The following is a 288,358-nucleotide window of genomic DNA, read 5'->3' as shown; positions in this document are numbered from 1 at the left end:
TCCCCGGGGTGGACCTGGCACCAGACCTGCCCTCACCATCATCCTAACCAGCAAAAGGCTCATTCGAGGCTCATTTAAACTGAAGAGATAAAGCCCTCTCACTCTGGACCTCCTGAGCAAAGAAGCTAACTGCATTGTAGTCCACTTTCAAATTTATATCCTCTTGAAATGCAAAGTAACCTAGTGATTAAGAGAAAAGGCCCCTAGACCTGCTCTGCACTTAACAGCTGTGCCTAAATTTTCTCTCTGCAAAAATGTGGGTACTGATAATGCCTATCTTTGAATATTGCTATGAGGATTAATGAGTTAATGCATGTATTTTTTATTTACTCTTTATTGTATTTTTCCATGACAATTTAGTCCCCTTATACTACCTTCACCCCCCACCCCGCAATCACCACATTGTTGTCCATGCTCATGAGTCCTTTTTCCTTTTTTGCTCAACCCCCCCACTGAAACCTTCCCCACCCCACTAGCTGTCATTCTGCTCTGCTTCTATGCGTCTGTCCCCATTTTCCTTGTTAGTTCATTTTGTTCATTAGATTCCACATACAAGTGAAATCACGTGGTATTTGTCTTCCTCTGACTGGCTTCTTTCACTTAGCATAATGTTCTCCAGGTCCACCAGTGCTGTCACAAAGGGTAAACTTTTCTTCTTTTTTACAGCAGAGTAGTATTATGTAAATGTCACATAGCTGTTTTATCCACTCATCTACTGATGGACACTTGGGTTGGTTCCATATCTTGGAGTTTGTAAACAGTGCTGCAGTGAACATAGGGGTGCTTATGTTCTTTCAAATTAGTGTTTTGGGTTCATTTGAATATATTCCCAGAAGTGAGATCACTGGGTCGAAAGGGAGATCCATTTTTAATTTGTTGAGGTATTTCCATACTGCTTTCCACAATGGCTGCACCAATCTGCAAAAGGGTCCCCCTTTCTCCACATCCTCACCAGCACTTGTTGTTTGTTGATATATTGATGACCGCCATTCTGACAGGTATGTGATGATATCTCATTGTGGTGTTAATTTGCTTTTCTCTGATGATTAGTGACATTGAGCATCTTTTTATATGTCTATTGGCCATCTGTATGACCTTTTAGAAGTGTCTATTCAGGTCCTTTGCCTAGTTCTTAATTTAATTTTATAAATTTTGGATATGAACTCTTTATCAGAAGTATCAATGAATATGTTCTCCCATTCCATGGGTTGTCTTTTTATTTTGTTGATGATTTCCTTTGCTGTGTAAATACTTTTTAGTTTGATGTAGTCACATTTGTTTATTTTTCTTTGGTTTCCCTTGTCTGGGGAGATATGTCCAATAAAATACTGCTACACACAATGCCTGAGATTTTGCTGCCTATGTTTTCTTCTAGGATTTTTATGCTTTTGGGTCTAACATTTAAGTCTGATCCATTTTCAATTTATTCTTATGTGTGGTGTAGGAAGGTGGTCTAGTTTCATTTTTCTGCACCTATCTGTTCAATTTTCCCACACCATTTATTGAACAAACTATCTTTAGCCCATTGTAAGTTTTTGCTTCTTCTGCCAAATATTAATTAACTATAAAGTATGGGTTTATTTCTGGACTCTATTCTGTTCCATTGAATAGGAATGTGACTTTTTTTATGCCAGCGCCGTGATGTTTTGATAACTATGGCCTTTTAGTATAGTTCGACATTAGGTATTGCAATACCTCCAACTTCGTTCTTCTTGGGATCATTGTTGCTATGCAGGGCCTTTTGTGGTTCCATATAAATTTTTGAAATATTTGTTCCAGTTCTGTGAAACATGTCATTGGAATGTTGTTAGGAATACTGTTGAATCTATAGATTGCTTTGGGTAGTATGGACATTTTAGTGTGAAAATTCTCCCTATCCATGAACCCGGTATGTGCTTCCACTTATTTGCATCGTCTTCAATTTTCTTCTTCAGTGTCTCATGATTTCTCAAGTACAGGTCTTTTACATCCTTGTTTAAGTTTATTCCTAGGTATTTTATTCTTACTGTAGCAATTGTAAATGGGATTGTTTTCTTAATTTCCCTTTCTGTTAGTTCATTATTGGCATATAAAAATGCAACTGATTTCTGGATATTTATTTTATATCCTGCTACTTTGCTGAATTTATTTATCAGGTCTAGTAGTTTCTTGGTGGAATCTTTGGGTTTCTCTATGTACAGTATCATGTCATCTGCAAGTAATGACAGTTTCACTTCTTCCTTTCCAATGTGTGTGTCATTTATTTATTATTCTTGTCTGAGTGCTGGGGCTACTATGTTGAATAAGAGAGGTGAAAGCAGACATCTCTGTCTTGTTCCCAATCTTAAGGAGAACACTTGCAGCTTTTGCCTATTGAGTATGGTGCTGGCAGTGGGATGCCATATATGTATGGACTTTATTATGTTGAGGTATGTTCCCTCTAATCCCACTTTGCTGAGAGTTTTACCACAAAAGGTAAATAAAAGGCTGATATCACTATCATTATTATAAAATCACTGAGCTGGAAGATTCAAACCTCTGATTTCCCAGGCAAACCTAGTCCTGAACCTTTAAACACTAAGTTAATGCATTTATAGTTTAGAACAATGCCTGGTTCTCAGGAAGGGCTCAGTAAATGTTAGCTGTTATTGCTGCTGCTGCTGCTGCTGCTGCTGCTGCTGCTGCTGCTGCTGCTGCTGCTGCTGCTGCTGCTAGAAATCATATTCCCTGGCTCAGGGTTTGGATAGAAAGAAAGAAAAGAATGATTAACGTCAGGAGGATCAAACACTGTGCACTGTGGCTTGGCTTACCCCAAAGTTGGTCTATGATCAAAAGCTACACTGGCTTCCAAAGATCAGTTTAGAAGATATATATATATATATATCCTGGGTCTTTATCCCAAAGGTCTGATTTGGTGAGCATAGGATGGAGCCCCAAGGTCTATATGTTCAGGAAGCACTCAAGGAGTTCCTGATGGTTTGTGAGGTTTAGGAACCACTGTTCTGGGAGACAGCACCTTAAGACACAGCTGCCCATGGCTTCAAGAAAGACCTTTCCCAAATGACTTATTCTTCCATTCAATCAATTGCTTCCTTCTACTTCAAGTAAATCCTTGAAAAGTCAATTGGTAGAAAGTGTTAAATGGTTTATTCTGAGACTCTCAGTTCTGCTGGCATCTAGAAAGGCTATTTCACCATGGTGATGTATGAGAAATAATAGTAGCTGCTATATGTTAAGTGTTTACAACATGCCAGGTGTCATACTAGGTGGTTCTTATCCATAATACCTATCTTTTCCAGGAAAATGGTATTATTCTCATTTTTCAGAAGAGGTAACTGAAACAGAAAAAAGTTAAACATTTGCTCAAGGTCATAGTGCTTCAAAATGACAGAGTCAAGATTCAAGTCTATCAGTCAGTGAAGCTTAGGCCCTTTTCTCTACTCCAGTAACTCTAAAACCTTAGCATGGAGGGGAAAGAAAAAAATATAGAATTCCTGAGCCACCAAAAAAAAAAGAAAAGAAAAAAACCACCTCCACAAAGATTCTGCTTCAATAGCCCTAGCTGTGGCCTAGAAACCTGCATTAACCTGCATGCAAGTGGTCCTAGCCCACATTTAGGGAAACATTACTCAGTACAATCTGTCTCAACTTATTTTTCTTCGGTTTTTAAAATACATTAATTTTTTAGAGCAGATTTAGGTTCTCAGCAAAATTAAGAGGAAGGTACAGAAATTCCCCATATACTCCTGACCCCACACATGCACAGCCTTTCAGGCTAGGAAAACCCTGCCCCAGAGTGGCGCATTTGTTACCACTAATGCACCCACGTAGACACGTCATGGTCATCCAGAGTCTGTGGGCCCATAGTTTCCATGAGGGATCACTCTCAGTGCTGTATGTTCTATGCGTTTGGACAAATATACAATAACATGTATCCATCACTACAGTATCATATAGAGTAGTTTCACTGCCCTAAAATCTCCCTGCACTCCATCACCTTGATTTTAAATCTCTTCAACCCCAGTGAATACAAAGAGGTTTAAAGAGGTCCCAAATATTTTCTAAAATGATAGTTTCGTGTTGATTTTGAAATGTTTGAATAAAAGTTGTGCGATTAGCACTCACTCCAAGGAAATCTTAACTCTAGTTATTGCCTCCAATGGCAACAGATAAATAGCCAAGGCTCCTTTTGGATTATGTCTTCATCAGACACACTACTCTGAAGAAGATTAATTGGCTTTAAAAGGCTGCTGTTGTTGCCTTTTGTTTTCTAGCCATGTTGCCTAGATGAAATATACTTCCTTTTACATTATCTTGAAAGTGGAAATTATATTCAGGTTCCTGAATGGAACACACAGACTTTCCCATTTTTCTTTATCTAAAGTAACTACAAAAATCCTTTAAACATCTGCAGTGCAGACAAATAAGAAATTACTAACATTTATGCCTCGGCATACAATAATATCAATAAAAAATATATTCATGGAAACAGAAAAACGGTGACTTCATTTAAACTCAAAATTCAAATCTGAACTTGATGTCATTGTCCTGCAATAGTGGCAATTGTGGACATTTGCTCCAGGGCACAAACTTCAGCTCTTTTTTTAGAAAGCTCAGACCACATGTGTGACCCATCGCCTCAGGGAGGCAGAGGAGGTCCTAGTCGCAAATCAGCTGAGTGTGACATTCAGAAAGAATTTGCGGTGTGACATTCAAAATTGGAAGAAGGTCAAAATAACCCCATCCTCAGGTAAGCACCAAAAGATAGCTTGTTGCCCCCAAAATAACTTCAAAAACATCAAAATGGACAGTCAGTCCAGACGGACGGGAAGAAGCAAGACTTTACTCAAATCCATTCATCTTTCAAAATTTCTGTTGCCTCCTATATAAAGTTGGGGGAGAAATCTCCTTCCACATGGAATTATTCAAAGAATTAGAGACTTTTTGTCAAGACGGAGACATAGGTAAATGCAGCTGAACTCCTCACACAACTACAGAAAAATTACAGCTAAGCTACAGAACAAATATCACTCTGCACTGTCAGAAAATCAAGCTGTATGAAGTCCAACAACTAAGGAATTAAAAAAAAAAAAACACCTTCATCCAGACAGGTAAAAGGGATGAAGGGGTAACAATGCCAAGATGTGGAACTGACTCCTCCCAAACGCACGTGTAGTGGATATAAAATGGAGGGATATCCCAGGATCAAGAGATACCAGCCCCACACAGACCACCCTGCCCAGGGTTTCAGTGCCAGGAAGACAAGTCCCCATAACTCCTGTCTATAAAAACCAGTGGGGATTGGTAGGCAGAAGAAACTGTGGAATTCTCAGTCCTTTCCTCTTAAAAGGCCTCTCATCACACACAGACTTACTCAGACTCTCTCCCTCTGAGCTCCATCACTGTGGTAGCACCCAGAAGGGCATCAGTGGCATATGGGGAGGAAGTGAAGTGTCTGGCATCAGGGCAAGAGCTGGGGGACAGCTTCCTCCCAGACAGAACTTCAGACAGTGGACATTGTACCTTTTGGAGCCCTACCCCACACAGAGCCACAGTGCAGTGGCATCATATCTGAATCTCTATCAACCTGTTTCACACAGTAAGCTTCACCCTTCCTTCATGATTACCTAATAATAGTCAGCCCCATCCAACTTACAAGCCCACCAAGCTCATAACAGAGGCTTTTCCATTCGAAGGGCTGGGCTAGCCACAGGCTTCAGACCTTCCTAAATCTGCTCAAACAAGCAACAGCTGAGCCCAGCCCTCATGCATCTCACTGAGTGGACCCAGGCCCAGCACTAGTAGCAGACATATGCAGGTTGCCTTATAGCTTAAGCAAAGGAGCCCCAGACAAAACATTAAGTGGAGGTTGACCTTAGTCTGCACCATCTGGGAAACTCCAGAGCCTGTGCACCCAGAGGACAATCACAGACCATACTGGACGCCACCTAACCACCTCCACACACCATGGAAGGAGGAGGTTGCTGGCCAGGAGTCATAGCCAGTCCTACAAGCTGTCTGGACTAGGTAAATCCCTCCCATTGGCCTGCTGACAGCATTCAAGACTCATCTACAAAAGGGAGGAGTACTCAGCCCACACAGAGGGTACACCTCCAGTATACAGCTTAAGAGCTAGAGGGGGCTGTGCTACTGGACTCTACAGGATACCTACTATATTAGGCCATGCTACCAAAACACAGAGTCAAAGCAGCTCCACCTAATACATAGAAACAAACACAGGGAGCCTACCAGCATGAGTAGACATAGGAATATGGCCCAAACAAAAGAACAGAACAAAACTCCAGAAAAAGAAGTAAACAAAATGGAAATAAGCAATCTATCAGATGCAGAGTTCAAAACACTGGTTATTAGGATGCTCAAGGAACTCATTTCATAATTCAACAGCATAAAAAAGACCCAGGCAGAAATAAATTTTACACTAAGTGAAATGAACAATTTACAGGTAATCAACAATAGAGTGGATGAAACTGAGAGTCAAATCAATGATTTGGAACGTAAGGGGGAACAAAATTCAATCAGAAAAGGAAGAAGAAAAAAAGGAGGAAAAAAAAAGGAGGATAGGGTAAGGAGCCTCTGGGACAACCTTAAACACACCAACATTTGAATCATAGGGGTGCTGGAAGGAGAAAAGAGCAATACATTGAAAACTTCTTTGAAAAAATAATGAAAGAAAACTTCCCTAATTTGGAGAAGGAAATAGATAAAGAAGTCCAGAAAGCACAGAGAGTCCCAAACAAGTTGGACCCAAAGAGGACCATGCCAAAACACATCCTAATTAAAATGCCAATGGTTAAAGATAAAGAGAAAACTTTAAAAGCAGCAAGAAAAAAGTGAATAGTTATCTTCGAAGAAGTTCCCATAAGACTGTCAGCTGATTCCTCTAAAGAAACTTTGCAGGCTAGAACAGACTGGCAAGAAGTATTCAAAGTGATGAAAAGCAAGGACTTACAACCTAGATTATTTTATCCAGCAAAGCTATCATTTAAAATCAAAAGGCAGATAAGGTGCTTCCCAGACAAGGTAAAGCTGAAGGAGTTCATCACCACCAGGCCATTATTACATGAAATGTTAAAGGGATGTATTTAAGAACAAGAAGATCAAAATTATGAATATTAAAAAGGCAACAAATTCACAAATATCAAAATTGAATCTAAAAAACAAACTGAGCATATAAGCAGAATGGAAATAGAATCATAGATATGGAGATCATTTGGATGTTTTCCAGTTGGTAGGGGGAAGGGAGAGAAGGGAAAAAAGGTGCAGGCATTGAGAAGTACAAATTGGTAGGGACAGAATAGGCAGAGGGATGTTCAGAACAGTATAAGAGTCCTGGCTGGCATAGCTCAGTGGATTGAGAGCAGGCTACAAACCAAAGCATTGCAGGTTCGATTCCCAGTCAGGGCACATGCCTGGGTTGCAGGCCACAACCACACATTGATGTTTCTCTCTCTCTCTCTTTCTCCCTCCCTTCCCTCTTTAAAAATAAATAAATAAAATCTAAAAAAAGAAAAAGAAAGAAATGCCAAATTTAATTTAATAAAATTCTTATTAAAAACAAACAAAAAAAAACAGTATAAATCAGGGAGCAGCCGAAGAACTTATATGCATGACCCATGGACATTGCCAGAGGGAACAGGGGGTACTAGGTGGAGGGGCACAAAAGAGGAAAAATTGCGACAACTATAGTAACATAATCAATAAAAACTCATTTTTAAAATGAATAAATTTTAAAAGAATTAAATGAGGTCATTTTTGGGGAGCACTTAACACACTGCCTGGCACAATGACATGGAGAAAATACTAAAAATACATATATATAATTTTCCTTTATTATCCTTCAACAATAAATGAATTAGAAAAACACTGAAAAAGGCTACAGGGCACAGTAAGAAGGGAAGTTGGTAAATAGTGTTCTCTGGGAGCCTTTTAATGGTCACTACCTCACCCACATTATTAAAGTGCCCGGGTTTAAAGTAAATGGATGCACAGTCTGATCACATAGAAGTGTTCAGGTCATTTGTGGGGGAGGTGACCTGGTGAGTACACCTTGCATTAATGTTTTCAAGGAACAAATTTTACCTAAATACAAATGTGCTCACATCAGGCTCTCCCGAGGTGTCAATGTTCTCTGCTGCAGGAAAGCTAAAGAACTCTGTTTATGTTCTTTTTGTAACAAACACCCACTAATCGAAAGTAAAAGGCTCTCTCTGGCCCTGCTTCCCAGGTACAAAGCAATGTTTCTCTGATTAATGACCTAGATATCGACAATAACCGCAAAGCCAACATCCTCCGGTTCTAGCAGAATCAGCTACCTCTGCCCAGGTGTGAAGCCAGCCAATGCCCTCGTCCTGGGGGGTGTTTGGTAATTAGCGGTACCAGCAGGTGTTTGTACTAGCTGCTGTTCCTCGTAGTTGAGCATATGTGTCAGGTCCCCGTTTGGGGAAGGAAAGGGGGTGAAATAAATGTCAGCCCAGCTCCAGCAAGGTCAGCTCCTTAAAGAAAGAAAAAGCAAACTTTCTGCCTCTGCCTTATACACCACCTTGGGGTTTCTGCCGCAACCCCCAGCCAACTGTGAAGATGGCTTTGCCACTGTCTCCTGCCCCCATGTAGCAATACCTCCTCATGGGGGCACTCTCCAAATAGCTGCCTTGGCATTTGCTGTGCTCTGGGCTTTTGTGACAAGATTTGCAACACTTGAAACCTTCCTGTCTTGAGGCTTAACCATGTTTTCTCAGACCCTCCTCCCTGCCTTTCAAGGGACTGCTTAGTTAGGCTGATAATGTAACTCTGCTGAGGTTTAATGAGTGCCCAAGTGCTACTGGAAATGGGTTGCATCTCATACTAAGCCCCTTCCCACAGAGTATGTCCGGAGGGCTGCTGGTAAGCTGACTCACCAGCTGGGGTGGGAGGGGTGCAAAAGAAAGAACACAGATTTACGGCATTTGCTGTTTCCATGGTGCAAATACTCCCACCACCACCACCAGTTTCAAGATACCAACACGACAGAGTTGTGCACGGATGTCCAGATTGGCTGAGTGAGTTCCAGCAGACCCCTGAATACTCCACAATCCACTGGTTTCTAAAGAAAATGTCATTACTCCCAGGGAGTGAGAACAACATAGCTGGACTGAGTTGCTTTAAGAAATATGTTAGGGCAAAAGGTCATCTCACAGAATTCTTCAGATTACTTTGAGGACTTCTGCAACTTGGGAAAATGAACTTGTATGTGTAATGCCTCTCCCTCCAGGGGGCTCCTTAAAAAAAACTATAAAAGATTTTTTTAAATATACAAATGTACAGCAAGATACCAGATGATAGCTTTGAACAAATTTCCATGAGACAGACAGGAAACATGGCGTTGACTGGTAGATAGCACAGAGTGGAGGCAGCCGCTCCAGGAACACTTGCAGAAGGGACAGGATGGACACCTGATGTGGCCTGGCCGGCAGGGCCCTCAAAAGACTCAGCATTCTGGGAAGACTAGAACTGCAGGAGAGAGTGGAGAAAGGGGCTGAAAGTTGTAAGGAAGAGTGGGAACGTCAAATGGTTCATGCTATTGGAAATACTGCTGGCTGACAAACAGCTGAGTGAAGACAGTGCCCAGGGAATCCAGGGAAGTTGGGACTCAGTGACCCTTGAAGAACTCTCTAATTCCAACCAGATCAGATTCCTCCAATATCCTCCTCGGGGGATTCAGATCAATCGTAGAGTGTCAGGGTATCTATTTATATCAAGCCTTGGAAGTCCTGCCAAATAGATATATCTTCATAGGTGTCAGTGAACAGCTATGTTAATGTGCACTTTGGGCAACAGCCTGAACACTGTGTACTAAGCAAGTGTAACTCATACTCCAACAGAAGAGAGCACTGGAGCAGATGACTGTCACACTTAAGAGACTACTGACTACTCTGGGGAACACAAACTTTAGGTGGCAGATAATTTCGCCTTCACATAAAAGACTATGGTCCTGAACAACTTGCTGATGTAGCAAATGCCCTCATTTTGGTCTACAGAAACACCTGTGCATCCATTAAACAAATACACATCCATCTACTAAGTGCCAGTTCTCTGCTACATGTTGTGCAGATAAGGAGATGGATCAGGGAAGGTTTGACTTCAATTTGCTTAGAGGAGAAAATCAGTCTCCATGTAAGTGTGATGCCACAGGGGACACTGGTGTCTTAAGAGCACAAGGAAGTGACAGGGCACTCCATAAGAGAGAATGAAGCTTTCCAGTATGGAGGAAGCATTGTAGTGCTAAGGTTGTCAGATAAAACACAGTACACCTAGTAACATTTGAATTTCAAATAAGTAACACATCCATTTTTAGTATAAGTATAAGCAGGCTACCGTTGAGGCTGGGTTTTGTAGAGCAGGAAGAGTATGAATTGCCAGAGAGATTGGGGGCAATGCATTCCAGGCAGAATGGGAAATAGAGTTTGTTATTCAATTTTTTAACTTAAATACACCTTCCCAGAAAAGCCTTTCTGACCGCCTTCTTTAAAATTGTAACTTCCCGTCATGCAGGATTTTTCTCCAGAGCATTTAATGTCACATGACATATTGTGTGCTTATTTATTTATTGTGTGTCTCCTCCTCCTAAATGCTGCAACAGGAAATGTGGTCTGTTTTATTCACTGCTGTATCCCCATGCCTACAAAAAAAAAAAAAAACTGACAGCATAAAGTAGGTGTTCAATACATATTTGTCGACTGAATGAATGACAAGTGAACAACTAAATAAATGAAGAAAACAGGTGGAACAGTCTCATTTTCTTCCTCCTGTGACTGACACTTGGTAATGCTCCATTTGTATCTGTTGAAATGTGAAAACACTGAGGCAGTCCCACCCCTGAGGGGCATCTGAACTAAAAGAAGACAGAAAGACAGTAACAAAAGGAACCTATGATCATAAAGAAATACAAACTTAACCAAGAATCACAAACAGTGTATGCAAAACTCACGCCACTTCTGCCAAGCCACTGCCAAACCAGTGGCTGAAGGACCCAAGTCAGCCGCGCTAACACCCTGGGAGGGGCGGAGCTTGCAGGGAGAGTAGGATGCAGAGGCTCTGGTCCCTCTGGGACTCCAGAGCGGTTGAATTCCTTACCTTCAGACCTCTTTCCTCTACAGGCCACATGCCCCCAGGAGGCAAACAGGCAGCCCAGCCTCCTGCTGCTCATCTTCCTCCAAAGCGATTGCCAGCCTTGCAGATGGTCTTCAAAGGCGATAGAGGGACCAAGTGAAAGGAGAGCATGCATCCTGCTTAGAGGGGGATGATGTGTTGGAACTAGAAATCAGGAAAATAAACTTTTGCCTACCACCTCTGGTAGACAGGGGTTGCTTGGCAGTTTCTCAGAATCAATCAATCGATGCTATAAATTGTGGCAATGCCCCTTCCCCCCACCCCTGGAGAGGCTGATACAAAAGCAACATCTCCTACAATTAAAGTCAGGCCTGGTCCCTGTCACTGCATGTCCCCATATAACATGTTCTCTGCCAAGAAAGATGCATGTGTCTGTAGATATTAATTGACGGGTAGATTGAAGATAGGAGACTCTCAGAAAGGAAGAATCAGATGGCCTTGCCACTTAACAGCTACTGCATCACTAAGACCATTTATCACTTAGCTAATACAGTAAGTGTATCCCTAGTGCTTTCTGCATGCACAGGTCACCAAACTGCTAAAGAGAAAAAAAAATTAACAAGTGCAGGCAGAACTCTGGGTTTTAGATGGTTGTGCATTTGTGCCTCTAGCTTCCCATTTTCCTACTTCCCAGTGACATCTCAAGGCCTTAATTCTGTGTTATTAAATTGTCAGTCACTGTCTTTTATGTGCTTGTGTCACTTAGACTAGTATTCCCAGAAAGAGAAAACAAAAAAGGAAAACTGAGGAAAGGAAGAAGGAAAGGAGGAAAGAGAAAAATAAAAGAAAGGAAAGGAAAAACATAAAATATAATTGAGTCTGTGTTTCTGGAACATTAAACAATAAGAAAACAAAGCCAAAGACCCCATTACAATATAAAACTCTGCTATCTTAGAAATTATACACCTTTAAAACAGTAGCAACTTAAATTTACTGGATTAAACCTGAATTTAAGAGCTCTGAACTATTTAAAGATTTGCTCACTGGCATATCTCCAGAGGCTAGAAGAGGATCTAGCACATAGTAGGCACTCAATAAAAACATATCAAATGCATAAATAAATTGGATTAATTTAGATATCTTGGCCAAGAAATGTATTACATGACAGTATTCTTACTTGAATGTTTTATATGAAGAAAACTAAAAATGGAACAAGGAGCTTTCCATTTTATTCAACCCATTCCCTATGACACTGAGGATAAGAAAAAAGTCAATCTTTGTCCAAGCCTTGGCTCAGAGCAGAGCATGTACACCCATAACCCGGGATGGCACGGCCACCTGGATACTCAGTTACTGGGAAGAAAATAAAACCAGCTCCTACCCATTGCTGAGTCCCATTCAACGTCTAATGTGGTGTCCTTTCTGGGAAGACCGCCCATGTGCGCTCCATTATCATGGCGCATCCAGCCCAGATGGTCCTTCCCATTGACTGACCGTGTTGGCAACATAACACCGTGACATGCTGGCAGGAGATGGATACATTGCTTATTCTGAGACTATAGGCTTAGCTAGACCAGTGAAACCTAAGAAATTTTGCATGGTTATTTCAGCCTTTATTCCTTCCAGCACTTATTATCATAATTCCAGCAGGACACCAAAGCATCTATTAGAGTCAGGCAATCTGTGAAGTCTCAACACTTTGCATTTCCCAGAAGAGAATCAAGTGAGTAGAAAACGTATGCTTGAATGATTGTAAGAAAGGGAGATGAAATTGAATGCAATGGTTAGGTGTCAACTCAGCCTCCTAGCTAGAAATTTCTTTTCATTTTTTTAAATTTTTATTGAATGTAATGAGGTGACATTGGTTAATGAAGTTATGTAGGTTTCAGGTGTACAATTTTATAACACATCATCTGTATATTGTATTGTGTGTTCACCACCCCAGGTCAAATCTCCTTCCATCACCATTTATCTCCATTTTACCCTCTTCTACCTCCCCCATCCCCCTTCCCCTCTGGTAATCCCCATACTGTCTGTGTCTATGAGTTTTGCTTCTATTTTAGTTGTTGTGCTTAATCCCTTCACTTTTTCACCCAGCCCCGTAACCCTCCTCCATTCTGACACCTGTCAACCTGTTCTCTACCTGTGAGTCTGTTTCTGTTTTGTTTGTTAGTTTATTTTGTTTATTACATTCCACCTATGAGTGAAATTACATGGTACTTGTCTTTCTATGACTGGTTTATTTTACTTAGCATAGTGTTCTCCAGATACTTCCATGCTGTCACAAATAAATTTCCTTCTCTTTTTATAGCTGAGAAATATTCCATTGTGTAAATGTACCACAGCCTTTTTATCCACTCCTCTACTGATGGACACGGGCTGCTCCCAAATCTTAGCTACTATAAATAATGCCGCAATGAACACTGGGGTGCTTATGTTCTTTCGAATTAGTGTTTCAAGTTTCTTCAGATATATTCCCAGAAGTGGAATCACTGGGTCATAAGGCAGTTTCATTTTTAATTTTTTTAGGTAACTTCATATTTTTTTCTGTAGTGGCTGCACCAATCCCACCAAGAGTGCATGAAGTTTCCCCTTTCCCCACATCCTCACCAGCACTTCTTGTTTGCTGATTTATCGGTGATAGCCATTCTGAGAGGTGTAAGGTGATATCTGACTGTGAGTTTTAATTTGCATTTCTCCGATGATTAATGATGTGGAGCATTTTTCACATACCTACTGGACATCTGTATGTCCTCTTTGGCGTGAGCTTCTCCTACACAATTCAATTTCTTACTACGAGAAATAGCACTTAGAGGAGAAGGACATGGAACACATTTCAGAATGTGCCCTGCACTGCCTGCTGACACGAACCCAGCTGACAGGCAGTAGGATGTCTTTTGGGCCACAGGGGAGAGAAGATCAGAACAGCAGCTGCTCGAGTGGAGGGCAGAGAAGTAGGAAATGAATTAAGAAAAAATAGATTCAGAAACTTCGCATGGTGGAATCCATTGAGTCCCACATTCACTTTCCTTTCTCTTTTTTTTGAAGAAAATAATTATTTTCTTTGCACAGTCAACTTGGATGTACTCTGCCCTATCAGGGTTATAAAGTTAAATAAAACATTGTTCAGCAAGAATTTCCTGAGTGTCTCCTCCGTGCCCTCATGAAGCTTTGAAGTGAGGATACAAGTTCTCACCCAGAACCTATAGCCTCCTTGAATATGAATCCAAGGTATTGATTCTCTTTTTAAAACATCCACATGACTAATTACAAATAGGTGTGTCCATGATTCATGGAATTTTCAAACCAGAACTTCATTTGGACCAGAAACATGTTAGACAATGAGATACACCTAAACATGTCAGTTGGCCACATTAACTAAAGGTTGCCAACCAGCAACCTAGAGAAGCATAAAACATTTCCTGATCAAAATGTAACTTAAGCTTCCCTAGGCCTCCTGAACCAATGAGTACAGATGGCAGCACAGAAGCGGAAATAATGTACATCTCATTGACTCTTACCCCATCTACTTAAAAAGAGTCAAACCCCACCCCCTCCTTGTATCTGGTAATGCCTGAAGTTGTCTCTTGGGACCGGGAACTAGTCTGTGAAGTACACATTCTGCCACATGTTTCTCCTGCTCTGCACTCCTCTCCTCTGCTTGACGTCCACTTCATTGAATGTGTGTCTTCTGACATCGGTACTGCTGCTCTCATGAGAATAGGCATGTCTTTGACACCCCTACCCTCCCAAAGGTGCCAAACCTTAAGGTGCCAAAATGGCCCTGGGAGCAATGGGGCAATCGTCTCTCATCCACTCACGTCAGACACCAGGTGTGTCACATGCCTCACAGCACCCTCATGGACCCTTCAGCTCACACCCCCCCTTTCATCATAATGCTCCACATAGAAATCTTTGCAGCCACATTTCTATTTTCTTCCTCCCACATATGTGACCTTAATAAAATAGGTACAGTTTCCTGTGCCTATTCCTGTGCCTACCCTCCAAAAGTACAGGCCTTGATGCGCCTGAACCCAGTGGCTGGCGTAATTCAGATCCAAACTGGAGCCCTTAATGAAGATAAATCCTGGATTTCTATGGCAGAGTCAGCAAAAATAAATGTGGTTCATTTATTCCCCAAAAACTACAGCATCCATATTGTGTTGGATATTGGAAATATATTGAGATTTTATAAAAAGATGATCACTGTTTTTATAGAATTAGTAAATTCAACAAATTATAATTAGATTTATGATTAATAATTAAGGCAAAGTGTTATGAATAAAATAAATAGGATGGAGTGATTTTGACAGGCCTACTGACACATAGCCAGCATCCTGGAGCCAGCCGGAGAGCTCTCGACAATGCTTTGTTGTCCATGTTGTGTTGGCTACCACAAAGCTGTTGAGATGGAACAAAAATGTCATCCAGGTAATTCTTACAATTCAATGAGTTCTACAGAAAGAAGCACACTGTGCTTTCTCATTTTACTGATAAGCCAGACTACCGTCAGGTCAGTGAAGAGGATTTGGAACTGCTCTCAAACTTCATGACTCAAAAGATTATGCTGTGTTCTTTGTGCATGAGCTGTGAGGTATTAAGCCCCTCTGTTTTGGTAATGTCTGTGACTTGATAAGGTTCATAATGCATTATCCAGTTTACTGATTAAAAAAGTAAACTATCAATTCAATGTCATCCATTGACAATGTCAACCTGGGTGGATACACATTAAGTCAGTACTACCACAAAAAACACTTCTTGTTGATCTTAATGCCATGAGAAATGAAATAAAACCCATTAAGATCTAAATATGTTGTCTGTATTGCTTTCCCCCTGAGCAAACTGCCTGAAAGAGACCAAAACTTCTGATACAATCAGCTCTTCACAGAATGACTGGAGTGGCCATGAAGTATTCTCAGGTCTTAACCATACTCAACCAATTAAGTGTTTATTCATTTATAATCCCACATCACAGGCTACCCCACAGTTTTACCGATGGCTATTTTGAGTCAAACTCTGTATGAACTGAGTTACCAGAGGCTGTTCACATTTAGCATGTGTCTTTGGTTTTGTATTAGGCATTCAATATTTTACTGATACATCATGTAAATCAATTACTTTAAAAACTATTGAATATGCCCTGGCTGGCATAGCTTAGTGGATTGAGTGTGGGCTGCAAACCAAAGTGTCGCAGGTTCGATTCCCAGTCAGGGCACATGCCTGGGTTACAGGCCATGGCCCTCAGCAACTGCACATTGCTCTCTCTCTCTCTCTCTCTCTCTCTCTCTCTCTCTCTCTCTCTCTCTCTCTTTCTCCCTCCCTTCCCTCTCTAAAAATAAATAAATAAAGTCTTTAAAAAAAAACTATTGAATATGAACTTCCAGTCAAGATGGAGGGGTAGGTAGAAATACTTTCCCTCCTTGCAAAACCAAAAGAAGGACACCAACACATTTAAAAATAAAAAATAACAAGAACTGCCAGAATATTGAACTGTATGGAAGTCCAACAACCAAAGAGTTGAAGAAACATTCATGCATACCGGTAAGAGGGGCAGAGATAGACAGCCAGGGTAGAGAGAACTTGACAGCAAGGTGGAAGCTAGAGGACCAGGCAAGCAAGGCAGTAGCTGGAGGACCGGGTAGCCACACATTTGCATGCAGATAAACTGAGAGGAACAACTGGAGAGCAAGACAGACCATGCCAGGGTTCTGGCATGGAGAAATAAAGCATCAAAACCTATAACTGAAAAGTCCTGTGGGGGTTCAGGCATCAGGAGAAACTCTCAGCCTCACAGGAGATTTCATTGGAGAGACCCATAGGGTCCTGACCCTACAAGGTCCAAACCCACCCACCCAGGAATCAGCACCAGAAGGGCCCAATTTGCTTGTGGGTAGCAGAGGAAGTGACTAAAAGCCGGCTGACAGCTGAGCAAGCAGCATTGTTCCCTCTCTGACTCCTCCCCCACATACAGCACCACAACACAGCAAGGGTGGATGGGTTGCCCATCCACCCTTGCAAATACTTAAGGCTCCACTCCCACTACGTAACAGGCACTGTTACAAAAAATATATGGCCTAAATGAATGAACAGATCAAAGCTCCAGAAAATATACAACTAAATGATGAAGAGATAGCCAACCTATCAGATGCACAGTTCAAAACACTGGTAATTAGGATGCTCACAGAAAGGGTTGAGTATGGTCACAAAATAGAGGAAAAAGTGAAGGCTAGGAAAAAGTGAAGGCTATGAAAGATGAAATAAAGGAAAATGTACAAGGAACCAACAGTGAAGGGAAGGAAACCGAGAATCAGGCCAACAGTTTGGAGCAGAAGGAAGAAATAAACATTCAACCAGGACAGAATAAAGAAACAAGAATTCATAAAGATGAGGAAAAGCCTAGAAACCTCTGGGACAACTTTAAACATTCCAACATCTGAATCATGGGGGTGTCAGAGGGAGAACAGGGAGGGCAATAAATTGAAAGCTTATTCAAAACAATAATGAAAGAGAACTTCCCTAATCTGGCAAAGAAAATAGACTTCCAGGAAGTCCAGGAATCTCAGAGAGTCCCAAAGAAGTTGGACCCAAGGAAGCACACACCAAGACACATCATAATTACATTATCCAAGATTAAAGATAAGGAGAGAATCTTAAAAGCACAAGAGATAAGGAGACAATTACCTACAATGGAGTTCCCATAAGACTATCAGATGATTTCTCAAAAGAACCCTTGCAGGCAAGAAGGGGATGAAAAGAACTACTTGAAGTCATGAAAGGTAAGGACCTACATCCAAGATTACTCTATCCAGCAAAGCTATCATTTAGAATTGAAGGGCAGATAAAGTGCTTCCGAGACAGGTAAAGCTAAAGGAATTCATCACCACCAAGCCATTATTACAGGAAATCTGAAGGGGACTTGTTTTTAAAAAAGAAGATCAAAACCATGAACATTAAAAAGGCAACAAATTCACAACTATCAACAACTGAATCTTTTAAAAAAAGCAAACAAAATAAGCAAACAACCAGAACAGAAACAGAATCATAAATATGGAGATCATTTGGAGGGTTATCAACTGGGAGAGTGAAGGAAGAGAATGGGGAAATGATGCAGGCATTAAGGAGCATATTTTGTAGGAACAAAATAGACACAGGGAAGTTAAGAATAGCATAGGAAATGGAGAAGCCAAAGAACTTCCACACACAAACTATGGACATGAATTTAACTAAGGGGAGGAATTAATGGAAGGAAGAGGGTACAGGGCAGACAGGAGTAAAGGGGGAAAATTGGGACAACTGTAATAGGGTAATCAATAAAATATAATTTGAGAAACTAATGAATAAAAACATATCTTGATGACTTCAATTATAATTTCAGAGAATGGTTCCCCCTGGAGCTATGTTGGCGACAATGCTTATAATCTTCACATTTGGAAAGCACACTGTCTTTGCTGATGAATGAACTATATGCATGTAGTAGTCTACCCTATAATGTATGGAACAAATGGACCAATCAATTCACATGCTTTTTAGTTACCAGTTGTTAATGCATTTCTCTAAATACACCACATTCAATCAGTATTACATTGAATGTTCCCACTGATCTGGAAAATCTTAGGGTTTAAGAATTTGCAAAGTTCACACTATTGTTCTAGATTTTTATACCACCCAACAACTTTTTGTGTTCTTTTAATTGTTCTTTTAAGCAATGTTCAGAGTATACAACAAGATATTATGGAGCATTTGTGTGCAATTATACAATTATTTTTAGTTGTTAAATGTAAATGACTACTTATTTACTGATGGCTGAACCCCACAATCAAATTAAAATTTCTAATAAAATGTATTGATGGTATATGTTTCCATCTGTAAACAACCGTTTAATAATAGTTAAGCAAAAAATAAATAATGTATTTTTAATTATACTTTATTGATTGTGCTATTACACCTGCCCCAATTTTGCCCCCTTTTCCTCCACGCAGCACTCCCTACTCCCTCAGGCAATCACCACACCATTGCTCATGTCCATGGGTCATGCATATAAGTTCTTTGGTTACTCCATTTCCTATACTGTACTTTACATCCCCATGGCTATCCTGTTAACTGCGAATTTCTACTTCTTAATCCCTTCACCTCTTCACCCATTCCCCCACATCCCCCTCCCACTTGGAAACCATCAAAACACTCTTCATATCTATGATTCTGTCTCTGTTCTTCTTCACTTGGTTTGTTTTTTAGATTCATTTGATGAAAGATATGTATTTATTGCCATTTCATTATTCATAGTTTTGGTCTTCTTTTTCTTAAATGAATTCCATTAGCATTTCACATAATAATGGTTTGGTGATGATGAACTACTTTAGTTTTTTTTTTTATCTGGGAAGCTCTTTGTGTGCCCTTCAATTCTACATGATATCTTTGCTGGGTAGAGAAATCTTGGCTGTAGGTCCTTGCTTTCCATGACTTGGAATATTTCTTGGCAATGTTCTCTAGCCTGCAAAGTTTCTTTTGAGAAATCAGCTGACGATCTTATGGGAATTCCCTGGCAGGTAACTAACTTCTTCTCTCTTGCTGCTTTTAAAATACTCTCTTTATTTTTAACCTTTGGCATTTTAATTATGATGTGTCTTGGTGAGGGCCTCTTTGTACTCATCTTGTTTGGGACTCTGCTTCCTGGATGTGCATGTCTATTGCCTTCACCAAATCAGGGAAAGTTTCTTTTGTTATTTTTTCAAATAGATTTCCAATTTCTTGCTCTTTCCCTTCTCCTTCTGGCACCCCTATGATGCAAACATTGGAATGCTTGACATAACCCCAGAGAGTACTAACACTATCCTCATTTTTGGGGGGATTCTTTTTTCTTCTTATTATTGTGATTGATTGTTTTTTGGTTCCTTATGTTCCAAATCATTGATTTATTCTCAGCTTCATTCACTCTACTGTTGTTTTCCTATAAATTGTTCTTTGTTTCAATCAGTGTATCCTTCATTTCTGACTAGATCTTTTTTATGCTGCTGAGGTCCTCATTAAGCTCCTTGAGCATCCTTATAACCAGTGGTTTGAACTCTGCACTTGATAGATTACTTAACTCCATTTTGTTTAGTTCTTTTTCTGGAGTCTTCTTTCTGGATGTATTCTTTCATTTGAGCCATGTTTTTTCGTCTCCTCATTTTGGAGGACTCCCTGTGTTTGTTCCTATGTTGTAGGTAGAGCTGCTATAACTACCTGTCTTGGTAGCATGACCTTAAATAGTAGGTGTCCTGTAGGATCCAGTGGCACAGCATCTGTCATAACCCAACTGGGTATTCGAGGTTTGCCCTTTGTGTGTGCTAAGTACTCCTTCCTCCCGTAGTTGAGTCCTTGATTGTTGTTGGGAGGTCAATGGATGAGATTCATCCAGACCAGTCAGCTGCAAGGACTGGCTATGACCCCTGACCACCAACTTCTGACCTCAGTGGAGGATCAGCTGTGCAGGAGCAGGATGGTGGTGTTTCAGTGTGGTCTGTAGCTGTCCACTGGGTGCCCAGGCTCTAGGGTTTCCTGGGTGGTTTAGGTCAAGATCAGCCCACACCTGTGTTAGGCCTGAGGCCATCCTGCCTGAGCTATAAAGCAATCTGAGATGGCTGCTACTTGTGCTGGGCTTGGAGATTCCCATGCAAAGCCATGCTATGAATCTAGGCTGGCTGCTGCTAGTACCATGCATGCCTGGGCCCACTTAGCAAGAGGTATGAGGGCTGGCAGCTGGCGTAGGCCAGCTTATTTGAGACAATTTAAGAAGTTGTGAAGCCTGAGCCAAGACCAGTCATTCATATGAAAAAGTCACTGTTAACAGCTCGGGTGTGCCTGTAAGTTAGGTGGAAGAGAGTCTCAGGGGATTCCCAGGGCAGGACAAAAAGTGTTAGCCAAGTTGATGGAGTCTCAGATATAGTACCTACATGCTGTCTCTGTTGTTCTGTCAGGGGGAGGGTACAGAAAAGGGACACTGGCCCCTGCCCACCTTTCTGTCTGGACAAAAGCTGTCCCTCAGCTTGAGCCTTGAAGTCAGACACTTCAGTTCCTTCCTGTATGCCACTGGAGCCTTCCAAGCTGCTACCTTAATGCTGGAGCTGAGAGGAAGTGAGTCTGAGTAAGTCTCTGTGTGGGTTCTTTAAAAAGAACTCCTTGGGACTCCAGAAGTTTCTTCCACCAACTCAATCCACATTGATGTTTGCAGCCAGAAGTATGGGGACTTACCTTTCTGGCACAGGAACCCTGGGCTGGGGGGGCTGGGACTCCTCACTCCTGAGATATCCCTCCTGAATTTTTATCCACCACACATGGATAAAAAATTGTACATCTCTGGTCTTCCTGCCAGTCTGAATGGATGTGGTTTCTTTAATTCCATAGTTGCCAAACTTCCACCCAACTCAATTTCTGATGGTTCTGAGTGGTGGTTGTTCTATATTTTAGTTGTAATTTTGATGTGGCTTTGCAAGAAGGCAAACTGTGTTTACCTATGCTGCCATTTTGACCAGAAGTCTAACAATGCACTTTCAAGGAGCACATAACTGATATGTAAGTTAAACATGTAAACAAAAATACTTAGTATCACACATGAGTGCTTTATATTAAGGAAATACTGATTAATTGAAGTAATAAAATAAGAAATATCATCAGAAATATAGTTGGAGTTTTATGATATTATGTATTGCCACAGTGGCTGCTATACTCCTTCTTCCAATAGCGCATAACTAAAAAATTCCAAAGAAATGAATACACACACACATGCATGTAGAAGAGCCACATATGACAAGTTCAGGACAGAAAATTCTATAGTAGCAGAGGTAGAACTCAACACCTTCCAACTCCCTCTCCCTGTTCAACTCCTTCTAGTCCATTTCATTCCAAGAAAAATGAATTCACATACTGGCAGAGGAACCAGCTCTGAAAATTCCAATATCATTCCCTTTACGCAGAATCTTGAAGCAAATAAATAGGCAGTGATCTTTTTCATGCTAACAATATCCCCTTGCCCACTCAATGAATTCATACTCATCCATAACATCCCAGCCCAATCACTACTTCTGTGTTACATTCAGTGTCCCTAAACCTCACCCTCAGCAAATACAAACATTTTATTCACACTTGACTTAAATACTTTCTGCACCCTGTAAGTATCCTACCTCCCTCAATGTCCTTATGAGACTACATTGGGATTGTTTATAAATCTATCTCCCCACTAGTTCAAGAGCCCATTAAGATTATGCATTATAGCCGTGTATTTCCAACTTTTTCTCCAGTGTCTAGCACAATACCTGGCACAGAAAAACAAAACATTCGATATTTGCTAAATCACTACATTAAGTTAAACTTGATAAGAGTATCATTTCTCACCTCTACCAGAGAGAATTGAATGGGAATTGATCTGATATTTTTACTCTTGACTTCATCAAATTGTTCTGTACTTTTATTATACAGTTCTCAATTATGTTAGAATACTTCCCTTGCTTTACCTAATTACTTTGACCTACTCATGCATAGTTCTATGAAAGTATATTTCCTTCCATTTGTATGGATGAGTTGAGCAAAATGAAGAAAGGAGGAAAGTATAACTTTATGGCAAAAGGAATGCAAACTGCAGCCTAAAAGCTTGGTTCAAATCCTGGTGCCTGAATATTCAAAGATGGGTCATTTAGGTTCTGTGAGCCTCAGTTTCCTGCTTTGTAAATTGAGGATGATAATGCCTCCCACTGGGTGTGGTTGTGGAAATCAGAGAAATTATATGCAAAGCCTTGACCCAGCACCTAGTTACACAGTAGGTGCTCCACAAATTACAACACTAGAATGTATGTGAAAGCACTTTGTAAACTGTAGAGCACAATGCAGCTGTTAGTCACAGAGTTAACCCCCCATCCTGGCATTTCATTGTTATCTAGACTTCTCATAATTGTAACATTTAGAAAAGTGTCCAGAAAGAAGCCAAGGCAAAGTAACCAAAGGAGGGAGAAAAACAAAAGGAGTACAATACACACCTGATTGCTTTTTGTTATACTCATATGTTTTGTGAATGATCAAAATCCTTCCCCCTTTCCTGGCTAAATGAGTCTCAGATGATTTAACCAGTATTTGTATCCCTAGCAGTCCCAAGTAATTGCTTTATTCTGTTTACACAATGGCCATCACTCCAAGTGAGGCACTTCAATTGTGGCCTCCTCACAGCTCCTCTGGGGGTGTGATAACCTTGGCATTGGCCCACTCTTTACCGCCCTCAGTCCTCTAACACCAAAAACGAAGATTCACTTAGGACACCCTGGGATGCAAATAGCCAAACCCAACTCCAGCAAGTTCTTCAGGAAATCAGTCAGGAGGCCCCCAGACCAAAGTGGAGCTGGAAACTGGAAATACCTTTGGAATATGGAAGAGATGTCGTCTTTCGTTTGTCATCTCTGCTTCCCTCTTCTCCAGTGATTCACTCATGCTTTATTCTCCACGATCTGCTTCTCTGTTTCCCAATTCACACTCACCAGCCTCACCTCTTACCTTTCATTTCTTTGTCACCCACCAGTGCTCATTTTACACATGTCCCTCAGTTCTGGCCACACGTAGAACTTAAGTGGCTTCTCTGGATCGGAAGTGCACCCTGTTCTCATCAACACTGGTGGGAAGGGGATGGGTAGTTGAAGTATGGGAGCTGCAGAGGGCAAGGGAAAGTGATGCAGGGACAATAACCAAGACAGGAAATACACTTCAAATTCTGACACAGGAGAGTTATAAAAACTACAAGTGGTTTTTCCTTATAAAGGAAACGCTATCACTAGAAAGAAGCAGTAACTTTTTTTCCCCTGTCTTATTTAAAAGGTCAGAAACAGGGCTAAGAGGAAGATACCAAATGAGTGCATATATCTGCCTAAATAGGGCAAAAGTTAGATCTGTCTATTGATTGCTGACATAGTGAATAGGCTATCTTGGGAAGAAGTAATGCAGGGTGAAGCTGGAAGGATTATGCCGACCATGCAGGAACTTGTAAGAACACTGGTCATTCACCCAAGAAAAATGGGCAGCCATTGAAGGAATTTAAGTAAAGGAGGGATAAAGCTCACTCTGATCACTGGGTGGAAAATGAATGAAGGGGCACCAGAATAAAAACAAGGAGGCTACCGCAGATATTCGATCAAGAGATCATAGGCAGAGATCAATGGGTTTCTTCTATTTTTCCCAACTTGTTTCTGGTCCTTCAAATGACCTCAGGTGTCAAAAAGCCATTGCATTATGCTAAGCGAAACAAGCCGGGCAGTGAAAGACAAATGCCATATGATCGCACCTTTAACAGGAACCTAAACAACAAAACAAAGAAACAAGCAAAATAGAACCAAAGACACTGAAATAGAGGACAGGCTGACAGTGACCACAGGGGAGAGTAGAGGGAATTTCAGGGGACATTGGGAAGGGTTCACGGGAACAAACTTAAAGGACGCATGGACAAAAACTAGGGGGAGGGTGGTAATGGGAGGGAAGTGGGGAGGGGTGGGAGGGGGGGCTGGACTGAGAGTAAAAAGGAGAAAACTGTATTTGAACAATGATTAAAATAAAATTTAATAAAAAAGCCATTGCCCTTGTGAATGACTTCATTCCCACTTTCTATTGGTGGTTTCATTATTGTTGTATTGTTCACTAACGTTTTAGGACCTTCATGTTTAATTCCGCCCAATACCATTTTCCCTTTTAAAAAAATCTCAGAATCTCCCGGTTGGTGGGCATGAGGTGTTCTGGGAGGGTGGTGAGCCTGGGGAGGGCACAGGGGCTCCCTGCCCCTTGCCCCACACCTTGCCTTATGCATCTTTTCCATTTGGCTGTTCCTCATTTGTATCCTTTTATAGTCACCGGTAATCCCGTTTCAGAGTGAAGTTCAATGCTTTGCGCATTAAAATAGCAAAGCCATTTTCAGGGGAAAAAAGAGTTTGAAGTTGAATTGTGGATTTCCTCATTGTCCATCCTGGGGGCTCCTGCTATTTCACACACAGCAGGCACTGACTTGGAGGAGCCAGCACCCACCCAGGGAACCACGGAGGGGCAGTTTAATTAATCATCCTTCTCAAATTTGTCATTGATGAAAGGCAACCAGTCCAGAATCAGCTAACAGTCAGTGGCCTCTGCCCACCCCTTGGCACTGAGCTGCCCCTCATGCCTACCACAGGAATTCAGTTCTTCCCCAGCATCCAGTCACTCGGGCCCACAAACCTGTTCACATCGCCTACAGCCCTCTGCATCCACCTCTCTCACTATGAATGCCAATTCCCTATCATGCAGGTAAACAAGGTTATTAATAAGAAAAATCTCATTCTGCCTGTTTATTTACAACAACCATCTCGGATTTTAAGATACACACGAAAAGAATTTTACACCAAAGACCTATACTTACTCACATGTCTGATCTCATTTTATTCCATATTTTTCCTTCTTCTCTGTCTCTTATTCTTTGAGTATTAGCCTTGGTTCTGAGTGCTAAGCTTCAGTGATCACTAGCCAACAAGGTGTCCAGAGGACAATGGCCAAGATAGGAAATCCACTTCAAACTAGGACACAGGAGAGTTACAAAAACTAGAAGTGGTTTTTTTCCTTATATAGGAAATGCTATCACTAGAAAACAGCAGTAAGTTTTTTCTGTGTTACTTAAAGGGTCAGAAACAGAGCTAAGAGGAAGATTCCAAATGAGTGCAAGTATCTGCTTAAATAAAGCAAAAGTTAGATCTAGTTATTGCTGACATATTAAATAGGCTACCTTGGAAGGAAGGAAACTTTTAATCCTTGGGAATATTTAAACAGAATTTGGACAGCCACGTGACACGGAATTGAGGAGAATCAAGCACCAGATGGAGGCTGCAACTGGATGATCCTCAAGGTCCCTCTGGAACCTTTCCCTCCACTACACCTAATGCCCCATCAGCAGCACTCACACGGGGGCGGGTGGAGCTGGGCCTTATTTTCAGGTCCCAGGTGACAGAGAGGAGACCACACCCCTGAGAGTCAGGCTAGTGTTTGCAAGATGTGAGTATATGTTTAGGTGATTTCATTTAAAAAATATGTCCATTCATTTTAACCACTGATTTCAGTTATTAAAACTTCAGTCCCTCCAATAATTCCTACTCTGCTGCTGATTTGCATAAGATGGTTACATGTAAAGCAGTCACCAAATTTATAAAAGAGAAAATGCTATTTTTCAATACATTCTCCAAAATAATTGTCAGGAAAACCTATATAGACCTTAATTTCTTTTAAAAGCCTGAGTTTCATGTGCTTTCAACAACAGATTTAGTGATGTCTATTAGAACCTGGCATGCCTAGCAATTAAAACATAATATTTGGTGATGAGGAAATTCTGGTTACAAGGTTCTTTTCCAGCACCGGACAATTTAGCTCTAAAGGAAAGAAAGCAAGAAGAAATTGGTCATGCCGACATGACCGTAATGCTTAATTCCATCATTTTATTCTCCTCAAACAGACGACAGCACTAATTATTGCCCTTCAGAGGCACTGAAACTCCAATGCTCAGCTCCATATATGGAGATGATTTAAGCAACCTGATGGAGCAGAAGTTGGCCAGGGGACCTGCCTCCCCTCTCGATCCAGCCATACGCACAAGCTCACATTAAAATTCCCCCGTGTTGTCTCCTACCCTTACCGAATTCACTCCCAATCAATGCTTTAAAGAGAAAGCATGTTTCTTTGTTCATATATGTCACTCTTGTTTTCCTTCTACTTTCATCTCTTACCCTCTCTTTCTTTCTCTCCCGTTGGGTGCGCGCGCACACACACGGCCATTCCCATGACATCTCAATAGACATTCTAAACTCCTCCGTTCCTACACCCCTTTTCTCCCCTCATAATCAGTTAAGTGGAGGTCAATGGAGAACACAAAGAGCAATGAACCAATGAATTTGCATCATGAACTGTTTTTTAATTACAGTAATGTAAAGTCTGGAACTTTCGAGTATGTGTATTTTTCAACTTTAACAACGTCCTTTCAATGTCTTCAAAACTTGGGTGATGAGACTATGGTTCAAATTTAATAATAACATGAACATTGGAGAGAGAAAAATTTGGGTTTTAATATGATAATTATATAGCCTGATTTTTTTTCACACTGCTGTGGGCAGGCAATGTGGTACAGCCAGTCCAAAAACAACCTGGACGTACCTAACGAAATTAAGTAACATATTACATATGGTCTGTCAGTCCTACTCCCAGGCATATACTCCCTATGCCCACATTCTGTAGTGCGATGTTCACAAAGATATACACCAAGACATTGTTCATGATAGCAGGGAATCCAAAGCAACTTGCTCGTCCATCACTGGTAAATGGTATAGTAAATATAGTGGACTCATATCCTAGAAGTGAATTGAAATTATGTGCAACAATGTGAATAGATATTATAAATCTTACCATATGGGCTTCCTTAACATGACCACCTACTTCATTAAGAGTGCAAGGAGAATCTCTAACTCCTGTCTGCTAACAGAGCCATATATGATCAATGTAACTCAACCAAACCTAGTCATGAGAATGACCTCCCATCACCTTTGCCATAGTCTATTGATTAGAAGGAACTCACAGGTCCCATTCACACTCACAGGGAAGAAATGACACAAAGATGTGAGTTATTCCCACCTTTTGGGAATAACTATGGGGTCACCTTAGGGTCTGTTACCACACCAGGCAATGTTCTAGATCTTGACAATGAGATTATATTAGTGAGCAAAGAGGAAAAAGAAGTCTGCCTTCATAGACAATACAATCTAATACACATTAGACTGAATATATATTCCTCTTTTTAAAACCAATAAGGTGATACTGTACATAATCTATTGTATCTTGCCATTTCAACTTATAACCTAGCTTGGAAATTTTTCCTTTCAAGGACTTCCAGAATTTAGGTTATTCTTTAAAACAGGTACAACATAAAATGACAACTCACAGTTATTAACAACCACACCTAAAACAAAAACAAACTAAGCAAACAACTAGAACAGAAACAGAACCACAGAAATGGAGATCACATGGAGAGTTATCAGCAGAGGAGTGGGACGGGGAGAGAGGGGTAAAAGGTACAGAGAATAACTAGCATAGATGGTAGGTAGAAAATAGACAAGGGGAGGTTAAGAATAGTATGGGAAATGTAGAAGCCAAAGAACTTATATGTATGACCCATGGACATGAACTAAAGTGGGGATGGGGTGGGGGATGTGGGTGGGAGGGGCTGTGCAGGGCAGAGGGGAATAAAGGGGGGGAATGGGACAACTATAATAGCATAATCAATCAAATATATTATTAAAAGAACAGGTGCCACATGCCCCACATATCTTGGGCAGGCTTATCCAAATTTTATCTCCAGAAGGTCATTTATAAAGACGTTCTATTCTGCTCTAGCCTTGGCTTTGCTTCATTCCAGCTATAAGAACTTGGAAAAATTACTTAAGACTTTGCATTTCGTTTTGCTACTCTATTACAGAATGGTAATTTAAGTGGATTCATGTTCAAAAAGCACAGGATATAGTGCCTAGAACATGGGACACACTTCACATATTACCTTTCTTTTCTTGTGTACTTTATCAACTACTTCATGAAATGCAGCCCGCATTTTCTGTATTTTCCAAATTAGATAGGAGAAAAGATGCATTCTTAGAAAGGCAATAGAGAGAGAGAGATAGGTAACTTTGCAACAAGGATAGATAAGGAATGTCCCTGCTCAGATGATGAACTTCACCTCTCTACATTTCCTGTGACTTAATCCTGCCCAGTTTGATTGTCTTGATCAAGACCTGTCCCTGCTCCTTTTTTTCTTTATTACTTAAAACATATTCCCTCAAATCTATGCTCTCCGCATTTTTTCAAGGGGATATATAGGTATTATAACTTTAACTGAATATACTTGCATAATCTAATTTAAAGTTAATGTGCTCATGATGTAACATATACATCTAAGTAACAATGTTCTTAGTTACATAATGTGCCTGACTCAGGGGTAAGATTTCACTGGTGCAAACTTCACTGCAGGTAGGAGGGGACTCACTAATGAAGTGAATATTTAAGGTGGGGAAATGCTTGTAGTCATAGCTTCAAATAACACCATAAAGGTGCCTCCCCCACCCCAACCCCCGTCAAAGCTTGCCTGCCCCCAGAGGATCAGGAGTCTGAGGAATTGCTAGACTTGGCTATGTAACCTCCAAAGGAACATGTTTCTTCAACCAAAAACAGCTTTTCCTTAGCTTTAAACTCAAGAGAATGGAAGATTGACCTGAGGGGGGGAACTCGAGGAAATTTTCTTTCAGATCTAAATAAAAGGCAAATTAAAGACTTTCACTGATGGGAAAGTGGAAACTAAACTCATTGTGTGCAGAATCTTTTCTCTGTCTTTCATGGAGAACAGGTTTACCAAGGAATCAGGTTTTCTTGCCTTTGCATCTCTAAGTATAGGCATCTGTGCAGAGCGACACCTAGTGGTCACCAGAATGTCTTGAATAGCAAGTCCAACGAATACTGTGCATGTGTGCATGTGTGTGTTTGAGCATTTGTAAAGGTCTGTTTTCTTTCTCCATATTAATAAGCTGTGAACAAACTGAGCTGTTCATTGGTTTGGATTCCAATACAACTCTCTGGCCACATATCCACTTATTGTTAAATCATAGAGAAAATTAATATTTGAATAGTGGGTAGAAGTTGCCAAGTAGGAAGGAACAGTGATTCAGATGTGTGAGAAAAATGATTATCCAAATCTGGAATCTGAAAGGCAGAAGCAAAGCACAGTACCCAACCTAATAGATTTAAAAGGACCACTGGCTTTTGTGGTTGGACTCTTTTGGGTTCATGCCAGAGTTTGTTGCTATGTGGTTCCCACTTTGCCTTTAAAACCACGTCTGGGTGGACCTGTCCAGTTGCCCACCTCTATTCCTAATTGGACAGGGGAAGTTAGAAAGATAAGAAGTTTATAATGGAGGAAGGACATGTCATCTTCTCCTGGTGGTCTGTCTTACCCAGGAGCCATTCAGAACTCCCTGGTGCCTTAAGAAAGGAATTTCTATTTCCTCCACTTATCAATAGATTCTCTCTGGAATGAGATCCAGAAAATTTTGGATTTGGCTTCCTATGGCTTGAGGTGACAAAGACTTCTTCTTAGGTAACGTGCAAAATGAAAATTGGGAAAGCCACCAAGAATTTATCAAATCTAATTCTCATAAACTTCATTTTGAGGATTAAAAAAGACAGGCATAATAAATATGACTGAATTTGGCCACTAAAACAGATAATGAAAAAAAAAGAGCCTGGAAAATAATAATGGGAAGAATTTTATGGGAGAATTTATAGTAGTTCAGATTCTAGTGGAAACATAAGAAATTGGTTTTCCCAACTTTATAAACTGAAGGTTAATGGCCCCAAATTTTGCCCATTATTTTACCTGGGACCTGGTATTATTTCATTACATTTTATAGTTGACTTTTAAAAGCTTATACCAAAGGAGATTCAGAGAATACTTCTTATCACAAAATTGAATGATGGTCCCTGATGATTTGTACAGTTTCTCTTTGTCATCTCTACAGGTATAACTCTACCTAACTGGACTTGGAATGCACCCATCCCAACCCATTACCTTACAAATTGTTCAACTCCAGATACACTGGCTTTCTTCTTGATGAATTTCAAACCTGTTCAACTCAAAGAGCAAGCAAGAGTTGCACACATTTCTTTTTTCCTCTACTGTCTACACTTTTATGTTTTGTCACCTTAAAATATCTGTTGAAAACAACATGCAATGTTATCCTCTAAAACAATTTTGCCTCTATGACCAGTCAATGATGACCTTTGCTACATTAGTTCAATGAAGATTTCCCAGTTTTTTTTAAATGAGTACAGGACCTGCATATCACCATATGGTTAGGAATATGGTCACTAACAAAATCTTGAATAAGTAACAATTTCAAATGGGATAAAGCACAGACATTTCTGACCTTCCTTATTTTTAACCAGTATCTTAATATGCTCAAAAAATAAATACATAAAATAATAATGATAAGCATTTCCACCTATGCAGATGGCTTCATATTATTGCCATGCATTTACTAGTTTTAATAGAAAATTGGCCCTACTTTCTATACCAAACAACCACAGTCAGACAGTTTGAAGCCTGGGCGTCACTTTTGAAAGAAGTCCACAGCATCAGCATTCACTGGCTTCAGGTTAAAATCCTGTGGAACAACATGATGTATTCAGGTTCTTAGTTGTACATTTTGAAGGGAATTCTTAGATTGCTCAAGGTAATATTTTCTCTTGGTATTCTACTGAGTTACTCTATGTCCCATGTAGGCATTTGTTTACACATCTTATGAAATATTTCTAGACTGATAGTACTGTGGTCATGATTAGGGACTAAAGTTTTAAGATCATGAACAGCCTTCTTCATAGAAATGGAGTGAACCCAAAACTACTCCATAAGGAGAGTTTTGGTCCAGCCCAGGGTATTGCCTCTCCTTTTCTTAATGTGCAGGGTACCAGGAAGGGTACCAGTGGTTTTTTGTTCTGGACACATATCTTTCTCAGTTTCCTCGGCCTTCCTCAGAGGGTACAAACCCCATGTCCAGCTCTGCTGAGTGGAAGAATTCACAGCGCTCCTCCTAAACAATATATAGAAGCCTCTACCTGGTGCCTCTCACATCACAGATGACTAATTTTAACTCAAAGTCACTTAATATTTATCAAAGGTTGAGTTGGAGATAACATTATTTGTATAAAATCCTTGGTAAACTTATGGGCCACTTTTCAAATCAAGAAGGTAATTAGAAAAATGAAACTAAATACATTTTGGAAATATAACATCCCAAGAAGAGGTATTAATTAAAATACAAATCAATACAAGAGATGTTTCAATATATTCTTTTTTACCAGAAAGTTCTGGGATACATCTCTCATCTTTTTAGGTAATATCATGAAAGATAAATATATGTGTAAGTAGATATCTATGAATGCCATTTTTAATTAAATTTATTGGGGTGACATTGGTTAATAGGATCACACAGGTTTCAAGTATACATTTCTGTGATATATGATCTGTACATGGCAATGTGTGCCCACCACCCTAAGTCAAACCATCTCCCATTACCATATATTTGACACTCTTTGCCCCACCCACTTCCCTCTGGCAATATATTCTATGAATATATTTCTAATATATTCATCTACCATTGGCAGGTAAAGAATCCTTGTGTGCCTGGGAAATGTCAGATCCTAGAAGACAAGTGCTTTTAACTTCATTTATTGACATACCCTAATCTCTCAATTGAACTTTGAAAACACTGAAGTTCAAACAGCCTTTTAGCTTTGTGGACCTTTGAGGTAATACTTCCCTCCTTTATCCATGGATATGCAATACAGTTTTCTATGTAATAGAAAGAGAGTATAATCTTCCTCCACTCCACCCACCTCCCTCAATCTTTGCTTCAACATGTCTAATGGAAACAGAGAATTGCTTGGCGCTTTGCTGGCAACCTGTTTAACCGATGCCTAACAGTTGCCTAAGTGTTTCTTGAGGAAACACAGAAGGTGGAACAAGCTGTTTAAAGGAAAATATGGGTGCGTGTATGTGCATCTGTGTAGGAGAATATATAATATATTTCCTGATGTTTTTTTTTCCCTCTTCAAAATTCCCAAATCATAGGGTCCTAAAGCACATGAAACAAAATCTGACAGGATTGAACACAAAATAATTTAACAATAGTAGTTGGAGACATAATACCTTACTTCCAGCAACAGAAAGGCCAAGACTGAAGATCAACAAAGAAAGAGAAGACTTGAATAAGAACACAAACCCCCTCCACCTCGCAGAACCTGGAGAAGGCTCCGTCCAACTACGGCAGATTATGCTTTCTTCTCCAGTGAGCATGAAACGTTCTCCAGGAGAGACCATGTGTCAGGTCATAATACAAACTTCAATAAAGTCAAAAAGAGAGGAACACTATGAAGTACATTCTTCAACCATGGTGGAATAAATCAGAAATCAATTAACAGAAGGAAATTTAGGAAATTCACAACTGCGTAAAAATTAAACAACATGCTACTACTAAATAACCAATGAGCCAAATAAAAAAAATCACAAGAAAAATTAGAAAATATGCTGAGATTAATAAGAATGAAAATACAACATACTAAAGTCATGGAAAGCAGTAAAAGTAATGCTTAGAGTGTTATTTACAGCTGTAAATGTTTATATTTTAGGAAAAAGATCCCAAATCAATAACTTAACCTTCCATTTTAAGAAACTAGAGAAAGAAGGGCAAACTAAAGCAAGCAGGAGGAAGGAAGTAATAAAGATTGAATTGGAAGTCAATTAAATAAATAACAGACAAACAATAGAGAAAATAAAATTAAAATGTGATTTCTTGAGGAGATCAACACAACTGACAAACATTTATCTAAACTGGGCCATGAGAAAAGTGAAAATACTCAAATTACTAAAATCAGAAAGGAAAATAGGAATATTGCTACCAAGCTTAGAGAAATAAAAAGGATTATAACACAAAATATAATTGTATGCCAATAAGTTAGATAATCTAGATAAAATGAATAAATTTCTAGAAAGATACAAACCACCAAAACTAATGTAAGAAGTAGAATGTCTAAATAGACCTGTAACAAACTTTCCTACAAAGACATCCCAGGATGAGATGGCTTCATTGGTGAACTCTGCTAAATATTCAAAGAAGGATGAACACCAATCCTCCACAAACTCTTCCACAAAAAAGGAAAAGAAGGGAATACTTCCTAACATTTTAATATTACTGATTTCAAAAGACATCACAGGAAAGGAAACTACAGGCCAATAGCTCTTACAAGTATAAAAGCAAAACTCTTCAATAAAATACTAGACAAATTGAACCCAGCAACATACACAAAGTACACCATGACCAAGTGATTGGATATTTATCCCAGAAATATAAGATTGATTCAATATTTAGTAATCAACCGTGTAATATACCAGATTAATAGAATATAGGATAAAACCCACATGATGATCTCAATAGACATAAAAAGCATTTGACAAAATCTATTACTCTTTCATGAATAGAAATAACAAGTTAAGAATAACAAGAAACTTCCTCAACCTGATCAAGAGCATCTATGAAAATCCACAGCTAACATTATATTCAATGGGAAAAAAACTGAAGGTTTTCACCTAAATCAAGAATAAGATGAAGACATCCATTAATAGGCATCCATTTGGAAAGAATTAAAATTATTTCTATTTTAAGATGTCATAATTTTGTACATAGAAAATCCTAAGGAATCTACATAAAAACTATTATAACTAATAAACAACTTCAGCAAGGTTGCGGGACATAAAAACAACACACAAAAGTCTAGTGTAAAGTCTAAGTTTATACACTAGCAATGAATAATCAGGAAATGAAATTTTAAAAAACAATTCCATTTACAATAGGATAAAAAATAAAATACCTAGGAATAAATTTAAGAAAATAAGTATAAGACCTGAACTTTAAAAACTACAAAGTATTGTTGAAAAAAAATTAAAGAATATCTAAATAAATGGTAATAAAATGGTCATGGATTGCAAAGCCTAATATTGTTAAATAACAATACTACCTAAACTGATCTAGAGTTTAAATGGAATCCCTATCAAAGTACCAGCTGACTTTCTTACAGAAAATGATGAGCTGATCCTCAAATTTATATGGAAATGCAAGAGATTGAGAATAGCCAAAACAATCTGAAAAAAAAAAGAACATAACTGAAGGATTCAAATCAAATTTCCTGATTTTAAAACTTCCTATAAAGCTCCAGTAATCCAGACAGTGTGGTACCAGCAGAAGGGTAGAGATAAAGATCATTGGAATAGATATCAAAGTGCAGAAATCTCACATTTATGGTCACTCGTGTTTGGGAATCAGTTGACAATATGGAAACCTACAGAGACAGAAAACAGATTAGTGTTGTCAGAAGCTAGAGGGAGTGGAAAATGAGGAGCAACTGCTAAAGGTTCCTAGGTTTCTTTTGGGTGATGAAATATTCTGGAATTATACCATGATACTAGGTGTACAGTTTTATAAATATATGAAAATCCACAATTGCACATTTTCTAAAAAATGAATGAATGACTTTTCTAAATCATCTTCATACTTCTGGGCATTTATCTAAGTTTATCCTGCTATATAATTATTTCAGAATATACATAATCTCCCCATACAGACTGTGTGATGCTTGAAGACAGGAATTCCGTGTTACTCACTTTTGTACCATGCCAAATATTTCTACATAATATAAAAATCAATCAATAAACACTTTTCAATAAACACCAAAAATTCAGTATCCTCAACACTTCGAGCTTCCCAACATTTGTTTCCTTAAGAGCCTTCCAAATGGCTTGAGTAGACTCCAAAACCATTGATCTAGTTAATCCAGCCTCTCCCGCTCACCTTGGAGATTTGCAGCAAGCAGTTGCTGCCAAACAGTTAGAACCAAGAGCTTGTTTGTGTCAATGCTGATTTTGTGCCATTTCTTGTCTGAAGAGTTACTTTGTTAGAGTGTTTTTCATCACTTCAGTCATTCAAGTCTCTGTTATGTTGATCCTCCAGGTCTCTTGTAAACCCAGGCCTCCCTGTGCTCCCACCGTCCCTGCTACCTCTACCTGTCCTTCCGCATCTCCTGCTGTCTACACCTGGAGTTCTGTAGCCAAACAATGAGCACTTTCTCCAGTTTTGTAGTCCCAGCCTAGTGCCAGGCTGCCGATTACCTCCACCTCCTTCCTGGGCATTTATTCATTCATTCACTCATTTGTTAAGTAAATATGTATTGAGTACCTACTATATACCCACCCTGTTCTAGCTGGCTATTGCTCTGATTACCTTTTATGTTTATTCACTGCTGTGGAAATGGAGTGTTTACTTATACAACTAAAGGAATTTATGTCCCATAGGTAAGAATGTTAAAGGAATTTTTGTTTCACCATGTGAAACACTAGCTGACTCACTGACTAACAATTTTCATATTTGAAGGACCTTGGAAAATGAGGCAACTTCTTTTCATCTACTACAGGCACTAGTATTTTTAATCAACTTTAATTTCAAATCTATCTTGCAATGTAAGCAAATTACCATCAGTTGCTTGGGTTGTACTGGTTATGACTTCAGCGTTAGGGTTACCCTCCCCGCTTAAAACAGAAAAGAAACATTATTGCGTGTTATCAAGTCTTGCTTATATGTGTATTCATGCCGTATGATTACTGCCAGCTCTTCAGAAAATCTGGCCTAATTTCTGGAAGCCTCTTCAGTCTGTCATATTAAAAGATGCACCATAATTGAATCAACCCGAGAATTTGATTATCTTCACCTATTATTTTAATAGTGCAACAAAATCCTTCATTCTCATTTTAAGAGGGCCCGAGGAAAGCTGAGCGGGGGGGGCTTGATAATGAAACTGAGTTCAGTCAGCCCGGAAAAGCACGGATGTGAGCCCTGAAGGATTAGTGGGGCCGAACCCCCCAGCTCCCAGCCTGACAGATGCAATTTCCAAAGAGTGTCTGTGTGCGAGCATAGTGCTTGCTCAGGCGTGCCTCCTTCTCAAACAACCATTAGTCCCGTTTTGTAGCAACTACCTACAGAGAAGAGGAACCAATATATTTTTTTGATCGAGTCTCCTCTGGTCCTCGTGTACAGCTGCCCACTTTGTACATACAGATGGAATGTTTGATTGGGCAGGAACTGGCCTTCCTCCGCCCACCCAGACCTCTCCGCAGTCTGGTAACTAAATGTCTCTACCTGAAAGGTCGGGTGTGTTTAAATCCTGACACTAATCCGTAGTATCAGAGCTGGAAATCTCCTTAAAGCCTTGTTACTCAAAATCTAGGCTACAGACCAATAGTATCAGCATCTCATGGGTACTTGTAGAAATGCCCATTATTAGACACCACTGAAGATCTTAAATAAGTCAGAATCTCCAGAACAGGGCCTGAGAATCCATATGGCAACAAGGCCTCTGGGTGATGCTGATGCTCACTACCTTTTCAGAATCACTGGCATGTTTCTTGTCCTGTGTCATTCTAAATATTCAGACCTCTTGCCTAAAGCTTGTTCACTTCTTTCCCAGCCCCTCTGGCCTGCTTTCCTGGCCTGTTGTTTCCTGTCCCTGTTACTTTTTTTTTCTCCTAGGTGAGGTTCCTGACTCCAGCCTCCACTGACGTCTCTGGACAGGTCTCCTTATCTGCATATTTTTTCCTGCATTTGCTCACTTTGCTGAGCTCAGCCTCTGACTTGTTTGCTTACAGTAGCCACCTTCTGACTTCCTTTCCAACCTCCCTCCCTGCCCAGGGCTCCTCCTGACCTGGCTGCACTGGTGACATCTACACATGAGAGCCTCCAGGCATGGTCCCCATTAGCACAGGTCTCCCCACTGTCCTCTCTGCCATCTGTCTTCCCCTAGCAGCCCATCTTCCTCACAGCTGCCAGATATTTTTCTAAGGAACAAAATTGATATTATCTTCTGCTTAAAAACTCCTATAGACTCCTAGTTTTCTGCACCATGAAGTCCTAGCTCCTTAGCATGACACCTGAAGACCTCCACGGGCCCCTTTCTCATACATCTGACTCTCCATCTTTCCCTCCATTCCTCTACCCACCCCACCACAATAGCCTCGTGTGCCCAAGCTTGTTCTCAGTCTATGGACTATCACTAGCTGTTTCCTCTGCCAGGAATAGTCTTGTGTCTCATACTTGAATGACTCACTTGTCGTCCTTCGTATTTTAGCTTAAAAATTACCGATTCAAAGAACTCATCTCCAATAAATCATCTCCACCTAAAGTAGCCACTTGGTCCATCTGATATGACCATCATGTCTGCTTTAAGTCACTATAAAGCACTTACTACCACTACATTTTTTTCTTGCTTATTCCTGGTCTGTTTCCATTCATTTTAGCCTAAGCTCCATAAAAGCAGAGACCTTTTCTTTCTCGTTCATTTAGAAACTGTGCCTAGACAACAGAGTAGGTTCTCAATAGATTATTTGAAAAAGATAAAATGCAAGGAAGGGGAAAAAAAGAAGGTAAGAAACATATATAATAAATGTGAATGAGAAAGCATTTTCCCATATTATAAAAGTAAATGCATGAGGAAGACATGAAAAAAACAACAAGAAAATAATGCTGATGAAGGTGTGGCAAGCTGGGACTTCCCAGCTCCCCCTTGGCAAAAGTTAATCTTTTCAACTTTACCAGCACAGTGATTTCTGAAAGTCCATGTAATAGCATTTCTCACCTTGTGTTGTAATTACTTACTCACACCGTTGTCTCTCCCTACAAGCTATGATCTCCTGTGGGCAGCAAATGTGTATTTATAGCCCTGGTATCTGGCACAGAGCCTGGAAAATAGTAGAAGCTTAATAAATGCTGAAAGAACAAATGAGTAAAAGAAAGAGAAAGAAGGAAGCACTAGAATGATAATGTGAGGAGCAGAAGATGTGATGAAATTCCTCACCTTTTTTGTTGCTGTTTCCTGGTCCAAGTCATTGCAAATGAATGCAGTAAGGCTTCCACTTACAAGATAGGCACTAAATAAGATAGCGTAGCATGGAGGTTAACAGCATGACTCTGAAGCCAGTCCATCCAGGTTTACATCCTGGAGCAACCATTTACTGGCTAAGTGACTTTGGACAAATTAGTTAACCTTTTTGTACCTCGGTTTCCTCGTCTGTAAAATGGAAATGATGAGGAAATTCACCTCATAGTGCTGTGTGAGAACTAAGAGTGAATTCATGTGTTAGTTAGCTTTTGATGCATAAAAAAAACTATGCCCAAATTTAATAGTTTAAAACAATTATGAAGTCATGATTCTTTGAGTTGACAGTTTGAACTAGGCTCAGCTAAGGAGTTCTAAGTGGTTCTGCTGGTCTCGCCTGGGCCCATTCTGTGCTGACAGTCCCCTGGAGGGTCAGCAGGGGCTGGCTGGCCCCAGGTGGCCTCACTCACATGTCTTGTCCCTGGCTTGGGTGACTGAGCCGTGCATCTTCAGCATTTATCAGCGTAGCCTGGACTTCACGCAGTGGCTGAGTTCTAAAGGCTGAAATGTGAGGTCAGGCATGAGTACCAGAGCACTTGCAAACCTTTTCTTTTGTCACCTCTGCTGAGTTCTTATTGGCCAAAGCAAGTCATATGGCCAAGTCCAGTGTCAAGACATAAAGAAATTGACTTTACTTCTTGATGAGAGGAGTATTGTGGCCATTTTTTTAAGTATACGAAAACACAGGGAAAAAAAAAAACACTTGGGATAGTGGCTAATACATAATACACAGTGTGTAAGTACTAGTTATCAGTCCAAGTGGCAATACCCATACAGACCCATACAGACGCTTCCCAACCCAGCCCCTATTGTACTGCTCTGAGTGACAATTAAAGTGAATTATTACAAAATTAGAAGTAGAAACAGGAAACAGAACGAGAATGAAATAGCCTCACACAGTTTTATTTTGTGGGGAAAAAATAGTGATTCTACAAAGCTAATTCCATTTACAACAGGCTCTTCAGGTTTCTGTATTTCAGTGTGGCTTAGGAGGCAGGATGCTGGATTCTGGGATCAAATTGCCTGTGTTAGAATTGTGAGAATTCTAGCTCACGACTAACTTGCCAGGTAACTTCAGACAAATTGCTGAAGAACCTTAAGCCTTGCTTTCTCCATCTGGGTAAATGGTAAATTTTAATTCCTGAGGTTTTTAAAAGAGGCTTAATATGTACAGAGCGTCTGGCATATAGCAAGCATCCAATAATATTAGCTATTATTTTTCTTATTTTTTAAGAATCAAAAATCATCTAATATAGTTCAGAGATCTCCAAACTTGGTGGCACATTGTAATTATCTGGGGAGCATTAAAATACTGACACCTGCCCAATTCCAGAGACTCTGATACATATGGTCTGGAAGGAGACCCTTTGCCCAGTGGGTTTGTTTTTTTTTTAAACAAACTTTTGACATTCTTTTTTAAAAGATTTTATTTTTAATGTATTTTTAAAGATTATATTTATTTATTTATTTTTAGAAAGGGAAGGGAGGGAGATAGAGAGAGAGAAACATCAATGTGCAGTTGCTGGGGATCATGGCCTGCAACCCAGGCATGTACCCTGACTGGGAATCGAACCTGCAATGCTTTGGTTTGTAGCCTGCGCTCAATCCACTGAGCTACACCAACCAAGGCTACCCAGTGGATTTTGAAAGCTCCCAAAGTAGTTCTAAGGTTCAGTGGAGATTTAGAACCATGGGTCTACTGAAGAGGATGTTAGAGATGATCCAGAGTAAACGCTTCATTTCATAAATGAGAAATCTGATACCCAAAGAGGTGATAAGCATTACTTAATGGCAGCCAGCTGATGGGTAAGAAACCTGGAAACTGTTACCCAGGGTCTGCTACCCACAGCTCTTCCCCTTCTATCTCACCACTGCCAGAACAGGTGACCCCAGGCCAGCCCGTGTGATCCTTCTTACCAAGAACCAGGAGCTGAGAAAGGGGAAGTCTACCTGATGCCAAACTCAATGTTCCCACATTAACTCCAGGAATGATTTGGGTTGTCCTTGGTTGTACAAACTTCTCACTGCACTTTTCAGGTTTGAGTCATAATAGGGCTTGGATTCTGCCTATGTTTGTTTGAATTAGACTTTTATTTCATTTATTCATTTTTTCCTTTGCAATGAAATTTCATCTTATAGTCACATTCATGCAAGCTCTGAGCTGTATTTCAATTCAGGAAGAAAAACAGACTTTTCTCTTTTTTTAATTTAATTTTTTATTGCTTTTCCATTACAATTGTCCCCATTTTCCCCCATCACTCTCCCCTGCCCTACCCACCCCTACCTCCCACATTCAATCATCTTCCCCCACCCCCCCTCCACCCCATGGCCTTTGTTCATGGGTCTTTTTTTTTCTTCTTTCCTTCTTCCTTTGCATCCCTCCCCTGACTCCACCCCATGAAGGACATTCACCTGAGATTACTACCTTCCTTGTGAATAATCTTTAGTGTAGGGAATTTCCTGCTCCTTTTAAACTGTTTTATGGCAATAGAAGTGTTCCTCGATTCATAATAGTGATTCCGTTGAAATGCCAATAATTCTCAGGATCAGGGGGCGGGGCTCCCCCTGAGGCCAGGAAAGAGGGGCCAGGCCAGGGTGGGGGAGGGAGGCGGGACTGTGAGGCCCGTCTCTCTGTGAAAGGCTGACCCAGGAGGGCTAAGGGAAAAGGAAAGTGGGTGGTGTCAGGCATTTCTGAGGAGCAGGCAGAGTACTCAGAGAACATTCCTTTATGTCTTTTCTTTCCAGCTTTAGCCTTTACAAATATTAGCCCTTTGTCATTTTCTCAGAACTTCTAATTACTAAGATTGACGGGAACAAATTTAATGAGCAAGAAAAAGGTGGGTACGGAGCAAGGTTCTCAGGAACCTGGCCTTTTAAAGAGAAAGTATTCTTATATGAATCAAGTTGAATACCAAATTGAAAATGCAACATAATCTCATTTTGTGTGTGTGTACACACATGTGTGTATATATATTTGATTATGTCACTGAATGATGGAATCATAGAGAATATTTTTTATTTCTGATTTTTTATGATGAATATGTATTATTTGTGTACCTGAAAACGATAAAGTCATTATTTTAATAACAAAACAAATGCTATTGATATTCAGATACAGCCCTGCAGTCATTCTCTTTTAATAATCATTATACCCAAACTGTTTTCGCACGATATTTGGGATCATTCAAGTTATCAAATTAATCGATTGCTTTAACTACACACTGATTCATGTGTGTACATGTGTGCATGCATGCTCAGGTCTGTTGTATTTCTGGCCTTTATTCCAACACCTACTTATCACTTTAAGCCAATTTGTATCATTTCCCTGGCCTTCTCAGCATTTGTGACATTTCCAATTCCATCTGCAGATTTAATTAACGTGTTGCTTATTCACTCTTCCACATCACTGATAGCAAGAGACATAAAACTGGACTCCACAGTGACTGCCACGCCACTCCAATACCTCCCACAACTGGACACGTCCTCCTGCTTTACCCCTTTCCTAAGCCAAGCTGATTGAAACTGATTTTGCAAGTAAAATTCACTTAGACATTGCATCAAATGATTTATGAAGTCCACGCAGCCGTGTGGTGTCCCATTAATCACAGACACTACAATAATCTATTTGTGTGCAGCAGGCCTCATAAATCGGAATAAAATAAATTCCACAAGCGCATCCCCAGGTTCTGCGGCAGGGCACACGGTTTTATTCAGGGCACCATCCGCATAATGCAATGTTAGCAGACTTGCAGATTCCTGAGCTTGGTCAAGCAAGTAGAAATACGCATTCATTTGAAGATGCATGCCAAAGCTAAAGAAATTGCGGTGGGTTGTTAATCCACCGGCGAGAGAATTTCTGTAGGGTTCAGTTCTCTCACGTTTTTTATGAAAGCTGAAGTAAATAAACAGACTATATGAGGCACAAGTGGTGAGACGATTTTGTTAACAAACAGTCCAGAGTCACATTATCAAATAAATATTGAGCACTTAAATGTCATCACCATTTGGAGAATCTCATTTCAATGATATTATTAAATAGCTGCATAAATTCTCTTTTGTGATTGTTCTGTTTCACATAACAAAAGAATGTTTTTAGTTATGGCAAGCTCACTTCCTTTGTGAATGTATTTCTTATCTTAAATACACTGAAACATTATTGCAAACCGTGACTAGTAAAGACTGTGAATGATCTAGCTAGGAAGTAGCCTATTTTTTCTTCCAAAATGTAAATAAGTTTATTTTTTAATTATAAAAAGAATATTTTAAAGTAAAAATTTAACAATATAAGAATACATTGCATGAAATAATAATAGCACGAAAATATATAAAAGAATTGCATGAACCCTAACACACAAAGATGATGGCTCTTAATGTATTAGGTGAATAGCTTTTCCAGAATATTATCTACACGTGTATGTTTGTGTGTACAGAGATAGATATAGAGGTACAGATATAAATAGAATGAGATAAGATTCTACTGCAATTGTTCTATTATTACCTGCATTTTCAACACTATATGGTGAATATGTCTCCAATATAATAAATATAGAGCCATGTTTATTTAATAACTATAATTTTCCATTACACAGGTTTACTTAATCAAAACTCCATTAATGGACATTTAGTTTATTTTTTAATTTTTTAACTATAAGCAAAACTATGGTGTACATTCTGGTTATTAAATATTTGTATATGTAACCTTATTTTCTTCTTTTTAGAATAAAAAGCTTTCTTATAAAAATAAGAATTCTTTTCTTTTTTAAAAAGACTTTATTTATTTATTTATTTTTAGAGAGAGGGGAAGGGAAGGAGAAAGAGAGGGGAGAAAAACATCAATGCCTGGTTGCCTTTCATGTGCCCCCAAATGGGGACCTGGCCCGCAACTCAGGCATGTGCCCTGACTGAGGAACGAACTGACAACCCTTGGGTTCACAGACCCCCCTCAGTCCACTGAGCTACACCAGCCAGGGCAGGAATTCTTTTCTTAAGATAATTTCTTAAAATTGTGATATCTGGTCAGGGGTTTATCCAGCTAATATTTTGACATTTATTGCTAAACTGCCTTCTAGAAAAAAAAATGTACTAAGTTATACCATCACCAATAATTCATAAAAGTATTTATTGCCCTCATCATTGCTAACCCTGGATATTGCTATTCTTCAAAAATGTTTGTCAATCTGATAGATGAAAAGTGTTTTCTCATTATCTTAATTTGCATGTCTTTGGCTACATTGAATTGAACATCTTTTTATATGTTTATTGGTCATTTATGTTTCTTCTTTTGGGAGTTACCTGTCCTTGTATATTTCCACTTGGAGGAGGCAATGTTAATCATTTTTATTGATTTATAGAAGTGCTTTTATACTATGTTAATGCTGCTTTTAATCAAAACCATGGTACAGCCTAATGAGTCTAATTTCCTTGCAGATTTGCAACTGAATCAGGGGTCAGTTCCAAAAATACAGTGAGAAATGGCAACATTCTTAGAAAATAGATTTATCCTCCAAACTGACAATGTTAGTGCTTTGAAAACAATACTTATTTGTATGTCTGATTCTTAGATATTTATTTAAATAGAACATTATAATCCTAAGGCGTAAGAGCCTGTGCTTTGAAATCAGATTGTCTATCTTCAAATCCCGCTTCTTTCGTTTAGGACTTGGATGATGACCTAAGACAAGTTATTTAACTATTATGTGCCTCGCTTTCCTCCTCTATAAGATGTAGATGATAACAGTCCCTACTGCACAAAGTTGTTGGGTATTCAGTGAGAGTAAGCACGTAAAGTATTTATAATAGAACTGAGCACATTTAGGGCTGAGCTATTTAATAGCTATTATTAAGTGTAATATTATATGATTTCACAAAATGCTCCAACCTAAGCCACCAGGTGTACTTTAAGGCATTTCTTAAATGTATGTTTATTGCTCTATGTGTAGGTAAGCTGTCCTGATGATATGTTCAGACTCCTCGCATTTCATTTTAAGAACTTAAAACTAAAAGAGAAAGTTCTAGAGTGAGATACCAATCAGAAACCAAAGGGCACTCTCTCCATTGTCCCTTTGGTAGTTTTTTGAATATAACAAGAGAATAATAATGATGATGATGATAATGTTCTGATTCTCACACAGGTCTAAAGACTTTATGCATCACCTAAGCAGGCTTGAGAGAGTTGAGAAACAGGACAAGGGTGAGTTGAATGGTGAATGGGTGGGAAAGACCTGGAAGCTCAGTCGGTCAGGACGGCTGGGTAAACTCATTGTACTGAACACGTAAACAGCCACTGCCCTCATCGGCAAGGGGAAGGCCCTGGAAGCACAAGCAGCCCAGCCGAGGTGTTCTAATCCTGCAACCACATAGCTGGACCAGACCCGGTGTTCGCTGAGCTGAGGGTGCTACGGTGCCACACTGAGGAAAGGAGTCCCCAAACCTGGACCTCGGTCTTCTTTTCTTCCCTTCTTTCTTTTTGTTGGGTTCTTCCTTTGCATTTAAATTGATTCTTTTTTGATGCGTAGTTTCTTTATTTATTTACTTACTTGCTTATGTAGGATCTCAGTCTTAACTCAGGCAGATGGCCCATGACCTTGGGATATTTATGTAATGTCTCTGAGCCTCCGTTCCTCTTCTGTAAAAATATGTCTGATCATACTTTACAATCAGATTGCTCTAAAGATTGAAGGGGTTAAGATATGGAAAGCCTTTAGCGTATACCCAGTTCCGTGTGTTCAATTAATGCTTACTAGGAAGCAGAGGAGACACGAAAATTATTTAAGACCTAAACTCCATGGGCACCAATTAATCAGAACAAATGCCTGACCAGTGAGGCCAATTAGAAAAGAACTCCAATGAATAGAAGTTGTCCCAGCCAATAAGAAGGGATACAGCCCTGCACAGCCCACTGATGTGTTCTGTTTCTTAGGATAAACAGGAGTTTTCATGTTGGAAAGTGATCCAGAGTTTGGGGCTTGGAGAAACAAATAAATACTCAACACAACTCCATCCATCATGCCATATAAACAGTCTGGAATCAGATCGGGGCAGGGGACGGTAATATGTGGAAGCTCAGTGGAGTTCTGTTTTTCCCTAGAGCGGGCTACTCTGGAACCAGGCAAAGTGCCTCAGGCTGATGTGGCAGCAGCTGGCGCTCAGAGAGACAAGGGCCGCCCATCGGAAACCCAGCAACCAAGGCCCAGGCATCTGAGCACTGCCCCGACGCTGTCCCCCTCGGCTGAGGGTAGGATAATGCACACCACCAGGCATCTAGCCACAAGGAGTAAGATTCCAGCTATAGAGTCCAAAAGAGGGAGAGAGAGAGACAGAGAGAGACAGAGAGAGAGGAGCTAATAACAAATTTATTAATTCTGAATTGTGGTGATTAGAGGCAGAGGATTCTCTTGTACTGTCTGCTCAGCAGCTGGAGCCTGCCACATCCTGGGGGCAGGAAAACAAGGAACCTGCTAATCCAGAGAAGCAAGGAGGAGGGTTCCATGCTACAGCCTCCAAGTATGAGGCTGCTAACAGCAAATTTACGGTCATCAGTATCCCAGGACCTCATTTTCCACATCTATACAAGGAGGATATCTGAAGCCTCTTCCAGTACTTTAACTCTATTTCTTTAAGAAATGTCAGAGCAAAGAGCAGACACCCTGGGTAGGGCACTAACGGGGCCTCCAGCTCAGTGGGCTTGTACTCCCCTCACAAAATGTCGATGCCTAATAGACGGTAAATAATACCCTTTATAGTTAAGTTATTCATCTGAGAAAATATGGTTTTAATGAAAAGCTAGAGGCATTTTTTTAAGGTTCTAACCATGCGGCAAAGGACAAAATGAGAAACCAAAAGATGTTTAACTTGTTAGACTTAGGAACTCCTAATCCATTTCGGAATTTCAAAACATGTTGTGGCAACGAGGGTCTTGCATCACAGTTCATCGTCTCCCAGCGATGCCATTTCGTCTCCCGACTAGTTTTCGGGCTTCCAGCCATTGTTCCTCTGTTACTTTGTTGCCATCATTTCAACTTTGTTATTAATAAGATACCATCATTTGCAAGCAACGACATTATTTTATAAACCACCGAGAAAGTAAACAACTGTCAATTAAACCATGACACGCCATCGAATGTGGGATGCATCTCACTTCAAAGTTCTTAAAATGTTGTAAAAGTGTCTCCAAATCAACAAGAGACAGCACCTTTATGAAATAGGAATCTGAGGAGGTCACTTGTCTCTAAAAGCTGCACAGAGGGTCCCCTGTAGAATGAAGTCCAAACTCTTTGCTGTAGATTGTGGGCCTTTGCCAGCCAGCCCCACCTCACTGGCTTTGTCTCCTAATGGTTGCCTCCAGGCAACCAGTCACCTCCAACTTTATTTTTTTTCCATTGCAAAAGCACATGTTTTTTCTTACAAAAACATACAGGGTGAAGCAAATTGGGTTTATAGTTATGAGTACACAAAACAGAGAGTTTATTCTTGTATAATTATTTATTATTGCATTATTTTCCATAAGAACAACTGTAAACCTACTTTTTCCCCACCTTGTATATTAAGCACCTACTATGTACCAAGTCCTGTTCTAGGCACTTTTCTGTTTCCTTTGCTTGCAGTCTCTTCTCTTCTCTCCCTCACCCTTAAACCTGGCATCTGTTCTTCCTTCAAGACCTGATCTTACTCAACTATCTCCTCCTTCATGAAAAGGTTTTGTGAAACTCTCTCTCCAATTTCCTCATGTAAATTTCCACTGTACTACGTTAAAACTGCTGACTTACTAGTTGCCCATGTGAGACGGCTGATACCTCAAGCACAAGGAAAGTGACATTTGTGTCTATAACCAGAGTAATGATTAGGAATGTGGGATCTAGCTATGCCTGGTTTCAAAGTCCCTATCCTGCCTATTAGGAAATCGTGCACCTTAAGTGGGGAGACAGACTTGAAGAGTAACACCTTAGGGGAAATGCAGACTCTGGGGGAGTGTGATCACTAGGAGGCGAAGTTCTTGGGTTCGATCCCGACACAGGCCAGCAGTACTACTGTGTTCTAGAACCAGAGACTAGGCCACCCCTAACAAGCTTTACAAGTTTAGTGAAAATATCTGACCCTATTACAGGTTTTTAAGAAACCTCAGCATTAGCCCTGGCTGGCATAGCTCAGTGGATTGAGTGCAGGCTGGGAACCAAAGTGTCCCAGGTTCGATTCCCAGCCAGGGTACATGCCTGGGTTGCAGGCCAGAACCCCCAGCAACCGCACATTGATGTTTCTCTCTCTCTCTCTCTCTCTCTCTCTCTCTCTCTCTATCTCCCTCCCTTCCCTCTCTAAAAATAAATAAATAAAATCTTAAAAAAAGAAACCTCAGCATTAAAAATATTAGAAAACTTATTAAGTATTATAAACTTAGAATCCTGTAGGTGCCAATTCTCTAAGTGACTGAGGAGAAAAATGAAACACATAAAATAACACACAAAGTCACGTGACAGCAATGAACACAGAATTTGACTCTGTCAACCTGATCCCTAAGATCATGTTCTTTCCATTAGAGCACTTTTTGGCAGAATGTCTTACCATCATTGATGACATTCCTAATTTAGGTAATAATCTGTCAGAGAAAAAATAAAATAGCCCTCTTCTTCAAACACCTGTAGCTGGCATGGTTGGCTAGCTCTTCTCCCTGGCAAATCGAAACGGAAAACAAGCCATGGGCTTTGGCACCAATCAGCTAATGAGAAAGACACTCTTGGAGTCTCTTTCCTGTATCCTCTTCCTACATGGTTTCATGTCTTACACGCACAGTCTTCCAGTTTTCTTGTTAATGTCAGAGCAGTCGTCATTTCTACACAGTCACAGCCTACTGGACACTAGCATTTGGTCAGTGAACTTGATTTGTTGTACAAACTTGTTTATCTTGAAAAAGCTGGTGAAAAACAAGTAATGTAGCCAATAAAATGACCAAGGCACAGAAAGCTATCAAAGAAAATTAATACCTGGCTGGAGTAGCTCAGTGGATTGAGCGCAGGCTGCGAACCAAAGCATCGCAGGTTCGATTCCCAGTCAGGGCACATGCCTGGGTTGCAGGCCACGGCCCCCAGCAACCACACATTGATGTTTCCCTCTCTCTCTCTTTCTCCCTCCCTTCCCTCTCTAAAGATAAATAAATAAAATCTTAAAAAAAGAAAATTAATAATAAGATGGATATGATGACCTTAGAATCCAATGTCAAAATATTAAAATATTCTTTAAATTCAAATGACAAATAGTCTTGGTAGGTGTAGCTCAGTGGACTGAGCACCAGCCTGGGACCCAAAATGTCACTGGTTCCACTCCCAGTCAGGGCCTGTGCCTGGGTTGGGGGCCAGGTGACTGGTTCGGGGTGTGTGAGAAGCAACTGATCTCACACAACTTTGTTTCTCTCCCTGTCTGTCTGCTTCCCTTCCCCTCTCTCTAAAGAAAGAGTAAATACATAAACTCTTTTAAAAATGACAGCTATAAGGAGGTACTGATTTGAAGACCATAATAAACCTATGGATTTAGTGCAATGAGGGTGATACTAGTGAGGAAGATCTCCAAGTGGGGCAAGTTTTACAAAAGAGGCTTGAAGAGGAAGTAATACATTCTGAACGACCTGGGAAAAGGGAGAAAAATGAGGACTTGAAGAGCCTCATTCTCCTGTGAGTGCACACAGCCTTGGTAACTCACCACAGAGTCACGGGCAGAGGTGGTCTGAGCGTGTGGAGGCTCTGAAATAAAACTCACTGGTTAGTAAAAGGAGATGTCCACCCTCTCATCTGAGTGAGTGGAAAGTTTTATGTCACTTATTTTAATTGCTTTTCATCAGTACGAACAAGTGCTAAGGTCTTCTCGGAACATTATAATATTGAAAATATTTTAAATGCCAGGATTCATAATCTAATCATTATGCATTCATTACATAGTCAACAAACAAATGCAAGTTAATTATAAGTATATGTTGAATTTCATTTTGTCCGAGAACATAAAATAATAATTGGGGCCTGAATAAATAGTAAATGTTATTTCTATCCGAACTAAAATAGTGTGTTAGGACAGGCTAACTGCTGTAACAAACAACCCCCAAATCTCAGTGGCTTATCCTAGTAAAGATTCGTTTCTCATTGAAATCTCACTGAGATTCAGCAAGGTGTGTATGTGAATGTGTCGTCCATGGAAGGTCTGCTTCATGCAGTTTTACAGGGATCTAGATCTATCCATTGAGTGTTTCCAAATTCTCCTAGGGCCTCAGAGTCCTCTGAGATATGCTATGTAGTCTACCAGCACAGGGAATAAAAAAAATATGCAGAATTGTGCAGATGTTTCAAAGGCCAGCCTAGATAAGATCCCCGTTCTTTCCACCCCCATTCCATGGCCCCACCCCGCTATAATGAAGATGGTTAAGTGTGTCCATGATGAAAAGCGGGAATATAGGTATAGGTAACCTAGGCAGTGAATTTTCCTTTCAACAACAAGACAGCTGTACGGAATATGAAGTAGAAATAGAAAAGCACCAGAATTCTAATTAGCGTGTCCATATTGGAATTTACATTCAAATGAGTGATGTCTCCTTGTCACCAGCCACTGGAAAACCTGTACCCTTGTTCCATGGAAACAACCAATGCTTAAAACACTTAAAAAGTGTTTTTTAAAAATGTATTTTCTCAGGAGCATGGGTTGGTTCTTTTAAATATTCCCAACAAATCTCCATCTTTTGAGGATCACTTTGAAAGGGGTTATAAAAAGTAAGTTGGAGCCAAGTCTGATGAATGAAGAATACATTAGATGCGACAATTAAACAATGAGGCTGTTTCTTCATGGGACCATACCAGGCAATTCCAAAATAGACGTCATAAGAATGTTTTGAGTCATACCATCATGTCTTATGTAAATGTAATTTTATTTCTTAGCATAGATGCCATGTGAATTTGGCAGAAAGCATCTGCAATTTGAATCTCTGACTTTTCAGACTATTAAAACCAAGTAGTGGAACAGGCAGCTGGGCAGACAGGAAATGCAGAGATGGGGAGTTAGAGCGAGTGGGAACTCCTCTTCCTCGTTGTGACACAGGGCTGGGTCCTCTTTCCTCGGTCTGCTTACACTTGCTCTCTCCAGCTCTCCAGAAGAACACCTGCGAGCACAGAAAATCAGCTAAAGTAGCCTCACCTTTTGAAGAGACAATCATTTATTCCCTTTTATTAGTTCAGTGTTATAAAAGCACTCCTTCCTTGGGGGAAATTTTTAATTGAGGACATAACACTTTCCCTTAAAATCGCACTGCATACAGTTTGCCAAGTTACATGATTTGGTAATTTGTAAGGTTAAAAATATTTCATGATTCATAGCTAAAACTTCCAAATGTTGAACATTTTGGGGCATCTAATGAAATAATGAACTCGAACACAATTTCTAAATGTTACCAAAAAGAAAAAGGAAAAAGGCTTACAATATAAGGCGCTTTTCAAGCCCAAGGAAAATGTCTTTAGCCTGAAGGTCCTCCTCAGCCGGGGGGTGAGCCCTTCCTCTTGGTGTTCGAGGGAATCTGTGCAGATTAAACTTTCTGGTGGGCAAGCTGGCAATGTGTATAAAAAATGGGCAGACTTTTTGACCCAAAATAAACAATTCCACTTTAGAAATTGACCAAAGAAAATCATTGGACAAGTGCTGAAAACGTTGGCTAAATGGAAATAGATTATAGCTTTGTGACAGTGAAAGTATAAAACAAATAAACAAAAATCCTAAAGGCATATTTATACAGCATTATTAAATGTAATGTAGTAAACCCACTCAATGGAATGATACTCAGTGGCACAAAAGGATGCAGTTATTGATCCTGAAGATCAATATACCATGTATAGCTATAAGTGAAAAAGCAGTAATACACTAGGATGCAGATCCCATTTTATATTTTATTGGGGAAAATAAGTCTTCAAGAACGTGTACCAAATATTAGTGATTAATATCTCAATGGTGGGATTTGAGGTGATTTTTATTTCTTCGTTTTTAAAAGCTTGCTTGTATTTTTCTCACATTTCCTCCAATGAGCATGTATTTGTAAAAAATATATATATATTAGGGGCAGTATTGCATAATGTGCATTCTTGAGCCACAGTGTGTGGGTTTAAACCAATTTTTCCTTTTAAATAGTGTGGCATTGAATATATTATTTAACTTTTCTGTGTTTCTGGTTCTCCACCCGTAAAATGCTGGTACAGTAATTATGAACCTATCTCATCAGGTTATAGTGAGGATTAGATGTGTTAATACACCCAAGTAATTAGTATACACATACAATAAACTCTACATATGTATTTGTTTTTCAGTAATTAGGAAAACAATGGAGATATTTCCATTTTGAGAAAAGCGCTAATTACTATTTTAACTTTTCATACACAAATTAGCAAAGAAGGCAAGATATCGTCATAGCTGTTAGTTTTAAATTAGGTCCACAGAAAGTGATAAAACTGGATAGAAAAGCAACTCGCCATTTTTCAACTTCCTGTAAGAGGCAGTTAAATATACACAGGTTCTCCAGGCAGAATAGGGGTTTCAAACATCATAGTCATCCTCACAAGTCACACAACCTTCTGTGCCTCAGACCTCTCGCCCCTACAATGGAGACAATAGAAGACATTGGAGGCGATCTAAGGCATTGCCTTTATCAGGCTATTCTGCAGATTAATTAAAATAGCCCATGTGAAGTGCTTATTAGCAAGCACTCTGCAAAGCTTAGATACTACTATTATTATCATCATTATTTTTAATTACTACCCTTTAAAGTAAGTCTTACACTGGAATGAGTTCCAAAAACAATATCAAAAAGGCTACACTTCCAACACTAGAAAAGACTACAACGTAGGACCAACATGAAAAGTGCCAAAAAGGGGTTTGGGGGAGCAACTATCCGGTCAGACAGACGTTGTGCGGTAAGAGGGGCTGAGACATCACAGAGCAGGAAATCAGCTCAGGTGTAAAACTTGAGGGGACATTCAATGGAAAGGACTCTAACAAGAGCAATAGGGAAAGAGAACAACCATTTCAATCACACAACCAGTGCCCTGTGTGGTTGGTATTGTTGTCCCCATTTCACAAAGCAGGAAACAGACGCAGAAGGGATAAACGCCTTGTTCAAACTTGTGAAGGAATTGGGGAGCGGAATCCTAGGCCCAACTTGAAAGACAGCCTGTGCTCCGTGACATGCCTCTTCTAGTAGCTCTGAAGCACCCGCCGTGCCCAGGCAGGGGAGGTAAGGCAGGAAGTCCCTTAGTAAAATGAGGTCCTGAGTGGTGATAACACACCCCAAGTACCAGATCCAGTGTCCAAGGCAAGATGGCTGAGTTCCCAAACTAGGCGTCCCCCAACATCCCTGAAGTGGCCCAAGCCAAGATTAAGTGAGAACCCATGTAGAGGGGATTCCAGCTGAGGGGAACCAGCGATGGGGTCGTGGGGAGTGAAAGGAGCCAGACCTGTTGCCTGGATTTTTTCACAGATCTTTCTGCTATCATTACAAAACCAGGCTTCTTACTCTTGTGCGACTCAGTTTGAAGTGTGTGTGTGTGTATCAGATTCAAAAGGCAACTTCTACATTTTTCTTCTTGTTTCCGGAAAACATCCTGGACTAGACACTATGGGGAGAAGGGTTCTAACACTAGAGTTCTGGGCCCCCAACTGGGCACTTTGGTTTTCAGACATTTGCAACAATGTAGCAAACCCCTCCCATCCAAACCCCACAATGGCCAATAGAGGGCAGACTGTCTCTTCTTCAGACCTCCATCACAAGTATATTCCAGTTCCCTTTCCTTTCTCACCTGTGGGATTCTTTTGTTTTCTGGGGTGTTTTTGTTTGTTTTGTTTTTTTCCAATTTAAAAGACTCCCTCTTGCCCAACCGTCATTTCAAGTGCTTATTTTAGAGGTATTTACTGAAACCAAGAGACAAGGGCCACAGACAAGAATATTCAAATATTTTTTTGGTCTGTAATTCTTCCCTCTCTCCCTTTGTCAACTCACCCATGCATGTATTCTTATAAATCATACCCCCTTCAATGAGCTGTCAATCTAATGGAGTTCAGAGCTATTTAGATAAATATTTATAATATAACATAAATGCTACAAGCAGAGGTCCTTACAAAATGCTACAGGATTCAGGGGGAAAGCTCAAGACACTTCCCAGAGGCAGAAGCATTAAACCATGTTCCATGTACAATACCAACTCTTACATTTGTATTCAATACATGCCTTGCAGGGTCTATGGAATCTCCCTCAGTCCACTTTCTCCCTTGACTGCCAATTGTCTGTCACCACGCTGGGCCCACCAACTTCTCTTCCGTATCTTTAGTCTGGTCTCTAAAGATGAGGGAATCCTTCTGTGTTTGAGCATCAATCTCACTGCCTTGGCTTCCGGAAGAAACAGCTACTTTGTAACGGAGATCCTAGTTCACACTCTGGTTTCCAAAAGCTGCCAGGCGTTTGCGGGTTTCTTACTTGGCACTAGTTACTAGGCTTCAAGTCACTATTCCTGTTTTCTCCTTTGTTTCTCTGACTTACCAATTCTATGGCAAAGGACTCCCTGTAACTTGGATTTTTTGAGCTGATACATCCATCTTAAGACTCTCTCCAGTTCTAAGTCTGGCTTGAATGTCCATAAGAAGTCAACCGTTATCTTCCTTCCAGGTGGTTCTACCTCTGGAATCCCAGGAAAGATGGTGACCTCCATATTGTCCCTTGCCTGTGTCCAATCTCTAGCTTCCCCTAACCTGAACACACTGCCTTAAAAAAAGAAAGTAAGAAACACAAATAAAAAAGCAAGACCCAGTAATGGTTATTTCTTTTTTTCAAAGAAACGTGGCTTTCTCACTTCTGCATTTTCCCCATCACCTGACCGTGGCTTTTCCTGTTGAGTCCTACAGTGTTATCTGCTGTGTTTTAAAAATGTCTTTATGCTTGCGTTTGAACAGAAATATAGATAACCTCCTCTGCAAAGAGTGGAGAGGGCCTTTTAACACCGAACAATGATGACAGTTTGTTGGCAAACCCCACAGGGAAGTGTTGCCGCATAGTTGGGGTACAAGAAACAACCACGTTTAACGGTGCTGTGCGGCTTATTTCTCTTGAATTTTGCTACTATCAAATCTAGCATGTTTTATTTTAGTTTTATTGATTTTGAGGGAGAGAGAGCACTAGGGAAACACGCCCTCGTTGTGCACTTGTTTACACGTTCACTGGTTGATCCCATCCCCTGTTGGAACCTGCAACCTCGGCGTATGGGGTTAATGCTCTACCCCACTGAGCTACCCGGCCAGGGCTAGCATATTTTAAATGGTTTATCACTTAACACGTACAGTCATAGACCTTAAGGTATGAAGTCATTCTGGGGTCATTTAACCTGACCTCTCCACAATTGCAGGCATTGTGTCTACAACATCCTTGGAAATGAGTCATCCCAGCACCTCCAGAAAGGTTTACCTTCTAGGAAATAGGATGTTCATCCCCCCTCTCCACTGCTGAACATCTTTTCTACTCCCCTCTGATAATCAGTGACGGTTAAGGAGCCTCTTCCCTTCTGAGGGACAAAGGCAGATGACTGTAGAAACGTTTGGTTTTCTGATGCCAGAGACTGGGGAATATTCCACTGGTTTCTTTGGCTTTTCTGTTCAGGATTAGAGTGGCTAAACCAAAATATTTATAATAAGTATAAATTTGTTCCACAAACAGAGGATTTCAAAGGCATCTTTGTTTCCTTTCTCCTCACACTGCCATGCTATTAACTTTGGTTCATTAGTCATGATTTTCAGGATCCATTTGGCTGCCACCTTCCTGCAGCCAGATCACTGTTGGGTCAGAAGGTCCACTGGCCAGGCCCACCTCACACCTGCCACAGGACCCGATTGTTTTTTTTTTTCCACACGCATCCAAGTCATTTTTGTTAAATCACTAATTTTACCGACTCCGGTACTCATCCTGTGAAGGCATGGTGGGCCACGACAGTCCCTCATCTGGAGACGCTTTTCTGGCAGCTCCAGAAGACAAACGATGCCACCGGAAGCATTTTGCGTCACTTCTGTTGCTTTTCTTTCCTTTTTTTTTTTAAACTGGCTTATCATAAAGAATATTAAGCAAATGTCGTCTTTATTGATAAATTCACAATAAGTGAACAAAAACAAAACCCACCATTTTTGTCCGTGATTTTAGGGAAGAAAAGGACGCTGTCAGATGACATTAACAACGCCAGAGATACACGGGTCTAGTCACGTCAAGACGTGTGATAATCCAGTCTTTGGCCTTACTCAGGGGAGAAAAATTCAGCTCTGTTACTTTCCATTCACCCCCTCCCATAATACAGCACCTCGGCGCAGAGCACGGCGACAAAACATGCCGAACGTGGACAGTTAAGATTCAACTCAAGCCACAGCAGCCCCCAAGAGTCCTCCCCACCCCCGGTGGTATATTTATCGAGACCGTTTAAAGCACTTAATTAATTCACCAGCAGCTTCGCTGGAGGCGCCTCGAGCTTCCCGAGACTCCATTACATAATATCTTTTACAAAGTCTATTCCCAGCTCGAGTGGAAGATGGATTCTCCTCCAGTTAGCGAATGTTCCATGCGTTTGCTTCCCTTTCCCGGGGTTCGGTCCGGAGGGTGCCCCAGCCCAGGCTGCAGCAGTACCCGCGGCCCCGAGCTTCTGGGGACCCTGTCGCTGTCCGAACTCAGAACTGGCTCCGGAGGTCTCGCCCTCGGGGCTCGCAGGCAGGCCACGGTGGGCAGGGTGCCGGCGGGCGCTCGGGACGCCCGCGACTCTCGCTGCTCGCCGCGAGCGCCCCAAAGCCTGAGCCGCAGCGCGCCCGCGGGAAGAGGCGCGCAACGGCTCGGCCGCAGGGCCGGCTAGGAGCTCCGGGCTCCGGGAGGAGGAGGGGGAGGAGGAGGAGGTTTGCTAGGGAGGAAGGGCCGGGCCGCCGGGGAAGGGGGCGGGAGGAGGAGGAGGAGGGGGCCGGCCGGGCCGGGAGGGGTGGGGGGGCAGCCAATGAGCGGCGCGCGGCGCGGGGGGGCGAGGGCTGGGGGATGAGGTAGGAATGGGGGAGGGCGCAGCCCGGGCGGCGGAGGCTCCAGCCATAAACAAGCGCCGGGAGGAGCAGCGCAGGAGTCGAGCGGGGCGCGCGGCGCTCACACAGCGGACCTTCTCTGCTCCACCGCGCCCACTCGGCGGCTCGGGAGGCGGGGACCGGCCCGGAGGCTGCGCCGCGGCCGCGGAGCAGCAGAGGGAGGCGGCGCGGCGAACCCGGGCTGGAGCGGAGCGCAGCCGCCGCCGCCGCCAGAAGTTTGGGTTGAACCGGAGCTGCCGGGAGGAAACTTTTTTTCTTTTTTCCCCTCCCTCCCGGGAGGAGGAGGGGGGGAAGCTACCGCTGGCGCCAACGCTAGTGGGCTCGGGGTCCGCGCGGCCCGCGCGGGGGACGGGGGCCTCGCCCCGCTAGGGGAGGCGCGCCCCGGGGGCCCCGAAGGGGGCGGCGAAGACCGCGGGCTGCGGGTGCTGCGGCGGCGCGTGTGCCCCACTCAGGGGAGGGCGCCCGCCCCGCTCCCGGCCCGGCTGCGAGGAGGAGGCGGCGGCGGCGCAAGAGGATGTACTTGGTGACGGGGGGCAGGGGGCTGGCCGGCTGCGGGCACCTCCTGGTCGGGCTGCTGGGGGTGCTGCCGCCGCTGCTGCTGCTGCTGGCTGGCTCGGGCACCTGGGCGCTGGTCTGCCTGCCCTGCGACGAGTCCAAGTGCGAGGAGCCCAGGAACTGCCCCGGGAGCATCGTGCAGGGCGTCTGCGGCTGCTGCTACATGTGCGCCCGCCAGAGGAACGAGAGCTGCGGCGGCGCCTACGGGCTCCACGGAGCCTGCGACCGGGGGCTGCGCTGTGTCATCCGCCCTCCCCTCAATGGCGACTCCATCACCGAGTACGAAGTGGGCGTCTGCGAAGGTACGGCCTCCCGTGGCGGACCCCCTCCTACCTGGCCCGCGCCATCCTCTAGCGCTGAACAAAGTTTGGCCGAGACTTTCCCGAGAAGAGAGGATTCCGCAGGGGAAGGGGAGGCCCCCGACCCCGGGAGGGGGCCCCCAGCGTCCCTCCTTTCCCGCTCACTGCCTCCCCCCACGCCTGGCCCGCCGCGGGCGAGGTTGGATTTCGTGGGTGGAGGCAGGCAAGTTGGGGGATCGCCCCCGGCTGCATACAGACTCGCACGCGTGTGGCCATTCGGCCTTGAGCTGGGTAGGGTGGCCCGGCCCTACGCCCCGAGGTGGGGGCGCCACGGGCGGGGGGCGCCGCGGTGCCATCTCGAGCCCCCGGGGGAATCCGACCCCTGCCGCCCTCCCCACACTGGCGCAGCGAGGAACCGAGTGCCGCACACCGACCGCGGAATCCTCTGTCGGCGGCGGAGACGTGTCTCCAGCTTACTCCCTGTGACTCTTTTATTATTTTCTCCTTGCTTTCTTCCTTCACCCCCTTCCTCCTCGGCTTGTAAATCAATTGCGGCTCCAGCATATGTCAGCCCAGGAGAAGTTACATACGGTGGTTACTCATTTATTTCCCTATTGAAAACGGTCAAAGGCTTTCTCTCCTGAATGAAGGGGGGAGGGGTTTGCACCTGGGAGTGAAAAGTTGTTTCTACTAGTGGCTGCTTTTGGGGATCAGATATCCGCGTGTTTCCAGTCGCGTTGCTGCTGCTGCTTTTGGTTTGTTTGACAGCGAGGGTGGTTCTGCTGGGTCCTTCCCTAAACTGCACGCACCGCGGTGCCGAGACGGATGGGAGGAGGAAGGGATTAGATGAGGGGAGCCTCCCGGCTCTGGAAGAACCCCTGTGAAAGGGTGGTGTTGGCCTCGCACCCGGCCCGCTGCCTCGGCCCCGGGGTGCCTGGTCTGATTGGGGGTCTGGACAGAGGCCGTGAGTTATTTTTATTTGGCGAATGGGCAGGACTCGCGGGCACCAGTTAGACGCGGGATCGCGGCTGGGGCTGACGTTGGGAGGATGCTGTTCCGGGGCATCCTAGTGCCTGAGCCGAGGAGCAGCAGCAGCCTCACCTCGCGGGTAGCGGCGAGGAAAACGGACAGGCGCCCTCGGCACCTTGTCCCCTCCTTACTACTCACAGCCAGCGCCTCGTAAAAGGAGGGCTCATTCCGGAGCATCCTTAAGTGTGTGCAGTGTATTGTGCTGGCATCGTGGAAAGAGGGCAGCAACCTTAGGGATGTGACGGGTCTGTTAAAAGCCTTGAATTCTGCAGTTTTCTTTAAATACACAACATATGCATATGTATTCATACCTGCGGGTTTTTGAGCTCGGACAGGAAAACCCCCGGAGGGCCTCCTGGTGGGCAGTAAGGAACAGAGGGAACCCTCCTCAGAAGGGACGCGCACGGCACCCCGGGACACTGGGTTGGAAGAGTTCACGTGCCTGAAGTACAAATGCCTCTCACCTGGTGTTAAGTCCCATTTTTATAACGTTTTGATGTATCACATCAGGAGAACCGTCCAGGAGATTAACTTTTGATACAATGTAGGATTTAGGCTAAAAGATGCGTCTTTGGACCCTGCCACTTGTGACAAGTTACTGAAGCCGACCTCCCATAAATCTGCAAAGAACAAGCAACGCGAAACAGGGTTAAATGTAGTGGAAACTGCTGTGCTGGGAGGAGGTTCTCAAGATTGTAACCCTGGTTTTGTTTCTTCGTGATACATTTCTGGTGAAGGAAACGTGGAGCCCAGGAAGCAGTCCCAGGAATCAAGTGTTTTAGCAGCAACAGACCCGTGCCAGGGTCTGCAGTGATTTTGGCAGTGTGTTGGTGAGCCTCTCATTCCTCCGAAGTGATGCGATTCCTCACAGCTTCCTTTCTTCTGGTAACACCCCATGCACTTGGTATTAGCCTTGAAAACGCCAGGAAATGTTTGTTGCCGTGATTGTATCTGAATTCGTGTTCTCTAGCAGCACTTTTCATTTAGCAGGCCTGTCTTCCGCTACCGAAATTGAATGCCCAGGGCATTTTTATTTTATTCTTATTTTTTTCATTCTAAAAGCAGCAGTAAGTTACATTCTGAACCCATGAAGCCAAAGTTAGAAGGACCTTGTTACCTGGGATGATATAATGGTTGGGTTTAGATATTTTCAAAAGTGTGCCTAAAATTTCCATATTTCCACGTTACTACAAGATATATGAAAGACATAGCTTAAGCGAGTCACCTTTTTCCTTCTTTTTAAGGATTAGGGGATTCCGTACGTGTCAGTAATTATCTAGGAGGTGCTGACTTTCTATTTTGTTTTCCTGTTACTTTGGAAGAAATTTCTCAATGGCCAGTGTTTCCCTCAGTTTCAGTTTTTTTTCATGAGAGTCATGCACTGAAACATGACCATCACAACAAACATGAATAGGAATTGATACATTTTGTTCATGTTGAAGTCTCTTTTGCTGCAATTTTTGCACTAAAATGACCCCTACTGGTTGTATCTGTTAATGAAAACTCTTTTGAAACGCTTTAATTGGCTCCACTGAGAAAACATAGTGCATGGTATGGAAATAATATCATGACTAACCTACCTGCTTTCGATGACATAATTTAAATACAAATCACATTGCTCTGTTTGCCAACTTGCATTGATTTTTATTTGTGTTGCTTCCCATGCTGGGGTTTGTGGGGGGTGGTGGATGGAGGGAAATCATGTGTTTTAAATCTAGTTCACAAAGTGAGTTAGATCAATTAGGGCAGAAATGTACCCCTTCCAACTTGGGGTTCACTCACTGCTTCAGGTTGTTAGGGCATGCCGGCCCGTAGTAGGCTCTCAATAAATGTGCATTGGGTACATGGCTGAACAGGCCTCTCCACAGAAAGAATACTGAAGAAAAAAATATGTTCTGAAAGGTTAAATAGTGTGAAGAGCTGGGTCCTGTGAATCCCGAGATACGTACACTGGAACTTCTTTTAGGCACCACTCAGATTGTCATTAAGTACATTCTGATTATTCTTTTTTTTTTTTAAGATTTAGTCAAATGCACTTTAAAACATGAGTTGCAGTCTAAAAAGTGTGTGCCGGCCCTTGGGAGGACACAGGTCCCTGCCCCATTTCAGGTCACCTGGTGAGTCTTCCTGTGCCTTTGGCAATATCCCACGTGGCCTGTTCCTCGGCTTGGCTGCCTGCCTCCAGGTAAATCGCCTAAAAGCCAGAGAAACAAGTTTGGATTCTGAACTCTGGAGGAGGACGCAGGATGGGAGACCTCTTCAGGAGATCAAAGACAGAGCGTTGAAAAATGACTGAAGCGGGATTTTCCAGGAGGAACGTTTTGATTGGACGGTGGGGGTTTTATTTTGAGATAAGGGGGTGAGGACTTTTTTTTTTCCCTCCTAAAGTGGCCTAGTGCTTGCGCTTCAGTGAGGGGTGGGGCCAGGTGCAAGGCAGTGTGATCAGTCTTTTCTCTTTAAGTACCAAAGGGCAGGTGATGGCTGGAGGTCGACTGCGTGAGCACAGAGTGACTTGGAAGCTGGTGGACACACTACTGAGTGGCTCAGCCCTGAGGACTTGGTTGTATTCAATCCAGGTGATCCCTGCTGCAGACAAGCACCAACTTTCTTCCCGGGGATTATTTCCTCAGTGGCTTCATTCATGGAGCATCTGTGTTGGCACTACTGCCCTCTAAAAACTGCCCCTTTCAAGACACAAGTCCCCCTTTATTTCCCCGGGTATTTTAAACTTTCCTTCTCCCCACTTTTGTTTTTTTCATAGAGCAGTAAGTAAAATCAAGGAAATGTTCTGGGTACTCGCACAGAACAGAATGTGGTTTTCTGATACTGTTGCCATTGGAAGATTATAGCTTGTCTTCTAATCACTGCAAGACAGTTATTGAGTAATAGGTTTCATTTTCTACCTCAAAGTCTTTAGGTTGAGTGAGCTTTTCCATGCCAGAGAGAGAAGCATGCAGAGGGCCTATAAAAATATATGAATAGGGTATGGGAAGAGAAACCAATGCAAATAAACAAGGAAATAATTAGTTCCTCCTGAAAGTAAATATTGACAAAACTCGGAGAGACTATTCACTGCACATATACAAATGACAGGACTTTCTGACCTTCACTTTGACTGTCGAGCTCACAGAATCCTCACTGGTATTGAGGAGTCCAGTCACATAAAACACTTGGCAAAGGAATTGCATAAGCCCAGAAAGGCAAAAATAGCAAGTCTGGAAACATTTGCAGCCATTAACATATCTTTATCAGTGACCAGGGCAGTCTACAGGCAGTATGTTGGCAGTGCAGTTGTGAACAGATAGGTTAATTTATGAAGAAAATGATTCAGAGCTCTGCTTAACGATGGGCATTATATCCACCTGTAGGAGGGGCTTAATGATTTGGTGCAGGTGTCTGTGTTTTGTGGGGCTTGATTAACGTGAAATGTATCTGGACGAACACAGGACCAGCTTGGGGATGCAGGAGGCAGGCATTATGAAGTTGGGGAAAATGGCTAAAACAGATGACCCTAAAAAGGTAATGGAGTAGGAGGACTAAAGAATGACAAATGGGAGAAGGGGAAAATATTGAATTCGTCTTAGGGCAACTATGTCATCCTTTGAAGAATAATCCAAAACACATTCCAGACATTAATTGTGAAATTCCTGAAAAAGGTGGGTGTGTTTAACATCTTTCAGGCTATAGCGCTAACATGAGAGACGGCGTAACTCCTTAGCGTGTAAATGCCATCAGATGGGAGGTGGTGAAGTGAGTGGAAGGTAAATAGGTTTGGTGAAGCAGGTTCCTGTAACTGCGTTCCGTACGGCCCGTGCAGTATCAGGACTGTGGAGACGCCCTAGTAAAGCTCAATTAATTATTTGAGGAAGAAACAGCGGACTAGCCAAGCGTGCATGAATAACAAACTAAAAGCTTTTCTTCTCAGAGACTGAATTCTCCACAGCTGAATTTTCAGAGATCTGACTTGTCTTCGCATAGAAATCAGTCACTCATTCATCGATCTTCCGCTCTGTACAGGGCCTTCCGCTGGGGCTGGGGAGCAGTGGGGGCAGAGCCTGGGGACCTCTAGGGTGAGTTCTGCACCCTTTACACTCTTTTAATCGAGATAAAGAATAAGGCAGTAAAGACTTAAGAAGTCCACACAATAATGTACGTTCAAGCCAAGCAGAAGGGATTCTGCCAGTCTGCATGTGATTAGTTGGTGAGTGAAATATGTGGTTAAAATTTGTTCTAGGAATCACAGGATCTGAGATGATGATCTTCTCAGCCTCTGGTGGCAAAGCTGAAAGGGAGAATTCAGATTCGCACTGCGTGTGAGAGAGAGTATGAGTATGCTCTTTTGCGTGGGGGAGGGGTCCCTACCCACCCTCCTTAGAGCCTATGCAATACAAAACAGTGTTTCCCAACATCTGAGAATGAGGCTGCATTCTTAACACTTTACTAGCTGTGGTTCAAAGTGGCAAGCTGCCTTTTGAGAGTGATTTTCTCTTTGTTCTGGCTTGTCCCACCAGGCAGATGAGCGTGGGCAGTGAACTGGGAGGTGTCCCTTTATTGGCATCTCCTTACTTCACCCACTCCCTGCCTCTGGTCCCAGCCAATTCGCCTGGTCAAATCACAGAAAACCTCTGTGCTTAGACAGGGCCTCCTCTGCCTTATGGACGGAGGAAGGGTTGAATATTCTTTTAAAGTTAAGAAAGCCCTCAAGGTGAACACTAGCAAGTGTTCATTTGGGGCCCACATTAGAAAAACATCCAAAAAGATCCCTTTTTCATCTGTTACAAAATGAACAGGTTTCACTCCCTTAACTCCCTTCTCCTGATTAATTGCCAGTGTGAAACACGGGGCTCAAATCGGCACTCTGCTTTTCTGTGCATCTCGGTTTTCTCATCTGTGGAGTGGGCTAATAATGGATGGCTGTAAGGCTCAGTGAATGAATCCCTATGAGGCACTTAGAAGAATGACTGGAGTAGACAGTAACAGCAAAGCTACTAATCATATAAGTGACACAACTGATACAGGCTCATGATCTTGTTCTGCTTCATCCTCATCGACTTGAGTAACTGATCATCAGTAGTGAAGGAGTTTGGATTCTCAGGAAGGATTCTCAGCGAATTATTACTGAGTTCGCATCCCTCCTCCCAACACCGTAAGTGCATCGAGTTAAAAGGCTTGTTTAAAAGCCTCTGAAGTTATCTGTTCCTTTTCCTCCTGAAGCCCATTTGTTAGACTTGGTCTAAATAGTTTCTACCAAGTTGGTGTATTTTGGGTGAAAGTAAAGAAAGAGGGATCTGAAATTTTCTTTGTTAACTTGTAGACATTCTAAACATATAACCATTTATCTGTGGGCTAATATTTTATTTGAGAAAGAGGGGACACCGAAACTTGCCATAACCAGTGACGTATGTTTTCCTGCACATGACATGCCGGAGAACTTGGCTGCTAGCTCTTGGAGCGCTCACGTTGACGGCGACCACAGGATTCGGCCTGGCTCGAGCTGTGGAAACAGTTTGTCTCGCCTGGGGCCCCACTCCCACCTGTCGCCGCAGTTGGTACAAGCTAGGCAAAACCAGAGGTCAGACACCTAACCAGTCCATAGCTCGGTTTACTTTCTAGCCCTCCCCGTTCCCCTGCCATCCTTCCACTCACGCGTATTTACTGAGCAGCTACTACGGGGTCTGGTTTTGGGTGCAACATGGTGGCGATACCACTTCTCTGAGCCCGAGTTTCCCTATCTGTTCATAGTGATAGCTACCACCTATGTTTGCAGGAAGGATAAAACGAGAAACAGACTGTGCTCCTGAAATTTTAATGTGCATACAGATCACCTGGGGATCTTATTAAACAGGCGGGTTCTGATTCAGGAGGGCCGAGGCAGGTCTGAGCTTCAGCATTTTTACTAAACCCCCAGGTGAGGTCAGTGCTGCTGATCCAGGGGCCACACTTCTCCTTGGCAAGAAGCTGGCTGGTACCAGTAGAGCATGTGGCACCAAGTGTGGCCTATACTAACACCTATTATTATGATAATTATTTCTCAACCAAAATGAATAAGATAGGGGCCCTGCTTTCACAGAGGCCTTGGAGTGATGGTAGTCAGCGAAGACAGTTAATTACAGGCCAAGGCAGCTACAGCTGAGCCTGGAGATAAGAAGTGCTGGGCCTCTCAGGAGAGCTGAGGGGGTCCTAACCCTGACTCTGACCATGAGGAAGAATCGGTGGGGGGTGTAGCACCAAGCAAGCCCCAAGGATGCTTCCTTTTCTCCCTCTGTCTGAGGATGATGTATTAGAAAATAGGAGCTAGGCCTTGGGGGGCCAGATAAACCTCTGTCCAGATCTCAGCCCTGTTGCTGCTTCAACCGTGAATGTCCAGCCTGCTTAGTTGTTGGGGCTTCAGGCTCCTCATCGGTGAAAAGGGAATTTTGATGGCTTTCTATCCAGTAAGTACTGTGGTGAGGATAGGAGGGAATTAATACATGTATGTGTTACATATATTATATACGTGTGTATAACGGCCAGTATTCTTGCTACCAAATAGATTTTGAAAAGATTAATATTTTAATTTCCATTCTGTTTTCCATTCTTTCTCCTTTTCTTCTGTGTTAGCTTTTTCTTTATATAAGTTTGGTTTTTTCTTAATTTAACTTATGGACCTAGAGAATATTATGTTAAGTGAAATAAGCCAGTCAGAGAGACAGATACCACATGATCTCACTCATATGTGGAATGTAGTGGACAAACTGAACCAACAAGGACAGTGGGGACAGACTTACAGATAGAGTGCAGGATGACAGCTGGTCGGGGGTGAGGGGGAGGTTGGGGGGGAGGGATTGAGCAAAATGGAAAAAGGACTCATGGACATGGACAACAGTGTGGTGATTGCTGGGGGGAGGGGGGCAAAGGGGACTAAATGTAATGAAAAAATACAATAAAAATTAAAAATAAATAAGAAAAATATCTGCTTTGTGGACACACACACTTCCTCCACAGAGGACTCAGCCGCAGAAATGTGGCCTCAGGTGCTTGCCTGAGAAAGCGGGCCTGCGAAGTGCTTAGAACAAGGGGCCGTGCGCCCAGGTTTCTGGACCAAGAGAACATTCGGTGGTCTGGCCTGGGATGACTGTGCCTCCCAGCCCCGCTGGGGTTCCAGTGCAGTGTGGACATTTGCTTGATTTTGCAGTTTGACTCCTTTACTTCCAAAGAGCTATTGCAAATTAGTATTTTTTAAAAAGTGACATATCTTAATGTTGATGGCATACGGTTTCATGAAAGTGAATGAAATTTCCTTTTGTTAAAAGTTTGCTGTGAGTTTCCAGACATCACTGGAGATACTGGAGATCCCAGGGGTATCACCCAGGCCAGGTTGGGATGGCTGGGGTTACGGAAGGAAACGGCACAGGCCCGGCTGGCTCAAAGGCAAGGTCAGACTTGGGAGTGAGCAGGAGGTGGGGACTGGCCCAGAGTCCATGCATTACTTACCTTGGTCCCACGAGTTCCATCCGTCTTTCCTATAGACTAATACTGCAGCCGAACTATGGATTTGCATTGTGGTTCCCCTGAAAAGTCTTTGCACAGCAATGGAAGGCTAGAAAAGAGCACCTACAATGAAAATATCTGATGTTCTTGTCTCCTTATTTCCTAATGTAGTTTTGGTCCCACTTTAGGAAGACAAAACTGTAACTCTGTGTCCTCATGCCTAGAAGTAAGCATTGCTTTTTTATCCAGCAAATAGGGTCGGAGTACTCATAAGGCAGATGCTTTGTATTAGCTGTTACAGAACAAGGAGAAAGGACTTGCTGAAGATACAATCCTGAGAGAGTCAATAGTTGACAACTTTGTTATTTTCTTCTTGACAACCAAATCTTATTATAACAGAAGTTGATGAGTGTCTCTACTAATTGATTGGTATTTAGTAACATGAAACCTACAAGCAAGATGAGATAAACTTCCAAATTTCAGGGCTTCATTTAAGTATATGGTTATCAAACTGAAAAATAACACCCTAGTTTGAAGTATGCTGGAAGCATTTATCTTACAAACACTTAAAGAAAATTAAGTGTTAATTATATTTTAAGGTGTTGTCCTTTTACATTTCAGTTTCCTGAGGAGGTTATTTGAAGAGTTTCTCCGGAAATTTTAGCTAAGCCTTTAGCAACCAGCCACTCTGGCTACAGCAGGTTAAAAAAAAAAAAAGATATACTGTAGTCTGTAACTAGAGACCATGCCTGTCTTGTTTAGCATTTCAAAACAAAAACCATAAACAAACATCTCAGATTCAAAACAGAAAGGAATTTCTGGCAGGGCAGAAGGAAACCTGAGCCCGTGAAGTCCTGGTCTACCAGAGGTAACTTATTTAGCTTCTTATCCAAAGCCACGAGCAAAACAGTTCACAGCTGTGATAAAGCAAAAAGGCATGTCAGTATAGGAGACTTGTGATACCTCTTTTTTAAGACTCCAGAAGACCTGCCAGAATGAGGCAAAGCCACCTTGAGGAAGTTTGACCTGACCCAGACTTACAGTGTTGAGAGAACGTACGTACAAAACCACGTCAGCCCTGGGCAGAGCGAGGAGTCACCCACCATCCATACAGGGGGTGTGGGCCTCACAGAGGGCGCGAGGGACATTCCATCATCTTGTCAAAGACAAAGCTTGAAAACCTTCCTATTGTTTTGCACTTTCCATAGTTTGGAGCTTTGCTTTAGGAAAAAAACAACAACAACTGTAAATGACATTTACATTCTGAGTGAGGAAAAGAGATAGATTGTAGACAGTTTTATCTCTGAAAGCCAAAGTAGAGGGATTATTGAATGGTTAGAGACTGGGTGTGCTGTTTCTTTTTCAGAACCATGGAGTTGTCATATTGCAGACAAATTTTAGGAACGTTTATTACCACTACCTATGACAACATGAAGGGTCAAATAAATTCTGTCTTTTAATCAAAAGAATAAATGGATTTGTGTATATCCTAGCTTGTTGCAGGAAGCATTTTAGGCTGCTCAGAAAGGTGAATATCACAAAAATTCTTCTACATGAGGATGGCTTGATAAAGGAAAAACAATAGCCATGGCTTCCAGGTCCCCCCTCATCCCTTAGGGACTGGAATGAAACCTCCTCAATTTTCTTTGCCTTGACTTTGCCTTACTGTGTCAAAAGGGCATTAAATAGTTACCTACCAGAAGGTAGGGGAACCAAACCAGATCTCGTAAGGCCCTTCTGGTCATGAGATCTATGTTTCTATTACAAAAGAGTGCTGGGCAAGAGACAAATATTACCTTGTGTTTGCAGAGCTAGAGAAGGAGAGGGTGGTGAGTGTCTTCTGGATCCTTTGCCAAATGCTGTTGACAGAAGAGCTTGGAACAGGTCAAGAGTTCTCCCATAGTTACCTTCAGTGGAGGGGGTGGGGACAGCAAAACATCGTTTTCTGTCGGGAAGTTAGTGACATCTTTTAAGTGCTGGCAATCTTTAAGCTTTATTAACTGGCCTAACCTGGATTCAAGGTAAAATGTATGCCTCTTTTATGTCGGTGCTGGCCCGCTGCTTTTGCTCTCTCTCCATTTTCTCATTTACTTTATTAATTATTACGGCTCTGAGGTAGGTGGGTGACAGATAAGGAAAGGGAGAAGCTTGAGCAAAGACAGGCCAAAACTTGCCGAAATTCACATGCTCCTTTCTGCCTCTGACACTAGGAGGGTTGAGTAATTGCTGTTCCTCCTAATACTGCAGGCAGCAGCCAAATTCTCAGCATTCTTTTACCTTTGCTGCTGTTTTCACTTGCCAGGGAGTCTCCTGCAGGAGCAGACTGAATTTAAAGAAACATAACAGGAACAGTGCATGAAAGCAGAGGCATTGGCCCAATGGGACACCTGGGTGCCTCGTATTGGGAGAATGAGATGATGAGTCTCTGCAGAAGGACCTGCTGCCAGCCTGGCCAGCTCCCCTACCCTCCCTGCCTCACACCCTCCCGGCATTACCAAGCCAGCGAGGCTCTTTGGATTGCCTGTGAGACCGCAGATCTTCACTGTGTTTCAAGTTCAGGCCAAGAGTGAAGCTTAGAAAGTGGTCTCTTGGAGTCTAGAAAGTTCACCCTTCCTGTGCACGTTGCCCAGTGGCAGGGCATTGAGCGAAGTGGGGTGCTGCGGACCTGTGGCTCTGGAATTTGATGTAATACGGGTTATTCTAAAGAATGTGACGCTCAGCACAGCCCACAGCGCACACCAGCAATCAAATTGCTTTGCCTTGTGGATATTACATTTTTGCCAAGAGCAGCCTTCCAGAATGAGGTGCTAGTTAATTCCAGTTGGGCATTTATTCGCTAACAAGTCTGCTGAATGCTAAATACTCCATTTGGGAGTGTGTGACATGAGAAAACTCAGCAGCTAATTATTATGTAGATCTCTTCCATGATTCTTGCTTGCAGTTCAATTACCTAAGCTGTCGGCCCCTAGAAACGTGAATTTCTTGGTTTTCTGTAATATTTTACATTTTGCTCTCTAAGATTTCTTTTTTGATTGTTTTTGCTCCAATTTGGAAAACTGCTATAAGTTTACTAATGGGGTGGGCATTTCATGTTGTTTAATAGAAAACACTTCTAGTGGAGTCCTGTGGCCACTCTCTTCTTTTCTTTTCTAAGATAATATCAAAAGTTATATCCCGTTCCGGACCTTATCCTCTCTCTTCCTGGGTAGATTTCTGGACAGCTAATAGGAGTGGCGACTGAAATAACCATTGAAGGGATGGGTGTTCATTTACTAACCGGAGCTTTTGCCTAAATAGATTTACTTTACTTTCTTTTGGTATATCAATAGGTCTTTATTTGGTTTTCTTCCTGCTTGGTTGGTGCATATTAGCTTGAGAACTTAAGCTGTGGGGGCATTAATGAGAGTCTGCCTGCCTGGAGCCAAACACTTCTCTCTTGGAAGCAGCAGTGGGTGCCGTGTGTGTTCGCTGCCTTCAGAGTCAGTGCTAGAAGGTCCATTGGGTACCTCCCGTGCCCACGTCTTTGCCTGTGGTTTGGTGCTCCTTTCCTGGGGACTCCCTGCCACGACCCAGTACGGGCTGGGGCACAGGTGCCCTGTGAGCCATTGGAAAGGCTTGCTTTTATAGCAGTCTTTTCATGTACCTCTACATTCTCCCCAGCACAGCTGCACGCAGTTCTCCAGCTGTCGGTAACCCAGATGTTAAGCGTTGGCATCAAGCGTCAAATCCTCTTTGAGGACCCCTTGCAAAAATGGTGTCTGCGCTAACAGGCAAGCAGAAGGGTTCTGTAGAAATGCTTGGAGGGGAGTGTTTGCCCGTATATAAAATCCATTTGACACTGTGGGATATGACACTCTGGATCAGAAAGTGCTAAGACTTCATAAAACAAGGATCTCTGCAAGGTGTGGTAGACTTGCTGGCCTACAAAGATGTGCCCAGGGTGGTAAAATATACCTGTAGCATCAGCAGGTAGGCCCCTGGTATAGCTACTGTGTAAGTGATAGAAAGCTGTGCTCATTCCTTCTTTCAAGATGTAGATAGTTTGTGCCTTTGGACCTAGAGTTCATGCACGCCTACATGCATGTGTTCCGTCGCTGCTGAGGGCTCAGCACAAAGAATACTTTGCACTGTATTATGGATGTGCCGAAAAACAAATTAAGTGTACTCTTTACTCTGTATATCAGCAAACTGAAAATGACTTAAAGTGCTCTGGCTTTTAAACTCTCTTGTTAACTGGGAGATCTGTATGTAGGCAAGTAGAGTTCAGTAAAATTACTAACTTCATGTTTTTGGTGATTGGGACAAAAGTTTGATTATCCTGAAGGCAGCATGGGATGATTTTTATAGTAGGTTATCACTAAATGTAGTTTTTGGCCTTGTAGAGGAATTTCAGATGTGATAACAAAAAGGAAAAGGAGAAATTTCGGGTGAGAAATGGAATACCTCTGTAGGAGATAAGCAAAATAAAAGAAGCAAAACAAAAAACAACATGTCTTTTGTTGTTGATGTTATTGAAAGGTGATTAAATGATTTTCAAAGACTATGTTGGGAAAAGGTGAGCCCTCAGCAACCATGTTTATTGGCTGTTTATTCAGGAAATTGTATTCAGTGCTCTGGAAGGAAAAAGGAAAAAGACTCGCTGCCAACAGAGTTCTGGAAAACTTCAGGGAGATAAAGTACTTACATGCTTTAATAGCATTAAGCATGTCTAAAAAGAAATAATATAATTACATCTACATTTGGCACTGAACATAGTCCATGTATTATATTTTTTAAATTGTGTGTGAATATGTATGCGTATGCCCTTGCATCGGAAATACTCGGGCAATACCGTTTCTGGAGGGAATGGAAAAGTGGAAGGTATCGGGAGCTACACACACAGAGAAAACGGGGATGACCTCCAGTAAAGAGGAAGAGTGGACTTTTCTTTAGCAGGGAGTTATTTCATATGCATAATGATTCCAACTTTACTTTCTTAAAAAATTATCCTAGTTTCATATGTATTTCACTGCCCTTAGTGCCTCAGTCATTTGCATGTTGTTACAAAAAGCCCCACAGGTGAGGGGAGCTTAGAGTCCTAAATTCAGCACCCGACTGTTCTCCCGAGGTTTCGGCTTTCCAACTTCATTTCAAGTGTGTCTTCAACAGAGACCCCTTTGAGAACTCCGAAAATCAGGAGGTACGTTGGACACACACTGTAATATCTGTTGCAGCCAAAGATGTGGGGGCAGAGCCCGCAATTGGAAAATAGGTGTGGTGTTGGCTTTCAAAAGTCCAGAGTTATCTTGACATCCTTCTAAATGTGCTCTCCTCCGTCAACCCTTCCCGTTTTCTGCTGGTTCCTTTGTGAAGCCTTCCTGCCCTGCCCAGGAAAAAATGCCCCCCCCCACCCCCCAGTGCCCACAAATAGCACTTTCTCCTTCCCCTGCTGTAACACTTTTCACACTGTGTAGAGTTCGCATTTCTGAACGCCGGCCTCCCTGTGATCCACTCCAGTGCCAGGATTGTGTGTTATTCTAGCGCTTGGCACACAGGAAGATCTCAACGAGCATTTGTTGACTAAATCTAGACTCAAGGTCATCCAAGATGTTACACAAAAACTTTTCCATCTGCACCGTGGGGTTTGCACTGTGGAGACGGAAACAAACGACGGTACCAGTGGAGAGAGTCCCAGTGAAAAGTCACGTTGCTGCAGAAGGAAGCTGGAAACCCGTTAACCAGGCCCCGTCCTCTTCCTCTCCCCTGCCCAAAATTCTCCTTAGAATTTAGTTTTCCAATTTTACCGTGATGGGTTCGTTTCAGCTGTGTTTATTTTGGCAACTATTTAAAGGTATTTTATTTTTACTCGTGAAGCCTTTCCTTGCCAGTTTGTCATAAAGGTGTCATCTTTCATTCACCAGCCCTTCATCAGCTGTAAGAATTTGCCTCGTGGGTGGCGGCTTATAACCTTCTTACCACCAGGGGTCTGGTGCACTGACCGGCTGAGATACAGTGGTGATCAGCTGCTTGTAAACAACTGATAAACAATTATGAATTACTTTATAGATGCCCTTCAGGTGGCCATTGACTAATTGATTGTAATAAAAGAGACTTTTATATTTTCAGGAAATCCAGGATTTGGGTCTTAAACATGTACGTTGACTGATCAGGAGGGAGTGTAATTTAACGAACATGGATTGAAGTTTTCGTGCCAGGCCAGTGCATGCAGCGGCTTATTTACTGCTCCAGGTGATCTCCACATGTCCTGTGGAATTTCTCTGGGGAAGGAAATCCTGAACCCCCAGCAGAAGGCTGGAAGCCTGTGACTGTGAATAATAAAAGTGCCTCACAATGGTTTGAACAGGAAGTCCACAGGAATGCAGTATAAGGAATTTAAAAAGCAAAATCCCATTTGGATTTACTCCAAACCCTATGACTTCAGGGACTGAGGAATTCTTGATGACTCACGGACGGAGCCTCAACTTGCTGTTTAGCAGCGCGGGGTTGTTCCTCCTTTCGTGCCAGTCACGAACTCTTAGTCTGTTTGCTTACTTTCTAAAGGCCTTCAGGTGGTTTACCAATTAAGACAGCAAGACATTAGACACTTAAGGGTACAACAGCAAATGACAACCTTTGGGTGGTACATTTGGCACTAAGCCAAATGACCTGTGTAGCTTGGTTGGGTGTTGTCCCACAAAGCGAAAGGTTGTTGGTTCAATTCCCAGTCAGGCATCAGTGTTTCTCCCACTCTCTTTCTCCCTCTGTTGCCCTCTCCCTAAAATAATAAATACAGTCTTTCAAAAGAAGAAGAAGGAGAAAGGTTTGGCTATGATGAAATAGACAGGGTCATAGACACGTAGACACAGGTATGAGCTCAGGCACCTATACCCTTTTATCACTGGCGAGTGTGCCCACAGGGCCCTGTTTTCTTGGGGCAACTTTAGTTTTGATGTCTGCTGAAAGCAGCTTCATCTTCTCCACATTTAAGATGCTCATCTCCCACTTGATGATAGTTCATAATGTTGTTGTCTTGGTTGGTGTCTCTGTAGTCACCTACTTTAGAACCTTTTATCAATTGCAACTGTCGTTAATGAAAGTGTCAGGAAGGGGGGAGAAGGGCCAAGAGTTCTCTTTCTTTATAATGCCATGAAACATGAGGATTCTAAGCAAGGTAGTTTTTTGAAGGGTCCACTATTGATTGTCTTGTGACTCTAAAACTTTCATGTGCCTTCATTAGTGTTGAAAATTTGAAAGCCAGCACCCAGACCTGGGAGCAAGACTGTTCCACTTGATGGTGGATACTGCCCAAGTCAGAACTATGTGTATCTTAGAACCTGTGATTCTCAGTTAATTTAAGGTGGTAGTCGAAGGACCCAGAGCTCTTCTTGCTGCTGGACTAAAGCACAGCTACCCTCAGTCTTCAATAGAATAAATGAATGGAGGCAGAGCACTGGGAAGCACACTGGAGGGAGGGAGTGGCCCTCAGGTTGAAGGTCAAAGTAAATAGTGCTGGTAACTGAAAAGTAGACTTCCTGGCAGGCGAGAACTGGAGGAGTGGGTGCGAAGTGCAATCACCAAGAACCATTTTAGCTGGAGAGATTGCTGTGTGTCCCCGAGTCCCCAAAAGAAACCTCTCAGAGCTATTTGGGGGAAATTGGTTTCTGGAATTGGCCTTTGACTAGCCTGTCATGCCTACATCTGGACCCGGAGGCAGTGTGTGGGGAGGAAAGGTCACCTTTGTGCTAGAGGAAGCAAGCAGAGGGGGCTCTCAGAGGGGTGGAAATGAAGCCGCCTGCGACCTAGGGAAAGCTTTGCAGGGGAGCCAGCGGACTGGCAGAATGCAGGGGGAAGGCGTCCCCGAGTCTGTGTGTGATTTAGAGTGAATGGACGTCTGTCTTTCATTACAGTGGAACACTGCATCGTTACAGCGGACAGCTGCGCACACTTTGCAAATCACGTGGTGTGTGCAGATGTACACATCCATATATGCAACATGCACACACGTAAAAAATACCCTCAGGGTCCACGTTCCTGTCCTGACAGCCTCCTTCTGTCCATTCTTCCTTGGTGATAAGACGGCATTTTCTTCTCATTGAAGCCGTTAGGTCCTGCGAATGCCAACGAAAATAAAAGATTTCTGTCTCTGGCCATCATTAACTTATTTGTATGAAGAAGTATAGGTAGATTCTCTCGTATGCGTCTTGCATTGAAGCTGTGGGCATCTTCCTCCTGTGTCTTCTCTTCTGTAATTACATCAGGTTCATGGTTGCGGGTGTTCTGCCCATGCCTTGCGTCGAGAAAGGTGGCCCATCAAAAGTAGAGAAATTCTTTAGAACTTTTCAGACTCAGAGATTTCTGGAGCTCGGTTGCAGGTGGGAAAGGGCCCTGCCTTGTACAAAGAGACCCACCCAGAGCCCCTTAACAGTCCCTCAGAAAGGCGTTACCTCATTTCCCTCTCTGAGGTTTTATTTCTTGAACATTTTATTTCCCATAAGTAGCTATGTATGTCCTGGGAAATTTTTAGGTCCTCTACCTAAAATTAAAAAAAAATTGTAAAGAAAACTGTTGTAAAGACGAGAACTCTACTAGACAGTTTGGGACATAGAGAAACAGTGATCCGGATGCTCGTGTTCCAGTCACAACTGGCTTTGTGTTTTCATATTACGTACATACTCTGCCGAGTCTTCCTCTCTCCACATACTTTACCACACATCTTGTGTCTTGCTTTTTTGCCCTTAAAATGATACCCAATGCATCTTTCTTTGTGACTATATAGCCTTCATTATTATAACTTAAACTTCAGTCCAGCAGCAAGAAGAGCTCTGATTAGTGCAGGTGTAGTGACTGCACATTTCAACTTTATTTTCTTTCCCCCTTTCCTTTTGGGACTATATGAAAGGCAAGAAGCGGGGAGGGGGTTATTCCAGGTGAATTCAAGAGAAAAATCTGTGTTGTGTACTTTGTTTTTGTGAGCGCCTCGGCGCTGGAAGCCAAGGACCACTGTGGTCTCCCTCCCCTCACTGAGGATCCGACCTCTCTCCACCAGTGTGTCTGGCCCTTGTGTCTAGGGCTGGGGCGTGAGGATGGTGGCCCTTCATTGTTTCATCTGGTCTCTTTGCTGCCACCAAGACTGTTTTGACTCTAAGGACATTGAACTTTTTTTTTTTTTTTAACCTTTTCCTCTGTTAAGTCACGAGCAGTAGACTTTGGGCAAATAGCCAGCCCTCTGGGGTAGGCACATTTTAATTCTGTTGCTTTTTTTTTAATAGTTCATTATTGGAGTACAAATGTTTATTTAGTATGAAAAATGGATATAATTAACTGTATCCTAACTAGGGACTGGCTATTAACTTCAAGATTAATTTTCAACCTTTATGCTTTGCATGCATGTGGCATATGCTCTTATTACCAAGGATTTTATCTGAGGATTTAAAATAGTTTTCCACTTCTACTGTTTTATAAATGAAAACCAGAGGCCTCGAAGTTATCCAGCCAGTTATACATAAAATTTGGAAAAACTTGGATCATTTTCAGGGTTAAGTTTGTTGAAATTCTATGAGGAAAAAGAAAAAAAGACATTTTTTCCTTGTATTTTTATTGGCTGATATATTAATAAGTAGTTTTACAACTCAGATACTGCCTCCATGTTCAGAAGGTTTATATAGCATCCATTGTAATATTTCAGATTCATTTCTCTAATCTTTATTTACAAATAAAAATTCTCACTCAAGACCAATTATGCCAACAGTAAGCAAAAGGAAATCACCAGGCTTCAGATATACTTTATATAAATTTGAAGCACTCTTTGGTTTATGAAAAAGAAGGCAATTTTGATGACCTCTTCAATACTCAATTACTGTCTCTGAATTATATGTTTTTGAAAGCGTATAAATCATGAGTGACACCTACCAGTTAAGATATTCAATTGAGGACACACTGGCCCTTTCCCGGCTGCTCGTGTGCTGGAGGCGGGGCCCGTCGAGACCCCTTCAGCAGCAGCATGTAGCAAAGTGACTGTGTGTGCACAACTGGACTGTAACAAGCACTTTCTGGACCAACATATTGATGTAAAATAAAGAAGCAGACTTTGAACTGAAAAATTCGAAGGTGAAATCACCTCAAATTTAATAGTTTAACCATGGATGTTTGTGGAATTTTAGTTACATCATGGGACATTAACATAATTAAACAAATGTGTAATGTTTCTGGAAAAGCACAATGTTAAATAGATATTTGTATTCAATAATACCAAGCAAATCGTTGGCACCCGCTGCCACCACCAAAATATGTGAGCTGCAATTGTGTGTCTGCCGACCACTCTGGGGGGGGGGGGGGGGGCGGAGTTTGTGGAGTGGGAGGGAGCCTGGGACGCTCCTAAGCTTTGGCCCAGCGTTTGGCTTATTGCTCTTGTTGTAACCATTCATAAAACTTTGTTTAAAGGTGGGAATCGATACCTTGTCTCCAACACTAAACAGTTAATCATTAATCAGTTGATCTATATTATCAGCCAAAATGGCTGGTGGTTTCTCTTCAAAAGCTTCTTAGCAATGTGGTTCTAAGTGTTTCAATCAATGGACACTGAATTCAGTTGATGTGCATGTTCCTGAGAGTAAAACCTCTGGGTCTGGGGCTGCGTTCCCGCCGGTGAGGGCTGATGGAGTGTCGCTGGGCCGCATTTCCTTGCTTACAGAGCCTGGAGCTTGGCCAACTTGGATGAGGGGCGGAGGGTTGGGAGGAAAGGTTCGGGTTTGAGAGCCCTGGGTTTATTTCTGGCTGTTGAGATGTGAGACTGTGGGAGAAGGCATAAATATAGTTTCAGGGAGGTCGCACGCTCAGAGGTTCTCGCCAGGGGTAAATGCTGGATGGATTTGTTTATGGATGGATTTGTTTATAGCAGCTTCACGCTTTTACCCCTGGGAGTTGGTGCTTCCAAGGGGCGCCGCTCAGCGTCTGGATCTCATTTGGTGGGTGTCTCCAGGGTCTCCCCAGTGCACCCACCACGGCCCCTTTAGCCCCTTTGGCCCCTTTCTTTCAGAATTTGTAGTCCAATAACTTTCTGGCCTGCCAGGAGAGTTGATTTTAAAGAGAGAGAGAGAAGAGAAGAGAGAACAATGAATGGCTTGGGGAAAGATGCTTTTGTAAATACTGGAAACATATAGCTTTTAGGGCTGGAGTCGTGGGACGTGGGGGTTTGTGGCTCTGTCTGTGCATCACCACCTCCAGGGCACCAAGAGAGCAAGGGCAGCTGCTTCCGACGCCCCAGTCCCAAGTCTTGTCTGTCTGTGGGTTGGTCACTGATTTCCCCTGGACACGGGCTGTACCCCTTTCCCTGCATCCACCCAAGTGGGTTCATGAGGGCCCACATCCAGCCACTGCCCTGGTCAACCCCATCCCTGCACACCGGTGCTGTCTGCTGTTAGCAACTCGGGGACACTTCCCAGGGAGCCCCACCACAGCTCTCTCATCTAGGGGCACTGGCTTGCCTTCACCCCTGGCGCTGGTTGCTCCCAGTGCTGGCCCTGCTCCCCAGCCCCCTAGCTTGCTCCCTGGACCTTCAGCCACCGTAGTCGTGGGGCTTCGTACCCACCTGTGTGGCTAGAACGTGTCGGGACTTCTTGCCCTGCCTGTGTGGCCAGCGCACATTGCTTCCATTTGTCAGGGAGTATTAGGGATGCAGTCTCAAGAAAAACTTCTCAGAGGATATGACTTCCTCAGAAGGAGTGTAGATGATGATAAGTTCCTTAAGGAGAAACAACGTTTTATTTAGGAAACGCAGCGTTGTGCACCAGTGAGAGTTGTGGCTCTGAAGTCTGTTCATAGTCCCACCCAACAGCTTGCCTGGTGCGGTCTCCTGGCCAAGCTCCTTGACCTCTGTGCGCAGTTTCCATCTGTAAAGTGGGAATAACAACAGCATCTGCCTCATCGGGGTGGCTCTAAGGAATATAACTGAGTTGACTCGTTTATGTAAAGTACTTAAACAGTGCCTTGTGCATAGTAAGCACACGGTAAATGTTAGTGGTCGTTGTATCTTTGCTCCTCAACATTGAACACTATGGTTTATACTTAATAGGTCCTCATTAAATGTTTTGTGGAACAAGAGTCATATTCAAAAGGTGGGAAATGATTTTCTCATCTCTTGCCATGTTTGGTTGCCAGAATCTTTGTAGGCACGAGGGCACTCACTCCTTGGCTGAGGGGCAGGGTAGTAAGATGTTCCGTATTCAACATTGGTAACCATGTGCCTACAGTTTGTTCATCAGACTTAACACACCCAGTGTGTCAGAAGTTTGATGCCTGCTGACTGACCCCCAAGGTAACTTTGAAAGGGCAAAACAGCTTAATTGGGTGATTTATTTCTAGTAAGCATTGTTATTGGAACATTTCAAACTCCAGCGTATTTGATGGCCATATTAACCAGAATCTGCCCTTTCTGGATGGGTAGATCAAGTCTTTCTAACTTCTACTTTCTAACTTGTGTTTGCTTTTAAGGTGGGAGATGAGTAGAAAGATGCTTTTTAATTTACGTGTATTCTTGCCCACTCAGTGCCTAGCATTGGGTCATGCAAGTAGTAGTTGCTCAGTAAATAATGCTTTTAAGTTAATGAGTAAAAAAACAGGACTCCCCCTCCCCCCGCCCTGCATTATATTACATTGACGGCTGGAAGGTGCTTAGGAGGAAGTTTTTGTTCGTGACTGTCCCCCAGGCAGATTGTTTCTCCCTTGCTGTGGGGCACTGAGTGTGAGGGCTGCTCTCAGAGTTGTCATTGCCCATCTACCGTGAGAGGAACACATGGTCCTCAGACTGCCCAGATGAGGTGGCGGGGAAGGGGTGCCGTGATTCACCTTTGTTGAGCTGTCTGGACCGCACTCAGGAGGGGGACCACAGCTCTGTCAGAGGGAGGTGAGCCGTTGTTGTTGTTGTTGTTTTTTAAGGAAGTTTAAAAATTTTATGCTGATCATAGTTTGTGTGACAAGGACTGAAGAATGGATATCCTTCTGCTGTTTTGATAGGGACTCTGTCTCTCAGGACATGAGTTTTTGACCTAGTTCCTGGAGATTACAGTTTGGAAAAGATGGTTTTTACAAAAGTGACAAGCGCATGAATCCGAAGTCCCTTGTATGTGCTGCTTTTCATTCTAAAAAATACTCACTGATTCAAAAAACGAGCTATGTGACAGAATCACAACAGCACTAACCATCCTTTTTCTGTGGAGGAGTCCAAGAGCTTGAAACAGACACACACACATACTTTCTCATTCAAACACAAGTTACCCTGGCATTTTAAATGCCATGTCTGTTGCCATTTTAATAACTTTTTCCCTTTTTTTTTTAAAGATCTCAATGATGTAGCCTACAATGAAATAAATAAATAAATAATCTGATTTCAGTGCAAATAAGTGCAGTATGGTTCTTGTGTAGCAAGATGATTTCACAGGAGGTTTGAAGGATTCCTCGTTTTGTAGAAAGAACAGAGAAAAACAGTCGCCATCCATCTTCCTTACATCTCTCTCACCCCAATGGAAGCGGCCCATTGAAAACTCAATCTTTGTCAAGGAGCTGTTGCAGGGCACACTTCAGGGGCATCTGACGGCTTCTGCTGGAGCGCCACCCTGGGCTCCCAGGCAGGAGTCCACAGGCTGGACGCAGCAGTCTGAGACAGCCCCCGGGAGCAGCCCGGGGCAGTGGTGTGCAGGTCCCACTCCACAGGACCCTGAGCCACTTTCTTATGAAAGGTGATATGGACTGGGGCGGCGGGGGAAGTCCCCGTCCTGGTTAGTTCCAGATGATTTGCCACACAGAAAGCACATGCCCTCACTAGTGTTTGGGTCTTAGTAAATAAAAGGAAGTGTTTTTGTGTTGAATCCTGGCTTGACACGAAAGTGGTGAAAATTGATCAGAGTCTTTGTTTTGTTTCGTTTTGTTTTCAGTAAAAGCAATTGCTTCAAATGAGCTGACGCCACATCAGGGTACCTTTTTGTGGGGTCATTTTTATCATCTCATCCACAGACTTTACTCATGGGGTTTTAGTGAAAGCAGTGGTTGGCTTTAAAAAAGGAAAAAGACATTTAGTGGGTTTTGACCACTCTGGGTGTTTTCTCCACAGCATCGTGTGGATGCAGAACCCGGCCAGCACGCTTTGTGTGACTTTGTCTGACATGTGAATGGCAGCCCTGAGTGGCTTCGTCGTCCTTTATTCCTGCTCCCCAGTCTCCCTGGCACCATCTCTCTTTTCCTTTCCTCCCATGTTCTGTTCCCATCAATCAGGTAGCTGATGGGCAGGCTGACTCCTGTCCCAAGGCGGCCTGGTGCCAGCCCAGCCAGGCTCTCCCACTCCCCCATCCTCCCGGGGAGGACAGTCACCTTGAATATCTGGGGAAGGGGAGGGAGGGGCGCCGGGCAGCGGGGCGGGAGGCAGAGGGTGCCGCGCCCAGACTGAAGTCAGCTTTCTCACCTGTTCACACAGTGACCAGCTTGGGCTCCAGGTCCTCATTCCTCCCATTTCTGGCTCCAATGGAGTGGAACTTCCCTAAGCACCTCCCCTGGGTCCCCGTGGGGCCTGAGTTGTCAAGCCCCATCATGTTGTCGCCCTTGTGTCCAGAGGGCAATCTTGATGGAATGTACTTTCTGGAGCCTGATTTTATGAGCCTTGGGCCCTTACAAGCAGGAGTTGGTGAGAGGCCCGTGAGAGACCCGGGCTTGAGGGCTGGGGCCCAGACTCTGCAGAGCTAAAGCCCGAGGGACGCGGAGATCACCAGAGAGACAAGACAGTGCGTCGGAGGCGAGGCGGTGGAATCCACTGTTGCAAGGGGAGAATTTGGTTTGGGAGGTGAAGGAAGTTTGGTGGCCTTCTGAGGCAAAGTGGCATTCTGTTCCAGCCAAAAATACATCAGACCTTGGAACTGGGTGAGGTCAGAGAACTGTTGCTATACCCGGCATCAGAGAACCGTGGACTTGAAAGGGCCCGCAGACCAGTACCTCTAGGCCAGCCCCTCACTTTATTGGTTGTGGAACCAAGGCCCGCAGCACTGTGTCGTGTCTCTCAGGCTTTTTATGGTTTCTGCTGTGTGTGCAGTGATGGGTGGCCTCTTTCCGAGCCCAGAGTGGGTCAGGGACTTTCTCTTGCCCACCCTGGAGGGAGCCCTTGGGCCCCTTTGCCCTCCCCACCCCGTGACCTTGTTTCCAGAGCAGTGGGCATAAGCCAGCTGAATGAACTGGCCTCCGCTAAACTTTTCCCTCCCTACCTCCCAGCCTGCCTCCTTGCCCCACCTCACCCCCCACGCAGGAATCCGGAGCGCTCTCCATGGGGGGTGTGAAGCCACAGGAATGTGGCACTCTGACCCCTGGCAGTTGAGTGTCCTGGATGGACCTGGCCTGGGAAACAGGAAGGACTCAAGGGAGGGGGGAAGAGTGCCCCATGGCCTCCGGGTGGGATGGAGGGAAAGGAAGTGCCAGGCAGGACAGTGTGACCTCCTGTCAGCCAATGCCACGGGAGGCCAGGTGGGGAAGTGGTGGGTGCCTCTGGCAGAGCAGGGGATTTTAGAAGGAAGGGAGGAGCAGACCAGAATGCAGGAGAAACTGTTGTAGGGGATAGTGAAGGCGAAGGTGGAACGAGGGATGTCCAGCCACTGTGCAGAGGACACACACTTGTCCCTTTAGAAACTGGGCATGTTAAAAGGTGGGAAAGACCCTCCTAAGGAATCTTCCACCCCAGTTTGAGACCCCACTGTGTTTAAACATGCTAACCCTTGGCAAGACACAGTCACCCGAGACAGGGTTAGTCAAGGAGGTGGCTGCCCATTAAGGCTGCCCAGTGGACACTTGCCTGTCACTTTCTGCTTCTGTCAGTGATGGGACCCCTGGACCGTGCTCAGTCAGGTCAGGGACCTCCCTCAGAGAGGTTTTCCAAAGCTGTGAGGTCAAGCTTCAGGGGGATGTTGTCCCACCAGCTCCTTGCCCCTCTGCGGGAAAAGGGAACCTTATGTCCTCAACTTCCTCCCAGCTAAAGCCTGCGGCAGAACCAGGGTGCAGAGCGAAGGCTTGAACCCTCCTCACACAAACTCGTGTGGAACCAGCCACGAGCCAGCTGTGCTGTGGCCAAACTACACATGAGGTTTGCCAGGAGGGCAAGCCAGCTTTTCATGGGGGATGTTTAAAATTACATTTTGTGCTCACTGGGAAGGAATAGAAACTAGTCGGCAGAGTGTTTCCGAAACACCTGTTGAAGAGGAGTGATACCCTAACTGCCACCCTACCTGAAGGGATTGGGTTCCCTGTGCAGCGGGAATCTCTCCATGCTGAGTCAGTTCACTCTTCCCATGCCCAGGTTGTCGTGAAGGATTATTAGGTGTCATGCCACATCCTCCCTGAACAGAGGGTGCTAATCGCCCTTCCTTCTTTCTCGCATAACATTTTACAGAGCCCTAGGAATAGAGGACCTGGTATTAAGCAGAAATGTCTTCGTTACTAGACTCATTCACTGGCCCTGCAAACCTGGGTATAGGGCACACTTTCCTCCCCTTAACTGACACCAAAGCCACCAGAGGTTTGTTCCCTGCAGTCAGTGTAGCAGGGAAGCAGGCCCGTGTCTCACTGTTCAAGGTGTTTGTCTTATGGTCTGCCCTGAGACTGGACTGCACTTCTATAAATTTGGATGTTTAAAACAACTGAATTATTAAAGAACACATTTAGTGCCTGCGTGTAAGTTTAAAGCTACGCATTTCTCTATAGCCTAATCCTTTGAAAATTGGTGATTCTTATTGTTGGTTAAATAGGATATGGATTTGATTAGAGGATCCTTCGGGCATTGTCTACACTTGATACTTGCTTTTGTATCCTAAAAACCATTAGTTCCTGAAACATACTGAATCTAATAGACAATTTTTAACCTTTCAGGTAGGAGTTAAGGTGGATCTCTTTCCACAGATTGTAAGTTTCACTACTTGAACAGTTTTCCGGTGACTTCTTTTACACTCTAAAGACTACATAGAATAATATTGCAGAATCCTAACTTAGAAAATCCACCTACCTAATTGCATATGGGAACACATACTACTCTAGCATGTGGAAAAGGAGTGGGTGTCTCGTGTGGGTCTTATTTGTGTTTCCTTTTGGATGCGAATAGTTATTCCCTGTATATGCATGCATGCATTCTAATTTGAAATATAGACATATATCAATTTTAACTTTGACACTGAATTGTTTTAAAATACCCAAAGGTACCTACTTCCTACATCTCCAGAGACATGAATTACTATACAGTTTATTCTTTTGCACATCAAATATTCCAGAAAGATATTAACTGTAAATGCATAAGCATTGAAACAGTTAAGCAAGCCTGACTCTTAGACACTCACAGAATATCTTTAAAGCTTCTGCTTTTCTTTTCACATGTTATTATTAATCGACGATGTTATCTCACAGAGAGGTCACCTACTCTACCTCACCATTTATTTTTTTCCATTTAGTCAGTGGGGATCGGGGTCTGCCGTGTGCCACTACTGGGCTCAGCCTGGAGTGGCTAAAGAAACAAGGAAGTCACTGTTTCTGCCCCAAAGAAGCTCAGAATTCAGCTGCTGACAAATAGCACAGTGCGTTCGAATGAGTGAAATGTCGTGTGGGGCAGAAAAGCAATAAATAGATGTCTTTGAGGAGAAGACGTTTGAGCTGAGCATGGCGAGGTGGTGGCAGATTTCCAGGTGAAAAGGGAACCAAAGATCCTTCCTCTGAGGAGGAAGTGGGATCAGCAAAGTCCTGTCAAAGTGGAAACGCACACTATGTACTCAGGGACTTGACGGAGTCAGTATTTATGGAGGACCTACTGTGTTCAAAGCCCTGTTCCAGGTGCAGAAGATGTAGCGATGAACAACAGAGATGCAAATCCCTACTAGCCTGCAGGGACCAGTGGTGCTGGGTTTGCATTTTAAAATAGAGTGGTCGTGGGAAGTCTTGCTGAGAAGTTGACATTGATCAAACATCTGAAGGAGTGAGGGAGTCAATGGGTCACATACCTGGGGGAGGGTGTTCCAGGTGGAGGGACCACTATGGACAAGACCCTGAGGCTGCATGGCCTAGAAAGGAAGAGCTGTTGGCTGTGCAGTGGGCGTTACAGGGAAGGTGAGCTGGGCCACCCCATTTGTCAGTTGAGGAGTTGGACTTGACCTTTGAGGCAGGCGGGAGCCATTAAAGACCTTTAGATGTTGATAGTGTTAGCATGGTCATCACTGAGACCCCCCAGACTGAGTGCTCAGTGAATCAGAGCTGTGTGTCTGTTAGGTGTGGAGGTTCCATTACTGCTCAGAGGAAAGTCCAGAGTTGTGAGGAATGTGCAAATGTATGTATCAGACGTGTTCTTTAGATTTCTTAGTCTTCCTGTGGGCTTGTTACCTTTACTGCGTATGATCTGTTTCACATGAACCTTAAGGATTAAATGATTGCTGTGTAAATCAAGTCCTCCCAGATACTAATATTCATTTGTTGACCTACCCTGATGCAAGAGACCTGCTTTCATTGTCCCCTGATTTACATTGCTCCTAGGCGGAGAGTTCTAGGATGCCTTCCAAGGGCTTGATGCCTGTAAGTGACCGTATCAGACAGGCCCTGCGCAGCGTGCCGTTTCCTGATAGGACACACTTGTCTCTCATTTTCATTTCTAAATTACAATACCACTTCCTACATAAACAAACAGCAGTGTGGATTTTAATGATGTTTTAGGAGGAAAAAATCTGGACGTCTACTGTACATCAAACTTTCACTTATGATGAAACAGGAGGGCAGTAGGAAATGGTAAATTGTGCACACACAAAAAAAACGTTCGTCGAATATTGCTGGCATAGTGTGCTTTGTGCCGGGACCAGGTAGCAGGACCTTCAAGGAGAGTGTGGAATTAAATGAAGTCAGACACAGCGATGCCCATACTTCACGGAAGAGTGTAAAGGTTTGGGTTCTGAGGCCTGGTATTTAAGGATGGCATTTCTTCATAGAACGGGCCTGGAGTTAGTGGTGGGGATCAGCTATAGGGATATAATTGTTGGAATGTAAACTTGATCATTCTTTCGCTGCTTATCATCTTCCACTTGGTTTGCTTCAGAGAATTTAGATACATTATTAAGGTAAAGTTCACAGCGTGGTCAAGTTGGTTTGTAAAAACATTTCTTACAAAACAACAGCTAACCGATTTCACAAAATTATCATCCGGAAAAGATCCCTTAAATCTACTTACAGAGAAGTTTACATTTTAAAACACCATTATCTGCACCTCAGGAGTATTGCTGTATACTGTATATGAAGGCATTGCTGCCCTAACAAAGAAACCCGTGTCCTGGATGATAGACTAGCTGAGACTGTATTTATATTGTTGGATTTAGTGTTCTGTTGTTTCCTATGCGACTCCACTTGCTTGGCTCAGCAGGTGGCAGAGAGAGCCCTCTGCCTGCCCCTGTGGTAATGACCGTCGGCAGTGAGCTCCTGGGCCATTTTCACCCCCCATGGGCTTCACCGCAGTGAGATGGGGAAAGAGCAGTGCGCCTTCCTCCTGCACCAGTTTTCCTTCCTTCTTTTCCCTGATGCTCGTGTCCTCTGGACTCGCTTCAACTTGAACTTTTGCCCACCCCTTTGATTATATCACTTCCCTGTTTGTTCAGGTCCCCCTGTCCTGTGCTTGATGATAAGTCTCTTTGGAATTCAGACCCGCATTCCTCAGCTTCTCTCCTCAGCCAAACGTGTGCATCCATAGAAAGCGCCTAGCGTAATTTCTGGCACATAAAAACGTGGCTCACTAAATGTGAACTGTTACCAGAAGATTTATCTTGGTGGGGGGGGGGGGGGTGTGCCTCATTATCCGTGCTAACTGTTCAGCTGGTATAATGAAAAATTTACATCCTTCAAATGCTTATTTTCAGAGCACCACATTTATTTTGTTGTTCTTATTTGAAATGTTGGTCACGTTTATGCTTCTCACTGTAGTGGCTTACACTTTTGGATGAATGCAATCTAGAAAAAAAGGCGTTCTCGTATCTGGCCTTGTGTTTTGCTCCTGGCCATATGACTAGCTGATTTTAGGTTAGAGCATACATTAATGTTATAAGATGGTGCTGAACATAATTCACACCCACAAGTCCCTGTCTGGCAAGACACATTAACTTGTGTCACATTAATTATGCTCATGATATGTGAAAGTAGTAGGAGGGGAGATAACAGAGTTCATTATTTAAGTTATTATTTATCTAATATGGTTGAAGAATATTTATTCAATTATTGGGCATACAATAAATATTTATTGACATGTGGCAGCATCGGTCAATACAATGCTGAGGTTGAAAGGAAACTTGAGTTAGTATTAAAGTGTCACAGGTAGGAAGACTGAAATACAAAGATGCTTCTGTTACTTCTGAATAATTGACTTGCTTTTCCTCACCACCAAACTTACTTTCCAGAAAAGTCGGGCACTTAAAGATTCAGATTCCTTCGGATAAATTCAAGTCCTCTTGTCCTCTAACCCTGTTTCTGTTCATTCCTTCTGCAGAAATTTATTTTGCCAAGCTACTCTTTGCTAAGCCTTATGACAGCCCAATAACAAACGGAAGAGTCGAACTAGATCTTTAGCATCAAGGAAGCCACTTTCTGCTGGCAGAGATTGGAGGAGCCATTCCATTATGCTGCTATAAGTGAAGTAATTTTAATAGACGGTAGAACTCGGGGGGGAAGAGATAAAACTTACATTAGTTCCCATAGGGTGAATGAAAACTGGAGAAAGTATTAAAGGCTGAGTAGGAGTTTTCAAAGCAGGTAATGAGAAGAAGCTTCCTGCTATCAAATAGAAAATTATCCATCTCTTAACAGTTTCCTCTGTTTCAGGATTTGTAGGAACACAAATTCATTTTATTCACGTACTTGCTCCAATTTTGGTTAGAATGGAGGAAAACTACTTAGAGCATTAAATCCTTAGCACTGTGCTTGGTTCTTGATGTGCTGTCGAGAGTCAAATATTTGTTCGAGGAATGAATGATTATAAGAAAGAATGAGTTAATGAATTGACAGCCTATGGTTCACCTCTGGTCCTCCTCCGTTAATTGTATTGCTAAAGTATCTGACAAAAATAACAGCGAAGGAACATTTGCTTATTATTTTACTGTAAATTGATTTAGTAAATTGGATCAGTACTATTTTTTGAAGAGTTCCCCACTTGGACATAATATAAATCAGCGGTCATATTTGTTTGCTATAATTTAGAGGTTTGTATTGGTTGAAGAGTTAGTCTTCAAACTACATTTGAATGCATATTTTAATATTTCCATTGTTTAGATTCAAGTTTTAGCCATTCCAGTGTAGAGAGTCACATATGCCTAACATAGCACTTTGTGGAAAGGTCTGTAAAACAAATTTTTGTAACATGAACCATTTCTGATAACTGTAATTCTGTGTTTCCTGCTTTGCACTGATTACAGCACAAGGAAGAGAGGGAGAGGGAAGCACCAGCCTTTGGAACGTCTGTGCACCTTGAGCTTGAGGCAGAGAGAATGAAAGCTCACTGCATTCGATTCCTCCTTGAGCAGAACCGAATGCCTGGTAACAGCCGGCCAGGAACTGGGGGAGTTAGAGCAACAATTGTACATTACACTGGAGTTTCTCTGCCGGTGTGGAAAGAGATGCCAGTATTAGCTATTTGCATCTAACTGTAGCTACAGGGATATGTGAACAGCTGGAGAATTAATTTGATATATATTCCCAGAAGCCTTTTCTCTGCCAACAGAATTCCATTACTGTGAGCTTTAGAGTGTGTACTGTGAATTTGTTCCTTGCCTTTTAATATTTGCTATAGCATATTTCTGGTGAGTGGATTGCCACATAATGGGGTGTGGCTGTATCTTGGTTTGGAGTAAACTCCATTAACCTAAGCCAGCAATTTCCAACCGGTGCACCACAAGAATTTTTAAAACATGCAATACCTGACTGTTTAGTCAGGGGCACTGACCTCTTTTCCCTTAGATTGCCACCAAAAAAATAAAAATTAAAAAAAATAAAAACCAGCCAAAACAATAGCTGTGAGATGGTGAGAATAAAGCAAAATTATCCCTATTTTTTTGTCATATCAGCAAAACTTTTTTTTGGCATGCTGCTGAATTTTAGTGATTAGTATATGTGTGCCATGGGATAAAAAAGGGGGAAAATCACCGACCTGAGCACAGACAAGGTAGGAAAGGTGAGGCTGTGGGTATACAAGTGCCTTTGACCTTTGGGAAGTCATATTTCAGATGCATACACAGCACTTTGTCCAGCAAGTGCAGTCCTACTGTGTGCTTCGTTCTGTGTTAGTGGGATCTCAGACACCAGCAAGCAGACAGAAGATGTTTTGAAGGACAGAGAGGTGGAACCTAGGACCAGTCAGGCAGGGTGACCACAGCTGGCTGATAGAGCTCCTGGCATAGGAGGGTTTGTCCCCTGGAGCTGAGGCTGCCCAGGTCTGAGATTGGATGTGTTTTCATCTGCGTTCCGAGATGCCTCTTCCTTCACATCCTTTTCCTCCTCACTCTCATTCCTACTCTCAGGACTGAAGCGGTTCTCTTACTAGGCTTTTAAAACCTTTTATGTCAGATATAGGAGGAAGGCATCATCGTGAATGTTGGAAGATACCCCAGAAAGACCAAGCCCAGCATATGACTGAAGAAGGCTATGGGAAGGGCAGGTGTTCTTGCTTCTGCTCCACATGTGCGCTCTTAAAGCAAAAAGATGTTCTGCAAAGTCACTGTGCTGAAAACGAGCTGTTAAGCAAAGTAGGGTTCGGGGCTGGTCATTCAAAACCCATGGAACTCTGTACACAGAGGATAAATATAAATAACAATCCAGATGAGAATGCTGACACAGGTGAGCCAGACCTTGCATCCGCACCTTCCGCCCGGGCAGCCCCTCCTTGGCAGCCTCATCTGCTCCAGAGCTCACACTGCTCCCTTCAGCGCACAAAGCCTTGACATTCACTTTTTTTTTAGTCTTTTCCCTTTTATTGTTGTTGGAGTACAATTGTCTCCATTATCACTCCACCATGCACTCTCCCAAGACCAGTTAATGGTCTTTAATGGAGACCAGTTTCATCTGAAGTACAAATAAGATCCAAGGGTAGTTTCTTCATCAGAATTTTTAAAAACAGAGGAAAATGTCTCTCAGTTTATTTATTTCTACTTGCAGTCGTCTTGGACAGTTTAATGTTGTGAAAAGAAGCCATTTCTTGCATTAAAGGAAGGGATTTACACAGGCTTATCAGCCTTTTCTTAAGGTGATCCCTTATTGCTAGGCTTTTCCTTTAATTATGAGAAAACTTGCTTCTGATCTTCTCATACCATCAACGTGCTGGAAAAAAGGTCATGTCTGAACTAACACCAACTACTGCATTGTTCTGACTCCGTTTTCCTATGTACCATTTACCCATCAGCTGAATCACATTAAAAGAACCTGCGTTCTTACGGTTCAGGGGTAACTGTTCAGGGGAGAGGCGCCAGAGTGCCCTTTGCTGTTTGCATTGGCCCAGGTGCTCCAGCAAGACATGCTCCTGCCCTAGAACAGCAGCTCTCAGAGTGTGGGCCACGGACCCAGGGGACTCCAAGGACACGAGCTCAGAACTATTTCATAGTCACATTACATGTTACTTTTATTCTGTGCGTCAGTGTTTGCACGGGCGGTGCCCAAGCAATGGTGGCAGAAAGGCTGGCATCTTAGTGTGTACAGAAGCCATCGGCACTGCACTCTGCCATTCGACCCTTGCGTTCATCACTGCCGCGTACTTGCAGTCAATCCTGATGACAAGATAGTAAACAGCATAAAAATTAATGTCCCTTAACAGTTCCCTTGATTGAAGCAGTGCAAGTGATTACATTTCAGCCCTCCCTGACACACACACACCTTATGAACGTTCCTGGGACCAGATGGGACACACACAAGATGCACCTGGGCTGCAGCATAGCGTAGCACGGTGGCTGTCTCAGGTTAAAGCACCGCGTTTGCAGACGTCCCCCAGACGTCCAAGTGGAGATTGCAGGTTATCGGTCAGATATCGCCACTTCTTTCCTGCAGTGCTCGTATTGGCACATGTTGGGACTTGCGGATGTTGATCTGTACGTGAAATTACTAGATTTCTCTCACTTTATATTTAGAAAAAATCACATCCTGGTTTGGTATCTTGTGCATTTTACGTAGTTAAAAATACATTTGCAGAGTTATTTCAGTTGTCTTGACCTTTCAGGCTGGGAGAATTCTTATCACATGGAGGGTACCAAGAAGAAACTACTGGCTATAAAGTGAAACAGGACAGCACTCCTGTTTTTAACTCCTTCCGTATCTCCCTGCCCCCACCAGTCCAAGGAGAAGCCAGGAGCTATGTCAGAGAATCAGAACCTTCATCCTTATACTATATAATATGGATTTACTTTGAGGGGGAAAAGATTTTAAAACATCAAATTTCCCAAGTGCTATCAGCAGCACCATTGGGCTCAGATTTGATTTCCGTAATCACACCTGGCCACATTTTTGCTTTCAATCCCTGTTAGTTGGCTGTTAAAGGATTTAAAAGTATAATGTCCTGTAATAGAAAAACATAAGAGCATTTGTCTCAGAAGCATGTCGTATTTGACCCTGTAAAGTGGTGGTTGCCAAGGGAACTCTTTTCCAGGAAGAAAAACAAAGTATTGACTAGGGTGGGGACATAGAATGGGAGGGATCCCTGTCAAAAAGGAAAATAAGAGCATATAAGACAGTTTTGGCTTCAGAGTCCAGTGCCTTCTGACGGGGCATGGTGGCCATGACGTTTCCTGAGGGGACCGGCAGACTTCCCTGAGCATCTTCAGGACAGCCTGTCACTCCTGTGGAGAGGCGTCGGCTGAGAACGAAGCAGGAAACAGTGAGGAGCCCGGGAGAGCATTAAGGGCAGTTGCCCTCTGATCCTGATTCCACAGTCAGGGAAAAGTGCCTTCCTATGGGGAGGCGGAGAGAGCATCTGGCGGTGCAAACAAATTGGCTCGGAGACGGGCTCCTTGGGAGGCCTGCTGCTGCCAGCCAGGTGATAAGGGGTTGGAGTCCTGGAGCCGCGGGGAAGCAGACTGATGATGGGTGATTCCTCGTGAGGACAGGGCCAGGACGCATCCGAGCATTTTTGGCAAATGTGTGCCTCAACGCTTTACTCGTAAGCTTTTTAAAAAAGCTTTTTTACTGGGCAAACATATTCTTTACATTGAAACATTTCCTTGTAATGTTACTTACGGACATATTTTTAAACAGAACGCTTTCTGTTCAGAAAAGCATGGGCAACAGCATTGACCATACCAGTGACAGGAAAAGACAGATGATAGATTGTACATAGATACTGAACACTGTACAAAATCCTGGGGTTAAGGGAGTTCAAATTTGAATAAGACCCGGCTCTGTTTGTGAGAACTCTTTGTCTAGTGGGGAAGTTTGACTGAACACAAAAATCAGTACCATAGGGGCCAAGAGGGCCATGTGGGTGTTTGCGGGAGCTCAGAGGATGGAGCAGTTCATAGTTGGGGAAGACTCCTCAAAGGAGGCATCGTTTGAACTGGGTCTTGAAGGATGAATAGGAGTCACCGGAGAACCAGGAAAAGGGGTGTCTAAGCAGATCATACTCCATGAGCAGAGGCAGCATAGGCACAAGACGCATCATGAAGAACCTTATATTTTTATTCTCACTCTTGCATTCCATAAGAAGTGTGGACTTTTTTTGTTACTGGCAAGAGACGGCCACTGGACTGAGCAGGTTTGTTTTTTGAGGAGGATGATTGTGGTGACAGGCAGTGGGGGTGGTGGGGTGGCGTGGGGACGAGAGAACCGTGCTGGAGTCCGGGTGGAGGGCGTCGGTTCAGGAGAGTTCCAGTTACAATGGAGGGAAGGGATGTTTACTGTAGGAAAAAGTCTGCATCAGGATCCACTCAGTTTGGTTATGTGTTGATTGTACATATTTATAAAATGTAATAAAGATTTTTTAAAAGATTTTTTAATTTTATTTTTAGAGAGGGAAGGGAGGGAGATAGAGAAACATCAATGAGATAGATAGATAGATAAAGAGAGAGAGAAAGAGAGAGAGAAAGAGAGAGAGAAACATCAATGTGCGGTTGCTGGGGGTCATGGCCTGCAACCCAGGCATGTACCCTGACTGGGAATCAAACCTGCGATGCTTTGGTTCGCAGCCCGAGCTCAATCCACTGAGCTATGCCAGCCAGGGCAAATGTAATAAAGATATTTTTGTCAGAATATGGGAAGGAGGAGAAATAGTTACTTGAATTTCTTACAAGTTTTTAAGTTTCTAGGGTTGAACTGTATTTGAGTTGCAGATTTAGATGTACAATCACAAAAATTCCTTCATGGCAAATTTCATTGGATTGGATGAGGCTGGTGGTGCTAAATAGCATGTCAACAATTAAATATAGAGATAAGAAATCATTTACATGTGTAGTTTTGTTACTTATTAGGACTGAAGACTACATTATCGCCTACTTTTCCGTGTCGAATTATTTCAATATATTCTTGTCTGGTTTTCCTTTCAGAGTAACTTAGTAATTTCATTGTTGTCTTGATGATAGGAATGTGTATGTATGTTTTCTGTCATTTCTAAAGACAAAATACATAGGAAAACATTTTAAAACAGATAAATTGTGGTTTTGTTTAAAGTTCTCAGATGATTGTACTGAGAGCTACAACTTTGATCTATGTGAGCTTGATCTCCTGAAGTTAAAACACAGGAGATTTTCTATTCTCCCTTTTCAAAGAATCACCCTGCAGCTCTTTATGTCGTAAATGACATCCTTCCCAAGACCCCCTTGACAAGGAAATTATTTATGTCAGTGAGGAAAAACAGTCTTTTGCCTAACTTGTGCAGTAAATCAACACTGTCACCAAAAGTAAAAGTTAGCCCCGTAAAAATCATAGCCATTCATTTATGCCGTCTTGGAGAAAACACATTCTTAAGATGGCTTTCTCCCTGCCTTTGTTTGAGCAACAGGTTTAAGGTATCTTTAATTCAAGCACTTTAAAAATTCTCTTCAGATATGGTATCAGAAACATGTTATTTAACAGTCAGTACCCAATTAAGGTGCGATAAGGTAACTGCTAAAGATAACCTTAAGAGGGGGAAAAACCCACATCACGTCCCAGAGATCCATAGAGAAATAATCTGGTTTTCTGCAGAAGGTGTTTCAACTCTGAGGACCATCTTTAAGGTTGAGTCTGTCTAGGGCCTGTTGTTTTTGTTTCCTTTGCGTGAGCTGGGTCCCATGAAAGCTGGCTGTAATAGTCTACTTCTTGTAGTGTACTTACTCCATTCCATGACCTGGACACTGATTTTGGTCCCGGGTTCAGAATTTGATGATCTTAGCCTCTCACCAGGCCGTAGTCCTTAGCTTTGTTGTCGTTTCTGGCTTTGGTTGTGTATAGTGATGGATGTTAACTGAAGCACACTGGAGGGCATCTCCACCATTGTATCCTGTTCTTTTTTTCTTTTTTTTTTCCAAAGAGTTTTATTTATTTATTTTTAGAGAGAAGGGAAGGGAGGGAGAAAGGGAGAGAAACATCGATGTGAGAGAAAAACATCGATTGGTTGCCTCTCATAAGCACCCTGATGGGACCCAACCTGCAGCTGAGGCATGTGCTCTGACCAGGAATCGAACCAGCAGCCTTTCGCTTTGTGGGATGACGCTCAGTCAGCTGAGCCACACTGGTCAGGCTGTATCCCCTTCTTAATTGTTGCTGGTATCTGACTTTTTATATTAGCTGTCTTGGTGTATTAAGTTTCAGAGCCATTTTAAACCTGAAGTTGGTTTCTACCAGATGGAGTAAAAGATTGCGTGCTTTGGCGGGGATAATCTGCAGATGGACTAACGTGAACCCTGTAATTGGATTGAACATGGAAAAATCCAGGAATCTGTGTTTAACATTAAAAATGGTAATTGCAATTGTTCTTGTAATAATACATAAGAGAAGACAGGAGAAGTAGTGGGTTTTGAGCACAAATGTTTGTTTACATGTGTGGCTATATTTCAGTCTCCTCAATTATTAGGAGACTGAATTTCATTCATTTGTAAAATTGCAGCCAAACTGCTTTTCGTACGTTGAGGTGTCAAAATTGGATGTTAATCTTGACATCCTTGTACATCTTTGCTTTCCAGGAGGCCTTTCTTTGAGCGACGCTGACATTATGTGATCCTCACCTGTTTTACAGATGAGAACTGGAATGACGACCAACTGCTTGGTTTTGAACCGTGTAAAGAAAACCTTGTCTCCGGCTGCAACATAATCAATGGGAAATGCGAATGTGTCACCATCCGTTCCTGCAACAATCCCTTTGAGTTTTCAAGGAAGGATACGTGCCTTTCAGCTTTGAAGAGGATTGAAGGTAAGCACTGATTTTCACAACTGTAAGCTGAGCATTGTGCAACCCTGAGCACTGACAGTACTTGAGCTTGAAAAGGCAAAGACAAGCTTATAGAGACCGACAGTTGATATAATCCCAAACAAGATGCATCCAGTTGGCCAGGGGCTGACGTGATGGGGTGTGTGCCCACACGCGTGTGTGTTTCCGGGAAGCCATGGGATGGTCATGCCGTGGTGGTGTGAGCAGGGTACTTGGCGAGAACTTGCCTAGGTCACCTCTGTGTAACGGAGCTTCCACGAGTGGTGTGCTCGAGACCAGCATCTGTTGTCACCAGGTCCATTCTGCTTGATTTACCATAGGAAGATGCTCCATGGGGAGAGTGCTAATTAGAAGCGCATATCATCTGGCAAGAACGTCTGTCTCTTTAGATGAGGTGGGAGCGCGGTGGGGTGGCGACTGAAGGCCCAGGTTGGTTTTGCCATGGGGCAGAATTACACAGGTGTGGGTGGATCACGGGGCACTTCGCCTCTAGACTGAAGTCAGGAATCACATTAAAATAACAAGAAGAGTATATTCATGTAGCTCATAACTTTTGCACATTCATGCATAAAACCTAGGAAAAAGGATTAAGGACTTGAAAATACAATTTGTAAGAGCAGTATTCACAAGTAGTATACCCAGAGTTTGGTGCTGTGGTTCACCACCAGAATTAACAAAGGGTAAGGCCTTGGCTTGGGTCTCAGCCCTGTAATTGAACTCTCTCAGCTTCAGGTTTCACTTGGGGTGGGGGATGGGGGGGGGACTGAACCACATGCTCTTAAATGTACCTTTGTCTCTAAAATAATGCCATTCTGGGATTTTCAAAGTCTGAAATCAAACTCATGAGGGCACAGTAGCGCAGGACCCAGGTTTTTGAATTGCATCCGGTTTCCAAGTCATGTTAGATAGTAATAAAAAATAAGACATTTAGAAGAGCCTCTAAAATAGCATCTCTTTGTATTTACCAGTGCTGCCGGATCCTTAAAAGAAAATATGGTGTTGCAGAAAAGAGCAGACATACAATTGTAGAACCACAGAGAGTCTTAGGTAACATTTGGTCCGATGCTTGCATTTGGAAGTTGGAAAACTGAGCCCCACACCTCAGGCCGCTTGCAAACCTAGGACTAACCATGCAAGTCTTTTTCAATCACACGACTCGACAACACAGTCAGTGAACTCATTTCTACCGTCTTGTGGTGTCTTGCTCACTTCCCACCAAAAAAAGGATTTTGCCAACCTCAGTATATAGCTTTCAGGGATGTAGATGCAGTAGTCAAATGTCTGTTTAAACAGTTAATTTAGTTACTCATATGTATTTTAAATGGCATTATATAAAATAGGACAACAATTTAGAGGACTGCCTTTTTGCCATTCTTACAAGTCATGAAAGTGTGTCATTCAGATGTGTCAAATGCGTCACCGCCATTGTCTTCAAGTAGGTGACCTCCCCAGTCATTTGACCCCCGTTCCCGAGCACACCCCCATCCTACCACCTCAGTTGTTGAGATGCGTCAGATTTTGCATCCGCGTTATTACAAGAAGTTTTGTTCTGAAACACAGTATGTTTTCACATAAAGCTGGGACTGTTTGCATTTTTAATTAGCTAGGTGTATATTTATGATCTTTACAATGTGGGGATTAACTTCATCGATTTTTAAAGTGATTCTAAAAAGGCTGTTTACAAGATACAGCACTTCCAATTTTGAGATCCTTCTCTCAGGAGTAATTACTATAGCTGATTAAATTTCTGTACCTCTTTTTTGTTTGTTAACAGATTCTGTCAGGCAGACTGCTATATAATCCAGAAATAGGATTGGCTGAGGTCACTTAAGGTTAATTTATCTTCTACAAATAGTACTTTGTTTTTCAAAATAAAGCACCCTGTAGTATTTGAGGTCATGTAAGAAGTCAGCATTAGGGGATTTTCCATTTCTGAGAAACAGTTTTGGAGAAAAAGCTTTACATACAGTCAAGTATGTATTGCATGTGAAAGAATTAATGAAGATAGTTGGGGCCCAAAAGTAGGGCCCAGAATTATATAATAAAGTATGATGGAGGAGATGGAATCTGAACAATTTAGAATTTGGGTGGCGATGGATTCCAGAAACGGGAACGACGTGGACAAAAGAATAGAATGTAGAAGTGAGGTTTGTGTGACTCACATGAAAGACACTTGGGAAACTAGTCTAAGACAGCAAGGTTTTATGTTGCTACTTAATAGGAAATAAAGATGGGAGGCAGGATGGGCCCAGATTATGAAATATCCTCTACATCATGTAGGGAGCTTGTGCCTGGTAATAGGAGCTATCAGAAATCATTGTAGGTTGTGAGCGGAGAGAAGCAGAGCCCGGTGAAATCAGTGTTTGGCAGGCTGGGGTTGGGGGATGCAGAGTGGATTAGCAAGTGAGAGGCTGCAGTCGAGAGCGCATTGGAGAGCTGCTTCAGTTATGTTGACGTGGCGCCACACGAGACTGGGCTGGGGGTGGCAGGAAACCGCAGGGAGGAGGTGGAGACGCACCGTTTTGGCAGGAGAACCTGCACTATCTATCATCTGTCTAACAGATAAGGGGAGGATGAAAATGCACAAAGATGATTCTAGGGTTCCTAACCTGAAATCGCAGAAGAATAATAGAGCAGGTAGCAGAGACGGGAAAACTCTTTTGAGATGTCTGTGATAGGGTGGGACTGAAAAACGGGGTGACCATTTGAGGGGGATATGAGGACAAGAGGGACTTTGAAACTACAGATGTTACAGCATGTTTGAATGGTGATAAGAATGATCTAGAAGGAGAGACGACTAAGGTAAGAAAGGTGATGGTGATTGCAGGAGCAGAGTCTTTGAGGAAGGAGAGGAACAGAATCGTTCCCACGCCTGAGAGATGGATAAAGCAAGGTCAGCTGACATGGAGGTGGAAGGAGAGGTGTGAAAAATTGAGGGGGGAGAGAAAATGTAAAGCAGACATCTCAAAGAGGGATGAGTGAATTAACCAGAGAAATGTGTTACGGTCGCCTGATGGTGCCCACAGCTTACTTCAGGTTAGGGGTGATAAATGTGCAGGGATTCCAGCCAGCACGGTTGCATACTTTTTCTCCAGCCTCAGAGCAGATGCATTGTAGGTAAGAGGTAGTTTTAACTGGTGTCGGATTTTTCTGGGTGATTCTGATAGAAGGAGGGAGGGCATGGAGATTGAGACTATGCCAGAGAGTACTCATGGGGGCGGGGAAGGGGACAGGAGCAGTGAATAGGGAAAAAACCCTGAGCTGGAGGTTCAGTAGATAAATGCCACAGCATGTAGTTGGCGCATAATTAGATTGCACGTGTTTCACGTGAACGAGGCTTTCTTCTTTAAAGGGGAGCAGGAAGAGGGATCTGAGAGTGATGCAGAGAACAAAGAAGACACCTACCCCACCCCCAGGAGTTATGGAGTGTGGGAGATGACACTGTCCCCACTTGAGAGGACTTCCAGGGACAAAGAGCTGCTGAGAGTACCCAGGTGTTAATTAGAGCACAAAGGTGAAGGGAACATCTGGAGAAGAGAATGACAGCAAAGGGGAACTTGGTGACAATGACCGTGAGTTTAGGAGGCACGGTAGAAGGATTGTGCGGAGCAGGGGTGTTTTTGCAGAGCCAAGCAAAGATGCGTCCAGTGTTGATGGATGACCTACTAATTCAGACTTGATTCTCATCGTCTCTTATGGGACAGTGAATAGTTCGTTCCAGTTAACACCTTTAGAGGGCTTTTGCGGGGGCAGTTTAGAGTGTGAAGGTGTATGGTTGGGGGTGGAGCAAAGGGACTAGTGTTCTTGGCAGAGTATGAGAAAACAGGAGTCCCCATGTCTGTGAGGTGAGAGTGAGACCCGAACATGAACTCTAAACATCACTACAACAACATGGGAAAGTGCATGAAGTCATTACAGGGCATTTCAACCTCATACTCGTAGCTTATGGAGAATAATGGCAACTCCTGGGTCCTAAAACGTTCCTCTGTGCTCCTTGTATTTGTTTAAAGGGAAGGAGTTGGTCCTGGATTTTACTAGATGTTTTCTTTCCAAAAATCTATGAACATAACTACCCTCAAGTCAGGCTGTCACAGACTGAGAGGACGTAAGGTGCTGGGTAACAGCCAGCCATGGTTGTATGCAGAGTGGTTTGTCAGATTGGTCTGGATCTCTCTGAGGAAGAAGAGGAAGGCTAAGAAAGGGAGTGACCCTCACGTGACCCATCCCACTTTGATCCTAACAAAGCTGATGAATTTGTGCCCCGTCATTGGTTTGGTTTTTGTTGTGCTGAGCTCTGCCGAAGTCAAGTCGATGCCCCTTCAGAAGAGGGAACCAGACTAGCAGAAACAATAGGAGGCTCTGCAGCTGCCGAAGGGTTTTCTGGAGAGCCCGCTCTGGGGTTAGTCATCATAGTTACAGTCAACACCGGAGACCTCCATGATATACAGTGAGTAAGTTAGACTTTTAAGTGTGTATGTGGTTCCAGGTAGGGGTAACTGGCTTTTACTTTCTATTGGAATAAAATATTACCATAACTCAGAGCGATTGTAATAAATTCAAGAAGTAATCAGAAATATGAAACCTTGCCAAGTTCAAGAAATGATGTAAAACACCCTGGAAACCATTCATCCATTTATCTATTCAGAAAATATTTACTGAGTGCCAAATATGTATGAGGCACAGTGCTAGTTGTTGAGGACACAGCTTCCAAGAGCTCATATTCAGAAGGGGGGGATGACAATAAATGCAGAAATGAACAAGGAGATACAGTATAATCAGACCTATGAAAAACAATAATCAGGATGATATGGGAGAGAACTACTGGGATTACTGGGGGAGTTGATGTAGACACGGGTGTCGGGGAACTTTTCTGCAAAGGGAGGGGATCTGAACCAAAATCTGGATGGAAGAAGGAGTCAGACTTATGACCGGAGGGGTGAGAATTCCACGCACAGGGAGCTGGAAGTACGAAAGCTCTAAGGTGAGAATGAGCTGGGTGTGTTCAAGGAACAGCAAGAAAAACCAAGAATGTGTGTGATTGGAATGTAGTGAGGGAGGGAGGGAGAGAAGGGTAAGGGCCAGATCACATGATGCCTCATAGAGTACCCTGAGGTGCATGCATTTTTGATGAGCATGTAGGAAAGTTATTTAAAGAATTGTGAACAAGGGTGTGATGTAATTTGATTTGTGTTCTTAAAAATGAATATGGCCAGAAGAGACTCGTGGCAAGGCTGGGAAAATGCAAGAATGGGGATAGAGTCCTTAGAGTCCTCAGGCAGGGGCTCTTTCAGTAGTTTAGGGAGGAGGTAAGAACCTGGGAGCTGGAGATGGAGAGGTGACTGGATCTGAAATGTGGTTTGGAACTGGAATGAACAGGACGCTCTGATGCATATGTGGAGGGGGCGGTGTGAGGGAAAGCGGAACCGAGGAGTTCTCAGATTTGGGGTTTAAGCAAGTTGTAGGGCCTCTACTAGGAGTTGGAGCCAACTTGAGGGAAGACTAAGAGTTTTGTTTTTGCCAATTAAATTTGACACCCAAGTAGAGCCATTTGTTACTTAGGTAATTTTTGATGTAGTTAACTCGTTAATAAGTGTTCAACGTGCATAGCTCTGCAGTAAGTGCACTGAGGACCACAAAAGTCCACAAGGAGGGTGGGGGAGATCATAGGGAAAAATAAAAACAACCCAATTCACACTGATGTACCACCAGACAGAGACCAGCCGGAGGGATATCTGCATGGGATCCATGAAATGTGTTCCCAAATACACTTTTTAGCCACTGCTGCATCGAACAGCACTTGGGTTACAGGAAAAATAATAGGTTTATGTGGAACCTGTTCCCACTGGGAGCTGCACATGAACATTTTGCAAAAGGAGGAAGATGCATGGGACTTATGCATCCTCCTTTGTTTCAGCTAAACACTCTTAGAGATAATGTTAAATGGTTTTGGGGCTGCATTTAAATTTTCTTTTCTTTGCAAGATACTTTAAAGATAGCTAATTAAAGATTGGCATGTGATACTGACATATCCATGTCCTATATTGAGTGGACAAATAACAGCTGCTGTACATTCATAAGACAGAAAATCAAGGAAGGCTTTGGGGAGGAGTTGGGAACTGAGCCCAACTCTGGGAAATGTGTTGGGGGGAGGTCAGCAGGAGGGCAAGGATTAAAGAGTATCCTTTGGAAAAGACAGGATGGGGGCGTTCAGATAGGAGGTAGTTAGGGTGGCCGAGTCAGTGGGCTTTAGCGGCTGATGGACTTTGGAGGATGAGGAAGGGGAAGACTCCCACATTTGGGAAGGAGGGGGTGATTGTCAAGGTAGAGGCTTTGGGGGGCATGATGGTCAGGATAGATAGTGGTGTCGTTTACTAGAACAGGGAATACCAGGAGAGCAGCTCTGTGGGATGTAGGGTGAGGTGGAGGTTGAGTCTATGTTTGAGGCATCTGTGGATAATCAAGGGGAAGATGAGAGGGTTCAGGATCTGGAGCTCAGAGATCTGCGCTGGAGACAAGGACTTGTGAGTCATCCCGCCAGGGAGAATGCGGTGCTGTTGTCAGCGTGGCAGTAGTGGGCACGAGGAGGTGAAAAGTGACTGCCAGTGTTAGGACGTCACAGGTGAGCCGAAAGATCCTGCACAGTGGCCACGGCGCACTGAGCCCTCTGGTGGCTTCGTGGAAGGGAGCGGAGGACTCCCACCGTCAGCCAGCTGCACGCTAGCCTCAGACGCAGCTGTGGCGCCATGACCTTGGGGTATATAAGACGGAACATATCATTTAATTATTAATTAATTAATTGATTAATTTGTACTCCTTTATTCAAAAAAGACTTTATAGGGGTTTGCATATACGAGAGCTGGTCAGATTTGTACCTGAGGTTAGAGCCGTTCCAAGTGGGAGCACGAAGATGATTAAGTTATTCCACAGGCAGGTAAATAGTGTTATAATCGTAGACGCGGTCCAGAGGAGCACGCTCCTCAGCGCGCTCCACACGTGCCTTCGGAGGCCGCTCCTTCCGTTTCAGAGCTGCTTTCGCTGTTCACTGATGTCTCCGTTTGAAAAGTATGTATTGAGCACTTGTGTGCCACTGCCCCTCCGAGTCCACCAGTTCGACTTTGCTTTGCCTTGAACTCTGGGGGACCAGTTTCCAAACAACCTGTAAGGTGCGGGCACATAACATCGAAACGTGTTTCAGGTGCACTGGGGGAACTTGCTTTTGATTTTTTACAGATATTTTGTAAATGTCTTAAATGATGCTTTTAAGAATTTATCTATTCAAGAAGCTTACATTGCATAACATAATCTACATATATACACACACTCAGGCTGAAATTAAAGATTAGAAAGAAGATAAAGACTTGTTTACACAAAGTTTCATTTCTGTATTTTTCTGCTGTTGAAAACCAAAGGAGGTTTGATTTTACATAACCTCCGAAAATGAACTAGTTTTGACACAGAGACAAATGGCTTTTGTTTTGTAGACTTTTCTTCCCTCAGTTTTTTAAAATCCAAATAACGGGCTTAATTTTTAATTAATTCTTCTGCACTCTAAATTTACTGTTTCAACCCTACCTAAGGACATATTAATATTCTGTGAACTTGTCATTCCATTTTTAGCTTCTTACACTTCACTTATTTCTTTCACACAAGTAAAGTGTAGGTGCCACATTTATTCTTGGTGGTTCTCTTTTCCTTCATCTGCAGCCTTCAGTAACCTGTGCTCTGCATGGCCTGATCACATAACAAACCCTTGCTGCCACTTGTAATGTTCGCCCATAGACAAACGTTTAGTTAGTATTTACAACTATCTTTCTTTTCTGTTTCATGGTGCTGTTTGCTTTCATTGATAGAACTTTTTTCCTCAAATCATTTTTGGCTGCTTTGTGTGTGTGTGTGTGTGTGTGTGTGTGTGTGTGTAGGAGGTTAGAGGTCGGGGCGGTCACAGAGATCGCCCAAGAAAATGTGATTAAATGGATGTGGCACATTATTTAACAGTCATTCCATCTCTGAGATGGTGCAACAGAATTCCCTCTTGACCTGTAGCAAGAAATCTGCTGCCACCTCCTAATACAAGTCCAGGGATGACAAGGGCACTGGCTCTGCCTGACCCGTGTTCCCACAGGCAGCCGGCGGTCCCTGGTGAGGCCTGGGTGGCATGCGCACACGGAATCCCTGAGGCTTCTTAAATGAGAGAGAGCTTCATGGTCACACAAATTTCAGTTCGCCAGGACTGGACCAGGACTGGACCAGGACTGGGCAGCGTACATCACCAGCGAGCCCCCAGGAGGAGCCGCCACTGCCAGGTTCCCCCCAGACCCTCAGCAGTAGAGCCAGGGAGGGTTTGGGTGACCCTGCCTCTGTGGATTTGTCACGCTAGTGTGAGAGCACAGCTTGTCCTCACGCAGTCGTTGGGCTGACTTTTGAGTTCTGCTTTTGTTTTCAAAAGCCTGAATCACTTGTTATAAATTGCTGTACTTCAGATATTAATACCCGGTCATGGTCTCATTTTTACAATTTTTAAAACTTTTTTTCCCAAGTAAATACAAGAAGAAATAAACTCATTCAAGGCATTTCATAATGCGTGCACAGGGTCACATGGCGAGGGAGCAAACCAGGTCCTAAGGTTGGACGCTGGGGAAACTGTTGGTTGCTTATGCAGAAGAGCTTTCACATAAGTTTACCTATTAGCTCTTTGCTAAGCCTTAGAAATATGTTAACACCTTTTGTCTATGTGGCTTTTTTTACAATTATGTCACTATCCCCAAATCTTTCCTAATATAGTTTTGACTGTAGGGAAAAGGATTCAGTGTAATCGTTATCAGTCCAGGTTCAGACACACTGAGAGCCAGACTGTGTGTTCCCCCAGCATGGACCTGCCATAGTCTGGGAGACGATGACCCAGGAGAGTGGGATGGACAAGGTCCTTACAACTTATCAGCACTGGGATTTGCAGAAGGGAGGGCAGACATGGGGTAGATTTTATACATTTATGAGGTTTATGAAATTCAGGGGGAAAAAGGTCTTTGGGAAGCGCTTGGCCTTTCAAAATTGCTGTCACATAATCCTTGATAATAGAATAATATATGAACATAACTACCAAAAAAAAAAAACGATGTCACCTCTCAAAGTCTGATTCTTATTTATTCTGAAGGCAGACGTTCAGTGTTACGGGGATGGTGCCTTGTCTCCTTCAGGGCTTAGACGTGCACCGGTTCACAAGTTGTGAGTTAGTCACGTGCTTCATCAACCATGCTCCTTGCAGATGGACACCCCCGGCTCTGGCCAGGGGCCTCCGAGTCAGGGTCAGCCAGGCTTGTGAATGTGTTGCGGTAGCTCCTGTACACTGTTTATAAAATTATTTTCGAGGAATTCAGTTAACATGGCTTATCAAGTTGGGAAACACTAGCCCTTCCCTTGACCAAATTAAAAAAACAAAAAGATTTAACCTTGCCTTCCAAGTGGATAAGGGACCTTATTACCATGCAGGTCCCAGCTGATGCTGATTTTTTTCCTTAGCTATCCAACTGCCATTAAAGATACTTGTTTAAGGAAGGCAGCAAGGCTGTTGTTATGTAACTTTAAATCTGTATTGCTGTCGCCCTCTCTTTGTGAAAACAATCACAAAATGATAATACGACCTATCTTCCCTTTTTTGGGAATATATATATATAAAAAGTGACTTGGAAATATAAATATATGTATTCCATTTTAAATTCCAGCAATGTCAAGGGGAAAGAAAGTGTAAACCGAGTTACTTATTTTCCTAAGCAGGAGACTTTTTATTGTGGTTGACAACTGAATCAGTATTTTAGAATTTTATGTTATAGGTGCAAATTGTTGTTTTGATAACTGGTCCAGGGGAAAACAAGGGCTCCCAAAAGGCGGAAACCAGTTTTGACTCTCTGGGAAATCAAAACAGGAAACCCAGGGAACTTGGCATAGGGCCAGCTGGAGAGGAGCAGTTGCTAGAGTAATTATACCTGCATTTTAATTGTTGGAAGTCGTACCATGACCTTCTGGTCTCTGTGATTTTGTGTGCCCAGCAGTAGTTTATATCCTCATGCTAAGAGGGGTGTGTATATATATACAGGAGCATTTTATGTAGCCACATTGGGGTTACAGTAAATGGTGAGTCCTGGGCAGCTAGTCCATTGGTTAGAGCATTGTCCCAATATGCCAAGGTTGCAGGTTCGATCCCAGGTAGTGCATTTACAAGAAACAACCAGTGAATGCATAAATAAGTGGAAGAGCAAAGCAATGTTTCTCTCCCTCTCTCCCTCCCTCTCTAACCAAGAAATAAAATTTTTTAAAAATAAAAATAAGTGGTGTGAAAAACAGATTTTCAGCCCGACCCTTAGAATGATGCTTTCTATACAGTTATATGTAAATAGCTGGTAACATTCTATACCATGTGTTGATTTTCTTTACTTTAACCCTTTTCTGTGCTTTCAAGCCATCTCTTCTGTCCCCACTGTGTGTAGGCCAAACACATGCTGTCCTCTGCCCGTCCCTACTCCCAAGTTGGTTTCAGAAGGCGTAGTTGACCAGATTTTGCTCCAAGTGTGTGCTTATTTCAAGATTAAATACTTAGTATGTATTTTTAAAAGCATACTTAATGTGATTGTTACAAGGACAAAAAGCACCCTGGCACTTTAAGCCAGAGAAACGGTGTTCCTTAGGGACCCCGCTTAAAGCCTTAGGTTTCTGTCTGAGGACAGCCTCCAGGAGGTTAACGTTTTCACTTCTTGGTAGCCCCAAGGGGTCCCTTGCGAGTTTGTGGTTTCTGACTTGGCTGTGGGCAGCCTCTCAGGGATTCCCAGGGCTTGGCGTGTGCTCTCTCACACAGAGCTATCGAGTTGCTGCGCTTCGCCCAACTGTGTCCAGCTAAACCCTGGCCCCCACAGACACTCTTCCTGACGTGAGCAAAACATCTGGACTCCCCTTCTCGGAGGCCTTCTCAGCTGCTGCAGAGGGAGCTGAGTAGCGACCACTCCCCACTGCAGAGCCCCTTCCTGAGAGGAGTGGGGCCTGCCCCTTTCCCGTCCTTCCACCCCAGGCCAGCTCTCTCTGTCCGCTCTGCTCTCCAGAGCGCGGGCACCATCAGCCTGTCATTCCCAAACTCAGGCCCTGAAAACCTCAGTAGTTAGTGTAATTAGTGTTCCAAAACCATGATCTGGGATTTGGGACAACTCGGGCTAGCTTGGTAGTTGATATTATTTCTTCTGCATCTAGAAAAAAAGAAAAAGTCCGATAAAAGGGAAGTTGAAGAAACAGTTTGGGAACAGAATCACTTTAGCAGGAATGTACATTCTGTTGGAAAGTGATCATATCAAGTGTTTATATAAATCTGTCGATATAAGTCAGGATTCTGTGGTAGGTTCAGTTGTTTGCATTTCCCACCCCTGCCTGCATTTCATACTTACTTGATCAAGAGGTCCTTCAAGGGAGGAAAAAAACTTTTTAAATAAAGTGTTTTCATTTTTTAATAAAGCAAGAAAACCTTTACGAATGGGAGACCAGGCACACACAAAGGATACACCTCAAGACAGAGCTGGAACTTCTCCCGCTTCCTGAAGGGTGGTAGAGCCGACCTCGGGTCGTAATGGTGAGGATTGCCAAGTCTGTCTGTCTGCTCTCTGGCCACCCCATTCTGTTTTCTCGTTTCTTTTTACTCCAGAAGCCCAACTAGAGAAGCCAGTTAGTAGAAACCTACTTTTTACTAATCAGCACCTAGAGTCCAAGGAAAAACAATAAAATTCATTAGTCTTATTGATTACACTGTATAGAATGTTACTTCAGCCATCATTTGCATTTGAATCCTTTCTAACTGTGAAATTCCTATGAAAGGAACCCAGCCCAGAAGCTGGAGAGATCTTCAGGATGGAGCCCCTTCCTGATGGAGCCCCTTCCTGACGATGCCCCGATGCCCCGCACCTGTGGGGCGCCCTGTGCGGAGCCTGGACCTGGGGCTGCCCCGGCTGCCCAGGGGCTTTCGAGAGGATGTGGACTGGACTTGGTCACAGGGGTCTAGTGGGGAGAGGGGACGGGCACACAGGCAGTCGTAATAAGAGCAGGGCAGCCATTCCCAGTCTGAGCAGCGCTGTGCGCGATAGGCGCTCCAGGAGATAAATCCAAATGTATTTTAATCAGTTTACAAGGTATTTTACCATTCATAGGCGTATTTTATGTATACTCCTAGAACTGGTGCCTCTATCTTTGTGAATGTATAATTTTCTCAAGAAAGATATTAAAGAACCCTAAAATTCAGTACTTGGATTTTTAAAAGTAATGTTCCAGTGAAAATAAAATGTGACTCATTCCCTAGTTCATACTGACCTTCACAAAGCCTGCTGTTCTGGGCACTGGAATAATGTATTTTGAAACCTATGACAGGATTCTTTCAGTGCTGCATGGTCTCTGAGATGAGAGTAATGGACTCATGTGGGTTGTTGATTCATCTAAACTTGGGGTACACTCTTTGATAGGGTGCCTTCCTGCTTTTGATCTGAGGTCTCTGTATGTGTGTTTTGCATCAGGAGGAAGCAACAGCTGTAAGTGATACCTGTAAAGTTGGAAGAGGGAAGGAATTAACACACGATGAATTAATATTTGTGTGACTTTTTAAGAGAGTGGAATGTTCCTTTAAATTGTGGATGTGTTCTTTTGGTTTTTTTTGGGGGGGTTTTTTTTTTTTTGTTTCTGGCTAACAACTTCCTAGTTTTCCTATCCTTTATTATTCTTTTCTCTGTCACTGGGATTTTTTGTTTTTTTTTAATTTCCCGAAAAGCAAGTAAAGTGCTTCCTCCTTATCAGTAGGATTTCTTTTCCTGTTCTAACAACAAAGAACAATACAGGAATTTAATAATGGTTAAAAAAATTGATACTTCTTTCTTAATATATTCATATATTTGTCAGTAGATAAAAACCCAAGTTTTATAGATCTAGAGAAAAACTCTGCATGTCAGTAAAATGAGCTCATATTTTACTGTGTACTTCTTAGGACTTTTTTGTCTTCCTTTTACGCAGTTTGGATAGTTAAATATAGAATAATTTTTCCCTCTTTAAAATCTGTTCCCATGTCCTGTTGTTAGGAGTAAAAGTCTGGAAATTTAGAAAGCTAGGTGAGGCCACCGGTTGTTGACCGACGTAACAGAAGGGCATCTTAAAGGTGTCTAGAATACATTCTGATCTTGTTTGTGTATTTACATTGTACAAAAAATTGTTATTTACTGTTCTGCTTTGGCAAAAAAAAAAGTCTAGTCTGCCTCCCGCAGCGTTTATAAATATCAGGAGCATATTTTGGCAACAGTGGATGTGAAAGGACGCTTGTTTTGGTGTTTTGATGCAGTTTGACTTCACGACGGAAGAGCGTGTAAAGCGGCTGCTGAAGGGTCCCTAAAACCACATCGAGCACGGGCCCTGGCGACCTGCCCCCTGGTGGTCCTGCTGTAACCTCAGAGGACTTGTTTGCTTCCTTTCCAAGGCATGAAACAAAGTCTGGTAGTCTTAGGTGTGCCTGGCCCCGGTCTGGGCAATGAGCGAAGTTTTTAAACTTCACCTAGAACATTTGAAGTTGCTATGTAATCTCTGCAGTAGCACAAAGAAAATGCAGTGTTCTTCTATTTATATGTTCTTCGTTCCCTTCAGCGTTCTGACCACCGCGGCCCACAGGGGAACCTTCTGATTGTTTTCTCATTGGGAGCCACCCGGTTTCTGTTCTGTCAGGAATCTTTCACGTGAAATCGGGCTTCGGTGTCGCACCTCAGTGCAATGTGGAACTCCCAGAAATGTTACCAGTGTGTTCTTTCATGCCTCGTGGCCTGGGCTGTGTTGACCTGAATTCAAGCCTTATTATAATGTTTTCCTTCGGGGGCCTTGGGATATGTCCATAACTAAGCAAACATCTTTAATCCAGAGAAGGCATCCCATATGACGGTGTGTGTTCGTGTGCATAGGAAACATGATTTTTCCCCTCTAAAAAACATCGCATGTGTCACATGTATATTTGTGTATTTCCTGTGCCATGAAGTGCATTATATACACATATGTCCCATGTCCTTGTATGACTCTATAGAGCTAGATGCATGTAAGCATATACACATTCATGGTACATAACAGTTTATCCATGGAAATAAATGCAACCATATGATTACTTTTATTTGATATGTATATATCTGCAGGGACCTATTTGTTATTAAGTAGTATGACAGCGCTGCTAATGGCATTCCATTCTCTGATTAAGAGTGTCCTGCAAGTTTTTTCCTTCTCTGTTGGGAGAAATTAGTCATAGAATCTGAACACCAACTCTGTGGCCCAAACAGGTCCTTTTTAAGAATCGGTGTGATGTTATGCACGTTGAGAGTAGCTTATGGAAGAAAAAGCAAGACTCTTCAAATAAATATTATTCCAACTCCTTCCACTTTCATTTCCCTTATCACTTTAACAACCACACCCAGCTTTGCTATTGAGCTGTTTTGTGTCTCTGTTTCCCACATGCCGGGAAGCTGCCCCTATTGAGTAGCAAAGGAAATATGAGAGATAAAGTTGAAAACTGTCTTCCTTGTGTTGACATTGCTACAGCAACAAGTCAAAGCTTGTCTCCCTGTGGGTGGATGAGAGCCGCCACGGGTTCATGATTAGATGGTGCACCCATTAGTAACCATGCTGACTCCCAACACAATTATGTAAAACATTCCAGCAAATAACCTGGAATTCCGGTACACAAAAAAACAAAACTTACCCACTGTTTTCAGTTCTATATATGGAAAGGAGACTGCTAAGTATCAGCACAGCAGGAAGTTCTCCAAATTTCTGAGATTAATTCATTCTGGACGACCCTAAGGAAAATTGCATTTTTCAGGAGCCTCTCTGTGTCTGGCCCGTCAGGGCTTTGCAGTGGGAATTCTCTGCTGTATTTTACTGCTCTCTCGATGGGTGTGAGCTCTTCATTACATCTTTGCCACATCTTAGAGTTGGATCGCTGTTCAGTCCACAGGGATTTTTAATTAAATCACACACAAACTTGATGCTTCATCGTTTTGTGTTGTCTATTCCTCAATCATATTATTAACCTTTCCATCAAGAGTTTTGCTATTTCTTAAGAGCATTTCTTTGTGTAAATGGGTTTTGAAAACTTTGACTGATATGAGTCATACCACCAAATGGGGCGGCCCATTTGACACACAGTTTTTAACATAATGTAACATGATGGATTGTGTTGCATTGCCCATGGGCTGAGGTACTGTTTCCTATTACCAGAAAACACATTTGGTCCTTGTAAATCTCATGTCAGGTACTTCCTACGGAGTGAAATAGAATGATTCATCTCGCATTACTCATTATTATCTGTAGCATCAAAAATAATGAAATGTCCCCAGAAAAACAGGTTATAAAATGATGGCACATAGCGGTACTGAAGAAGGCAGTGAATGTGAAACAGACTTAAGAACTTGATTCACCTCCTGGCATTTTGGAAGGACTTGGGCTGTCAGGGCAATGAACTCATCTGTATTAATACAAAGCACTGGAAATTTAAATAAATTGTGTCTGAAAGCGATACCAGGATTTTTCTGGACTGCTGCTGAATAAATTCTGCTTGTTAAATGTCAGCCTAATATGTGTCACTGGCATGCACATGCTGAGAGGGCCACCAAAATATCCATTTCAGGCTTTCAAATATTTAAGCTCTTTAATGTTCTTTTGACCTTCAGTTAAAGGACAGAGTCACATAGCAGAGGAAATGCCTCAAATTCTAGCATCTGGGCTTGTTTCCTTATACTTCTCTGGCATGGTTACAACAGTAGGACTTTTCTTTCCTTTAATTTTTTTTCACAGTACAGCCAACACAGGCTTTTTTGCACAAGCAGGAAAGGACAGTCGTGAGGCCAGAAGCAATACTGTGTTTCTGCTCTGTGCTTGGGGGCAAGACCTCCTTGAATGGCCTTTTGTTTCAGAGGGAGCCTAGGATCAAAAAGCAAACAAACAAAATCCCACAGGAATACAAACTTTGTATAAAATCAGATACCTGCGAATGTACACGTGAATGTGTGTGTGTAAACTCAAACCTTCATGCAGTCAGTGCCCTGGGCTTGACCTTGTGGAATCTTGACCAGTGTGTTCAAGTCATTTCTTCTGTATGAGGCTATAGTTTGGGGATCTTCGTCTGGATTTTCAGCTGCTCAAAGATGCTTCTTCAAGAGTTTCTTTGGTAGCTGAGCAAAGGTCCTAGCTTAATTAAAGGGCTTGTAAAGGGCATTTATTTTGACATAGGTGCTTTGTTTCTGCTCTGTTAGTATCTCAGCCATTTTCTCATTTATCACTAGTGAAGGGTCTCTTAAAACTTGAGGCAATGAAGCAGTGGCATCTGATTTCCAACTAATTTATTAATTAATTTTTAATCTTCACCCAAGGGTATGTTTAAAGAGGAGGGGTGAGGAGAGAGAGATGTGAGACAGAAACATTGATTGGTTGCCTCCCATGTGCACCCTGACCGGGGGTCGAACCTGCAGCCCTAACCAGGAATTGAAACTGTTGGTGCACGGGACAGTGCTCTAACCAACTTAGCCACCTGGCCAGGGCTGATTTCCTATTAATTTAAATGCCCCTATCAAAACAGTGAACTGGGACATCTTCCTGTTTTGTTTTCTCAGCACTCCTTCCAGTGTGTTTCTGAGTGTGTAAGCTTTTCTGGAGATTTTGAATCCTATGAAACAACATTCTTAGATGCTCTTTTTCCATAGGAGCTGTCTGGTGGCCTGGGCCTTCCTCTCCATGGGTCACATTGGCCGAGTGGTGCTGGAAACCCTCAGGCTTTTGCGTCACCAGTGCTCGGGGGTTATCTGTGTAGTTCTGACCTGAAAACGTCTGGAGGCAATAATATTATGCATTGATGTTAACAGACTTAAAATTAAAAATGCCCTTAAAAGTTGTTTTCAGAAGACATCTGACGTACAAAAGCTTGCTTTTATCCTGAAAATTATGTATTGGAAATATCCTATAAAGCCATGTTGAAAGGGATAATGACCTGCCCTTAACAAATGCCTATATAGTTTTCCCTAATTCATTCATTCACTCATTCATTCATAACAAGTGTTTATTGAGCACCTGCCCTGGGGCAGACACTGCCAGATGGAAGGAGAACAAGACAGGCCAGGTCCCAGTCCCTTGAGCTTCCAGTCTTATGGGGAAAATAAATCAAAGCCATACATAAAACTCTGTGAGTACAGTTGGATGACAGAATGCTGAGACCAAGGTGGGGTGACTTGAGAAAATCTCTCTGACAAGATGATGTTTAAGTTGGACTAAACATTAAGGAGGAGCTAGCTGTGCAAGAAACCTAGGGAAGAACATTCTAGGCAGAGTGAACCACCTGGGCAGCGACACAGTATGAGAAAGAACTTTTGTGCTGGGGGACCAACAGGCTTCCTGTGACTGTAGTGCAGTGAGTGAGGGGTGCGGAATGCAGCAGGACAGGGAGTTAGAGAGGTAGGGAGGGACTAATCATACAGACTATGAGGTAAGGAGTTGGGATATTATTCTAAGTGCAATCAGAATCCATTCCAAGTTGTAAGCTTCAGATGGAGAGGATAGGACACCCTCTTTAGGGTCAACTTTGGCAGCTCTGTAAAAGCTGCCCTGTAGCAGGAGACTGGAGCAGAACTCAAAGGGTGGGGGGCCATTGAATGACAGCCACAACATGACACGTGGCCCGACAACGGTGTTGGCAGAGGAGTTGGAGAAAAGGGAGTGGGTTCTCTGGGTCATAGGAGGTACAGTTAAAAAATTTCAAACTGATTGAATTGGGGGTCAGGTTAGGAGGTGGACTCCAGAGTGACCTCAGACTCCTGGCTTGAGCACTGGGTGCTGTTTCCTGAGATGGGGAGGACTGGACGGAAAGGGGAGTCCAAATCACCCTTTGAAATGCATTGAAGTGTATCAAGGAAAGGGTCATTTTGAGTCCTTCTCTTCATATAGGAATGGAATTTTGAAATTAAGTCATGAAAGTGTTTCACTGTCTGGAACACACGAGCAGAATTCTGAAGCTTCCAGCCTGGTGCCTTCTGGTTGCATTATCTCGGTGTGGTCTTCTGCTGACCCTGATCCTCTACCTCTTTCCTCGGCAGTGTTTCTCTCTCCAGCTTTTATTGTTGTGTGTCAGCAAATCCTCTCCCCATCCCAGTTTGCTTAGCCTCCCTTTAAAATTGATTTTTGAAGTTTTTGACAACATGCATCCACTGTCTTAGGCATGACTGTCCTCACACTAGGGTCCCAGGGGACCAAGGCCACCAGAGGGAAATGTTTATTTGTTACTTCTCATGTACACTCCTGAGCTTTCCAGAAAGCCCCACACTGTTTAAATCCTTCTCCCCCACCTCCTACCCGAGGGTCTGTGCTTCATGGTGGTTGGTCCTCGTCATACTTGCTGTGGCTGTGAACTTGTACCATGTTTCGCTCTCCTGTGTGCCTGCCTACATTCCCTAAAGCAGAGAAAGTACTTGGTACCTAGAGGGTAATGGATGAATGTCCGATGATGAAACAATGACAGACTAAAGCTTAATTATAAAAGGTCACTCATGACATACTAAAAAAAAGAACAAAACCAGACTTTATATGACATTCATGTGGACCCATTGTAGAGTTTTAAACAGAAGCATTATGATATTGTGTTTCCTTGATTGAAAACAATTAATAAAGAGATACCATAAACAGATTGGTTTTCAGAAAGTAGCCTTAAGTATAAAACACTCAGAATTTGGAAATGCTTCATGGTCACGATTACGAATATTAACGACCATTGGCCTGACCAGGAGAGGGGTATGTAATTATTGGAGGTTTCCAGCTGGTAGAAAACAGGACACGAACTCAGACTGTAATGCTCTGTGGTCCTCTGAAGGGAGACACATAATAAGGTTAGTACTTTGTGACCTGTCATTTGATTTCACTTATGCCTAATTTCATTTATCTGACTCTTTTGGCCCCGGTCACATTTCTTTTCGGTAGTATTGCTGCCAATTTCTCAAATACAAAGACAAATTCATACTTGCTGTGTGCACTTGGAAGAAACCCTGGCAGAGATCCTCCCGAAACCAAAGAGAAATTATTAGCGATATCCAGACCAGTAGCCGACTGGCTCCGATTCTTCCTCCCGTGGCCATTCCTGATTAATGGGAGAATCTGTTCTGTAGTTGAAAAGCCTCTTTCCTGAGCCCAGTCTCTTCTGGCTTCGGAGCGTGACCAGCTGCGCAGCTGAAGCCACTGCCAGGGCTCTGTTTCTGATTCCATCCTCCACACGTCCGACGAGGGGGACGGGGAGCGCAGAGGTGGTCAAGCATCCAAATCGATTTAGGCATTTCAGCGGATAACAAAAGACCCAGCTCCCTCTGATCAGAAGCCCTTCACTCACATCGGACACCGTGCCCCCTTCAGAAGCACATTGTTCATCTCTGGAGAAGTTGCAGTTCTTCCTTAGGCTTTTGTTCTTGACTTCTCTGCAGCCCACTTAGCTCCCGTGTCTGCAGTGATTAATATGCTCCGTATCTTTTCCTGACATCCCTTTCTTCCGCCGGCTTCCCCCTTTCCTTACCATCTCTTCCTCCCTCCGTCTTGTAATTTCTGTTTGCCTCCTGTCTCCCTCTACCATAGCATTTCCCCTTCACACTGTAAGAGCCTTAAGTCAGCCTATTTCCAGCAATATTAATGCACCTTAGTTTTTTACCAACCTGAAGTACTGGTAGCTAGAAAAAATAAAATACTTTTGTAGCAGATCATATAGTTAACTTTCTTGTTTTTTCCTTATTCTGGACTCCAGTAATTTTATATCAGGGACCTATTATTTGGGTGGTTGGAGTTTGGGATCCTTGTAGCGTCTTCGGAGGTTAAAAAAAAAATCCCCTGCACAGTATCTTAAAAGCAGTAATAGGAAGATCCAGAAAAACTCATGACAGTTAAACTCTACATATACAAGAAGAGGTAAGATGTAGCCCTAGCTCACAATGCTTCCAGTTCTTGTGGGGTGACCGGCATGAAAACAATCGAGTAGGTAGAAAGTAGGATGAAATAATAAGTGATTTCCTCATTTACAGGTACAAGAAAAAGTCTCCGACAGCGCTGAGAAAGGAGTGATGTTCTGACAGGGAAGATCGGGGATGATTTTTCTTTCCTGGGAAGGTGGCATTTTATCGGAAGCTTGAAGGATGGACAGGATTTCCGTAGCTGGAGAAGGACAAAGGGAGGCAGTGGCGGGGGGAGTGCCCACGCGTGAGGGGTGGGGGTGCACATCTGGCCGCTTGGAGTGGCGGGCGTGTTGCACACATGTGAGCACAGACTCTGCTTTCTAAAAGGTTGTGGCAGCAGGACCAGGAGTGGGTTGGGATTGGAGCCCGAGGGTAATGTGAAGTCTCACAGAAGAGTGTTTCTTACTTTCTACATTTGAGAAATGTGAGCATGTTTATAAACAGAAGGGAAAGAGCCAGCAGAGAGGGAGAAATTCAAGGCCCAGAACAAGAGTGGATGGCCCCAGATGGGGCAACAGTCTTTCCTTTGAATCCTCATTTCCAGACTTTTCTTGTGTTGGCTCTCGTTCTGCCATGTCCCGAAGTCTCCGTGGATTTGGGACCTTGAACAAGTCGTTTAACCCCTTGAAGCCTTCCTGGCCTTATCTGCTAAAACAAGACAGTGATCCTAGACTGACCAGGGGCCACTGTGTGACTGCTGTTCAAAGCTGGGTTCAAAGCCAGGCTGCATCCCTCCCATATTGGCTCCTCTTCTCCTTGCCTCCTGCCCTCATTATTCACCTCATTTATCCCGACACTGTCCCTGTCGTAAAGACAAGTGGGGGCCGCGAATTCAACACTAACATATTTAAAATCATTTGCTAACAATTCAGTAAAGAATCTGAATGGTTTAAACGCTTCATGTCCAAGAGGAAGGTATCCTAAAGTTTAAAACTCAAGCCCTCATCATACACACAGCTCTTTACAATTAGGACAGCAGAGGAATTTTGTTGAGAGAAGACTTACTAATTTTCTGCAACATTAAAACCTACCTATACAGTATTCTGTTTCATCAATAGCTTCATCCTTTTGATTTCCATCTACTACCTCTCTGGAAAGTTGAGGTTCATGCCGGGATGAGCACGTGGTTCAGTAAAAACTGCAGCCCCTTGAAGGACTTGTTCATAGTCTCCTATTTGCATAATCAACAAGAGTACATTTTCTTGCCCCATGAGACAGATTCATTGGCATCCCAGAACAGATAGTTTTGATATCGGCGACATGTTAAGGCTGCACCCAGGCCACTCACCTTCCATGTTCTTTGTGATGTTCCAAGTTCCTGGTACACGTCCCTTATTTACCGTGTTGAAGAGAGCGAGTGCACTGATTTCACTAAGGAGGCGTCGTGCCAGGGCAGCTAGCTCTTGTAGTAGTGCTTTTCTCAGCCCTGAAGCTTACGTTAGAATCTGAGCAGCAAGTTTCATTTTATTTTCTCTGGAGCCAGTTGTTATTTGAAGATGAGAAATTCATGAGTGAATAAAACAAAGGACTTTGGGAAATATTCCAGCACGGCTGTTCTGGGCAACCCATCTAAACTACCTGAAATGCAGTTCTGTTATGGTGGTCCTATTCAGCAGTGAGATGAAGCCATGATGGCAGCTCATAAATATTTTTAATCTGTACCCAGTTGAAGGCATTGGAGCCCAGTGAGGTGACCGATTTCTTTGGTCTACTGACCCTGCAACTTTCAAACCCCATTCCATTCTCTGCTCATTTTATACATTCACCACTCACTCCTGACTCTTATTTCTTCGTAGTCTTATTGTTTCCTGTCTGTTTGAGCCCTTCGCTCACATACTCTCTCTCCACCTTCCTGTTCTCTTCTGTCCATATCTTATCTGTCAGATTTTCCATGGCTAAAATGTTCTCTTGCCCACCAGCACACTGTTTTAGTCTGATTTGTTTAAAAGCAAGTCTCTGATTTCTGAGCATGGGACTATGATGTAATGTAACTAGCATTTCTAGCGTGTTTATTACGTACCAGATGTCACCAGGCACTTTATATGAATGATTTTATTTAATACTCACAAAACCCCATGAATTAAATTGAAGGGATTAAATAACTTGCCAGGGCCCCATAGCCAGGTACAGGTAGAGCCAAGATTGGAACTAAATAGTCTCATTCTGGATCCCGTGTTCTTTTTATTTTTTTTAATCCTCACCCAAGGCTATGTTTATTGATTTTAGAGAGAGAGGAGAAGAGAGAGAAATATCAGTGTAAGGGAGAAACATCAATCAGTTGCCTCCCATACACACCCCAACTGGGATCAAACCCACAACCTAGGTATGTGCCCTGACCGGGAATCGAACCTGCAACCTTTTGGTGTACAGTATGACACTTCAACCAACAGAGCCACCCGGCCAGGCCTCTGAATCCCACGTTCTTAATCAGTTCTGTTACTTGTCTCATCTGTTCAGCCCATCAAGACTCAATGATCACCAGTGATGGCTAGACACAGACCGTGCTAGACACAGAGACCAGAACTGGGGCAAAGGTCCCTTTCTCCTGCAGTGCTGGGTTCTAAGAGTCATTTGAGAGGCAGGTGCAGGCACTTCCATTAATACCTATGCATGCCAGACGACTCTTTAAACATCAGGGAAGTCATTGCCTGTATGGAGCCAGAGTTTGAAGGGTAATTAAGAGTTTGGACCTGGAAAACATTATGCGAAGTAAAATAAGCCAGTCAGAGAAAGGCGAATACCATCTGATTTCACTCTTACGTGGAATCTAATGAACATACTGAACTAACAGGGGAAACAGAGATAGACTCGCAGGTAGAGAGCAGGCTGACAGCTCTGGGGGTGGGGGAGGGGGTGGAGATAGGGAGAGGGACCAAGCAAAAAGGAGAAAGGACTCGTGGACGTGGACAGCAGTGTGGTGATTGTGGGGGTAGGGAGAGGGCATAAGGGGGCTAAATGGTAATGGGAAAACTACATTAAAAATAAAATGAAATGAAAAAAGTTTGCCAACGAGCAAGAAAGAGCAGGCATAAAGACACGAAATACGAGAGAACGTGGGGCAGCTGAGCGGGCGGTGACACGGTAACTGGGGCATGTGCACAGGTGCTGCATTCATGAAGAAAAGGAGGCAGATGGTGGCCACGTGTCGTGGGACTTGGGGGCCCAGATGCCAGGAACTTGCCACGGTTCAGGTTTGGACTTTTTTCCTCCAGTCATTAGGAAGCTGGTGTGACCATACCCCGTTTACCTTTTTGAATCCCTCCCTCCTGTTCTTCATTCCATGGAAGCCACTGGTGATCCTGGGAGGGTCGCCTGGTGGAGTGTCAGTAGCTGAGAGCTGCGTGATTGGCTTAGAGGAAATTTTATTGCCGTGGCATTGTAAAAACAAGTGTGTTCATACAATCTTTTGATCCATGGTCCTATGCAACGACATTAAATTAAATCCAGAGCTATAAACAGAAATTTAATTTCAGTGCTTATATCCTTAACTTGTAAGATTAATACGGAGATATTTTTCCCAAGAAGTTTTTTGTGTAAGCTCAAACGTATGGCTTGTATGTAATTACGGTTTGTTTTTCCTAATTAAATTTCCTTTCTTCCTGAGAAATTGTGCATTTAAGTGATGCTATGAAAAAGCACTTGGGCATTGTGGGAGAGCTGTAATCAACGCTGTCTGACATGCCTGTTTACTGCTGTTAATCACTGTTTAAAATTAACCTTCGTAAAGCAAACATCTTGCTTGATGGCATATTTATTTTCCAAAAATATGATATTAGTCATCTTTCTGGTCTTGCAAGATGACCAGATATGAACCCAGTTGCTTTTTTTTTTTCCTTTTTCATTTTAAACTTATTTCTTTCCCAACTTTCAGTCAGAAAAATAATCAGAAGGTATTAACATTTCAATCAGGTTGCAAATACAACTAGAAAAAAGGATCATAAAGTGTAGTAAGGTATACCTCACATTGAGATTCTTAGGTGGGCATTATTTAAAACAAATTCCAGACAAACTTGAAAGTCTAGGAGATGGTCTTTTGCCGCCTTTGCCTTGGAAGCCCATGTGCTTGTCCTGGTGAGGCTGCCCTTGTGTGAAGGATGAATGTCTCTATTCCCTTCCTTGCTCTCCTTCCTTCCTTGCCCTTCCTTCCTTCCTTCGTCTTTTTTGTTTTTAGCTGCCTTCCGTGTTTGCTGCATTTTCTTTTGAATGCCTTTGGTAATGGCAAACTTTCATTCTTTGAAGCTGAATTTTATTTAGGGAAATAGCCAAAAGGCATTTGGAGTCATATCTGATTAATAAAATAGGTGAGCACTTTGGGGAATTCCGTTTTGCTAAAACATAACCTGGAACTATTAGACACTGAGGCTGATTTTATGGTATATCTCATGACCTGCCTTTAAAGAAAATGTCAAAAAGAACATTACAGAAAAGTGTTGAGAAATGGCAGAACTGGAATGACTATATAACTTTCTAAGGTGACTTTGAAGAACAACATGATCTAAATGTATGTGTTAAGTTGAATCATTTCTTGGGTTTTGACCTTTTATTTACTGTCATAGCTTACACTTTATAGTCAAGATTTTTTAATTCAAAAGGAATTTAAGTATACTTTAACAGCTCCAAATTTTTTATTTGAGCCTCAGTTAGTGTGTTACTGTACGTGCAGGGGTATGCCTGTACCAGGTACTAAAGTTTCCAGTGAATAGAAAGTAGCCAGGTAAACCTTTTTCCTTTGTGTGATTGAGTGGTTGTAGATGCCATTTGAAATGCTGACTATCCGAGACATCGTTGCCTTCTGATAACCATACAGGCTGAGAGGCTTTGCTCACGATAACTGCCCGAGTTTATTCTGTGTGAGTTATTTCACTATTTACCCCTCCTCCAATCCACCCTTACTTGAAGTAGTACTTACGTGGAAAGGAGTAGGCTCCGTTTCTGAGACTATTATGTTACTAAAGGTTTGTTTAGTCAGTGATATTACCTATGATGTGATACCTGTGGGGGAAAAAATTTAAGTAATGTGATATAAGTCAGCGTCATGAAGGAAATATTCTCCTGCCCCTTCCTTACTTTCTCACCCCAGAGTTCACGAAGCCTGTTTTATTCTGTGATTTTTCTCGATGCAGCTCCCTACATCCTCCATTTAAGACTTCGGAAAAGGCTGTTTCACCAGGATCTGCCCTCTTCCTGCTCAGTCAGTGATGAGCCTGGGGCTAAGATTTGTTCTGATTCTTGTCTGTTGCCCCTCCTTGTCATATGTTCTCAGTGGCCTTAAATATGTCAGACTCAGACTGGTTACGGAAGTACTGCGATGTGTTATCACATCTCAGCCTTTTTTTTCTTTTTTTACTTTCTTTCAGATGAGCTTTTAAGCATATAAATAGTACACATAATGGAAACAATATTTAGAGCACTGGGTAAGAAAGAACAACTGTGGCACTAGAGTATTCTGCAGTTCCGACTGTGGGATCCCTTAACTTTGTAAACCAGAGATTGTCGAGTACTTCAGAATTCATTTCAGTGCATTATGGCCCTTTAAAGATTAAAAATAAGTATAGGTGGTTTGTTTTCAGAACAGATTTTGAAAATTTCATCGCTCTTCTTAAAGTAATTAGTGTCTTCCTGGGGAGCTCCGAGCCAGAGTCAGCCAGGACTCATGGGACCGCGCGCCCACTTAAGGCTTTGGATGGTGCAGGCTTCTGACTCTTTAAAATCATTACCCTGCTGCACCTGGAGACCTTTGAAAAGTCCGTAAAGCTTATTACACCTTGAGACTCACCACACCCTCCGCTCAGCTCCTGAAGCACTGTATCAATTGTACAGGGTACCTTTGTTAACAAAATCAATGTGGTCAAAGTACAGTATTTTACTAATACACAGCTCGTTGTCACAGTGTTAGAGTAACATAAGAATCACACACTTTTATTAGAGTCCTGGCCTTTTGCTTTTGTTGTATAGGTAAGAGGGGCTCATGAGCGTGATGAATTTTTCTTAGTTTGCATTGGGGCTACCTGAGTATTGTCATTTCTGAGTCCTTTACCCTCACGTCATTTGATTTTTTTTCTGACTTTACATTGTTGATTTGGTTCCATGACTTACAAAAAGATCCCAGACCCCTTTGTAACTATTTTCAGGTCAGCAGCTAATGATAATCAGTGCCAACAAGAGCTGCTTACTCCTGTACCTGGCATTAATGTAAGCTTTTAGTGTAGTATTTGAACTTCTTAACAAACCCAAGAGGTAGAGATTTTTATTATCTTAATTGCACGGATGAGGCTAGGAGAGGTTACCCAGGGTCATACACTACTAGTAAGTACCTGAACTGGGTAGGTAGAGAGGTGGGCCAGTAGGTAGAGACAGGAAGAAGCAGAGACACTCAGAGTGGTAAGGGGGTGTAAGAGTTAGTCGCCTGCCTGCTGTGGTCTTGGTGTTATGCTGGGCAGTGAACAGAGAAATATAAGGTTCAAGTGCAATCCCCATGGAAATCACATTTGGTCATAGAATGCCAAGATACAAATATAAGTATAATTAATGACACAATGCGAACATTTTATACAATTGAGATGTGTACAGAGTCTGTGAAAATAGACTAGCGGAAGGAATGAGACTCGTGCGGGCAGACAGGTGTGAGGGCACAGGGCACAGAGGAGATGACTTTTGCTTGAAAAGGACCAGAATGCTGTTTGAAATTAGGGACTGTGTATTTTCAACTTCATACCCGCGAATCCCTAGCAAAGTGCCCAGAGTGTTACAAGTGCTCCGTAAGTGTTGGGTGGGTGGATGGTGGCAGCCTGGCTGGCTGTGCGAATGTGGGGAAGGAGCACTGGAGGAGATGGCCACCCCAATGGAAAGCACAGGGGCAGAGGGCATGACTGTGTCATTGGAAGTGGAGGGTACTGGGAGGGTGACTGGTGTGCTGCATCGCATATCCCCCTCCTGTTACCTGGACCACATTTCCTACTGGCAGTAGTCTCTGCTCCCAGCTTCCTCGCAGCACCTGCTTTAAATCGCATCCCTATTCCAAGGCTTTGGTGTAGACTCGACGCTTCTTCCATGAAGCCACACACAGTGTTCCCATCTCTAAGGTTACCATCTTGCCTGGCTGATGTGGCTCAGTGGATTGAGTGCCGGCCTATGAACCAAAGGATCGCTGGTTTGATTCCCAGTCAGGACACATGCCTGGGTTGCAGGCCAGGTCCCCAGTAGGGGGCACACGAGAGGCAACCACACATTGCTGTTTCTCTCCCTCTGTTTCTCCTTCTCTTCCCCTCTCTTTGAAAACAAATATATAAAATCTTAAAGTTGCTATTGTTTTTCTCTCTACTGCTCACTTGCTAGTTAACGTAGTACATTGGGTCACCTCTTTAATTACTGTTTTGTGTTGCCGTTTACCTTTCCCTGTACTATTCTCTGTTTCTTGGAGTGGAAAGAACCTTAGGAATTGTCATATTCTAACCTTCCATTGGCAGAAGAGGAAACGGAAGCCCAAAGAGATGAGAGGGATCACACAAGGTCTCATAGCAGTTGGTGGCAAGCCCGGGACACAGTTCGGGGCAGTGCCCAGTCGTGCTGGCTGGTGCTCTGTTCTCTGCCCCAAACTCAGCACTAATGTTTACTTCATGGTGACATGAGGAAAGGTGGAAATTAGATCCTGCAGTGCCCTTGGAATCACTAAGTCAGAAATCCTCCTCTGACTCCAGTGGAGGCTTCCTGGTGACAAACTGTATTTCCCCAACATTCCCATCAAAGGCTCAGAGCTGGAGCCTTCTGAGTGTGTTGTTAAGTGAGCGGGGCGGGTGGGGGTGGGGTGGTGGAGGGCGAAAGAGTCAGGTACGGAGGTTATTTCTAAATAAGAGCAGCCGTGACTTAAGCAACATCCATTTCTCAAATCAACATAGTTGACCCTTGTGATTTATTGATTTAACATTCATAAACTCAATTATTCATGAAACAGTGATCCAGAAGATCTGTGGCATGCAGTGATTTGTAATTTGAATCAGGTATGCTGTGAAGTACCTTTGAAGGAGCAAATCACTTAGCTGGTGACAGTCCAACCGCCCAATTGTTTTTAGCTCATTATCACATATGTAGGAATCCATGAACCGGTCAAAACTCTTTGCTTTCTAAAAGAAAGCCAGCTGCTAGGGCTGGTGATAAGAGTGAAGAGGAGTAAAGAGGTCCTGGAAATAATGGTTCTTTACCAGAAAACAGAAATCTGGGACAAATTAAAAAGCTGGTATGCTGCACTTGGCAGTATGTCGAATCTCTGAAATGCATAGTATAAAAATGAGGAAGAGCGATTCCTAGAAATACCTCCGCGAGTGCACTGGCCAACGTGGAAAATCACATTCTGGGCAGCCATAATACATGGCATGATGCACCAGTTAGAGTGTTTGCAAAGGCTTGGGGAATTCTCCCGTGGAAATGCTTAATCTACTGTATTACCATCTCTTTTTATAGGAGGCCCAGTAATGCTATGGTGACTGAATAGACTTTTAAAATTACACCATTAATCTTGCAGGTCAGTTGAGATGTCTCAAATTTCATCTTGCTTAAAGCTTTAAGCTCAAGTAAAGTCTAACATATATCAGTAGCCACTTGCATCCAATACTGCCTATGCTTTTTAGAAGAATATCTGGCTGATCCGATCCGTCAGCCTCCTGGGAAGAAAATTTTGAACAGGGTGCGCAGTAGAGCAGTGGGATCTCCAAGAACTTGAAGCTGGGATGATAGTCAGCCCAGAGCTTGAGGTTTTGAGATAACACAGTAACTCAGAGAGAAAGGATGGCTTCTTAATCTGTTTTTTTTAAAAAAAAAAATACTTAAACTAGAAATTTACAGCCAGCTAGCCATAAGTTCCCTGTATCACTAAAGAAAACCCGTGGGATTACCTTTCTGAGCTTGTTTATATCTGACCCGCTAATAGGCAGCCTCCCTTTCCCCCTTCGAAGGCACATTTTTATACTCTCTATTATAACGTGGACAAGAGCTAGTGCGACCATCAACCCTGACTTTAAAAAAAAAGTGGCTTTTCCAGGAATGAGGATAGCTGTGACTTTACAACAGGAAGTACTTGAGGAAGAGGAATAAGTGGAGAATGAATAGGGAAGGCTGGCCATCTGGTTTGCTAGACAAAGGCTCCCCAGGGTCCTGACAAGATGGGGCAGGCAAAAGCTTCCTCAGTGTCTGCACAGAGTCTAAACATTGGCGGTTGCACCTGTCAGTAGGATTTCCGCCATCACCGGGTGCAGATGCCCACAGAAGTCAAGTCCACCCTAAGAAGAGCCCATAAGCACTGTTTAAAATGTGAGGAAACTGTGGTAGCATGAAGGGCTTTTTCAGAAGCCCTTCTGAAGACCACACCAGGCCAAGGCCCTGGAAGCCAATATTTAGCTTTCACAGGAGGTTCCCCCATCGCTAAAGCTGACAGACCCTGTCCAGTGTTGCCAGCTCCTCTGGCCTTAGGGTTCCACTTTTCTCTGGCTGGGCTCCATCTTCTGAGTTGACTGGTTGGAATTGCCAGATGTCCAATTCCTGGGGGTTAGGTATGAGGCCCTAGGGCACTCCCACAGGAGCTGTCTTTTTCCAGGTCCCCAGTCCCAAGGCTCCTCTGCGGGCACAGGTTGCCCTTGCAGTCCATCCTGGCAGGCCTGCCGTCCATCCTTCCCAGCGTATTTGTTGGGCCCTGTGTGGGTCGGAGCCTGTCAGCACCTGAGTGGTGGACAGCACCACAGCTGCCCTATGACCAGAGGTTGCTCTTCTGACCTTTCTTCGTCACTTCATTTAGAATGGGTTACTTTTGGTTTGGTTTGGTTTAGTTTAGTTTAGTTTGTATATTTAGCAGACTTCATGATAAAGGGGCTTTGTAATCAGATTTTTAAGCTAGCGTCTAAGCAATTTTAAGTGTGATGAAAGAGCTGAGTCACTACCAGGGAGAGGTACAGGCTGCAGACCAACGACTGAGAAAGTCAGGGCGATGAGCGTGTGTCCTGGTGGAACCAGGGTAGGGTTCCCCAGGAGATCTGGCTTCTGGCCCCGACTCAACATTAATTAGGGAGTGACCCTTGGGCAGGACATGTGCCTTCTCTAAGCCACCGTTTTCTCCCCTTGTGTCTCAGAATTTCTGACGAAGAAAACTCCTCCTTGGACAAGTCTTGTAGATAGAACCATTCCCACATTTTTATGCGCGAACAAGCATATTGATTACTCTGCTTTCTTGTAGGAAAGATTAGACTGATTTGTTGAAAGCTGTAAGTTATAGCACATTTCAAAAGAAGCCCAGGCTTTCTGTTTAAAGTTTGTAAATATGGAAAATGGAGGTCACTGATGGCTAAGGCTTATCTGTCTGTGTGTGTATATGAGTATGTATAGAGAGAGATACCTTGTTTTTATTAAAATATACAACTTACTACAATGTCTCATACACAGTAGTTGATGATTAAGTGTTTGTGCAACTGCAAAATGGTTAAGACTCTCCCTAGTGCTTTTAACGTATTGATGTAGAGGTTCGGTAAGAAACACATGTATTGCTGCTTACCTGAGTTTTTCAAGTGATTCTTCAGAATGCTTCTTTAACTTTCATTCTTCAAAGGGCAATATATTTCCCTTATTTATATGGTTTATTTTCCTAAGAAACTGATTTGGAGCTTTCTTGTTGTCCCCATGTCCATGTGTCCATTCCCTTCTTCTCCCATACATAGAAATTTTAATTGGAGATATGACCACTCAGAATAAAAACTACATTTCCCAGAATTCCTTGCTGGTAAGCATGGCCATGTGACTAAGTAAGTCCCAGACGTAGGAAGGGAGCAGAATCAATAGTGTAACTTTTCACATTATGCCATTTCATAGTTGTGCCCTTTCCTTCCACTTTTCTCCCTTCCCACTCGTTGGGTGGGATACGGCACGGACAAGGGCAACACAGTAGGTATTAAGGAGCAAAACAATAAAAGGAACTTAAGTCTAGCAACTTTATGGAGCCCAGTCCCCATAAAGTCAGAATTTATGGCACTCTCATTCCAAATTACCACAAATTCCCAATTACTGGAGTAGGAATGTGTGAGAATCAGTTTGTCGGAAACTACTTTGTCCCCTTTCATTCATGCTTGTTAGACTTCTTTATGGAGTCATTATGTCCTTGTTGCGTTGGAACTATTTGGACATCAGCTGTATCCGTGAAGTACGGGAGCAGCCCCAGTACTAAGCAGGTGTTTGCCTCGGGAGCAGCCCTCACCTGTCCTTGCTGCCTAGCATGTGAGTCTGACAGTCGGCCACTCTCTCCGTGGGCTACTCTCGGAATTCCATCTCAGGCCCGAGGTGGGAGCTCCACGCAGGCACTGTTCCATGCAGAAGAGGATGAGATTAGCAGGGACTGCTGCTGTTCAGACCCGTCAGGCTCATCGAGCATGTCACTGTCCTCTCATACCTAGAGTTAGCTCCAGCGCACACGTGTAGGAAGAGAGGCAGAGACAGGCAAAGGCAGAGGCAGATAGAAGCAGCTCTGCCTAGAGGGAGAGAGATGGCGGTGGAGCTTAAAATGAGATTAAAATGTTCAAACAGCTGTGGTCAAAAGCATGGTACCTGGACAGCAGCATCGGTGACCTGCGAGGTTGTCAGAAATGCACAGATGCAGGCCCCAATGCAGACCAACTGAGTCAGCAGCTCTGGAGGCGAGATTCAGCATCCTGTGCCTTAACAAGTCCTCGAGCACGCTCCGGTGAGAACCAGTGATCTAAAGAGTGTTGGAAAGCTTGAGAACAGAATGGAGATCAGAGTGCTGGATCCAGGCAGACTTCGGCAGGAAGAAGAGGACCGGGTGGAGAAGGAGGTGAGGAAGCATTTTGTTCAGGAGCAGGAGTGAAAACGAGCTGCAATTTGCGTGATGCCCCTGAAAGGAGCCCAGACACTGCAGATACTCTCCCTCCTGTGTTCGGTACCAGGAGGCATCTGGCCTCCTGCTTCTGGCTCAGGCCTGTCATCAGCCAGGTGTGCAGAAGTGCCTTTATGTCATCCCTCAGATACCCTAGGATTCTTACCTCACTGTATTTTTGAAGTGGAAAAGGGAGCTAAAACCCTTGATGACGGTGAGGATGGGGAAGGGCTCTTTATTTAGTCGTCTACCTCTCAGCTCTGTGGGCCGAACCCCACCTCATCCTGGAAGAGTGTTTGGAGCCAGGAGCCAAGCCCTTTAATGGCTAAGAAGGGGGGAAGAAAGGTAGAATTTCCATGTAAGGGCTACCAAGAATATAAATGCCTATTTAATAAATTATTTTCTGAAATGCTTTTTCCATTTTGGTAGCTGAAGTTTGAAACATGTTTGGAGTACTATAATTATCATTGCTGGGAAAAAAATACACATTGCAGTATTTTTGTTTTTGCCGTAGGTCAAGTTGTAGTTCAGGGTGGAAAATAAACACGTCCCTTTGCTCAGCTGCAGCTTGCATATTTGTAGTCTCCAGGTGCCCTCTCGTTGGTCCGCAGAGGATGAAGGTTCATGCCGTGGGTACACAAAGAATACAAAGAAGGCATAGAAACCCAGGGCCCTTTCAGGGGCTTGGCCCTGGGCGAGGCTGATTAGGCAGTTGGTGCTGGAGCTGAAGGACGGGTCAGAGGGTTAAGGAGGCCTTCAGGGAAAGAGTCCCAAGGAGAGAATGAGGCAGTTCTGCAAGGAGCTCAGCAGTGAAGTAGTCCTTTCCCCCAGGGAAGACCTGCACTGGGTAGGTCTGAACATCAGGATGCCTTTGTTTTGTTTTGGGAGTCACTCCTTACTGTCAGGTGCCATCTGGTCAGTGTGATAACTTTGTCAGCCGGGCCCATTACCACATCTTGAATGCAGAAATAGCTGCGGAAGAATCTCCGGGGAGAACTACCTGTATAAGGCGGCTTTCTTCCTTGTGTCTGGACAGAGCGAAGACTGCTCTCTCAGTATCTAGCCTTTAAAACAAGGAACGAAGAAAGTAATGGAGGCTGACAGAGAAACAGCACTTGAAAACTTTGGCAGGCTAAGATGACTCGGGGGGGGGGGGGTGTATATCATATGTGTGTGTGTTTCATAATCAACTCCACCTTTATCAGCAACAGCAAACATGTAATGAGCTCATCTGTGCATTATGTTGGGTATTGGGTTTAAAATGAACTGAGAGGGAGAAGTGAGTGAATCTGAAGGTCTAGAGTGCCCTCCATGTGTGCAGGTGTGTGTTGTCTGTGCATACATGCACACACGCGGGTAGGCAAATGTAGGTTTACAGTTGAAAATAATACAATGAAAAATAATAATACAAAAATAAACTGTCTTTGCATACTCATAACTGTAAACCTATGTTTGCCCACCCTATATAGGCATATAAAATATATGAAATATTCTATTTTTCTAATGTAATATTTTATGTGCTACATAAATACCACATGTTGTAATATCAAAGAATATGTGTTTTCTCTTAACCTCCAAAACAATCCTGTAGAATAAGTACTTTTATGCCCTGCTTAATGCAAAGATATGAGTATTCTGAGGTCTGACTCCAAGCCTAGACTTCTAATAACTAATGATGGTGGTGGTGGTGATGATGATGATGAAGAATCTCTTGGGCACTTAGATATGCCAGGCACAGTACTACCTTCAGTATCTACTTATTTCACTTAATTCTCATTAACAACCCTGAGGAAACTGACACAGAGAAGTTACGAATCTTGCCCAAGATCACCCAGCTAGCTGTAAAAAGCTAAGATTTGACCATAGTTCTTTCTGGCTCTCAAACCTTTGCATTCAACCAGTAGCTATACTGACTCTCATTTAAAAGGTAAAGTTAGCTGAAAGGTGACCTTTGTTAAATGACAAATAAATGGTACAAAAAAGTAGTGGTTTATCTTCAGTAAAACAAATTTGAAAAGAAGGAAGAGAAAGAAAAAGTAAATGGGCAAAATAGTCTCTCAAAAGTCTTCTACTTTCTATCCATATATGGTCCATCCCTCCCCCCGCAGAGTGTACAAACCCTGGTGAGAACTACCGGCTGATCAGTGCAACAGCCTGTTGTTCTTTATTCGTGGGTGCTGTTGTCTACAGTATTTTCTGCCTGTCCTACATTCATGCTGTGCAGCACTCGCTCTCTCTTCTTGGTGTATCATCTTCAAAGCATAAGTGTAGTCACTTTCAGGAACCTCTGAAGACCTCAGGTCAGCGTGTAACATTCTTTGGAGTCCTTCTAAAGACTGGAAATTCCTGTACTGCCTTAGGGACTCGGGAATATTTTGACAATGTTACTGACAATTAATAGCCTTGGTTTAACTGTCCCTTGTTTTTCAAAATCATAGAAGATCACATTTTCTTCTGTGCTACTGTAACTCTACAGCATTAGCAAGTATTGGAGTTTTAAAAGAGAAGGACTAGCTTCTCCTTTAATTAAACAATCGTTGGCCCGTCTTCCTAAGGGCTCGGGAATCCCTGCAGCCTGACTGCACACAGAGAGAGAGGGCTTGAGCTTCTGGCTGGAGGAAGGAGTTTGTAGAAACTCTCCACCAGTTCCAGCCCCTCAACGTGCAGGTGAAGAAGCCCAGGCCCTCCATCCTCACCTCTTTAAAATCTGGCATTGTGTAATGTTTGTTCTAATCAATGTCATCATCCCACAATGGCAGAAGCAAGTTAGAGCATCCCTTCCTCAGGGGCGGAAAAGGGACCCACCCAGAGTCTGAGAATCACTCAACAAAATAGAGGCTTTGTTTGTGTTCTTCGGTGGATGCTGCCTTCCGTTTCGACACCACCCTGGGGAGTGCCTCGTTCCCAGTGTTTATGCCTTTATGACATTTTCAAGCTGTTCTGAAGATTCCTCTTAAAGATGTTGCTGAACTGACTACACACATTTCGTTCATTGAAGTTTTTCCTCATTAGTCATCTGTCCCATTCCCTCATACTTTTCGTTCCTCTTTTTGTGGACTTGTGTTTTTTTTTGTGGCAAAAAAAAAGTGGGGAGGAGGGGACAGGTATTCAGAGAAGGCTGTAGTTTGTTAGGTAAAAATCATCTTTTTGAAGTCAGTCTTCACTTCTTTGTGCATTTATCCAAACCATCCCTTGGCCTGATTTCGTTGCCAGATTTCTGAACATGGTTGGATTTTGAAAATTGGTTGCTCTCTGTGAATGCAGAAATGTCATTATTAGAATGGAAAATCCCTCTGGGAGTAAATTGAACACATGTTCCTGGTGTGAATTAGCAGGTAATGAAATAAAATGTCTCTGGCTCAAAATCCTAATGAATTTTCATAAAGTGTGATTTGAGATTCAGTAGGATGCATACACACACATTTGGAGTCTGACACTCCTTACTCCCCACCACCTACCGCCAAGGTGTGCCTTTAACCTCTCTCAGCTCTTTTTACTCCTCCCAGGAAGCTCTGACCTTGTCCAAGAAGGTTCCAGAGAGCCTGCTGATTCAAATTTGCTAAGAATTAAAGCAGTCCCCTGGGACTGCTTCAGTCCCCTGGGAGTGTGGAGGGTTGGGGGAACGGGTGCCTGGAACGGTGAAATCAGCCTGATCTGCATGCACTTTGGTGTCCTTGGAGGGCCTTTTAAGAATACTGACACCAGGGTCCCACTTCCAGCAATTCTGATCGCACTGGCATGAGGTGTACTCTGAGTTTCCACATTGTTCGAGTTCCCCAGGGAGTTCGAATATGCTGCCAGGTTTGAGAATCATTATTCTAGCACTGTGGTTCTCTAACTGTGGCATACATACCAATTACATGGGGGGTTGTTCAGATCGTTGGACATCGCCCCAGAGTTGCTAATTCTGCAGGGCTGATGTGGGGGCTTAGCACTTGCATTTCTAGCAAGTGCCCAGGAAATGCTCAAGCACTGGTCCATAGCCCACTGTTTGAGAAACACCATTCTAGAGGCAGTTCCTCTCAAACTTGACAATACAGCTCAATCACGTGGGAGTCTTGCTAAACTAAACTGCAGGTTCTGATTTGGTAGATCTGGCGCAGGGGTCTAAGTCTGCAGCTCTAGCCAGCTCTCAGGTGGTGCCGATGCTGTTGGTCCAGAGGCCATCCTTGGGTAGAAAAGCAGTAATCTAAAGCATCATTTCCAACCCAGTCCAGGAACATCCTACATAGAAAAGATTGTGGCCTGGGGCATTCCTAGAGGTACTGTGGGACTCAGCGCACAGCATGGACCCCTGGGTGGCAGGCAGAGAGCTGGAGGGCTCAGTGCTGCTTTGGCATTTGGCCAGTAGCCCTTTGAGCTTGGCAAAGCTCTGTTGACAGGGAACTTCATTGTACAGATTCCCAGTTTGCTTGGAGGAGTAACGCAGGGATTCTCAGCCCTGATCACACAGTAGAATCACCCAGGAAGCTAGGGCACCAAATACTAATCCCCAGGCTCCTCCCCTAAGTACTCTGATTTGAATGAAGGTGGGATCCAGGCAGTAGTATTCTTAAAAGCTCTGTAAGTGATTCTGATGCCCAGCCAGCACTGAGAACCATTAAAGTATCACATGCTGCAGTTTTATAGATCATTTCATTTTTTTCTCTCTGTTTGGCTAATTTATATTCTAGGATGCAAACTGACTTTGTTAGGCATTGAAAACAATTTCCTATGGCATCTTTAACAAACCACCAAGGAAAGGCTCTGTGTAGATTCCATCCCGGTTAAAGCCTAAAATCAGAGAAAAAGAAAATGCTGGGAAAGTACAGCTGGTGTTTCTGAACGAGCTGAAATTATGAAATATTTCTGGGACTGTATCAACAAGCCTAATTTTTCCCCTCGGGGTTATGATTGTGTGGAACAAGTCTTCACTGCGAAGCTTGCCAAAAAAGGTTATGATAAAATCATGGAATGTGAATGAAAGGAATTCACAGTGTAACTTTAAAGGAGTCAGCCTCTAAATTTAAAAATGCAGGGATGACATAGGCCTTGCATTCATAACAGAGGTTTTGGGAACAAAATAATCCCGGGTACAAGAAAACGTCTCTGTTTGTCATGTGATGTCTGTAAGGCCAAGCAGAAATGAGATTGGCCAACCAGAAAGAGGGGGGACACACCGTCGACCCTGAACCTCTTTTTTTTCTGTGTGAATTAATTTTGCATTCTGTTGATATATGTGAGCCAAACTGTAGCCACTGACTGACTAACGCTAGAAATTCCAGGAAAGCTGACTGGGAAGGTTGAAGTTCCTTTTGCATTCAGCGTTGCGGACGTGGTGGGAAACGTGTGGGCTGCGGAGGCTCTGCCACTTGCATTGTGACCTGGCCAAGTTTCTTAGCTCCTCTGTGACTGTCTCCTGATCTGCCAAGTAGATGTCATCTCTGCACATGGGAGTGCAGAGGGGTGTGACAACGAGTAGAGGCATGAAGCCTCAGACAGAGAAGGTGCCCAATTAGTAGAGATGGCTTTCATTTCTTTCTCTGGCATGATTGTGAGAATTGTATCCTTAATAAGAGACATCCATCAAAATATTTTTCTTGTGTTGGGTGGGTGGGCTGGGATGGGAGTCAAGGACAGAAAACTGTACTTGAACAATAATTAAAATAAAATTTAAAGAAAATATTTATCTTGTGTACATCAGTATTTTTTACTGGTGAATTATACTAGTTTAGATGTCTCCTTCATAGTCACAAGGTGTATTTTTGCACTTGGAAAGTAGGCTCATTCTTGCCATAACACCTTTTTTTTTTAAATCCTCACCTGAGGGTATTTTTTTTTCATTACTTTTAGAAAGGGAGAAAGGAAGGGAGTGAGAGAAACATCAATGCAATAGAGAAGCATTGGTTGGTTGCCTCTTGAATGTGCTCAGACTGGGGATTGATCATATGCGCCCAGACCAGGAAACAAACCCACAACCCAAGCATGTGCCCTGACCAGGAGTTGAACCCACAACCCTTTGGTTAATGGAATGACACTCCCACTAACTGAGCCACATTGGCTGGAGTTGCCTTAACAGCTTTATTCTTGCTGCTCTCTGCATCTAGGACACTCCTGCCTTGTTATTTGCATACCTTATCCTTTTATTCAGGACTCTGCTCAGGTGTAATATCATCAGAGAGACCTGCCCTCACCCACCTGGCTAATGTAGTCCAACCCCATCGCTGGTTCTGCTCCACAACGTTTACCGCCACCTGGCATTGTACTGTGTGGCTCTTTGTTTAGTCTAACTCCCCTGGAATTGTGAATCCAGGAAAGCCAGGACTTTGTTTCATTTCCTGTCCTAAGCCCTGCAACCCCGGCACATGGAAGCCATTCAGCAAATATTTGTTGAATGAATAAGTGATAGGATTGGAGAGTACTTCACAGATTGCACCTCAGCTGGTACCACGAGGAGATTTGTCTCCCAGGACCACCGAGTGGTCCCTGTGCCACCCAGAGCTGATGCCATAGCGACTTGGGGACTTCAGATTATAAAGAAATGAGATTGTAAAGGAGGGAGATTACCAGAGTGAGGTTCAGGGAACATGGTGATTGCAGACTTGTCCCCTCTTTAGTCTTGTTCTACCTGCTGAATTCTGTGATACTGGGTTTCATCAAATTGGGGTCCCTTGAAATACCTATTGTCTCAGTGATCCTGGCTTCCTGGGGGGAGGGGGGCGGGGGGGGGGGCGAAGGACTGAGTACCGGCAGCACCGCTGTTGTAGTTGTCTGTCTGAATTGTACCAGTCCATTTATGCTGCCTGTTTCCCAGGAATAAGTATGCAGTGTATCAGTTGTCATTTTTAGAGATTTTGAAACAGGAAGGCTTAGTGGCAGATATGTGGGATTCTTTAAACACTAAGATATAATAAGAATCTAGCAATATAATTTTTCTCTTCTCCTCCCATCTAATAATTTTTCATTTGATTTCGGTTGTATTTAAACCTGTGTTTAAACAGAATACTCTGGAATGCATTTGTTACGTAAACCGTGATGTACTTTGCCTGTTGACATATGGGCCTGGAGGTCTACAACTGGCCAACATGTAGTCACACTGGTTAAGGTGGCAAGGATTGTTACAAACTCTCCATTATCACTGTAGTTAATACTGGATGACCCTGTCAATATTTTAAGGGCTAACCTCTTACAGGAAGATTATTCAAATGATAAAACCAGCTTATTTTCCCCTAATTACCTCTGTTGTAAATGATATTGTCACTTTAGTCTTGGTATATCAGGGGCAGATTTTGTTGATTTTTTTTTTATTATTATTATTAAAGATTCCAGTTGCAAAGTGTTGTTGCCAGGGCAACCAGACTAAAAAGCTTGTTAATTAACTTAAGTGTTATACATAGATCTGTTAGGCACCATAGGAAAAGAGTCAGGAGAGGCTGCTTTTCACATGGATAAAATTAAAACTTCAGAGGTAGTGTCAGGAAAGTCTTCTGAGTGGTGAGAGAGGCATGGTGTAGCTGTAGTACTCTCAATTTCTCATGGAAGAGGGATGAAATAGAGACATAGATGGCTAAATGAAATCTACTGCAGGACTTATTTAGAAACAAGCTGAGAAGGAAGGTAACAGAAAAACAATTCCTGGTGCTATGGTAACCACAGTTGAGCTTGAGTGACAGGCTGGCTGACTGGTGAGAGGAAGGGAAGGATGCTGGGTGAGTAAGTGTTCTGGATAATCTACTGAACGGTGAACAGAGGGTTGAAAGAAGAGAAGAATAAAGCTAAGAAAGTTAACACAAAATGAAAAGAAAGACAGAGATCTTAGAAATCTAAATTCCTTTAAAGCATTATTTTATAGTTGGCCAAGTCATTATTAACAGGCTTGAATCTTAGGCCTGACTGTCATGAAATCAGCAACACAGTCTTGAAAATTTAAAGTAAAAACTTAGAAATATGAGGAGAAGTTATGGATTCATTTGTGGGAGATTCCTGTAGATCCTTCTTGGAAATTAGATTAAAAATGAAAGATACAGATGATCTGGATGTCATAAAAAGCTTGATTTGATAAGTGTCTATAAGTTTGTATCCAAAAAACAGGGAACATGTTTTTTTCAGATATCTGTGTATTTTAAAGTTGGCCATAGGCCACACATTCCAAAAAACCAAAAACATTGAAAAAACTCAACAAATTCACAGAAGTAGAAAATTGTATAACCTACATTCTCTGGCAACAAGACAATAAAACTATAAGTTAAAAATCAAAAGGAAAGCCAACAAAAATCTACCTGTGCAGAAATTCAATAACATTCTTCTAGAAAGTCTTTATTAAAGAGGAAACCAAAATTATAGATTATTTAGAAGTGAATTATACTGAGAGTAATGTATTTCAAACATTAGAATGTAACCAAAGCAATAATTGGCTAAAGTATTAAAACCATAATTAAAATTGTAGCATTTCTAAGAAAATAGAAGCAAACTTAGCATTAATCTTAAGACACTAGAGAAAAAATCAATAAAATAATTAGAAAGACAAAGAAGGAAGAAAATTCAAATGCTCAAAAGAATCCATGAACTGCAAAAAAAGAAAGCTTGGTCAATATAGCCCTAAATGAATTTGAAAATCTAGATGAATTCCATAGAACTTCATACTAAAATATGTTAGTACAGATGATTCTAAAAGAGGTAGAGCACCAGGATAATCTAATAACCAAAGAAGAAATCTGTCCCTTCTTCCTTAAAAAAAAAAGAAAGAAAGAAAGAACCACTGAGTTGAGATTCAAAGAAGAGCTAATTCCTGCCCTGGTTGGTGTAGCTCACTGGATTGAGCTTGGGCCTGTGAACCAAAGAGTTGCTGGTTCAATTCCCAGGCAGGGCACATGCCTGGGTTCTGGGCCAAGTTCCCAGCAGCGAGTGCTTAAGAGGTAACCACACATTGATGTTTCTCTCCTCTTTCTCCTTCCCTCCCCTTCCCCTCTCCTAAAAGTAAATAAATAAATTCTTTTTTAAAAAAGGAAAATATACATTCATCAAAAAAGCAAATTAAAAAAGAGATCATTCCTGTATTTAAACTGTTTATACAGCAGAGAAGGAGGTAGAGAGTGAAACAGCTCATTGACAAAGTTAGCGTAACTCTGAAAATAAGACTGGGTGAGGTCACTGCACGCAAAAAGGGGAGAGTTACAGGTTAATATTACTCAAGCTTATAAATTTAAAGTTGTTTTAACTTTCAAAAGTCAGGTCCAGCTGGATCTTTCGAAACAGGTTTATTTTAAGAAGACAGGATGGTTTAAAACCTACTAGTTGAGCACATTAGGTAATTAAAGGGAAGGCCAATATGATCATCCTGACAAAAGTTGCAAAAGCATTTAAGACTTAATTTTCATTTTTAACATTCTTAAGCCTTTTTCCAGTGTGGTTTTGCAACAGCGTATTACAAAGGCAGTTCTTAAGAAGTAAACAAACCTCTTAAGGCCCTGCCTGTAAAACACGCGTCAACAGGTGACAATGCTGGGATCGTTCGAGCAAACACAAGCAGCAAGGGAACCGGGGAGGACAAATACGCTGGGTATTAATGAAAACATGTTTTATTGATGCACATGTTTGAAAAGTGATTATACTTGCCAAATACTTCGCATAATGAGAACGTAATAAAATGTGATACAGAATAAGTTAATTACAGCCCATTAGCAGGAGTAGGAATTAATGCTATTTGCAGTTAAAAATCACAGAGCTCTTATTAATTATGAGACCATGTGTTTGTGTTAGGCAGATACCTGTCTACTGAGTGTAGTTTACAGACTCCGTCTCCGTCAGTCCCCGCACAGGCCAGATTCACTCTCTCCTTCTCAGCTTTTTGCTGTGTCTTGCCCACACTGACCGTGTATCCACAGGTAGAATTTTCTCTTTACTGTTCTTCTCAGAGCACTTGCCACACTGGCCCCCTTGCCGGCCCTGGGACACACAGGGGTATGCTGTCCCTCTGCAGGATGCTCTCTTCTCCCTGCCATCTCCACGGCCCACCCCTCACTCCTTCAAGTCCTTGTTCAGATTCAGCTTTCCAGTGATGCCTGTTCTCGCCAAATTGCGACTGCCCCCTCTTTTGTGCCTTCCCATTCCCCCTTGCTCTGTTCTATTGCACTTATCACCCTCTGCTCTCTACATAGTGTGCTTATTTCTAATGTGTATTGTTTACTTCCTATCACCCTCCACTGCATTGTCAACTTTTTAAAAAATTGCCTTTATTTATTTTCAGAGAGAGGGGAAGGGAGGGAGGAAGAGAGGAAAACATCGATGTGTAGAGAAATATCAGTTGGTTGCCTCCCGTGCACCCCCAACCAGGGATGTGGCCCACAACCCAGTCATGTGCTCTGACTGGGAATCAAACCAACGACCTTTCAGTTCACAGGCCGGCACTCAGTCCACTGAGCCACACCAGCCAGGGCAGCACTGTCAACTCCTTGAGGTCAGGGATCTATGTTTCTCCTCTTTATGCTGTATCCCAAGCTGCTGGCACAGCAGAGCAGGCACTCGTTAAGTCTTTTTCAGTGAGTTTACCAGAACTGTGAGTATGAAGAGTTCCCTATACTATGTTTTGATTAGATGAGAAGTAGTTAGACAACGAAGATGGGCAGGAAAATGAAAGACACAACACTTAAGGTAGAAAACAACCCGAGGAACACTTGGTTTTGGAAATAGATCTACTTTTGTAACAAAAAGCTCTAAGTGAACTGGAAATGAGGAGGCCTGGATTCTTGCTTTAGTTTTACCACTGACCTTAGGCGTATCACTTGAACTCCTGGGCTTCAGGTTCTTTATTTATAAAATCAATGAAAATTTTTCATTGAGAAAACTGTACACTAAGTCTGACCCTGCTTTGTGATTCTGTGTGGGCTTTGCAATAGGAAAGACAACGCGTATGGTAACGTACCCCAGTACTCCACGGCCCTGTTTTCACCCGGGCGGGGCAGGGGGGTGTTTCTCTTGAGGTGTGGATGAGGGCTCCAGAAGCTAGGGCTTGGCTTGGTTTATTTTCATTTCTAAAATTGAGGTGCAACCGTCGATCAATTACATCACACTAGAGAAAAGAGAAGGAGGTACATTTGATGGATCTCTGCTAGAGACAGAAACATACCAGCTGTCATTCAGACAGATTACAGGGGAATGTGGCTCATCATCCGCCTCATTGTTGAGACCCCACATCACAGAATTACAGAATCTTACTAAGTTCCTCTCCTCACAGTTCAGAGCTGGGAAAGTCGAGCTCTTCCATGCTGATTATTATCATGTACCTTGTCTCCAGTCCCTGAGGCAGCCATGACTTATTTGTGGGTCTATTTTGGTGTTTAAGAGTGCACTCTTTTCAAAGAACATCCCTCAAAATTCCTTTTAAATTCAGAAATCTCTCAGTCAGTGGTTGAGTCCGGTTTTCAGCTTCTCCAGATCATGTGGGCATCTTCTCTTGGCTGTTCTTCATTCTGGTCGATGCATTTGACATTGATTATTCAACAGAAGTGAGAAGCGGAGACAAAGCCCACTTCAGCTTCCCATGTTGGTGTCGTGAGAAGATCTCAGAAGAGACTTCCATGGTCAGCTAAGCTGAGTGTCAGGGCTTTCGCCAGATTTCCTTCTCCCTCGTCCTCCTTGGGTTAGTAAATAGACCATTAGGACTGCCTGTGCTTCTGTGGAAAGCGCCCCACAGCTTCCCGCATGCGCTAAATTTTCTCTCTCCCATTTAGAAGAGAAGCCAGATTGCTCCAAGGCCCGCTGTGAAGTCCAGTTCTCTCCACGCTGCCCTGAAGACTCCGTCCTCATCGAGGGCTACGCTCCTCCCGGGGAGTGCTGCCCCTTGCCCAGCCGCTGCGTGTGCGACCCTGCGGGCTGTCTGCGCAAAGTCTGCCAGCCAGGATACCTGAACATCCTCGTGTCGAAGGCCTCAGGGAAGCCGGGAGAGTGTTGTGACCTCTATGAGTGCAAACCAGGTATGCATTAGCCTCGTCTCAGCAGTCTCGTCCCTCCGCACCAGAGGGTCGCAGGCCCTCTGCCCAGCCGGGGTCTCCCCTTCCACATGAAGATGGGCATCCTCATCAGCGCACAGCCTGCCTGCCACTTTGGGCTAAAGGCAGCCTGACTTCTGGCCTTCCAGCCAGACAACCGGAGAAATAATTCACTGGCACAGAAGCACCTTCAGAGAGGGACCGTGTCTCTTTTTCTCTTTTCCTCTTCTTTTTTTCCCCTCAAAGTACGCTTGATGGGGGAGGTGGGGCTAACATTTATGGTACCTGCTGCTTCATTCCCCCAGAAAAGGTCAAGAGTCCTCATTTGCAGGTGTAACTGGTACTTTCAATTACTGCATTTGAAACAACCATTATACATAAAGCAGAAAGTTAATTTTAGGTACATACATGCATCCAAATGTCTGGCGTTTTGTAACGAAATACTCAGCCCCACCCAGTCTTTCCTCTTGCCTGCTCCCTGTCATCCGTCTGCTGGCTTCAGTAGAACGCGCTAGGTCGTCTTTGGCCCTTCACGCACCTTCTTCGCCACAGACGATTCACCGTCATGTCCCAGCTGCTTCCTGCTTTAACTTCGTTCGCGCATCCTCGTTCTTCTGGCAGCGTATGTAGTGTGTTCTACGGACAGGCCTAGACTAGAGTGCTTTCCTCTTCACAAGTTTCTAACCATTGGTCAGATTTTCTTTTCTGCCAGATAAATGCTTCAAGCAAAACCATCCCTTTTCCATCTTTTGAACAGTCTTACTAGAAACGTCCCCAGCCAATGGTCACCCCCATCCACCCCCATTACCACCACTGGTTTAACACTCTGTCTGTCTGCATCTTAACTCTTAAATACCTCGTCCCCTGCTTTCCTGGCACAGAAGACCTGGGACGTACGTAGTACAGTTCTCTAATGTTGAGTGAAGTAGAAAATAAGAAATTGCCAGTATAAGGACAGGGGTCAGGGAAGCAAGGACACTGCAGAAATTTGTCAAGAGCCAGTGTTTCATTTGGGGACTCGAAGTGCTAGTAAATGTGGTAGTAAACGGTGCCTCTGTCTGCCCCTTGCAGTGTTCAGCGTGGACTGCAGCACGGTGGAGTGCCCGTCCGTCCAGCAGGCCGTGTGCCCCCTGGACAGCCACGAAACTCAAGTCAGACTCACAGCGGATGGCTGCTGCACTCTGCCCACAAGGTCGGTTTATCCTCAGTTTCCCGAGCTTCCTCCTCTGCCTTGGGTGTCAGCATCCTGGAAGGCACAGTTTCAGCCATGCAGTTTGTTTTCCCCAGCAGTTAAAAGAAACCTGGTCTTCCCCTGCTTCTGTGGAGAAACCACTGAACCGTTACTATGACTTGGTATTTCCATGTACGGTCCCAGGTGCTGCCAGGTGAAGTCACTAATCCTTACAGATCCTTCATGCTGGGGTGCTCTGCAGCTTTGCAGGCTGGGAACTGTGCAGGCCAAAATGCCCCTCAGGTTGTAGCCAGGGAGGCAGCGAGGTGTCCACCCATAGTGGGCATGTCATTTGATCCTCTGCAGTGAATCTTCCAGGAGCTTAATCATCATGTCCAATAGGATGAAACCCTACCTGCATCATAGGATCGCTCCCCAGGGATCCTTCACGTTTGCAGCCACACATCTACTCAGACCTGTCACTTGTTGAGGCAAAGAGGAATCCAAGTTTTCACAGTGCTTTCTGGGGGTAACAAACACATCTCTCTTTGGCTTGATGGGGAAAAACAGTTGCTGGCCTTCTAGCAGTAGCCGCAGGACATCCACTGAGCCCACGGGACCAGACTCACTCCCCAGCGTGCAAGGCTGCATGCAGGTCCTGTCCTTGAGAAGCTTCCTAGCCCCAACGTAGGGCTGGCCCTCGCGCTTGGCTTTGGGAAGACACTGCCTGGAAACATGGGGCCTACACCCGTTTCTCCTTCTCAGATGTCCTCTCTCCCTCTTTCTTGCCATGACCTCTCCTCCATCTTCCCCAGGCCACTAAGGCGTCATTTTGACTGAGTCATCTCTCTCTGTCTTTCAACATTTGCTCTACATTTAATGTCCAGAGTTAAAACAGGGCCTTATTTCACTGTGTGCACATCAGCCCCTGAGCCAGGCACTGAGCTGCTGTGCCTGTTGCGTGAGTAGTCGTGATTATGCAGGTGGGCCTCTCAGTGGTCTTTAGTTAAGGTGAGTGTCAGTTATTTGTCCCTAGTTGGTGTACACTTCCAAAGAGTGTTCTGATCATTTTTTTTCTTCTTTCTCTTCTTAAAATACATTGGTTCTTTAACACCTTCTAACCTTTGTCCTGCCTGAAACCCTAACATTCGCTCAGTTACATTTTACGTGACTTGCCCTATTTTTTGTCCTGTATCCTAAAACGTACGAAGATTTCTGTGAAGGTACCATAGTCACAGTGGTGCTGCAGCACCTTCTTAGGATACTATGATACAAGAATTTCCGTGGAAGATGCTTGGGAAGGCGTGAATTGTTGTGCAAACATAAGGCATTCCTAATCAGTGAAGGAAGACAAGGAATCATCACTAAAAGCAGCAGATAGCCCTTCAAGGTCTTTATGAAAAGGAAGGCGGAACATTATATTACAGAACCTAATTAATCAAAACGAAGGCAGTTGATAATTAGTAAGTCCTTTAGTGAGGAGGAGGGACAGTTCTCAGTGCTCTGTTGTAACTAACAGAGCACCATCTGCATGTAGGAGGCACACCAGGGGGGCGCAATGGGCAGGAGCTGCAGGAAGACACATTTAATGTCAGCGGAGGAAAAAAACTTTCTCACCAGCAGTGATGTGCTGTAATGAATTGGGCTGCTTCCTGAGATAGACCGAGCTCCCTGGAGCTGGAGCGATTTCTTTCCGTCTGGATGGCCACCTGCCAGGAATGCTTAGAAGAAACATTATGTTGGAAGGGAGGTTCAACTAGATGCCTTCCAGGCTTCTGTGAGTCTTGTAAACATAAACCTTGGGGTGGTTATTATTGTATTGACGTAACTTTGACTTTGCATGCAGAACTAAGGAATGGTCAGTTAAAACAGGGAGGAGGAGGAAGTCATTCAAAATCCTACTGTAAATTATTTGCGGGGAAGGGATAAGTTCTCACAGCTCTTCAGTTTCCTGTATTTGAGATAGTCGGTGACCCCTGCTCCCCCCCGCCCGCTTCCCACGCGCCTCCTGTGTTGCCACCTGGCAGGGCCCTCCCCACACTGTCTCACGCTCCATGAGGCAGCTTCTCCTGCTCCTCCAGGACCGCGTTTCCTTCTCTGGGACGTGTTTTTAGTCTTCGGCCGCTAAGGATGACTTCCGTGTCCCTCCTCCGCTCCCTTTTAACTTAATTCCCGTGCATCTCTTTCTCATCGCACTTCTGATCATACATAAAGTCGTTAATTTTTCTTGTCAGCTTTTTCCTGCTCTGTGTGGCTCTCAAGGGAGGAGAGCATCTTGTAGCCTCCAGTACCTAGAACAGGATCTGATGCAGTATGTGAGCCTTCATTTATCGGTGAATGAACGAAGGACCGCACACACGAGCCCACTCTTAGCCGCAAGGACTCCTATGTTGAAGCAGACAAAAATTATCTTCCTGCGTTGTCTCACTTTAAAACCTTGCAGTTTTTCCCCAACCCCCCCTTTTTTATGGCCCAGTTTCTGTGCTTCGTAAACCCTCCATTCCAAACACCAAGCTCACCTCTCAAAGGGCGGGATGCCTTTATCTCTTCCTTCCACCTTTTCTAAGGCTGTTCATCCTGCAGGACTTCAATTAAATTCCACTTCATTCACAAAGGTCTCCATGCTTCAGCCAGCCCCCATCCCACTCCCCAGGAACTCCCAAAATAGACCTTTTCATGTTGCTGGTTAATCATATACTCCCTTGCATTGTTCTTTGTGTTACCTGCATTAAGTCTTGTCTCACCAATGAAAGCATGTTTCTGGAGGTCAAAAACTGTGTCTTCTTTCTTCTTCTCTGTGTATGCAATAAATAATGAATTGGTAAGTACAGAATATGTTCCAACCGTGGCTTAACCTACTTTAGCATATTACGTAGGTCCCCAGTTACTAAAGAGGAAGACAGAGAAGTCATACTCTGACAACAGAATAAGGACCCAGTCATGTGAAAGTGGAAATAAAAAGAAGAGATCCTAATATGGATTAATAGTGGTAGTATTGTAAGAGAAAAAAAAGGACATTAACTTTGTTCCTACGTGTGAGCCAGTTCAAGGTTTGCTCTTAAAAAGTGTGATATTTAGGTATAAAGAAAAGGATTTTAGAACATGTAAAATCCTGTTACGATTATTTGACCTTTACCAGCATAATTGGAGCATGGGGAAGAACTGAAGAACCGTCTGAGATCAAAATTTATTATGTGGCGCATTTGGGGGGACTGCAGAGTTAGGACAAAGAAAGGTTGAAATAACGGGAACGTTCAGCAGTAGACATTCACCTTCCTTGTGAGGATTTATTGCACCTTCTGTAGACTACAAAAGGGGTCCATGCAGCTCTCCCTCTCATTTTGAAGAAGAAGCTTCTTCCTCCTTCATCCCCATCCGAAGGAATTCCATTCCCCGTGAGCCCGTCTCAGCCCCTCGGGCCTCTGATTGCCGTGTGTCTGGGTGAGCGCAGGCTCAGTTCATGGGTTTTCTTCGGAGTTGTCTGTGTTCGGTTCAGTCATTCCCTCGGTGATTCATTCCTTCATCAGACGTGAATTACGAGGGACAGACACGGGCCTCCAGATGTTCTTTACACGCATGGGGGTCTCCTTCCTTCCTGCCCCTGGCAAGTGCTGCTTTACCCACCGCCTTCTGCCCTTTTAGGGACCGGTCACAGCTCCTCTCCCTGCCGCACCTCTGCTCTTCCTCAGTGCCCATCCTGCGTTTTCTCTCTTTTTCTCTGTTTCCTCCTGAACTTCATCTTGTGTGGACATCATCCTGGTGTGTGATAGAATTAACTTTCACTCATTTTTCATTCTCCCTTCCCCCGGCCTGCTTTAGGTTTCCAGGCACCCTGCCAATTCTTTTCCCCCTTTCCTCTGCCCTTGACACTGGACTGTGATGGGAGCTCTGCGGCACTTCACCCCCCCCCCCCCCCGCCTGCACCTTCCAGGAGATGGCAAAAGGGAACGAGCAGGCTGGGCCTCACCCTGGGCCTGAGCACTGCCTGATGAGAGAAAGGACAAGGGGGACTGTCCTTGGGGCTCAGGACATGTGATATCTTTGGAAGGCCTTCTGTGCTGTGTGTGCATGCTCACAAGTGCCTGTAGGCAAAAGGAAACATGCAGTGCAGTCAGTTAGGGTCGATACCTTGACCCAAGTGTTGTCTTTGCCGAGAAGGAAAAACAAAAATGTCTCTAAGTAACCTGTGGGTAGCAGCACCAGTGACAGCTTAACTGTGGAACGTGCCTTGCTGTTTACAAAACCTTCACTCTCATTGTTCTTGTTATCAGCTGACCCCGTGAGGAATTTATGGGTGTGAAAACTGAGGTTGACAGAGTAAGTGGCTTGTGCAAAATCATAGATGTTTTCTGGTACGAGGGGCAGAGCAGGGACATCTTGAGTCCAGGTTTTTTTGTTCAAAGGCCTGTGCTGTCCACTGCAGTTTTTCTGATAGTCATGTTTTGCTGTTTTGAAGCCCAGAAAATATGCCAATGAATATGAATTTAGATCTCATCAACATATTTTTATATATATATCAGCATAATACATATTAGCAAAATACACGTATGTTTCAGTTACTCATTGCTATGTGACAAGCCACCCCCAAATGTAATGGCTTAAAACAGCAATGATTTATTATTTCTCATGACTGCGTGTTAAGTGGATTTTGTATCTGTAGTCAGCTGGCAGGTTGTCCGGGGCTGGGTTAAGGTGGTGTCACTCACGTGTCTAGGAGCTCAACAGGGATGGCTGGAAGGGCCGCACCCTGGGCTTCTTTACCTGATGGCAGAATTGAGAGAAGGAGTAGCAAAGCCTTAAGAGACCAAGACTTGGAATTCATCCATCACTTCTACCACATTCTGTTGGTCACAGCAAGTCACCAGAAGAAAGCCCTTATTGAATGAGCAGGACAGTAGATTCCCCCACTGGGTGGGAAAACCTGCAGAGAATTTGTGGCCGTTTTTAAATTCACCAGAACATACATTAATTCATGTAGGCATTTGTTAGACTTTGTTTTCTGATTGTGGAAAGTTGGGGGAGGGCTACAGCCGTGTGGCCCCTTCCAGAGATGAGTGTCACGCCCCCAGGGGTTCTGGTCCCCCGGTATAGCCCAGGCAACCTGGTGGTTAAGCGCCTTTCCCTTCAGCAGCTGCCGTTCACCTGGGAGCAGACTCGCGGTCTTGGAGCCGTGGAGCACCACCTTGGCCTGCACCAACCACTGTTTTTAACTCCTCTCCCTAACTGAATGCTGTGACCACCTAGTTCAAGTGGCTGTTCCCTCAACACCCAGCAGGGAATGCCACGAGATCTGCCTGATGAAACTGGGTCCATTTTAGAAACAAACCCACAGAAAAACCTTTTAAAGGTGTTGCATAGAAATTCTCCTCAATAATGGTTGGTCCAGTAACGGTTGTCCGGGAGAAATGGACCCACCAGATGTGGTAGAGGGCCAGTCCAGCCCCTGCTGCCGGTCTGGGCATCCATGGCCCCTACGTCGGCCGGCCCAGGCCTCAGCCCAGTTGGGCTCTTTCTCAAGAAGACAGCTCTGAGGTCCCAGTTTTCCCCAGTACACTCCTCACTCTTTGCTTTCTCCAGTGTGTGTGCCCAATCTTACAGAATCTTACCTCTAGGTTTTTACCCATCTTTTTAGGTGCAGGCTTCCAGGGCAGACATTAACTAGTTAAAAATCTAGATAGCACTACTTCTCTACATGACTCACTTTCACTCTTTAAGCCAAATGAGTTTTTCTATACCCAGTGCATTTTGATTTGTTATTTAACTATTTTTATTAAGATGAAGGAATATATTACTGACAGTCACCCTTTCTAAATTTATTTTAATGAAATTTGTCCCCAAGTTTTTGTTCTGAAACTGGGGTTACCAATTTCTGCCTATAAATACACATTTCCTAAAAGTTATTCAGAAAAATCCAATGTGATTGTTTTGTGGTGGAAAGAAGTCTCTGTTTACAGTGTTCAGAACTTAAAATAGGGCCTCTCCTGGGTTGTGCACAGTCAGCACACCAGGTTCCCAAGCTCCCTCCTGGCTCCAGCTCTCGGACTAAAGGGTCTGATTCTCTCTGAGAACCTGTATCTGGAGCGTTTATATCTCTTGCTTTCTGAAACGCTGTGTGGAAACACTATTTTAAGTCAAGATATAGAAACATTTTAAACTTTTTGAACCTATATCTGGAACATTTATATCTCATGCTTTCTGAGACACTATGCAGAAATACTGTTTTATTTTTAAATCTAGATACAGAAACATTTTAAAACCTTTCTCATCCTCCAAAATATTTAAGCATTTTATATTATACGCTAGCTCAAATGTTGACTGATGTGTGACTTTGCACTGGAAGTATAGTCGAGCTAAAATCATAGTGCTTCCCCTGTGTGTGTGTGCACACACACCCTGCCACCCCTCCCCCAGGAGGTGAGGCCGTGCAGCTCTCCCATTTCAGAGATGGAGCCTCATGAGCTGGAAGGGTCCTCCCTGGTGAGTGGCAGAGCCAGGCTTGCTGTTCGTGAAGACCACACCAGGCCGCCCTGTCCCCTGTCATCCTGAGCCCCTGCCCAGCCCTACCACACAGAAGGCCTGACATTCCGTGTCCTACACTCGCTTTTGTTATTGTAGTATGTGAGCGAAGTACACGTCAGTGAACCGTTCAGCAGCTAAAGAACACTCTTGCCCACGTCACCTGGTACCGTGCAGAGAGAGTGCGCATGAAGCCAGGCCTATTTCTGGGTAAATTTGGACAAGTCTCTCACCTCTTCCAGGTCTGCTTTCTCACCTGGGAGAGGAGGGGGGGAGGGGTTTGATCATTGCAAAAGTACGGTAGCTCCTACCTTTAAATTCTTTGATTTTCCCAAACCTGTTAGAGGGGAAGGAACCCAAGCTGCTAGTGACAGGAGAGTCCTGGGAAAGAAAGGTGAAGGACATTTTTAGAAAATTCACTCAGAAGATAATGGGGGAAATACAGGGTTTGCATAATGAGAGGAAGGGCAGAAAGTCCAAAGAGTGTCATAAAAAAATTATGTTTACTTTTTTTCATTTCCAAACAAAAAATCTTAGGAAAGGCAAATTGAAATACAGAAACTATTAGACTAATGATTTGAACCAGGGTCATCAGCACTGGTTGAACTTTGAAATCTGGGTGATAATCCAGTAAAATAGACTGCCCTTTAGTCAATGGCTAATTTAGTATTGCTAGTTACTTTTTTTAACACATCTGTAAATAGGTAGTCCCTTACATAGCAGGTACAGAAAATACCTGGCCAAAGGCTAAATCGACAAGGTAAAGCTCTGCTCTTAGAAACTGCTTTCTAATAGGACATGGCTCTCCTGCCCACTCAGCCTGCCTCGGTGGGTGTGTTCAGGGAGGGTAACGTGTGGTGTTCTCGTAGCTTGCACTTGCCCTTGCACTGGCACGGACTCCACACTGTGCTTGGGTCTCCTGGACCCACAGCTGGACTGGTTTCTTCCAGCTGTTGGTGCTGTACTTCCCCTGAGCTTCTGCCTTTGTTGCTCTTCCCTGTGACTTCTCTGTCTCCAGCTCCTCCGTGTTCCGACTGCAGTTTTCTGTATGCTACACTAACCTACATACAAACACACGGACACAGAGAACATGTATTCATGGGAGAGGTCTCGATTCTTTGTTCCTAACTTTGATCAGATCATCTCTTTCTGCGCCTCTTAAAATAAAAAGCAGTCTGCTGAATTAAGTTCCATGTTTTTGTTTGAGCCTCAGTTTGCCTTCTCTTACATAAGACCTTGTCCTTGGAAGACAGTTTCCGCCTCATACCCAGGAAGTGAAGTAAGATAACAGGAAGGATGCCACCCCCATTGTATCTGAGATATGTCAGTTGTACAGGCCACAACGAGAGGGAAGGTCAGGAATTTACTTTCGCTCTAACATCTAGACATTTATACTCCGTTGCTTCAGGTTGAAAATCTCGGATGCTGAGTTTCCATTCCTCAGTCCTGGCTTCCTTGCATCCTCAAGAAAATGCATCTTGTTAGTATGATATTGTATTATAAGAACAGAATCTTAGCTGAGTGCTAGCACACTGTTGCTTGTGATTAGATGTAGATATTTAGCAAAGGAGCTTTCAGGAGTTCCAGAATTCACAGCCTGAAACTGACTCAATGCTGGATGAGGCCAGCAGAATGGAATCTCTGGCAGGTTGTAGCTTTTCTCCAGAAGCTCCAGTTAAATCAGAACCAATCTAACCTCAAAGCCACAGTGAGTGGAAACAAGGCCCAGCCCTGACAGTGCTCAGGTGAGTGGCACGTACGCATGGCAGACAGACCGCCGGGCCCGGGGTGGGGCGTGGTGATGAATGAGTGGGCCGGGCGCAAAGGAACTCGACACCTCACGGACATCACCTCGGCCGGTGCAAAAACGTTGCCGACTTCGGAAGGTGATAAGAAGAGAACACGCAAACAGGGTGATCTGCCAAGAAAATCATTGACTGGCTTTGTGCCAAATAATAAAAACTGAATTTAAGAAAAAGCTTTAACGTAATAATGGCAGCTTTATGTCCAAAGTAAGATATCGAGGACCTTTAAAAAAAAGCGCACATGCACACAGAGAGTAACTGATGATAATTGTTCATGCCCCTCCCTGTTTGCCTGTGTTCTCCAGTCTTAGAATCATATGGTTTCCATCTTCCTGAGAACTCGGTGGATTTTTCTTATTCCTCTTCTCTAATAACATCTGAGTAATCCGTTTGCTTCTGAGTAATAGTCTTGGAGGGGCAGTGTCAAGAGTCCTTTAACTTTCTGTTTGCTAACGCACTCGCACTTGGGTGGCTGAGTTTTCCAGAGCTCCTCAGTCAACTCTTATCTCCAGAGCCTCACTCAGCCCGTCATTCTGCGGACTGAAGCCTTTAGGGGGTGTTGAGGGGCGGGGGGGTAGGAGATTACTCAGGGGTCAGGGACACAGGCACGCTGGCCCAGCCAGACACGTATGTCAAAGCTTGAACTTCCAGAGGGTAGCTTGAAACTGACAGGATTTTTTTTTGTTTTATCTTGTTTTTCTCATAGCACAGAGAGCAATCCTTAGTTCTTTGAGACAGCGTTAAGCAATTTAAATCACTAGGTGGTATTTATTATAGACCTTTATGCTTTTAACAGTGTGCTAGGTAATTAAATTGCTTGTTTACTACCTATTCAAATAGCCAGTGGAGATCGTCCCTAAATGTGCATTTTGAAAAGGACATTATCGTATTAAGAGCCTTGTAATTAAGTATCATGTCCATTTGTTCCCAAGACATGGTCTCACAGAAGATGGCACTCAGTAATAGTTCTTGTTTTCTTTTTTTTTAAAAAGCTTAGTCTGTTAATACACAAATTTCTCTAATTCCATTCACTTTTTGGTGGTCTCCTTTAATTTGGGTAACTTAGCCAGCTGCCTTTAAGGGAATAAGTAAAATTAAATTATACAATATGTAAAGTATGCATTAGCATAGCACAGATTGAAAGCAGTTCTGACTCTTGACATGCTATCATGGTAGCATTCTCTTTGTTTTTAAACACAGGCAGGAAAAAAATTGGAAATGTATCCGAAGCCCTTCTTTCTCAACTAAGAAAAGAACATCTATTCTGTTGCCCTCTGTCACAGTAATTTTTGGCCCAAAAGAGCAAGTCAACTCATAACTAAAAAAGCCAGAGTCTATATTAAACTCTGATGTTTTTAAAACAAAATAGTTGTAGGAATTCCATGTTATTATTGGACATATCCCCAGATTGAAGAAAATATGCTTTCCTAGAAGTAGAGCCCTTGCCCACTGGAGACGAACTATCTCCCTGATAGAGACGTTAATTTGTCGATAATTCACATCGTATGTGGAAGCCCCGCATGTCCTGTACACGTGCCTCATGCCTTTTGTGTTTCTCCATGAACTTAACCAGTGTCTGGTCTTACTTTATATGATTCAGTCCTGAAACACAAAACTCAGGGCTCTCACTGTGGTGTTCAGTGGCTTACAGTTTGGTCTGAATGGGCCTGGCCATCCCCAGATACTAAATACATGACCCTCTGACTCTCCCTGCAAGGCAGTGACTCAACCAAATTCCGTTAAACTTGCCCTTCGTTAGAAAAGCAGAACCCACCGCGTGGAGAGTGTGAACCTCTGGGAGCTTTCCCTCCCCACCCTCGTTGATGTTGTTCCCTCATCACGACACAGGCAGCCAGAACAGCACCAGACAGTTCTGCAGACATGGATTGTGAAGTTATTTACATCACTAATAAGCAAATCTAAAGTGTTAAAATGTGGCATCTTCTGGAAATGCCAAAAGCAACCCGAAATGTCATAGAATGTGTTTTACTCTTCAGTTGAACCTTTGCGTTGCATGGAAGTGACAGGGCTCCTCACTATTGTGTAGACACACTGTGCAGAGGGCTTGGGGTTATAAGTAGACATCAGATTGCTTAACTGAGACCCTAGAGGTAGAGAGACAGCTAGTTTCTCTTGGACTTCATGCTCAGTCTGTTGTGCACATGTCATACAGACAACTGCATTTTAAATGGCCTGTTTCTGGCTTTGCCTTTGTTTCTCATGTTGTAGATGTTGTATCTCATGGCTCTGTGATAATATGATCAAGTGCTTCCATTTCCATAGCGAGGTCATGAGGTCTTGAAGGCTATTGTGATACCTCCCAAGACATTAGATTATGGACTTTTTGAGGGCAAGGATGCACCTTACATGTCTCTTCCTCATCAGTGACTAGCATAAGTAAATACTCAATAAATGTTTTAATTACATGTATAATAGTTCATCTGTGGCTAGTGCTAACATCAGTATCCCATAGTGTCGGGGGTCTGTTCAGGGAACGAATGGGTGTTCTCCATGTGCCAGGCAGTGTGCTCCCTGGTAGGAATAAGACGCAGTCACTGGTGTCAGGAGCTCATAGTCCAAAGAGAAGGCAAGCATGCATAAATCTCCATTTAAACTGCTACACACCTGAGAAGTAGAGGTGTGCAAGAAAGAAAAGTTCACAGAGCAAAGAGATACTCATTCTGACTTGGAAAACTGTCGGTTTTGACTTTTGAGCTGAATCTTTAAGAATGAGTCAGAGTTCAGCAGATAGAGAAAGAGGGAAAGGGCGTTCTGGGCCATTGCGGTCATTGCTTTTTAAACTTTTAATATGTTTTGCAGCTGAAAACATCGGCACTAATCCCACCTAGCTTTATGATTCAAGAAGAATAGAATTCATGACAGTTCTTGTTTTCTCCTTAGAGAACCTCCCCCTTGCAAGACTGCATTCCTTGTTTAAATGTTTTACCACTTTCCCATCGCTTTCAATTAAAGATGCTTCTTAGTGTGGCACGCAAGACCCCTTAGTCCCTAGCCCTGGCCTAGCTCTCTAGCCACATCTCCTGTAAGTCCCCCTACAATGTCCCCCAGACCCCACCCCAGTGCATAATGTCCTCCTGGTGGGCTGAACCATTTGTTCCAACCTAAACACTCTCTTCTTTCTTGCCTCTGTACATTTGAATAGGCTTTTCCCTCTTCCTAGGGTGTCCTGCCCTCCACTCCTCCACATGGATGGAGAATCACACAGTCTGTTCCCCTCACACTGCCCTGCACGCATGTACCCACAGCCTCAGCTTATGCCTTATGCCTCTGGTCAGGAAAAGCATCCTGGAAGCAGCGGTCCTGGGGGATGAGCGGAGGTTTGTCGGCCACAGGAGGGCTGTCAGTGTGGAAGAGGTGGGACAGCTGCTGCTGGGCGTGGGCTCCTCCCAGCAGCCCTCAGCAGCGCAGAGGAGGTAATTGGTTTGAATCACAGTTTGCACTTGGCAGCCTCGGGGCTGAATTTGACCCCCGAGACATGTTTTCTTTTTGCGGCCGGAGGCGGGGGCATCTTTAAATTAGTCATCACCATTTAAAAACTGGGAGGCTTCACATAAAAATCTGGCTTCTCCTGAGCAGTTTGGGAGGTTTGGGGACAATGCCCACCTGTTTCCAACCCTGGAGGAGCCTCAAAACCCCTTCAGAGGGCAGGGACCCTCTTGAGTTGTCTCTGGGATCCCGTCCTCTGTCAGGATTCCTGCCCAGTCCTGAAGACATTCAGGTTTGCATCTCTGGGTTTAACACACTTGGGGTTGAGGGACCAAGTAAGAACGGAGGTTAAAAGGGCAGGATGTTTAACGGCATCATGAAGATGGCGGCTCAGGTACCCCGCAGGGTCTGGGACTGAGGCCTTGAGGGGGCGCAGTCGGGCAAGGCCCAGGCTGAGGAGAAAGGGGGGGTCTGGGCAGTGGGTGTCCCAGAGAGTGTGAAGAGGCAGTGTGGGGGCAGCGTGGGCCTGGGATGAACCATTGTGATCAGCGAGTAGGGTGCTTGACTTGAGAGATGGCAGAGAGCTGTGGCCATAGGGGTAAGTGGCTGAAGCGGCGGGGTTGGGGGGCAGCCAGGATCACTGGATTCCAAGAGGTCAGGGTGATGAAAATGCTCTGTCCACATAGCCACCAAAGCCTTCCAACTTCTAATTACATAAAATAGCTAACAGGTGTGGAATGCTTGTGTGTTCCAGCCCCTACCCTAGGTGCTTTTCACATCTCGGTTTAATCTACATAGCAGTCCTATGACATATGGGTGCTCTAATGATCCCATTTTACATAGGGTACAGTGGCCAGAACTCAAGCCGAAGACTGAAATCACAGTGCATTCTCTGAAAACCTTCCCCCCACCCCGTAGGAAATGGGTAGGAGATGCAGCCCCAGCGAGGGAGGGCTTGGACGAGAGAGGAAAGCAGTGACGTGGGGCTAGCCACAGGGCGACTTGGAGGACACTGAGCTCCCTTCCAGCGAATAAGTGAGTGTGGGGCAATCCGCTGTCTCCCTGGAGGCGGCTGCAAGGAAACAGCGTTTTCAGGCAAACCAGGTAGACAAGGCAGTAGGTGAGAGGTGAGCGGCCCCCTTTGTGATGATGTTCAGGGGTTGAGGGAGTGTGTCGGTGAAGGGAAGGTTGGGAGGGCAGGGAAGGTGGTGTGGAACAGGAGTCTCTGGAAGTTCGAGCAGGATCTGGGGCTGCCCGTTCCCTTGAGGACGGGAGACCAGAGGATCTTGCGCTTTGCACTGGGAACGAGGGTGAGAGGCCTGGGGACTGACAGCCCTCGTGGATCCAAGTGGGCGCGTGCTTGACGGCAGCTGGGGCAGCCCCCCCGCTCAGCCCTGGCGGTGACACTTTACTCAGGTTTTAATAGAAGTTAGTCCTGATATCATGGGTGTTTCTTCTTCCCTGGTCCCTGGGAAGGGACACAACCATCCACATCCCACTGTGCTCTCATTTGTGATTATATATTCGACACCTCCCTGAACTGACGGCCAGGACCCTGTGTGTCCTCAGTCACCACCCAGCGTGATGCCCCGCTGCATGTACATGGTGAGCACATAGGAAGGAAATAATCACCTGTTCACAAACAAGCTGATTGCAAGTTCCAGAGCATGAACTTCTCATGCAGTTGATAATTCTGGCTCTGAAGTGAGAATACCTTATGTTGCTGTACAAAAACGTACATATCCAAACCCACTCCTCCTTTTTCCCAGAGTGCACCTTGCCACTTCCTCCTCCTCCTCACTTTCCCGGACTGGTTTCCTGCACCTCTCACTCCTGCCCCCTCTTCGCTCTCTGAGGCCAGCTGGCCCACCAGGACCTCGGGAAGTAAAGGCTCAGAGCCCTTCATGGCTGGGACTTGGTTGTTAGCAGATTGTTGGGCCGAATCAAGGGCAGGTCCGGAAGCCTGCCAGATCCTGGATGTCACGTTTTCAGCTGGGCCCCAGGCCCCAAGGATTCTCCGCGGCGGCATCTCTGGGCCTCTGGTTTTCCTGCCGCCAGGACTGCCGAGTCCCATTGGAGCTTCTCCAGCTCTCTCCCCTAGCTGGCCGCAGCGGGTCAGTGACGTGTGTGCGGTGCCAGCGCTTTCTTGTCACCCCACCTACGTAACTGTGGGGCATGGTTCTAGAAGATAATTTATGGTATAAAGTGCAGAGAAACCATGTGGGCCTACAGTTTCCATTTTCCTGTACTTTATACCACTTTTTCTTTTAACTTGACACCTTAGTGTAGGTTTCCTGAGCCACATACCAGCCTGGAGGAGGGAGCCGTAATCATCAGCTAAGAAGAAAAGAACTGTAATGTCCACTTTCTTAAGGGCTTGCCATGGACTTCATTGTTATTACTGGGGAATACGAAAGAATACTTGACCTAATAGCCCTCAGTTTTTACCTTCCCTGTATTGGAGCACATCCCTCAGTCCTCCCCACCCCCAGGAAAAGTGTGAGAACGACCACCCAAAAAGCACGGCGTGTCTCGGAAGGGAAAATGAAGACTGTGTCATTTCTGGTGGAACAGGTGACAGCTCCCGAACAGGGGAGGGCTGGCTGCTGGGAGGGAGGGGCGTCCTCAGAGCGGGCCATGTGCGTGCTGGGCTGACCCACACGTTCCCCTGCCTGGGTGGGCGAAATGCAAGGAGAGCATACAAGAATGTTCCCCAGCCTGGGTGGGCGAAACGCAAGGAGATCATACAGGAATTAGCTTAAGAAAATAGGAGGGAGGGTTTGTGCCTTAGAGCGCAGTCAGTCTCTCCCGAGGAGACATAAGGAAACTCACAAAGTTCCTTGGGGAGGAGTGCGGTTTTCCGTAAGGAAAGCTTGACTCTTGGGTGGGAAACCCGTTTCTTTCTGGATGTTTTATTGGCAGCCTCTTTTTAAAACTTACACATTTCTGGAAAGAGTTAAGCAATTTAATGTGCAGAAAGATAGTACATCAGATTTAATTAAAGTTGAAGCTACTTTTTATGGAATAGGAATGTCTTATGTGTCATTGTAATTTTCATTCCTGACAGTTGTTTCATCACTATGCTGTGGAATCCCGGTAGGACAAGTACTTTGCCCTCTTAACTCCTCGCTCGTCCTTGCTTCCTGGCTAAAAGGAGACCTCCCTCCCACCTGCGAAGAGTGGTTTTGATTTACAGACAGTGGTTCTCGCCTTTTGGAGGGTTCAAGCCCTCACTCCGACTGTGGCGTGAATCCAGTGGTCGTTTGCGGAGGGCCCCACGGAGCCGTTTGTCCTGCAGGATATGGACAGGGATGAGGATCAGCTCGGGGAACAGGAGGAGCCTGCTGCTTCCAAATTCCCTCCTCTGCAGAAGCAGTTTATTGTAGGGCAGCGTGTTTGACTAACATTTACCTTCAGCTCTGCGTGGCACCCACCACGAGGGCACATTCCAGGGGCACTTCCGTGCTTTGCTGAATGGCACGGGAGTGGCAGACAGGGCTCCTCTGTCCCACGGCCTGTTCTAGCAACTCCCTGTAGTTCAACATCCTCTACCGTTTCTCTGGTCATTCCAGTGAAACAAATACTGGTTCTTCTTCTTAGTAACGAAGCCACAATTTGCCTATGAAGACAAGTCTAGCGAAAGGAAACACCAGTGCTGGGCTTCTTGTTTCTTCTCCTGCATGGCCTGGTCTTCATGAGTAGGAAAGGGTAAAAGAGGAGTAGATGTGTAAGTGTGCCCTCCTTCCAAAAAATAAAGACCAGGCAAGCATCAGAGAGAAGGCCCAGCTTGAGCTGGGTCTGAAGGTTGAGGTGCTCGGCGAGGGGGGGGGAGAGAGGGAGAGAAGGGGCCAGCATGCAGTGTGAGGCTGTGATGTGCCCCAGGCAAGAGTGCAGGCAGTCAGTAGGGAGGCATGAGCCAGAATCAGACCGAGGCAGCGATGGGAATAGGGTTGGCACTAATAGAATCGTGGGATTTTACAGTTAGAAGCAAGCTCATTATGGTCCAACCATCTCATTTTATGGCTGAGAAAACTTGAGCGTCCCAGAGTTTAAGTGGCGTGCTGGTGGTCACACATTTTCTGGTGGATGATTGTAAATAAAGTGGTTCTGTTCTTCACTGCACATGTTTCACAGGAAAGAGTCTTTGTAAATGATCGAGAGCAAGTGCTATTAATCCTCATTCTCATTATAATGTTAAAACTAGTTGACCTTGGCTTTTTCCAATGGAAAGTGCAAATGAAGCGATGGTGACCGAGAGAGCCTGCACCTCAAGGAATGAGTTTCTTGGAGAGTGGGTCCCAGGTTCCATTCAGGGGAATCTCCCGGAGAGCTTATTAGTTTGCACAGGCACATGCTGGAACCCTGATTCCCCACTTGCAGAAAAACAGCCTTTATGCTTAGCACCCTGGAATCTGCATTCCAGGCATATTGCATAGTCTTTTTCTCCGCACACTAATTTTGAAAAGCACTGCACCTGTTAGCTCCCAGTCTAAAATTTATAAAAATAAAAACTGTGAGAACAGTGCATGGTCTAACCTCTGGTGTATTAGCCATGAAAAAAATACTTATTTCAGATTATTGTTCAGATGCCTTTATCATTCAGTATTTTCATTTGCAAGACAAACAAGGCACGTCTCCTGCACAAGGGGAATTCACGGGAGGAAAAATAGGATTTTGATTTTGTAGGATGAGCAGGTACTCTCGCAGAGTGTGGTGCCCCTGGGTGCTATTGAAGGTCAGAGGAAGGAAAATGAAGCCTGGTTGCTTTTTGAGCAGAGAAGGCCTTGTCGAGTGGGTGGTCTAAAGCTGTGTGGAATTCACCGGGGGCGAGAGAGAGGCAGGGATTCAAAGCGGGTGGACATCTGAGCCATGGCACAGAGTGATAAGGGGCAGGGGTGGGTAGAAGGAGTGAATGGCAGGTTGCCGTTGTTGCTCAACTGCGGGGCATAGGAGGGACCAGTGGAATCTGGAAGCTGGGAGATAAGGAGAGGCCAGACTTGAAGCACCTTGTGAGCCTTGCCAGAGCCTCCAGGCTGCCTGGGACTGCCTGTGTAGTCCCAGATTGCACAGCTTTTCCACAGGCGGAGCGAGCCAGCGTGGGCTGCTAAGGAAGGGAGTGCCCTCTAGGGGCCTAGATGATTTCTGAGTGCTGTTCATCATTGTTCTCGGGCACTCAGATGCCCACTGAGCCGCATCCATTGCCTATTCTGGAGAAGAAAAGACAGCTTAACCAACCCACCTGGCTGCAGCTGTGATTGGTGATTACATTATGTAAACATTTATTAATATGGTACCTTAATTGGTCACTATTTTAATACTGAGGTTGAAATTGAAGGCTTGATTTTTCTGCACATTGCAAATATAGGTTGTTTCTGGTTTCAGGTTAAAAAGCCCTTAGCCCATCCACTGTGTGATTCTACTTATATGAACTGTCCAGAAGAAGCACACCCATAGGGATAGAACACAGATTCCTGGTTGCCTAGGGCTGGCAGGGAGGGTGGCGAGAGTACAGGGTTTCTTTTTGAGGTGATGAAAATCTTCTAAAACTAGGTAGCAATGATGGTTGCACAAGCCTGTGAATATAAAAACACTGAATTATACACTTAAAAGGGTGAATTTTGTGCTATGTGAGTTTCATCTCACTAAAGCTGTTACTTTTTAAAAAAATTTCAAAGCCCTCAGTGTCACAGGTTCAATTCCCAACCAGGGTACATGCCTGGGTTTCAGACCATAACCCCCAGCAATGGCACATTGATGTTTCTCTCTCTCTCTCTCTATCTCCCTCCCTTCCCTCTCTAAAAATAAATAAATAAATAAAATCTTTTAAAAAAATCTGCAGCATACCAAAAAAATATACTCTAAAAAAATTTTTTTTTCAAAGCCCTCAACACTTCTGTTTCAAGGTATCATGCAAATATAATAGCTTTGCCTTAAGGACTTTTTTTTTGAGTTCACAATATAGAGCTCTCACTGCTTTCCTTCTCACTTTCTTTTGTTTGTTCAGTTAATATTGTCCCTCTTCTGTTCATCTCTAGTTCTGTTTCACTTAAACAGTATTTATTTCATGAATATACATGAGAGATCCAAAGGGAGCTTGTGGAAAGATGAGTGCTCAAGTCCCACGAAACAGTGAGAGAGTCGTGCCTTAAAAAACCAGAGTATTATTTGAGGCTGGCCCAGAAAGACAGATGGGACCTAGACAGACAGCTGGAGGTGAGGGCTGGAGGGGGAATGGTCAGGGGGGAACAGGGTGAGCAGTGTGGGGACGGCGCAGCCAGGACTTGTCTGGAGAACAGGAGGCCGACAGGGAAAATGAAGAAAAATACTGCGAGAGATGATACGCGGACCTGAGAGGGTTGAATGCGAGGCTGAGATACGTGTGATCAGTCCATTGAGGAGTACCTAAAGGTTTTTGATGACAAAGTAGAGGAACCGAGCCAGGGGATGGGTATGGTGGCATAGTCAGGGAGCAGAGACTCGGGTGAGTGGGGACCAGGTTAGAGTCAAGGCACTGAGGGAGGGAGGGTTTCAGACGTGTGCGGTCAGGGGTGGTGTCAGGTCAGACAGCATCTCTCTCTCCCTCAGGCTGGCCTGCTTCCCCTGCCCCCGATCCATGCCTTCTGCATTCCCTTGCTTGCTCTTCATTCAGGCATTGGGGTAAAAGGTAGGAGGAGGATGGGGGAGGGGGAGACAATGACGCAAAAGAGTGAAAACAGGAGAAAAGGTGGAGAGGACAAGGTACAGTTTGCACGCGGCAGTTCTGTAATTCAGCGCTTCCTCTTCCTGCCTCGACAGAAGAACATCTCCTTTAGCGGAAAATACAGGACAGGAAGTCCTGTTTAATTTCAGGTCAGTTGATGAAGCTCTGTGCCTCCCCATTCTCATCTGTAGAAGGGAAGCATAATTTTATTAAAGACTGGTAAAAAACTACATTGGACTCACCTAATTTGTGGACATAATAAATTTCCTTGGCAAATAAGGGTCTTGATGGTGTCCCCCATTGTTACATGACAGAAGGTAGACATACCTGTCAAAAGGCAACTCACATCAGCTAGATTATGTTGAACTACGTGAAACTGCTGTTTGACTGTTTTCAAACTACAAAAAAAATGGCTGTTTCATAGTTTCAACCCCATGAGTAGTTGCTTGATGTTTATCTGCCATGAATCCACATTTTCACTTTTCCTGGGTCCTTCATAAATTTTTTCTGTCTGAGGGTGCTGGTGGTCTTCATCATCTGCTAACCTCAAGTTCAGGGGAAGCTGTGAGAAGTCAGAAGACGGCCCCAGGGAGGGAGGCTTTGCCAAGGGAGATGCAGAGAAGGGGAGAGGTTCTGGGAGGAGGCCAGCCAGCCAACACCAGGGCGTCCGAGTCCCTGGATCTTGAGTGTTCAGTCATTCTGGTGCAGAAGCAAAACTTGAGCAAGAAGGGTTTTCTTTCTCTAAGTGTGTCCATAGGCGGCTGTGTACAGCATCAGGGCTTCTGAACAAGCTGGAGACAATGTGCGTGGGTCTGTAGGGAAACATGACATACAGACGCTGGGACGTGGGTCAGACGTTCAAGGGGAACAAAAAGACTTAGAGCAACTGAGGCGTGGTTTTCAGGCTGGCGTGGTTTCTGAGAGCCTAGCCCAGCGCCAGGCACAGAAGGGCATGTACGTATTTGGGAAAGGGCACTGCAGGGTTGAAGGACAACATCTGAAGACATATTTTTTGGTCGGTCGTATGCTCTTTGGTGTTTAAATTAGAATGATTGGAACACATCAGTAGGCAAGAATGTGAATCCCAGATATCCTGTAGGAGTCTTTCATTGTAATCGCATCCAGATACTAGGATCAGGGTGTGGCCTCTCAGTACTTAGAGTGTCAGTTGCAATAAGTGTGAAGAGCATATTGCTACTGTAATATCACAGTTTATGGTTATGTGCTTAATACTGCAATGGCTGGCTACGTGAAAATGAAAGACTACAGAATAACCTTACTAGGAACTAAAAGCCCAGCTCATATTTACTCAGTCCTAGAAGATGATTGTCCAATAAGAATACAGATGATAAATCAAGAGCTCCCAGCCCTACTCACAGAAAGCAGGAAGACGTTTATTTTAAACCGTAGGCAGAAATACCATTGCAGCAAAACCTTAATTATCTCTAACACCTGCTTCTCCCAGGAATCCAATATAAGGGTCACCCCACGTGGAAGAGGCCTGAGAGGGCTGGCCCTGAGGGAGACCATTCACACCTTTCCGGTGGCTTTGATGATCTTTGGTGCAAATTGTAACTTCCACTTGTGTTTCCTTTAGTTCTGCCGGTAACTGGAAATGTAATTAAACCTCTGGGCCTGATTACTGAGGTTCTCAGGGGCTACAGGAATATTTTACTTTATTAAAGATCCGAAGAACGATAGAGGAACAAAACAATCACATAAGAAGGGGGAATAAAACAGAATTAATGAACATGTTAATAGTTCTTCCCTGCTGGGAATGTTCTCTTCTCCCGCCCTTGAGCCCTCCTACTGTGCATGAACACCTACATACTTCCTGCAAGGACGTCTCCTTTTGGGGTATCTTCCTTTCACTTCTGTCTACCCGGGAACTCCCATAGTCCTCCTCTCCACCCTCCGCCCACCCCTCCGTGCCCAGGGGAGTCCCAGGGGAGCAGCTCACTGCTCCCCCCCACGTGACGTTCCCACCCTGACACTCTGCTGCCCCGCGCTGCTCCCGTCCTGCCTGCTGTTTCATCCCAGCAGATCAGCATCAGACAGGTGACCGCATTTTTTTTCCTCCTCTGATTTTTACCTGCCTCTATTTTTCTATATTCAGGCAAATGTCACAGCAGAGTTGAAGTTCACGGAACACCTCGTTCGTGCCTGTAGCGAGAAATGCACACATGCAGTTTAGAAGATCCCAGAATAAAGACTTTCATCCTCCAAATAGCTGTCACAAAGTCCACTTAGAAAAGTGCAGGCCCTTTTCTTTATGAGGAGCTACCCAGTCTTCAATCAGAGCCTGTTTCTTCCGTTAGACACAATTATGAATTAATTAGTGTGGGTCAACATGAAGGCACTACTAGACACAATCACACACGAAAAGAAAAGACTGAAAAGCTAACAACTTAATAGTTGAAAGAAGAGCCAGAACAATCTCTGCAGAATACATAAAGGTCAGGAGCAAAGCAGCAATGTGGGGCCATGGCACACAGCAGCCCTCAGTCCGCGGCGGCCTCTGCAGGCCTCCCTGATTTATGGCATAACATAATGTATGCATGTAAAAATGGCCCCGAGTCATCAAGAAAATGTTATGCTCAATACTGGTCTAGTTAAGTAAGAAATGAAGTGATGCATTTTGGAAATACTTCTGTCAAAATGGTAAAAACTAAAAACCTGGGTGTACATTAGGTAGATGAGCCTTAGTTATGTGGAATGCAGATGGTGTTAGGGCCCCCTCCCCATCCCCCAGGGACACCAGATAAACCAGACAGTGCCATAGAGTGGAGTTAGTTGGCCACAGCCACTTTGTGGTCTCCCGACTTCTGTGTTGTTGTTTATTCACGGGGTTCTCCCTCCCTTTTCTTTGGTTTCAGATGCGAGTGTCGCACTGGCTTATGTGGTCCCCCCGTGTGTGAGGCGGGATCCATTCCCCGCATAGTCTCTCGTGGAGATGGGACACCTGGAAAGTGCTGTGATGTCTTTGAATGTGTTAATGGTACGTGGGGTTTCTCTTGTTCTCAGAGAGTGCACATTTGTGCAGGAGGAGGAGGGAGGGTTCAATTTAGCTGTTTCTGCCATTTATACAGCAGGAAATATACTCAGGGACTCGATGAAACTTCACGCAGAAAGGAGGTTTGGTTAAGAGTCCAGTGGGCGGTAAAGAACGTGAGGGAATCATCATTCCATCATCCATCAGAAAGAGAATTTTGGACGCATACTAGCAGATTGCATGTAGCTGTCGTAGTCTGCTGTGTTTCAGTAGTTAACCAGTTTTAGGATTTCAGAAACAAAGGTCATGGAGCCTGTAATCGTAGTCCTCCTGTCATCCTCCCCTCAGCCCATTGCTCTCAGGAGGTGATGGAGGTAATGAACACCACATTGGAGCTACTGCCGTTTGAACCAGAAAAGACATCGTTCCTCTAGGTTGACATTTTCCCGCTTAGAGAGAACATCTCTGTCCAGGGCTTGGTCACTAGCCTTGGCCTGCTTTCCATTTGAGCCGTGTGGCCCCGAGATAGGATTCTCCGGTCACAAGATTCCTTCAAATAGAATCCACCTCTCCCTTTCACCTTTCGGGAGAGGGCGTGGTGTTTGGGGGCAGGGCGTGCATTGGATTTGCACGCTAGAAGGAAGGAGAACCTCAAACATGCCCCTCCATCAGAATTTCCAGAAGAAAAACAAAGCATGAAACACAAGTGAGATGTCAGTAATTATAGAGCATTGCTTAGTCAATACCTAGATTCACAAGGAAAATGAGGATGGATTTGGACAAATGCAACAAAATTGCACATGTAGAAACATCTGTACCAACTAGTGCCTATAAGGAATTAGTTCAGAAAATCATCTACCCTCCCCCCAGACCCCCCCTCCCCCAGAAGAAAGGTTTTATGAAAGCTGAATTCTGTTTCATTGTGTCCTGTAGTGTTCAGTCCAGTGCACACATGGTTTTGCTTTGTTTTGTTTTGCTTTGTTTTGTTTTGTTTTATAGAAACGCTTGCAGGACGGCTTTGTGGTTAAGAGAGAACATTGGCAGGAACCAAATAGCCTCCGTTTGAAAAGGGGTTCCTCCACTCCCTAGTTGTATAATTTGGGCATCTCTTATCCTCCCTGGGCCTCAGTTTCCAAATCCGTAAGATGGAGTGAATTCCAGTAAATTAGGTGAGGCTTTATATGTGAAGCCCTTGGACTTGTGCCTCAAGAGCAAACAGTCTCACTGTCTTGTATGCCCATCTCCTGTCCACGTGCAAAGACACTGTTCTGCACGTTCCGGGGAAGAGAGAGAGTGAGGCACGCCTCCTGACTTACAGACCTGGTCGATACGAGCACACGAGCGGGAAGGGCTCCACGTGCACCCATGAGTCTCTCCTGAGTGCCTCCCTGCAGCTGTGTAGTCGTCCAGGCGGTAGTAATGTCTGGTCAACACCAGCCAGCGGCCACGCAGACCTTGCTCTGGGACCACTGCAGTTTAATTGATTCTAGATGAGTCCCTGTGAGATGGAGCTTGTTGCTCCTTACCTCGGGCCCCAGCCTCTCAGACACTCTCCCTTCCAGTGCTCATCTCCCGGCAGGCACACAGTCTGTCTCTCACTCTCAAACCTCCCTCTGGAGGTGGCTGTTTTCATACCAGCCCGCAGAGGGCTTACTTCGACTGCTCCACGCTTTAAGCCTAAGTCTTTGTCCCCTGGAAATACCACCTGGGGTAATGCAATGCGCTGTTGTGTCCTCCAAGTGATGAAGAAGAGTGGGCCTTCCTTCTGTCTTTGCTTTGTGGTTGTAGAAACCCAAGTGTCAGGCCTTTCTTCTCAGGATGGGAGCTTTACCTCGTGGTCCAGTGTGACACCCCCACCTCAGTGGCTCGGATTCACCTTCAGGGCCCGCCCCTCCCTGTGGAGCTCTGACTCCAGGAAGAGCACTGGCCATCTGCCATGAGGAAATGTTGAGATGACAAAGCGCAGGCACAGTGTTGCTCGCGGTGCCCCTTTCTTGCCACCATAAACGTGTTGAGTGATCCTTGTCTTATTTCTCGTCCCACTGTTAGTGTCTCTGTTAAAGTGTTAGTCATTTAGTTGTAGGTGAGACTAGGAACTCCCACACTGTGAAGCTTCATAATCCTGCATAACAATGTTTAAGGACGTTGTCTCAGTCTGTATTTGACTTCTTTTGATACGTGCATGCACACATACACACATCTGCCCTATACACGCACACATTTCTGTGCATGTGGGTGTCTATGTTCCTCCTAGTGCCCTGGGAAAGTCTCACTATTGTCATAAGGTTGCCATCAAAGGATATTACATATCAAAGATTCATTTTCATCACCTAGAAAAGCAGAGGTTTATTGTGTGTGTCTGTGTGTGTGTGTAAAGCCTTGCTTATCCACAAAGGATTGGAGGCAACTTTTCAGTGAGAACGGGTACAATTTCATAGTGGAAGATTATTAATGAAAAAGGAGAATCAGAACCATAGAGTAGTCCATAAAGGCTGAAAGAGAAAAGCGAAAGGAAAGTGCCCACAGGTATGCAGGCCGTAGCATCTGTCTGCCTAATGCTGGCAGGCTGTTGGCTGCCTGGCCACCAAAGGACAGGGAGGCAGGGTGAGATCCACTGTCCTGATTTTTAGAGAACAGAAGCCCACTCACTGGACAGGGCAACACTCATCTTTTACGGAAACTTGAGAAGATGCAGTAGATAATGTCCTCTCTTGTTCTAATACCACCAGTGCAGAAACCTGTTTCCTGTGGCTACACTTCTCCATACAAAGCAAAAGCGAATATGAAAATGCAGCTCAGTGAAAGCAGGTCTCAGAAATCTTTTTGACACACGGCTGGAACCTAGATGCCTGTAGCATCCATAGTCTCTCGATTTCGAGGCTCCCACCACATGGAGGAATAGATAGAGAAAACCCAGTTCAGAGGGCAGTGGGTGCGTGGTAACACAACAGACCCCACGTGCAGAAACGGAGATTGCACGGTGGCACTCAGTTCCTGAGCTGCCATCCAGATAACCCATCTGCTTACATTGTTTTGCTTTGTTTTTTTTAAACAATACACATTGAAGGAAAACACAAGATTACAAAATGTTCAGAGAATTCAGGAACTCCTGAGTTTTGAAAACATTCGCTTGGGTGAATAGGTGGAGAGAACATTCTCTATAAACATTACCTCCCTTTGCGGTTTGGTTTGTTTTGGTTGTGTTTTGGTGGAAGGCTGGGCGGGTTGCCAACCAGATTGTGATGGTTTGTGACCACATTCTCTGAGGAAGGCCGGACTCGGGAGGTGTTGGCTGAACAAGGGCCCTGTTGTTTAGAAACCAAAGGGACAGATGGCATGCTGGGGCTCCTTTTATGTAAACCTAGAAGTCATCAAAATCCTCACCTAGAAGGGTGATCTTCATAGCCATTGTGGAACAATCCCAGACATCCCTCAAAAAACAGCCCTGTATCTGCTCCAGCCCACAAACAAAACTTTTATCATCTGTCCGCCAGAGCCGAGTGACTGCCCTTCCTTTTACATGGGCATGTGCTCTCGGTCTGGGGCCAGGACACCCTATTGTCTTACCCTGGCCCACCTCTGCCCTGCCCACAGACATCAGTGTTTGAAATCTCAGGCGTAGAATGTGAAATATTTGGTTTCTTAGATACGATCAGTTGTTCAGTGCATATGACAAAAGTCTAAATAAAAGAGAACATTTTGTTTTGCGACTCTTAGCTAATAACTGACTCTTCCGGCCTCAGAAACTGACCTGTAGAACGGATCAGTTACAGGAGAGCCATACCCAAAGTCAGCTTGATCCTTACGTAAAATTTCGGTCTCGAAAACACAGACCTAAAGTCTGTTAATAAGAAAATTAGTATAAAAACATCTATTGAGAATCCACTGTCTGTACAGCAGTACTGCTCAGGAATGTTCCTAGGGACAGACTGTCTATTTCTGCAGTGACAGAGTGAATGTGGCACTTGGAAAGAAATACTCCACTTAATATGCATTTACTGAGCATCCATCCTGTTCCTGGAAACTTATCAAGTGAATTTTGCTCAGAGTGATATAATCTTTTGTAGTCCTTTATAAGTATTGTTCTGTTTTTCTTATCCCTAAATAGTATCTGCTTGGCATACTATAGCATGCCAACTCCCTTCCTCCATAGGAGAAATAAAGGTTTTTATCCATGATCCTGTCTTTGTGTTTATATCAGCTTGCTGTTGACTGATGGAGAAATTTTCAGACCATTCTCCCCTGGTATACAGTTGTGTCTCTTTGGGCTTATGATGTCTACCTTCTCGGCTTCTTGTACAGCTCACCACTCGCTGTGAAATGAGGCCAGAGGCAAAATATTAGCTGTTTTCTACTAGGAGATTGAAGAGAAAAGGCAGCAACTGTAACTGTTTACATTTCTTCCCCACTGATGTGAAGTTCTATATTCTAGTCTTTTCCTCCATTGACACTGTATACCTATCACCATCTTCCAATCAGTGTAGTGTGGCAGGCAGTCAAGGTCATTAACAGTCAGTACTACCAGGCTTTTTTTCCCCCCCAGGAAGTCTGGAATATACAGGGTCCAGTACAAATAACCCCCCTATTTTATTTATTACATAAAAATCTTTTATTACAAAATCATAAGCATGTAATTCTGTGCCATAACAATACCACACTTAAGCACACCATATGACATTTTAGGGGAAATGTTCAAATTAAGACTATAAATTACTACACCTATGTTATTACCCTACCAACCACACTCAGTGGTATTACTTCTGCTGGACCCTATATTAAGGGGGAAGAGAAGATTTCAGAACTTAGAAGGATAAAATTTAATTGGGCCAACACAAAACACAAAGAAAGCACTAAAGAGATACTTTCTTAGTATGCATCTCATCTTTTTCAATGCATCTCTGCATTGAAAAATACAAATTATGTAGCAAGTTACTTCTTTGTAGTATTTTTTTTTTCTTTCCTCGGCCATTTAAATTGCCCTCTTGCAGAGGTTGTGGTAATCCCCACGCTGTTCTGCGATTCGCATCTATCCCCAACAGGTAAAGAAGTACTTGGTTGTTGATCCTCAGAGACCACTGCCAGCCTTTGTATAATGCACTTTTCTGAAGAGCCTCTATAAATTCTGCAGCAGTGTCAGATTGGAATTCCATTGTGTTATATGTGTGTGTGTGTGTGTGTGTGTGTGTTTTTAATTGTTGTTCTATTGCAGTTGTCCCAATTTTCCCTCATTTCTCTTCCCTGCCCTGTCCCCCAGTCAGTCCCCACCCTGATGTCCATGTCCATGGTTCATTTATAACTATTCCTTGACTAGTCCCTTCCCCTTCTTTCCCTTTTTATCCCCCTCCTCCTCCTCTTTGGTCACTGTCAGTCTGTTCCTTGTTTCCATGCCTCTGGTTCTATTTTGCTTGTTTGTTTTGTATATTAGGTTCCTCTTATAACTGAGATCATATGGTATTTGTCTTCTGCCACCTGGCTTATTTCACTTGGCATAAAGCTCTCTAGTTCCATCCATGCTATTGTGAAAGGTAGGACTTTCTTCTTTTTTTCTGCTGTGTAGTATTCCATTCTATAAATGTAGCACAGTGTTTGATCCACTCATTTGCTGATGGGCACTTAGGCTGTATCCAGCATTCAGCTATTGTAAATAGCACAGCTATGAACACAGGGGTACACAGGTTCTTTTGAATTTGTGTTTCAGGATTCTTAGGGTATAATCCCAGCAGTAGAATCACTGGATCGAAAGGCAGTTCCATTTTTAATTTTTTGAGGAAATTCCACACTGTTTTCCACAGTGGCTGTGCCAGTCTGCACTCCCACCAACAGTGCACTCTAAATCCCACTCCCTGGCTCTCTGGGCATTAGCTAGTGAAACCTAACCGGCCCAGGCCGCACATCAATCCTGTGCCCTGCTGCTTACGCTTCTGTGCACCTCCCCATAAACACAAGTTCGTCTGGAACCACTTTATTCATAACCAGAATCTTCCCTCCTAACTTCTTCAAGTCTTGCACCAAAATTTGTGGCTTCACCCAGATGGTAGATGTGGCTGATAAATGCAGCCAAGTAATTAATATTGATTGGTGTGTGAAAATTTTTTCTTCAGTTTGAGTGGGTGCTCAGCATGGTATGAGTATACTGTTTTGCATCACCCCCAGTGTGCAGGTCTGATTTGTAAAAGCACCCCACCTTCTGTATTTTGGAACTTGAGGTCTCACTGCTCAGGTCCTTCTGATCTCTGCCTAGATTAGTATGGCTAAATGTATATAGGTGAATGACTCTTTTCAACATACCATTAATTTTCTGAAAAAAGAAATACTACGCCCAGCAAGCACGGGGAAACAGGTGCAGATACATGTACCACCTGTGTCAACATATACACACAGCTTGTCTCTGACTGGTTATGAGACTTTAAGCAAGTCTTCTGACCACTTTAAATTCCGTTATCCTCATTGAAGAAATAGATATCAATACTTGTTCCATCTTCTCTAGAGAGATTGTTATAAAATCGAGTGAGAAAGTCATCATCATTCAATACAATACAAATGTAGATGCAGGGTCTGACAGAAGTAACGCATGCTTAAGTGTGGTTGGTCGGGTAATAGTATGTGTGTAATAATTTATAGCTTTAATTTGAACATTTTACCTAGAATATGGTGTGTTTGAGTGTGATAATGTTATGTTACAGAATTACATGCTTATGCTTTTGTAAAAAAATTTGTAGTAAAAGCATTTGTAATTAAAAAAGGGCATTATGTGTGCTGGACACTGTGCACTCCAAATGCAGGGAGAGTCTATTTCGAACACGCAAGGTGACATACTAAGAAATGATGTTGGACAGAGGAGTCCATACAAGACATGTGTATCATAACTCAGTTTTCCTCACCTTCTTAAACAGGGTGTCTTAGCTCAGGAGAACATTCTTCCACCTGGGAATATTTTGATTGTACCAGATTTATTGAAACACGTACCATGCAATCCATTAAATGAGATCGTATGATTCAGTGTTTTGACGTGTTCCCAGAGTTGTGTAATCATCATCATGACCAATTTTAAACCACTTTCATCAGCCCCTCCCCCCAGCACTCTGGAACTCATTAGCACTCCCTCCCCATGTTCCCACAAAGCCCCCAGACCTAAGCAACCAGTAATCTACCTTCTGTCTCCATAGATGTGCTTATTGTGGGCATTTCATATAAGTAGAATTATACAATAGGTCTTTCACGACTGGCTTCTTTCATTTAATGTTTTCAAGGTTCATTCATGTTAATTGTATATAGCAGAACTGCATTTTTTCCCTTATGGCCAAGTAATATTTTGATTGTATGGATATACAAGGTCTATCTGGAAAAAGTCCAGCCATTTTTAATATAACGAGAAGGGTTTGTACAGCATCGGTGTAACCTGGCAGCCAGGGAGAGTGGACTGGAATGAGCATGTGTGAACAATGATGATTTCACTCTGCTACTCAGTGGGGCAGTAGACACTGTTGAGTGAGCATGTGTACTATGTGGCCATCACACTCAAAATGACTAAGTGGAGCAATGAATCTGCATCATATTTTCATTACGCTTGAACATTCCTCTGTGGAAACTGTTCAGATGATTCCAAAGGCTGCAGCTATGGGTAACAGGTGATTGGCATCTTCATCATGACAACACGCCTGCCTACTCAGGCATCACATTCATGCACAGTTTTTTGGCTAAACATGAAATCACCCACATGACTCAGCCCCTCTACAGCAGGGGTATCAAACTCATTTTCACTGGGGGCCACATCTACCTTGCGGTTGCCTTCAAAAGCCGAATGTAATTTTAGGACTGTATAAATGTAACTCCTCCTTAACAGTTAAGCGAGAGCTTGGCACTGCCGCCAGGTAGAAACAAGGTGCTGGGCAGGATAAAACAAGGTGGAGGGCTGCCCATGGGCTTTGTGTTCACCACCTGTGCTCTACAGCCTTTATTTGGACTCCTGCAACTTCTGGCTTTTCCCCAAACTAAAATCAGCTTTGAAAGGGAAAAGATCTCAGTCCATCCATGAGATTCAGGAAAATACAATGGGGTAGCCAGTGGCAGTTGGCAGAACTGTGTGAGGTCCCAAGGTACCTACTTTGAAGGGGACTGAGGCGTCATTGTCCTGTGTACAGTGTTTCTTGTATCTTGTATGTTCTTCAGTAAACGTCTCTGTTTTTCATATTACATGGCTGGACAGACCTCATATACCCAAGAGAAATAAAAATAGAGACCAACACAAAAACTTGTATACAAATGTTCATAGCAGCATTATTTACAAGAGCCAAAAAAAAAGTCTCAATCTCCACCATCGGATGCATAGGTAAACAAAATGGTATACTCGTATACCTAGGATTGGAGGTGCTGGATTATATGGTAACTCTACAGTTAATGTTTTGAGGAACTGCCAGCTGTTCTCCAGAGCAGCTGCACCTCTACGTGCTCACCAGCAGTGTGTGAGCATTCTAATTTTTCCACATCCTCATCCATATGCATCTATAGCTTTCTCATTATAGCCTTCTAAGCATATGAAGTAGTGTTTCACTGTGATTTTGATTTGTATTCCCTAATAGCTAATAATATTAAGCATATTTTCTTGTGTTTATTGGCCATTTCTGTATCTTATTTGGAATAACATCTATTCAAAAGTTTGCTCCTTTTTCAGTTTGGGGTTTTTTTTATTGTTATAAGAGTACTTCATATATTCACAGTCATAAGAGGATAGAACTCATTTTCAGGTATATCATTTGCAAATATATTCTCCTTTTCTGTGGGTTACCTTTGTGCTTTCTCGGTGGTGTTCTTTGAAGGGCAGACATTGATGATATCCAATTTAACTCTTTTTCTTTTGTTGCTTCTGTTTTTGGTGTCATATCTAAGAAACCTTTGCCGAATCCAAAATTACAAAGATTTACTCATGTTTTCTTCTAAGAGGTATATAGTTGTAGCTATGAGAGTGAAATCATAGCTCTGTGATTCATCTGGAGTTCATTGTTTTGTATGAGGTGATACATAGTGGTTCATTCTCATTTTTTTCCCACGTGGATATCAGTGGCCCCAGCCCTCTTTGTTGATAAACCAGTTTTTTCCCTCAATGGATTATCTTTGCACCCATGTCAAAAGTCAATAAATGTAAGAGTATATTTCTTAACTCTGAATTCTTGATCAATTGAACTGTATATCTGTTCTTATGCCAGTGTCACACTGCCTTGACTACGGTGGCATTGTAGCAGGTCTTGATATCGGGAAAGTCCAAGTCCTCCAACTCTGTTTTCCCTTTTCAAGATTGTTTTGTCAGTTCTGGGTCCCGTGCATTTCCATGTGAGTTTTAGGACTGGTCTGTAATTTCTACAAAAGGATTGCCTGGTGTTTGATAGGACTTGCATTGAATATGTAGATCAATTTTGAGAATATTTTCATCTTACCCGTATTATCTTCCAGTTCATGAACATGGGATGTCTTTCCACTTATTAAGGCCTTCTTTTATTTCTTTAAACAATGTTTCATAGTTTTCACAGTGCAGGTTTTGCACTTCATTTATTAAATATACTACTTTTATTCTTTTTGATGCTATTGTGAATGGCATTGTTTCAACATCATTTTCAGATTGTCCATTGCTAGTGTGTAGATACAGTTTATTAGAGCTTACAATTTTACCTGAAATTCTGTAAACTTGATCAATTGGTTTTGATGTTTTAGTAGATTCCTTAGAATGTTTTTAATATACAAGATCATGTCATTTGCAACTAGCAATAGTTTTACTCTTCCCTTTCCAGTCTGAATACCTTTTCTTTCTTTTCTTCCCCAGTCGCCTTAGCTAGAACCTCCAGTACTACAGTACTGATCTGTAGTGGTGAGAGTGGCCATCGTTGCCTTATTCCCGACCTTATGGGGAAAGCACTCGGTCTTTCACTGCGAGGTGTGGTGTTAGCAGTGAATTTTCCATAGACACCGTTTACCAAGTTGAGGATGGCCCCTTCTATTCCTGCTTTATTGGATGTTTTGTATAATGAAAGGGTAGATGACTCTGTCAAATGATTTTTCGTCATTGAGTTGATGGTGCTATTTTTGTTCTTTATTCTGTTGACCTGCCATATTACATAATTGGTTTTTGGATATTAAACCAACTTTGCATTCTTGGAATAAATTCCACTTGGTCATGGTATTTAATCTTTTTTGTATGTTGCCAGAGCCAGTCTCTTAGTATTTTTTTTTAGGATGTTTATATCTACATTCACAAGAAATATTGTCCTGTAGTTTTCCTTTTCTTGTGTTATCTTTGGTGAGAGTTCTCTTAAGTCAACCAAAATTAAAGATAAGAAATGAATTTAGGGAGAGTTTTTCAGGGCAGAGAGAAAAATTTAAAATCATTGGGTGTCATGGTGAGAAGACATTCTAAAGGCAGGACATTGAGCCTTTTAAAGAGCACCACCTTGAAACACAGTGGAAAGTTCACAAGGTTTCCATTGAAGAGCTGTTTTTGCTTCTGTCATTTGCTCAATCTATGACTTTAGCAAATTACATAGGATCCACTCACTTCTAAACTTGGGATAAGAATATCTACATCGGGCTTGTGTTACAGGGATGACGTAAGTAATGCACATAGAAATAGTGTTGTTAAAGGCCAAAGTACTATTAAAATTACAAATTATTAAACCACATGGAGAGAAAAAAAGCATGTAGGTGGTACCCAAGGAGAAACAGAAGAGTATCACCTCCAAAAGAGCCTAGCTAAATTTTTGAGGTAGAACAAAACCTAATGTGAAGACGGGATCATTTCTTTGAGGTAGAGGCTGGTTTATCTACACAAATGTAATCTCTTTAAAGCACTCATTAGTGATGTCACAGGCAGATGGTTCCCTTTCTTTGGAGTAGGGGAAGTCAGCATAGATTTTGCTAAGGGGAATTTCTATTACTTGGGGCAAAGAGTATAACAATATGTTTTGTTCACTTTACATTGCTTTATTGCTTATTACAAGAAATTATATTGAGTTTAGTAAGTTTCCATTGAATTATAACCCCCTGCCAAAAGACAGAATTTTCTAGAGACTATTTGAAAAAAAACCTAAGAGGAAACAGCTCAGAAATGACTTTAAATATGCCTTGTTTGTTTGAACTCCTTCCAGAAACAAAGCCATTCTGCGTGATCAACAATGTGGAGTATAATGATGGAGACCTGTTTCGAATGGACAACTGTCGGTACTGCAAATGCCAAGGGGGCGTTTCCATCTGCTTCACGGCCCAGTGCGGCGAGCTGAGCTGCGAGAGGTACTATGTGCCCGAAGGGGAGTGCTGCCCCGTGTGTGAAGGTGAGGATTGCTCTAATTAAAAATTAATGTGAATATTCATGGCTCAGAGTTTTAGTGTCAAAACTGACCTAGTTCAGACTCACCCCAAAAGAGAGGATTGTTGAAGGAGTTCCTGTTTTATGACATCGTGGTCTCTCTTTGAGGACTGATAACGCCACATAGACTGTGAAAATTCTGCCCCAAGGGAAGTTACGTCCTGGATGTAGACAACTGATCACCTGTCCCCACGGGTCAACATGAGATTTCCTGCAAGTGCTTACTGTTCTGCCCCTGCGGTTCCAATAGTTGTCAGCGAGTCCTGGGGATGTTCTCTTTACCGTGACCCTGGAATTCACCTCCTGCTCTCCTCGGATTGCTCAGCTAGGGCAGGACAGCCCTCGTCACTCACAGTCTCAGCCAGTCAGCTCAGAGAGGAACTCACCCTGTGTCCTTCCCATTACCCAAGCCCCTCCGAGTGGGATCAGGACCCTGCTGCTCCCCCTCCTTTGAGAATGTGTGGTGGAGATATTGGGGTCATCTTGTGGCATGGTGGGGCCACCAGCTGGAGACCCAACCAAGGCTCTCAGACCCCGTTCCATTTTCCCTTCTTCCCTCCAAGAAGTAATAGTTCCGTGTTTTTTCAACAGGCTCTGCCCTCCCATGTTTGGTATTCAGAAATAATACGCATTTCAGAATGACAACTCTGAACCTCATTTACTGCAACTCATACATACCTTTTAGGGATTAAGATACTCAAGTTCAGAAACGCAGTCACTTGTCTGAGTGCATGGTGAAGTTAGGAACAGTGCACCCTGCCTGTGTCTTTAGTCTCACACGCTGCGCCATTCCCCGGGGGAGCGCCCTGGGAGCCTGCTTGTGCCAACTGGGCCACAGGCCTGCAGTGTGGAGGCAGGTGTGTCCATCGTGCCTGATACACGGAGCGGGAGGACAGAATGCCGTGTCATGTGCCATACTTGTCTCTGATTTCCTAAAGTCCCTTTCCATGTTTGAGCTGTATGTAGTACATCGTATGGAAGATCAGAACGTGTTTAAAGTATACCGGCTATATTCTGACATTGAGCGATAATTCATAGCGGTGAAGTCTTTTCCCCTATTAGAAATGATTTTAGCCAAAATAGGAGAAAGGTGGTTCACTCTTTAGATGTCTTTGGGATTTTTAAAAACCACACCAAGCTTTGAACCTTCCCCATGGATTTGTTCCCAGCCTTCCCGCAGTCAGCAGTTGTCTCTGAAACTGCATAGCAGGTGGTGGTGTGAAAACGTGGCTGTGAACCTCTGTGCAGTAATCAGGACAGTTGTTTGGGCACAGACCTGGTTATGTCTCGCTTCCTAGCATTCAGGCCCAGGCTCAAAGTAGAAATGAAGTATGCCACGTCATCTTTATAAAGGAATTTGTAAAGTCTTATCTCACTCAGGGCTCTCGGCCACTTCCATCTCTGGAAGATTGGCTTTCTAAAGAGATGGCTGCGTGATTCTGAATGTTGGCTTCTTTCTTAGAATGCCTTGTGACCTCTTTAGAATACAGAGGACCAAACTCAGAATTGTGTGGACTTCCCTCCCATCACAGCAGCACTTGCTTGTTGAGACCAGATTTTATGTGTTTCTGGAAAAAAAAAAAAGGAAATTGAGTGATTTATCTAGTCATTCCCATTACCATGGTATTTGGGGACCTTGTATGCAGCATTTATGTCCGACAACCTCAGAAAACATTTTATTTTATAGTTGCCTTGGCTGCTTGTGTCGTTCATCCTCACTTGGCTGCCCAGCTCACGGGGAGAAACACAGTGTGGGTTTAGTTTTCCCTGCAGGGCATAAGCAGTGACCCCCACAGTATGTCTCAACCAGCCTTGTTGTGAGCAAGGCCACAGGGAGAGCTTGTGCTCTCCTCACTGTTGTCCACACGGACCCCCAGGCGCCATGAGATAGAGTTCCGTTTGTCCTGGAAGTAACATTATCACTTCGAAGTTAGACGGGGGCATTATCCTTTCCACTTCACAGGGAGTGAAATTGAGGTGTGATAAACATGTAAATGGACAACTTGGAAGGCGTTGTCAGAGCCTAAGGTGGATCTGAGTTTTCTAATTACCAACCCCCAGCTCCGTGCCCAAAGTTGTGCAACTTTATGAAGTGATAACACCAACAGTTGGTTTTTATGCTGCGGATTCCCGGTCCTGTGTGCTTGGGGGTGGACATAAATTCAGTGTGACAGCGGCTTTTGCATGTCCCCGGAGAGACAGATACCTTGTGCAACCCTGAGTTTCTGCTGCTCACAGCTGGAAAAGAACTGCTGATAACTGGAACCTGGGAGAAATGTGCCTACATTTAGGCAGAGATAAGACATATAGAATGCCCTCGATTTTACCGTGAACTTATGCTTTAATTCAGATCCAGTGTATCCTTTTAACAACCCCGCCGGCTGCTATGCCAGTGGGCAGATCCGTGCCCACGGAGACCGGTGGCGGGAAGACGACTGCACGTTCTGCCAGTGCATCAACGGAGAGCCCCACTGCGTCGCCACGGTGTGTGGACAGAACTGCATGAACCCCGTCAAAGTGCCTGGGGAGTGCTGCCCCGTGTGCGAAGGTAAGCCTTGTCGATCCTCCCGGGTGCCTGGCGAGCGTCTCGTGTGGGATGAGCTTCCACCATTATGTTCTCGTTGGTTGGTTACTTCCTCAGGCATAAGGTTCTCCTCATGCCCTTACCAATTGCAGATGAATTTATCATTTGGGGGAAATGCTGCAAATTTACAGAGGAGAATCGTGGGGTCTGTTTTACCACTGCAGATACAGTTTTCTGAATACTTCACAAGAATGCATACATTTTCATTCAGTTCACTTCAAGTCCAATTAACATCCAAAGGTCAGTGAAATAAAATTGGAAATAAGACCTGTGACTCCAGCATAGCATGTTCGACTTGTGATGCTCCCATAAGCCCAGGAGTCTGAGCCGCTGGAAAAAGAGCCTGGAGCCATCAGAAGCAGTTTTCACTGCCTTCTGTCCTCACTCTGAGCACCTGTCCTACTTCCAGTTTTGAGGTGGCACTGGCTTTGCGGTCCCTCTCAGGCTTGTACTTACGTCTTGCTTCCTACATTCCCTACCTGTCGCCCTGTTTAATGGAGAGGAGCCTGAGGCATCCTGAACCAGTCTCATGTCTCAACCTCTATTTCAGTCCGTTTCCCACATCCTGGGAAGATTCTTTACACACTCATGCACGCCGGTCTTAATCCTCTGTCCATTTCTGCTAGTACAGAAAAGAGGTTGAATGTTTATACTGACCAACCCAATACAGAATATTCGTAATTAAGCATATTTGCATAGTAAAGTGAACTGAAGTGTGTCAGAAATTAATCTGTATTGAAGATGAATCCTTCTAGAATTTTAGGGGGGGGGGGGGAACAGCTACTAAGGAACTCACGGCTCTTTTCAGAAATTCGTTCAGTAAACCCCGTCCTCTATCAAGAAGTCTTCTGCTTCTACCAAAATGTTTGTGAACTCGCATCTCAGAGTCTGCCTGGCTTGCTTCATTAACCTCTGAGGGGTTAGCATTATTAATGACCTTAAAAATCGTATAAAAATGTAAGCCCGAGGACTCCAGTTCCGTTGACATCACCAACTCCCTCACCATCACCCTACTCAGAGCACAGCTGCCACACTTCACAACTTTACAGCTTCCAGATGACCGGCCAGTCTTGTGGAAATCACCCACTTCCTCACATGTGTGCCCCTCCCATCCCCTAAAGGCAGCGAGTGGCTCGGTCCTGGCAAAAGGAGTGTACCGAAATATGTGTGCCTGGTGTACACTTGGCTTTGCAAGAAAGGGTGCCTTGTCAAAACAGATGAAGGTGGGACTGTGTATCCCTGAGAATTAGAGGCGATCTGTTGTCAACTTGAAATATTTAAGTATATATGTGTGCATGATAACGTAAGAAAAATTAAAAGCAGAAATATGTAATCCAGTAAGCACTAACGCTTTAACTTCAGGAATCTTGAATCGTAAGTGGAAAGTAAGACTATGAAAACGTGTAAAAAAAAATGTAGGGCCTTTCTGAAAGGAAATGGAGGGAACACAGCCCTTCTGCTGCATTCATCCTCACCACTAGCACAGGTATTGTGAAGAGAGGAGAGCAGTTGGTAAGCAGAACTGAATATACGTGAAACTAACTGATTCATTCCTACGTCTGTAGCTGTTTGCATGGGCGGTGAATGCTACTTTGATCACTTCGAGTTGGGCGTCTGCAACACATGCAGAGCTATAATCTAATCTCGCACCGTTTGAGAAAAGAATGGCAGCTTTGGTTGGCCATTGATTCCAAAACATTATTAAGAACTTCCCGTAATTCACAAATGCCATTGGACTCAAAGATGAATGAGGGACAGCTCCCGGTTTACTTCACAGAAAATGTTTAGGCTGTTTTAATTTAACCCAGGAAACAAAGAATGTCCGTGTTCAGATTACGTGGGGTGAGTGGTTTGTATGTGTGCCTGATTTCACTGAATCCTTACAACACCACTGTGCAGAAGACCTGATTAGTCCATTTTGGAGATGCAGCAATTAAAGTTTAGCGAGGTTTAGATCACTTCCTCCAAGATCAGTTGCCAGTATGGAGCCTGAGCTGGGATACAGCAATCTGTTGGATTCAGCTACATTTTTGTCTGCTCACGCTGCTCCCGGATGTCATCTCAGTTTACTCACGCCCCGGTTTTTAGTTCCCTTGCTGATGCTGGGAGAGATAGGAGTGTGGTTAAGGGGAGGAAATCATTTGCAGTTTGACAGCGATCCCAGGTGTTTCTGACGTGACCTCCCACCTGCCCTCTCCTCCCACGTGGGGACCTCAGGGAAGGGGAACTTCGGGACACATCCTGGATTTGCTGCTTCAGCCTTGTGCCGGGGCCAGGCCCCCGCCTCACAGAACTTAGCGTCTTTATCCCAAGATCGCAGGTTCTTCTGGTCCTGGTTCCTTTGTGTCTCCTTCACACTCTTCATCAAATCCTTTCAAAGGTTCCCTATCTGGTTCTCAGGGAACTAATTTATTTTGTATGTCTTATTTTTGTTTTCAACTTAGGTAAGTAGTGAGCTTCATGTAAGATTTTGTTTGCTTTTCGGTGACCCCCGCCCCCATTTTAAGATGTAATAGGAGCCCAGAAAGATTCTTTTGGTGTGGAATCAAACAATAGTGCACAGCTTCAGATAATGGTGCTACTATACAAGGTCATTTATTATTAATAAGAAGAAGAAACTTAAAAATAATATAAGGTGAATGATACTCCAAGGTTGTTTTTTATTAAGAAGAAGAAGAAACTTACAAAATAATACAAGGTGAATGAGTTGCATTATTTAGTTTGTAGGATCCAAGAGAGTCTGTCGAACTATTTGAAAATATTTTTCTCAGCAGCATATTTAAAAGGGATTTCCGGTGACATCAGAATGTAGCAAAAGGATTGGATAAAATAAGATAAAAGCAAGGTTAATGTGTAAAACACAATCATCCAGCATTATTTAGAGAAAAACAGAAACACCAGTGTTTATGCAGGTTATCCACACAATAAATTCCTCTGCACACAGTTACATAACAAATTTTGGCCCTCGCCCTATTAGCTGCAGTCCCAAGGTACATAGTCAGAGCCTGCAATTCTATGAAAGGACTCCACACAAAGATTGCAGGTTTAGATTTTTTTCTAAATGACTGCATTACCAAACATGGTGTGTAGGACTCGCAGGGAGGAGGGACTGTGTAGTGGCTGTGGTTCTTATTAAAGGTACATACCTTCCAAGTGACAACATGATGTGCTTGGTTACTCCTGGAGCACTGGAGACATGATCCTGGGGGCCTGCAAAGACCAGGCGGTCACTTGACAGCTCACTCGATTCACAAGTACCTAAGTGCTTTTTAAATGGGCACTTAAGGGCTCTCATGGTTAAGTCTTACCAAGTTATTGTCAACACCCAGTTCAGGTGTACAGATAAGCCATCCCTGTTGGTGAGTCTGTAACTGATTGTGTCCTCATGATTGTGAGTCTGCTACTTTTCCTCTCCTCCTTCTCTTGTTCATCAACCACATCGTTTTTATTTTCTGGCTCTTGTAAAGAGCTAAGATGGAAATGCATGGAATAGCATATGAAGTTTGCAATTTAAGTGTACATCTGGAAGCTATATCCTTATCTCCTTCAAAACTAAAAAGAAGGGAGCACAATTAGGTCTTCCTCAGCATCCAGCACTGTTCGCATCACCTATTTATAACCCTTAAGAACAGTAGCTGACATGTCTTGCACACTGACCATGAGCCAGGCCTAAGTGCTGCGGGAGCATCAGCACATTTGTTCCTTACAAGTTCCCTCTCTTGCAGATACTGAATCCCAAATTAGCATCCCAGAAACCAAAGTACAGAAGTCATGTAACTTCCCCAAGGTCATGGAGCTCCAAAGTAGCAGAGCAGTGTGTCCCCGAAGCCCAGGCTCTGGGCTCTGCAAGGCCCACTGCCCGTGATATGCACAGGGCACTACCACACCCCCAGCTGGCCAGTGGTCCAAGAGAGGCTGCATCACCTGTCAGCTAGGAATGTCCCATATTCGTTTGGATCTCTAAAACAGCACGTGCCAGGTCAGGAGGTGCTCAGAATTGTCAGCAAATAAATGATGAGTGAGTGAGTTAGGAAGACCAGGCTAGCCAATCACAAGCAGACTCCTCTTACTGAGTCAGGCTGCAGACCCAGGCACAGGATCTCCTAACCAGAGCCTCGGACGCTGATAGCCATTGGGACCTCTGATCAGTTGAAGAGAGAATAACGATAGAATGCTTATATGTGAAAACGTGCTTTGAGACCAGAACGCAGAGTGGACTGAGATGTCTAGCGGCAAGTTAGACCATTTAGCGTCACACTGACCACTCACCTCCTGATAAGCACTGAGCTTTCATCCCTCCTCCAGGAGCAGCCACGCAGCCTTCCAAGCCTGGGTGTGAGGCGTGGCTTGTTCTCTCCCAGTTCAGCCCCCGAAGTCTGGAATCAGAGTTCTCATGGGGCCTCTCCAGGCCCTCCGAGGCTAATGCCCACTGTCATGTTCAATATACTGCTTCTGAGACACGCCTTGCGAGTGTGTAGGTGCCGCTGCATTGTTAGTTCAGCTACATCCACAGGCGAGAATTTTTATTTTAACATCACACTTAGCTGTGGAGAATAATTTGCTATTTTTTTCCCGGTTACATCAGATACACATGCAGCCTAAGCTGATTCTTAATGTCAGAGAGACCCTAAGGGCAGAGTACCATGTTCCATGAAACATTTTGTTTGTTTTATAAAGGTAAGATAAGGTGTTAGGGAGGGAATTTTTGGTTGCGAGATGTATGTGGCCTGCCCATGATGACTAAATAAAGAAATGCAAGAAATGTGGGCAGGTGTGAGGCCAGCTTGGCTGCGACACCTGATGCGAGAGAGAAGTCTTAATGTCAGGCTTGATCTGCCGCCGCCTCTTGAGCTGTGGCTGGATCCCACCCAGCTGGCTGCTCTTCAGGCCCAGTGCGTGTGATCTCCTACCGGGAGGAGCTGATGGCTGTGACGACCATGGGGATTTCAGAGCCGATACCAAGAGTATCACTCTTCAGAAACTTACAGCAACATAGGTAGTACTTTACAGGGTAACATTCAGTGATTTGGGTTGCCAGTAAGCAAACTGCAAACTCTGGTGGGGTGAATGGGTAATTTCCTTTCTACTCCTTCTCTTTCTCTGAGACAAAAGCAAAATCCATATCCCATTTCAGAGGTAAATCGAAGAGTTATTTGTAGATCATCAAAGCTGGGTAGTGGGTGTATGAGTGTCCCATTATTCTACATATTAATACTTCAGTACTTTTTAAAAGTTTTCTACAATGAACACTGAAATGAGTGTTGTTGGCAGAGCTGTTGTCCAAAGCCGAGCTGAGTTTCAGGCAGGCCTAGTAATTCTGCTAGACTTAGCCAAGCCTTGAAGTGGAGGGCTGAGACGTTTCCTGTGCCCGGATTACTTCTAATTCTCTGGATTTAGAATGAAATATGATTGAACCAGACAGTCAGCTGTCTTTCCTCCTGCCACCTCACTCTCCTGGCCCCCTCACCTGGGGAGTCCTGGACCTACTTAGGAAGGGGTTGAGGAGAGGGTGTCGGGCATTTCCTGACCCCTGTGGACTTCGTAAGCCACTTCAGTGCCAGCCCCCCCGACACAGTGCGTGCTGCATTCTCAGCTCTGAAGGGCTGGAGTCCGCGAGCTGTCAAACGTACTGCCCTTCTTTCTCCTCATCCGTCCGAGTTTCATAGGAGCACTGTACTCTTTCCCGTAAATGCTGATGATAGAGTTTGAACCAAGCTGTCCTTCAAACGCAACGTTTACCAGGCCGCCAGAAAAGTCTGTACCAGGCACATATCTGGGCAGGAATTCCTTGAAACCAGAAAAAATGTTTTCGGCCCTGCCCATCATACTTTCTCACTGAACAGTATCTCCGATGATTAAGCTACTGCTTCTGTGGCAAAGAGTCAAACACAGTTTGGCTGACCTGAGAGGCAGTGAAGTCAAAGATGCCACAGGGCCTCATGATATTACCATCCCGGTGCATACACCACGGGGATCAAAGCTCAGTTTATAGGTGGCGTGGCTTCAATCCCATATCCCATGCCACCATTAGTGGGCCAAAAATAACCAAATATTCGTAATATCTCAAAGAATCCTAGGCATGTTGTTTCATCCTTTAACTCTAAGTATCCTGGAAACTAGCTCCATAAATGGAAGTTAAAATATAGCACAGTCTGTTTTTTTGTTTTGGGGTTGTTTTTTTTTTTTTTTTGCTTGTCCAAACAAGGTCATATGGTGAGTAGCAAATGCAAAGCAGTGACCATGTGTTAGCCTGTGTCTTGAACCCGAGCATCAGAAATGGCTTATGGATGAATTTCCTAGTGCTTTGATTTTCCCTGGTCATTTTAAAATGCCTTTAGATATTCCAAATAACATGAGAACGTCATTGTTCAGGGCTGATTCTGAAACACACGCTCAGACAAACCTCTGCCTCCGATGGTCCAGCATTCAGAGTCACAGCTGTCAGGTATTTCCTGCTCAAGTGGCCTGCAAGGGGGCAGGTGCCTCTTTATTTCCCCACCCTCTCTCTCTTTCCCATACCTAAAAGGGCATTACTGCTGGGAGCCTCATAATTTTCCTACTGAGATAATAATTGAAGCTAATGGTTCAGACCCAGGCCTGCTAATTTTCATCTAATCAACAGAGGCAGGAAAACAGAGTCTGGAATGCCAACTATGTGAATGAAAAATATTTAGTCATTCTTGAAATGATAGGAATGTTTTTCCAGCAAACTTAAATAAACACAGTCTCTACTGAGACTGTGTTAAGCTCTTTTGGACAGGAGACAACTCTTAGGTAACCAAACAGGAGTTACTGAAGGTCATTAAGAGCCGTGCCCTTCGGAAAAGGCGTGCCGACTCGGACCAGAGAGATCCCCTCCTCTTCCTGGTACAGCTGCTGACCGGAAGTAGCAGAATTGGCTTCCTCTTGGCTTTGGTCAACCTCACAGAATTTAATACTTTTAACTAGTAATCACGTTTTCTAGTTTTCAAGAGCTTTTTGGCTTTACCTCACCGTGGCTTTCTTATACCATCTGATTGTTAAATTCTTGTCTTTATCACCTCTGTTTGCCTCTATTCTAAGGACCAGAAGGGTCTCAATGCACCTGACGGCACTTTTCAGGGGAAGCTTGTTTATTTCCCCCATACAAGGTCCAGCTAGACAGTAATGCAATTATTTTTACACATGCCAAGATTTACATATTCAAGTGAAGAGGTCTTCATTTTAAATAGTTATATGGGGAAGCTGTACAGTTATTGTGGAAATACGATCATTCAGAATTTTTTTCGTACCTATTAACTTATGTGAGAGCTTGCAGTAAGTACATCCTTCGGAATATTTTTAGCTTTGTAAGCCCCCAGCTTTAAAGGTGTATCAGATGCTAGGAAATAGTCAGAGTCATTCTCATCTAAGTCTAGTGGAAAGGTGAGTGATCGAGCTGGGTTAAATTGTTCAGAGGAAGCAAAAAGTACCAGTAAAATAAAGGCACTTTGTCTTCCATGACACGGTAATTTGCTCTGAGAGCAACTCTGAAGAGAAGTTTCAAGTAGAATTTTAACATGAACAGCATTCTAGCACAAGAATATAGTCTCCCAAAGTGAGTCCTTTTAGCAATAACACTTAGTTGTAAGTGTCCCTTGTGGTGTGCTCATTTTTTAAAAAATCAAGTCACTTACTACGTGGTATGTCGATGACTTGTGGGGGCCAGAGGCATGTGTATTTAAATGGGCATATATGATATCACAACGTTTTTGTGGAATTTCAGGTGCTTCCTTCAAATATATGTTCCAATTAATTAGGCTAAAATAATTTCCCTATGGAAATAACTTTTTTAAAAAGGTGGTGATTCCATATAATGAATTTCTAATATTTTAGTTATCTGACTCCACTTCTGATTATACCGTTTTAAACTGTTCTGCCGTATAGCCTTAAATTCATCTTGTAAGAACAAGGTGATTGGGTGCTGTTTAGTACCTGAGGGTCAGCATTAGAGATAGTGAATTGTTTTTGAAGACCCCCTTAGAAGCATTTTTTGTGCCGTGTCCATCTGAGCGTCGAAGATAAAATGTCACACAGATGTGTACAATGTCTGGCACGATGGTGTCATGAAATAACAGCGAGGACTGGAGGAAGGAAAGTGTTTAAAAAAGAGTGTCCCTTGCCCATCGATGGATCACCCGTTGTGGCTGCAGAGGCGGCAGGGAGCCGGATCGTCCCCACGTGTCAGCCTCTCAGTGTGCGATTCCCAGTACCCCCTGTGCCTGTCAGCATGCAGATTGGAAATGTGATACCAGGAGACTCGGCAGTGCCTGGCCTTTCTCCAGGGGTTGGTTCGTCCATCCTTTGATGTAAATTGAATGTGGCATGAGTGAGAGTGAACACTTCGCACTTTTTGGAAGTGTGTCAGAAACACGGGCGATGGCGATGCCTTCCGTTTGTACACAATTTCAAGATTGAGCTGAATGAGCAGTTTGACCAAATTTTTACTTAGCATTTCCAGCTACAGGATCAGGTGAATTTTACTTTCACCTCTGAGAGATTCGCTTGGAGTGTCACAGAGGTTTGAAACAGAGCCCAATTCAGGTATCCAGACCATTGAAGACCACAGAATGTTTTCATAGCCACCAATTAAAAATGAGATTCAGTTCAAGGTCCCAGCTCTTATTTTGCCATACCTTTGTGAATCAGAACTGAGAACCCCCCAGAAAATTCTTAGGCCACCCAGCGCTGGTCCTTGGGGACCCTGAGAGTCATGGAGTGCACTGGGTGTGATTTTTTGCCTTGGCTGCTGGAGCAAAGTGGCAGTTGAGTCTGTAAGACACCTCCCCAACCAGACAGGACCTCACAGCATCCACCCTGTATGCTGACCTCACCCCTGGCTGCAGTATATTCTTTTCTACTTAAAATGGACCTTGGCCTTCATTTCCTCCCTTCAGAAGAATTTACATGTGTGGCATAATTTGAGGCTGCCTTGGAGGTGCTTTGGGATCAAGCAAGGTGTATGTCATGCCTGTGAATGAATGTACTCGGTGCCTCCCAGTTGCCTGTGCCTTGCCCTGTGGTCATTGCCACCCTTAGGTTGGGCATCAGTAGGAAGGCAAGAGGTGGTGTTCTTTTGCACCTTCATTGGAAAGCGATGGCCCTGCCTATTAACTCACTTTTTTAAAGCATATCAGGGAGTGTCTATTTTATTGGTGGAGCTAAAAAAAATGTTCAAAAATGATAAGCTGTCAGTTTGGAACGGCCTCAGGCCTTGGATATTGAGAAGGATCAGCAAGCTCTGATCTTTTCAAGACCATGACTCTCTCATGCCTTCTGGGAACCAAGTGTTTAAAAGGTTCCAAGCAGGTTTCAGGCCGGATGGATTCAACAGGAGCGCTCCGCAGGCCTGCGACAGAGACACTGAGAACATTATCATCCGAGTGAGATGCTCCCAGTGTTGTCGTTCATAAAGTGCTGGTTGCACTGTCTCTCCTTGTTGACATAAGTTTTAGATCAATGAGGTTCTGAAACGAAGATTTGCTGATCAAAGACAGCTTTTAGAGATGGGTCTTCTGTGTCCTCTTTCAGCTTGAGAATGGCAGGGCTACTAAAAGCTACCGAAATAGTATGTGACACTTTGATGAGTTTGCCCTCAGCCCCAAAGATCAGGCGAGGCCCCCACCATGAGGGAGGAAGAACAGGGTCAGCCAGGCACACTGAATCATTGTTTCTACTCACATTGGATAAGCTGATTACCAAGAGATTTCTGTTCTGTTCGAGACGCCGTGGACACAGTCGAAATGCGAAACAATGGTACCGGACTGCTGCTCAGCAAATGTGAAAGGCGCCAGTGGCTGGTCACTAACGCGCTCCAAAGCTCACCAGACCATGTGAAAGGGCGTCGTCATGGACCCAACCGCATCCCAGACGCTTTTCATACTATTGGCAGGGATAGAAAGCGATGCTTAAGTTCCGCAGGACGGGGTTCGGAATGTCAAACCAGCCACTATAGCATTTGTCAGCTGACCAACTGAGGCCCGCACGAGGGCACATAGTTCATTTACTCAGCCATCATCTGAGACCAGTTCTAGCGCCAAGCAAGCAGGATGGTCGTTACAACAACTGTAGCAACTCGTGATATTCCTGTAACCCTCAGAGTTCAGAGAGTAGTCCCCTCTTTACAGTCGGGGTTGAGCCTTGCTTACAGTGATAGTGTGAGGTGGGGGTTATGGGTACTCCCATTTTATAGACGCCCACAGAGGTCAGCATCCCATGTAAGATCATGAGAGAAGACGGACTCAAGCTACCTCTTCTGACCTCCAGTCCGTGTCCTTGTCATTGCTTCTCCTGAGTCCCCCATCGTGAGAGGGGAGAGGGTGCGGAAAATAAGGCCGTGAATGCAAAAGTACCTGATCACCACGTCTCAGTTTCAAAAGCCATTCTTGCTCTTGGCTCTCTTCTCATTGCTGAGACCCAGTTACTGTCATTTGGAGCTTTTGTGGCCTAGCCTTCGGTCCAGTTCTTTTCCTGAGCCTCTCCCTGGATTTTGACCTTGCTGTTTGACATCCAGGAAAGCCTGCTTTTCCCTTGTCAAGTCCCGCTTGACCTGCAGAGGGTTACTCTCCATGTAGAGCAGGGAGCTACTATCCCAGCCATCTCTGCCCTCACGCCTGCCTCTTGCCCAGCTGTATGCACATCTGGCCCTGGGCCCTGGCCCCTGGCCAGTGGCACTCACATCCCCACTGAGTTAATGAATGAGCCACTCAGCCCCCCACAGCGTGCCAGGCACTGAGCCACCATCACTAGCACTTGTGCGTTCTGGTCCCAACTCTTCCCTCTCCCCCTCTTGTGAGTCTTTCCTTCATTGCTGGTAAGTTTGCTGAGCAATTAGCAAAAGTGCTCATCCCTCATCTAAAACAAGATGAGTTACTGAACTGAGTGATGTGGTCACAGAAGTGAATGTTCCAGGTAATTGAAATTGGGGTGAGGGGATCGGATTTCGTGTTATTTTTGAAGGGAGACCTACAATGCTTTGTGTACTGTCGTGCCTTCTGAAGCCAGAGGTACAGATCACAACTTAACCCATTTTAGGCAAATGAGTATCTCAGTTTGGACTGCTTGGGTTTGGAGATTGTCACTGTTTTCATTATCAGTGCGCCAGGTCCACAGCAGCCTGCTGATCTAGCATGCTGCTTCCGTGGATCTCATGTACCGACAGCCTGCTTTGTGCGAGGGGCTGCCACAGTGAGGAGGGTCCTGAGGAAGGCACTGCCCGATTCTCCAAGTTAGGGAATTAGAGATTCAGCCTGTTAGGGACAACATTGAGTGTGGGCCCTTTGTCAGAAGACGTGCCCTGACTTTAGGTAGGTGCACTGGTGTCTTTATTTCCTCCTTGTTCGTTCACTAAACACAAGGGGGGACACTTCCTCCGGGGCGCTCGGTCGTTCCTCAGAGTGTTGGGCTGAGACACCCAGTTCTGACCACCTGACACTCCCAAGTTGAATATAGCTGTTAAAATATCCATATCCTTATAATACGGCACATTTTTTACCATTAAAGATTGCTAATATATGTTCTCTCTGAAAACGAACAAAATGTATAGGAATAAAATATAAGACAAGCATAGAAGGTACAGATTATTCTTGGGATCCAATCATTTTGTGAGTGCTTCCCAAGCTGAATTCCTGGAAAAAGATACCCCCCTCTATATAAAAACTTTTTTTTTAATTTGTCCTTTGTGATCTTTTAATAATAACCTCAGAATCATGCTGCCATCTTTTCCTATTAAATATGAGATTGGTAAAGGAAGAAAAATATGTCCAGCTGCCAAGGTTCCTCGGAAAAGCAGACAAAGTTAATAAATAGGTCTAAAGTAAATATATGATTGCTTCTCTAGCTGACCATAAAATAATACAAATCATGGGAACATTTTCACACCATTCATTTTAAAATAAAGAAACTGCTCTGAGATAAGTGCTTTAGAAATTACAAGGATGTAGGTGTTGTTACGAGCAATATATACAAAAGGAAAAAAGGGTAACCAAATATGCAGTGCCTGAAAGAATCTGAAAACTCCAACTGTAGGAGATATTTTTCCATGACTTGGAGTTTCTAAAATACTCATTCATACCCCATGGAAATCCCCATTCCCAGATTAGGGAATTTTTGTATCTTCAATTTTTTTTTCTTACTGTCTACATTAATAGAGATTTTCCTCTGGCTTCATTTGAAAAATTTTCATCTTTGCAGTATTTCTCTTCCCAGGCCACAGTTATGTTGACAATTTGGTGATTTACTTGAACAATTTTCTGACTAGTTATGGTCACATTTGAAACGCGGCTGGGTAACAGAATGGCGTATGAAGACACAATAAGGAAGATGGGTTATCTCCTTTGGTTTTGTCTCGTCCACCTCAGTCTCCGGTTTGGTGGCCTGGACAGGCTACCAGTAAGCGGTGGGCTGTAGGAGGCCTGATGTATTCAGCCACATCCAGTGAGCAAAGCTTTGGAATTTGCCCATTCATTAGATATTCCAGTGGCTTAACCAAGATCAGCCCCCAGTCCCCCAGCCTCCCAACCCCCTCCTCCCCTCAAAATACTGAGGGAGTGCCTGAATTAAGTCTAAAAAGAAAACATAATGGTTCAGCTTAGTCTCTCACAATCGAATAAGCAGGCTTGTGAATTTACAGAGAAGAGCTATGTGAAGCATGCGAACCATTATTAAGAATGTATCTGCTTAAAAAAAAAAATTGATCTTTCTAGAAATTTGCCTACAGTGAGGTTCTTCCAGGAAGACTTTCTTTAGTGAGTGTGTGCATGCCTACACTGGTTTGGATTTGGGTGAACCAAGGGTTAGAGACCGCTGCTACCCACATCCAGGCCCTGCAGACCAGCCACGCAGCCAGACCCCAACACCGTGAGACAGCATTCCCAGAGATGGTCGAAACCTGGACCTAGTACTCCTCACCCTCCTCCCAGTCAGAGCTGCTGATGGACTCAGTAGGGGTGGCTCCGTATCCCTCCCACAAGTACGCTCTTCCAGAACCAACCCCCATACTCAACAGCTACGAATAGGTCGCCAGCCTTGGGGCTGCTAATCAGAAAGAGTGCTTCACACAGTTCTCAGTGGAGATAATTAGTATTAGTTGCAAGAGATGACCAGCTGATAGTAATCAAGGTAATGAGAACCTTGTACACATTAATTCCAAAACAGAAGTTCAGTGGGAGAACACATGAGACACCAAGTTAAAAGCGTCTGTTAATTTTTTCATTTAATCTACATCAGCCTGAAATATAAAAAACAATTATGGTATAAATTTCTTAAATTTATACATAAGTTTCAGAAATCAGTTAACATAATTATCACATGTTTTTAAATAACTAAAGGTCAAAATATATTTTTTTCTTTAATTATCCCAAACATGTTAGACTATCCAGTATCACAATAGAACTGATATTAAAACTTTGAATCGGTATCTTAAAAGGTTGAAATTGAATTTCAACTTTTACTTCCCTTTCTCCTTTTTGGAGAGTTTTCCATAAAATAAAATAACAGGAAGCAAGAAAGTAGAGAGTGTACTTAGATTTGCTTAACATTTCTCTCTCTTAGCTAATCAAATATATGTTTCACGGTCTCCTGCTGTGGCCATGGAGTAAGAATGATTTTCTTTTAACTTTATACTCTTGACCAGATTAATTGTGATCACAGTGCCTGAATGTCCCCATTGAGGAGATAAAACTGCTCCCGGGAAATATTTGAGCATGAATATTAAATATTGGTGGTGTCCTAGAAACTTAGCATCTGACACTCTAAATCTTGAAAAATGTTTTCCTAGAAATGTTTTTACTGATCAGTGGTTTGTTGTGCTTTCTAGGATATGAAAGAAATAGTCTCTTTTAAATTTTAATGAACTAACAAAAACCCCAACCAATATATGTTCACGTTGTTGCATATTATAATTGATTTCCTTCCGAAATTTTGTTCTCTAGGACATGGGATAAGGATTGGTGGTTGACCATCTGCACTGCTGACACAATTCCAAGGGTTCTTGTAAAAACCGCTCTTGGACACGCAAGGTGTTAAGAGAGTCTTTAAAAACCATTCAAGAAAACAACAGGTGGAGGAGAGTTGGGATTCCCACTCAGAGGCAGGGTAGGAAACAGCAAACTGATGTAGACATAACAAACACCATTTTTGTTCTTTATTGCTTCTAGGCTCAGAAAATATTTCTAGAATCCTTCTCCACAAAGAAGCTGTTCCAGGGTTCCCTTTAGAAATAGTTGTAGCCAAAGACAATGAATTTCTGCAGTTTGAAGCCTTCTTCCTTTGGAGGACGTTAAGGTATTTCTTCAATTCCTCAGCTGATTCAGTATGAGATGAGATGGAATGTCAGGGTGGTCCTGTAAGCAGTTTGAATTTCCTCTCGCCAGGTCTTGCCTCTGTGCAAGCATTTTCTCATTCTCCAGAATGAAAGAGGCCCACTCACATATCTCTGCCCAAGCAGTTTAAAGGGGGACAATTTTCTTTGCTCCAAGCAGCAGGCATCATAGACAGTGATGCATCAGTGTCTGCAAGAGTCTTAGCAGAATTCAGCTGGTAACCACCAGACTTGTCAAGGACACGGCATCGCCGCCATCCTTCTAGAAAGGCATGTACTTTCTGGCATATCATTTCAGTATTATACCCCATGTAATAGGAGAGCACAGAAACGTAGGATTAAGTGAGCATCTTTTAGGGCAAGACCCATATAGGACATTTTTCCATACTCAAAGCGCTGTTGCAGGGACCAGAGAAAGCGTGGGCTAATAACAATTCCTGGTACACACCTTTCAGCATTCTCTAACAAGCAGAATGCATGCTTTCCATATTCACTAACAGCCCTCAAGCTTCTTTATGTATTTTGGGTTAGAAACAAGCATACTGTGGTACCCTGATCCTGGATTCTTCAAAATGACTTCATCATCCCCTACCAAGACCTTCCTTGGGCAGAAACTGTGCAAAAAAAAAAAAAAAATCTAGCCAGCTCTTGGTCACTCTTCTTTGAGGACTGTAAATGTCATGTTGATTTTAAATGCTCTATTTCAGGATGGTATCAAATGTGGAGTTAAATATTTGGAATAAGAAATTGAATTTCAGCAGTTTTCCAGCACTTCGTTCTCAAAAAAACTGCCCCAATGTTAGTACTAGAACCAGCCCTGAGGTTACATATTAATGTACTGGACTGAAAGCAAATTCAGATCTCTTAAAAAAAAATCTATCAGGTCTTTGCTAGATCTTTTATGGTTGCCTGTTTCTGACATAATATTATTCTTACTGAGACCTTGTGTAGACACGGCCCCACCCGGGAGGGAGCCGACCACTGCAGTGCTGAGAGAACGGTGAAAGGGAGCAGAATGTGATGTGTGACTTCAGACAGCAGGCCAGGCGACAACTGCTTGCCGCCTTTGTGTCCATTACACATCAACAGTTAACTCTGGTGACATAGGACAACAGCCAGGAGCACCCCTAAAGTGTGCATCATCACCCTCAAAAGGCTTTTATCTCTCTTTTGTTTTTTAATCCTCACCCAAGGACATGCTTATTGACTTAGAGAGAGAGGAAGGGAGGGAGGGAAACATCAATCAATTGCCTCTCATGTGCACTCCAACCAGGGACCAAACTCACAACCTAAGCATGTGTGCTGACTGGGAATCAAACCCATGACCTTATTGGTGTACAAGATGCTCCTCCAACTGACTGAGCCACACCAGCCAGTGCTCAAAAGGCTTTTAAAATTGGTTCCAGTTTGTATTTGAAAAGGGAAGCAATACTTATGTGTTAAATATAGTAAAATATTGCATTGGCCAAAAAGTCCTTTTAGTTTTTTCTGTAAGATGACTCCAGTAGCACTTAGTTGTCTTTAACTTCGTTGGAAATGATTTTGTTAGATTGTATTGTGACAGCTGTCATGTCAGTGTGCATTTCAAAAAAAAAAAAACCTTACCAAAATTGGTACATTTTTATGTAGCCATTTTAATATTGAAGATGGAAGAAAATACGCATTTTCACCATATTATGCTTTATTATTTCAAGAGAGGCAAAAACACAACTGAAATGAGAAGATTAGAACAGTTTATGGAGAAGGTGTTGTGACTGATCGAAGGTGTCAAAAAGTGGTTTGTGAAGTTTCTTGGTACCATTGACATTCTGGCCAAATAATTCTTTGCCATGGGCTATTTTATGCACTGGAAGATGTTTAGCAGCACCTCTGGCCTCTACCCACTAGAAGCCAATAACAGGAGACAGCCGACATACTCAAAATATCCAAATCAATGATGTTGGTGAAAATCAAAACTGTATCATTTATTTCATGGAAAAAGCCATACGGATTTTTTACAACCTAATAACTAGTGTTGAAATGTTGTTGGGTTTTTTTTTTTAAATTTAGACTTCTGTTTATATTTACTCTATCACAGAGTGTCATTGTGTTCAGCCTAATCTACTGAGGGGAAATTGAATAGTTCCAGAGCAGATTAACAACTTTCATGAATAAATGTTGAGTTTTGGGTTTTCTGTGTTTTAATATTAAGGGAGTCAGAATTTGAAATGCATATTTTCCCAATTTCCTCCATCTAATGTGCATCATAAATGAATGGGGAAATAGTAATTTTAGAGGCACTAAATAATTTTTTTTTCTTCTTGCATTCTGCCACATCATCTGAGGCCTGGAAGACACCCAATAGGACTTGTTTTACCTTAAAGTGTCTACAATGCAGCATTGTAGGATCAGCACCTACGAAACAGCCTTCCGTGTATTTTTTTTAATTTGCTAAACTGAGCAAAAGCTGTTACTGGAATATTACAGGGAAACATCAAACGTATTTCCTGTCCTGGAGAACTGCGTGCTTGCCATGTGTCTGTGACCGTATACTTGGCTGATGTAGCAGTTTGGATAAAACGTGGGGCTATTCATGTCAGTGCGGAGGTTCTGATCCTCAAGCAACCCATCAATTTTTTTCTTTTTCTTTCTAGCCACAGATGACAGTCCTAACCCCATCCCTCACCATAATACATGCCCAAAATAGCATATACATCACTGTTAATTCTCTTAACATCCCTAAAATTCACTGAAAGTAAAATTCCACACTGCCTTACATTATTATGCATTTCCAGTGTCAGTGCAGTCTGCCCAAATATATATTTTTCTATAATATGTTTTCTGAAAGCCAAAGTTCCTCATAAACCTAAATGGCAGTGAAGAACCCAAGGTTCTGGTCCACGTAGATATACTGAAGACATTTCCACAGCTGTAAGCCATTCACGAAAGCGCCGGACAGTCGGAACCCAACCCGATCCCCACTCTAATAACTCTGGAACCCGATTTTCAACCTTCGCCATCTCATGGCATGCTTAACTAATTACTAAAATTTGTGGCACACCAAAAAATACATTTTTTGTCAATCTGACCAAAAAATAGGTATAATTTTGAGTCATTTACACCAGATGGCTATTGTTGTGTTGGCTGTTGTCATTTCTTTGACAGTCTAAGGGGTAAAGGTCAGTGCCCCAGATGAAATAGTCAGGAGTTGCAAGTTGTAAAATGCTTGCAGCACACCGGTTGAAAGTCAATGCTGTAGAATCTAGCCCTAACCCCTTCCTCAGTGGTAGAATCTCTGGTGTGGTTTCCTTGAATGGAACATATCTATCTGATATTTGTGGTTAGAATAATTTTGACAAAACATTGACAGTCTTAAGGCTAAAGGCTGAAATAGAATCATTATCTTGGGCAGCTAGTAAGTGCAGTGATAAAAAAAACTATATAGATTTCAAAACCCAGGTTACTGATGGCAGATTTTAAGAGAATATGGGAAAGCAGCATTACCGTATTTAATCCACTGTTGTTTCTGATGTTTACAGTTAATGTCAGAAAGGATGCTTTAGTCATTGAAGGAAATTAGAAATGTTGTAGCAGTGGAAAGTTTGTCAAGCTTTCAGGGAGATGTTCTCTAAACTGCGCTGTAATAAAAATAGGGAGTGTGCCATACCCTCGTTCCCATGAATCCTTCCTGGGAGCGTGCTGGGCAGAGCGTCTCTTTAAAAAGTCACAGTTGCCTGCTACCTGTGAAGAGTTGAATCACCGGCCCCTTTTAGATGGCCCCTTTTAGATGACGGATAAACATTTAGAACTCCTGATCTTAGCAGTGGCAGCGAAAACACTTATTTTGGTCTCTCTTCCATGGGAACGGGAGGTGAAACTTGAGAAGACAGTGTGGACTAGGGGATGGAGTGCTGGACAGGAGGTCGGGAATCTTTGTTCTGTTCTATTCCCAGCCAGCTGCTGGGTTGCTATGTAAACTCAGATAAGCCATCTACCCTCTCCACACCTCCTGTTTTCCACTTGTGAATGCGTAGGTAGAGACATTCTTTACTTAGCTCTTCAAAAAATATCATTAGAAGCAGCTTGCACTGAAGATGTGGATAGTATCTTTGGGTTGAAAAGAGGCTACACACACACATCAGTATCTCTGTTCCCTGTGGCGGCACTCTAACCACAAGCTGATAGGCAGCTGTCCCTGTTTCTGCACGGCCAGGCAGGTCCCATTACAGTGACCTTTGTATTGCACAGAACCTAAGAGCGTGACCTTGGAGCCGGAATGCCTGAGTTTGAGTCTTGGGTCTACCACTTACTAACTCTGTGACCCTGGGCAAGTCGGGGTACTAGATTTTCTCATCTGTAAAATGGGGCTGAAGATGGCCCCCGTGTCTCTGGAGTGTGACGAAGCTGGAAGGCATTCATGAAGCGCACTGCAAACATTTCATATTCTCATTGCCCAGAACTACTCTTCATTATTAATGTGGCGGGAAAGGTGAAACCTCACCCCAGCCCTAGTTTCTTCTATGTAAGAATGGCTGTTCGCTCCTCTTCCCAAAGGCTTGGATCTCACTCTGCTGTGTCCATCAGTCCTGGGCCCTAAGTATAAGCTCCTAGTCACTGTGACCCATTGTGTCAACTATAACAATTGAAGGACTGTCACGTAAAAGATGAAAAGAAATCCAGATCTTTCATATTACCCTCAGACACATCTCTGACTTACTAGCTTGAAAAAAGGCTAACATTTCAGAAGTATTGCAAAATGGAGAGTGAGATCGCTGGTGGCTGGAAGCAGCATCTTGATTATTATGGAAAATGAACCCAGGGAACCTCGGGAAGAAGTGGGAGAACAGTTAACAGTGTCGACGGAGTTCACCTTAACCTCTGGAAGCAGCTTCTTGCGGTGGTGACCCTCAGAGAAGTAGTATGGGAGGGTCCCAAAAAGTGCTTAAGATGCTCAAGCATGAAGAGGTAGAGCTTTAGGATTGTCAAAAATCTAAGTAAAAAGATTTTTTCCCCCAGGAATTAAAGACATTGTGATGTTTTATTGAGTTGTACACTTGAAACCTGTATGGTTTGGGAAACTATTATCACCCCTATAAATTCAATAAAAAAGACATGGAAGTATAAGGGTTCGGAATTCGATGAAAATGTATTAGTTTTTGTAACTGACTGCAGTGTGGAATTTCAAAGACTGAATAGCATCTTAAGAGATAATCACATGTTTCATTGATTTTTTTTTCTCTTTTTCTGATTAGAGCCAACCTACATCACAATTGATCCGCCTGCATGTGGGGAGTCACCGAACTGCAGCCTGACGGAGCAGGACTGTGTTTACGGCTTCAGCGTCGACAGCAATGGTTGTCAGACTTGTCAGTGCAAAAGCAGTAAGTACGCAGAAGACGGGTTTGTGGGGTTTTTTTTTTCTCCCCTGAGCCTAATATGACATTGTCAAAGCATACTATGTGATGGAATGTTTTTTGCATTTCTGTTCATGGCATTCCCTTAGCAACCTGAAAGGAGAAGAAGATAATTGTACTGAACACAAACAAATAGGCTGTCATTTGGGGAAAACAAGCTGCTTCTTCACTCTGGTTTTCATCTTCGTTCCTGTGTAGTCAGGTGCTCCTCGATAGCCAGCTGCATCCTGGGTACAGCCCTCAGAGCTCCAAGTACCTTTTGGTTACTGCCCTGTTGGCTTTAACGTAACCTTGCTGGGTCACCCAGTGACAAGAAGGTCACCCACACAGAGGGCGTCACATTCCATGCGTGGCAGTCATAATCCCTAGCATGTGCTTCACCTTGTTGACCTCACACTCTCCTCCATGTGGACTCTAGTCCACAGGTCCCCAAGCCGTGACCTCTGAAACTTGATAGAGTCTGTGACATTTCATCTGCACGCACACGAAACTCAGTTGTCCTTCATGTTTAAGACGACTTAGAATTCCCCTGATTCAAATTTATTTTGAAAATAAATATCTTCATTCCCCTCAGGCGTTCCCCAGGTGATACACCTTCTAGAACCCTTGTGGTCCTTTCCATCTTTTGACATGCTTACCGTCTGTCCTTACCCTCCGGGGTGGCCCAGAAACAAACCAGGTGCTCCAGAGTGTGCCCCGATCACTGCAGCTCTGCTGCGTGGCCGGAGTCCGCACCGGCCCTTTGAGTCGCACACTGCTGGCTCTCTCAGAGTGTGCAAGTGGCTGGAACCTTCAGGGCTTCTTGTCGCATTCACCGCCGTGAGCTAGTTCTCATCCCCTCTGTATTTGAACATTTGATTTTTTTTTTAGTGACATAAATAAAGGGCCACATTTACCAAGAAATTATCCTGAGAGTTTCAAACTGTTTTCCAACTAGTTGGGATATTTTTGAATCTTGAAAATGGGATTTCCTACCTTATCTAGGCCTCTAGCTTATAGTAAATAAACATAACTTTGATGTCCCCATCTACCACATTGAACTAAAATTAAGTTGTACAGAATGCAGGACAGATTCCTGTAGACCCACAGACCTTCTTGACAAATGACAGTGGATGTAAATCTCACTCCCTTGGGGGAGTCATTCAGCCAACAACATGCCACCTCTATCTCCACGTAGGAGTCTTGAAACATTCGACCTCTTATCTAAAATCAAAATAGATGGTATTTGTAGCATCCCTTTGCTAGGAAGCCCATTTTAAACTTAAAATGCAATTACTGGGGCCTGGCTTGTTTTTCATGAGCCTAGACTGGCTCCTGGTGGTCCTGGCTTTCTTTTCTAAATGTCACAAACCACATGTTTAACAATTCTTTCTGCAGAATTTTCCACTGTGAAGGTCAAGCTTAGTTTCTGTAGTTTTAGAATCCTTTGTCTTTTTTTAATTGACCCTTGGCCTCCTTGAGTTTTCTGAACTCACTCTCCGTTCTCTCTGGTCTCTCCTAAACTTAGACAATGCTTCTATAATAAGCAGGTTCTTTGTGAGCCCCTGGGTGTAATTATGCTGGGCTCAGAGACCTGGAATTACTTAATGCAGATAGGTGCTCACTTTCCAATTTATCTGTTATTGTGCACTTTCTTTTCATCTTAATCTTCATTGTTCAGTCTTCTCTGTTGTAAGAATATTTTGATATGAAAGAGAAATACAAAATAGGAATTGAGTAATTTGGCTTTCTTAATTGCATGTTGTCAGCCCCCTATTTGCCTGATGGAGTTCGTGCTAACACCAAGTTTATAAACGTGACTGCAGGGATTGCCATCTTCACATTTCCCATAAGCCTCCAGCCATCTGGGGCTGTCCTGCCTTCCTACAAGTTGTTTCTGTTCTCAGGAGGCCAGGCCCTGTCGTGCACCTGTCTGCCTTTTATAGCTCCCTCTGGGAACCCAGTCCACTGGGGAGCTGCCTTGGCAGGCACATCGGTTTACATAAATGGCCAACTTTGTTTTTTGACAGCAACATAATTAGTGATTGTATCGGGAAGCATTTATATTTTAATCCTCCTTATCTCTCTTGAGCGACACATCCTTTATGATCATGGGAGGGCAGCTAAATTTTTTCTGCAACTTTTTGATGTCTAAAAATACAGATTTTATTGTTTTTAATCACCCCACCTGCCACCTTCACTTGGGCTTTGCTGTTACGAATCTTTTGGCCCCACGGTCATGCTTACATAAAACCCCCTCCACTTCTCAGTAAGCCCTTTGTAGTTAAATCCAAAGAAGCAGTTTCCCTCAGTTACCATCAAAGCAAGTCTAAGACCCATCACTGGCGTTCTGCAAGTTGGGACTATTAGGAAAATTCTGCTCTGCCTGTCTTTCTGTTACTGTTGCATTCTGGCTTTATGAAAGGAATATCCATGCATTCCACCTATTTGCACCTCCGTTTCATTAACATGTAGAAAGAAACATGTACAGGAGACTTGCATTTTGTCAATGATTTTTTTTTACATATAAACTTTTATTAGCCATTTATTCTTTGCAAATTTTATCTGTTTACAGAGTTAGTCATCCTTCCTCCTTCCTCCCCCTCTTCCTCCCTCCTCCCCCTCTTCCTCCTTTGCCTGATGTAGATAAGCATCTGCCGAGTTCTAGCTACTGTAGTAGGTGTTAATGCCACAAAGATGAATAAATTAAAAGAGCTGCCCTATGTAAAAAAATCTGTACCCAACACACTAATGAAATATCATTTCAAGCCAAATTCTATAACTCATAAAAGTATATTCTTTTATGAGGATGCTTTGGTCCTGTAGGAGAGTCCAAGCACTTGTTTACAGCGGAGTAGGGCAGTAGCTGACCCATCTCCCCGGCCCACGCTCAGCTCTCGGTGCTCAGCAGATGTTGGCGTGTGAATGAGCAGGGAGCCATCAGAACCAGGGATGCTATGGGACCTCTTGTCTGAAATACCCTCTGAAGCCTCGCTGTTCGGACCATGTATCCGTATTTCACATTGAGATTCTTGACCCGGGTTAGTCTTCTGCTATCTTACTCACTGCCACCGCATACCTAAAAGTGTAATTAAACACCACGTGGGATTTCTCAGTTTGACCTCATCATCAGAAGCCTAGTCATGGAGCATTCTGCTCTCAGCCCCGCAGCAGCAGTCCTGATTATCGGACATGTTCCGAAGCCGCACCTTTGGGAGGTGAGTCGGATTAAAGCGAAGTACCCGACTCCTGGCTGCCAGATTCCTGTGGTTGCATGGACCCAGCTCTCTTCCCAGGCTCTGGCGTCGCGCCGACTGGCCTCCACCACAGCAAATGGCTTTACTTCTCTGGGCCTCTGCGTCCTCTGTATCTGCGAAGGGCAGATAACAAGGCCTAACTAATGGGTTATTTTGAGGATTAGATGAATGCATGCAAAGCTAGCGTTACTCACTGGCATATGGTAATTGTTTATGCCACACGATAGCTGTTTTATAACATCCATTTCTGAGTCAGCCCAAGTTGACATGGAAAGTCCCCAGTTTCCCCTTCTTTGTTCCAACACCAACCTGCCTTTGGTTCTTCCTGTCCTCTGAGGGTTCTTCCTGTCCTCTGAGGGCACTCACACAAACAACTTTCCTTTTACTTTTTCATTTGAACCCTCGAATAGTCTCGTTCTCTTTCACCCAGTTTTAGAAAAAAGGAAATTCCGAATAGTGAAGGACTGCATAAAAGTGTGTTCTTTTTACCACTGCAGCTACTTGATGAGTAGTGGTTTTGTCTACATTTCTCCATACGTTATTTTTCTGCATCCCACCAAAAAGCCTGCTGCACTTGCAGTGGTCCTGACCATTGATAACTCAAGTTTTCTGGTAGGGATTATACCCTGTTTGAGTAGACAGCTGGCATCAAGATTTCTTAGAGTAAGATTAGCCCCAGGTAAATATTTTTCTTCTGTTCATTGGGTGGTGGTTTACTCATTCATTTTTGCCTCCCATTCATCTAGCATTTGTTGAGTGCCTGCGATTTGCCAAGCACTAGGAATATGAAAAAGATCAAATGGACCTTATCTTGATTTGTGTAGTTAATGTGTTGGTAATATCGGTAATATGCTAATGTGTTATAATGATATTGCATCATAATCAAGCATATTATATACAATCACTTTTAAGATTGAAATTAAAACCCAGTAGAAACATGCCCTTCAAAGTACATAGAAGTTGTGACAGAGGATTCTTTTGTTTGAACCTATAACCAAAACCATTCTTATAACCCTGCTAAGCAAAGTAATACATCAAGGGACTACAGAGAAATTGAAATGATCCCTGACTCCTTGTCTCAAAGGCATATGTAGAATAGAGAAAAATGTGGTGGAAAAAGTTTAAGAAAGTACAGTAGCAACAAAAATAAAACAAATCATTTGGATAATATAATAACCTAACATTATTGGTACAAACTATTAATAGCATTACTTTTTAACCATACTTGTTGCTGTTAAACAGACTTCCGCTTAGTATATGAACTGTATGTAGTGAGTGACATCTATATGAATTAAATACCATTAATCCTTCAGCATCTTATTTTCTACATCTTTCCGTCAAGTGGATTTGGCTGGATTACTTGTAACTTCTCCACTTTTAACATCTCTTAATTCTAGACAGGAAAATGTTTCTATCTAGAAACTAACAAAGACAATGACAATTAATGGCAACAGGAAGAAAAAGCCTTTGTCTTTTTCGGGGAACATATATCTGAACCAGGCATCTAAAGAAGGTTGCGACATCAAATAGAGAGGGAGGCAGGCTCCCCGTTTTTTATTTCACTGTAACCCCGAGCAAACATTTAATCAGGGTCACAGTTGGGACCACCGCTGATGGTGTCGCATTTCTTTATTTACTAGTTTCAGGCACTTCCTGGTGTTCTTCACTGACCGAGCAGGTGGGTGGGCACTGCCAGACCGGGAGTGAAGCATGCAGCAAAACTCTAGGGGCACCGCCCTGTTGGGTTCTGTGTAAGTCTCCGGGTGTTCACCTACAGTACAGTGTGAATGGACGATGCCTCCCACAGCTGTGCCACATCGTGGCCTGGGAGCAAACATCTCTTTTTCTCCAGGGTGAAGAGAAAGTTTATTGCATAGTGGCTATTGACCCACCATAATGCACAGGCCTGTGCTTTGCCGTGATTTATAACTTTCCCTTCAATGGTAATTTCCCCCTATGGATCAGGAAGCATTTATAGATCACAGTGAAGTCAAAATGCTGAAAAATTATGAACACAAAGCCACCATTCTTTCTGTGGTTGCCTCAAGTGAGGTACCAGAGCTTTTCAAACAAATTTATAATCCCCCCACCCATCTATGAATAAGATGCTTCTAATCGGTCTGTGCTGCTCCTTATGTAACTGTTTGCCCTAATGATATATTTCTTTTTTTTAAAAAAGCCCATAATTGTTACAGTATTTCAGAAAATTTTCAATACTATCGAAGTAAGTTTTTTTTTTTATCCTGTTATTTTTCTGCTAATCTGGCAGCCTTGATGAGAGTGGAGGAGTGAGGAACAAGAACATTGGTTGATTGGTTCGTTCTGCAAATGCTTGTGGAACAAACACTCCTTGCTGAGCATCGTGATAACACCTGGACTGCATGGATGCAGAAAAGGAGTTCCTACCCGGGAGCCCCTTCTGTTCCGGAACGGAATCAAGGCAGGCCAAGACCGCGGCGTGCTGACGCGCAGCCAGGGCAGCGTTGCGGCATCCCGCCCTGCGTGGCGTGGCCCGGCTGCTGTCCGTGAACCACTTGAACGTTTGTTTCAGTAGCAGCCTTTGCTTGACATTCTCTTCTATTGCAAAGCAGAGGTGGTTGAAGGCAAATTTAGTTTTTAGTCACATTTTTTAAACTTGCTGAGGCAACAGTTTTCTTTAAGGCTGAAGCCCATTGTAAATGAAGGGCTACAGAATCATGCGTTTTTTTTAAAGGACTAGAAAAATAAAGGCACAAAGGCAATCAGACTCCAAAGTTTTAAGGAATTTAATGCCCAACGGTGCTGGCCCTGGGAAGTTCTTAGAGTGTGTTTAATTTATCTGTTACCCAACATGCTCTGCTGGGTGTTGTGCCTTAAGCAGTCTGGCAACAGAAAAATGGGCCCACAGCTTACAGTGCTAAAGAAAGGAATGTGGCTAGGAAGTCTTCTTTCTCCTTTAGCACCCTCTTGTCATGGGGGAGAGATGGAAAAAGATGACCTTTCAAGTCATAAGATTACAGATTTTTAAATGAGACATTTAGAATTTGGCTTTTAAGGGTGCAAATAAGTAATCAGTTGTTTCACAGTGTAACACAGACCCACAAGGTTATATTAAGTACATTTAATGAAAGGTTTATGGTAATGACAAAGTAGAAAATTATACCATAAATCACATTTTCCTTTTTAAAAGATAGCAAATTAAATATTCGAGTAGTGCCAGCTAGGATTCATGAGAGATGCTCTCTTAAAATATTAATGTAAACCATAAGCTCATTTCACCTATTAATTGTAGTTAAGGTTTAATTTCAGATTAGAAGACTTGTGTATGGAAGGGACACATGAGTTCTGCTTCTCCTAGTAACTTATGCATTATTTATATTATTTTGCTTAAAGGATGTCCAGGGAAAATAAAGATTAATTTATTATTTCACCACAGTCTCTGCTTCCCATCTTACTAATCCATGCAGAGCAATAATCAAACATGGCCACACCTTCGCCATCAGAATGTGATTACCTGTCAGATTCCGTGGTGAATTTAGACGAGTTTCTACTTGCTTTAGTTCCGTCACCAAGCACGTTCTCTTTACCTTCGCATTTTTATTTTCTATGTTATGCTGTTCATCCCTATATCATACCTTTTAAAATCTTTCTAGAAGACTTCTATTAAACTAATATTTCTGGTTGTTTCTTCTGCCAGTCACCATTGCTTCTTTATTTTTTTTCTTCCAAACTGATAAGTTAAAACTGACCAATAGGGGCCACCTTGAGCATTTCAGTCAGGGGATGTTGAATATCAATTAGAGATTTCCTTGGCAGATGTATACTTGAGTCGTTTAACTGAGTGTATCCACATACCTGGATATTTACCAGCAGGAGAGAGAAAAAGAGCTAAATGAACCACTTGCTTTCATTTTCTAGGAGACATCCTTTTTAAGGAAAGGGTAAGAAGTCCTTTATGCTTCATTATATAGTATGCAGGATTACATGGTAACATCTGAAACTTGTGAGAGTAAACACATGTAAACACTTAAGAACATGCATTATTATGGTCATGCGGTGGTAACAAAATATGACGTTTTAGGTGTGAAGTTTCTAATTCTCACATTTTATCAATACATGGTAATCAGGAGTTTGAGGTGACTAGTGAGAACAAATTTCATGAAAAAATTCAGTTTCATCCGTACCACAAACAGTGTGTACCAGCCCGATTAGAGGGATAACAGGAGAAAGAAGGGGAGGGGTCTAGTTGAGGAAGATTTATAAAGGACCCATGGACAGGGACAGCAGCCGGGTGGGGACTGACTGAGGGAGCGAGGGGTGGGTGGAGCAGGGCAGAGCTGGGGGGCGGAGAGATAGGAAACAGTAATTGAACAACAATAAAAAATATGTACTTCAAAAATCTAGTTCTCAAAGTTGGACTTTACTTTGTATATTACCCAAAATGTGGAGTTATGTTGTGATAACCACGAAATAACGTGATCTGTACATTTCAACCACTCCTAACGCCATGGTGGAGCTGAGGAATGCACGGGTGTGGAGGAGGATAGGAAGGCAGGGGAAGGTGCCGAAGCATTGATGTGTTCTGCCGTGTTCCGCGTTGCAAGGAACATGCCGTGCGTGTCTTCGCAGGGGAGGAGCTGTGCAGGGGCCTCAAGCGAGGCTGCTCGTTGGACTGCCCCTTCGGGTTCCTCACTGACGACCACAACTGCGAGATCTGCTCGTGCCGCCCCCGGCCCAAGAAGTGCAGGTTCCGATTCACGGACTGTGACAAGGACTGTCCGTTTGGATACCAGTACGTATTCCTGAATTCCGAAGATCTGTGCTTCCTTGTCTGGGACTTGGCGAAGCGTCCGTACCGGTCTTCGTTAGCTGTTTTGTGTCTTTGTGAATGAATCGACGAGGTCCCAAGTCCAGGGTATCCATGTGTGTTTGGTCGGGTGACTGAGGAAGGAGGGACGGGACCGTGGTCCCAGAGTCAGGCTTTACTCTCCTCTGTCAGGAAGATGGGCCACAGCCCTGTTGAGACTCTGCCCTTGGGGCCTGTTCTGTGGGACTTCTCCATGGCAAGGGCCCTGGGACACTGCAGGGGGGATGGAATTGTCACGCTCCAGTTGTGAAGGTGCTGTACCCTTCACAACTTCCCAGGGACTATTTTGTAATAACTTACTTAATCCACTCTTAAGGTCAGTTGACAGGAATGCATTTGCAGTACCGAGTATTCTTACCTGTCGTGCCTTCATATCTTGCCTGGGCACCAGTCTACAGTTCATAATAGCTTTTCTCTTTATGTAGCACTAGATTTTATGAAGATAAAGGACCACAACTTGTGTTTTTAATATTCTTGATTGAGTCAAAGCCCATATGCCAAAGTCAGAGTATTCTGGGGTGGGGGGCGGTGCAGCACGGAACAGACACTTCACATTTGTCCCCCAATTTGCCTGTGTTAGCGTCTCTCCATGCCTTTATATCGAGTTGGTCTCTTAAAAAACTACCGTGCAGAATATTATTTTATCATTCCTCTCTTGGTTCCCTTCCATTTTAGTTCTGCCTTTTCAATTTGACATATTTATGTAGCACTACTACTAATAAGGGACGTATTATATCCTGCCCATCTTATTAAAGTCATCATTTTGATTCTTCTTGGAAATCCTGGTTTAGCAAAGGAGTGGAGAATCTTAATTTTAATTGCACAAATTGGGAACGTTAATCTTAAAAGTTTCCCAAGTAAATCATTGGTCTTAATCCTAAAATATGATTATTATACCAATAATAAATATGTATTTCTTAGCTTCACTGATAATGTAGAATAAATTATTATTATAACAGTAGCTACAACTACTTGGTGTACAGTATTACAACAGTTTGGAATCAAGGCTGCGTTCAAGCCCAGGCTTCGTCTCAGTGAGAAATCTCTTAGAGCAGGGGTCCCCAGCCCCTGGGCCATGCCCCAGTACACATCCCTCCCTCGGGGGCCTGTTAGGAACCAGGCCACGCAGCAGGAGGTGAGCAGGGGTGCTCGAGCTTCGCTTACTGCCTGAGCTCTGCCTCCTGTCTCTCCCTCCCCCCGCCCATGGGAAAATCATCTTCCATGAAACCAGTTGCTGGTGCCAAAAGGGTTGGGGACCACTGTGTTAGACGATTACAGATGTCACTTTGTATTCCTGTCGGTAAGCACACTCAGCCAGGACCAAGTTGGCCACAGTGGAGAAACGAGTACCGCATTAGCTAGAACAGTAGCTGCCTTTCTGGCTGCACTGGCCAGGACAGCATCGGAAGCGGAAGTCTTGTCCAGACACCACGTGGGAGCGTGAGGACACAGGCAGCCGTTGGTGCTCCTCGCACCAGCCTGCCGAGTAGGTCACTCCTGTAGGTGACTGCCTCCTTCCGGAAGGGCAGGAGGGCGCAGTGCGTGAATGAATGAACAAATGAGTGAACAAGTAAGTCAGTTAAAGCCTTGACAGGTCTTGAAAATCACACAGTGTAAGACATGAGTACGATTAATTCGTTTAATTCCGTGTCCTTATTGTGTTAAAATAAACGAGGAGACCCTTTCACCTGGCAAACCGTAGGCAGTCACGTGAGCAGTGATGACGCAGGTGGTGGACCAGAGGGTTCCCGTAGGGCTGTCTTCTTGTAGAGCCTCTTAATTTTGTCCAAGATGCGAAAGAACAGGGGTTTTCTTTCTTTTTTTTTTTTTCTTTTTTTTTAGTTGAACACACTGTTGCCACTTAGGGCTAAGGGGCGTGGTCAAACCTGAGGGGAAACCGAGTAACTGCTCCCAGAGAGGAAGTGTGTGGAGTCTGAGAGGGGTCAGTCCAGTGGCCAGTGGGCAGAGAGCAAAGGAAAGGGCGAGCTCCTTTTGTAATGGGCTGTGTCCTCTTTTTCAGGAAAAAAAAAAAAAAAGAGAAATTATTGGTAAGAATTTTTTTTGTCCAGAAAATCTCCACTTTATATATAAACGTGTGCTTATTTATTTAAAATCATCTTTCCAGTCATAAAACATAGGCACTCTAGCCTATTAAAGGAAGAAAAGTTTGGCCAGCCTTTTTTTCCCCCCGCGCTTGTGTCGCCCCCGTGGATGGAGCATGTTTCATTCCGCTGATGCTCTTGTCCAAGTGATGAAGTAACTGCTGGGCGTGGAGTGCGGAACCTCTCAAGGCTTTTATTATCAATCAATGTTTGTGTCACCTTCCCAGCTCTGTGGGTCCTTAACTCCTTTCGCCTCCTGTAAGTTTCAGTAGATATATCTCATTAACACTTTACTACTGAAATTTCTCAGGACTTGGTCACGGGAGGGAGCCCATAGCCCATACAAAAGCAGGACCTGTGCCCCTAGCGCCGGCCTCCAACACTGACCACCAATATATCCATCACCAGCCTGTTCATGGAGTGGCACATCCATCCTATTACATTGAGGGACCACTTTTCCTAATTAAATCCAGCAGTCCTATTCCTGGGTTTCTGGCATTTACATCCCAGAAGCACATGAGCCACTCCAAGCCTTGGCTGTGGAAGAGGGGTCATGGCCACAGGGAGCTCATTACACATCGCCCCGGGAGGTTTGGAGAGCAAAAGTCAAGTCATTCCGCTTAGTAACAATATCACTTCAGTGACCCTAGGTCTGAGTGCCTGGGCGTCATTGGAGACTTTTGGATTTTTCTGACCTCTGACAAAATCTTACTTTACCCAGGAAGAATAAGCACGGCTGTGACATCTGTCGCTGTAGGAAGTGCCCAGAGCTGCCGTGCAGAGGTAAGTGTGAAGGCGGGACCCTCCCCCCACCCCCAGAGCACCCAGGGGCCCAGCAACAAAGAACAGAAGGACATTACGTAAACGACACAATTTCAGTGATTGCTGTCTACTCTGACACAAGTGTCCCTCTCTGTGGGACCATCCTTTTCCCTCTTAATAGGATAAAAGCTCACAACAGAATTTACAGAAAGCCTATAACAGACAAGCGCATTGACCAAATTAATCACTGCTTAGCTCTTCAGTTTTACTTGTCTCGGGAACTTCAGCCTCCAGCACCTTTATCCTGACCTCCCTAGTCCCCCTCTGTCCCTGGTGGAAGGCTATAACTGATACAGCAAAGATCCCTTTGCAAAACCCCCAGAGCTGGGTGTGGCTGAGCAGTCTGCTCGTGTATTTTCTGGTAACCTGTTTCCATGAGAATTTTGACTTCAGGTCAGTAAGCACATGCCAGCCTGGCATTGTGTGATTGTGTGTAGGCCCCAACCCCAGCATGCGTACCTTTTATCTGGGGCTTCCCTCCCACTCAGGCACGGTCCTGATGCCGGGGAGCGTGAGCCCCTGTCCGCAGCCCAGCTGCAGCTTGGCCGCCCGCCCCACTGTGTTCTAGTCCGCAGCATGATCCACAGATGAAGCCATAAAAGACCCCTGACGTTTATTCTGTGGGTTTTCAAAGTTGGACAGTTGTCACCTCAATGGTGTTTTAAGGGGTTGAAATAAACAAAAACCCAGTCGCTGCTTTCATTGTTCTGTGGAACAAAACTGCGTTAGTTGGCAGGGGCCCAGGACTCCCTACTGGGTGACTCTCAAGTGATTATTCTGCACGTATGAAACACATGGGTAACATTTGCTGGGATATCAGTGCTTATTTATTGTATAAAAATGAGAAAGTTGAGTGAAAGGAGTAAACCTCAACTGTAATCCCACCAATAGGAGAGAAATATATTTGCAGGGGGGTTTCTATTTTTATTTTTTCAAAACTGAGAGCATATGGACTTACATTCTTTCTGTGTGTGAGCTGTCCTTCATAGACATGCCTTTGGGTGGCTGGGTAGTGTCACCTGTGAGGACACCTCAGGTCGTTTCACCAAGCTGCGTCTTCACCAAGGCTGCCTTCTGTCTGTGCAGAGGTCCCCGCGTCCACCAAGTCTCCTGTCCTGTCGGGCACCTGCCTGTCCATGGACGGCTACCCTCACAAAAACCAGGAGAGCTGGCACGACGGGTGCCGGGAGTGCTACTGCCACAACGGACGGGAGATGTGTGCCCTGATCGCCTGCCCGGTGCCTGCCTGCGCCAACCCCACCATCCGCCCGGGACAGTGCTGCCCGTCCTGCTCAGGTAAAAGCTGGCTGCCCTGTGCACACTCCCTGAGCAAGAGATCTCCACCTAGCATGAGACCTCGCAGGGTCTCGTCCCATCCGTGGCTCTGGACGGGGGCGGGGCGGGGGGAGAGGGAGGGGGGATGACCTGCAATGCATTTCAGTTCTCCGTGGTTTTTGTCAACAACAGCCACAAAGTCAGCCGGTGCTACAGATTATTAGCCGAAGACCAAAGAAAATTCTAAAGCTCATAACAGTACACTCCTTATTTTTGAATGGTGCACTCAGTTATATTGGTCTCAGAACTACATTTCTTTAAAGGTTTGTGAGCACATGTACTTAAATTCCAGTTCTTCATTTTATGGAGAGTGTAGTAAGGCTGAACATCACAGTTAATTGAGAGATTGGTGTCAATTTTATTCCATAAAAGCTTATTATTTATAAAGCAGTCTTGGAGATGAAGGGAATTACTGAAGTCCGTAGCTATTGCTCTTTTTTAAATTAATGGATGTGTGGCGTTCTTGCCAAACAGAGAAACTGAAAGTGACTGAACATCCAAAACATTTAAAATCATAATAATGGTCATCAAGATGAGTTTCCAGAAGAGCAGAACAGATAGAACTGAGCGGGGCCTGACTTCGGGTTGACAGGAACAGTGTTATTACAATGCCTCATCTGGTGTTTTGCATCCAAAGAGCTCAGCAGTTTCATACTCATTACTCCTTCCTCTGTGCAGGCCGCTTTGAGTTGGGGAGAAATACATGTAAACCATTTTTCATTTGGCAAACAAAGATCAAGTCCTTTACCCGATAGTACGTCCACTGGAAGGCTGGGGAGAAGGAGGTCTCCCATTCTTACATCAGATTTCTTTTAAAGTTGAAATGGAATTGTCAGATTTTGGAGTCATGATTACTTTTCCCCTGGTCCAGCTTGGTCCCGTATCTCCCCGTGGAGAAGTCCACTTCTGTAGTGGGTGCAGTCAGGAACTGAGGAGGTAGGGGGACACTGGATGTCTCTTCCAGCTCTGCGATTCTACACACCTCGCATCTATGGGATCCAAGTGACGGGCAGCCCTCATGGGCCCCTGTGAAGGGCCAGGCCGCCGGAGGCTCTGTGTTCCATTTCTTCCCATCGTTCGGGCAGATGTGCTCTGCATCTAAACAATTTCCTTACACACGTTTTGCTAGTTGAAGATGAAAAACCACGCATATCCACTGCAGCAGAAGCTGAATGAGCAGTTTGACGAGACAAAGCTCTGTGTTGACTCTTTGGGAAAGGAAAAATGTGTTCCAGTGGAGACCCCTTGCTTCCATTAGAGGCACGAGTGTGTCATGGAGTGAGGGCCGCACCTGGGTCTTTGCTGAACACGCCCTCATTGAAGACGGGGTCAGGCTGGTGGCAACGCAGGGATGTTCTGAGAGCAGGTGGTTGGGGTTGGCTTAGGAACTGGAAGTTAGTGGAGCCAGAGCTAGTTTTCTGTGCTGCAGAGATGTGGTAAGTGCAAGTGCAGGCCCACACCCAGTTATTGCCGTGTCATTGTGGGTGTATGTATGAACACACATATATTGTACATTGCTCTACAGGAGTGGACAGAAAGTGTACATGATACAAATAAATAATACAGTGAGCAACAAATAAAAGTACAAGGACAAACGCTCACAGACTCGCGACTGTAAACCTACTTTTGCCCACCCCTGTGTATGGATGCACAGGCATATTTTCTCCAAATATCTTTATTTAAGTGACTTGTCACATACGGATTCTTCTGACTAGAGGCCACAGAACAGTTGCATTCATGGACACTTGCCTTAAAGAATATTTTCTCCCCTCTCCACTCAAGAATCAGCTGGATTTTGGGTTTGGACCCCCTCCTCCAGCTGAGCTAAGCGAGCAGCTCCTAAACTCTTCTGACGGAAGATTTACCAAATGATATTGTTTCTTAGTTTTTTCCCTCACTTCCTCACCCTCTACCTCCTTCAGCTCCATCTCTCTGGCCACTGTCATGCTTTGCCTCGAGGTGCACGGTATATACACAGAGCCAAGGGAATTATTAGCAAAGAGACCGGCAAGCATCATTTGTCTTCTGACCACTTCTCTGCATACCAGCCTTTAGAAGGGCAGATTACATCTGTCTTCTCCACGTCCTTTTGAAAGCAGTAAGGTAGTCGTCTTCCAACATTAGTGTCTTGATGCTCTTTGGCACAATGTTTCACTTTCACTGTAAACCACGAGAAAGACACTTTGGTCGTGGTGCCCCAGCTCCATTTTCCTTTCGCCTTCCTCTCCACTTTCCTCATTCACTGGAAGCCTTGGTCCAGGGCTCACGAATGGAAGCGCTGGCTGACGTCAGTTTTCTGTTACGTGTCCGCTCGGTCAAAGTCGCAGTCACACAAGTTACCCTGAGATGGAGCCGTGTGGACAGTGACCTCCTCAACTGGAGGTCGGCCCCCACCCCTGCATCTCATCGGTGTTGACTGTTGTGCTGGCCACCCCTTGAAAATGACAGCCCGGGAGCCCTGAGGCGATTTCAGCTCTGGGCGTCTGCACAGACAGGGTGGTTCTTCTGGGGCCCGATCTCTGCAGAGCGCCAGGCCTGCTGCGCTCGCCGCGCTGTCTCCAGACTGCTGCTCGGCGGGGCTCGGCACTGTCAACACCTCCTTGAAGTGCTTGTTGCATTTGGATTACACGAGTTTGGTTAACGTCTTCATGCTTCTCACTTCCTCAGCACAACTTCAGGGCCACGCCCAGAACCTCTAGACACTGTCAACATTGAGTTCCCTCTCTGTCATTATCACCTCCCCAAGAGGCCAGAATCGCCTCTCCTCTGGGGAAAGAAAGCATAGTCAGCATCAGCCTCTGAGCATTCACCTCTCTTCGTGATGCTCTCGCCAGACAAATGTTTTTTCTCAGGTGAGGGTTTTCCAGCCCTTGATTCTGCAAAAACATTCCTGCTCAGTTTGCTGGCAGGGGACCTGGATTGGGGTGTGGCCCACTCAACAGCAGGGTGTATTTCCAAGTATAAATGTACTCAGAGTCCCAGAGACAATGGAGAGGACGGAGCACAGAGCAGTTGGGCATTGTGTTGAACCTGGAGGCATGTCCGTGATACAGACATAGACTTGGGTTCAAATCCCTTGTCTGCCCTTAATACTCAGCCCACAGTTTCTTCATATGTAAAATAGGTTAACAGCAAGGTCAATGTAAAGAGTAAATGAAATAACACATGTGGGGCACTTTGCATGGAAATCGACCATAACAAACATTCACATAAATTTTTTTAAAAATCTTCATTCTAAATAGTTCCCACATATTCACAGAGATCCCTTAAGAGGCTCGAGTTCTTTTCTCTAGGGTAGGAGTTCTTTCCCTGTAATTTCTCTTGTTGGATTCTCTCGTTATTGACAAATTCAAACCACTTGAATCTCATTCCTAAAACTAACTCTTCTGCTATTGCCTTTGATTTATTTCAGTGCATGGAGTATTCCTTTATTCTTATCTTGGTAAGAGCGGAGTGAGACAGTTCACGGTCAGTCCATCTGTCCCTTAAAGCAGACAGCACCAGGTTCTCGGAGCATCGGTGTGACTGCTGATGAACAACTTCTCATGCTCTGATTTTGCGTCCTTCCTCAGATGATCTCGTGGTGCAGAAGCCAGAGCTCAGTGGCCCCTCCATCTGCCACGCGCCTGGGGGAGAGTACTTTGTAGAAGGAGAAACGTGGAACATAGACTCCTGTACTCAGTGCACGTGCCACAGTGGGCGGGTGCTGTGTGAGACCGAGGTGTGCCCGCCGCTGCTCTGCCAGAACCCCTCGCGTACCCAGGACTCCTGCTGCCCGCAGTGTGCAGGTAACCCGCGCCGGGCCGGGCACACATGGTGGGAGGGCTGCCGCTCAGCTTTGTCACCTTGCAGGGCCAGCAGGTTGAACCCCCCATGTGGGAGGGTCCCAACGCCAGTCACCAGGAACCCAGGCAGGAACATGTAGCAGCCTGCTTTCTCAGTTCATCCCCTCTGGGGGCCACGTATTTGTGAATTCAGTGTTCCTGGCACCTGAGTTGGCTTTTAGAACAACAACAACAACAAAAGGTGATTGTTTCTTTCTGCCATTTTTTTAACCCTGCTGCACCAAATTATTCCAGATCATTTTGCTGATGTGAAAAGTCACCTTTGCCTTTAACAAATGAGAAGAGCTGTTATTGATAAATAATATCAGTAATATTTTTTGACATACAGAAGAAGGGTGGTGAAGATTCTTTGAGAATGTTAAATGGGAATCACTAAAATATACATCATGCTCACTCCCTCAAACCTGTGATGATTAATAAGTTAATACCCAAAGGAATTAAGTGACTAGCACTGCATGTGCGAAGAGTAATATTGTTTTCTTCCTTTTATTCTTAGATCATCTGGCTGTAGCTGGAAAATTTATGGTCATGAAACAAATATAATCAAATTTTGTCAGGATTTTAAACATAAGTTACTGGTTTGTAACTAAAGTAGCACTTCAAATTAACACTAGAATGTATGACTTTTTTCCAAAAGATATCTAATTTGTATACATAAAATTACCAAGGTGACAGGTCACTAGTTTTATTTTGTTGTTGCTTAATCTTTCATCTCTCCAATTTAAATCAATAACCATTTCCCTTCTAAATGTGTATTCTTAGGCCATTTCTACTCAGTAAAACAACAACTCGTGCGTTTTATTAAATACGTTTTTTTCACATTGGGTTATCTAGTCAGCTGGCCAGAACGCACTGCCCTATCATTACATCCAGCATAGTCTGTGTCCACACTCATCCTGGGTCCGCGCTGGTAGTCTTTCTTCACTCGCATCCGATGAACTTGCAGGAGTAGCCACACACCCACTGTTGTTCGCGTGCACTGCTGCCCAGGTACAGCCATCGTAGTACCAAATCCTTGGTATAATTAGAGCATGTTAATCTGAGAAGCTTAATTAGCGCCGCATCCTTTCTGGTATGGAATCGTTCGTATGTATTACACCGTTAGGATATGTATAGCCTAGCCTCTACCATATATTCATCGTTATTACTGTTTGAGCATACATTACCCTGACTATTCCCACCCTCCTAGTAGAAACCACTGTGAGTGGTCGCTCCGTTGGTGATCACGAAGTTACATCCATTTAGGTGTTCCTTTTGCAAATACTGTGGAATGCCTGTATTGAGCCATGGGGATCCCCAGGTTAATGAAAATAGATACAACTCCTGTCCTATGGAGCGATAAATAATCCAAAAGGATAGCCGGACAATCCAGTAGTCTGCATTTAAGGTAGTAATGACAAAGTGAGAGGATCGCCTAAAGGAAAGAGTTCAGAGCACAAAACACCCAGGAAGCTTAAACTGAAGTGGCAAGTACCTTTGGTACCACTTGTGTAAGATCTGAGGGCAAATACAGGGGTGATTAAGGAGGGGGAACAGTGTGGGGGGAAGAACTTCTCCATGACCGGTGGCCCAAATTCACTGGCAGGACCCCTGACTAGACTCAGATCGGCCCAAAGATCGGCTGCCTGAAACAGCGCCCCCTGACTACGATGAGGTGAAAGTTCTTAGAGCTGCCTCCCAAGGCGAGCGTGCATGTGCAGAGGCCCCGCACACTCCCTGCAGGGCGGAGGTGCACCACCGCTGCGTGCCTGGCTTCACTTCTCGTTCATGAACGTGCACCTGGGCGCCGGTGCCTCTCCTCACACATAATCTGAGAGAGAACTTGAAGCGATAACCCTCATCTTAAATGTGAGGATTTTGTTTTATACATCAGTATCACAAAGGTGAAGAAGAGCATATCTAGACTCTGTGTTTTAAAATCAGTCACCACCCCATAATTGATCTTTTCGAACTTTCCATTCATAGCTGTAGTACACTGATAAAAAGATTAAAAAGCCTTAAAATACAAAACATTAATTTCTTCCTATCACAGTAAATGTCAACAAGTAGCATCAACAAACGCTGTGTTACACATCTGCCGTGGAAAAATACCCTCTCTGCTCTCAGGACACTCGCGTGCTCAGGCGGGCCAAAGGTGACGCATACGTGCAGGAGCAGAGCAGCTCCTGCAGAGCTGCGTCCCTCGTGGTGGTTGTATCTCCCAGGAGGGTTGCCGTCCGCTCTGTCCTTCAGCGCTGCCTCTCCTCGGCCCGGTCAGTGTGCTGCCGGGTCGGGAAATGGGTTCGTGAAGATCGAGCACCCCGCAAGTGATGATCCTTCACCAAAGTGAAAAAGGGAGAGAGCCGAATAGAGGGAAAATAAAAAGAGTAGGTGAACACCAGCACGAGACCCAGTAAAAGCAGAATAAGAGAGTTAATATTTGGAAGCAGAAGTATGAAGAAGGCATCTGGGGCAGGAAACGTAGGAAGAGAGGCCCAAAGAAGGAGTAACAGTAGGCACGGTTCCCACGGGACCTTTTCAGGCAGTTGGGACTTGGAGAGGAGTCGCCCCCTGCCCAGGGGAGGAAGCTGCACCGCGTCCGCGTCTGAGCTCCAGCTCTCATTGCAGCATTTCCGGCACGTCTCGGGGTCCTTGGGGGGCTTCTCCAGGCCCCAGTAAGAGGCCTCCAGACTCTAGGATACTCATTTCAGCTGTCATTTCAGAGTGTTGTTGATGCCGTCCCTGCTTCCTCTTCTAAATTTTTAGACTTGGGGTCCGACATTGCTTGAAAGAGCGAAGCTATCCTAACTTGCAGAAACCTTGTGGCAATTAGCAGAGCCCAGCAAGGACTGGAGTGTGAGTTGTCCTAATATCCAGCCAAGGCAAACGTTTGCGTGTCAATCTCTTAAAAAGAAATTATTCCTGGACATGGATGACCCAGAGAGGTCACTGAGGAAGTAATCCCGTCTTAGTCGCTGACTCATTTGGAAGTGGTCTGTGGTCCTAGAGCACCTTTGGAGCAGTGGGACTGAGGGCTGTGTTTTGGTCGTGACTGCGCTGGGGGCTGGTAATAGGTGGTGTGGTTACACAAGTTGAAGGGGAAGGTGTGGGCCCATTTTATTGTGCTGGCTTCTTCCATCCCTCAGGCAGGGCCCAAAATAAAGCCACCTTGCTCCTCACAGAGGCTCTAACTGTCAGGGCAAACTCGTTGGCCCCAGGGCGCACTCACGAGGTGGGTGGAAGGGCATGCGTCATTGAGAGCTGCTGACTCACTGTGATAACTGCAAGTCCCTCGCAGGTATTTCTGTTTCGTGGCTGAAAATAGCACAGTTCCTGAAGTGGAACCTGAGAGGGCGAATGATCATCCTTATGACCACGCGCCCCCTGAGGAATTAGGTCTCGTAGATGTTTGCTAGGTAGGACCCTCGTGGACTCGAGTCGTGAAGGGGGTTAGAAGTACTTTCTCTCGTAATTATCACATAATTACCTCATAATTATGAGGTTTCTCAACTAAGAACCTCACTAACATATTTCTCTCTGTTATGTCCCAGTCATTTTTCTGCTTGAAGTTATAGTTTTCATGTAATTCTCAGTAAAGGACTGGACCCGAAGGGAAGTCTGGGTTTCCTGGTGGCGTCCTTTCCCATTTCAAGGGGTCACTAGGTCTGGGAAGCCTCCAGTCACTGTCTTTAAACAGCAGAGACAGACGTGATTTCCCTGTGGGCGCATCCTTATCAGTGATTTGGTTTCCCAACATCTTTCAGCCATTCATGTGAATGCCTGAATGTTGGAATATTACATACAGGTGTTTGAGGGTGGGTGTGGTGAAAATATTTGGGTATTGCTTACTTAGGACCGCTTATTGTAGCTGCAAGCAGGGGAAAGCCCAGCTGCAGTTTCCAGACAGGCGGAGGTTCTTCTCCATGCATTACAAGACGCTCAGATGTGGGTGTTTATTAGCATGAGTCCAGTGTCTTGGTGACATCGAGGCCTTTGTCTCAACAGGCGGGATAAGGATGTTGCAGCCACAGGTAACGCATTCATATTCAAGACAGGAGAATGTGGAAGGATGGCAGTAACACCGCTTCCACCCTTCGTTTAAGAAAGGGAAAGCTTTTCCAGAAATCCCCTCATTAGCCGCTAGGCCCCACTGGCCACAACCAGGTGACGGCCCTCCCGAGCTGCAGGGGAAACTGGAAAAGCAAGGAGCAGGATTGTCCAGTTTGACTTATACCCTCTGTGACTCCAGTCCTGAACCCCGCCTCCTGCTGCCCCCGCCCCCCGTGCCACACACACACACACATTATCAGGATTTTATTAAGCCGAGGAAGAACAGTAGAGTGGATATTGTGCAAGCAACTAATAGAATCTCTGCAACAGATCTTTCGTGGTTTCCATTGTTTGGCTTTAAAATTCAACAATCTGCCTGAATCATACTTGCCATTTCAAGGCTGAGACTTTTTGTTTTTTAAGGAGCGTGGCACACAAAGCCTGGGTGACTGAGAGTGCTTTCTGCGGGACAGAGTGAAACTCGCTGCATGGCCCGCACAGCTGGGGGCCTGCAGCGTCTTCTCCCCGCTGACCTCCTGTTCCCTTTTTCAGACGCACCTCTCCAGCCTTCCACGCCCCACAACGACAGTGTGCCTAGTTACTGCAAGAACAGCGAAGGGGAGATTTTCCTGGCCGCCGAGTCCTGGAAGCCCGACGTTTGTACCAGCTGCGTGTGCATGAACAGAGTGATCAGCTGTTACTCCGAGTCCTGCCCATCGGTGTCCTGTGAAAGGCCCGTGTTGAGGAAAGGCCAGTGCTGCCCCTACTGCATAGGTAAGACCAAGAAAAACCATCCTCCGTCTCCGCCTGGGGCCACTACATCTGCAGTGACAGCCACATACCTAGATCTGCTGACATTTTTGAAATCTGGTTTTCTGGTTGACGTGTCAGACAGGGGACAGATGTGGAAGATGTGTTCCCAAGCTAAAACACAGTAAGAATAAAATGTCCTGAGAACATCATGATGTTACAACCCTGTCACGTTCTGTGGGGCTGCTCTGCCATCTCAGGGTCCCCAAGGCCAGAGCTGTCACCCTGACATTTACAGCGGTCCTTTGTTCCACACAGAAGCCCTGGGTCCCGTTGCAGCACACCGAGTGCCTGTTACTCGCCGCTGCCTTGCCATCAACTAACCACAATATACGAACCTCATCTCCGAGGTAGTGCCTCTGTCTGCAGGCGATTAATTGATTTCATTTCATCCACACCGTTGTCCATCTTCAGGGCCTAGGGACACAAAGTGAGGCCTGAGTAACTGACAGAGCCCTCTCCTTCCTGTGACCCTGGGGGGTATATCTTGTGAGCAGAGGACACATGTATATGAGCCCCTGGCATCCATATGGAAACCGGTCCTGTGAACAAAAGCCAGATGCTGTTCTGGAGTCCAGAAGGCGAGGCTCAAACAGCTGGCAGCTCTAATAAAGGCACAGTCCCTGCTCCCAAGGCTCTCGCTCTCCTTTATCGCTTCTGTGTCAAGTAAAGCTCATAAAGTCAAGTGAAAGACAATGACGTATCTCAATCCAGTAGTGAGCCTCTACCAGAATAGCAGGTGAAAAATCAGGCATGCTGTATTAATTGCAGGTAGTGTGCATCTTTTGTTGGGGAATTTTGCATGCTGTCTTGATGCAAGTCGTGGCGTGTATTTGAGGAGATATCTGAGGAGAAGGAGAGATGATTTAGGCGCAGAGCTTTGTAGCAACTCCCATAGATGAGCCTTTGACTGGTGCTCAGGTGCACATTGGCCATGACTCGAGCTTATCAGAACAGCTCTGCTCCTTGACTGTGACCTCTGGCCTCTGCACAGAGGGCCACCTCCTCTGAGTCTTATTTTGCATGTTGGTAGACAAAAAGTGGAAGGATGTTTTAAAAACATAATTTCTGCTCTCAGGAATTTTACAAAGCTTAGGTAGTGGTCTAAGAGTATTTAAATTCATGTTCGGAAGCTAGATTCTCTTTAATAGGTTGACCATTTATGTAATTTCTTCTTCAAACCATGATGCTTTTGAGAGTACAGTGGGATCTACTAGGAATCTTTGACGGGACAACAGCTGTAGACCAGGCAAGCAGGGCCATGAGCTGACTCTACCTTTTCATGCTGGGGCGTCGGGTTCCACTGTAACACTCATCAGCTTTGTAACTCCTGAGGGAAGCCAAAAATATGTCAAGGAACACATCTAGCTTCGTGCTGCTGCTGATCCTGTCAAAGAGCTGACCAAAATTTCTATGAAAAGTAGCCTGCCTCTGGTCTGAATAAATAAGATTGAAATAAAAGGCATACCTATTTACTTTATGAAAAAGGTATACCTTTTTATTTATTTAACATAAAAGGCCACTAGTTCAGGCTGGGGGCTGGAGGGAGGAGGCTGTAGAGCCAGTATCACCCCCATACTGAAATGTCAGAATGTTAGTCCCAAGAGAGACGGTCCCTGGGTCCACCAGGGGGCTTGGACCACACTCAGGAGGCCAGGGATGGAGCAGTGAACGTCTCCTGTGGTGAGAGTTCTCAGATTATTTTGTTTAGATAAAAGTTTCTGTTATGTTTTGCTACTTAATTGATACATTTATAATTAGTACATCGCTCAAATAGTAAATTTGTTTCCAAATGATAATGGCAAATCATTTCTCTTTCTCACAAAACCTATTTAACACATTCAAACTCATGAAAAGACAGCTGCAAGTCATAGTATTCTATGCCCTTGCTTTAAAATTTTTTTTTTACTTTTATATTACCTATCCCAATTTCTGCATCATTGAGATGATATACTCTTCTTTAGTATACAGAGGGAAATACCAATTTGGTCCAAATTTGTGATTTTGATTTTAAGTTAAATTACAAGCACTTTTAAATTTAAGTTAAATTGCAACTGTGGCTCATATAAGCTCTTAATGGTGTACTGGAAATTTTGTTTCTGTTACATCTTCCCCCACGGGTACCCCCCACCCCCACTACTAACTGACACAGGTGTAATTGTATCCCATAAACCTGTGGTTTATCTTCAGGGGAACATATTGGGGACACTTACCAATTGTGGAGCATGCTGTGTGCGGCTGCTCCTCAGTCATTCACCTTAATGCTTTCACACGTTGTTTTGTCACTGAAATAGTCATGAATCCCCTTCTGCATTCTTTATACTTACTTTGCAGGTAGCCTTGCTCGATTAGCCTCCACCCTTTCTCCCCACTGTGTCCAAGCTTGCAAAGTCAAGTTCAGTTCATGACTGTGAGGTAGGATTTTCTGACTCTCCAGTTTGCTCCCTCCCTCTCTCCAGGCTCACCCTCCTAGCAATTTCCCACCCACGTGGTCCCCCGTAAGGAAGGTGCCAAGCCTCACAGTACTAGTAACACCTGCAGGCAGTCATGTGCCTCAGTGGCAAAGCCTGTAGCAGCCTCCAAAGATCACCTAGCGAAGGAAGAAGATGGGAAGGCCCGCGTTTTGCGTGTCTTAAAGCACCCCGCTGTCTCTCCAGGGGGCAGCGAAGACCGGTGCTTGCGCCATCTCCCGTCCTAGGCTTTCTCACATTGAACCCAGCTCCGCCTTAGTCCAGACCATTGTCCCCGGGATCCCGTGTGCTTCACCCCCACCCGCAGCGCTGGCCTCCCCATGGCTGCGGATCTCCTCCCTGGACAAAGCTGCTCCCTGAGCAGCCACACACGGATCTCTGAACACCTCAGACCTGCCTTTCATCTGACTTCTTCTTTCCTTGTGATAAAACCCCTTAACAAAAGCATGCTTGCTTTTACCTTGCGAAGTATTCTTTTCTCTTCCCATAAGAAAATTGCAAGGCGGTAATCCCTCTAAAAGCAGTGTAATTACGAGGTGTTGTGTTCCTTTCAGCTCAGTGATCAAGTCACGGACGTGCAGTGGTGTTGCTTCTCTCTGATGTGCGAAGGCCTCACATTATGTGTGCCAATTTAGTAGGATGTGTAACACAGACATAATAGGAGTGACGACTAATTTAGAAAGTGAACAGCTTTGTCTAATTGCTTATAATACCACACTGATCTTCAGCCAGCAAATGATTAATAATATTTCTCCTTAATAGAGGCGATGCCTGCACCTTATGGCAAGTCAGTCCAGTGCGGCATTCTGTTCATTTTTGCTTGGACATGTTCGTCTGTTTAGGTGTCTTTTCCTAGAGATAAATGCAGATGGTGTCCCTTCGGAACGCCTGCTGATGGTCGTGCGTTTGACTCAGCCCAGGAGGCGAACATAGTAAACACAGGGGTGGGCAGAAGTAGGCTTACCATCGTGAGCATGCTAAACACAGTGTCTCCTTGAGTTATCACTTGTTAATTATTGTCGTGTGTATTTGTACTCTCACTGCAAGCCTACTTTTGCCCATCCCTGTATTTCATGTCCCAGCTCTAATCAAAGATACACAACCCATGGAATTAACACATTGTGCATTTTTGGGCCACAGTGTTACGGCATCTTCATTGGAAGGTTTCTCACAGCTGGTTCTCCAAGGTGTTTTCTTAAGATTATAAACTTCTTTGTGTTTCTTAAAATTGTCAACTTCTTTGTGTCGGAAAGAAAACTTACTTTGGAGCCAGAGGGCTGTGGCCCCACCTCAGGCGTGTTCTCGCCACGTGTCCCGGCGACACGACATCGTCATGGCTCAGTCGCCTCGTCTGTGAGACGGGAAGGAGAGTGTCGTCTTGGGTGTCACTGAAGTGCCGTGGACGTGGGTGGACTACATGGGTGAGCGTACTTAGTGAACAGTCAACACGGCGTGAGTGTGAATTGGCGCCATATCTCTTCTCACCCCGAACAAGGCGGATACATGTAACATACCTCACATTGATTCTGGTCTTTCACTTTAAATAGAGCACCTGTCTGTCTTCCTGCAAGAGGAAGGCTTTGGAGAGGGCAGCCCGATGACGGGCTTTTAAAGGACAAGATTGGTTTGAATGACGCTGCGGTGGTGGGCCTCGTCGTCCTGTACCCTCTCAGCGTAAAGGGGCCCTCCGTGCCCGCTTCAGCCCCTTCCTGCAGTCCAGGCAGGAGCAGCGCGCTTCCGAAGGGGTTGCGGGGCAGCTGTGTGAGGCTGCCCCTTGCCCACAGACCTCAGAGATCCACTGGCCTTTCATGCCTCTGGATGCCGCCTCGGGAGAGAGAAGGGAGCTCTTTTATTTTTTTGTTGGCAAGTCCTTGAGCTCATTGACATGACCCACTGTGATTCCTGGGAACGGAGCAGGGTGCTTCTCAGCAGGGCAGACTTGTAGGGCAGAGACTAGGGTGGCTTCCTGTGTGTCCCTCAGCGCCCTCAGTTCCTGTGGCCCCTACGCCACAGCCCCGGTGGTCACAGTCAGTGCTGGGGTGACTTAAACGGGAGGGGTGGGAGGAGAAGGCTTCACTGTGGATTGTTTGGAGGGTGTAAGGCTGAAAACATTCTGGTTGTCATGCACTGTACTAACTTTGGAACGGGTCTAAAGCTGTCGCCGCAAAAATAAACAGTGTTTGATTTCAGTTTGTCGAGGTCTCCACCTCCGCCCTAGGAAGCATCTCGTCTTGCTCATTCCACAAGCAGCTCTCAGGGTCCTTTTCAGGCCCCCAGCTGTGTAAGCAGAAGCTCAAGTTGCTCTGGTGAACTTGTCTTATTTGAAAGAGTTCTGTTGCACAGAAGGGAGACTGACATTGTTTCCAGGGAACCCACCAGCAGGTGCCTTTCCCTTATTCCTGCGCAGGAGGCCAGCCCTGATTGGAACCCCTCAAAGTCAGGGAATGCCCCCTCTAGGAGGATTCCGTGTCTGCTGAGGAAATGTAATCAGATGGGAGGGAAGTCCACCCCCACACCCTCCGGAGGGGCTGGCGGAGTATTCCAACAGCACGTGGCTGCGACATGATGAAATGTCACCCGTAGGTTCGGACACTGGACACTCAGGGGTGTCCAGGTGCTTTCCCCCCAAGGTTTTCTGGACAAGATTCTGTACTCGACTCTTACCCAGAGAGCCTCCTGTAAGTCCTAGAGGAAATGTTATGTTTTCCTGCTTTTACGGGCCACCTCTGTCTTCCATTGTGAGTGTCCCTGCCTGCCTTTTAGACAGTGTGACGTATTTTCAAAATGATTTCTGTGTTTCATCTCCATGAACCTACGGGCACATCTTGGGTTGTAGGCCTTGTGAGAAATGAGACCTCATTTAAAGTTGAAAATAGAATGTTTCCTTGAACTTTTGTCCATAAAGTGCTTAATTACCCCGTAACTGCTGCTTCATATAAGGATTCGGGTCCTTGAGAGATAGATCATTGTCTTTGCCTGTGATAGGAATCGGGCAGAAATCACTGTGTTCAGCAGTTTGACAGGATTTCTGCTGTAAATAGACCCAGACTCCCATCTCAAGAAACAGGTGGAATGAAAGAAAGCGATCATGGTCTTCCAGGCAAAGCTGTGGTCAGGTCATCTCCAACGGCGGTCATGGCGTCGTACAGAGATCGGAGTTGGCCTTCCCAGTAACCTTGTCCCGGTTCTTTCTCTTTATAAAAATGAATGATGAGTAGATGTTTCATTTATTAGAAGCTAAAGGTTATTAAAGTACTCGAGTTTTGAGTTAAATCAATGAACATTTTTTGCATTTTTAGCCAAAATCCATAAATCATTTGCTGATAGCATTACTATGTGTTAGATCTCTCTGTCTCGTTAAAGTTGTCCAAACTGCCGGCCTCACTTCAGCACGACAACAGCTGAGTTACAGTCTCACGTTCTCTCCCAGTCCGCGGAGCTCCAGGGAGCCAGTGTGTCCAGGGCCGGCTACCCTCCCCTGTGCCTGCCGGCCCCCACGCGCCTCTCAGCGACCTGCACGTTATTTATTGTATTTCTTCTTCGTCATGGTTTCTGTCCGTCTCCTCTTTATGTAAACAAAGTAAATGGTTTCACAAGCAGGAGGCACACACGTTGTATTTAGCCTCAACTTGAGGTACAGAAATGAAGATGGTGTCACAGGCCAGGGATGTCAGTGTCTTGTCAATTACGAAAGTAAAATATAAGGAAACGGAAATGCCTTCCGGGGGGTGAGAGAGAGAGCACTGTGATGGACTGGTCCACTTACAAGCCCAAATTCTTACAAGTAACCCCCTACCGACCTCAGCCAGCTGGGTCATTGGGGGGACCTGGCTGCTCTTTCTATGCCCTTTCCTAAATTGTGTGTTACCCATAGTGCACTTCGCACCTTTCTCTGCCTGCCTCAATGATTTCTTTTCATCCCTCGAGCCTCAAACTTAAGAAACCAAATGGACATATCGTGTTGTTAGCAGGGCCAGCAATTTGCACATCTTTTCAAAACATTTGGCTCATCTCTTCTGACCTGGTCTAGAAGCGTCTCCCCGAGGGCAGAGGCTGCACCCCTGCGCTGCATGTTCGGAGTACTGCGCTCCATGGCCACCTGCAGGAGGGCCCGGCTGCCCACACCACCCCTGCCCTGGATTATTTTGCAGTGGGACTTGCTCTGAGGGTAGGAGCTGCATTTAGTTTCTTGGCCGCTGGGATCCCAGAGTCAGTTACTTTTCAGGACTTGGAATAGTACCCTGGAGATTTGAGAGAACTATTGCAGTTGCTAAAGCGGCCTGACTTCCTCCCAGGAAGTTAGTTACCCCTCCGCCAGGATGCTGACTCCATGACCACCACTGCCAGATTTAGCACCTGGAGTGTTTGTGCAAGCAGGATGTCTCCTGGCAGACAGGGCAAGTCCGACTAGAACATAGGTTCACAGGGAGTGGGGTTTTTGCGTTCCTCCTCGGAGGAGAGAGGAGGGGAGAATCTGGAGATGCTTTCCTTCCAAGGGCTGATGTCGATCCCTCATCATGGTCAGATTCCAAGCAGGGCTGCAGCTGCCCCATCAGTGATTCCCAGAAGCCCGAACTGTATCTTCATAGAGGAGGAAAACCTAGAGTCTGGGTTTTCCCAGGTGTTACAGTGTAATCAGCAAAGTAGTTCATGAGTAAAAGCATAGTCCAACTTGAATAGCATGTCAAGGCTTCTTTTCTTATCTGGAGAGAAGGGTGAACAGCTGGGGAGAGGTCAGCCTGATAGGAGTTAGCATTTCAAGCCCTCGGCCTTTTTCATCCCTTTTTGTACCAGCTGGAACCGAGGGAGATGAGAGGAGAAAAAAACCCACGTGAATTCTCCAAACTCCACCACTGTAAGACATTGCGTGTTTGTGTTGTAGCCCTAGATGATGCAAAGGCAGCGTTGCTTCTCTGTGAATGCAGAAGGGGCCATGTGTCTGAACCTGCGCGTTGAGTGGCTCTGCGGAAGGAGCCCCCAGGCATACACGTCCCAGGCTTCAGACACCCTGTGGACTGACTTGATTGCGAAAGCAAGTCCCCATTCCTTAGCAGGAACTTTGTAAAGAAAGAAGCCAAAGTTCATTTCCAGCCAAATCCGATGGATAAGATTAAGGCCAGAGCTGAGGAAACCGAATTCCAAAGCCGACCTAAACCAAGGGGTGGCCATAAAATGGTAACCGTCTTCCTGGCATGTTTTACAACGTGTCCCTGAATGCCACGGGGAAAGGAAAACCCCAGAGCTGTGTGAAGTGTGGACGGTGTCGTTGGAATGTTCACAGCCCTCAACAGTGACTGCTCAGAGGAGGGCCACATTTGTCTAAATACGTAACTGCAAACAAGTGAAAAACGGTGTTTGCTTTTTTAAATAAGCTTTATTATATATTAGTGCCCTACCTTCTGTTTTCCTTGAAACAGTCCCCTCTTACAGACAGAGAGGGGTCTAGATACGGGCCTGGGAAGAACCTTGAGTCTCAGTAACCACTTCCGTATCTCTGCTCCTTGATAGGCCAGGTTCGTGATGTGTCAGTGGGAGGGGAATTCACCTTTGAAGACAAAGACCTTAAGGCCCAGCAAACACAAGTGGGAGGAACCCTAAGTGCCCACTTTCCAGAGTCGGAGCCATAACAGTGTGTGTTGTGTGGCCCGGACTCCTGCCCATGAACTTGCCCGCGCCCCCCCAGGTCAGCCCACTTGAGTTCCTGTCCTGGCCTTGCCACTCCCTAGCCAAGCATCTCGGGTGCGTAATGTAATCTCCCTGTCCCTGGGCTTTCTGTAGAGTTGGAATAAGACCCAGTCCCGTTGGGCCGTGCGGTCAGATGAACTTGACACATGTGAAATGCTTACTTAGCACAGTGCCCAGTACATAGGAGGCACTCAGTAGGTGGAAGTTTTGGTTATTATTAGGTATTAAAGAATAAAACAAATGTCATTGCCAGTGTAAGCAAGCCAGTTGGCGTGGCAAATATAAGTCAAACAGCACCACTCACTCGAGAGCCAGATATAAACCGTTTACTCTTAATCATAGAAGACTCTCAGTTGGATATTTCTGACGTGTCTCTTTCTATACCCCTTTTCAGCCCGCGTGCTTCCAGCACTTTTAGAGGTGCTTTCAATCACCCTACACTGTTTCCCCCAAAGACTGCAGCGGCGTTATGAATTTCTTATGTAGAACCTCAAATTACACAGAGTAGCCACCAGGTCTCTCTGTAGACCAAGGAGCGCCTGAAACTTCCTGACAGCTTTCTCGGATGAACCCAGATGTGCCCCGGAAGGCAGTGGCATGTCCGGGGAAGAAACGAGCATGTTCGTGAGGACCAGGGCACACCGAGGTCCATCTGTCCCCCGACATCCACCCCGTGCTTCCAGGCCTCTGTTTAGATCTTTGCCTTTCAGGTGAAATTTAGTCAAAAGCAGAAAGAGTTCTATAAAGCCTTACTAACTAAAATCTAATTAGTTACAGTCTAATCAAATCTGGGCTTGGGAAAGATGAGTCAGGGTTTTTATAAAAGGAAGAATCCTCCATTTATTTTACATGAAATGTCAGTGGAGTGGAGTGGCAACCTGCTGACAGCTTCCTCTTGGCTTTGTCTGGGAGTGTGTTTGCAGAAACAAGCCCTTCCACCAGGAAAAGTAGCGACACTGTGATCCAGACCGATCAGCTCTGGCGGTAACAGAGAAAGCCACCCTGCCAGCGACAGGGGGAGCGTTTTTCCGTTGCTGTCTCACGGTGGACTGATCCCCGTCCCCAGGCCTGCGGCCCTGACGTGGCGTGTCCACCACTCCGTGGCCCACCCCTGGGCAGCCCGTTGGATCTGGCTTGGCCTCGCCCTGAAAATGTTGTGTAGATGAAAAGTTGTCCACTCCCCCAGTGCTGCCCAGGCACACCTGAGACCGTGTGAGGAGGGAAGGAAGAAAGGGAGCCCTTATGCAGAGTTCAAGGCAGAGTTCCTGGGCCACGTGGTCGGATGGAGCTGGGGGTCTGTGCAGGTCCCTCTGCGTACTGGCTTCTTTATTTCTAGTGACTTCCACTCTGTAACTTGAGGTTCCCCAAGAGCAGGGGGATGGCCCTACTTCATCGAGTGTCAGTGAGGCTGAACCCCGCGGGGGGGCGCTCAGGAGCCCAGCATTAGCACCAGGATGCTTGGTGGGGACACATTCTTTTCTTCAGGATAGAACCCCTGCATCCTTCTTTCAGAACCACCTGGTGTCGCTCCTGCCTGCCTCCTCCTGCCCCCTCTGACCTCCCGTCTTTAAGAAGGTCAGCTATGAGAGCACCGGTTGGTCGTGGGGCTCATGGGTCTTGTGGCCTTGCCGAGCTTTGCACAAAACCAGTAGTATTGCTTTAGGAAGAAATGCTTTCTTCCATAGAGAATTCTCTGCATGATAGACTCTAGATTTGATGGTGAATCTAGCATCCTCAATGAAATGTTGGCCGGAGGTCAGAATATTGCTTGAGTTAGGTTCATTCATTGGTTTTTACTCAGCCACGTGGTGTGAATGTTTGGGAACCTGAATGAAGTTGCCCCCTCTGAGGACTCCGTAGTAGCAAACACTTGTCTCCTGAGTTGGTTTGAAAGCCTCCAATTGAGTTTTCAAGCTTAACAATCAGTGCATCAGAGAACTTCTGGCAGAACATTTACAAATACAGTAAAATATGTTGTTCCATAGCTATTGAGAAGGATTTCTGTTTATAACTAGAACTTATCTGTGATTGAACCTGAGGCAGCAATAATGAGAGAAATCACGGGGGAAATGTTGAGAAACAGACGTCTGAGGGAACACAAAATGTTGCGGTGACAGGGCGCTGTCAGTGCCACTCGGTAAGGTGCCTGCCCTGAGCAGTTGGTAAGAAAAGAATGTTGACATCAAAGACAGATCTGGGAGCGTGTCTGTCTGGGAGCCTCCTCTAGAACAGTTCAAGGCAGGAGCTTTGTGCTTAGAATTCACAGAGGGGCTTCCAGCCGCCTTGGCACGCTTCGCTGCAGCGTTGGGGCTGCCGAGAGGACATGTCTCTGGGTGCCACACGCTTGCCCGTGTCTTGCCGCACCCACCTCATGCACCCTGAGTTCCACGCTTTGTGTCTGGGTGATGAATACTCTTCCCTGCACAGCTTCCCAGAGGCCTCCTGGGGAGAGCCCTGACCCCTGGACACTACTCCTTAAAGAACGTTTCTTCCAGATGCCTGTATAGTTTTCCATGTTCTAGTGACCAGTGCCGCGTGGAAGTGCCTTCAGAATTTGAGCGGGAAAATGTCCCCAGATTAGGAGGAGTCATCCAATCATTGGCCTGTCCAGTGACAAAGTGCTGCAACCCTGTTTCTCCACTGACTTGCCCCATTTCTGCTTTGCTGGTCACTTGGGCCTCTCTGTGAGCCTTTGTTCTTGAACTCTAAAGGAAATGTGATTGCTGGTTAGTCAGTGAGATCAGGTAAGCCAGGGGCAGGTGCTGAGTCACAGAGAAGGGACTGGAAGGAGGGAGAAAAGGAGTGTGACCAGGGAAAGTGGAGGGGAGAAGGGGAGCAGAACATTTTAAGCTGTAAATTCTCATTAAAAATATATTGTTCTCAGAAACCATATATTGCTGCAAAATGGATTGAGATGACATGTTGTTTTTAAACAATAAATATATCTTTGTTGATGAGAAAGCAGTCCGCCCAGCATCACTGGAAAAGGAAGGCAACGGTTATGTCAACGCTGACTCTCCCTCTAGGACAGGCGGGGTCCCCTGCTGGGACATGCCATTGTCATTCCTTAAAACTCCCCTGAATCACTTACAAAAAAAGATTAACTGAAAGTAGAAAATTCTTGAATTGTTTCCTTAAACATATTTATAATAGACTTTTTAAAAAAATCTCTTTCCAGATAGAACAAAACCTCTGAATGTGTCTCTTACCTCCTTGAATTTCAGTTTTAGTTTTTTTCATGCAGTTTATTCAGTAGCCATTCAGTGACTGATTCGTGTACTCTGCAATGATAGTCCGATGGCACTTGCCCAGTGGGTATCCTTCCCAGCTGGTGGTGACAGTTACTGCCCTGTGGCAGCCTCCCGGGCCCTTGGCCAGCTCCAGGCCACAGGATGAAAGTTCCGAGGCTCCTCCTGGGCAGAGGAGAAAGGCGGTAGGGGGCCTGGGGAAGCGAAAGTTTCCCCAGACTCTGGAAGCCCTAAAGCACCTGGTGGTGGCACAGAGCGGTTCCCCTTTATGTCTCAAGTGCGATGAAGTGGTGTTGTGCTCAGTCACGTCAACCGTCGTCTGCCGTTCTTCCCCCCAGAAGACACCATCGCAAAGAAGGTGGTGTGCCGCTTCGGGGACAAGGCCTACGCGGACGAGGAGCGCTGGGACATCGACAGCTGCACGCACTGCTACTGCCTGCAGGGTCAGACCCTCTGCTCGACCGTCAGCTGCCCGCCTCTGCCCTGCTCGGAGCCCATCAACGTGGAAGGGAGTTGCTGCCCAATATGTCCAGGTATCTGAGCCATTGTCCTGCCGCTTGTTGAGCCGTAAACTGAAGATGAGCCTAGAGCAGCACCCATCCGGGCATTCATGCAGCCCAGCCGTGTGTCAGCCCCGCTGGAGTCTCCCTGTACGAAGACGTGGGGGGGTGGGGCCAGGGTTGAGGACACCGACCGGCAAGGTGAGGGCCTGATTTTGTGTTCTCTAAACATCAGTGGCAGTCATGTCTCGTGGGTATAATGGGTGCATTAACAACACCTGCCCTATCCGAGCAGCACAGGGTTAGTGCAGTGTTGAACCAGCCTAGTGAAAATGGTTCAAGGTCAGACATGGAAGGAAATATAGGGTGAATACATATCAGAACAAACATGGACAAGCTACATCTAAAGACTGTGGTGTGGCTCAGTCTTTTTTCAGTTCAGCTCCAGTGGTACCCATTCCCTGCGGCCTTCTGCCAAGCGCTCTGCTGAACTTTGTGTCTCTTCCATGTAGCACGTAACCGCTGAGCGTGCGCCAGCTGGCTGTCCTGGACTCCCCACCCCCACCCTACATGCCTACAGCTTCCCCCACACCTTCCCGCCCTTTGTGCAAGCTCAGTAGTTCACCTCCTAGTTTCCAACCTGAAGCCCCACAGCTGCCCAGACCCCCCTCCCCCAGGCTTTCTTCCAGTGTCCATGTCTGTGTCTCCCACATAAAAACAGCTCTTTTTTCCTCTGCTCCTAGTCCCAGAGCAATGCAGGGCCTGCGCCCAGCAGACAGCCTCCCGGCAGTGTTCCACATAGAGCCCTGAGCACAGAGGCTTCACAGGCAGCGCGGACCACACAGGCCGAGGAGAGAGCTCACTCAAGGGCCCACTGAGGACCTGAGCGAGCCAGGAGCCTCTGCGTGTCCACCTCCATTCTTGTGTTTTGCAGCAACATTACATTAGAGAATCTCGCGCCATGCAATGCAGTGAGCCAGGAGTCAGGCCAGCTGAGTGCATCGATACTGTGCAATTGTGAAACGGGGAGTCGTTAAACTCAGAGTTCCACTGAGTTCCGCATACATCTGCCTTTCGTCTAGGTGCTGTGCAGACCAGCCCTAATTGAGCACTTCTAAAAATGTTCCTTTGTACCCTAAGGAGGGCAGGGTATTCTGCCAGGTCAGAAGCCCGACCCCTTTTCAGAGCCTTCAGTTGGGTACTTCTCGTGTTTGAGCCTCATTGGCCTTGTTGAAGGATAGGTTGAGAGTCAGAGGATCACTTCTGTGAAGTTTTATCACTCAGTGTGCACCTGGGAAAAAACGGAGTCCTGACGTGTTTTCAATGAGAAGAATGAGGGGAAAAGATGTATTTCTTACTGGAGTTGTTATATCTAGCACATGTCACCTGTTCCACAAGTTTTGTGATAGTTTTCCTTGTAACGTGCTCTTTACGACATAAATGGTGAAACTTGACCTTGCTTATTCAGCAGAGGTCCACTCATGCCAGCAATGCACGAGCTCTGTTCCAGGCACTGGGGAGGCTGTGGTGCGTCGAAGTCCTCACAGAGCTTGCGTTTTCACGGGGGAGGGCGGCAGCAAACACGTCAGCGGTAACTAGAGAGCACACAGGGTGACGGTCCGGGCTGCGGAGGAAACACAGCAAGACAGAGTCTGGGCCCAGAGAGGTGGAGATTGTTTTGTTTTATATACGGTAGTCCAGGAGTGTCTCACTGCCAAGATGACATTCATTAAAAACCAGAATCACAGACATTGTGAGGAACAAATAGAACGCTCTAGGTAGAGAGGGCAGTAAGGAGGCCTGTGGGGACTGGCCCCGTGAGCAGGGAGGGTAACAAGACGAGAGCAGGGAGGCAGCCAGAGGTCAAAACACCGTCTCACAGTTGATCGTAGTTTATTGAGATATAAACTTTGCCTCCAGGGTTTTGAGCAGAGGAGTGATGTGATGTGACTTTTCCCCGGGATTTCTTGGTGCTGGGCTGAGCATAGACTGTGGGGTGCAGGGGGCAGGGGTGGAAGCAGAGAGAGCATGTCAGAGGCTCTCCAGTAATTCAGGCGCGAGAACGGTGGCCGGACCAGGGAGTAGTTCAGGGAGGGGGCACCCGATTCTCACTGTATTGTAAGGGTAGACTCGATAGGATTTGAATTGGATGTTGGGACCTGGAAAGAGAGGAGCCAAGGACGACCATGTGACCATGTTTTGGACTAATAAACCATGGAGTCATATCTCTAGGGTAAAATCAGTTCAGTTTGGGGCATTTTTACTTTGAAATCCCCATTAGACATCTAAGTGCAAGTAAGAAACAGTGAACATTTAATGTGAAGTTGAGGAGAGAGACTGGAAATCTATCTGTAAGTTTGAAAGCTGTCAGCCACAGGTGGTGTAAACCTTGAGACTGGGTGGCATCACCCAAGGGGTGAGTGTAGACAGAGAAGCACAGAGAGCCCCGGGCTGAGCCCAGGGCGACCCCCCTCTTTCCCGCCCACCGGCTTCTCGGGTGTTGTTTCACGTTGTAGTTTGTTGTTGATCAAAGGGACTGAAAATATACTCACTGAAGATCAGTTTCCAGTCTGCACAGTTCCGGTGGTAACACAGCGGACATTTAAGACTTAAATCAGGCAGCAGCTTCTGAGCTCTGCAGCTGGTTCCCAGTTACAGAAAGAGACTGACAGGGAATGGCTGAGCAATGCATGCAGGGTGGGAGATGCTTCGACTCGCTCACTTCCTGTGACAGGTGAAGGATTCGACAAGAGCAACAGTGGTTCCAGTAGTATTTATTTAGCTGATAGAAAGTAAAAGAAATCCTTCCATCTCAGCCAATCCGGTACTTGCACAAAATTATAGAGACCAGAGTTCCTGATTCTGGTAGAGAAGAAAACTGTTTTCCTCTCCTTTTAAACAGTTGTAAGGGGAGAGTAATGGAGGAAATATGGGGACAACTTTAATTGAACAATAAAAAAAAATTGCTTTTAAAAAGAACGCTTTGCCCACCCCAGCAAAGCCAGTGACTCTCTAGCAGCAGTGATGGAAATGCAGAAACTGGGTCTTTCGTGTCCTGGGACACACCGTACTGGGCTGAACGCACCATCCGTTTGGATTGTGGAAACAAAAGGTAACAGCAAGTACCCGCTCCATCATCTCTTACGGACAATGCCCCCATCTTTCAGAAATGTATGTCCCAGAACCAACCAACGTGCCCATCGACAAAATGAACCGCCGCGGAGAGGCTGATGTGGCGGTTCCCGTGTGGCCCACATCCAGTGAAAATGACATCGTCCATCTCCCCAGAGGTGAGTGCCAGTCAGTTGAGATCAGTCTAGTCCTATGTAGGGTCTTTTATTTTTTTATTTTCAAAACGTCTTTAGATAACTTTTTAAATGGCATGCTGAAGTTCAATAACTACTCTAGAGAAGATGGGATTGGCTGTGATTTAACAACCCGAATGATAAAGTCAGTCTGCAGGCCACTGGACTTCCGGCCCCGAATGTTCGGAGACTTAGTGATGATGGAACAAAATATGTTCCTTGTCCTAGGCGGAATTTCTAAGCCATCACCAATACCTATATACATGAATACACCTGGTAAGCAGAGTAACAACAAAGTATTCACTGTCCCTTTGCATTCTGTTGTAAGCATATGCCTTAGATTATCCCCTAATTCTGGGTAGTTTCCACTCCACGAGAGTTGGATTATATGTTGGTTTCTTCACTCACCAGGTTTATTCCGTGCTTTCTATTTTTCTTGCTCTGCCCTTTCAGCTGTGGATAGTAGAGATGTTATTCAGCCTCTCAACGGTTAGGTAGTAAAGCGAAGCAGAGTTTCTGTCAGTATTGCCTTCCCTATGAAAGCCGACCTCTTGATCAAAATAGTGTAATCTTGCTCCTAGCCATGACCCAGTACTGGCTCCTGCCTACTCCGAGGATACTTTCAAAACCATTGCTGTAGCTTTTATAATGTTTTTGAAAGGAGCAACACTGTTCATTGCTTGAGAGATTAATGGTCTGTTACGCTAGCTATCCGAAGTGCTATGCTCAGATCACGCCAGATAACTTGGGAGCCAGATCCCTGGACAAAGCATCTTGGCTCCATGTATAATCGCTCTGACTGCACGGCGCGTTAGCACTGTGTTTACCTTCATCCGGTCAGTAGGTACTCGTGATTCATCTGTGCGCACCGCCCTCCATGCTGGGCTTTGGCCACAAGAATAGCCTCATTTATTGAAATGTGTTGAGGGTGTGTGTGTGTTACACAGTAGTGTATCTCTGGACCCTGAGGAGAAATTTTCTCATGTGCCAATAGCAGGGAAGTTCATGCTTCTCCTAAGCAACGGACTGATTTTAATCTTAAAGACATTGTGTATCTTACTGGTGACACTTTATTTCCACGTTTTGCTTTGGCTGCTAGGAAGGCTCAGAGCTGAATTTCATGGCCTGCTTTTAGCATCCAGACAGAACTTTAAGGACTGCATTTTGTAAACAGACCTTAGTTGCAGTTTCCTTTTCCTTGCACCAAGATTTTCCTTCATTTACTTTTTAAAAATCTTCTTTTATGACATATGTTCCGAAAACCATTTCCATTGTCATTTGGAACGTGGTAAGGCAAAAAGTCTTTCTTTTATTCATTGTGCATTTAAAGCCTGAATTCATCAATGTTATTTTTACCTTTGGCATTTTTCTTGATGCTGATAAATATGTTCCTGTTTTTTTCTCCCATTCTGTAAAGTATTACCATCTACACCTATCCCCCCACATATACACAGAAGCATGCTCATAAAAACCTGATTTTTAAGCTGTAGACACTGAATATCACACAGCGGTGCTACTTCATGAGCTGAGTTTCCAGAACCATTTAGGAGCAACTCCTTTTGATCGTATGTGTCCTGTGTCTTTCACTAACCTGTCTCCAGTACAGTCAGACAGTGTGACTACAGTGGTTTATTTGAAATGAAATAAAAGTAAGGAAGCTTCCAGGGTGTGTTCCTGATTGGTGTGTATTTAACTCGTTACCTGTCTGCCAGTCATTGCAAAAATGACGACGGAAGGACAGAAAGACATACATCATATAAGCAAAATCCAGTGCTGTCCTGTGTGCAGTATATTGATAACTAAGAGAGGAAAATGATCTAACAGGCCTAGTGAGTTTGCAACAAGTTTATGAAAAGTAATTTTTTTGTTCAGAGCTCAGTAAATCATAATATCAACCAAAAGACCAAGCTCTTGATTCTAGCTTGATTTTTACTATTACTAGTAATTAGTCTTAGCTATTACCCTAGTAAGATGAAGAATATACTTTAATCTATTTGCAAATAAACAGAGCTAATATTTTTGCTTTAAAATGTTAGAAGCCAATAAGTTAATATTCATAAAAATATTTTTAGTACCCCATAAAAATTTTCTTACTTTCTTAACTACAAGCAGCATCCTCCTGCCCCGTTGTTGACCTCCTCGTGCTAACGGTTCCTCGATTAACTCCATCCCTGAGTCTGCCCTCGCCCAAGAGCTCTTCAGATCAACACTAGATCGATTTAACCCTATTCTAGCTTACCGTACTGTGATGCAATGAAACCACGTTGCTGATTCCGCTTTGCAATGTAATTAAAATAAGTCCTTAAAAATTCGGATGTAGATATTAAAATATCTGTAATCTTTTTCCCCCTAGAAATGGGTCACCTCCAGGTAGATTACGGAGATAACAGGCGACACCCAGTTGAAGACTCTTCGCTTGACAGCATCGCCTCGGTGGTGGTGCCCATCATCCTGGGCCTCTCTGTTATAATAGCATTCCTCTTCATCAATCAGAAGAAACAGTGGATACCCCTGCTTTGCTGGTACCGAACACCAACTAAGGTAGCATCCTGAAAAAGGTTGTCTCTTGTCTTGAATGATCAAACTAGCAAAGCTTACATGCTTATCACTTGCTTAAATTGTCTGATATCTTTTTTACTAGCCAGTGAAATTTTTACTTTGCTCTTTATAGCCTCAGGTGCACACTAGGCTGAAGCAATCTGATCTCTAGTACTGGGCCGGGGCTGGCTCGGTCATTGGATGAGTTACCCATCATCCACTGGTTAACAAAACCTGACACTTCACAGACCCAGTTTCCTAAATTTACTCTGGTTTTCAAAGAAGTACCTCTGGATTGATTCCTAAGTCATTAGTTATGTAGGACATTAAAAGCTAGCCACCTGGTGTTTCTCATGACCTATCAACCTAGAATTGGGAGAGAAACCATAAAGGGAGGTTGACGATATGCTGAGAGGCCAGAAGAGCTAGCTGACTGTGAGGACATACAGAAGTCCAAAGGACCTGGACACGTGTCCAAGGGAAGCAGAGAGAGGGGAGGGAGCAAAAGATGAAGAGACTGCGCAGAGCAGCACTAGACAAGGCAGGAAGGCAGACTTCACAGGGAGGGAGAAAGAGTGTGTGTGTGTTGCCAAGTCTGCCTATTTTAAAAGGCAAGGAAATTCACTTTTCATTAAAGGAAATAAATCGTGATGCTTTCCAACCCTGATTCTACCTTTTGCACTTAGTTTTTTCCTAGTAAAAAAATCATATACCCTTAAGGTTGGAAAACAGCCTGAGTAATTATTTTATCCAATTTACCATCTAGATAACCCTTCCCGGTAAAATCCCAGCAGATGGTTTGTCCTGCCTCTGGCTTTCTGACAAACCAGCACTGGGTGCAGCCTGTGTGTGGGGCACAAGCTGGGTCAGACCCGGGGCAAGGACTGAGCAGGACACAGTCCCCACTGCAAAGCAGAGGAAACAGACCCCCTGATAAAGTACGTGGAGGAACTGGACACAGACTGTCACACAGCCTGAGTGATTCAGAAGTGCCTGTTTCTCTCAAAATCTGCCTGTCTGGTAACTTCCTCTCACTCTTCAGCCGTCCTAAGTACTAGTTTGCACTTTAAGGATTTGAAAATGGTTATGTCATTTACCTTGCCAATTGTGTTTTCCCCCCAATTCCCTCATCTGCTCCATTTGACATAATTTACTGACATTTCACCTTTAAACCCAGGTTGACAGCATCCCTCATAAAACTGTCATTGGTACTAGAACAGATGTAAGGGCCACATCGAGTCTGCCCAACAGTGTCCTGTGAAGCTACTATTCCACTTGCATTAGATACTAAATTTGCATTAATGTGTGGTACATAAAGCAGCTAATTCTTTATGGTTTTTCCTCCTCTCACTACATAGCCTTCTTCCTTAAATAATCAGCTGGTATCTGTGGACTGCAAGAAAGGAGCTCGTGTCCAGGGAGACAGTACCCAGAGAATGCTAAGAATTGCTGAACCAGATGCAAGATTCAGTGGCTTCTACAGCATGCAAAAACAGAGCCATCTACAGGCAGACAATTTCTACCAGACGGTGTGAAGGCAGGCAAGTTGGATGAGGTTTAGAAGACAGAGCGAATAAATCTGCTCTTAGAAGTAAACTAGGACTTGTGCACTTGCTTAGTGGACGGTATCGGACTGTGACGTGATGTGCAGCGCGGAGAACTGACTGGGAGGGGCTCTGTCTCCAGCACCGTGCAGAACAAGCATTCCCGCCTTTCCTCAAGATAACTGACCAAGTGTTTTCTTAGAACCAAAGTTTTTAAAGTTGCTAAGGTATATTTGCTTGTGCTATAACTGTAGAGATATTCGGGGGTGGGGACAGGTGAGTTTGGTTGGGGGAGTGGGTGGGAGGGTGGTGTCGGGAAGACAGATTGGTCAGCTTGGCTGGGGGTGGGGGGCGACCCCCAGCAACGCAGGCGAGGTGCGTTGGCCCGGAGGGTAGCTTTTCCTGTTGCTCTGAAGACTGCACTGGTTGCAGCACACAGCTCAGGCCTGGGCAAGCAGGAAACAGAAAAGGCCCTGGGACCCAGCTGCCACGACCACCTAGAACGACCAGACGAGCGCACCAGAACCTTTCGATAGCCATCCCAGGTCTAAAGCCACAGTTTCTTTCCTAGAGTCACAACTGCGGTAGGCAGTAAGGAAGCGAGAGAAGTGTGAGGGCGGCATTTCTCTCAGGCGGGTTATTAAGGATATATACAGCTAGACTTTTTGCTGCTTTCGTTTTCTTCCACGCCAATCAGCCAGTTCCTAGCAGAGTCAGCAGACACACAGGACCTACAGTCATTTCTCGATGTGAGCGAGCACTGGAGCTTTTCCGACGGCAGCGTGGCAGGCGGGCGGGGAAGGCGGAGGACACCGCGTGTTCCCAGGGGCTGTGCTTCCTTGTTCGTGGTTGCTTTGTTCTGTTGGGTCGTTGGTTGTTCATAGTTTTCGTTGAAGCTCTAGCTTAAGAAGAAACTTTTTTTAAAAAAAGACTTTGGGGATTTTTTTTCCTTATTATATACTGATTCTACAAAATAGAAACTACTTCATTTTAATTGTATATTATTCAAGCACCTTTGTTGAAGCTCAAAAAAAATATGCCTCTTTAAACTTTAGCAATTATAGGAATATTTATGTAACTATCTTATGCTTCAAAAAAAAACAGAAGTATTTGTGTGCGTGTGTATATAATATATATAAACATATATATTTATACACATACAATTTATGTTTTCCTGTTGAATGTATTTTTATGAGATTTTAACCAGAACAAAGACAAACAGGCATTCCATATCAATGCTTTTGATCACTTACAAATTTTGAACACAAAATCTCATTCTACCTGCAGTTGAACTGGGAAGAAACACATGTGTGAGTGTGTGTGTGAGAGAGTGTACGCACACGCGTGGGCAGGCAGCACCACCCCTGCTGCGGAGGAGGTGTTCCTTGATTAAATCTTCTTCCTCGTTCGGATTTGCTTTCGGTCGGTTTTCAGTTCCCTCCGCCTGCCAGCAGCACTGGTGGCAGTCTGGGCGCATCACTAATCAGCTCCTGGGTTTCATTTTCTTTTTTCTTCAAACAACTGTTTGAAACAACTACTGGAATATTGTCCATAATAAGCTGGAAGTTTGTTGTAGTTTGCCTCAAATATGACTGACTGTATACTATAGTGTTAACTTTTCAAACAGCTCTTAGCACTTTTATACTAATTACCCATTTGTGCATTGATTTTTTTTTCTTTTAAAAATGCTTGTTGTGAAAGACACAGATACCCAGTATGCTTAATGTGAAAAGAAAATGTGTTCTGTTTTGTAAAGGAACTTTCAAGTATTGTTGTAAATACTTGGACAGAGGTTGCTGAACTTTAAAAAAAATTAATTTATTATTATAATGACCTAATTTATTAATCTGAAGATTAACCATTTTCTTTGTCTTAGAATATCAAAAAAAGAAAAAGAAAAAAGGTGTTCTAGCTGTTTGCATCAAAGAAAAAAAGATTTATTATCAAGGGGCAATATTTTTATCTATTTCCAAAATAAATTTGTTAATGGTATGTTGTTACCAAAATAGACTTACATCAGCCTGATTATTATAAAATTTTGTTGACAATTAATCCATTCCTGGCATAAAAAGTCTTTATCAAAAAAATTGTAAATGCTTGCTTTTTGTTTTCAATCATGGCCATATTATGAAAATACTAACAGGATATAGAACAAGGTGTAAATTTTTTTATTATTTTAAAGATATGATTTATTCTGAGTGCTGTATCTATTACTCTTTTACTTTGGTTCCTGTTGTGCTCTTGTACAAGAAAAACAAACACGATTTCCTGGAAAATAAAACAGATCTATGGCAGGCACTGGGAGTGCACTCTCGTACTGTTTGTTTTGTTTTCTTCAGAAAGCCGGGGCCGTAAGGGGAGGGTTTGCAGTTTGGTTCTTGCAGCAAATAAACACTTTTAATCTTAAATCACACAGTGTAACTTTCAGAAAAACTCCACATCTGGGAGCAGGAGGGAAACTGTCCTTCGGTGGTCAGTCAGGCTGTCGGCGTGACGGCCTGCCCGGGTCTCAGCAGCCACAGACTTGCTGCACCGTGTCCTCCAGGGGGCGCTGCCACAGCTGCAGCCAGTGTGCCACAGGCTCAGGACAGGTCCCCCTCCCCGCTCCTTACCGTCAGGAGGCCACTCGGGGTTTCGACAGCTCGCACTCAGTAGTGGCGGACAGTGCGTGGGAGGGTAAGGGGGGAAATCTAGCACTGTGAGGGAAGAAAAATCGTTAAAGACTATACCAAAAACTCTGAAAATAAAAATAAAGCTCTCAAGCACACATCACATGTCAACGTTTATTAAAGGACATGGACTTGACCAGAAACAGCAGGCCTGTTTCACGACAAGTGATGGACCCGTGAGCGGCTGCTTCTAGAATCAGCACGTCAGGAAAGCGTGGGCGTGCGGAAAGGGCAACACGGTCACGGGGAGTGGGCAGCGCTGCCGCGTACAGTTGCTAAGCACCTTAAGGATATAAACTCCTTTGAAAGGGCACTTCTCCACAGATACATGAGACAGAACAAACGTTTTAAGTTAAACGACACAAGATTCTGAAATTACATGGCAACCTCAGGTTAAAACACGATCGGTGGCAGAACGAGCGGCCGCCAGTCTCCACACTCACAACTGTCCAGCCCAGACGACACGTATTCTGGTTTCACCACCTCTGGGAACAGCCTAAGCTTAAGTGTCGGTCTCTCTGGACAATACTGGTAGGTGATATTTATAGTGACAATGCTCATAAAAATCAGTGTTGGTTTCTGCCATCACTGGGGAATAGCTATGTTTAGTCCAGTTCTTCAATGCAGTTGAGATCCAGAAAGCCGTAAGAACTGAAGTAGGCATACTGTCAGTTCATGAAAAATATAACTGCACATGCATAATTAATACCACACCTCCTTACTCTACAGAGTTGGAGAAGAGTCCAAAAGTGTTAGTATTTAACAAAAAAAATCCCTCGATTTCAAAATAGTCCTCTTGGTCTGTAATAAAAGAATTAGTGAAGGCATGATCTATTAATACTGAATCACAAACCCAAGTTCAAGTGTGCTGAGTTCCCGATAGCAGGAAGGCGACGTAGCCAGCGTTCAGAGGAATGCTGTGGGAAATCTAGCTTGTAGTCCACGGAAGACAGAACTGCTCCTGAAGTGACGCTGCCCTATGTGGGGCACAGAACTGGAGGGAGAAAAAGGAAACAAATGGAAATGTATCTTTTGTATATGCATACGCAAGATGTATATTCATTTTATATATCTTATATCTATATAAAGACACCATAACTAAGTATTAATGCAAGGATCTATAGGACCAGTTAGAAACAAAAGGTTTTAAAAGGCTATACACCCACCAATGACTCATTCTCTTAAGACACTTGTTAGAACTGCCCAGATGTGAGACACCAGAAGGCCATGTCCCTTAGGGTACCGCCACTTAGAGACAGAAGCCCACAGCATTTGCCCTGTTAGCCCTGTACCATGAGGCCTGTAACAGAGCAAAGAGACTGCCTGGCAGACTCAAAGGTGCAGGTCTCTGCCCACGTTTTGTTCTATCCAGGATCAGCCCTGGGGCCCTAACTACCAGCCTTTGGTTTGGCTGTTGGAGGCGGGCAGTGAGGCGGGTGAGAGAGAGCAGCTCAAGTAGCCCAGACAGCGTCTTGAACCATCTTCCTCAGGGCAAATGAGGCCACTTCCTACCTTCTTTCACTTCTCACCTTGGCACCCTAAAATTAAGGTAGCATATTTAGACAGCCAAGCCACAGTCACTGGTGTTAAAACAATGAGAAGAGAAAGCCCACCAAGGAAAGGGAAGGCAAGTTCTTTCTCCCTTAAAGCAACACCACCTTCCAGGCAAAGGTTCTACTACTGGTCCCGGAGGGAGAGGACTCATCAGCTGCCTGTGTATTTCCAGGATGGGTGGAAAACTGCGTTGAAATCACCCCACATCCTCACCTTCCCATGCACTTGAACCCCTCTGGGCATTGCACTCCCCTCCCTTCAGGTTCCTGGGCTGCAGTGTCACTACACTGGTCTGAACCCGAGCTCATTTTCCACCCAGTCCTTATGAGGCAGAGCCACAACAAAACCACAGCACACGCACACAAGCAGCTCGGCAGGAGCAGGTGCGGGACAGGCAGACCCGGGCTCGCGGGGGAGCCGGCGGCCCGAGCGTGGGAGCGGGGCTGGACGCGTGCTGCTTCCCGGAGGCGTGCAGTTTAGGTTCCCAGGGGCAGCCCAGGTTTGAGAGGAAAATATTAAAAATCCTTTCCCCCCAGAGCACTCTGTTCTCTGCGTCATAAAATTCTTCCCTGAATTCATGATAAAACAGAATGCTTCAGAAGCTCATTCTCTCTGTCCCTCATGGCAGGGCCCTGGGGACACACGATAATTAAAAATTGACATGTTCTTTATGTTCATCTCATTCTCGTTTCACATCTATAAGAACAAACCTCAGAACAATCCAGCTTTCATACCAATGCTAGCACAACAAAAAGCAAACAAAGATGTCAGATGTTAAAAAAAAAATTTCAGAATACAGTAAGAAAAAGCCTCCTATCAGAAAAACACAGCTTATGAAAAAGTCAGTGTCTTTTCTACCCTGTCAGCTGCTGCTAGCTGGCTAGCTCCATCCATATCGAGTCTCCTACGGGTGATCCTTAAGTATCACTCCCATTAAGCTCCTGTGTCTACCACCACTTCATGAAGAAGAAACATCCCATCCAAGTTATCAAACATCTCCGAAATCCCAGCCTTCCTTATGTCCAGCTAACAACTGATAGAGAACCCTTCCAAAAAAGAGAAGTTACCAGAAGAGGTTGCTCTTAAAAGTGGATCCAACCCCACAGGATGCACTGTGTGATCCTCTGAAAAGCTGCCACCTGAATCCCTGCTGCTTTTCAAAAATAACTGCGCTGAAGGCTATTAGTTTTGCCTGGAACTACATTCCTCAGTGCCCCCCTCCCTTTATCATCCACGTCTTGCCCTCCCTGAGCACAGTAGGCAACCCACCAACCTCTGAGCCGTCTGCCTCCTCACTGGCCCTATCCTGTCTGATCCTGGTCTTGCTCCTAAGATTAAGGCTCATTTGTCACCATCCTGGGTTCATGGAAGTCCAGTCTTCCTTTTCCTGGCTCTGCTGCCTCCTTCCCACAGCCTCACTCTCTATCCTCTTCCTATCGTCCTCAAGATGGCAGAGACCACCGCTCTCAACCCCGCCCAGTGGTGACACTGAAACTTGCAATTCTGGCACCATGTCCATAACATTTCCTCCACTCCCTGCCTCCAGGTTTGTAACTCAGTCATGGAAATGATTCCCAGCTCAGGGCCTCAAGTTAACTTCCATATAAACATAATTTATAATGTTGGTAGCATAATTAAGCCATATATCTTCACCCTGTGCAAATGAAATTAATAAAGGTTGTGCATTGGAAAGTTATTTTTAATCCATTAGCAAGACAATGCATCTACTGACTAGCCAGACCCTCCCAACCGTGGCACATGAGCCATTATAAAACTCACCTTTCAGTATATAATCAGTTAACAAGCTCGGAACTTTTTCACTGTCGTCTTTCATGGCACGAAGAACTGCGAAATAAAAGAAGGAAAAGGCAACAACTCTAAATTCAGATAAAAAATACCACTGATTTCAATCACTGTAACCTTACTCGTAAGTAACCCTATGGTATAATCAATTCACACAAAGTATTATTTTATGCTCAAGCGTAATATTTTAGTTGAATAAGTCCTTATTCAGGTAAGGATAGTCCAGTTACCCGACAGCTATTTCCCCGGTTTAACGAAGACTGCAGGCGGGAGGAGTAACCTGGTCATTGACACAGAAGGAGCACACCTGCCAGACTTCTTGGACACTGTTAAAGGACCAAAATGAAGGCCAGATGTCCACGAAGCGGCACCAGGGAGGCTGCCACCTGCCCCACTGCCCAGGAACCTGGGTGACTCGGCCTCGCCCTAAAGGGAGTCTGAAGACTGTACCGCTAAGCAAAGGTTAAAAAAAATCTGGATCATCGAGGTACAGATAACCTGCAAATAAATCCTGTGCCTTTGCAGTGATTGGCAACTCAGATTTTCTCCAGCGCATCCTGGGGAAAAGGCCTCACTGTTTTCCCAGACATAGGACAGCACTACACAGGGGAACCGTCAGGTCAGCCTTCCTGGGCTTAAACCTGGCTCTGCTGCTTCCTGGCCAGTGACTTAACCACTCAGGGCGCCAAGTTCCTCATCCAAGTAAAATGAGAATGACCACCAGACCTGCCTCCAAGGCCTGCGGCGAGTATTCAGTTACTAATTCAGATGGGAAGGACCTACAATGTGTATGGCACATAATATATATGCCACCTAAGCATTACCCGCAATTATTAACATGAGCATTATTCTAATTCTTATTACTACTATCATTGCACCTCTGGTAGCTTTTACCTGCTGCATAACCATAAACGCTGAGTCTCCACGAGGCTGCCATCTACAGGGGGTGGGAGCAGAGGCTCAGGCTCTCCCCCAGGTTCTCAGGAGATGACCGCTTTTTGATTTTCAAAGTGAAGGGCATCCTCCCATCAAGTGTCTTCACAACAACCCTGTCCTCACAGCTCTGTTAACTTGGGCGCTCACTGACAGCCAGGGGTCCAGCCTGCAGCCCACATGCCACATGCGTCCCCAGATGGCCATGAACGCGTCCCAACATGAAACCGTAAATTTACTTAAAGCATTATGAGATTCTTTTTATGATTATGTGTTGCAATGTATTTAATGTGTGGCCCAGGACAACTTCTCCCAGTGTGGCCCAGAGGTGCCAAAATGTTGGCACCCCTGCCACATTCACTCACCCGAAGATTCCAAATTGTGTCAAACTATGAAGATATTATCTGAGAACCGGCCTAAGGACGTTTTGATGTGGGGATGACCATGACTTTGACCACTGAATGTCTGTCCTTGGGTCTCTCCACAAGCCCTGGCTTTTAGGCAGTATTTATGTCCCCATCTTAGAAGGCTACTACGTCCAGGATTTCTGCTTCCAATCACATCTCAGATTTGTTCTCACTTCTACATAAAATCACACCCGCAGACCCCGCACCACGAAAAGCGCAGCACACCCGGCACGGAGAGCCGCAGCCCCGTGATTAGCCGGCCCCCACGTGACCTCGGACACTCACAATTTCTTACATTCTTCCTGCAAATCACAGGGCTGGCCACCCAGCTAATCTCTCAATGCTTTATTTCAGACTGGCTGGCATCACTTGATTTATCCATATTTAAGTATTAAGTGCTTTTCAAGGATCAGTCTCCACAGGAATGAATACAAGCCTCACGTCAGCAGGCAGGCGGCTAGGAGGGAACACACTCGCTTTCTGCCCTGTGCCCCCCAACCCCTGTCTCCATGTCCTCCGTTTCCAAAACACTGAACAGACAGCATCTCCAATACCCACTCCTGTGACGCTCCCCCCTGAATATCAGCAAATGCAACCCCTTCAGGAAAAACAAGGCTGAAACATACACAGCGCCAGGCAAAAGCAGGTTTACAGCCGTGAGGATGAGAAACAGTTTATTCTTGTATTTGTATTAATTATTGTGTTATTTTCCATACCAACAACAGTAAACCTACTTTGGCCCTGACCTGCACATTAACTTACTTACTCTGAGGGAACTGGAGCAATTATTTTTAGCCTCATTTTTCACTGAGACCAAGAGAGGGTAAGTGACTTCCAAGGATATCCCCGTAAACAAAAGGAACAGAACCAGAATTCAGGGCTCATTTGTGGTGATCCTAAGAGACACTCAGTATCATGTAGAGTTAAGTCTTACACGTTATTTTTGTTAGACTTAAGAGTATTTTTGTCTGCTTTGTCACTAAAGTATCCCAAGTGCCCAGAACATGACCTGGTATAGAGGAGGTCTTCATCAAATGTTTGCTGAATGATTGAATATTCTTAAAATATCACTTCCAGTTTATGTTTTACCTGTATCTACTGCCTGGGGCTCTACAGGTATTAGAGAGAGAGAGCACTCATAAGCGGGCCATACTTCTCCTAAATCTTTCCCATTCAGTACTGAACATTTACATGAGATCCATGAAGCATCTTATTTAGTGACAAATGGGAATGTTCTCAAACATGCAAAAGATAATGGAGAATCAAGTTACATTTTTCCCCCAAATTTCCACTTGTACATTTAAGAGCCAGAAAATTTAAAAAATAAAATAAAAACCATAAATCAACTCTAGATTTGGTGTTAGATGTCATAACCATTTATAGTTTCCTCCTCAAAAGGGCACAGGAGACACCCATCATGTACTACCCCAAATCAACAAAACAAAAACAGCAGCGTACTCAGCCAACTAAAATCAGTATTTAGAATCAGCAAAAGGTAACAGATTAATGTTGTCTTTACTCACTTTTTGTTAATATTTGAAGATCTTCAACAGATGGTGGTCCACTTTTTTTCTCATAAGGAATAACTGTTGTCAAGTACTACCAAGTTAAAAAAAACAGTGTCACTTAAATCTGAATTACCTGATCTACAAACATTAGATACAGCTACTAGTGGTCCAACTCATAACACTGAACCTGAGCGACTTTGTAACAAACCCGGGCATCTTACTGCCTCGGCCGGAGCTCCTTTTTTCACCCGCCTCTCTCTGCTCCACCCAAGCCCACTGTCAACATAAGGAGCCACTTTTTCACCTTTCGGTTATTAAAAATCTTACAGGATTGAAATCATCTGAGGATGATCAGTCAATTTGTTCATTTTCAAAGTGAAGTCGTATCTAACCTTCTCCTTACATATTTTTCAACACATTTTTAAAACAGTAATTTTAACTAAAAACATACTTGTAACAGTTTTTTATAACAAAATAATTCTCAGCAGCCAATTTTTTGGTCTCAAATAATTCTGTTTGAGACCATTTTTTCTGGTTGAACAAAACGGTCACATGAATGACTTGATAACTTTAAAAACACATACTAGCTTCTTCCAGATACTAACAAAGACACATTTACCCAAATAATTAAGAGGTGAACTATTATTATTATTATTATATTATTATTATTATTGTTTTAAGTTATTGTGTAAGTAGTTATAAATACTTAAAGGTATTAAAGGAAAAGAGAAAAGTGAGAGCAAGAATGGCCTCGGGAGAAATGAATCATGAAAATTTAGGTCTGAAATTGAGTCAAACTGCCTAGCTCACCAGTGTAATGGCCCTCAGGTGTCAGAGTGATGCCCTGTAAGTATGTCCCATAAAAGCACAATCTAAAAATCATTGTCCAGATTCTCCTATTCTGGCCACTCCACCAAACATTCACAGTTCCGTGCAGGCTGCATATGCTCACCTAGAGACACAGAGTTTTCCTTGGAATCTCTTCGGCCCCTCCCATTCCTTAGCCCCACCCTACATGGCAGCTCTGACCCTACTCCCCTGAGTGATTTTTATCCCACTCAATCAAAAAACAAGATACACTTCCTTAACAATAACTGGGTCCATAGAAAAGTAGAAAAAGTGAATTGTTCAATCTTTAAGAAACTTAGTTTTCCATCACCTCTTCGGTATAGACCTCTGCAAGGTGATGCTCAGTTGTACAACCGAGAATGTTTCTTGAGAAGCACGCCCAGGAAGCGGGAAACGTGCCCTCGCGAGGCCTCACTGGCGTCAGGTGTCACAGACACCCGGCCCGGAGAAGCGCCAGGAGGCCGTCCTCGGCACGCACGCCACCTGGCTGCACTTCCAAGCCTCCCTGCCTCCTCCCATGTGTGGGGTCAGTTCGGAAATTATTTAATACTGATTATTGTCCTTCTGAAAAAATACAAAACTATCTTCAGTACAAACCCTAGGCTCAAATGCCTTCTTTTGATAACTGCCTACAAGCTGCATTCTGTACTTTCTTAACCTTCACTTAAGCGCTAGATTGAAGAGTTTTGTTTGGGGAATGAAAATTTTAAATTGTTAAAAGTGATTTTAAGCACACTCAATGTGTTTTTCATGTTTGTGATATTCCTGAAATCATAAAACAAAATTGTTATAAAAAGCAAATTGCTGTTCTCATATCCATGTATGATTCTGTAAAAACAATGAGCTGGCTGACTTCATGATATACCTTAAACCACGTGAATATCGTTTAAAAGGAGGTGAGATAAACTCTAGAGATATTTTTGACCTAAAATGCTAATCTAAAAGATACCAACGTCTGGTTTTCTTTCCTCAAAGTGACATCTTGTTTCTTATACTTTTAGAGTTAGAGAAGCATACTCTAGTTATTTTGCACAATGATATATTCCATACATGCAAGTAATTATATTTATGTTAAATCTATTTGTTGAAAGGTTAAGAGTGAAAAACGGAGCTCTACAACATGTATTAAGAATGCATTTAGTCTATTGTCCGATTTGAAAAAATGCTTTTCCCTAAAGGAAAATTCTATACATTATCCAGACTATAAATATAATAAACTTTAATTTCTCTTTTAAGCAATGGTCTTAGTAAATTAGTAAAAATACCAGCCTTTAGGACCTTCACTTACACAGGAAATGAAAAAGCAGAGAAGGAGGAAAATAAGGATAACCGAGCACCTGTTTCTCTCCACCTGAATTTCCAAAGGTGTGGCGGAGGCCATTCTGAATGACATTTGAGATCCCTTCCATGCTGAAGCGCTACAAGCAGCAATATACGGCCCGGAAGAAAAGGACAGAGAAAGAAGTTCAAAGACTATTAGTGAGAATGTAACCCGATGGCTTATGTGCCCGGGAGGCAAGCAGTTAGAAAATGCCACTAATCATTCACATAAAGCAGACAAATTCATGCTGTTTTGAAAACGTTTTTGCTTCCATTTCTTTGCAAGTCAAATGCAAAAGCAACTGCTTTTATGCCACTATGTTCAAGTTTTCCTAACATAACTGATAAATTTGGTCCAATGTAAACACTGTAAGTTGTACATGTTTGTTTTATCCAAAATTTACACATAGTTTTTAGATAGCTTTTGATATTGTTTACCTACATTTTTATCAAAAGCCTGAAAACTTACTATCAACAGTATGCATATTTGCGGCCTGAGTTTGTATATTTCTACCGTAAATTTGGTTAACGTTTAACACAGCATTTGGCAAATGAAATGCTGTTGCTTGGAGAGCTGGTCACCGCTTCTCACTCGCTCTTCAGCCCGCCGCCACCGCCCGGTGCAGAAAATTCGAGCCGCCGGAGCACAGTGGGTCCCACGTGCCTGCCGGGCCTCGCTCTTCTGCAAAGACTCATTCCCTCTGTTTCTGGAAAACAATTCTAGGTTCTTTCTCCCCGCAACCTCCAAGACTTCCTAGAATTCATTGTACTGGAAAGGGACTATTTCTTTCCAAATGTCTTATCTTGATTTGTAGCCATTCCACCATGTCATCGGGCACAGGGAAAAGTGTCCCCCTGGCACCTCGGTGGCTGCTGAGTCAAAGGACTTGGATGAATTCTCACGCCATGACTAACAGAGAGGAAAGGCGGTTCTGATTCACCCCGTGGTTCCTTTTCCTGGAAATTTCTTGGGGAAAGTTGATTCAAGACGCACATCTGAGGAGTGGAGAGAGAATATTTCTCAAGGCTCCCAGGAACAAGAGCAAGGAAAACGAGGCAACAGCCTCTGCCCTCGAGAAATGGAGAGTTTAGCCCAGTGGTTCTCAACGTGTGGTCCAGGGGCCCCGCCCCGGAGGTCCCAGAAACCCTCTCAGGGGCCCATGAGTCAAAATTATTTTCTTAGAAATACCGAGGCACAACCTGCTTCTTTCACTCTCATTCTCTAATGACTTAGAAGGAAATATTCCAAATGACTGGATGCAGAAGAGATCTGAAAATCTGGCTGAATTCAATTGTCAGATATCAATGAGATCGACAGAAATGCATAGCAATGCCATTTTGCTCTCTAGATTTTTTGAAATATAGTTTATTTTTCATAAAAATACTATATATGTAAGCATTAATGAATTTCTTATTGGTATTTTTTAATGAATTAATCTATGTTAAACTTTTATCAGTTTTAATTTCTCATACAGTAAATACTGATATATATACTATATAACCTACATAACCAAACTACAACCTATGTATACAAAATACAACCTATATAAACAAAAGCTCTTTCAGATCTTTGATAAATTTTAAGACTATAAGTCCCAACAACAAAAGGTTTAGAAACACCAAAAGCTTTGATTTTAGGAATCAAAGGAACTAAGTGGATCGGTACTAGTCGCATCCTCAAAGGTATCACTGAAGTTCTCGAACCACATGTGACCATCCGTGGGAGCTCACACAACCACGCTTCTCCCAGCCCCATCCTCCTTCCCGCCTGCCCTGCCCAGACGGTGTTTCGGCAAGAATCCAATGTCCGGTCAAGGCGCCCTGACTGAACATGCTCCATTCTGCTGACAGCATACTATGACCTTAGACATAATTGGCTTGTTTTAAAAGAAAAACCTACAGGTAACTATTTTTGTGTATTTTTCACATGCAATCATATAATTTGTTTACTTTTTTAAAAACAGATTATTGAAAGAAATGACTTATCTTAGTCTCCAGAATCTGCAATAAAAATTATCGGAAACCCTTTTCAAATAAATGTCAATGCATTTTTTAATTCTATTAAAGGTATTTCCTTCCAAAAGCAACAAAGAGAAAAATACTTCCTTTTCATATTATCTGATTCCATTATCTATAGACATATATAAACTCAGAAAATCTCAAGCAATATGAAAAATTTTAGAATCCGTGTACCAAGAAACTAAAGTATACTTTATATTTGAACAGCACATTGTAGAAACACTACCTTTACTTTTTACTTTTCCAGTTGGAAACCTAATTTCTATTTCTAAAGCTATGGTAGATGCAAATTCTTAAATTTCTAAAATATACATGTAATTTAGGTTTCCTTACTAAACGTGCATTTATTGATAGTGCTGAGCCATTTCAACTACTGGTAACCTGACCATTTCTGAAAAACAGCTTTCGTGCAACCATAGCTCCAGACTTAGTGGAAGTGAATGAAAGTGCAGTCAAGTGAAGCCACAGTGATTAGGAAAAGTACCAAACTGAAAACTGGTCCCAGCGAAAGAGGGTGAGTAAAGGAACTTCTGCCCTTGTGACTGACAGCAGCTGAGTCAGTAGCTGTGGCCAGCAGGCCCCACTGCGTCCTGACCAGGCAAGTACGGTAACTGGAGGCCGGTAAGGCTCTCCTGCTCCCGTCCCACTGGGGAAAGACAGACAAGAAAATCAGAAGGCTTGTGGGAAACACAAAGAAACAAAGCTCTGGTTGCCATCAACTCCCACCTCCCCAGGAATCATGCAGTAACCAGTTTCTGCCTTCACTACATTTTCAAACTCCCCCTTCTCTACTGGCTCTTTCCCATGTAAAGTCTCGAACCCTTGACCTCATTCCTTTCCCCAGGGTTTCCTGAAACAGCTCTGCCCAGGTGTCATTTCTCTGATGCTGAGGCCCACAGACACTTTGCAGGTCGGAGGCATCCAGTGAGCTCCCCCCCTTGCACCTGCTCCCTGGATTCCCGGCCACCAAACGCTCCCCGAGTCCCCACCCCCGAGTCTCTGGCTGCTGCTTCTCTCTAACACACGGGTGTCCCCAGGATCTCGCCCCTATTTTTTTTCTCATGGAGACTCTCTGAACATTCCCACTCGGTACTGTCAACTTTTGCCTCCATCAATGTATAGTTCCACTCTGCTAAGATCAGTAAAAGGCTAAGAACAGAGCCCAGCACAGGCTCAGTAAACAGTAGCTGTCTTTATTATAATTTTTATGACTTGTGTGTTTAATGGCTTATTGGATACCTGTAAATATTCCTAAAATTCATATCCAAAACTGAATTTGTCCCCCTCTCCCCACCAAAACTCAAACAAAAATAAGAAACCTGTTCTCTCATCAGTATTTTATACCTCTCATTCATTTACTCATTCTTTCAAAATATATTTAGCCAGATATTATTGCAGGTATTAAGGATTCAAAGTTAACACACCAGCCAAGAACCCTCCCATCCTCAGAAGCTGACACTCCAGTGTAAGAGGGACAGAAAAAGTACGAGGAAATGAACTAGAAAACCGCAGGTAACGGGTGTCCTGCCGATAGCTACAACGAGGCAATTAAAAATTGGATGTCTACTTTGTACCCAGTGGTCAGAGGCGAGTTCCCGAGGAGGTGACATCTGAGCTGAAACATGAATTACACAGCCTCCCAGACGAGCTACAAAGGACAATGAACAAGAGATCCTCTCAGACAACAAAACCCCAAGCAGCCAAACTGGCCGACCAGGGAGTTTGCTCTGCGGCCAGTGCACAGGGGTCCTGTGTTCTCCCGCAGGATGTGAAACGGCAGCCACTGAGCGCTCCCATTCTCGCCGCCGTCGAGTATGTTTTTACTGCAGCGCGCTGTTCTCTCACCACCTCTGCGTGCTGGGTGCGCTGGGACGGGAGGCTTAACCTTTGCACCACGGGGAGCAGCATCCAGAGCTGACAGAAAGGACAGCAAGCCCCCCACGACGGTTCCCTGAGGCCAGACGCAGTCAGGGTAGTGGGGACCTGCCTTACTCCCTTGGGAGAAGGGGTACAAGTCAAAACTCAGCGACCTGACCCTCACTCCTCCCTGCCGCCGTGCTGAACCAGTTGAGCTCCTTCATCTCTGTGAAATGCAGCCACTTTCTCTCCCCACTGACATTTCCTGGGCTCATTTCTTACCTGAATGACTGCCACAACCTCCTGATCAGCTCCTTATTCCTAGCTGACTCCCTCCAGCTAGTACTCTTTGAAACACTAAAGTTACCCTTCCAAAAAGACAAATCTGAACATGTAACAAGCCATGGAAAACCTCTTTTTGGTTTCCTACAGCCTTTAAATAAAGACCAAATGCCACAGCGTGGCATCCAAAGCCATCTATTTTCTGGTTCCACTCTGCTGTTTGCACGGCCTCTCCCTGACTGACTTCCTCTCTCCCCATCTAGCTTTCTCCCTCAACTTCTACTCAGAATGAGCAGCCCGCAGTTCCCCACACGTCCCGAACTGTCACCTCCAGGTAGCTGCCCACACTTCCTGTCCTCGGGATTCAGCGCAGCCTTCCCAGACCAGGGACAACAGACACACACACACACACACACACACACACACACACGACCAGTGGGGCAGTGCCAGGCAGAAGAAGCACTGAAACCACGGCTGTCATTTTCAGTGTAGCAATTATCACGCTGTACCTAGGTTTCTCCACCTGGGCCTCACTGACATTTTGGGTGTATCATTCTTTGTGGTGGGGGAAGTCCCATGCACTGCAGGGTGTTAAATGGCATCTCCAGCCTCTACTCAGCAGGACGCCAGGGGCACTGTCCCCCACCCCGCCCAGCTGTGACTGTGACACTGTCTGGTGGGGGGCACACGGGCCTGGGTGAGAATCACTGCCTACAGCGAAGGGAGCGTCTTGTCTCCAGATCCTCAGCCCGCAGGCAGCATGCCCTGGAGGCTGGGATTCACTCTGTGTCCCTGACACCCTTTCCCGGCACAGAAGTAAACAGCAATGTATGTTTGATAGTAGGTAAAGAATAGATAATCACAACATTTCTTTCAAAGTGAGATGAGGCATAAGATCTAAGAAAAACAGCAGAGAAAGAATAAGGACAGTTTTATCAGTTAGATCATTTTTTATTCAATTCAATTCTCAAAATCTTTAAGGAGAGAAGAGACGTCCGCTACTTCTCTTGCTCGCCCACCTCACCACGCAGGTGGCATCTGATTGACAGCCATGGGCTGAAGCTGCAAAATTCCTCAGCAACTGCCAGCCATGCCAGTGAAATACTTCCAGGTTTTTATATGCAACCAGGAATCACACCTCAGTCAAAAGTGTTTGGAATCAAAAAATTTTTCAACAGTCACCTTGGATAGAAAACTGTTGAACTAGAAATCAGAGATCTGGTGTCTCTCCCAGCTTTGCCACTAACTAAACGGCACGACAGCGGTCCCTGACCCCGCCAAGGCCCGCTTCCTCACCTGTGAAAGAAATGATTAAAACGGGATCATCATTAAAGGTCTTATTTGTAAATTCTATGAACCTATGAATTCATTCAACCACGATACATTACTTTTTAAGAAGGCACATCAAAAGCATACACGTAACAACAGTACAGGACTACGAGGCCACACATGAGTGGTCAGGACTGAGAGAACTCCATGGCCAGATGATATTCAGAGGAGTCTACCCCAAAGGCTTCATTTTTTACAAGGCGTGAGTACATTCTGAGGAAGGAGAGAGACGAGGTCTCATCCTCTCTCCACCCCAGTGACCGGCGCAGCACTGCGTCAGAACAGGCACCTGTCTCTCAACGTCCGCCGGGCCGGGGCTGTGACTCTCCAAGGCCAGAGCCCGAGTCTCAGAGGTGGCAATCACCACGCAGGAGGCCTCTTGCCGTCTTGCAGGAGAGAAAATTTTTTTTAAACAACCAAAAGGCAAAACTAATCTGAGGGTGAACTGAAGAAAGATAACGTGACAAGCTATAAAGTTATTTGTCAAAGACATAAACTACGGACTTGTGAAAAGGTCCACTGAAGAACTATAGGGAGGGTCTATAGGGTCTAGGGAGTCAGGACGAGGTACTGCGTTGGCATGATTTGTAAAACAACAGCGTGACCTAAAAACACAACACCCCGAGGATAACACAGAGCAGCAAGCAGAAGATCAGCGGGTTAGGAGGACCGAGGGTGGGAACGGGTGGAAGCGTGGGCCCTGACACGGGAAGAGACAGAGCCGGGGAGGAGCCCTGAGGGGCACACAACTGCTCTGCTTCACAACTGCCCGATAAATCCCGGAAGCAATGCACCCATTGGAAGACAAAATGAAACTTAAAGATAAAACCTCAGAGACGGATTAAATTTACTTTTTAGTAACCTTCACCTCATTTAGAAAGACTACATTTACAACCTTGAGAACAGATGCAGTGTTATTAGGTGCTTATGGGACTTAACTGGGCCACAGGGAAGACTTCCTCCACGCTTTGATTTTATAAGGAGGGAGGGAAAGGGAGAAGGAGAAAAGTACCACAAATGCGTCAAAGCACTAAGAGACCCGAGTCCCAGGATTAGGAACGCTGGATGAAATGAAGGACATTAAACAAAGTCTGTTATAGCTTACGTAAAGTAAGCAACTGCAGTATCGGGGCGTCAGAGAACCTAATCCTGCCTCCATTTACTGCCTCCATTTAGTCCACCATTCCCAAATTGGAGGTAAAGAATCCGAATGATCAAATTCCAAGTGAGGCACTGGTAAAGATTCTGTGAGCCTAAAATTATTTTGTCATCTACTCATCCCCGCCCCCCCCCCCGCCCACATCTTCATGAAGGAGTTAACAGCTCTATCAAATGCCCTTCTCAGAAGGGATTGTTGAAACAAACGATTTATAAGCGGGAAAGTGATTAAGCAGTACAGTATTCACTTTATTGTTCCCCTCGCCACTGAACAAGCGCCGAAGTGACAGGGGAAAGACGGGCAAGAGGCTGACCAAGCACAGGGCTTCAGTCCCATGACAGACCCTGAGAACACTCACGACCGTCTCAGACCAAGCCCTCCCCTGGCGCAAGTCTGTGCTAAAAGTCTCAAAATCAGCCATTCTCTAGGAACCTGTCTCCGACTACACCAGGAGCAACACAGTGCAAAGAAGATACAGATGATGTTTGTGTTTTTTTAACTACAAAAGTCTGAAAGAACACAAAGAACTAAGTCGAGATCTCGGAGCCCATCCACAACAGGCCTGCGTAACTCTGAAGTGGAAAGTGCGGGGTGTCTGTCCAGGGTCCCCCCACCAGCCTCTGTGAGGCTCTGCACAGCCTCAGTCCACGCACCACTGCCTTGCGGCCTCCCACTTCTACTGAGCTTTCAGTCACTCACTTACGAAGCAGCAATAATAATGATGATGATGATGGTGTCTATTTTGTAGGGTTGTTGTGAGGATTCAATGAGATTGTCTATGGGAAGCACTTTAGCAAAGTGTTCGGCAAATACATACATTCAAAAAATGTCTGGGCTGTATTCCTTCAAAAAGACTAGCATAACATTCAGGGCAAAACCCCCATGGAGAAGTAACCATAGCTTTCTACCTTTCTCCAGAACAGTATAAATAGTTATTTCAAGTTCTCCTCAAAGAAATAAAATGGCAGCTGAGAAATATTAAGTTCCTGATTATAGTCTATAGCTTAAAAACTGAAGATAATAGAAGAAAAGACATGCTGTATATGACTGAATATAGAAATGGGCCAAAAAGCTAAAACAGAAAATAAGTAACATTTTAGGTAATTCACTGTCTTTCTTAACCATAAAAAGAATACAGCTAAGCATCCTGGCTGGCGTAGCTCAGTGGATTGTGTGCAGGCTGCAAACCAAAGTGTCGCAGGTTCGATTCCCAGTCAGGGCACATGCCTGGGTTGCAGGCCATGACCCCCAGCAACCACACATTGATGTTTCTCTATCTTTCTCCCTCCCTTCCCTCTCTAAAAATAAATAAATAAAATCTTTAAAAAAAAAAAGAATACAGCTAGAACACACTACATAAACTGAAAAGCAACAAGGATCAGATGTAGCTTCATAGTTTGTCGATTCCTTTCTCCAGTCCTAAACACAACGACTCACTCTACAGCCAGCATATTCACCAGGTCAACTAACTTCGAGGAAAGCAAAATCCAAACAAGAAAAGAAAACCTAATCAGGAGGCCAGGAAATTCAGATGATTTCTGCTACCAAACTTTTAGCCTCATCTGACACCAGCTGGTACAGATCTCTTAACTAGCCAGGAAACTTTAAAAATCTCAATATCAAAGCTGATATCAGAAAAAAGGTTAGGAAAAGCAATTAAGAAAAGATTTTACCTAACCTATACTCTTACTCCATTAATATACATTACACTCACAAGTTCCAAAATGAAGAGCCATTCAAATATAAATATTATGCTTTATAAATCACATCATTTTCAGTAGTTTAAATGACATGATTTTCAAAATTAATTTATAAAACAGTAGTTTTAACAAATTAAAATTCTTAAAATAAAAAAATGAGAAAACAGAATAGAAAGCAATAGTTAAATGTAAAAACATTACCAAGTAAATATAAAATCAAATAATTATTACTTAAGATGTAAAAATTGATTTTGCTTATTTTGACACATCTTTAAATAAAATAATTTTAATGTGAATTATAAAGCAGTTATAAATGCAAATTCTACAAAAATAAATTTTTCAAGTAAATGTAAATTATACCAAAGCAGATAAATACTTGAAAATGTCTTCAATATTAAACCACTATTTTATAAGTTCAGTCTCAGAGCAGAAAGATGTGATGTGAAGATTTTTAAAGTTAGGAGTTAAGAGGAATATTATCAAATAATATACAAATGGTATACTCAAAGATATTTTTAAATTCTACATAATTTAATATTAATGTGGTAATTAAATTAAGTATTGCCAAAAATGTCAGAGCCACTAAAACTTGAGTAAGATAACTAATCTTGGAAATGTATACACTTATTCTTGATATTTATGGATACTCTAAGTATATAATAATCAATTTCCTGGCACACTATGGTTTTTACATGAACATGTATTACATTAACAAATAATTAACAAATCTCTCCAGGACCCAAAGGAATCAGAAGTAGACTCCTCATTTTACTACATTTTACCAGCAGTTATGCTAGGCCATGATACACCAAAAACAATTGTAAAATACAAACTGTAGATAATGGTAAAATATCAAAAACTGTATATATATTTCTCTAAGCAATACTATCTTTTATAAAATAAATTTGTTCCTCATCTAAAGTACTTCATAATTCATAGGTGTGGGTTATTAAAACATAAACATGACTTATCCAAGTTTCTTTCCACCCTACAATGACCTTCCATTTATAGCCCTAACACTAGTTTTTAGGAATGCTCCCTGCAGTAAAAAAAATGCAGAGTAATATCAACTATCATCAACAAATTAGCATTGAAAACGTGGTAACATTTACATTCAAGTATGTGCACAGGGATGACTTCGTCCTCTCAAGCACAGCTACTCAGGAAAGGGGGCGGGGAGCAGCAGTGGAATCGGCCCCTTTTCCCACTTCTCCTGTACCTTCTTTAAACTGCCTTGGATCACTATGCAAAATAAATACAGCGCGTGCAGGAACTGCCAATATTTTAATATTTTTTTGTTTGTTTCCAGATCTAGAGACAACTGGTCTACCTGCTGCTTCTCGTCACTTAGCTACAGGAAATCTGACACATAAAATAAAAGTCTGTTGCTAGGCAGGGTGCCTGCAACAAGCACCTTGGATGTGGACCAGCCAAGGCCTCACCATCTGCAGGTACCACTCGAGATGCTGGACAGGGACGCGAGGAAAGGAAAACTCAACACAGCTTTGAGATAAAACAAGGCTACATTTCATAATAAACGTGAATCACAATATGGTGATCTTTTCATCTAGACAAACCCAAATGGAGTTCACATCTTTTTTTTCCCCTCTAATTTTTTAATTTTTTTAGTCTACTCAAGGGTGGCAAGCTTTTTCTATAAAGGGTCAGATCAAAAGTACTTTGGGTTACAGGCCACGCGGTCTCTGCTGCAACTACTCAGCTCTGTCCTTTAAACACTGAAGCAGCCGTAGGCCATAGGTGAGCAAACGGATGTGGTTGGGTTGCAATCAACGTTTGTTTATAATACAGGCAGAGGGTCAGTAGTTTGCCTTGCCAATCCCTGGTCTAAGTCATCTTAGCAAATGTGAAATTTTTAAATTTCAAATTAATAAAAAAAGGAAGGGGAAGCCAGACCCACGTTTTTCTTAAACAAAAGCCACAAATTCAAAGTTGTTCCAAGATAGTTCCTTCTAGGCTTAGAGCTAGCATAACTCAGAATAACTTCTGAATGATCTAATAGTATAGCTGTCTAAATAAAAATAAATTTCTCTTATCTTAAAATCAGCTTTAGTCAGGATTAAATGAAAAACTATTACTTGGACATTTTTGCATATAAAAGAGAAACAAAATAGATTGACTATTAGTCATAATGTGAGCTAAGTGAGTCATAAAGACAGATGGGAAACATATCTGTGAAAGAAAAATACATAAAGAGCTCTCTCCCATTTTTAAGCAGTCATCCTCCCAGCCCCCAAGAAGCAATAAATTAGGGTAATGGGATTCTTTTTATAACTGAGTTGCTGATTGCTAATATCCCAAAAGTTTTCAGAATAAACTTCAAGTTAGACTGGAGCAATTATATGCATCTTTGCTAATGGTGAAGGCAACACAGTAGAGCTTCCTCTTGAAAGTTCAATGTGATTGTGGCAAACAGAAAAGATATTACAGATTCCTGTCTTTTCAACTCTAAACTCAAAATAAGCATACTTACACATGATATGACATTTAATTTAAAAACGTTACAGAATTCCAAAGGAGGAAGTGTGTCCATTTTCATCCATATAGGCTTACTAAGGTCTGATGCTAAGCAGGTGTACCCCAATGTCTTTGTAACTTCAGATAAGATGACCACCACCTCTGAACTAAAGCATAACTGATGCACTTCAACTTGTATTCACGTGACCTGCCACTGAAATGCAAAGGCCCGTGAAATCCATTTGATGTAAACAGAAGACTAGCAAAAAAGAAAATCCATGATGGAACAACAATAGTTCAAATACCACAGATTCAAATCCTCTGGGATTCCATCTTCTTCACAGTGAAGTTTGAATTCAACAATCATGCACTGAGTGACGAGCAAAGCACCATAAATGAGGTGAGATGCTGGGGAAGCGATGTGTATGATCTTTGGGAAGCCTGTATTCTTTCCAAGGACAGATTGAAGCCAATGGTTGGAAGACTATGGTACTGTGACATTAGAAGTAGTTGCACCCTCACAAATAAGAAAAATATCTCAAATGTGACATAGTAGGAAACTCACAAAATGAATACAAACAGCAGAAAAAGCCATTGTTTGCCTGTCAGATAAGAATATATTAAAAAATAGTAATATCCATTGCTGCTTGGAGGTGTGGGGAAATGGCCACACACTCTTGCTGGTACTGGGCTACATTTCTATAGAACAATGTGGAAGTCTGGTTATTTTAAATCCATTAAAACTACATATGCTTTGACCTAAAAATTCCACTTGTTTCCGTGAATAAATAGAGTGTAGTTTCACTAACCAATATATAAGAAATAAATTCAACGTCAGGAAAATGGTAACTTTGGTTTGGTAGGGTAATTCCAAATTCCTACCACATATTCAGGAGAAATGTCTATTAGGCAGTTGGACATACAATAACTAGCATTTACTCAGGATATATGCTAGTCTTGCATGTGTTATTTCATTAAATTCTTCTGAAACTCAAGGGGGTATGTATCCAGTGAGAGAAGCAGGGCTCAAACACAGCTCTTAACCCAAAGCTCTTAATGTTCTAGTCGGCCTCCATGGATTTAGCACTGGGAAGAAAGATCCGAAGTCAAAATACAGATTTGCAAGTTTATCTTCCTTTTATGCATTTATTTAGCAGAAATGTATTAGGTTCCTGATGTTGGACTTAAGGATACCAGGAAAATAAAGTTACATTTCCTATCCTTAGGGAACCATGCTTTCAGGAAGACAAAAACAAACAAACAAAAAGAACACTATGGTACAACAGTGCTAACAGAATTAGTTAAGAGGAGTAACACTAACCCCAAAAGGAGAGAGTAGTCAATTCCACATTGGAGGAGTCTTGGGGAAGGTTCTAAGAAAGGAAGACGATTCTTGACCATGATTTTTGAAGGAGGAGTTTTAAAATACAATCCTGGTGGACAGAGGAAGCGGGGCAGGAGGGCCACTCCGCAAAAAGGCAGCAGCCTACACAGAAGCCCGGATGCCCGAAGCAGCCCAGCCAGCGCAGAGAAGTGCACACCGATGAACAGACTGAACAGACGGTGCCCGTTCATCATTCCAGTCTCCACCCACCCCTCTGCTCTTCCAGATGCCGAACGACAAGACAAGGGAGATTGAAGGTTTCCTGCTCTCCTGAGTGTCATTTTTCAAAGACAAGACCTACTCCTCCAACCTCCTCTCCAAAGGGGGAGTTGCAGAGGGGGAGGGCAGCGTGCCTTGCCAGTCAGTGGGAGCAGTGACACAGTGGCCTCCCTGATGGAAGCAGCTCCCTAATGGCGTCACCATGGACCACCTTATCCAGCCTTTTGTTTTCTTGGTTACATTTCTTACTACTGAAATTATATTGTCTATTCCTTTCCTTGTTTGTTGCCTGTCTCCCTCATTAGAATGCGAGCTCCAGGAGATAACAGGCTTAGTCCGTTTCGTTCAACACTGATCCACGGCAGCCCTGGCACAAGGGAGATGCTTTGCAAATACCTGCTGAATGAATGACTATTGCTTTAGCTTACCCAACACATGGCCTATGATTTTGAAAATTCAAACAATTCAAGATAACATTTCACTTCTCTATGAGACTCAATATTTTATTCCATATCTAACAGTATTTGCATGTTCCCAAAGAAATTTTCTAATGCTCTAAAGAGCAACCCTAAGCCCCCAGTGTTTTTCACTGCAGAAAATGTCTAAAACAAAACATGTCTCCAAAATTAGCACCTAAAAAGTTTAACTCTGCTCTATTTCCACCCAGGTATTTCATTACACTATCCTTGTAGCAAAGAGAACAAGCCAGCAATTCTGGATAAAGTGTTACACCGACTACAAATGGATGTTTTGTTTCAGTGAAACACGCATAAGGAAAAATGGAAGGAAACCATTCCATGATGAAGGAAAAAGTCCAAGTCCTGCTAATGAAACAAAAAATATCTAAGGTAGAAAGAAAAGCATGGCTAATGTTATTAGAAACCAGATAACATGTATCTGTGAAAAGGTCACCAGTTTTCAGACGTCAGTGTCACTGATGATGACTAAGGCACAGAGATCACGTGCCTTAACTGCATGTCACAAAAAACGTCTGGGAAGGTAACATCTTTCGGGATGTCATTTCCCCAACTGACCACTTCACTTCAGGGTTCCTTGAGCCGCCTGTCACTACTTTCAGAATCACAGGTTTCAGCTCCTTATCTCACAGATGGGGTGGTCTTTCTCCAGCACTCTAGGCCTGAGAAAGCTAGAGGGAACCAGCACAAGCTGAGCAATGCCGTTCCTAGCCTGATTAACGGTTTTGACACAAATAAGCCAGGGTTCAAGAGGCAACCTTCACAAGTCCAAATATTGTAATATATATATATATATAGATAGATAGATAGATAGATAGATAGATATATAATGATATATCTATCTATCTATCTATCTATATATATATATACAGTTATTATGAATCTATTTCAAGACTAATAAAGGTTCAAATGAGACCTACATGCTGCCTTGCCATTTCTCAATATAAATGCCATGTAAAATGACACAATGAATCCACTCTCTTTTTATGTGGGAGTTACAAAGAGAAGCCTTTACACTTCTTTAGGGATAATTTATTTTCTGAAGCCAAGTGTTAACACCAATAAATGGAGGATTTGCATGTAATCCCTAAACGCAGACAGGCAGAAATCACCAACCACGCTATCTATGACTTTTTAAGGAGGCATTTTATTTAATCACACTTGTATAACTGGGCAATCTAAAGGGTGCAACTTTTAAAAATAAGATATAAGATATTGCCCCTGATATTTTTAAAGCAAAGTTTCCAGGATTACATATTCAAGTAAATGTTTTGCGTTTTTTAGTGTCTTTTTTTCCAGAGTAGTCACTAGAATTGACTAAACACCTGTTTATCAATACTGCCACTTCTTGAAAGGATTTTGTACCACATATCTGAGAACTTTTTCAAAGTTGGCTTATAAGCTACATCCTTTATATGTACAATGGACACTGTACACAAGAAAACACCCATCTACTCATGGGCTAAGCACAGCACGACGAACAGGCTGTGAATGGTGAGATTCTTTTGGTTTGTGTCCACTGCTCGCCGGTGGCCCAGCGACCCAGACCGCATCCTCCATCCTGGATGCCATCAGCCTGTGGTCAGTGAGATCTATTTCTCTGATAAGTTTTCTTTAGAAACAACAAACCAGAACTTAAAGACAGAATATATATTATTGCAAATCGTTACAGCCAGTCTGTGGTGATCTGCACTGCCACATTACCAACACCATAAACTATGAAAAGTGTATATGCCCTTCAGAAAAATGGATCTCTCTGTCTGGTCATTATACTCTAAAAATAAAACATTCTTTCATACAAACAAAATGAAGGTGACAATATACAAGGTCTCAGCTGATCAAAGCAAAAGGAAAGACCGTAAGATCCATAAGGAAATGCATCTCATAATTAACAGTTAATGTTTGTGATAAATTTTAATCAAGTAAAATTAATAGGACCACTTAAGAAAAATGAAGGAGCAGAAAACAAAAAACTGTGTATGAGTCAGAGGCTCAACTGTTCTAAACCTGCTTTCAGCAGTCAGGAATATTCCGGTCTGCCAGGTACTAAGCCAGATGGCTGGTGTCGCGTATCTGCCTCCTACATCGTCGTGTTCCACCTTGACCGGTAAATCAGGAGGACGCTGTTTACAGATCAGTCTGTGCTTTTAGGCTCGGCACAGTTCGGCTACCTCTCAATGTGGCCCTTTTAATTTTTTATTCTACAACTCGTGAGAGATGAGCAGAAATAAGAAAAATAATACCCTTCATAAGCCAAACATAAATAAGCACTAATAACATTTTGACGTATTAAAATGGTCACTTCTAAAGCTTTTTCCTTTAAGACATCCCCCTTGATTTTTCTGCCTCTTCCTTCTACTTACTGCCCTCCTAAACACTTCCATACCGAATTACCCCGATAACCACGGTGCCGCCACCACAGACACTCCTCTCTGAAGGATCCGAGCACGGTGGTATTCTTGAACAGAATCCCTTGAGCACCCTGGTGAGCAGTACTCCACCCCACTTGGCCTGCACAGGGAGGCCAGCCCACCGCTCCTGGCTTGAGTGAGGGGATTGCCATGGAAACCGTTTCCACTGGGCCATGCCTCCTGCAAATCATCACTTACTGTGCCCGGCATATGACTTCTCTCGCTCTTCCCATTCTGAGAGCTGCCATTCCTGAGTTTCTTTTTTTTTTTGGCGGTTTCTTTGTGCTCTTTCTGTTTGTTTTGCACTTCAATGAGAATAGAAATAAAGCTGTTTTTCACTTCCTTTTCAAACTCTAGTTCATCTCGCAAAGCCAACTGCTGCACCAGCTCTTCAGAGTATTCCTTAATGGCAGTCTCGATTTCTTCCAGGAGTTCATTTAATTCAGATACTGAGAGCCTTTTTACTCCTGTGACCGAAAGCAAAGCACAGCAGACACTAAGACAAACATGTTTCAAGGGAGGATAAGAGGGTGTTTCATGCTACAGAGCAAAACCATATTCTAGGCAATTAACTTGTTTGTGATCTCAGAATCCTAAAACTTCTGGTGGGCAGGTCTAGTGGGGCTGGGTGGGCACAGGTACTTCTCAAACGGCTGAGAGGGGAAGTATAACAATTTTTTTATTTGTCTAAAGCAATCATCCCATAAACTATACTTCAGTCAAGACTTTAAAAATTACACAAAGGAAAACCCAAACACGGGGAAGAGCAGACAGTACAGCAACCACCTGCGGACGAGAAACCACACGCAGTGTAACAGAGTTCTGGCGCACATCTGGAGAGAGAAGTCCCCTCGAAAGAACTAAACTAAATGCATGTTTAATCACAGAGCCCGAAGCGTGAGTTTTAAGGCTGTGAGGATGAACGGGAAGAATATGCACTGAAACCCCAGTTCAGTTTTTCTCACCATTCCCTCAGGTGAGAGGCCAGACGTCGCCAAATTCCTCTTCCCTGTACCTCAGAAAGCGACTGTTTTGGAGGAGGGTCTTCAAAGACAGAACTGAGTTAAAATGGGGTCAGGAGGGTGGGCCCTGACCCAACGTGACCGGTGGCCCTTACAGAATGAGATCAGGGCCCAGACGCACACAGAGGACAGTCCACATGAGGACAGAGAGAAGACGGCCTTCTGCGAGCCAAGGAGAGAGGCCTCAGAAGAAACCAGCCCTGCTGAACCCTTGACCCCAGACTTCCAGCCTCCAGAACTGTGAGGGGACAAATGTCTCTTGTTTAAGGCGCCCAGCCGGTGGCACTTGGTTGCAGCAGCCCGAGCTGACTAACACAGGATTCAGGGGTGAATGTGACACCGTCCCTGATCAAAACATGTCCCAAGTGTTACTGGACGGTGGGGAAGGGCATTCCACCCAGCCAGTGAGGATCCAAGACTTCTGGTGACAGGCACACTGTTATGTTTAAAATATACAAAAAAAGCACAAAGAGCACTGATTTAAGTAAGATTTCTTACTCTCTTCATAACTGCTTGTACTAGACCTCTTAAGAGTTTGAATTTCCTGGGAAAGCATCGAAAGCCGATCTGACTGTGTGGGCGTTTCATCATCATCCGGGTCAGGTGATTCCTGCATCATTTCTTCAATTTCTTCAATGACCTTCCAAAACATACACACCACTGTTAATCACATGCACGTGGAAAATGGCCTGTCTGGGACACGGCACTCACGAGGCAGCCAGAGCAGAAGCACACCGGATTCTCCATTAATCAACAGTGTGCGGAGCGCATGCTCTGAATGATCAAATCTCGACTGCAAGAGGAAACACAGTTTATCCAAAAGAATTTACAACATACTAAATACAAACTTAAATAGATATGATTCAATCTGGCCATCGTGATTCAGCAGTCCCTATCAGATCTTGCAACTCTGAAAAACGGTGCTATAAACACACATGTAATCTACTTCACATATGTCAGAACCAGACCATAGTTACAGTTACACAGAAGTAAAGGACAGAAAATTTATACCCAAGCAAGTGCTCAGTGTGAAGCCATTTAGTCAAACTGACATAAAATTTAGAAAACACGATAATACAAAAAGTCACATATAAAGCAAGAAATTACCTCAATGGCAGCAAAATTCTCTTTGAACAGCAGAAAAATTTTCATATATTAATTCAATGGAAGATGAAGGGCTATTCAAAAATTACTCAAAATATGGAAGCTTAAAAAAAGCTGCACAAAAGCAGGAAAATTTCAGAAATGTATCTGCCTTCATTTACACAATGATCTACTGTCATATGCAATGTTGCTCAAGTTTTACAATAGCATCTTGTCCTGGTCCAGATTTCGAAAGTTGAGAAGGATATAGACCTCAGAGAAAATTTAAGGCAAACCAGAAAAATTTCAGTAGTTAAAAAAAAACAGACCTTAGTTAAAAAAAAACTGTTAGAAAAAATACAATGTGAAAATGTGAATCAGCAAGCGTAACATGTAACACTTAAAATGAGGAGAAACAAAAGTAAACCTGAAGGAGGTGGGAATTATGTCAACTAGTAATAAGATTTTCCAAAACTAGGCACTAAAGAACAGTAAAATGAGGCACCTGATACAGGCCACACAATTGTATCTCTAAGTCTTAAAAGCAGGGATAGCTCATGGCATTCAGGCCATTTACTGAGGAGACAATGATTTCTCAGGGTCACACATTTCCCTGGAACATCTCGCTCACCCCCACTCAGCCTTCTAAGCTCTTATCCTGCTTTGTAAGCACCTCGCTCCCCCCAGGCCTAGAACAATCTAACTTCAAGTATAACTAAGGAGCATCAAAATGACACATTTCAAAATGTACCCCTCCCAACCTGACCACAACATATCTCTTTACTGACCTTGTTTTCCAGCCTAAAAATACAGTGTGGCAGACGTCACAGGCCAAGCAGCCGTGAACGTTTTATTTCAGGAAGCAGTTGTTGCATCACATTTGGACAACACAGCAGAAGTGGGAAGAGCATTCAGAAAATGAGAAAGCTGACTCAACTGGCTTTGCATGAACACAGGGTTGGCATTATCAGAGCATTCCACAGGAATAATGCTCACTTCTTCCTACAGTGCACAGTATGTACATCCAATAAGCACTAATGATTTTTGCATAGGTTTGAGAGAAACTGGGTAATTTCTACACAAACATAGTACAGAGGGCCCATGTCTGGCTAAATCTAAAGAAATAATAAAAATCACAATGTTTTTTCTGACTTCCCTGTAAGTAACACTCCCTAAGTACCTGGCTGTACTGTTCTAACAATGCTGATCATGGACACTGTCTATACCGGAAAATCTGTCCAGCTAGCACAATCCCACCTGCTTCAGGTGACATCCTTTCTTCCCCTCTCCGTGCAGGAGCCGACTGGGGAGCCTACATAAGCAGGAAGTACTGAAAAGACAAGTGAACTCCCACAATCCACCACTTGTTGCCACAGTAAGAAATCCTTTTGCAGCCAAGTTCCCTTTTCCTTCAGTTCATGAGTTTCTCCCTTGTACCTGATCTGCAGTGAAGAGGGGCTCCTCATTCACACAGGAGACGATGATTGAATGCATGTCCAGCTGTTCTCTCAACTCCTCCTCGTCTGATGTATCAAAGAGCAAGCTGTCACTTACCTAAAAACAAAATAACCCGCTATTACAAGCAGAACCTTCTGATCGCAGTAAAGTCAAAGTGTCTTTGGGGAAAGCATTGGCTGAGCACTCTCCTCCAGAGAGAGAGGTTATCACAGTTGCTCTGTAAAGCACTTTACGTAGTCCCCTCCAACAGAAACGAGAGGAATGCACAGGGTCTGGCATAAATAATGTCCCTTTCTAATACGTTGGTAATTTATACCAAATCTTTTACCATCAGCATGTAATTCTGCAACATAACAATATCACACTCAAGCACACCATATGACATTTTAGCTGAAATGTTCAAATTGCTGTCCATCTCATGTGAGACAGTCACATACCCTGCCAACTAGACTCAATGGCATTACCTCTGCCGGACGCGGCAGAATAAATACGACACTGCTAAGGGGCTGCAAGCATCTCCTACAGATACACACTTAGCTGTTTTCTCCACGGGAAGGGTGCTAAGAAGCTGACTGGTAAGTACGAAAATACAGGGGTAGGGTGTTTGTTAGGAAGTTGCAGGGAATTATAGCAAATGGGGAGAGAGGTAATGGGCAGAGTAGGCGGCAAATGTTATGTAGTTAATAATCTAATACTAAGACTGGTATATACTAACATTCCACAGAAAACATAATGTTAGTTATTTGCAAACTAACTTCTAACAGTTGGAGTAAAATAGACGTAATGACCTCCCTGGCAGACAGGAACATGAGGGTCACACTTAGCCCTTTCAGTGGAACATTTCTCTCAAAAAATAGTCTCTCTGTGTTGCAAAATATGTTCAAACCTAATTGTGTTGCAGATTTTCCAGAGCTCCATTTTCCACACTGCTCTGTGCCCCAGGAGGCTGACCTTTATGGACGACATCAGAGGATGCCCTGACTTCCGGCTTCCAGCTGGGTTCAACACCGCTGGTAGACACTGGCAGGAGGCTGGAAGGGGGGAAGGTGAGGGCTGGGCATGTATTCTGCCGCCTCCCTTGCTGCCAAGACTGCCAAAGGCTGCAGCTGCTGGCGAGCAGCCCTCTCCCCTACAGCTGCTCTCACTGGGTTCTGGTGACTTCTTCCCTCCTTTCACTCTTTATGTCAAGTGGCACTAGTGCTGCTTGCTACTGCCAGCCCCAGGGTATCACACCAGGCCTCAGTGGTGTCCCCTAAATCTGTCCACACCAATATAAACAGCCCCTTTAATAATGACTTCGAGTTTAGTGCTAGTACTCATTGTAAAAACCTTACCTGGAAAACTCAGCAGGTTAAAATGCACCGCACAAGAGGTAATGTGACATGACTATTCAGACGATGAAAGAACCGTAATTAGAACTCAGTGCCTCGGGAAGGGGCAGCACACACTGAGTTCCCAAAGGACAAGTGGGCAGCAATGAACTGTGTAAGACGTAACCATGTATTTCTACGACATAGCGAATAATCTGAAAAACTGTATTTGACCTGGGAAACTATTTTATTTATCAACGCAGAGGATATACATAAAATTGAGGACACAACTGAATATTGTAGGTCCCTACATCCACCTACAGGATTGTGGGAAGTTTCACAGTCAGCACAGCCCACAGAGGAAGAAGCAAGGTGAGACAGGTGAAGGAACACCAGTGTGTTGCCTTTCGTGACTTCAGGCTGGGGGAGGGGCCGAGCCAGCACTCCAGAGTCTACCTGCCCCCGCCCGCTGCACCTCCACACTGTACCACAGTGATGGCAGGCGCATCTCCCCATTCTATTTCTCAGTGCATCATCAGCCTAGGAAGGCCTGGCCACGGCCTTCTGCACACCATCATGAAATTTCTGAACACTGTGCAAGAAAAGGAACCTAAAATCTTCCAGAGAGAAAAAAACCCATCACATTAAAAGCATCAGGAATCATAATGTCGCTTGCATTTTCAACAGCAACAACAGAAGGTAGAAAACAATCAATATATTGGTAATTTCCTCATTTCAATTAGTTCCACCCTAGAATCCTAGCTAAGCTAACAACTAGGTGGGTACTTAGAATAAAGACATTTTCAGACATTCAAGTTCTCAACAAATTTACCTCTCATGTGCCCTTCTCCGAAAGCTACTGCAGGGTATGTTCCGTTAAAACCGGGAAGGAAACCAAAGAGAAAAAAGATGCGGGATCTAGCACATGGAAGAGGTGAGGGGAGTCCTCCTAACGACAGAGAAGACCCCAGAATGACGCTGTGAGCCAAACCGGAGAGCGACCGTGCAGGGGAGAACCGCTAACCGCGGAAGGCGTCATGAAAGGTGCTGCCAGGACAAAGAGCGAGCGCAGGGAGAGGCTGACAGGTCATCTAGTGCACCTCAATCTCTAAAATGAGTGTTACGGCTCCATGGAGGCTGAATTAGTGATCCAACAATAACCGGGTCACAAAAGGCAATCACTATTACCCTAAGAAAAAGTTACAAGTGAAAATTTAATCACAAGGTAGTAAAATGGGTCAACTGTGAATATTTAAATAGTCAATGTAAATGGTGAAGATTAAATTAACCAGATATTTTGATATGATTATATTGGAAAGATGGGGAAGGGGAAGTTCTTGTGAGGGCTACGGTGTTGGGGTTGGAGGGAGGGCTATGAGAGAGCTAAACCTTCATCCTCTGGGTAGAATAAGTGGATAAAGTCTAGAATTAAAAAATAAAATCCTGTAAAATGATATGCGCATGTTACTTGCTGAAGAAATAGGTGAAGCAGTTGAAAGTGGTTGCCTCTGATGAGCAGAAACCAAAGAGGGGATAAGCAGGGCAAGGCTTCTTTTTCATGTTAAGTCCTACAGTTCTAGTATATTTTTTTAACTATGGCAGCTCTGCTCTTAATAAGAAAGGAGAAAGGTCAAGAGATTAGGCTCTTGATGGGAGAGGACATTTGATTTCAACACTGAAGAAGTGGAGAAGAAAAATCCCACAATATGACCATAATGGTGTATGGATGATGTGGAATAGACCAAACATCAACTTCACTGATCCTTAAATTTCAATACCATCCATCACTCTTCTGTGTTGCAACTTGAAGACCACAGTTTTGCTTAATTTTTTCCCTCATACACAAGTTGTACCTTATAGACAAATAAAAGCTTTAATTTGAAAACTATTCCTAAGGAAGATGTTATTATCTTCTTGCCATTTCTACTCTTAAAGATATAAAGGTGCATCAACAAAGCTAAAGTCCTTGAAGAAAAGCTCACAGTAGGAGGAAGATGACAGGACATGTCCCTAAGGCAAAGGACTGAGAAGCATTCTATATATCAGCATGATCAACAAAGGCCCTGGATTGGGAAGCAGTTTACAGCTATTGTCAAAACACATGAGTGATACCAGTAAGCCATAAGAATAAATTTCCATGACAACAGAATAATGATCCCAGATCTTCATTCCAGGGAGGGAGCCAAGCCCATTCCACACGGACAGGGCATATGTTAAGGGCTGGAATCCTTTTCAGGCTTTGAAAATAACCTTGCCTGTCATGGGTATCATTATTCACCCTCCCATTCGGCATCAATGCGCCTTCTCTTTGCCAAGCATTCCAAACACCACTCCTTCCTGTGCCAGGGTCAGACACGGAGTTGGTGATGCTGTCTCCCTCTGTGAAAACAGAACTGCCTCACATGGAAAAAAAATGCGCCCATGGAAAAATCTGGACTGCACTAGATGCCTTAAAGACCCATCAAATTTCTTCTCCCATTGCCAAAATAATTTCCTACAGGCCTCGTTTTACATTCGGGATAATCCGAAGAATGCTTCCAGAAGGTAAACAAACACTTGTCTTAGTCGTGACTGCATGCCGGGCACAGTGGTAGTTACTAAAGGGACAGATAAAAAAATACGTACCAGGAGGTTGCAATCCAATGACAGACCCAGAAACACATGATTAATAAGAGAACACAGCAGTGATCTGAGACACGGACAGAGGGCTGTGGGGACTGGCACCCAGGAGGCAATGGGGCTAAATCCTATGGAACATACAAATTCAGTAAGGTTTTCACACCTAGTGTAACAGACTCCCACGGAGAGAAGCACATTTTTCCTTCCCTGCAAGGATTTAGGCCACGGCTAAATTACCATCTGTCAGACAGGCTGTAGATGGCGACTCCCCCCAAGTGAGAGGTTGGATTAAGTGTCCTTTAACGTCCCTTCCAACTCTAGAATTGTATAATTCTATGAGATCAGCAAATGCTAAACCAGTAATAGGAAGCTTCAAAGAGGAAGGGAAACTTGAACGAAGTCCAAAATGATAGCTAGGATCTCAGTAAACAAAAGACAGAGGATAAGATATTTTATTGCATTCCTTTTCATCACACGTATGTCAGCTCAGTCTGCAAAACAGCTTAATGGGGTTAATAATTAGAACAAACAGTGCAAATTCTGTACCTACTAGACTACTGGGAAATACAGTCAGAATTCTGTATTTTACTAGAAAATAATGACGCCATTCTTTTCTGAATCACATATTTAAGAAAATCATGTTCACAAAACATTAACAATGTTATTTAAAATACTAACAGGCCTACTGCATTAAACTCCCAGTAATTATGCAAATACACTAATGAAATATAGAGCATGCCAAAAGATCTGGCATGGGCTTACACTGTTATTTGATAAGGAACTCACAACAGTCAGGCCCTGAAACTGACATAATTTGGCTACGTTCCTCATCAGCTTTAAACAGCAGTGCAATTTTCCACTTAAAGCAATTCTCTTCCCTGCTCTGTCCCCCTTGCCACCCCATCACTTGTGCTCATTTTCCTCACTCAAGGCATCTTCATTTTACAACACCAAAGCAGCCTCAGTTGGCCAAGAATACATTTAAAAGCCAAGAACTGAAATGTCTTTTAAAAGTTCCCCAATATTCACACTAATACACTCTATAGGCAACATGCTATATCCAGCAAGTTATTAAATGCATCAAAAAGTAAACTCGGCTGATATTCCAGTACCCTCAACACAGGCACATGCCACGTAACAACATTTGAGTCAACAACTAACTGCATACACCACAGTGGTCCCCTAAGATTATAATGCAGCTGGAAAACTCCTACTGCCTAGTGACACCTAGCGCACTGCATTACTCAGGTGGTGGCAGTGGTGTAAACAAAGCTACTGTGCTGCCAGTCGTATAAAAGTACAATTATGCACGGTATGTAATACCTGATTACGATAACAAATAATGACGACACTGGCTTATGTTTTTACTATAGCACACTTTTTATCATTATTTTACAGTACCTCCTTTCTATCTATAAATGTTTGCTGTAAATCAATCAGTGTGCCGTTGTTGGGAACCCCCCATGGCTAAGGCTGAGTGAAGAGACCTTGGGACCCTAAGCCACTAAGGAGACAAAGCTTATCTCCCTGGCAGGGGCACCGCCTCTGCCCCCTTTACTTCACCCTGCCTGGCCCCCAGTGGATGACCGGTTAGCCAATGACGGGTAAGATTCCTCAAAGGAGGGAGGACCTAAGACAGGCATGGTCATGAGGGGGTCATCGGGGAAGAATTTGGGGGACTACAGAAAAAAGGGGTGATGGAGCCTCGCCCCTCAGCTTTGACACAGCCTGAGTCTTCATTCTGTCTGCAAGAAGCCTCCTAATCTCTTGGCTGCCTTACTTCCCCTGCCTGACTTAAGCCTAAAGCAATGCCACAGGTGGGGACGGCCCTGTGCTGGAAAGGACAGCTTCTCTGGGGCGATCAGGCCTAAGAAAGAATGCATAAAATCCTGTGAAACCTGTTTTGCTGACACCCTCAATTTAAATGATAGGAGTCCAATAGGAAATGAGTTTGTTTCCCCAAAGTTTTATGGCCCTTTAGCTATCTGACCCTGACTCAGAATAAGCCCTCATAGTTCTTTAAATGATTGTCTGATCATTACTGCCTGACAATGATTGATGAGCTTTACTTATATGCCCTGTATTCCTATGCAAATGAACCCAATAAAAGCCCATTGAGGAAAAGGCTCCTGGCCCTTCTCTTTTGAGACACTGGCCACCTTTCCTCCCCAAGCAGATCACTTCTTGGTAGACTTATTCTCATCCTCACACGTGGTGGGTGGGGGAGGTGGGGCCTGTGGGCGGAGCCCCCCATGCCATGTTTTACCTTGTATGTCTCCTATTTATTGTGTGTCTTGATTGCCTCACATTCTCTTGCACTTGATTTAATCTTGTGTTGTTTTGTAAACGTGCTATATAGGCTTGTAGCCTAGGAGTAACAAATAGGCTACCCTACGCAGCCTAGGTGTGCAGCCGACTACACCACCTAGGTTTGTGTGAGTGTGCTCTACAATGTTCACACGACAAGGAAATCACTAAAAACACATTTCTGAGAACATACCCCCATCGCTAAGCAGCACATGATTGCACGCAGCCCGGCAAAAATAACGCCCCTCTTTTATTACGTAAAAATTTTTTATCACAAAATCATCAGCATGTGATTCTGTAATATAACAATACCACACTCAAGCACACCACATGACATTTTAGGTGAAATGTTCAAATTGTTGTCCATCTCGTGCGAGACATTCATGTCTCTACCGACCCTACCGACCACACTCAATGGCGTTACTTCTGCCGTACCCTGTATATTAAACCAAAGGCTAGGATTCTCACTGAGTGTTCTTGGCATATCAAAATTGGGTTATTTAAGATGGGAAAGAAAATGCTGGTCATTGATGCTCATACACAGGTGATAAAAATTTAGCTAAATGTAAAAAAGCGAGTGTGTGCTAGGGAAGGATCGGAGGAATGTACTAGAAAATGGACCATGGCAAGTAATAGAGGGCCAGCCCAACTGCTGCAAGCCTGGAAGTAAGAGGCAACTCATGAGTTTTGGTTTATCAGAAATGCTCCTTTTTAGCCCTGGCTGGTGCAGCTCAGTGGATTGAGTGCAGGCTGCGAACCAAAGTGTTACAGGTTCGATTCCCAGTCAGGGCACATGCCTGGGTTGCAGGCCACAGCCCCCAGCAACTGCACATTGATGTTTCTCTCTCTCTTTCTCCCTCCCTTCCCTCTCTAAAAATAAATAAATAAAATCTTTTTTAAAAATGCTCCTTTTTAGTCCATTATCAGAATCAGTAACTGAGAAATGACTGGTTAGATTTCTAACTTACCTCTTTTTCCGAGAGGTTCAGAGTGAGCAAGTGCAAGGTCCTGGTGTGGGATGACTTCCAGTCCACAGGCATTACATTTCCGTAATTATCTGTCAGGGCATTCCAAATCCTTCACGAGAAGAAAACTGCAGTCAATGAAAGTTAACGTTCTATCTCTCTTCTACTCAATAAATACCCAGTACTGTAGTGAAAGAAAAACAAAAATATCAAAGAAAAAAAAAACATCAACAAAGTAGAGCCCCCTAAAGAAGACTAAATGAAAATCATAGAATTAGGCCGCCAAGAAGCCCTGTGGGAAGGTGAAGTGAAATGGGAAACTCTTCCAGGTCAACAACTGGCCCTTTCCACTGGTACAATGGGCCTACCCTAAACAATTTATATATTAACTCATTTAACTCTCAAAAACATATTATGAAGAAGCATTACTATTCTCACTTTACACACAAGGAAACTGAAGCACAGGGAAGTCAAGTCTTGTTTCCAGAGCCAACCCAGTAGTAAATGATACACTGTGCTTTACACTTAATTTTCTTCTACAAGTCCCAACACCTAGACCATCTCACAGAGTAAATCATCTGACTAAAGGTTTGTTATCCTTTTGGGAAAAATGACTCAGTTGTAATGTGAGATTAACGTTTAACATCTAATTTGTAACATAACAGATTAAGGACTGAAACTGACAAAATGAAAGGGGAAAGAAGGAAGTTCACATTATAATGCACGCAAGTTGCATCCAATGCAATTACGCCACCTTATTATCAAACAACATTTTGATGAAGCAACAGAGCACATGACTAAAATTCAGGCAACATACACTCTGGTCTTCATTCTTCCTCAAACAATGAGTCTGTGGTCATGTCTTTTAGTCCCTCTGTGTGTTAGCCTCCCTTCTATAAAATGAGAGGCTGGGACAAGAAAAACAGACCATCCCTCCCAGATCTATTATTCTAAGCATTAATTTCAATGAGTTGAACTGAGGAAAGCCCCAAAGCACACCAGATAAGAACAGCAAACTCCAATTTCATGACCAAAATGCAGGTTTAGGTACCAAGGTAATAACCAGCCTAATAAAATACAACAATGTATGTAAAAAAATTGAACTCAAAGATATAAAAGGCATAAAATTTAGTTGAAGTAAAGTTAAAGACTGCACATATAGGCTACTTAATAGCTAGAGGTACCCACACACGTCATAAAGAAAAAACACCATAAATTTTATAATAGGTATCTAATTGTGAATAAGCCATTACATAATTAGGTGGTGTTTATGCTCAAGTATGTGAGCCATTAGGATACAAAAGCAAGACCACCAGCTTCAAAATAAAGCAGCAACATACTTGGTTTAATGCATTGGGATATGTTGCTAAAGAGATGAAGCAATGGGACCATACTGCCAAGAACACAAAATCCCATCATGATGCTTGGCTTTGGAACACACACTAGCCTCAGTGAAAATGCAAAACCAAAGGCTCTAGAAAACTGGCTTGTTTACCCAGCAACTCTCCCATATGCTTGGTGCATTCCTATTCCCCTCTCTGTTGGTATCATAATTTCCTCTAATGCCAACATGCTCAAATTGGAGGCAACCCTTCTGAGCTGTTAAATGCGCTGGGTTTAAGGCCCATACATTCCTAGGTAAAACATTTTCAAATACTGAATCACTGACTACATATCCAATCCTAGTGGGGAATTCAAGTAGGAAATTGTAGTAGGTGAAGGCAGTCCAGAGTTTTGGGGACTGCTTGTTTGCCCTTTCTTATATGAGGCTGTGATAAAAGGACAAGCTGAGTGGAATACTCCACCTAGAAAAAGTAACTGAGACTGAATGTGATCTTTCAAGAAAGAGAAGGATAATCAACAGTCCTCTATCTCAACAAGGTCAGAAGAGTTCTAGAATTCTCCAGTTAAGACTTGGATTGCCTTTATCCTTATCATAAAGTATGACAAGCAGTCATAAATAACTGGCAAGGCAGCTCTTTTCAGAGGTCAAAGTCCCTTCAACATTAAATCCTACACGAGACCCTTCTAAAGTAAAAACTTAGCAGATAAGTACAAGCTCTGTATTTAACCAAAACTAAAACTGGAGCTCAGAGAACTTAAATAAAGTGCCCAAAGGCAAGGCAGTATCCAAGTGAAAGAATTCTCAGCTCTCTCTGGTGAAAGGAGCAAGAAATGGACTTGAACGAGCAATGCAGAGATTTATGCAGTAGAACGAGGATAATGAGGGTGGTGGCCAGCCCCAGCCCTGGAAAAGACTGAAGTTTCTTATGCATTCCCGAATCAAGTCACACATGTTACCAACATATCTTCTACTGAAAACCATGACCAGGAGTAACAAAAATTTTAAGTTCTTATATCAACTTAAGATTTAAGCAAAGGCTAAAATACACTTTCCCGACAGCGCAGGTGAAGCAAAAATAAGGAATTTCAATTACCTGTGTACAAACTACCAAACTGCTTTGAGAAGTTACTCTTGATAAACCCAAACTCATAATAAATATAATTTTAAAATTCAGAATATGTCCCGAGTCTAGTGATTCAGAGTGTATAAATACGCATGAGATGAATGTGTGTATACACACACACACTACTATCTTCTTTTGGAAACAGAATTTCTAAAATGTCACATAATGCCACCGAGTACATGCATATCTGTGTGTATAAAATCCCCACATAAATTCTTCCCTCTACACCTGAACACTGCACAGGGGTACCAATTAAAAGACATAGGCTCCAAGCACAGCTGAGCTCAAACTACTGCTAAGACACTTACTGGCCCTCATTCCCAACTCCCTCTTCTCAAGCTTCCTACCTTACTCCTAATAAATCTGCCTCACAGAGGGAAGGAGACCATCAAGCTAGAAGCCCCTTTCTATGCCCATGGATCTTTCTCTGTCTCATGGGATGAGTTTTTCCCTAAACTCTTAACTTCTCCATCCTACCAATGTTCTGACAACCCATCCACACCCATGTCCTCAGTATTTATTCCATTAATTTCACCCTCAGCCTCTCGAGGGGAGCCTCCCCCTGACATTACAACATGCTTAAGTTATTTCACTGTCATGGAATAACATGACAGTGAAATAACTTAATTGGTTTTTTTTGGGGGGGGCACCTCCCCCTGACATTACAACATGCTTAAGTTATTTCACTGTCATGTTGGGGTTTTTTTTAAACCACCTTTTGGGGTAATACTGTGGTACAAAATCACAACCCTTATCTAACCAAATTATGATTACAATTCAAAGTGCTTAAATAAAGTGCCCCCAGGAACTCCATCGCCCCCTTTCCCCAACTCTCATAAAGCCCGGTAAATTTCCTATCATTGCACTTAAATAATTCTGTAATAATTACCTGTTTATGCATTGGTCTCCCTACCAGGCTAGGAGATTCCAGCTATTAATAACCAGGGTTCTTAGTTTTTTGCCTCTGTAGAGGCCTGCGCTGTACTTCGGCTCTCAGGTGGACCCAATAAATTCCTGTGCCACAGAATGCTGCTTCAACATTGGTACCTCTGCACGTGCTACATCCTCGAACTAGAATGCTAAACCTTTCTGCACCTGCCCAGCAAACTCCCACTCACCATTGGGATCCAGTTTTCACACTTCTTTCTCTATCAAGTCTTTCCTGATTCTCCCCCCTCTCCATCCCACCCATACTTTTAAATCTCCTAAATTTTACATATCTATCCATCAGGGCATTTGTCACACCCAGACAAATATTTGTTTACAAATCTAGCTCCCACCCTAGGTTGCGCCCTTCTTGCAAGGGTCAGTCATCCTAGCGTTCCCAGTGCGAAGCAGCCTCTGGCACTTAACGGACACTTAATAACTTGTTAAAAGAATGAACGGCTACACCTGTGCCCGAGGACGTACTGCCTCTGACTACCGGCTCTACAAGGAGATTCCTCGTAAATCAAACCACAGTCGTCTCAAGGCAGGAGAAAAAGGGGGCAGGGGCGGAGGTTTAAGGATGGGGAGCAAGGGAGCAGGAGGTTTAAATCGCTCAGCACGCCGAGGTCTAAAGCCCCAGGGAGGGAGGCGCTCCAGCAGGGAGGGGCGGGGACTCTCGGGCCGAGGCAGACGGAAGGAGGGCGCGGGGCGGGGCCTGCAGACGGAGGGCGGACGGGGCGAGGGGCAGGGGGAGACTCCCGCCCGCTCCCGGCCAGGCCCGCACTCACTCGTCCCCCTGGAGCAGGCTGCCCTCGGTGATGGGCCGCACGACCGCTCTCGGGGGCTCGGCGCCCAGACCCGAGGGGCGGAAACAGAGGCTCAGCTTCTCCTCCAAGCTGCGGGCCAGCGCCGCAAAGCCGTCGCCTGCCCCTCCGGGCCCTGCCCCGGCCTCAGGGCTCGCGTTACAGTTCTCCTGGTCGTGGAGGGTCCCGGACGGCTCCTGGAACTCATAGAAATCCTGCCAGTCCCCGTCCGCCGCCATCGCCGCCCGCTGCAGTCGCGCGCCCCGCCCCGCTCCGTCCTCGGGCCCCGCCCTCGGAGCCCTGCCCGGGCCGAGGCCCCGCCCCTCCCGGCGCGGGCGGCTTTGGTCTGTCCTGAGCGGATCAGCCTAGGTGTACCCCTTTTCTGAGTCTCCACGGGATCTTCCAAGGGTCCCCTCAGAAAGGAAAACTTCGACTGCATTGAGTCATTTCCTATAGTGTCTATGATTCCGCAGTAGCTTCCCCTCTTAGCTTTTTTTTAGTGGGAACCTGGCCTAGATGTGGCTGGAACAAAGGGCTTCTTTAAACTTTTGACCTAACGTCAGATTATTCTCGAAGTCACTTTCCCAGGGCAACCTGCTCCTTTTGCAACTTTCCAACCAGAATAGCAGCCAGAGTCAGTTGGAAATGCTTAAGTGATACCGAAATTCATTCCATAAATACCTAAGGTCTCCCTCTGGAGCATACAAAAAATGAATAATTATGTAAGTTAATATTTGCAAAGCAGAGCAGTGCCTGACAGTAAGTACCCTATCTATATAAGTAATACATAGCTGTTCCTTACAAGGGGCTACGATGTAGTTGTAGTGATAAGACCAAAGGAAACCGTTTATACGAAATAAAAAGTAGGTATGATTAGGAGTAGAGAGTTACTGATGATTAACGAGTATACAGTTTCAGTTTTGCAAGATGGAAACAGTTCTGGAGAGAGATGGTGGTGATGGTTGCACAAGAATATGAATGTATTTCAACAACATCAAAAAAGAAACTAGATATTGGTCTCTAGTATTGATAATATTGGTCTCATCAGTATCACCAGAACATACCAAAATACATAAAATGTTAAATATGAAAAAATATGAATGTACTTAATACCCCTGAGCTGTATACTTGAAATGGTTTAAGATGGTAATTTTATGGGATGTGTATTTTACCATAATAAAGCAACGGTGGGAAAAGTAAGTGTGATCATAAGGCCGTGTGAATGTGTAAAAGCAACAATACCTAGGACTGCTACCGGACAAGGGTCTGCTGCCCGAGCACATAGTATCCAATACCATGGTGCTGACTTTTGAGAAAACAAAGGGGCTTCATTTGCCAGTCTATGGACAAGGAGACAGGAGGTAACGCTGAATCTGTCTTCCTGATCCAGGATTCAGGGTGGGGCTTTGAGGGGCAACACTTTTAAGGTACACAAGAGTTACTTGTGGGTGGTGTATCCAAAGCTTAAACTTTGTTTCTGGGTCTTGTTAAACAGGATAGTTTGAACTGATCTACAGTTAGAGTTGGTAGGAGTTATGTCTTTGGGCTGTAGTCATACTCATATGCTTCATTTAGGAAATGGGATGTTTTTGGGTCATGAAGGATGAGTTTGTATTTTGAAAAATTAATCTGAAGTTAATAATAGAGAATAAGATTTTTCCCAGAATGCTTTGTTCATGTCTTGGAAACCTATCCTCAAGAATACCTATTAATACTAAAATTTCCTATTTACTATTGTCAATGATTCATTCCATGTTAAACAAAATATATCTGTGACTGAGCCTAAGAAACTGTTGATGATTTCTTTAAAGGCAATATTGTTGAAGGGAGCAGATGTTGGGCTCCACTTGGCACGGAGTTGCCATGTGCGGTGATGTATAACAAGGCATTGGGTTGGCCAAAAAGTTCATTTTGGGTTTTTTTGTATGATATTCCAGTACTGCTTCATTGCCTTTAACTTCATTAGAAACAATTTTGTTAGATTCTGTTGTGACGGCTGTCATATCAGTGTGCATTTAAAAAAAACTTACCAAAATTGGTAAATTTTTGTGTAGCCATTTTAATATTGAAGATGGCAGAAAATATGCAACATCTTGAGCATTTTATGCTGATTATTTCAAGAAAGGTAAAAACACAACTGAAATACAAAAAAAAAAAGATTTGTGCAGCATATGGAGAAGGTGCTGTAATTGATTGAATGTGTAAAAAGTGGTTTGCAAAGTTTCTTGGTACTGTTGACATTTTGGCCAAATAATTCTTTGCTGTGAGGCTGTCTTATGCATTGGGAAATGTTTAGCAGCACTCCTGGCCTCTACCCACTAGAAGCCAATAGTGGGAGATAGCCTACATACTCAAAATATCCAAATCAATGAAGTTATTGGTGAAAATGAAAAATGTGTCTTTTATTATATAAGAAAAAAGTAACGGACTTTTTGCCCAACCCAATGCTTGTAAAGCTCTAGCATCAGAACAGAGTGTTGGTCAAGCTGCACTCACACCCTGGTCCCGACTTCCCTGGAGAAGCATTTCTGTTGTCATCTTCAGTCTCTCCAAGAAGCTGCTGCCGCTTTCCCAGCTCTCGGTTTGTCAGCACAGCATTCTCTGTTTGAGAAGTTCTCAGAATAGCTACCTCCTCCCTTGGTTGTCTGACCAGAGAAATGAACCTCTTGTTACTCCCCAGTGTTTTTCTGCCCTGGGTGCTCCCCTAACACACCCAAACATGCCTTCTCCACCCCCGATTTTTCATCTGAAAAGCAATTCTTACTCTGAAACAGAGAACCTAACTATAGACATTAAATTCTCTAGAAAACAATGTCTTGAGTCCTAAAGTAGCAACTGCTGGTGATGTTTTTTTTTTCTTTTTACTGTTAAACTTGGAACTATGTTGGCTTTTGGAGAAATGTCATAAATTACTATTTTGCTGAGATTTAAAAAAAAACACCAAATCTTTGGTCCCATCATAAAATGGTGATGGATGAGGGATATCAACTACTGAAAACCACAGGAGACGAAAGACACCAGTCCTGCAGGATAAAGGAAGCTGGAGAGAAAGTGCAGTTCAGGTGAAGGTGACAAGGTTGCCTTACACTCTGAGGTGCCATGATTTGGGTTGGCACATGCATCCGTCATTCCTGCCTCAAAGCTTAGGGCTTTGGTATTTGACAAGTAAGGGCACTTTCTCCTTTGCTGAACACTTGGTTTGATGCCAACAATATCATTTTTATTTGTCAAGATATTTTTTAATTATTTGTTTTCTCTACTTTGGTATTCAAGTTAGCTTTGTCACAAGCCTCAACTATCCAGCCCTGTGAACACAATTTATTGAAAATGTTGATAGGGAAAAAATAAGTCAGAATTTTCTAAAGCCTCTAACTCCTGATAAGATTTCACTCCTTCATGCAATAATAACTTTCACTAATGGAATTAAAAACAGCCAAAATTTAAGAAGCAACAGAAACCATTTCCTGTCATTAGCACCAGAGAAATGTTGTAGGTTACAGAGAACTGAAAAGCTCTCTCCAATTCTCCCAGTAAAATGAGTAGAGAAACAATAGCACGTGGAAAGATTCTTGCATCTGAACAAAGGAGAGACTGTGATAAGCCTCTATGATTATGAGCAGTGTCCTAGCTATGAGTAGTTTATAAAAAGGAATGTGTTTCTGTGAATTGTTTTGAAGATCAATTTGTTTCTAATTTTGTTCTACATCTAAAAGTGATATTAAAATAGTCTCCTATAAGCAAAGGGCAACATAAGCTAAAGACTTGCCTTTTAATACTCCCTGAAGCAGCCATTGATTTTACGTGTATTTAATAATAAATGTTAAGTGACCCTGGAAGCAGAGACTCGTTCCCTGTGTAAAAATAAGATAAACAATATCCAGTGCTTTGAAATTAAATTCTTTAATCAGAGATGTGCTAAAAGGAAACATGTCTGAAGGGTAAAGAAGGATGCTCAAATTAGTAACTTCTTCAACACACTTATTTGCAAATAATGATGGTTAATTGCATCAAATTATTTCTGAAAAAAATAATTAAAAACTTACTTGTAACATAAAATAATGTTTTCATTTATACCCTTGGAATTTTTAATTAGGCTTTGAAGTTCTTTGAATCACAGAAAGTCCTCTTATGGTTGGTAATTGTATTATCATATTGCTTGTTTTGACAATTGGCAAATAACGGGTTTTAAAGTAAATTATGGGTAAGCACACCACGAGAGGCTGTGTGTGATTTAAAGCTATGCATTCACTCATTCAGCTCTATAGCCTTCAAACAGTATTCCTTACCCTAGCTCCCTACCTCTGTACCTTATTCATCCCCTTCCTTCACATTTTTCTATGCTATTTGTAGCATTATTTATCTATAATTATTTTAACTACTTTCTCACCTCTCTCTCCATTCTTTCATTCTCCTGATTTGTTCCCATTGACTTTCTCCACCCTACAAAATCATGAGCTTGGATTCAAGCCATACCTGTATTTAGAACAGCCTTTTCCCAATTACTCCAATATTGTCACTGTCATTCAGAAAGACATTTGGAACTCTCCTATACAAATAGTCTTTTCCAGCTAATCCAAGCCTGATCCCCAAGGATAAGTACACCACCCATGATCCCCCGGCTTCATCTTACTGTCATTTCCAGTGATGGGGCTGAACAGGGCCTAGCCCACCAATGCTAACAGGATGGATGCACCGCGAGAGTGCAGGGCTCCATCATACCTCGTGTGTGCTGCAGTGGCAGCTCTGAGCTGCTGCTGCCCATTCTGATGAGGAGAGGCCCTGCTTTTGCCAAGTCCCAGGCCCTTCATTCGAGAACCATGGCCTCTCGCTCCGCACAGCCCACGGTGTGTGGCAGTCCACAGTCTGCTAAGAGGACAAAGTGGTATCTGTGGGGAGGTGAGGAGAAATGCCTCTCAGTCTTACGTTCCATGTCTATTACACTCTGGTGTCTTAGTTAATCATTAAAAATCTTTGGTTTTTCCGATCCTTAGACATAGGCATTCATAGACATGACTCTATGGAGCTGGGTCTGGAGTACATTTGAATTATAGGTAGGTCATGGCCCTCAGAAACAAGCCTTCCCTATCACTCTGGGATTTGTTCTGGCTCTGTCTGTTCTTAGGACGGAGTCTATTCAAGGAGACACCTCAGAACATCATGCAGACGGCATCCTGTTGATGCCAGTTGACCAGACTTGCTGGAATCCCAGCTTAGGCTCAGACTTAGTGAGCTTGAACCACGTGTCCTGCTGGTGAAATTGCTCTCTGCATACCTAACTCTCCAAGAGCACAGGCCCTTCAGTATTCTTCATGTTTCTCTGATTTTCCCTGATGACAAGTCTGGGAAAATGAAAGACCCTAACATAGTGAATTTAAGAAAGATTTTAAAGCATAAAATATTCTTTGAAATAAAAATAAAGTTAATATTTATTTTACTCTATTACAACTAAGGGCCATTTCTTAAAATTGAGGCTTTGGAAAGAAAAAAAGGAAGGAAGGGAGAAAGGAAGAGAGGAAATGTGAACAGATGCATAGAGTGTATTCACTGATTTACTCTCTAAATCACTTAGGGGGACAAAGTGAAGGAGGGAAGTACAGGAGGGAGGAAGATAGGGAGGAAGGAAGATTTTCTTAATTTTCAGCTTTTTTAGCATTTCTCACATGGATTTGATCCACCCCCAAAATTTTGAGCAGCTATTATAGCTTAATTCATTTGTTACTGATTCTGAATCCAATTAAAACGACTTTTTAAAAAATCTCGACATTCTTTTTTTTAAATATATTTTATTGATTATGCTGTTACAGTTGTCCCACTTTCCCCCCTTGCAGTTCCCTTTCAGGTCTGCCCTGCACACCCCCTCCCACCCACATTCCCCCCCTTTAGTTCATGTCCATGTGTCATAAGTTCTTTGGCTCCTACATTTCCCATACTATTCTTACCCTCCCCCTTTCTATTTGCTACCTACCATCTATGCTACTTATTCTCCATACCTTTCCCCCTCTCTCCTCCTGCCACTCCTCTGTTGCTACCCCTCCATGTGATCTCCATTTCTGTGGCTCTGTTCCTATTCTAGTTGTTTGCTTAGTTTGCTTTTGTTTTTGTTTTAGGTCTGGTTGTTAATGATTTCGAGTTTGCTGTCATTTTACTGTTTATATTTTTTGTCTTCTTTTTCTTAGACAAATCCCTTTAACATTTCATATAATACAGGCTGAGAGATGATGAACTCCTTTAATTTGACCTTATCTGAGAAGCACTTTATTTGTCCTTCTACTCTAAATGAAAGCTTTGCTGAGTAGAGTAATCTTGGATGTAGGTCCTTGCCTTTCATGACTTGGAATAATTCTTTCCAGCCCCTTCTTGCCTGTAAGGTCTCTTTTGAGAAATCAGCTGACAGTCTTATTGGAATTCCTTTGTAGGTAACTGCCTCCTTGTCTCTTGCTGCTTCTAGGATTCTCTCCTTCATTTTAATCTTGGGTAATGTGATTATGATGTGCCTTGGTGTGTTCCTCCTTCTGTCCAACTTCTTTGGGACTCTCTGAGCTTCCTGGACTTCCTGGAAGTCTATTTCCTTCACTAGATTGGGGAAGTTCTCCTTTATTATTTGTTCAAATAAGTTTTCCGACTTGTTGCTCTTCCTCTTCTCCTTCTGATACCCCTATAATTCAGATTTGGAATGTTTAAAGATGTCCCAGAAGTTCCTAAGTCTCTCCTCATTTTTTTGAATACTTGTGTCTTCATTCTTTTCTGGTTGGATATTTCTTTCTTCCTTCTGGTTCACACCGTTCTTATATGTATTCCTCTTCCCAAGTATATGTGTATTAAAAGTGTTAGGAGCAAAGATAATCTGAAGTATGAAAGAACATGGGCTCCTACATTTTGCTTTGAATGATGTATACAAAAGATAAAATTGGGCAGTTTATTTCTTTAGTGAAATGACAGGTGTATAGTACTAAGGTACAGTGTTTGAAAGATGGCCAGAGAGGTGGCTACTGTAGCATGTGAGGGGCTGGTGCTTTCCCAAAGAAGAGGGCTGTTGGGGAGAAGAGACATTTACGGGAAATAGAAGTCTGACAGCTCCCAGCTGTGATAATGAATAGATGGTTGTGGGCTGAAGCATTCAGTGACTTCTCAGGCAAGAACTGAAGCAATCAGTGACTTCTCAGGCAAGACCTGGACCGGCCTTGTGGTTGCTCCCCACCTCACCTCACCTCTAAGACAAAACAGTACCGCTGTTAACTTACAGTCACAGAAACCATCCTCAGACTGCAAGACAGTGGTGACCTGGACTCTCTGTGAGGGAGAGGAATGAGGCCTGGGCGACACAGGGCACAGCCACCTCCCATGACAGCAATAACTGACATCCAAACTGAACTGGTGAGATTCAAGTGGTGAGCATTCCTAACTTACACAAAAGTAAGCAACCAAACTGGAAGGCTTCATTAATCACATTTACCAGATGACCTCCTTCTGTGGCACTGAGACTAAAGCAGGAGTCTACAGTTTTTATGGGTTTGGTAAATAAAGTTTTTTTTACTGCTTGAAGCACATTCATTAGTTCACACATTGCCTTGACTACTTCACACTACAAATGCAGAACTGAGTAACTTTGACAGAGACTGTACCACCCACAAAGCCTGAAAGATTTACTATCTAGCCTTTTAGTCTAACCCTGGACCAAAGGGATGGAGCTGTGGGGCCATCACTATCCTGAGGAAGTAGTTGCATTTGATACTGAGAAGGAGAATTGTGGACGTCCTGTCCATCACCCCCTTTTATTACTGGGCCCACAGTATACTCTCCAGGAGAGAAATGAAGCAAAACAGATCATTGGAAAACGATGGTTCCATAATGAAAAAAAAAAAGTATCCTCAGGAAAGAAATAGCAGAAAAACCTGTTCTTGTTATTGTGTTATTATTATTATTTGTAAACCAGTTACTGCTGCTTGCTACAAAACTTATCTAGGGCCCAACCACTATTCATTGCTAAGAGTAAACACTACTATCTCCAAACTAACAGAAGAGATAGATCAATGGTTTTCTGATTTGGGGATGGAAAAAGTGATTTCTAAACATAAAAGCAAAGAGAAAAGCTGATAGAGAAGAAAAATGACTCATTGTCCACTGTAATACTGAGGAGAAAGTACATATAAAATTCTATAAATTATGAATACATATCCTTTCAACACAAATTTCATCTCCTAAACCACCTGGAGAAAAAAAAACCCACCAGAGAAAGGCAATAGCTAAAAGTGCTGACATAATTTGGGGCATGAGGTAGGCCCCAGAGAAGTCTCTGTATACTAATGAGAAACCACTTCCAAGGCGGGGAAGCCAGCATGCAGAGATGAGGAAAGTGGCTGCTGCTCTGACGAAGGAGGAAGATCAGCCTGCTGGGACTGGAGGGCTGAGCATCCGGCCATTACTTCTCCTGTCGCGACTGTGCCCACAGGGGAGCAGCTTCATGGACCACATCCCACGGGAACCGTGGGCGGGGCTCCCTGGCCAGCGAGAGCAGAGCTGCGGTGGTTCCATGGGGAGCCTCTCCGCTCACCCGGGCGCCTGTGCACCACCCTCTGTGCCCTTCCTGCAGCCCTTTGTTATCCTGGTACAGAGAGGTGTGAGGAAGGAAAAATAATAAAACCACTCGAGAGGCCATGAATCTCTAATTTTATTATGTTATCCCATAACAGATAATAGGTTAGAACAATATTTTATGAAGAAAATTTTAAAACCTTAATTAGCTCATTAAAATCGTATCGCAAAGCAGAAATCATGTTGCAAATAAGTAATGGAACTGATTTAAAGTTTAAAACATTAATTTCTTTGTTATAAACCACCACATACAGAATTAAAAAGCAAATGATAAATTGGGATTACATTTGAAACATAAGAGACAAAAGATGAACGTCCTTAACATATAAAGATCTTTTACGAATCAGTGGGAAAATAGAGATAGCCCTACAATCGGTGAAGATAATGAATGAGCAAATGGCTAATAAACAAATGAAAAGTTCAGCCTTAATAGTAAAAAGGGAAATACAAATTAAAATGAGATATTTAGTGCCTATAAAATTGGAAGATAATGTTTAAATGGTAATAGTAAACATATTATTTCTGGTGATGGTTAAAAGGAAGAGGTACCTTCACTTTGGGACTAAGTATAAATTGGCACAAACTTCCTAGAGGGCAATCCAGCAGCACAGTCTCAAGAATTGTCTGGCCACACATTTTAGACGGGGGAAATGTAATGCAGGGATTGATTAGAAAATTGTTAGGAGGCGTGGAGGTAGCCGAGGGAAGATGATGCTACCTAGAGGTCATTAATCACGGGAAACTAACTCTACCCCTCGGGCTGGAGAAGCAAAAGGCAGAAGATGGTGCTACCCAGCATCCACCAGCACCACCACGGACTCTGCGCAGAGAGCCCCGAGACCTCAGTCCTCCCTGTTTCTGCGCTGGCCCGGCCGCCACTGCTGGCGCCTGTGATCACCTACAGCTGGCTCCCCTGTCCTCCGAGGGAGCCAGAAGCAGGGGGTGAAACGTGGCTTCTACCAGCAGATAAAGGAGTCTGGGAAATGTAGTTTACAGCTCCCACAGGAGCATGTAAAAGGGCAAGAATGGGTCTCAGAGCCAAAATATAAAATTCCAGTACATGCATTAGTAACATAAAAATATTTGTACTATCTGTTTCAACAACTTTCCTATAAAACTTTAAGAAAACAAGCAGCAAAATACAAAGTCAGATTTGTGCACAAAGACATTTGTCATGGTGTCATATTCAGTAATGTTTGCCATGTCTGGTTCTGTTTCCCCTCCTGGCCCCTTTGTGGTTAGGTAAGATCTTGCCACTAGATTTGACCAATGAGTTCAGAAGTGGCCATGTGTCACTTCCAGGATGCATTTCATTACCAATGTGAACCTCTCCAGAGTTAGCTTTCCCCTCTGGCACAATGACCGATGACCTTGGAGATGGCGCTGCTCTGTTAGACTGGGTCCCTAGGTGACTATGGTGTGCAGAGATCCTTCGCTAGCCCCATACATGAGTGTAAAATAAATCTCTGTTATTTTAAGCCACTGAGATTTAAGGGTTGTTTGTCATCCCATAGACTAGAAAAATGAAACTTACACACACAGAATGACTTATGAGAGCAGAGAATTGCAAACAACCAAAGTGTTCAATTATATGGGAAAGTGAAATAAATTACTACACATATATATTACAGAATATATTGTTGCCAGTGAAAAGTACTTTTGGAGAATATTGAATGGGATGAGGAAATGTTCACCATAGAAATTAAATCAGAAAGAATAGAATATAAAACACTATACAGGGTGGGGCAAAAGTAGGTTTACAGTTGTTTGTATGGAAAATAATACAATGATTAATAAATAATAATACAAGAATAAACTCTTGTTTCGCATACTCACAACTGTAAACCTACTTTTGCCCCATCCTGTGTATTATGAGATTCATACATGAAATTATATATAGATTGCTTTTTGTAGTAAATGCTCAGTGGTATTAGTTATTATTGTGTAGCCAGACACGTGTAAATGTCTTCATGCTGAGCTCAGCTGATGAGCCGCCCCAACGTGGGAGACATGTTTTACATTCTGGCAGAGGGGACCCTGAGCAGTGGCTCACGTTGCCCCCGTGGCTGTGGCATCAGCCCATGTTGCAGTCCCTCCTGACGCATGTGGATATGATCAGTGTCTCACCTGGACTTGCCCTGTGCTGCTGGGGCAGGAGAGGCTGGGCGCTTTCAGCTAAACGATTCTGCGAACCCCTTGGGCACCCATCCAGCAGTGATTGTGAGGTCCCACGTTGCAGGCAGGGATGTGGGAAGTGCCACTGACTCACATGTACCCTCTGGCTTGCCCTACAGCTGTGGCTTATGCTGCAGGTACCACAGCTGCTGTCTTGGATCCGGCCTCCCTAGAAGCTGACAGAGGAACCAGGTGGTGCAACCTGGAAGTGTGGCGGAGTAACAGCCTGCAAAGCAAATTTTGATCAACTGGAAATGGAAAGCAGAGGGTAATTCCTCTCCAAACACCCCTGGAATGAAGATGTAACAGTCTCGTACCATCTCGCTGAAGACATCCTGCAAGAATGGGCAATCAAGAATGGGCACTTGTCATCAAGATGCGGCCAGCTTCATAAGCCACTCTTGTTCCTCCTTTGCCTCCTCCTGCTTCAAAGAATTGCACTCCCCAATACGTGTTTTAAGGTGTAGCCTCAGGCAGTGTAGTCTAGGGAATGTGCCCACACTCCCACATCTCGTGGTTCCAAGCACAAGAGCGACGCTTCTACAGTAGCTCCCATACTGCTGTCCACCTCGTCGCTGCCCACAGCAATGTCTCCCTCCAACATCACCTCCCCAGTCTCTTTCAGGAAGAAACGGGAGTGAGGACAGGCCACAGACACAATATACATTGGAGGTTTTAGTGCCATAATTGCTTAAATCTTAGCAAAGCTGTATGGGTTTTGGATATTTATTTTTGAAACACAAAGAAAAAATACAGCGACATTCCATTTCCCAAGAGATGACAGCAGATGCAAGGCTGGCTGATACAAGCATGCATAGCTTTTCTGATGTTTTGCCATCAGAGGGTTCCATTACAGTGTGTTGCAACCATCACAGAAAGTTTATTTCTTCCTTCTTTCTTTATCTGATCTGACTTTCTGCTGCTTCATTCCCCTGCTTGTACCTGGAGGACCTAGACAAGCTCCTCTGTGTTGGCTTCTGACCCTCTGACCCACACAAGCCTGTAAGAGATGAAAAACAGCTCTGGGCCAGTCCTCTTGGCACAGAGGTATGCACCAGTCCCCCTGAGCCCCTGACTGCTTACCTTGAACTTTAGGACTTCAGATCATGCCTTGGTCTGAGCCCACTCTGGGCTTGAGCCTTTCCATGGGTGTGGAGCCAGGCTCCTGGGGTTCTTATGACTTCTGCAGTTTGGGTGTCCTGTTACCTGTGAGTCATCTTGTTTTTGGACTCCGGCCTGCTTTCACTTCCTGACATCCGAGCTTGTGCTGGTACCTCTCGCCCTTAGGCACTGACTGTTGGCACATGGCAGATGCT

At 43.8% G+C, this 288,358-nt stretch overlaps 2 protein-coding genes across 3 annotated transcripts; one reads left to right on the top strand and one right to left on the bottom strand.

Annotated features, from left to right (window-relative positions):
- Positions 1 to 56,759: 56,759 nt before the first annotated feature.
- Positions 56,760 to 237,263, top strand: CRIM1 (cysteine rich transmembrane BMP regulator 1). Its single transcript, XM_045826977.1, has 17 exons — positions 56,760 to 57,623; positions 94,312 to 94,485; positions 138,090 to 138,332; positions 139,419 to 139,539; positions 160,863 to 160,984; positions 172,111 to 172,293; positions 174,679 to 174,876; positions 194,482 to 194,610; positions 202,488 to 202,650; positions 205,549 to 205,610; positions 206,736 to 206,945; positions 210,557 to 210,772; positions 215,411 to 215,632; positions 227,411 to 227,605; positions 230,740 to 230,862; positions 233,231 to 233,418; positions 234,774 to 237,263. Exons 1-17 carry the CDS (start codon positions 57,281 to 57,283, stop codon positions 234,948 to 234,950), a joined length of 3,069 nt encoding a protein of 1,022 aa, XP_045682933.1. The 5' UTR covers positions 56,760 to 57,280; the 3' UTR covers positions 234,951 to 237,263.
- A 456-nt stretch (positions 237,264 to 237,719) lies between these two features.
- FEZ2 (fasciculation and elongation protein zeta 2) lies at positions 237,720 to 276,545 on the bottom strand. Of its 2 annotated transcripts, XM_045826978.1 has the most exons (9): positions 276,261 to 276,545; positions 272,081 to 272,189; positions 264,856 to 264,972; positions 262,834 to 262,975; positions 261,512 to 261,780; positions 246,020 to 246,100; positions 243,849 to 243,924; positions 240,962 to 241,027; positions 237,720 to 238,622 (listed from the first exon to the last, which is right to left on the bottom strand). In XM_045826978.1, the coding sequence occupies exons 1-9, from the start codon at positions 276,512 to 276,514 to the stop codon at positions 238,606 to 238,608; spliced, it is 1,131 nt and encodes a 376-aa protein (XP_045682934.1). In that variant the 5' UTR covers positions 276,515 to 276,545; the 3' UTR covers positions 237,720 to 238,605. The 2 variants fall into 2 exon arrangements, with proteins under 2 accessions (XP_045682934.1, XP_045682935.1); XM_045826979.1 differs by lacking the exon at positions 246,020 to 246,100.
- Between the last annotated feature and the right edge of the window lie 11,813 nt (positions 276,546 to 288,358).

The sequence above is a fragment of the Phyllostomus hastatus genome, unplaced genomic scaffold, assembly GCF_019186645.2.
Source record: "Phyllostomus hastatus isolate PE091 unplaced genomic scaffold, TTU_PhHast_1.1 phas_scaffold_78, whole genome shotgun sequence".
Taxonomy (NCBI): domain Eukaryota; kingdom Metazoa; phylum Chordata; class Mammalia; order Chiroptera; family Phyllostomidae; genus Phyllostomus; species Phyllostomus hastatus.
Note: the sequence above shows the minus strand (reverse complement) of the source record. Positions and strands in the feature narration are given on the sequence as shown.

What these genes read in the sequence shown, in the direction of transcription:
- CRIM1 (XM_045826977.1), top strand. Translation starts at nt 57,281, where the DNA reads ATGTACTTGGTGACGGGGGGCAGGGGGCTGGCCGGCTGCGGGCACCTC. An exon ending in GTGCTGCCCCGTGTGTGAAG is followed by an intron (nt 172,294 to 174,678) that starts GTGAGGATTGCT and finishes GCTTTAATTCAG; the next exon opens with ATCCAGTGTATCCTTTTAAC. An exon ending in TTGCTGCCCAATATGTCCAG is followed by an intron (nt 227,606 to 230,739) that starts GTATCTGAGCCA and finishes CCCATCTTTCAG; the next exon opens with AAATGTATGTCCCAGAACCA.
- FEZ2 (XM_045826978.1), bottom strand. Translation starts at nt 276,514, where the DNA reads ATGGCGGCGGACGGGGACTGGCAGGATTTCTATGAGTTCCAGGAGCCG. An exon ending in AGCCTGCTCCAGGGGGACGA is followed by an intron (nt 272,190 to 276,260) that starts GTGAGTGCGGGC and finishes CTTCTCGTGAAG; the next exon opens with GATTTGGAATGCCCTGACAG. An exon ending in GAAGTCATATGCCGGGCACA is followed by an intron (nt 246,101 to 261,511) that starts GTAAGTGATGAT and finishes TGCTGCTTGTAG; the next exon opens with CGCTTCAGCATGGAAGGGAT.